Source organism: Oncorhynchus mykiss, chromosome 6 (assembly GCF_057628025.1).
Source record: "Oncorhynchus mykiss isolate SJ-2025 chromosome 6, ASM5762802v1, whole genome shotgun sequence".
In the NCBI taxonomy this organism is placed as follows: Eukaryota; Metazoa; Chordata; class Actinopteri; order Salmoniformes; family Salmonidae; genus Oncorhynchus; species Oncorhynchus mykiss.
The window spans coordinates 23,771,113-24,059,470 of NC_143027.1; the positions used below are offsets into that span (position 1 = coordinate 23,771,113).

Sequence of the window (288,358 nt, forward strand, 5' to 3'; positions counted from 1 at the left end):
GCTCCTGCGGATCCAGGTGGAAGAGCGAGACAGTTGCCATGACAACTTGTTCTGTTCCAGCCAGCCAGTCATTCGCGCACCATTGTTGTGTCCTGGTACCATGAAAACGTCTCTTTAGTAACTGAAGTCTACAAATCATTTCTGTTCTGTCAAGGTCGGCCTTTAGCCATATCTATTTGAATATTTTCTTAAATGTTGATATTGTTTGAGCCCAGAATGGTCTAGGCCTATTGCTCTGTATTGTTTATCCATATGCAAAAAATGAAAAAGAAGGTTTGATGTGTCAGTCCAATGTCCTTGTGAGACACTTCTTCACTTCACAGAAGCCCCTAGTATGGGCCCTTTACATGTTTGTCTGGTATTGCAATAGTTCAATCTGTCTCTTCTTTCCTGGCTTCACACCATATAGCTATTTCCCTGGGACTTATTGCAACACTGGAAAAACAGGTTCACAAGTAGACATTTATTTTTAGTAGATTGCGTGGCCTACTTTATACATTAGACAATGTATTACATTTACTGTCACACCCATACAGATAATACTATATTTAAAATTAGGTTTGTCTCTGGCATGCATAAAAACAGCACAATGACAAACTAGGACTCTGCAATTTATTTGTCAAACTGTACAGACAGACAGACAGACAGACAGACAGACAGACAGACAGACAGACAGACAGACAGACAGACAGACAGACAGACAGACAGGATACTGTACACATAAACCATCATGTTTATGCACTGCACACAAATGTGAAGAAAAGCTACTATTTTCCAGATCTGGGAAAAGCGTGTTTGCTGAGGTCCTCTTAGCTCTTGCTTGTCCCATAAACCCAGTGCATTAGAGAGGATCTGGTGCATTTATGGTGCTGGGTAAACACAGTGATCACCTCACAAAAGATCACAGTGACAAACACACACACAAATAAGACTCTCTGCTTTTCTCACTCTATTACCCAAACTTGAAGAACATATCAGTAGTCACAAGAAATATTGCCATTTAAAGGTTGAGAAACAAAACTTGCCTAAACAGCAGGCTACACACAAGTGTATACAGTTCGTGGAGGGTTAATAGTGTGGAAACCATTAGCGGGTCAGTCTGTAAGCTACAGTAGAACCTGTCTAAGTTGGAATGTGGGGCTTTTAGGGAAGAACACTATTTTGAGCAGTACCGTGGTCTTCCGTTTCTACTTAGAGGTAAGGGCTTTAATTCCAGTTTTTCTCAGGAAAAGATAGCTCAGAGGTCCAAGTATTTATTCCGTTTTGCTCATTCAATGATGATGACAAAGGGGCCGAGGTTCACATTCAGAATAATTAACTTGAAGCCATATCGACCATTCCTCCTCTCAGCGGGACATCATTCGTACAAACTCTGTGAAAAGAGAGGATAAGACCTGTCAAATATTAGAAGTTCAGTCTGTGTGTGTGTGTTACAATATGCAGAGGACATGCAGACTGTGTGAAAGTGGACAGTATCATATGTTACTGCACGTCTATTTTTGAGTCACAGTGACCAGTGGGCCCCATAGTTGTCTGCAGCCGACAGACATATTGAATACTGTATCATAATGCATTTACCAGTTTAAGGATTGGGGTATAGGGATTGTGTTCTCGCTGTTATAAGGAAAACACAGGAGGAGACCACACTTTCCTTACATGGTTGAAACAGGCCGTTTGCAAATGTCAAAGCTATTTGAAGCTTTGCCAGAAAGTGGATAAAAGGAAAGAAATATCATGAAATTGAAGAGTAAGGAAGACCAGTTGACATCAAGTGTTTACGAAGCACTCCTGTCCCATTATCTGAAGACTAGCTTGCACACAGCATGAATAGCAAAATCTCTAGCTATTACAATATTGTCTGTGATTTTATTATTCTGTTGGTATAGATAAATAAACTCTGCATCAGCTTACCTTCAAAGTCAACATGCCCATCACCATTCAAGTCGATGTCCCTCAGGATATCTTCTAAGTCCTTGTGGCCAACCTACAGTCCAGTAACAAAGGAGGAATACGTGTGTGTAAAACAACGTTTTTAGTAGTGATGCATACATCGGTTAAGCTACTCAGACAGACTTCATTCTGTAACCTCACCTGTTGTCCCAGCAACTTCCTCATGGCTTCTCTCAGCTCAGATGTGCTTATCGCTCCATCACCATTGGTGTCAAACTTCATGAGGGAAAAAACAAATGATCACATTCATAATCCAGAGCATGAAATATTAGACCGACAGGCAATAGAACTACTTTTCTCCGTAATCACCCTCTCCTCCCTCTCTCTGGCAATCCAGTTTCTCACCTCTTTGAAGGCATCTCTCAGTTCTTTTACACCAATCATATCTGCAGTTTCAGCGAGAAGTTTGGGGCCCATCAACTCCACAAAATCCTCAAAGTCAACATGACCTCCCACTTGCCAAAAAGAGAAGGAACAAGGGAGAACATGTTAGGGGAGGGAATTAGCAAACCATGGTGTAATGCACCTGTACTGCAAATATCTAGACTAGGGCACACTCTTACAATTCATGTTGATCTGTTGGCTCAGTTCTATCAACTCCATTTCAGTAGGCATGTATCCCATGGTTCTCATACAGTTTCCCAGGTCTTTACAGCTGATGAAACCATCTTTGTCCTTATCAAACTCCTTAAAAGCATCCCGCAACTCTGCAGAGAGAATACAGAGAAAGATTACTCTCCTGTAATCTGAAAACTCATGCCACTACCAGAGACACAACTACAGAGAGACAAGCACAGGAACATTTGTTTTTCATTACTTACCATCAATCTCCTCTGGCCTCAGGTCTCTGTCCTATTGGGGCAAAGAAGACAGTGTCAGTGTAATCAGAACTTCAAATAAAATTAAGTTATTAACAATTAATAAATAAAGATTATGATTAAGTTGTTTAGAGATAACAATTGTCAAAGTCCATCATATTATTTTCCTACGCTATCTGATGTTAACAATCCCGGGAACATAGCGACTTCAAAAGGTGAATCTGCGGTCTGCGCCATGATAATCCTCTATCTATTCTGGTGGAACTCAAGCAAGGGACAATAGCTATATAGTCACTGGAATGTTTTCAAACATCTTAATGACTCCCATTCAGACTGCTCCCAGCGTCATCAGAGACAGAGCACAACCGGGAAACGCATGTCTTTCAGTCTGCAAGGAATGTAGCTATGTTCTTTTTTCAGCTCTTGCTTATAATGAAAGCAACCTTTAAAGGATATGGAGGACAGAGAGAGAGAGAGAGACATATCCCAGAACCGTTAGGGGTTAATCTGCAGGGAGAAGTGTAAACACAGTGGCCTGAAGAAATACATTTGGTTAAACATCAAACGGCCATCAGAATCCTAAATTAATCCAATAATGTAACAAACTGCAGGGGTTTATTTTGACATCAGTCACAACACAAACATAGAATGTAAAAGAAAGAGGGTCGACCAAGGAGTACAGTAGCCCCAGGTAGGTAAGTCCCTGTTTGCGGTCTCATCCACATATTTGTACTTTATCTGCCAAACACATCATGTCTGGTTACATTTAACACACACACACACACACACACACACACACACACACACACACACACACACACACACACACACACACACACACACACACACACACACACACACACACACACACACACACACACACACACACACACACACACACACACACACACACACACACACACACACACACACACACACACACACACACACGCGCACACACACACACACACGCACACACAAAGTATACAAAGCATTAAGAACACCTGCTATTTCCATGACATAGACTGACCAGGTGATTCCAGGTGAAAGCTATGATCCCTTATTGATGTCACTTGTTAAATCCACATCAATCAGTGTAGATGAAGCGGAGGATACAGGTTAAAGAAGCATTTTTAAGCCTTGAGATAATACACATAGATTGTGTATGTGTGCCATTCAGAGTGTGAATGGGCAACACAAAAAATGTAAGTGCCTTTGAACGGGGTATGGTAGTAGGTGCCAGGCGTACAGGTTTGTGTCAAGAAACTGCAATGCTGCTGGGTTTTTCACGCTCAACAGTTTCCCATGTGTATCAAGAATGGTCCACCACCCAAAGGACATTCAGGCAACTTGACACAACTGTGGGATGCATTGGAGTCAATATGGGGTAGCATCCCTGTGGAACGCTTTCGACAGCTTGTAGAGTCCATGCCAGACAAATTGAGGCTGTTCTGAGGGCAAAAGGGGGTGCAACTCATAATTAGAAAGGTGTTCTTAATGTTTGGTATATTCAGTGCATATGTGTTTGTGTGTGTCCAGACTTACTTACAGCCTGCCTCATATCGGCCTGGCTCTTGAGCAGGAAGATGCAGGTGGGCCCCATAATGTTGTGAATGAGAGCGCAGTTTTGTGCTAGGGTTATGAGCGGCTCCTGATAGGCCCCTCAAATGGGGAGGCCCCTTTCATCACAGGACTGCACCACCTCTGTACTGCCTCCTGTCTTCCTGGACCAGCTTTCCAGGGGGGCCAGGGGGGTTCAGGTATAGGGGGACAGAGACAGTGTTAGAGACGCGTAGTCAACAGCAGCTTTGGGACAGAATGAACTCAGAGGTAGAGTTGAGAGGGAGTAGTAAGTCAATTAGACGTGTATAGCGTCAGTGAGTCTCTAATTTCTCAAAAATCTACATGCCTTGTCAAATAAATCTGATAGAAAAAACAAACATTGTAAGGTCTGTAGTGCATAATATCCTTTCATATGAACGACCTGCTCAATGTGTTTCGGACCCTACCTTTGACCTGTTAATTATGTCATGCTGCAGTCATGTTGTAATGCTTATCAGTCAGTAGCTTGTGCTGCTTGCTACTTTATCAAATTTCCTTTATGCTAGTCTAGCAGGAATTATCGACAGCTTTCACACCCAAAAGCCCTCTCCTGTTTAATAAATTACTCCCATTCATCCTACTCCCACTTCCTAATTTATTAAAGTGATTTTTTTTTACATAAACCTTTCACACAGCAAACATGACTGATTGCAATAGTTATAGTAGATCTGCTAATGCTGCCAGCGGGATGGGGTCTGTTAGCAAGCCTTTTGGCACATCAGTGGAGACTTTTACAGTGCTTGTTATCAGTAACGTCACACTTGCTGTCAGTAAAATGTGTTCTAAATGTGAATGTTTTAGTGTGTGTGTGTTTGAGACAGAGAGAGGGAGAGAGAGAGAACAAGAGAGAGAGAGAGAGAGAGAGAGAGGGCGTAAAAGAGAGGGGTGGAGGGACTTTATATCCACATCAATAAAAAAGTGTGGACAACTTTCCATTCTTTCATCATAACAGTTTACTGGTCACATCATGTAGACTGACACTTGAGACCTATACACTGTCAAAACGACAGTAAGCACACACACATGGGGAAGGTGAGAAAGACTAGTGGATGAAAGGCAGAGAATAGATGGAAGAGAATATACTTTCTTTCAGTGAACTAGGACTGCACTCACAAGTGTATTCCATTTAACTCTTAATCCTCTACTAGAACCTGGATCTGCTTCTAGAACCTGGATCTGCTTCTAGAACCTGGATCTGTCCATCATTCTACACTGATGCCCAAGACCGACCATTTGTGCCAAAGACTTCACTTGCAATTTTATCCCTACGACAGAGCAGAGTTTCAAGAGGCAGGCCAAGTATAGGTATAAATAGTCATGGTAAGAGGCATTGTGAAAGTAGTAGATGTCCCCAAAAATGTTTTGCTGTCGTGAGTGAAATATAATTTTAAAAACGTGGCCTGACATGAGTAGACAAACAGTATAAAAATACTCTTCATCGCTTTGTAAACTAATTTACACAGATGAAGAGCTCTACAGTCTACAAACTGTTATAAACTTTACTGTATATGTAATAAATCAATGACAAGTGACTTGTTCTTCTTCTAGTAATACAGTACCAGTCAAAAGTTTGGACACACCTACTCATTCAAGGGTTTTTCTTTATTTTTACTATTTTCTGCATTGTAGAATACTATGAAATAACACATATGGAATCATTCAGTAAATGAAAAAAGTGTAAAACAAATTAAAATATATTATATATTCTTCAAAGAAGCCACCATTTGCCTTGATGACAGCTTTGCACACTCTTGGCATTCTCTCAACCAGCTTCATGAGGAATGCTTTTCTAACAGTCTTGAAGGAGTTCCCACATATGCTGAGCACTTGTTGTCTGCTTTTCCTTTACGCTGCGGTGCAACTCATCCCAAAACATCTCAATTGGGTTGAGGTCAGGTGATTGTGGAGGTCAGGTCATCTGATGCGGCACTCCATCACTCTCCTTGGTCAAATAGCCCTTACACAGCCTGGAGGTGTGCTTTGCGTCATTGTCCTGTTGAAAAACAAATGACAGTCCCACCCAAGCTTAAACCAGATGGGATGACGTATCACTGCAGAATGCTGTAGTAGCCACGCTGGTTAAGTGTGCCTTGAATTCTAAATAAATCACTGACAGTACCACCAGCAAAGTATCCCCACACCATCACACCTACTCCTCCATGCATCACCGTGGGAACCACACATGCAAAGATCATACGTTCACCTACTCTGCGTCTCACAAAGACACGGCGGTTGGAACCAAAAATCTCAAACTTGGACTTATCAGACCAAAGGACAGATTTCCACTGGTCTAATGTCCAATGCTCGTGTTTCTTGGCCCAAGCAAGTCTCTTCTTATTATTGGTGTCCTTTAGTAGTCGTTTCTTTCCAGCAATTCGACCATAAAGGCCTGATTCACACAGTCTCCTCTGAACAGTGGATGTTGAGATGTGTCTGTTACTTGAACTCTGTGAACCCCTCTTTTACGCTGCTGCTACTCTCTGTTTATCGTATATGCATAGTCCCTTTAACTATACATTCATGTACATACTACCTCAATTGGCCAGACTAACCAGTGCTCCCGCACATTGGCTAACCGGGCTATGTGCATTGTGTCCCACCACCCGCCAACCCCTCTTTTTACACTACTGCTACTCTCTGGTCATCATATATGCATAGTCACTTTAACCATACCTACATGTACATACTACCTCAATAAGCCTGACTAACCGGTGTCTGTATATACAGTGCCTTGCGAAAGTATTCGGCCCCCTTGAACTTTGCGACCTTTTGCCACATTTCAGGCTTCAAACATAAAGATATAAAACTGTATTTTTTTGTGAAGAATCAACAACAAGTGGGACACAATCATGAAGTGGAACGACATTTATTGGATAATTCAAACTTTTTTAACATATCAAAAACTGAAAAATTGGGCGTGCAAAATTATTCAGCCCCCTTAAGTTAATACTTTGTAGCGCCACCTTTTGCTGCGATTACAGCTGTAAGTCGCTTGGGGTATGTCTCTATCAGTTTTGCACATCGAGAGACTGACATTTTTTCCCATTCCTCCTTGCAAAACAGCTCGAGCTCAGTGAGGTTGGATGGAGAGCATTTGTGAACAGCAGTTTTCAGTTCTTTCTACAGATTCTCGATTGGATTCAGGTCTGGACTTTGACTTGGCCATTCTAACACCTGGATATGTTTATTTTTGAACCATTCCATTGTAGATTTTGCTTTATGTTTTGGATCATTGTCTTGTTGGAAGACAAATCTCCGTCCCAGTCTCAGGTCTTTTGCAGACTCCATCAGGTTTTCTTCCAGAATGGTCCTGTATTTGGCTCCATCCATCTTCCCATCAATTTTAACCATCTTCCCTGTCCCTGCTGAAGAAAAGCAGGCCCAAACCATGATGCTGCCACCACCATGTTTGACAGTGGGGATGGTGTGTTCAGCTGTGTTGCTTTTACGCCAAACATAACGTTTTGCATTGTTGCCAAAAAGTTCAATTTTAGTTTCATCTGACCAGAGCACCTTCTTCCACATGTTTGGTGTGTCTCCCAGGTGGCTTGTGGCAAACTTTAAACAACACTTTTTATGGATATCTTTAAGAAATGGCTTTCTTCTTGCCACTCTTCCATAAAGGCCAGATTTGTGCAATATACGACTGATTGTTGTCCTATGGACAGAGTCTCCCACCTCAGCTGTAGATCTCTGCAGTTCATCCAGAGTGATCATGGGCCTCTTGGCTGCATCTCTGATCAGTCTTCTCCTTGTATGAGCTGAAAGTTTAGAGGGACGGCCAGGTCTTGGTAGATTTGCAGTGGTCTGATACTCCTTCCATTTCAATATTATCGCTTGCACAGTGCTCCTTGGGATGTTTAAAGCTTAGGAAATCTTTTTGTTTCCAAATCCGGCTTTATACTTCTTCACAACAGTATCTCGGACCTGCCTGGTGTGTTCCTTGTTCTTCATGATGCTCTCTGCGCTTTTAACGGACCTCTGAGACTATCACAGTGCAGGTGCATTTATACGGAGACTTGATTACACACAGGTGGATTGTATTTATCATCATTAGTCATTTAGGTCAACATTGGATCATTCAGAGATCCTCACTGAACTTCTGGAGAGAGTTTGCTGCACTGAAAGTAAAGGGGCTGAATAATTTTGCACGCCCAATTTTTCAGTTTTTGATTTGTTAAAAAAGTTTGAAATATCCAATAAATGTCGTTCCACTTCATGATTGTGTCCCACTTGTTGTTGATTCTTCACAAAAAAATACAGTTTTATATCTTTATGTTTGAAGCCTGAAATGTGGCAAAAGGTCGCAAAGATCAAGGGGGCCGAATACTTTCGCAAGGCACTGTAGTCTTGCTACTCTTATTTTCAAATGTCTTTTTACTGTTGTTTTATTTCTTTACTTACCTACACACACACCTCCCCCCCCCCCCCCCGCACTATTGTTTAGAGCCTGTAAGTAAACATTTCACTGTAAGTATTCGGCACACGTGACACACGTGACAAATAAACTTTGATTTGATTTGAACGTATCTTCTGCAGCAGAGGTAACTCTGGGTCTTCCTTTCCTGTGGCGATCCTCATGAGAGCCAGTTTCATCATAAAGCTTGATGGTTTTTGCGACTGCACTTGAAGAAACTTCCAAAGTTCTTGAAATCTTCCCGATTGACTGACCTTCATGTCTTAAAGTAATGATGGGCTATTGTTTCTCTTTGCTTATTTGAGCTGTTCTTGACAAACTATGGACTTGAGCGGTGTTTGAATACCCATAATAACATACTGTATACAACGTACTTAATGAGTATATACTACATACTATTATTTCATTTTAGTATACTGTAAAGGAACAGTATCGTTTCAGTTGAGCAAACTAGCGATTCGCCTGTTAACCGGAAGTTGATGGTGTTGCTATGCAACCTCTTGCTAGCTTGTTTGCATAACAAATGACAAGCTAGACATTTTATGATGTCGAGTGTGTTCGTAAATTCAATCTGGAGTGCCAGAGAGCGCTCTGGGCATTCGTAAATTCAGAGCGTTGTCAGATTGTCCATTCGTAAATTCAGAGCGTTTTGCTCTGGCCGAGGAGTAGGGTTAGTGATCCGAGCATTCTGACCTTACAACGGCAGTCAAGCACCCAAGCTAGCTACTTCCAGACACAAATGAGAGAGCACCTCACTCTGACCATTTTACTCACCCTAGCAGAGCTGGTTAGGCTGTTTTCATGTTATCCAGATTGTTGGTGACTGTAACTGTGCTGCTGGATACAATTGAATTATTCTTTTTTTGGCAACTTTTACTGACACTCTGACTCTGGCACACTCTGAAATCGGAGTAGATAGCCAGAATTAACAATGTCCATTGAGAACGCACAACAACTATAACACTTAGCTAAGAATTACGTGAATAATCAAGTCAATAAATGTTGGGTAGTTATTTAGCATATAGTTAATATACTGCCTGGCAAGTTTGATGTATTAGCCAACTAGGTAACTAGCTAACATACCGGTACATACTTCTGTAATGCTGTGTGTTTCATAAGGATAGCGTAGCTAACAAATTGTCAGCCAACATAATGTGTAACCTAACTTATTTAAAAAGTAATTTCTTTATTACATTGCTAAACATTTTCTTAAAATTTGACATAATTAGTTAAAGCAATGCATTTGTAACCACTCTCATCGGACATCGGCTGCATATTTTCCACCATTTTCTTCAAATCTGAAAATGTGAAGCCACGTCCATTTTGGAATGAGTAGGTGTGTCCAAACGTTTGACTGGTACTGTATATTTGACATAATTGTCAGGTGGTAGATTAAAACAAAAATAAGCAGTGGATAGTAACAAAATAAAGTCTCCTCATCAGAGCAACAGTTTCACACTCCAACTGTAAATATGAAGGTTCCTAAATACACCACACAGTAGTAAAGGCAGTTCTAAAATTAGGTGCAGTAAAAAACCCTTTCACATTTAATCACTTTTCCAATTAGCATATCTCTGTACAGCATTTTGTACAAATTGTGAAATAGTCCAGCACATGGGAACAGACACAAGATAGACAGCTGCAGAGGTAAAGCACATGCGCTATAGTCAGGGTTGGGTAGGTAACTTTGTAAATGTAATCTGTTACAGTTACTAGTTACCTGTCCAAAATTGTAATCAGTAACGTAACTTTTGGACTACCAAAACTCAGTAACGTAATCTGATTACTTCAGACTACTTTACCCTTAAGAGGCATTCAAAGAACACAAAAAGGATCCATCAAATGCATTTGGTGTGTCATCATTGCGGTCTCTGACTTTTCAATGCTGAATTGAATGTCATTAATAAAACAGAAAAGTGTTATGTTTTTTTTCTTCTCGCAAACATCCTTTCTGAATTTAAAAGTAATCCAAGAAGTAATCATTTACTTTTTCAAATGTATATGTAATCTGATTTCAATATTTTTTTCTGGTAACGTATCCGTACAGTTACAGTTTTTTGTAATCAGATTACATGTAACTGATTACATGTAATCAATTACTCCTCAACCCTGGCTACAGTGCATCACATTAAATACAACCTTACCTTTTTGGAGAGGATTCTAAAAAGAGATTTTACACAGTTCCCAATGGTAGAAAACAAGGGTTTGCACCAGACTTAAAAAGACGACAAGGGTCTTTCTGAGAGGGCTTGGAGGAGAGGAGAGTTAACACAGGTTTGAGGTAGAGCCATGTGGATAGAGGTCGAGAGCTTCAAGATTCTTGGTGTCCACATCACCAACAAACTATCATGGTCCAAACACACCAAGACAGTTGTGAAGAGTGCACGACAATGCCTATTCCCCCTCCGGAGATTTGGCATGGGTTCTACAGCTGCACCATCGAGAGCATCCTGACTGGTTGCATCACTGCCTGGTATGGCAACTGGTCGGCATCTGACCGCAATGCGCTACAGAGGGTAGTGTGTACAGCCCAATACATCACTGGGGCCAAGCTTCCTGTTGTGCAGGACCTGTATACCAGGAGGCACTAAAAATGGTCAAAGACTCCAGCCACCCTGTTCTCTCTGCTACCGCATGCCAAGCGGTACAGGACCGCCAAGTCTAGGTCCAAAAGGCTCCTTAACAGCATCTACCCTCAAACCACAAGACTGCTGAACAGTTAATCAAATGGTAACCCGGACTAATTGAATTGACCCCTCGTTTTTTGTTTCATGCTGCTGCTACTCGCTGTTTATTATCTATGCATAGTCACTTTACCCCTACCTACACTACCGTTCAAAAGTTTGTGGTCAATTAGAAATGTCCTTTTTTTCCATGAAAACATACATCAACAGAGTTGCAAAATGAATAGGAAATATAGTCAAGACATTGACATGGTTATAAATAATGATTTTTAATTGAATTAATAATTGTGTCCTTCAAACTTCTCTTTCGTCAAAGAATCCTCAATTTGCAGCAATTACAGCCTTGCAGACCTTTGGCATTCTAGTTGCCAATTTGTTGAGGTAATCTGAAGAGATTTCACCCCATATGCTTCCTGAAGCACCTCCCACAAGTTGGATTGGCTTGATGGGCACTTCTTACGTACCATACGGTCAAGCTGCTCCCACAACAGCTCAATAGGGTTGACATCCGGTGACTGTGCTGGCCACTCCATTATAGAGAGAATACCACCTGACTGCTTCTTCCCTAAAAAGTTATTGCATAGTTTGGAGATGTGCTTGGGTCATTGTCCTGTTGTAGGAGGAAATTGGCTCCAATTAAGTGCCGTTCACAGGGTATGGCATGGCATTGCAAAATGGAGTGATGGCCTTCCTTCAAGATCCCTTTTACCCTGTACACATCTCCCACTTTACCACCACCAAAGCACCTCCAGACCATCACATTGCCTCCACCATGCTTGACAGATGGCGTCAAGCACTCCTCCAGCATATTTTCATTTTTTCTGCATCTCACAAATGTTCTTCTTTGTGATCCGAACACCTCAAACTTAGATTAGTCTGTCCATAACACTTTTTCCCAATCTACATCTGTCCAGTGTCTGTGTTCTTTTGCCCATCTTAATCTTTTATTTTTATTGGCCAGTCTGAGATATGGCTTTTTCTTTGCAACTCTGCCTAGAAGGCCAGCATCCCGGAGTCACCTCTTCACTGTTGACGTTGAGACTGTCACGCCCTGGCCTTAGTAATCTGTGTTTTCTTTATTATTTTGGTTAGGCCAGGGTGTGACATGGGTGATTTATTGTGTTTCGTCTTGTCTAGGGGTTTATTAGATTTATGGGGTTGTGTTCAGTGTAGTTGTCTAGGTGAGTCTATGGTTGCCTAGAGTGGTTCTCAATCAGAGGCAGGTGTTTATCGTTGTCTCTGATTGGGAACCATATTTAGGCAGCCATATTCTTTAGGTATCTGGTGGGTGATTGTTCCTGTCTCTGTGTTTTGCACCAGTTAGGACTGTTTCGGTTTTTCCACGTTTTCTTATTTTGTATAGTGTTCACGGTTTCATCTTTCATTAAAAGATGTTTATAAATAACCACACTGCATTTTGGTCCTCTCCTTCCCAGGAAGAAAGCCGTTACAGAGACTGGTGTTTTGCGGGTATTATTTAATGAAGTTGCCAGTTGAGGACTTGTGAGGAATCTGTTTCTCAAACTAGACACTAATGTACTTCTCCTCTTGCTCAGTTGGGCACCGGGACCTTCCACTCCTCTTTCTATTCTGGTTAGAGCAAGTGTGCGCTGTTCTGTGAAGGGAGTAGTACACAATGTTGTACGAGATCTTCAGTTTCTTGGCAATTTCTCACATGGAATAGCCTTAATTTCACAGAACAATAATAGACTGACGAGTTTCAGAAGACAATTACTTGTTTCTGGCCATTTTGAGCCTGTAATCAAACCCACAAATGCTGATGCTCCAGATACTCAACTAGTCTAAAGAAGGCCAGTTTTAATGCTTCTTTAAAATCAGAACCACAGTTTTCAGCTGTGCTAACCGGGTTTTCTAATGATCAATTAGCCTTTTAAAATTATAAACTTGGATTAGCTAACACAACTTGCCATTGGAACACGTGTAGATATTCCATAAAAAATCTGCCGTTTCCAGCTACAAGTCATTTACAACATTAACAATGTCTACACTGTATTTCGGATCAATTTGATGTTAATTTAAATGGACAAAAAAAATAGCTTTTCTTTAAAAAACAAGGACATTTCTAAGTGACCCCAAACTTTTGAACGGTAGTGTACATATTACCTCAATTACCTCGACTAACCTTTACCCCCCCCCCCCCCCCCCGCACATTGACCCGGTACCGGTACCCCCTGTATATAGCCTTGTTATTTTGTGTTACTTTCTTCTACTATAGTTTGTAAATATTTTCTTAACTTTTTTTTCTTCTTAAAACTGCATTGCTGGTTAAGGGCTTGTAAGCATTTCAAGGTAAGGTAAGGTACATTGTATTCGGCGCATGTGACAACATTTGATTTGAGGTAGAGTAAGAATTATTGAGAGAGAGCTGAGCTGCTTAGCACCTAACGAAAGTGGAAACGACAGTGACAGGACCAACAAAAACAGTAAAAGAGAGGGAGAGAGAAGGACAGAGGGAGGGAGGGAGGAAGAAGGTGTAAGAGGGAGGGAACAAGAGATGGAAAAGGGGGGGAAAGGGGGAGGTTGATCCAACTTTCCCATGAAATGCACAAGCTGAAACAAATAATGCAGAGAGAAGATGCCGATCCTTTACCCACAGTCTCCTTCCGTCTCTCTCAAAACACATGACACATTTCATTACCTACACAAACATACACGATTCTAATCAGCAGGAAGGTTGTGCAGCGATATTTAGGGGGCAGCAGGTGTTTAAAAAAAGGCACATCTGTCTAAAAGCGGCAGGATACCATTTTCTGGCACATATAAAGAATGCAAGCTTGACTAAACAACATCAACAATGTTAAGCAAATATATAACAAAATTAGGAAAATATGCAGGGAAATTAGCAAAAGTATTTGTAACAATGTTTTTACCCTGCGTTAAGTGGAGGTTTAGGTGGGACTAATAGTGATTCATGGTTTAATGAATGGATTATTATATACTGCTGTGCCATTGAGTGTTTTTAATTCCACTTTCTCTCAAATGCCAAGCCATGAAAATGATCCCTGACTGTTACAGTACTGATGAATAAAGTAGTAGACCGCTACACCTCAATAATTTTGTCTTTCAGGCGTATCAGAGGGGGCAATTTGCACTACGGTTGGTTGCACTGCCATTGATATCACAGTTATCACTGTGAGACAAATACAACATGCCCCACTCATTTATTGCACCATTTCCTTAAATTGTTCATCAATAGGCTATAAATGTAAAACCAGCTAAATATGCAGCTACTTTGGGAGACAGGCAATGAGAATTGGCTGACACGTTGGATGACAGTGAAACACGCAGATGGTGTAAGTTATTTGTACAACATCTCTGATATAACCTTCCTCCCTCGCACTCTCTCTCTCTCTCTCTCTCAGGTGATGATTAATCTTGGTAGGAGCATATTTAGCTAATGTAGCACTCTTTCTCAGAGTTATGGTGAACTTCATCACACATCTGATCAGAGCCATTCTTTGATTTGCTTGCATCATGTTAGCATCATGCAAATGTGTACGCATGCACATCCACATGTAAACAGTACACATCAAACTCTGTTCAATTTCACACCTGGTTTTAAGCACTAGATGGAACTGACTGTAAAATGACACAGTTCCTTTAATTGTGCCTGTAAATAATTAATTGTAAATGTACAGGTACACCAGAGATGAATACATTTTTCTGCTCAACTGTCACCTGGCTCTCTATCTCCTACCCTCTATTTTCCCCATCATCCCTCTATCCTTCACTCTCCTCCCCCCTCCCAACTCCACCACTCTGTAGACAATGACAAGGTCACACTGACCTAACAGATACAGAGCCAAATGAACAGAGAACGTCATGGAAGGGGAGGGAGAGAAAACCATGGAGGGGGGGGGGGGGAGAACATTGGAGCATTGGATTAATTTTGGAACATTCTGTTATACCGGTAGTCTGTAAGAAAAAAAAGCAACTAGGTAGAATGAGATGGCTGCTTTATTTGTCTCAGAAACATTGTGTCTTATAACACATGCTTCATTGGGATCTAATAGAAGATGTGTTACGCTTCTCCCTGTGTCTCACCACCTCTCAATTAACGTGTCATAAAGAGCTGATTCATATTGCGCTTATGTTTCACTGGCACACACTTCCTGACTGACTCACAGATGACAGGGAAAACACACAAGAGAAAAAACAAATATGGAAATAGATTGACTGCTGAGCTGAGGGTTGTCACAAAGACCCACTGACTTCATTGTTAGAAGCACCAAAGCTTCAGTTTGCAAACGCTCAGCAAAAACACAAAAGGAAACTAATTAAACATTGAGAACACATAATATACTCCACCTAATCCGTAGGACACTTATTGAATAGATTATAACCAAAGTATGAGGCATAGCATATCACAACACACCATCACCATACAAGTCCCAAGAGTGATCCACAAAGTCAAGAGCCCATTCCATGATGCCGCACACTCCCAATGACAGACCAATACCAACTTCCTCTTTATGAACACTAAGTACCCCAGTCTGCAGAAGGGTCAGCACCCGCACATTACTATGTTTACAGAGCAGGGACACAAATCATTCACTAATATAGCAATGTTTTCTGATCTAATCATGTTGAATTTTGAGCAATACTAATACATTATCAGTGTCCTCTAGCGTAAAGTGTCATTATAATGCCTGAATGTAGTTACTTCTAGAGGTCGACCATGTCACGTTCGTTATAAGGATCGGACCAAAGCGCAGCGTGGTATGCGTACATTCTTATTTTTTTAAAGAATGAAACACTGAACAAACTAACAAAATAACAAAACGATATGTGAAGCTATACAAATGAGTGCTGACAGGCAACTACACATAGACAAGATCCCACAAACACCAAATTGAAATGGCTACCTAAATATGATCCCCAATCAGAGACAACGATAAACAGCTGCCTCTGATTGGGAACCATATCAGGCCACCATAGACATACAAATCACCTAGACCTACAAAAACCCTACACATACAAAAAAACCCTAGACAATACAAAAACTAGCATACCCACCCTAGTCATGCCCTGACCTAACCAAAATATATAGAAAACAGATATCTACGGTCAGAGCGTGACAGACCAATTATGATTTTTCAAACGATACTGATTATTGGAGGACCAAAAAAAGCCGATACCGATTAAATCGGACAATTTTATTTATTTATTTGTAATAATGACAATTACAACCATACTGAATTAACACTTATTTTAACTTAATATAATATATGAATAAAATCAATTTAGCCTCAAATAAATAATCAAACATGTTAAATTTGGTTTAAATAATGCAAAAACAAAGTGTTGGAGAAGAAAGTAAAAGTGCAATATGTGCCATGTCAGAAAGCTAACGTTTAAGTTCCTTGCTCAGAACATGAGAACATATGAAAGCTGGTGGTTCCTTTTAACATGAGTTTTCAATATTCCCAGGTAAGACGTTTTAGGTTGTAGTTATTATAGGAATTATAGGACTATTTCTCTCTATACAATTTGTATTTCATATATCTTTGACTATTGGATGTTCTAATAGGCACTTTAGTATTGCCAGTGTAACAGTATAGCTTCCGTCCCTCTACTCGCTCCTACCTGGGCTCGAACCAGGAACACATCGACAACAGCCACCCTCGAAGCAGCGTTACCCATGCAGAGCAAGGGGAACAACTACTCCAAGTCTCAGAGTGAGTGACGTTTGAAATGCTATTAGCGCACACCGCGCTAACTAGCTAGCCATTTCACATCGGTTACACCAGCCTAATCTCGGGAGTTGATAGGCTTGAAGTCATAAACAGCACAATGCTTGAAGCACAGCGACGAGCTGCTGGCAAAACGCACAAAAGTGCTGTTTGAATGAATGCTTACGAGCCTGCTGGTGTCTACCATCGCTCAGTCAGACTGCTCTATCAAATCATAGACTTAATTATAACATAATAACACACAGAAATACGAGCCTTAGGTCATTAATATGGTCGAATCCGGAAACTATCATCTTGAAAACAAAATGTTTATTTTTTCAGTGAAATACGGAACCGTTCCGTATTTTATCTAACGGGTGGCATCCATAAGTCTAAATATTCCTGTTACAATGCACAACCTTCAATGTTATGTCATAATTACGTAAAATTCTGGCAAATTAGTTTGCAACGAGTCAGGCGGCCCAAACTGTTGCATATACCCTGACTCTGCGTGCAATGAAAGCAAGAGAAGTGACACAATTTCACCTGGTTAATATTGCCTGCTAACCTGGATTTATTTGTGCTAAATATGCAGGTTTAAAAATGTATACTTCTGTGTATTGATTCTAAGAAAGGCATTGATGTTTATGGTTAGGTACACGCTAGATAAACTAGTAAGATAAACTAGTAATATCATCAACCATGTTTAGTTAACTAGTGATTATGATTGATTGATTGTTTTTTATAAGATAAGTTTAATGATAGCTAGCAACTTACCCTGGATTCTTACTGCATTCTTGTAACAGGCAGTCTCCTCATGGAGTGCAATGTAATCAGGTGGTTAGAGCGTTGGACTAGTTAACTGTAAGGTTGCAAGATTGAATCCCCCGAGCTGACAAGGTATAAAGCTGTCGTTCTGCCCCAGAACAAGGCAGTTAACCCACCATTCCTTGAAAATAAGAATGTGTTCTTAACTGACTTGCCTAGTTAAATAAAGGTGTAAAAAAATACAGATTTTCGATTGTTATGAAAACTTGAAATCGGCCCTAATTAATTGGCCATTACGATGAATCGGTCGACCTCTAGTTACTACTGTATTCCATGTGGCTTATAAGCATCAACGGTAGTTGACATATTTTGACATTTACACAACCATCCTAAAACAATTGCTTGAGCTATAGATAGGCATAGCCTAAACACCAGTAAATCGACTATGTGAAGGCCTATGTCACTATGGAGATTAAGCTCTGTGCATGAATAATAATTGGTTGCTTATTTCTGGGCAATAATTTGAATATCTTTATACACATCCAGCACATGTTTGGAAAACACCTGTTCGGAGCGCAGTGACATCTGTGAGGAACATCTAACATCCTTTCATCGTGACGAGATACTTCAAAGTGACTAGGCTACCTTCAACGTGACTAGGCTACCTTCAACGTAACTAGGCTACCTTCAAACAGCAAAATACAAAAAAGATAGTTATATATATTTTTAAATCAATGTATTTATGAATATGCAAATCACAGTGATTTCAGTGTCATACAAATGGACACTTCAGAAGCGTTCTACTCTGTATCTCTCTCTCCTCTGCCTCTCTCATTCCAATGTGTAGGCCTACTACTGTACATCCATGCTGAGAAACCATCAATCGAGACATGGCTTTATATGGCAATGTGTGTAGCTGTGAATATTACAGAGGCAGAGAAATCTGGAACGTTAAGGCTAAATCACCTGTGACATCATGGTACATGTGAGGATAACAATTTGTGCACCAAATGTGGCCATTACATTTCTGGATAATTTTATGTGAAATGTACAATGAGGACAGCCTATATGGTTCCCTTTTCACAGTTCATTAACATAGAAGCTCTAATAAGAAGACTCACTGAAGCCCTCTGTGCTTTCAGAGACAAGCTCATCCATTAATAATGTCATTGATTTACTGGGCTCAGTGAGCCAGGCATATTCAATGGCTGTACGATTCCACTACAAGACAGTAATGTGACCCTCAAATACTATGGTTTTCATGCACCATCAATTACATTCAGACTACTACCTCTAGCTGAGATCAATACTGATAATGGTAGGCTTTCTCCCTCTTAAGAAATAGCCTACATTACTAGGCTAAATAGGCCTTATTGATTATGAAACTATTTGAAGAAGCTTAGCCTATAATTTGTGATTGCAAGTGAATGACTATTTTTCATAATTAAGAAATTATTTTAATTAACAATTTAATGTGTATTATGTTTTAGGCAAGGGTCTTACCTGTCCAAAAACCGAGTTGAGAATTGGCCGCAAAAAGTCAGATTCACAAGATGCTGCGCTGGACCTTCGAGAGCGGTGAGAGGATCGGCTGGATACGGGGATAGGCGAGGAGGAAGCTGGGGACGGGATGCTGGCGTCCACGCTAGCAGACGAACTGGCCCTTGTATGGTCCCTCGATTCAAACAAGAGCGCGGTGTCGTCTTTGCAGTCTGAGTGGGGCTGCATGCCTATTCTGGGGTCTAAACGGGTAGGGTGAGTGTGGCTGTGGTGTTGTGCAGCTGGCTGGTCGTCCCGGGTCGTTTTCCGGTGGTGTCGGTGATGCTTGGATGACTTGCAGCGTTCTCTCACACCTCGAACCACACCATGTTGCTCAGATGGGTCATCCTGGGAGTGGGCGGCGGGAACGTTGCCATGTGGGGCGTGGGGCTGGCTCTTACTAGCTCGGGTCGTCGCCCTATTCCGGGTACCGAGGAGCGAGGGGTGGCACAGGGGTCTCCTCGCAGTAACGTCGCACTCTGCCGACCAGAAAGACTCCTCTGCGGCATTGCTGCTCACTTGACTTGCAGCTGGACGGTGGTGATGATGATGATGATTTCGGTCGGTTCCTGTCGTACGTTCAGGGAAGTGTGTCGATCTTCCGCTTGCCGAGGAAGATTTCAGCAATGAGGTCTTGGATTCGGATTTGGGAAAAGAGGAGCTCATGATTGTCTTGCTTCTAGTCTCGTTTCATCCGGTTAACCTACTCATTGCCGTTTAGTTACCCATCAAATATGTCATTTTCTCATATTGTCGGCCCTTGTAAGGTAACAACAACACCATAGCTGCCTTCAAAAGCTATCCTTAAAAGTTGCATTTTACCACCTGATTGCTATGTGGCCCGGCCGCTGATGCAGGGCGCGCGCAGACGCGTAACCAAAATCATAGTGATGAGGGAGAGCACGATGTTCACGTCGCGTCATCCTGTCACTAATGTGAACGTCCCTGGAACCCTGAATTTACCGTGCGTGTTCTGTTGTGGGAGGACCAAACACCGTGCTCATAAATGATTGCGGTAGGCTATGCTGTCTTCAATTGGAATGGGTCATAATTCAGCAGTACATGTCAATGCCCATCTCTCGGTTGCCAGCTATGGTAGGCTACATCTCTATTGATTTAAACAGAGAGGGCTAAACTCCAAAATGAATGCAGATAATAACTATGGATATGGAAACCCATTTTCTCAACCATTTTTTGAAAGTTCCAAGGCAGTAGTTTTTATCTCAATCAAATATTTTTGGGATAACAATTAAGTACCTTACTGTAATTGTTTACAATTAAAATGGTTAAAAATAAGCAAAAATAGCTTCTTAGCAAAGAGCAATTTCTGGAAGGGGTCTGAGTGGGGAGGGGAAACTGAAAACTAGCTGTTATTGGCAGAGAGATTTGGAACTCTCTTTCTTATTGGTCTGTTAATTTACCACCTGGTGATGTCAACAGGCAGGCCAAAACTCCATCCCACCAAAACAGGGAGAAATTTCAGGTGGTCTTTTCAAACAGCTCTTACACTAAAAGGTCATTATCATAATTCTCACAATTTCACATATTATTCCAACCTCATAGTGTGGAAATATATATAAAGCACAAGACGATCACGTTTTTTTGACTGCACTGGGCCTTTAAATGTCAATACTATCTAAAAGTTGAGATAGTAGCCTATGTAAACATTGAGATACCCAAGTAACATTTTTTAGATACTAACCTACCTGAAAATGTTGAGATAGTAGATCATAGAGGATATGTTTCTTAATTTGTAGCATTGTGTGGCGATTTCCATCTATCAATTCAATTCAAGGGCTTTATTGGCATGGGAAACATGTGTTAACATTGCCAAAGCAAGTGAGGTAGACAACATACAAAGTGAATATATAAAGTGAAAAACAACAAAAATTAACAGTAAACATTACACATACAGAGGTTTCAAAACAGCAAAGACATTACAGATGTCATATTATATATATATATATATATACACAGTGTCTTAACAATGTACAAATGGTTAAAGGACACAAGATAAAATAAATAAGCATAAATATGGGTTGTATTTACAATGGTGTTTGTTCTTCACTGGTTGCCCTTTTCTCGTGGCAACAGGTCACAAATCTTGCTGCTGTGATGGCACACTGTGGAATTTCACCCAGTAGATATGGGAGTTTTTCAAAATTGGATTTGTTTTCGAATTCTTTGTGGATCTGTGTAATCTGAGGGAAATATGTCTCTCTAATATGGTCATACATTGGGCAGGAGGTTAGGAAGTGCAGCTCAGTTTCCACCTCATTTTGTGGGCAGTGAGCACATAGCCTGTCTTCTCTTGAGAGCCATGTCTGCCTACGGCAGCCTTTCTCAATAGCAAGGCTATGCTCACTGAGTCTGTACATAGTCAAAGCTTTCCTTAATTTTGGGTCAGTCACAGTGGTCAGGTATTCTGCCGCTGTGTACTCTCTGTGTAGGGCCAAATAGCATTCTAGTTTGCTCTGTTTTTTTTGTTAATTCTTTCCAATGTGTTAAGTAATTATCTTTTTGTTTTCTCATGATTTGGTTGGGTCTAATTGTGCTGTTGTCCTGGGGCTCTGTAGGGTGTGTTTGTGTTTGTGAACAGAGCCCCAGGACCAGCTTGCTTAGGGGACTCTTCTCCAGGTTCATCTCTCTGTAGGTGATGGCTTTGTTATGGAAGGTTTGTGAATCGCTTCCTTTTAGGTGGTTGTAGAATTTAACGGCTCTTTTCTGTATTTTGATAATTAGTGGGTATCGGCCTAATTCTGCTCTGCATGCATTATTTGGTGTTCTACGTTGTACACGGAGGATATTTTTGCAGAATTCTGCGTGCAGAGTCTCAATTTGGTGTTTGTCCCATTTTGTGAAGTCTTGGTTGGTGAGCGGACCCCAGACCTCACAACCATAAAGGGCAATGGGCTCTGACTGATTCAAGTATTTTTAGCCAAATCCTAATTGGTATGTTGAAATTTATGTTTCTTTTGATGGCATAGAATGCCCTTCTTGCCTTGTCTCTCAGATCGTTCACAGCTTTGTGGAAGTTACCTTGGCCTAAACATCAGCGCCACAGGTATGTATCGTTTTTTTGTGTGCTCTAGGGCAACAGTGTCTAGATGGAATTTGTATTTGTGGTCCTGGTGACTGGACCTTTTTTGGAACACCATTATTTTGGTCTTACTGAGATTTACTGTCAGGGCCCAGGTCTGACAGAATCTGTGCATAATATCTAGGTGCTGTTGTAGGCCCTCCTTGGTTGGTGACAGAAGCACCAGATCATCAGCAAACAGCAGACATTTGACTTCGGATTCTAGCAGGGGGAGGCCGGGTGCTGCAGACTTTTCTAGTGCCCGCGCCAATTCGTTGATATATATGTTGAAGAGGGTGGGGCTTAAGCTGCATCCCTGTCTAACCCCACAACCCTGTGTGAAGAAATGTGTGTGTTTTTTGCCAATTTTAACCGCACAGTTGTTGTTTGTGTACATGGATTTTATAATGTCGTATCCACGTTGACATTGCAGAGATCAGCACAGTGGGACCGCTATCAAATGTGTGGTGAGCTGGCATTTTCCCCAGCAGTTTTGATTTGATTTAATAAAACATATTGACACAAAGCCATTAAATATGGACAAAGTAATGTTGTTTAGACTGATTTGCCTCATGATTTGTCAAATCGTGTACAATTAATCTGTGCTTCAGTCTGATCAACTGTAGCCTACTGATAACAACCACAGTTGCAGGTAGCCTAGAGCAGGGTTTCCCAAACTCGGTACTGGGGCCCCCCCTGGGTGCACGTTTGGTTTTAACAAACTGCAGCAACCTTGTAATTGTTCATATGAATTCTGAGCATGCGTGGCGATTTTCCTTTACACAGCCAAAGAGACAACTGCGTTTGTACAATAGAACCAACAGGGCTAAGCTTGCTTTATGCAGGGTTGCATCACGTAGGCATTTAAATCTGTAATTGAAAAGTTACTCACACAGTATTTAATCACTAATGTTGATTGATTAATTCCAGTCAATCCATTTGTATTGAAAAGTACTAGGTAACCTAACCACCCGAAATGTGAATAATGTGAATAAATTGGCGTATTTTATGCTATAAATACAGTACATGGCTTAGTCTATAAATTAAGGATGTTAAAATCAAATGTTATTGGTCACATACACATATTTTGCAGATGTTATTGCGAGTGTAGCGAGATGCTTGTGTAGCGACGTGCTTGTGTTCCTAGCTCCAACAGTGCAGTAATATCTAACAATTCACAACAATACACACAAATCTCAAAGTAAAATAATGGAATTAAGAAATATATAACTATAAAGGATCAGCAATGTCAGAGTGGCATTGACTAGACTACAGTAGAATACAGTATATACATCACAGGAGGCTGCTGAGGGCAGAACGGCTCATCATAATGTCCAGAACAGAGAAAATGGAATGGCATCAATCCCCTTGAATCCATGCGTTTGCTGTATTTGATACCATTCCACTAATTCCACTCCAGTCATTAACACAAGCCCCTTCTCCCAAATTAAGGTGCCACCAACCTCCTGTGATATACATATGAAATTAGTAAAACAGTATGTAAACATTATTAAAGTGACCAGTATTCCATTATTAAAATTATCAGTGATTCCCTGTCTATGTACATAGGGCAGCAACCTCTAAGGTGCAGGGTTGACTAACCGGGTGGTAGCCTGCTAGGGACAGTGACTAAGTTCAGAGCAAGGTACTGGGTGGAGTCTGGCTAGTGATGGCTATTTAACAGTCTGATGACCTTGTGATAGAAAAACAGTTTTCAGTCTCTTGGTCCCAGCTTTGATGCACCTGTAGAGCAGAGCGCATAGGCTTCTCTAGGCTACTGCAGCTGTGGTTGTTATCAGTAGGCTACAGTTGACCAGACTACAGTAGACTACAGCTGATAGTTATCTAAACATTTCGAGATAGTATATCGACATTTTTAGATAGTATCTCAACATTTTTTAGATAATATCTTGACATTTTGACTGACAAATCTCAAAATCTTTAGATAGTATCAACGGGAATGGGCTTCCATACATATTAACTGTCAACCTCCTCCTACTTGCATGAATATTGATGTTGCTATGTGTAACGGATGTGAAATAGCTAGCTAGTTAGCGGTGGTGCGCGCTAAATAGCGTTTCAATCGGTGACGTCACTTGCTCTGAGACCTTGAAGTAGTGGTTCCCCTTGCTCTGCAAGGGCCGCGGCTTTTGTGGAGCGATGGGTAACGATGCTTCGTGGGTGACTGTTGTTGATGTGTGCAGAGGGTCCCTGGTTCGCGCCCGGGTATGGGTGAGGGGATGGTCTAAAGTTATACTGTTACATTGATGCTGTTGACCCGGATCACTGGTTGCTGCTGAAAAGGAGGAGGTCAAAAGGGGGGTGAGTGTAATGGATGTGAAATAGCTAGCTAGTTAGCGGTGGTGCGCGCTAAATAGCGTTTCAATCGGTGACGTCACTTGCTCTGAGACCTTAAAGTAGTGGTTCCCCTTGCTCTGCAAGGGCCGCGGCTTTTGTGGAGCGATAGGTAACGATGCTTCGTGGGTGACTGTTGTTGATGTGTGCAGAGGGTCCCTGGTTCGCGCCCGGGTATGGGCGAGGGGACGGTCTAAAGTTATACTGTTACATATGCACATATGGATTCTTGCCAAAAGCTTGCTCAAAAGCTTCCTCTATGCTCGTGTAACGGGAGTCAGTTTGTTGCTAATAGCTTCCCCCAATGTCTGACTGTCCCATACGGGGCTTGAACCAGCGATCCCCTGCTTCGCAGCACACGTGACTGCCTTTCTTGACAACCCAAAAACTACAGATTGGAAGGCTCCATCCTCAACATTTCAAGCTAGCTGTGTAGTGATCTTACGATATGTTCTTAACTACGTTACACATTATCAACTGCATTTATGGACCATTGGAGTGGGTCTAGGGTTTCTGGCATGGTTGGGTTGATGTGAGCCATGACCAGACTTTCAAAGTACTTCATGACTACCGACGTGAGTGCTACGGGGCGGTAATCATTTACGCAGGTTACCTTCACTTTCTTGGGCACAGGGAGACTATGGTCTGTTTGAAACATGTACTGTAGGTATTACAGATTCGGGCCAGGGAGAGGTTGAAAATGGCAGTGAAGACACTTGCCAGTTGGTCCGCGCATGCTTTGAGTACACGTCCTGGTAATATGTCTGGCCCCGCGGCTTTGTGAATGTTGACCTGTTTAAAGGTATTGCTCACATTGGCTACGGAGAGCGTGATCACACAGTTGTCCGGAACAGCTGGTGAGCTCATGCATGCTTCAGTGTTGCTTGCCTCAAAGCGAGCAAAAAAGGCATTTAGCTCGTCTGGTAGGTTCGCGTCACTGGGCAGCTCGTGGCTGGGTTTCCCTTTGTAGTCCGCAATAGTTTTCAAGCCCTGCCACATCCGACGAGTGTCAGAGCCAGTGTAGTAGGATTCAATTTTAGTCCTGAATTGGTGCTTTGCCTGTTTGATGGTTCGTCTGAGGGCATAGCGGGATTTCTTATAAGCATCCGGATTAGTGTCCGACCCCCTGAACGTGGCAGCTCTAGCCTTTAGCTCAGTGCGGATGTTGCCTGTAATCCATGGCTTCTGGTTGGGAAATGTCAGTACGGTCATTGTGGGGACGATGTTGTCGATGCACTTATTGATGAAGCCGGTGACTGAGGTGGTATACTCCTCAATGTGGATGAATCCCGGAACATATTCCAGTCTGTGCTAACGAAACAGTCCTGTAGCATAGCATCTGTGTCATCTGACCACTTCCATATTGAGCGAGTCACTGGTACTTCCTCCTTTAGTTTTTGATTGTAAGCAGGAATCACGAGGGTAGAATTATGGTCAGATTTGCCAAATGGAGGGCGAGGGAGAGCTTCGTATGCGTCTCTGTGTGTGGAGAAAAGGTGGTCTAGTTTTTTTTAAACCTGTGATTGTGCATGTGACATGCTGGAATAAATTAGGAAAACAGATTTATGTTTGCCTGCATTAAAGTCCCCAGCCATTAGGAGCGCCACTTCTGGATGAGCATTTTCTTCTTTGCTTATGGCCTTATACAGATAGTTGAGTGCGGTCTTAGTGGCAGCATCGGTTTGTGGTGGTTAATAGATGGCTACGAATAATATAGATGTGAACTCTCTTGGTAGATAGTGTGGTCTACAGATAATCATGAGGTATTCTACCTCAGGCGAGCAATACCTTGATATTTCTTTAATATTAGACATCGCGCACCAGCAGTTATTGACAAATAGACACACATCCCCGCCCCTCGTCTTACCAGAAATGTTATTATTCTGCTGGATGTGTAAAGCACAAACAGGGAAAGATTTGCATACTGTATGTTATGGTCTTGTGAAGGCCAAATTAATTCTGGCAAAGAATATGTTAGTTTATCTCAGCATGTCTACAGGTTTTCCCTTCTTCCTGTTTTTGTTTGCTTGGAAATGTTGATACTGGAGACTGTTATCAGAAGAAACTGTAACATAGCATTTATAGTGGCTAAGAAATGGATTGCTATTAATTGGAAGGTTGGTTATCCTCTCACAGTATATGAAAGAAATGTCAAGGTATGTACACTAGATTTGTTTTATTACAAGATTTTGTATTTGTATTCAGTACGAATCCCCATTAGGTGCTGCCAAGGCAGCAGCTACTCTTCCTGGGGTCCAAACACATTAAGGCACTTACATTACACATAAAACAATGTAATATTATTACACCACTACATATCTACAATACAAAATGCATAATACCGCCATATAACAATGTATAGAGTGCATGTGCTAGTGTTTATACTGTGCAACTATCATAAGGTCTGGATGCCTTATATGGAATACTATACGACAAAAGGAGTCTTTATTGAAAACATTTCCACATCAGCGGAGTTACCTATTTAGGCAATCCCTAGCTGCTGGTCTGCTCAGTCCGGGTGTGCAGGTAGCTCGGGCTGGCTGGCTGGGCGATCTGGTTGAAATTGAAAACAGAGGATGTCTTAATAAAGACAATCAAAAGTTAAGTCTTTGTACTTTATTTGTAACAGTTGTTAATATGTTAGGCTATTGGCTAAAGGTGCAACACAATATTGATGATTGAATTATCATTGACCTAGTTCAGTCTTATCAATCACTTAACAAATAATCTCTTACCTAGCTTGTTGACTGTGGGCATTTTTGTTGACTTTTTTGTTGTTCTAAATAGAGACTGATTTGATTGTGTAGAAATTAAGGAAATGTGCTTTAGACACCCCCAAAAATGGGAGGACCCCAAGACCCCCCACCAAGTTATGCCCCCCCCACTTCTAAATCCAAAATTGCACCTCTGAATAATTGAATAGTCCCACTACTGATTCACTTGAATCATCACTGAACTCTGAGGTGCAGGGTAAAATATGACCAATTTTCACAAATGAATAAATTGCAGCTTTATGCAGATGGACCAAATTACAAAACAGCCTGATAAACTACTCAAACTATGCTGAACAAAAATATAAATTCAACAATTTCAAAGATTTTTCCTGAGTTACAGTTCATAAAAGGAAATCAGTCAATTTAAATAAATACATTTAGCCCTAAACTATGGATTTCACATGACTGGACAGGGGTGCAGCTATGGCTGGGCCTTGGAGGGCACAGGGCCACCCAATAGGGAGCCAGGCCCAGTGAATCCTAAATTAGTTTCCCCCCACAAAATAGCTTTATAACAGACAGAAATACTGATCAGCAGAAATATGTGGTATTGTGTTGTGTGACAAAACTGCACATTTTAAAGTGGCCTTTTATTGTCCCCAGCACAAGGTGCACCTGTGTAATGATCATGCTGGTTAATCAGCTTCTTGATATGCCACACCTGTCAGGTGGATAGAAATGTTCACTGACAGGGATGTAAACAAATTTATGCACAATTTGAGAGAAATAAGCTTTTTGTGCGTATGGAACATTTGAGATGTTTTATTTCAGCTCACGAAACATGGGACCAACACTTTACATGTTGCGTTTACATTTTTGTACAGTATACTTAGTCATATGTAGAAGAGTAGTAGCCCCAGAACAGGTGTTCATTCCAGTAACCATTTTTTTTTTTACTGACTTCACACTTTTTTTTTTACAGTGCATTATAATTCCTCTGCTGCTAAGGTTGAGTAGCGTAGATGTGTTAGTGTACTGGCCTTGCTTTGCTTCAGTGGAATCTCTATATTCACCTCTCCATCTGCTCATACTGAATATGGCACACCTACGCCTCCTGGTGCCACTAATATGAAACTGCAGGACAACGTTCTACCCAAGGGTACTGATATGCAGACACACGCACTGAATACATAAGCGGTTACAACAGTGTTACCATGCACCAAATAGATTATGAATTCAAGACTGAAGCTGTCTGATTCAGATAATTTGCCATTTATTAAATACTGTTCAAAATGAATACAAATGCCACAAATATGACTATTGGGGAAGAATATCACCAAACATTTGATATGCAGCTGAAAAATCACAGAATGGTATAAAATGTTACTGAACAATAGCCAAACCACTTGATAAACATTTCAAATATCTAAAAATGAATGTCTCAAAATGACAAATACTCGGGAGAGAAGATGACAATGCAGTACCAGTAAATTAAGACCACACAATACCTACCGATTGTAAGACAATTATATTTCAAAACCTCTCAGATATGTTTTGTAATCCAACTCTATTTACATAAATACAAAGTTGATATCAAATACAACCAACAATATTACAACCATTAATTAGATAATTTACCAAATACACAGTGGCGTGTATTCATGGATGTCAAGGGAAGCCAAGCTCCCCCAAAAAATGTATCAAGAACATAAAATCATTTAGCATTCATCTCTCGGTTTCATAATTTTCCTTCAATTCGCAAGAGTCTAAATGTATCTCAGAGGAGAAAGCATCCGAACAAACGAAACAGCGCCCCCTCTGTCGCTCTACATGTATGCCATCTATCTGATTCTGTCTGGTCCCAACGACAGCCAGCATCAGATAGATGAATGACATTGTTGCCGCCCCTAGCATTGAATGGAAAGCAAGGAACGCCTGAGAGCATTTGGCCTCCCTTGATAAAAATAAAAAAAACTAGTTGCTCATCGTTGAGCTAAACTGTCTTGGCGCACCCCCCCAAAAAAGTGTCAATTGAAGTCAGCTTGGATTTTGGCGTCACTACTATCAAATCGCATTGAGAGCATACATCATTGATAGAAACAAGTTGAATTGTTGCATCTCGTTGTGTGTTGTTGTCTTCCAGTGACTAGCTAGCTAGCTAAAGTTTTCCGTTTCCTAAATTAGCCATGGATGGCGATAGGGATTTGGACTTATTGTTTTACTTAATTCTCTGTACTGGCCAATGATTATAACGGCATTCTGACCATTCATTCATACATTGTTGTGACCCTGGCCTGAGAGAGAATGTTAGTTCAACATGTAGCTAGATGTAGAAGACTAATGTTATCTAGCTAACATTGCCCATGAATGGAAGTTAGGCCAGCATGCATTTTAGACAGCTAGCCTAGGACAACAAAAAATAAAACCGTGTACTGTATGATAGACCGTTTCGTCAAAATGAAAGAGGAGGATGGCATTGGCATTTCTCTACAAGTAGGGCGAGTCAACATATTATTCTACTTGCACAAATGCGCACACGCACAAATAAATTAGATCCATGGACAGCCACATCATGTTTAGCTTACGTTGATTGGACTAAATTGTTTTTGGTATTTTTTAGTTCAGCGTATTAGACTAAGCAGAGGTGATTTGATGATGTTGAAATGTTGAAGTTGAAATGGTGCTGGAATAGTCAGAAACATTAACTTATTTGACCATGCTGTAGGTCATGTCTGTTACATGCAATATGCTTTGTGGACTAAACCGGACAGAGGTTGCTATCCGGGTTTTGTGATAAAACAAAGGTGGTTGAATTTATTCTGCCACTGTCTTCTTATTGTCTCGGTCTTTAGACCTATATAACACAGTCGCAAGGCATATGAATTAACAGGTTACAGAGCAAACAACGCAGTTATCACAACACATAGGTTGTAATATGGCTTTTTTTTCTGGCTTCCTCAGTGATTTCCCCACTACTGCAAATACAACCATTTCTCCTGTGTAGCAACACAGGCAGTCTCTAGCAAATAATTTGATTTAAAAAAAAAACATTTTCCATGTGCTTATCCAACTGTTTTTGTGAAAGCTGTATTGATTTCTAAAGGAGAGCACAGTAAACTATCACACATGGGCAGGAATAATCACAGATATAAGGATTGGGGCTGTAAACATTCAAATGTAACATTTTACATTACGTCTGTTTGGTCAAAGTCAGTAGGTGCTAAGAGTTACAGGGAGAGAGCCAATTCGAACAAGACAGAGAATATGTACACAGTGAGTGTGGGAACGGAACAAGAGACAAAGAAGAAGATGTCTCACCTCACACAGTGTTCTTTTCTCACCAACTCTCTCTTAAATTCTGACACATTCTCTGTCTCTCTTTACCTCTCTGTGTTTCTCTCTTTAGCTCTGTCTCTCTTCCTCTCCCCCCCACCCCACCCCACCGCCTGCTCAGCGTCCAGGGGTGAAGATGTAGTCCAGAGCCTGCCTCTCAGCAGCTGCCACATTAGGGTGCCAGAGGTCCACCATGAAGACCACCCTGGGGCCGTCCTCTGGGCTGCCTGAACATAGAGAAAACACAGATTCATGTTTTCCTCCAATCAACCCTTTATAACAGCTTAATAACACTTTGTCAGAATATTACACACACACACACACACACAAACACACACACACACACAACCCAGGGTAGAAAAAGGCGACCCTTTTCATCCCTCCTCACAAACAGCTGTCCCTCTCTCACCCTCATGGAAGGCCCTGTGGAGGAAGGAGTCATCAAACAGCAGACAGCTCCCCTCAGACCAGCACTGCGGCTCCCCTCCAACTACCAGCTCACAGGAAGAGGGCACTCTAAGACCTACAGAGGACAGACAGAAAGTCAGTCTATATAATTACTAAAGAAACTAAGGGAAATATTGTATGACACAAACACATATGAATATATTCTAAAATGTCAGCTGTATATGCTGCAAGCAAAGCAAGTTTTAAAACCAACCATACTATAGTGAAAATCATTATTATCATTGTAATACTTTCACAAAGACACAGGTGAACACATACATATGGGAGCCAGGTGCATTTTGGGAGCCAGGTGCATCCCTATATTTAACAGTGTTGTAGCCCTCCAGGGAGCTCCCTCCATTTCTTACCCAGGTGGCAGCGCAGCCTGACGTTGGTTGGGCCGTAATGCTCAGTTATCAGGGCTCCGGGGGTCAGCACAGAGAAGCAGGCATTTCCAAACACGTTGTTGGCAATGAAGGTGCGCAGCTGGCCCAGTACCCTCCAGGCCCGGGGGCACCTCCTGGCATTCAGGGCCAGCGGAGTTCCCTGGTTCACCAGGTAGAAGGTCCACCACTGGCCATGGGGGGTGCTGTTGGCCTTCCAGCCCGGAGGCAGGGAGGAGCCAGCCCGCGCTGGGGGGGCGTGGTAGATGTTCTCAAACTCAGCCAGCAGAGCAGGGAAGCTCCTCTCCAGCAGCTCCACGTCGTGTTTCTGTGCGTCCCGGGAGAAGAAGGGTGCTGAGGGCAGGTCAGGAAGGAAGAACACCTCTGGCCTCTGGATGGTGGGCCGGCTGGTGAGGTAGCGGCCCTGGTCTCGTACCCCTTTGTGTACCCTGCCCATGCCCGACCAGGTGTAGCGTTTGGCGTAATCCTGCAAGCTGTGGTACAGCCTCTGATTAAGACCCTCCCCTGTGTTGGTGCAGCGAAAACACTCAGTGGACTGGCAGTAAGCAAAGCCGTTCTGCTCCTCCACCCCTGACACTGGCCTGCCTTTAGCCCTACCATCCCCATCTGTGCTGATCAAGGCCCCCCCACCCCCTCCTACTCGACTGGGCTCATTGCTGTACCCCCCACGCAGGGGAGAGGAGCTGTGCTCACGACCTACCCTGTAACAGTACCACACAAAGAGCAGCAGCAGGCACATGGCTGTGCCAAAGGCACTGGACTCACAGTCCCTCATAGACTGCATCCCTCCAGCCACCATCTCCCTCACCCTTTCTAGTGACCACTCCATACTGGCTCCTCGCTAAACCCCCTGGCGGTCTGGTCTGGAGAAACTACTGTTGAGAAGGTCAATGACCAAATCTGTCTGACTGATTCAAAATAGTATTTTAGAGGAAAATCTTCCACAGGGTGTCTGAAAGGCTACTTTCTATAAACTCTTATCATCCCCCCTGCTGGATGCAGTCTGACACTATCTGATGACACATTCAGGCTCCAGTTTCAGCACTCAGGGATGAGGGGAGGGCTCCCCCTGCATGGCGTCTGGCTGTGCGGTATTTGTGCTGCTCCCTCCCTTTTTCATTTTAGACAAATGCAGACAGACAACATACCTCAGAGTGTCTGGCCTCTGCATCAGAAAGAGAGGGAAGGAAAGATAGGGAAAAGGTCATTAGGCATAAGCATTGCACAAACAAATACACTCAAGACTTTAGGCAGCATCTAATACAGAAGTAGAGTACCAACATGCAGATGTCATTTCAAGTTCAGTTTTCCACATGACTTCCCTCACTTAGTTCCGTATTAAACCAGCTAACTCCCACCCCCACACTCAGCTCTGGACACACACAGTGCACCATGCACACACCCATACGGATGGCATTTCAAATTCAGGTCTCCACACACCTCCGCACTGCATTGTACAAAGCCATGAGTCACATTTCATGCATATGACTCATGGCTTCATGGATCATTTTTTCGGGATGGTAAAATGTTTTCAATATAAACTTAAACGACTAAAACCAGATATAAAAGTATGTATGTATGTATGTATGTATGTATGTATGTATGTATGTATGTATGTATGTATGTATGTATGTATGTATGTATGTATGTATGTAGAACATACCATGAAGCAATATATTTTTTAAATAAGATCATCTTTGAGGAAATAAAAACTTGACAAGGAGAATTTGAAATTTAAAAAATGGCATGGCATGGGGCCTCCATTGACTTTGTTATAATGTTTGAGTCAATCAGATAGCAAAATGTATAGAATTGCAGGAAACCAGCTTTAAAACTACAAATCAGCCCCATGGCAAAATGTGTAGAGCTGCAGGAAATTACCCATGAAACTGCAATTTTTCTCTCAGCGCCATGACAAAATGTGTAGAATTGCAGGAAATTAGCTTTAAAACTAAAATGTCTCTATGGCCTTTAAAACTGCCCCATTGGCCACGCCCACTACCCCCCACACTAACTTTGCCACCGCTGCTGGAAAAAATCCTAGGGGAAACACTGCAGAGAGATAGAGTGTGTGACAGAAAGAGAGAGCACGTAGTCGGATAACATTATGCATGAAACATAAATAGACAGTGTTGACATCTGCCTACATGAATCAATAGTGAGAGCAGCTCTAAGGATATGTATACTAAACGAGAGCCACTACGGTGTTCTAGAATAGCACTACTGTACTGGCTTGTTATACATTAGGGACAGTTAGAAATGTACTGGGGGTGTGCTGATCCAATTCTAGGTGTCCAAAAGAAAAATGCACCACCCTCCCAAACATAAAAAATATTTTCACATGACCCTCCCCTTGTACTGTAAAGTTTTTTTACACACCCCGCCCCCTCATAAAATTAACTCAAAAATAATTATTACCACCATAACTAACAATAACTGTAGCAACCCTGTGTTTATAAACGTGGATTTCGACTTTACCACTTCAGCTAACGGGCCTGGAGGTTAAGGGTTTGCCGACCACCACATCACTCTCCGCGCCTGTATCATTATACCACGATCAGATCCGTCTGCAGACAATGATCAGCTAGGGGGAAAATCAGGTTCTACATTTTGATGCTTTATTTATAATAATTTAAAATATATACACACAACACATTTTCCATCAACAGGTTTCTGTGCCAATGCACCACACAGAACCAATAAGCAACGCATAACCGCACAACGATTAGACTTCCAAGTGCTTATCAACAACACAATCAAGAAGAGTATGTCAATCTCGACATCCCTCCTTACTCAGTATTGAAACTTTTGTGTTTTGTAACAGATGTCTCTTTTTCCATTAATTGAATGGCTGTTGCGTAGTTTGGATGCTGGAATTATATTAGAGTGGAGTGGATGAATGTGAGCAGTTAGCCGACAAAGAGACTTTTGGAGTAGCTTAAATCAGATTAGAACACCCCCGTCTCTTCGGAGGACAAAAGTAACTTTGTTACAAATACATTTGTTACAAATACATCTATGTACATCATATATTTCTATTTTATATACACATTTGGATTCATTGGATTTTTTGGACATTTGGATTCAAAGTGACCGGTACACATTATATATTTTATTTTCCCGTCTATTACAGATGAATAACTATTACAGATTAAATCCACCCCTCAGCTTCTCTCAACCCATCCCACCTATCTCCATAGACCACCCTCTCTTGATTTCCTTGTGCCATATACAGTGACCTCCAAAAGTATTGGGACAGTAACACATTGTTGTTTTGGCTCTGTACTCCAGTCACTTTTATTGTAAACAAGAATAGAATGTTTCTAAACACTTCTACATTAATGTGGATGCTACCATGATTACGGTTACTCATGAATCAATTGTGAATAATGATGAGTGAGAAAGTTAGAAGCACAAATATCATATCCCCAAGACATGCTAACCTCTATCCATTACAATAACAGGGGAGGTTAGCATTTTTCGGGGGTATGATATTTATGCCTCTGTAACTTTCTCACTCATCATTATTCAAGATTATCCGTAACTATGTACAAAAAGTGCTGTAACTTTTAAACGGTTCACCCGATATGTATGAAAATACCCTCAAATTAAAGCTGACAGTCTAAACGTTAACCCAATAGTCATTGTATCATTTCAAATCCAAAGTGCTGGAGTACAGAACCAAAACGACAAAAATGTTGTCACTGTCCCAATACTTTGAGCTCACTGTATTTTCAACTGTGCTGTGATGTCTTACATAGATTCTGAACCTTTCTAAATCACATATTAAATCAACAGATTGTGATTTAAAGTTGAATATTTTGTTAAGAGTATTATGTTGTTGATTGATTGAGTATGGCTTTCCAGAACGCCCAACAGTGATATAATTTGTGAACAATGTTATGACTTTTAGTCACTCATGGACCTGTGACCAAAAACAAACTACATAATCAAATACAATTGTATTTATCACATGCACTGAATACAACTGGTGTAGACTTTACTGTGAAATGCTTGCTTACGAGCCCTTCCCAACAATGCAGTTTAAAAATAATGTATAACAAGTAAATAGTAACACGAGGAATACATTAAAATACACAAGGGAGCTATATACAGGGAGTACCCGACTAATTAAGGCCTGCATTTTGTGACCGTAGCGTACGTGTAGGTACACTATATATACACAGCAGTATGTAGACACCCCTTCAAATTAGTGGATTGGTCTATTTCAGCCACACCCATTGCTGAAGTGTATAAAATTGAGCACACAACCATGTAATCTCCTTAGACAAACATTGGCCGTAGAATAGCCCATACTGAAGAGCTTGGTGAGTTTCAACGTGACACCACCATAGGATGCCACCTTTCCAACAAGTAAGTTTGTCAAATTTCTGCCCTGCTAGAGCTGCCCTGCTCAACTGTAAGTGCTGTTATTGTGAAGTGGAAACATCTAGGAGAAACAACAGCTCAGCCGCGAAGTGGTAGGCCAAACAAGCTCACAAAATGGGATTGCCGAGTGCTGAATGGTCTGTCCTCGGTTGCAACACTCACTACCGAGTTACAAACTTCAACTGGAAGCAACGTCAGCACAATAACTGTTCATTGGGAGCTTCATCAAATGAGTTTCCATGGCCGAGCAGCCTCACACAAGCCTAAGATCACCATGCGCAATGCCAAGCGTCAGCTGGAGTGGTGTAAAGCTCGCCGCCATTGGACTCTGGAGCAGTGGAAACATGTTCTTTGGAGTGACGAATCATGCTTAACCATCTGGCAGTCCGACGGACAAATCTGGTTTGTCGGATTCCAGGAGAACACTACATGCCCCAATGCATAGTGCCAACTGTAGTGTTTGCTGGAGGAGGAATAATGGTTCAGCCTAGACCCCTTAGTTTAAGTGAAGTTACATTTTAACGCTACAGCATACAATGACATTCTAGACGATTCTGTGCTTCCAACTTTGTGGCAACAGTTTGGGGAAGGTCCTTTCCTGTTTCAGCATGACAATGCCCCAGTGCACAAAGTGAGGTCCATACAGAAATAGTTTGTCGAGATCGGTGTGGAAGAACTTGACTGGCCTGTACAGAGCACTGATGTCAACCCCATTAAACACCTTTGGGACTGCGAGCCAGGCCTAATCGCCCAACATCAGTGTCCGACCTCAGTAATGCTTGTGACTGAAGGGAAGCAAGTCCCTGCAGTAATGTTCCAACATCTAGTGGAAATCCTTCCCAGAAGAGTGGAAGCTGTTATAGCAGCAAAGGGGACCGACTCCATATTAATGCTCATGATTTTGTAATGAGATGAGTCCAAATACTCTTGTCATGCATGTACATCACGGCAGGGTAAAGTGACTAGGCATCTGGATAGATAATACAAGTAAAATAAAGAACAGAGTAGCAGCAGCACATTATGAGTGTAAAAGGGTGTGCACATGTATTTGTATGTACAGTTGAAGTCAGAAGTTCACATACACCTTAGCCAAATACATTTAAACTCAGTTTTTCACAATTCCTGACATTTAATCCTAGTAAACATTCCCTGTTGTAGGTCAGTTAGGATCACCACTTTATTTTAAGAATGTGAAATGTCAGATTAATAGTTGAATTATTTATTTCAACTTTTATTTCTTTCATCACATTCCCAGGGGGTCAGAAGTTTACAGACACTCAATTAGTATTTGGTAGCATTGCCTTTAAATTGTTTAACTTGGATCAAACGTTTCGGGTAGCCTTCCACAAGATTCCCACAATAAGTTGGGTGAATTTTGGCCCATTCCTCCTGACAGAGCTGGTGTAACTGAGTCAGGTTTGTAGGCCTCCTTGCTCGCACACGCTTTTTCAGTCCTGCCCACAAATTTTCTATGGGATTGAGGTCAGGGCTTTGTGATGTCCACTTCAATACCTTAACTTTGTTGTCCTTAAGCAATTTTGCCACAACTTTGGAAGTATTCTTGGGGTCATTGTCCATTTGGAAGACCCATTTGCGACCAAGCTTTAACTTCCTGACTTATGTCTTGAGATGTTGCTTCAATATATCCACATAATTTTCCTCCTCATGATGCCATCTATTTTGTGAAGTGCACCAGTCCCTCCTGCAGAAAAGCACCACCACAACATGATGCTGCCACCCCCGTGCTTCACGTTTGGGATGGTGTTCTTCTGCTTGCAAGCCTCCCCCTTTTTCCTCCAAACATAACGATGGTCATTATGGCCAAACAGTTCTATTTTTGTTTCATCAGACCAGATGACATTTCTCCAAAAAGTACAATCTTTGTCTCCATGTGCAGTTGCAAACCGTAGTCTGGTTTTTTTATGTCGGTTTTGGAGCAGTGGCTTCTTCCTTGCTAAGCGGCCTTTCAGGTTATGTCGATCTAGGACTTGTTTAACTGTGGATATAGATACTTTTGTACCTGTTTCCTCCAGCATCTTCACAGGGTCCTTTGCTGTTGTTCTGGGATTGATTTGTTCATCTCTAGGAGACAGAACGCGTCTCCTTCCTGAGCGGTATAACGGCTGTGTAGTCCCATGGTGTTTATACTTGCATACTATTGTTTGTACAGATGAACACGGTACTTTCAGGTGTTTGGAAATTGCTCCCAAGGATGAACCAGACTTGTGGAGGTCTAAAAATAAGATTCTGAGGTCTTGGCTGATTTTTTAAAATTTTCCCATGTTGTCAAGCAAAGAGGCACTGAGTATGAAGGTAGGCATTAAAATACATCCATAGGTTCACCTCCAATTGACTCAAATGATGTCTATTAGCATATCAAAAACTTCTAACGCCATGACATCATTTTCTGGAATTTTCCAAGCTGTTTAAAGGCACATTCAACTTAGTGTGTGTAAACTTCTGACCCACTGGAATTGTGATACAGTGAATAAGTGAAATAACCTGTCTGTAAACAATTGTTGGAAAAAATACTTGTGTCATCCACAAAGTAGATGTTCTAACCGACTTGCCAAAACTATAGTTTGTTAACAAGAAATATGTGGGTTTGTTGAAAAACTAGTTTTAATGACACCAACCTAAGTGTATGTAAACTTCCGACTGTGTGTTTGTGTTGTGTCAGTATGCATGTGTGTGTTATGTGTGTTACATGTGTATGTGAATGTGTGTGGTTTTGTGTGGGCAATACCATAGAGGCAATACCAGAATAAGTGATCTAATGGTTCTGTCTCTTCGCAGCAAAATCTGCAAAGCTAACATGGTTGTATGCCCCATATCAGCGCCGTGAGAAAGTATTTGTCTCCTTTCTGATTTTCTCTATTTTTGATAGGTAATGTTAACAGCTCTTCAACCAAAGCCTACTATTAGATAAGGGGAACCTGTTCAAATAACAACAAAAAAATATTTTATTTATTTAATTGACAAAGTTATGCAACACCCAATTCCCCTGTGTGAAAAAGTAATTGCCCCCTTACACGCAATAACTGGATGTGCCACCTTTAGCTGCAATGACGGCAACCAAATGCTTCCTATAGTTGTTGATCAGTCTCTCACATTGCTGTCGAGGAAATTTGGCCTACTCTTGCATGCAGAACTGATTTAACTTAGCGACATTTGTGGGTTTTCAAGCATGAACTGCTCGTTTCAAGTCCTGCCACATCATCTCAATTCGGATTAGGTCTGGACTTTGACTAGGCCAGTCCAAACCTTCAAATGTGTTGCTTTTTAGCCATTTTCATGTAACCTTGATTGTGTATTTTGGATCATTATCTTGCTGCATGAATCATCTGCGCTTCAGCTCACAGACTGATGGCCTGACATTCTCCTGTAGAATTCTCTGATACAGAACTGAATTCATGGTTCCTTCTATTAAGGCAAGTCGTCCAGGTCCTGAAGTAGCAAAGCATCCCCAAACCACCACCATGCTTGACTGTTGGTATGAGGTACTTACTGTGGAATGCAGTGTTTGGTTTTTGCCAGGCATAATTGGACCCATGTCATCCAAAAGGTTGACTCAAGTTTACCAAAAAGCACCTGGAAGCACCTGGATGGTCATCAACACTCTTAGAAGAATGCTCCATGCACGGATGATTCAAAAGTCTAACCTTTTGGACAACATCGGTCCCATTACGCCTGGCAAAAACCAAACACTGCAGTATCAAAAATGGACAAAATATGAGAAAAATAAGGGGGTAAATGCTTTTTCACAGCACTGTACATAACAGTCTGTTCATGGCAAGAATTTTGTATAATAAAAAATACATACATCTTAAATACATTTTGAAACAAGCGTTGTTTTGTGTATCAGTTCATAAACCATGTGCCATGGAATCGGCACATCGAAAATCTAAACTATTTTGCAACCTGTAAAAGATTTTGATCCTCAAATTAAAATGTGTATATTTTTGTATTTATGACCATTTTGGAGGCCAATTTTAGTCTTTAATGAAGGGCAGACAAGTTCCCTACCTTCTCCCCTTTCCACTTGCCTCCTCCATATTTGAGTTAACGCTGAAATCAGTTGGTTGTAATTTGGGATAGAGCAAACATTTCTATATTTTTGTTAACGGCACGTGACATAACTCCACCTTCCCTATTTATAAGATAATACCTTATTTTTTCCCCATAAAGAATGCTTTTTTAAAAAATGTACTATGCTCAAAAAAATAAAGGGAACACTTAAACAATACAATGTAACTCCAAGTCAATCACACTTCTGTGAAATCAAACTGTCCACTTAGGAAGCAACACTGATTGACCATCTGGACCTGCAACCTTGTGAGGGTTAACACGTCGGCTGCACTGAAGGAGAGCCCGCAGGTTTTGGTAGCGGGCCGTGTCAGTGGCACTGTATTGTCCTCAAAGCGAGCAAAGAAGTTATTCAGTCTGTCTGGGAGCAAGACATCCTGGTCCGCGACGGGGCTGGTTTTCTTTTTGTAATCCGTGATTGACTGTAGACCCTGCCACATACCTCTTGTGTCTGAGCCGTTGAATTTCAACTCTACTTTGTCTCTATATTGACGCTTAGCTTGTTTGATTGCCGTGTGAAGGGAATAGCTACACTGTTTGTATTCGGTCATGTTTCCCGTCAACTTGCCCTGGTTAAAAGCAGTGTATTGCGCTTTCAGTTTCGCGCGAATGCTGGCATCAATCCACGGTTTCTGGTTTGGGTACAATAGTGATATTATATAATGTATGTATTCAAATAGCTACATTCTTAAAAACTGAACAAGTCTAATTCAGAAGTGTCAGATAGAACCTTTGCAATTGCACCCTCCTGAAAAAACAGATTTACACATGCCTCAGGATTTTGATACTCTGCACTTTAGGTGAGGACCTTAAGGTGAGGGTCTACATCCAAGATGGTGTAGCAGTCAGACGTGTGTTTGGTCTTGTCACATGTTAATATTGTTTTTCCTTGTTCTTTCGTATATATTTCGTAAATATTTTATTATCACTTTCCATCTACGGACTGAATATACTCTCCTGCAACCCGCCTCACCCAATGTGGTACAGATCTGCTATTTTTATATACTTAAGAACCAGAACCCCCATCAAAAGCTAGCCAGGTAACTGGCTACTAAATAGTAGTCAGTTAGCCATTGCTAGGCCCTTCCCGGCTAGCAGTAGAAGCCCATCAGCCACTCCTTGGGCTACAATACCTGGACCCCCACCGACCCATCAGGACTGGACTACCGACGTAATTCCACCCAAAGTTTTTTTTCAACTGACTCCTCCGTCGCGACGTCCCCTGTATGCCCACCCGCTAGCCTGCTAGCCGCGGCCCACTAGCTGTCTAGAGCACATCAAACTGTTAGCTTAAGGAGGCCCATCAGACAAATTCTTTGGCCACTATACCTATTTTGCCAATTGGCCTGGTTCATCACACGGAGCACTGCTGATCCGTCCTCTGAACCAGAACCCCACAAAAGAAGCTAGCCAACTAACTAGCTACTAGCTAGTAGTCAGCTAGCCACTGCTAGCAGTCATCAGCTACCTTTAGCCCGGACAACTCTCGCCAGTCTGCACAGAGCGACTCAAACCACAACAAATCTGACTTATTTTTCTCCGTATCCCTACCGCAAACTCTGAACTTTTTTTCCTCTTCCTCACCTGGATCACCGCAGCCAGCTAGCTGCTATCCGAGTGGCCACTCCTGGCTAACGTTTCTGTCCCGAAGCAAGAACCAATTAGCCTTGCTAGGCCCATCTTCTAGCCTGCTAGCCGCGGCCCGCTAACTGTCTAGAGCACATTGGACTGTTAGCTTCAGAGGCCAATCGGACAAATTATTTGGCCACTATACCTATTCTAACAATTGGCCTGGTTTACCACACGGAGCCCTACTGATCCATCTGCCAACGTCACAGCACGAGGGGGCCACAACACACTTTTCCCGTCACGATGTCCCTGTCAAATGCTCCCTAAAATACTTCAGCGAGCAGGCCTTTCTAATCGACCTAGGCCGGGTATCCTGGAATAATATTGACCTCATTCCGTCAGTAGAGGATGCCTGGTTATTCTTTAAAAGTGCTTTCCTCATCATCTTAAATAAGCATGCCCCATTCAAAAAAAATTGAACCAGGAACAGACATAGCCCTTGGTTCACTCCAGACCGGACTGCCCTTGACCAGCACAAAAACATCCTGTGGCATACTGTATTAGCATCGAATAGCCCCCGCAATATGCAACTTTTCAGGGAAGTTAGGAACCAATATACACAGGCAGTTAAGAAAGCAAAGGCTAGCTTTTTCAAACAGAAATTTGCATCCTGTAGCACTAACTCCAAAACGTTCTGGGACACTAAAGTCCATGGAGAATAAGAGCACCTCCCAGCTGCCCACTGCACAGAGGCTAGGAAACACTGTCACCACCAATGAATCTACGATAATTGACAATTTCAACAAGCATTTTTCTACGGCTGGCCATGCTTTCCACCTGGCTACCCCTGCCCTGGTCAACAGCCCTGCAACCCTCACTGCAACTTGCCCAAGCCTCCCCCATTTCCCCTTCACCCAAATCCAGATAGCTGATGTTCTGAAAGCGCTGCAAAATGCCCTGTGTAGGGTGCCGTCTTTCGGATGGGACGTTAAACAGGTGTCCTGACTCTGAGGTCATTAAAGATCCCATGGCACTTATCGTAAGAGTAGGGGTGTTAACCCCGGTGTCCTGGCTAAATTCCCAATCTGACCCTCAAACCATCACTGTCACCTAATAATCCCCTGTTTACAATTGGCTCATTCATCCCCCTCCTCTCCCCTGTAACTATTCCCCAGGTCGTTGCTGCAAATGAGAATGTGTTCTCAGTCAATTTACCTGGTAAAATAACGGATAAATTAAAACATTTAAAAGTAGCCTGTTCAACCTCTCTTTCGTATTGTCTGAGATCCCCAAAGATTAGAAAGCTGCATCGGTCATCCCCCTCTTCAAAGGGGGAGACACTCTAGACCCAAACTGCTACAGACCTATATCTATCCTACCCTGCCTTTCTAAGGTCTTCGAAAGCCAAGTTAACAAACAGATCACCGACCATTTCGAATCCCACCGTACCTTCAGTCCTCAGGCCGACTCTTTTCTCTGTATACATCAGTGATGTTGCTCTTGCTGCTGGTGACTCTCTGATCCACCTCTAAGCAGACGACACCATTTTGTATACTTCTGGCCCTTCTTTGGACACTGTGTTAACTAACCTCCAGACAAGCTTCAATGCCATACAACTCTCCTTCCGTGGCCTCCAACTGCTCTTAAATGCAAGCAAAACTAAATACATGCTCTTCAACCGATCGCTGTCCACACCTACCCACCCGCCCAACATCACTACTCTGGACGGTGCTGACTTAGAATATGTGGACAACTACAAATACCTAGGTGTCTGGTTAGACTGTAAACTCTCCTTTCAGACTCACATTAAGCATCTCCAATCCAAAATTAAATCTAGAATCGGCTTCCTATTTCGCAACAAAGCATCCTTCCCTCATGCTGCCATACATACCCTAGTAAAACTGTCTATCCCTACCGATCCTTGACTTTGGCGATGTCATTTACAAAATAGCCTCCAACACTCTACTCAGCAAATTGGATGCAGTCTATCACAGTGCCATCCGTTGTCACCAAAGCCCCATATACTACCCAACACTGCAACCTGTACGCTCTCGTTGGCTGGCCCTCGCTTCATATCCGTCGCCAAACCCACTGGCTCCAGGTCATCTAGAAGTCGTTGCTAGGTAACGCCCCGCCGTTATCTCAGCTCACTGGTCACCATAGCAGCACCCACCCGCAGCACGCGCTCCAGCAGGTATATTTTACTGGTCACCCCCAAAACCAATTCCTACTTCGGCCTCCTTTCCTTCCAGTTCTCTGCTGCCAATGACTGGAACGAACTGCAAAAAAAAAAAAAAATCACTGAAGCTGGAGACTGATCTCCCTCACTAGCTTTAAGCATCAGCTGTCAGAGCAGCTCACAGATCACTGCACATAGCCAATCTGTAAATAGCCCACCCAACTACCTCATCACCATATTGTTATTTATTTTGCTCCTTTGCACCCCAGTACCGCTACTTGCACATCTATCACCCCAGTGTTTAATTTGCCATACTGTAATAATTTAACCACCATGGCCTATTTATTGCCTCGCCCCCCTTATCCAACCTCATTTGCACACACTGTATATAGACTTTCTCTATTGTATTATTGACTGTATGTTTGTTTATTCCATGTGTAACTCTGTTGTTGTTGTTTGTGTCGCACTGCTTTGCTTTATCTTGGCCAGGTCGCAGTTGTAAATGAGAACTTGTTCTCAACTAGCCTACCTGGTTAAATAAAGGTGAAAAAATAAATAAAATAATGGGTTAAGAAAGAAGAATTCAACACAAAACAGTTAATATTCTTGATCAGCAAACCATTTTTTGTAGCTGCATATTTATTTATGTTAACCCTCTCTCCCTACATTTGCGCTGCACCCGATCCTATAGCTGTACCACAAATCAGCAACCTGTTCACTAGCGCAGTGGATCTCAAACTGTTTGACCTGCGGACGGCAAAAAGGAGGGGTTCAAAGTTTGAACTTTTTTACACATTTTGTTACGTTACAGCCTTATTCTAAAATTGATTAAATAAATACAAATATGCAGCAATCTACACATAATACCCCATAATGACAAAGCAAAAACAGTTTTGACATAAAAAAAACAGAAATTCCTTATTTACATATGTATTCAGACCCTTTGATATGAGAAATTAAATTGAGGTCAGGTGCATCCTGTTTTCATTGATCATCCTTGAGATGTTTCTAAAACTTGATTGAAGTCCACCTGTGTTAAATTCAATTGATTGGACATGATTTGGAAAGGCACACATTCGTCTATATAAGGTCCCACAGTTGACAGTAAATGTCAGAACAAAAACCATGACATGAGGTCGAAGGAATTGTCTGTAGAGCTCCGAGACAGGATTTTGTCAAGGCACAAATATGGGGAAGGGTACCAAACCATTTCTGCAGCATTAAAGGTCCCCAAAAGCACAGTGGCCTCCATCATTCTTAAATAGAAGAAGTTTGGAACCACCAAGACTCTTCCTAGAGCTGGTCGCCTGGCCAAACTGAGCAATCGGGGGAGAATGGCCTTGGTCAGGGAGGTGACTAAGAACCTGATGGTCACTCTGACAGAGCTCCAGAGTTCCTCTGTGGAGATGGGAGAACCTTCCAGAAGAACAACCATCTCTGCAGCACTCCACCAATCAGGCCTTTATGGTAGAGTGGCCAAACGGAAGCCACTCCTCAGTAAAAGACACATGACAGCCCACTTGGAGTTTGCCAAAAAGGCACTTAAAGACTCTCAGACCATAAGAAATAAGATTCTCTGGTCTGGTGAAACAAAGATTGGACACTTTGCCTGAATGTCCAGCGTCACATCTGGAGGAAACCTGGCACCATCCCTGCGGTGAAGCATGGTGGTGGTGGCATCATGCTGTGGGGATGTTTTACAGTGGCAGGGACTGGGAGACTAATCAGGATTGAGGCAAAGATGAACAGAGCAAAGTACAGAGAGATCATTGATGCTCCAGAGCATTCAGGACCTCAGATTGTGGCGAAGGTTCACCTTCCAACAGGACAACAACCCTAAGAACACACACAATACAAGAATGGCTTCGGGACAAGTCTCTGAATGTCCTTGAGTGGCCCAGCCAGAGCCTGGAATTGAACCCGATCGAACATCTCTGAAGAGACCTGAAAATCGCTGTGCAGCGATGCTCCCCATCCCACCTGACAGAGCTTGAGAGGATCTGCAGAGTAGAATGGGAGAATCTCTCCAAATACAGGTGTGACAAGCTTGTAGAGCCACACCCAAGAAGACCCGAGGCTGTAATCGCTGGCAAAGGTGCTTCAACAAAGTACTGAGTAAAGGGTCTGAATACTTATGTAAATGTGATATTTTAGTTTTATTTTATAAATTTTCTAAAATTTCTAAAAACCAGTTTTTGCTTTGTCATTATGGGGTAGTGTGTAGATTGAGGTTAAACAAACAATTTAATCAATTTTAGAATAAGTCTGTAACCTAACAAAATGTAAAGGGTTCTGAAGGCACTGTAATTCACCAGAATATGTTACATCTTCATCGCATAAGTCCTGAAGCTAGTGCGATGTTAGATATATAACCAGTACCACCTCTGCGGTATATAATTATAACTAGGGTTGTTGCAGTGACTGTATTACCAGCGGTCACAAGTCATGAAGGCAGTCAAATTCCACATGACCATCTACTTACGGTATTTAGGCTTGTCGAAGCTCTGATGCTGCTGCTGGTCATTAGGAGCCTACCAAACTTGTTAACTGTCTGGTACTCAGCACAATATTGTCCCTCTACTCCCTCTGACATCAATGCAAATGTATTTGAACATCTAATCAAACACTTCATGTTGCACAACATTTCTATAGGCTATGCAATTGCGGGAGAAAAGAGAGTGATGGCCGCTAATAAAAAGAGGAGGATCCCATGAGCGTTCTATAGACTAGGCCTACTATATTTATTAATATTTCCTAATATTAAGCACAATGCTTATATTTACAACAGGAATATAGCCAACCTTTCCTGGTATGAAAATAAACCACAGGAAATGCGTCCATTTGCTATTTAAGTGCATAGATGACATGTATTTTTTCCGCTGCCCCTGTTTTGATACAGGTGCATGATAATGGTCCATTCTAAATCATAAATGTCACACATATATTGTTTAGTATATGTAAAGACAAGATTAAACCAAGAATAGTCTGATTAATTATATATCATCACTTGTGAATGATGCCCCGCATAAGAAACAATTCCTGTGTGACTTGTTCAAATCATAGTCACACACCTCATGTAGGCTTATATGTTTTAATAAGGTTTGCATCACAACTAAAGTGGCCAAATAATTTCTTAAAATTAAGCACATTAATCCGCTTTCCTGGTGAGTTTCAAGTTTGGGTAAGATAATTTTCAACATAAAAATGCACCTTTATAATAAAAGCATGACATGCATAATTGCATTTGCGGTCACTTTTGATAATGGTGTTTTCCGCTAATGGAACATTTGCGCTTATAGCCTTCTACCATGTGCGGATGGCTGCGCCTATAATGTGAAGAAATAACCTAATAGTTTATCAACATTTTAAGCTAAAACGTTCTGATCTGTTTCGTCACCCACATTGCATAAACAAGGTTTTTTGATGCTAGTTGTTGTATTAATTTGGGATCTATCGCATCCCACAACTGTCCCACTGTTAGGAATATTTATTTCTCGCACAGAATAGGTCAACTTTTATACTACGGGGGATAGTACATTGACATTGGGGATAGTACATTGACATTGGCTATAGTTTTTGCTGTTCGTTAGGCCTACTCATCTTGTTGGCTGACGAAAAGAAAAAGTGGACAGTTCATCCAATATCTTCAATATGCACCTCGTAATTGGATATGGCACAACGCAGCACTCCCGGCCGCAAAATGATTTTTTGGGGTGCATTGTGGCCACAAAGGCGATGCCGCCATGAAACTCGAGGCATTATCAAGTGCTCGTCAAATTGTGAATGAGAGACTAATGAAGTGTGTACAGCCTGCGCAAAAAAAAACAAAGCAGAGCTCATGCCTTTCAAGCAACTTTTTTTCAAATAATCATTAGTTTCACCATGCAGCCTTACAATGTATTAAAAATCAAAACATATAGCCCAACATTTGTAGAACTAAAGTTACATTAATAACTCTACATTTTGCATATTGGAGTACCTATTTCTTTGTTAACCGCTCAACACAGAATGGCCGCATGTGCACTCTCCCTCAAATCATTTGGAGAAAATATGTAGATTTTATTCAGCTTTGTTCAATTGTATTATTCATACTATAAAATAATATAAAATAATGCCACGGAATTATAAGTAAATCTTGTCTGTTAAACTAGTGTAGCCCACAGTCATAGCCACATCAGGGCAAGTCAGAGTATGCTTTTATTATTTTCTGAAATAGACTACATTTTCTTCATATCATGCTTCTTTAGACATGTCTAAAATAAATTATGGATTTATTGTTAAGGTGTAGGCTATATTACATGGATTTATTTGAGTTTTTAAAATGGCTTGTAGGCTGTGTGGAAGCCAGGAGATCCTTAATGTGTTTGTTAATTAACGGTCAATTACTGTGAGACCGACAGTTACTTGCTTGACAATCACCAGCTGATTAAATTTCGTGACCGCCACAGGCCTACTTATAACCCACCCAAACTAGGTCTACCTGAAATATGAAAATAATCAATGAATTCACCAGGTAGTCTATTTTTCTGGTAAAGATGCCTCTGTAGATTGCTAGACTGATTTGTATATGGATAATATTAACGTAGGTAGGCTACTCTGTTTTTGCCAGCATCCCCTCAAAACCTTCTCACTGCGCTACTGTAGCTCACCCAACCTGTGTTAATTGACAGTTTGCTGGTCCAATCAGAGGGCAGAGTGTGGGTTACACTAGCTAATCTGTTTATTTGCAAGTGCGATACTGTCTCTGGCTGTGTGGAGAGTAGCCTAATCCATGGACACTCTGTGCCACAAAATAAGTGACAAAACATTACAAATCCTGGCCAGATAATTTCAAGTAGTCAGTCGGGTCCCGAGTCTTGAGGCTCCAAGGTGAAGTCAAGTTATTTTATTTTCTCGAGTCAGACTCGAGTCCAAGTCATGTGACTCGAGTCCACACCTCTAACTGGGCCTGCTGGGAGCATATGATAACTTGGGAGAATGGTTCAGCAACAGACAACGCATCAGAAGAAAAATACAGGCAGACTGGCCTGCTACTGTGCCTTTCTATAATCTGTCAAGAGTAGACCCACAACTGATCCAAATGGAATGAAACATTCAGGGCTTTTGCGCCATTATTCAAATGACCTTTTCCACTGCAGTGCAAAGCCTAGAGTAGAATTATACTCACTTGAAAACAATAATGCAATTATTAATTGGATTGTGGTGTTGTAGGCTAGGTAGGATAATTTGATTGTTCTTAAACAAGATCAATAAGAGAGCTTTTTGAATTGCATGTCTTCACTGTTCTTTCATGCAATGATGCACCTGGCCTCTCCTCTGCTTGTCAGCTATTCCTCTTTTGTGGACTTATTTTGAAAAATGCAGATTTTAATTATTTTGTGTGGTATGATTTCTACTTAACCTACTGCAGATCTGGACAAACAATCCACCTACCACTATTGTCACTATGAATACAGGGCAGGATAGACAGTTGATTGGTAGACTATATTGACCTATGTGTGGTATAGTAAGCATGTGGAAAAAGCATAGGGCATAAGGGAAGTACCAAAACACCTTGATAGGGGAGGCGCATGCAAGCAGAATAGGAAATCTGGCAATATGGAAGACAATATATAGTAACACCTGCAGAATGATGAATGTAAATCAGGGGGAAAAACGCACTACCCTCCCCTGTGCAAAAAAAAAACCACTCCCCAAAGCAAAAATGTTTTTAAATGTTTTTTGACAAACACCCCCCCCCTCCAGTACTGTACATTTCGAACTGTCCCTTAGGAAAGTGAAACAGGATCATGGTATGTAAACAACCATGACGTGCATGAAGAGAACAAAGGATTAGCACCAGCATATATACATGAACAGTAACTGCAGTACGAAGCACCCACAATCACGAGTCACGACACAGACGTCACAAGAATATTATGCACTGCATGCAGTAAACATAAACACGTATAAGCAGAGCTCACAATGTACATAACTTCCTATGCATCTCCTGCAAAACCATCTCACCAAGAATGGTCCGGCAAACCTGCTTGGGCAGCCAGAACAGCCATCTCCTCAAGTGAACACAGCCCCGATCACAGTCCACCGAGACCGCACGCTCCCACAGAACAGCTCTGGCACAACTACATAGTTCACTCCACTGAGCTATAGCCTATATACGCTCGTTGTCTGCTGCCGTGTCTTGAGGAACTGTCATATTTAAAAACCCTACAGGAATGGGGACAACCATCCATAACACACTCGTTTCCCCTTTCTCAATTTCACCAATATTCCTGCCTCTAATGCCCTCATGATTGCCTACGTGTCATCAATCAATCGCATAAAATCACCACAGAATCGCAGACAGAATATTGTGTAAAGAGTTGTAAAAGCTAGACTTGTAGCCCATAGAAACAACTCGGAACGAATGCAACATGATAGGCCTGCGCAATAATAATAATAACTCACCCAATTGCCATGGTTGTGGATGATATCTCGCCTACAGGTTTACCTGCAGCTAGTGTCCTCTTTATCTAGGCTATAAGCCTATAATTACCTGTCAATCATAACTAGGCCCCTACTTAACTTGTGTTGTTGCATGACATTCACCGCGATATCTAGTAAACTAACAGCAGGCAAAGCACGTACAAAGCACCGCAGTGCAACAGGAAGTCAGATCAATCTACCCCGGTATAGGCGTACAAGCTAATCTTTAGATTTAAAATTAAACATAGGCCTTCGCAAATAAGAATGTAAATACTTATAAGCTATATGTGTCCGTTAAAATAACCTTAAATCGCCTTGTAATAATGTAGCCAGTAGCCTATAAAACTCTACAGGACAAAAGACGTGGGCAACTCATCCAATCCCTTTACTATTTAAACTACAGTTCCCAACATGCTTTTGTGAACTATGACAGGAACGTACATTTAATGCCACGTTCATGTATTAGTCGGAACTGGGAAATTCAAAAATGTCCGACTCGCTAACTGGTTGTAGTTAGCAAGTCGGACATTTCTGAGTTTCCTAGTTCCAAATAGCATATGAACTTGGCAATAGTCCACAAAAGCTGAGACGCGATAGTCCGACGTCCCATTGATCATCATAAATCACCAGTGGCGATTTTAGCATATATATCTTGGTGAGGCAAACTTTAAAAAAAAAAGTAAAATGCATGCCACCAAAGCCACTACACAACACAACACAATACTAAACAATATGTGAATTGCACTATAACGGTGACAAACGTGCCCAGGGGGGACGTTTGTCTTCTCTCAGTCCTATGGCAAGATGTGCAGAATTGCAGAAAGCTAGCTTTAAAACTGCAAAATTTTCTCTAATCCCCATGGCAAAACGTGTAGAATTGCAGGAAAATAAACTTTAAAACTTAAATTAAATGTTTGGCCCACAATGTGGGGGGGCTGTCATGCCAAATTGTGTCCCCCTCTACATCACAATGGTATTCGATGAGTTCTAGCTTCTGTTGCTAGGGCTGTTGCTAGAACTTGAAACATTCTGACTGGATTACGTAATGAACCAAAGCTTCCTGGTTGGTATGCTGGTTGCTTGGAAGGAGGACACGGGCAGTTCTAGTTCTATTTGACCGCATAAATGCTGGCTCAGCCTGCACAAAATTATTACCTCAGAATTGCTCTCCAAGGATGGTGTTTTTGACGGTGACAACCTGCTGACTACCTGCTGCTTTAGAGGACTGAAAAGACTGGAGAGAACACTTTCTTTACCATGTATTTGTCTTTATATAAATACAAATAACAATATATAATTTAAACTGTTTTTAGATTGATGTTGCTAGCTACTGTACTTATAAACCCCAAACTGCCTAGTCAGCTAGCCAACTACAGTAGACTGCTAGCTAGCAAGCAAGTTACTGTAATTGTTATTGCAGCTTTCTGTTTGTATGTAAGGTTAGCTTGCACTTCAACGGCATCCCTCGAGGAGATGTCCATTTATCTTTCCAACCGGGTGAAGGAACGTTACTATGAAGACACCACTGTGTCACACCCTGATCTATTTCACCTGTCTTTGTGATTTTCTCCACCCCCGTCCAGGTGCCGCCCATCTTCCCCATTATCCCGTGTATTTATACCTGTGTTCTCTGTTTGTCTGTTGCCAGTTTGTTTTGTTTCATCAAGCCTACCAGCTTTTTCCCCTCTGCTCCTGTCTCTCGATTGTTCCTGTTTCCTAGTTTTCCCAGTGTTGACCATTCTGCCTGCCCTGACCCTGAGCCTGCCTGCCATCCTGTGCCTTTGCTCTACCTATCTGGATTACTGACCTCTGCCTGCCCTTGACCTGCCTTTTGCCTGCCCCTGTTCGATTAATAAACTGCTGTTACTTTGACGTTGTCTGCATCTGGGTCTTACCTGAAACGTGATAGTACGAACTGACCATGACTGTCCCAGCAGACTCAGACCAGCTGCACAATGCCATCTCCTCCCAAGGAGCCACCATTGGTAGGCATGAGGAATTGCTTCGTGGCCTTATGGAGGTGGTCCACACCTTAGCCGAACGCCATGACCTGGCGTTGGACATCTTGCTGGAGCAATTCTTCGGGTTGGCTGGGAGGCAGCCTACTACGACGGTAAACTCACAGCCCCTCAGTAACTTGGCTAGTAGTGCCACCTCACCGGTCACTCCGACTTCCCGGGAGCGTCGCTTACCTCCCCCGGAACACTTCAATGGAGAGCCGGGCACCTGTCGGGCGTTTCTAGCTCAGTGTGGCCTCATCTTCGAGCTTCAGCCCTCCTCCTTCCTCTCGGAACGCTCTGAGATAGTGTACCTTATCACGCTGATGTCCGGGAGGGCGCTCGCCTGGGCTACAGCTATATGGGAGCAACAGCCGGCTATATGCGTAAGTCTGGAGGAGTTCGTGGGAAAGGTCAAAGAAGGTGTTTGATGCCCCATTCTCCGGGAGAGAGGCTGCCCGGAAGCTATTCCAGCTTCGGCAGGACTCCCACAGTGTGGCAGACTACGCGGTGGATTTCTGCACGTCAACAGCTGAGAGTGCCTGGAACCAGGAAGCACTGTTCGACATGTTCCTACACGGAGTCTCTGAAGAGGTCAAGGACGAGCTTGCAGCCCTGGAATTACCAATGTATCTCAATTCCCTTATCGCCTTGACAATCGGGATTGATGGGCAACTACGGGAATGACGGAGGGAGAGGAAATTTGATTTTGCTCGTCGGTCCAAGGATTCCACCTCGCCTCCGAGGCATTCTGGAAGTCCCCAACGGTCCCATTGCCGAGAGAACCCGAGGCTACCCGAGGTTCCCTGAGAGTCGCCGAAGACTGCCAAGTTACCATTTCCCAAGCCTGTGCAACTAGGCAGAGCTGGGTTGTCACCAGCGGAACGGCTATACAGGCTCAACACTAAGAGTTGCTTGTATTTTGGGACTCATGGTCTGTTGTGTCCTCTTGTTCATTAAAAGACCAGGCTCACCGGTAGGAGTGAGTACTCTGGTGGGCCTTATGGAGAATTTTTCTTCTTCCCTGACTCGCACTCCGTTTCATGCCATTCTGCTGTGGGGAAACCAGTCAAAATCTCTCCGGGTCCTCATCGACTCTGGGGCTGATGAGAGCTTTTTGGACTCTACACTGGCTTTCGAGCTGGGCAACCCCACTCAGCCCCTCTCTGGGCGCTGGATGGGCGCTCTATAGGCCGGGTCACCCACAACAAGACTCCCATCAACCTACGTGTGTCAGGGAACCACAGCGAGGCTATCCAGTTCCTGCTCATTAAGTCTCCTCAGATTCCCGTGGTATTGGGATTCTCCTGGCTCCAGCGATACAATCCCCTCATTAACTGGTCTACTGGTGCCATTATGAGCTGGAGCCCATTCTGCCACACCCGTTGCCTGAAGTCAGCACAACCTTCCCCGGGACGTCTTCCTGGGGCCTCGGAAGTTGCCCCGGACCTCTCCTCCATTCCCGCGGGGCACCAGGACCTCCAGGCCACTTCGCTTCTGCCCCACCGACCATATGACTTCGGGATTGACCTTCTCCCTAGCACTACTCCGCCCCGGGGACGACTGTAATCTCTGTCGAGACCAGAGACCAAGGCGATGGAGACTTACATTGGGGACTCCATAGCTGCAGGATTCATCCGTCCTTCTTCCTCTCCTGCTGGTGCAGGGTTCAATGGAGAAGACGGGCAAGACCCTGTGCCCGTGCATCGACTTCCGGGGTCTCAATGACATAGCGGTGAAAAAACGCTACCCGCTATCCCTCATCTCCTCAGCCTTCGAGCCGCTCCAGGGGGCCACTGTGTTTTCCAAGCTGGATCTACGGAACGCCTACCACCTGGTGCGAATACGGGAACGGGATCAGTGGAAGCCTTCAACATGGCCAGCGGTCACTACGAGTATATAGTCATGCCCTTTGGCCTTACCAATGACCCTGCTGTATTCCAGGCTCTGGTTAAGGATGTTCTCCATGTTGAACCGGTTTGTCTTTGTATACCTCGATGACATCCTCGTCTTCTCCCGCTCCACCCAAGCACATGTGTTTCACATCCGGCATGATCTCCATAGCCTCCTGGAGAACCAGCTGTTTATAAAAGCAGAGAAGTGCGAGTTCCATCGCTCCACCATCTCTTTTTTGGGTTACATCATTGCTGCAGGGAGTGTACAAATGGATCCCGGGAAGGTGAGAGCGGTGGTAGATTGGCCCCAGCCTACTTCCAGGGTGCAGCTGCAACGTTTCCTGGGGTTCGCCAACTTCTATCGCTGCTTTATTCGGGGTTACAGCACCCTGGCTTCCCCCCTGTCAGCACTCACCTCGCCCAAGGTTCTGTTCATGTGGTCTCCAGCTGCTGACCGGGCATTCCGGGACCTCAAACATCGCTTCACCTCCCATCTAGGTTAATCTGACCCATCCCGTCAGTTCGTGGTGGAGGCCGATGCTTCGGATGTCGGAGTGGGGGCTGTCCTGTCCCAGTGTTCTGCCCTGGACCTCAAGCTACATCCCTGCGCCTTTTTCTCCCATCACCTCAACGCCATGGAGAAGAACTACGATGTGGGGAATCGCTAGCTTCATACGGTAAGGATGGCATTGGAGGAATGGAGGCACTGGCTGGAGGGGGCGGAACATTCGTTCATCGTGTGGACCGACCACAAGAACCTGGAGTATCTCCGCACCACCAAGGGGCTCAATTCCAGGCAAGCTAGATGGGCCCTGCTGTTCAACTTCTCCCTCTCGTACTGGCCGGGATCCAAGAATGTCAAGCCGGTTGCACTGTCACGCCGCTATAGCCACACGACTACTACCCCAGAACCCGAGACCGTCCTTCCCACTTCGTGCCTGGTGACGGCACTCAGCTGGGGAATAGGGAAGCAGGTCAGTGAGGCGCAGTGTTCCCAGCCGAACCCCGGGGGGGGTCCTGATAACCGGATGTTCATTCCTGACGCCATCCGCTCCTCAGTCCTGGAGTGGGCCCACTCCTCCAGGCTTGCCTGCTACCCGGGCTCCCGTCAGACCCTGGCTTTTGTGCGACAACGCTTTTGGTGGCCTACTATGGTCCTTGACGTGTCAGCATTCATCGCCGCTTGCACGGTTTGTGCACAGAACAAGACTACTTGGAAAGCTCCGGCTGGTCTCCTCCAACTTCTGTCTGTCCCTCACCACCCCTGGTCTCACATCTCCCTAGACTTTGTCATTGGTCTTCACCCGTCTGATGGAAACACCGCCATCCTGACCATGGTGGTATTCCAGAACCGACCACTTCATTCCTCTCGCCAAATTACCCTCTGCCAAAGACACGGCCCAGCTCATGGTGCAGCACGTCTTCCAGATACATGGTCTACCAGTAGACATGGTCTCCGACCGGGGTCCTCAGTTCTTGTCCCAGGTCTGGAAGGCGTTCTGCACCCTCATTGGGTTGTCAGCCAGCCTGTTCTCCGGGTTCCACCCCCAGTCTAACGGCCAGTCAAAGCAAGCCAACCAGGACCTAGAGACTACTCTGCACTGCCTGGTCTCTGTCAAGTCCACCACCTGGAGCCAGCAGCTTGTGTGGGTCAAATACGCCCACAACCCTTCCCTGCCTTGCCACGGGCCTATTACCTTTTGAGTGTTCCCTGGAGTATCATCCCCCACTCTTTCCTGAGTAGGAAGAAGAGGTTGGCATACCTTCTGCCCAAATGCTTGTCCACCGCTGTCGTCGTACCTGGAGGAGAGCCCGGTCAGCTCTCCTAAAGACCACCTCCAGGTATCGACGACAAGCAGATCGCCACCGGACCCCGGCATCGGCTAGGGCAGAAGGTATGGCTGTCTACCTGGGATCTGCCCCTCCAGGTGGAATCCTGCAAACTCTCCCCCCGGTTTATCGGCCCATTTCCCATCTCCAAAGTCATTAACCCCTCTGCTGTTTGTCTTCTGTTACCCTTTGTATGCATCCTACCTTTCATGTGTCCAGAGTTAAACCCATGTTACAGCCCTTTGTCTCCTGTTTCCTGGCCAACCCCTCTCCCCTGTCTCATTGACTGCCAACCGGCGTACACTGTCAGGCGTCTCCTGAATGTTCATCCTCGGGGCAGGGGGTTCTAGTACCTGGTTGACTGGGAGGAGAGGTGCTGGGTCCCCGCCAGGGACAACCTGGACCCAGGCCTCATCACGGATTTCCAACGCCGGCACCCCAGTCAACCTGGTATGTGCCCAGGTAGGACGCCAGGTGGCGCACCTAGAGGGGGGGGGGGGGGGGGGGGGGTACTGTCACACCCTGATCTGTTTCACCTGTTTTTGTGATTGTCTCCACATCCCTCCAGGTGTCGCCCATCTTCCCCATTATCCCCTGTGTATTTATGCCTGTGTTCTATGTTTGCCTGTTGCCAGGTCGTTTTGTTTCGTCAAGCCTAGCAGCGTTTTCCCCTCTGCTCATGTCTCTCGATTGTTTCTGTTTCCTAGTTTTCCCGGTGATGACCATTCTGCCTGCCCTGACCCTGAGCCTGCCTGCCGTCCTGTACCTTTGCCCCACCTTTCTGGATTATTGACCATTCTGTCTAAGCCTGCTTGTCGTCCTGTACCTTTGCCCCACCTATCTTGATTACTGACCTCTGCCTGCCCTTGACCTGCCTTTTGCCTGCTCCTGTTTGATTAATAAACTGTTGTTAATTCAACATTGTCTGCATCTGGGTCTTACCTGCAAAGTGACACACTGATCTCGACAAGAGGTGCAACATTCAGAGAAATTCACAATTTAGGCTAATGTTAAGCAGATAACTGGACGGATTTAGCTATGTACAACCATTTTTCAACAACCATTTTCCATCTAATGTTAGCTATTTGCTAGCTATACATATAGTTCAGTGGATGCTGCTGAGGGGAGGATGGCTCATAATATGGAGTAAATGCAATGGTATCAAACACGTGGTTTCCATGTGGTTGTTACCATTCAATTGACTCCATTCCAGTCATTATTATGAGCCGTCCTCCCCTCAGCAGCCTCCACTGTAATAGTTATATTTCTTATATTTATAGCTATAAGTTAAACCTGATCAATAAAAAGGATAGGTGTCAGCAATTATGGTAATTCCAAATGCACCCAACTAGATGTCTTCGCTGGGGGGAGGTGAGAAAGAGAGAGAGGTGGGACGAGAGTAGAAGACAGACAGAGAGAATGATGGGGAGAGAGTAACAGAGAGAGAAAGACAGCAGTGCAAATGTACTTAGACTTATTTCAACAACTCTTCTCTTCCAACTTGTTAGGCAATCATATATACCTACCGAGGAAGGATGGAAAGCTACACAGGAGTGTGATTTTTACTAAGGAGGATGTGCTGACCGAGATGCATGCTGGCCATTTCAGAGTGAAGCGCATGATTGGCAAAACCAACCTACGTTTCTTCTGACGGGGAATTGTCAAGGAGGTGGACAGCTGGGCAAGTGAAATAACCTTTCAATCACATTCTATTATATCTGTTATATTATGAATTTCATTTTGTATGATACCTATCAAGAATGAGACTTGCGAGGCCACCTCCAAGGCGATGGTGGACATTTTCAACATCTGACCCCCAGGAGGAATCCTGTCCACCAGAACCAGTGAGTTCGGATCAGTCTGATTCTCTGTGCTCTGAGTCGGAGGGGAACCAGCATGAGGTAGTGTTGAAAAGTACATATCTCCCACTTATAACACTGCACTAATCCATAACATCAAATCAAATTTTATTTGTCACATACACATGGTTAGCAGTTGTTAATGCGAGTGTAGCGAAATGCTTGTGCTTCTAGTTCCAACAATGCAGTAATATCCAACGAGTAATCTAACCTAACAATTTCACAACAACTACCTTATACACACAAGTGTAAAGGAATGAATAAGAATATGTACATTAAAAAATATATGAATGAGTGATGGTATGGAACGGCATAGGCAAGATGCAGTGGGTGATTTAGAGTACAGTATATACATATGAGATGAGTAATGTAGGGTATGTAAACATATAAAAGTGGCATTGTTTAAAGTGGCTAGTGATACATTACATCAAGATGGCAAGATGCAGTAGAATGTATAGAGTACAGTATATACATATGAGATGAGCAATGTAGGGTATGTAAACATTATATAAAGTGGCATTGTTTAAAGTGGCTAGTGATACATTTATTACATCAATTTTCCATTATTAAAGTGGCTGGAGTTGAGTCAATATGTTGGCAGCAGCCACTCAATGTTAGTGATGGCTGTTTAACAGTCTGATGGCCTTGAGATAGAAGCTCTTTTTCAGTCTCTCGGTCCCTGCTTTGATGCACCTGTACTGACCTCGCCTTCTGGATGATAGCGGGGTGAACAGGCAGTGGCCGGGTGGTTGTTGTCCTTGATGATCTTTTTGGTCTTCCTGTGACACCGGATGGTGTAGGTGTCCTGGAGGGCAGGTAGTTTGCCCCTGGTGATGCGTTGTGCAGACCTCACTACCCTCTGGAGTAGTTATGGGCGGAGCAGTTGCCGTACCAGGCGGTGATAAAGCCCGACAGGATGCTCTCGATTCTGCATCTGTAAAAGTTGGTCAGTGTTTTTGGTGACAAGCTGGATTTCTTCAGCCTCCTGAGGTTGAAGAGGCGCTGCTTTGCCTTCCTAACCACGCTGTCTGTGTGGGTGGACCATTTCAGTTTGTCCGTGATGTGTATGCCGAGGAACTTAAAACTTACTACCCTCTCCACTACTGTCCCGTCGATGTGGATAGGGGGGTGCTCCCTCTGCTGTTTCCTGAAGTCCACGATCATCTCCTTTGTTTTGTTGACGTTGAGTGTGAGGTTATTTTCCTGACACAACACTCCGAGGGCCCTCACCCCTGTAGGCCATCTCGTCATTGTTGGTAATCAAGCCTACCACTGTAGTGTCATCTGAAAACTTGATGATTGAGTTGGATGCGTGCGTGGCCACTCAGTCGTGGGTGAACAGGGAGTACAGGAGAGGGATGAGAACGCACCCTTGTGGGGCCCTAGTGTTGAGGATCAGCATTGGAGTGGGTCAAGGGTGTTAGGTAGGGTGGAGGTGATATGGTCCTTGACTAGTCTCTCAAAGCACTTCATGATGATGGAAGTGAGTGCTACGGGGCGGTAGACATTTAACTCAGTTACCTTAGCTTTCTTGGGAACAGGAACAATGGTGGCCCTCATGCTCTGAGGACGCGACTGGGGATGCCGTCTGGGCCTGCATCCTTGTGAGGGTTGACACGTTTAAATATTTTGCTCACGTCAGCTGCAGTGAAGGAGAGCCTGCAGGTTTTGGTAGCAGGCCGTGTCATTGGCACTTTTTTTGTCCTAAAAGCGAGCAAAGAAGTTGTTTAGTCTGTCTGGGAGCTAGATATCCTGGTCCTCGACGGGGCTGGTTTTCCTTTTATAGTCCGTGATTGACTGTAGACCCTGTCACATACCTCTCGTGTCTGAGCTGTTGAATTGCGACTCTACTCTGACGCTTAGCTTGTTTGATTGCCTTGCAGAGGGAATAGCTACACGGTTTGCATTCGGTCATGTTACCGGTCACCTTGCCCTGATTAAAAGCATTGGTTCGCGCTTTCAGTTTTGCGCGAATGCTGCCATCCATCCACGGTTTCTGGTTTGGGAATGTTTAATAGACGCTGTGGGTACAACATCGCCGATGCACTTGCTAATAAACCCGTTCACCGAATCAGCGTATTCATCAATGTTGTTGTTCGCCGCAATGCGAAACATATCCCAGTCCACGTGATCGAAGCAATCTTGAAGCGTGCAACCCGATTGGTCGGACCAGCGTTGAACAGACCTGAGCACGGGAGCTTCCTGTTTTAGTCTATAGGCTGGAAGCAAAAAAATGGAGTCGTGGTCAGCTTTTCCGAAAGGAGGGCAGGGGAGGGTCTTATATGCGTCGCTGAAGTTAGAATAACAATGATCTAGGGTTTTGCCAGCCCTGGTTGCACAATCGATATGCTGATAGAATTTAGGGAGCCTTGTTTTCAGATTCGTCTTGTTAAAATCACCAGCTACAATTTTCTCACAGTAAAGTGTAACTTGTGTGTTTGCTTGTTTAAGTCTCTGTCTCCTACCCTTTTCCCTTTAACTCTGCTCCTGTTCTCCTGGACCTAGGGGTTCTGCCTAACACCCAGACGTGGATCTACCTGATGTCCTCCATTACCAACCACCCTCCAACTTTTCATTACATCATCTACAGCTACAGTTGTTGACATGTTGTCATTATCTGCTAAAATAATCTGCTCTATCATACCGAGCACATAATATGTGAGATACACAGATGAACTAAAAACACTAGCACTGCAAACACTCAAAACAAAGAGAGCAGCAGTGCCTGGACTTTGCAGTCTCCCTCTTCAAGTCTCCCTTCTGAGACTGGCTGCCTGTTGAGAACAAGTGACAGGCAGAATCTCGCAACCACCTCCTCTATATTCCAGACACCTGAATTCAGTATTTTTGTCTATGATTGCCATCTGAGTGCACAACAAATCTGTGAAAATAAATGAATGACACAATTGTACCAAAAACGATCAAAGTTTATGTGTTAAAATCTTAAATATTTCCTGGTAGGTTTTCACAGCTGTTTTACAAGGTGTTCATTATTGTAAGTTATCCTTTGATTGTATTTATTTGCTCCACATTATTCATTGTTGTTTCCTAGGATCTACAATAGATACATATATATTCAACCACAAGGGTGTACTAATGAGCTATGCAAGATCCATTTTTTTAAAAATCATAACAGAAGACTACTTGAAATGATATTATTTCAGTGTAGATTAGTGAAAGGCAGTTTAAAATAAACACATGACAGCCAGACAAGCCAGTGTATGAATCAAATAGATTTGCATATGAATGGAGTGGAAATTAGCTGACTTTGTGATCTGTAAGGTATGTAACTTTAATGTGAAAATAAAAGAGAGCCGCACACTCTTGGAGCTCAGATGCAAAAATGTAATACCAACATTTCGACAGCCAAGCTGTCTTCATCAGGGTATGACTTTATGTAACTTTAATGTGTCAAACAAATTACACGTTCTTTGCCATTTCCGAAACGTAGCAATGTTTAAGACGTGGAAAGCTTACAAGAAAGCTTAAATTCTTGTTCATCTAACTGCACTGTCCAATTTACAGTAGCTATTACAGTGAAAGAAGACCATGCTATTGTTTGAGGAGAGTGCACAATTATGAACTTGAAAATGTATTAATAAATCAATTAGGCACATTTGGGCAGCCTTTATACAACATTTTGAACAGATATGCAATGGTTCATTGCTGCCATCTAGTGGCCAAAATCAAAACGATGCCTGGGCTGGAATAATACATTATGGCCTTTCTCTTGCATTTCAAAGATGATGGTACAAAAAAAACCTGCATGTTTTTTTCTTTGTATTATCTTTTACCAGATCTGTTTTATATTTTCCTACATTAATTTCACATTTCCACAAGCTTCAAAGTGTTTCCTTTCATATGGTATCAAGAATATGCATATCCTTGCTTCAGGTCCTGAGCTACAGGATTTGGGTATGTCGTTTTAGGCAAAAATGGGAAAAAAGGGTCGGATCCTTTAAGAGGTTTTTAAACAGCGGAATTCTCACGGAAACCAGCCTTTTTTGCATAGCGATGATGAAACGAACGTCATTTAGGCCATAATGATCTCCAAAATTCTAATCATTAGGTTATCACAGCGTTGATATGGCAACGGACGCTAATAGTTTATCGAATTCCATTGTGAAGTACAGGGGACATTATTTGGCATGACAGGGCCCCCAACTAAATCTAATTTAGAGCCCCCAAAAAGCTAGGGCCGGCTCTGGGCTAATACTTGGTGGAATCGCTGGTGGTAATCTGTGCAAAGGTGGTTAGCAGTATAAGCCCATAGTTATTGTTTTTCCTACTGTCTGAACTATACTTACGAGTAATGTTGGCCAGTTAGGCTATGTTTAAGACAGTTACTGCATAGCCTAACTGCCCATCATTGCAAGGAGGTGCTCAGTTCCCCCAGGTATGATAACACGAGCCACTGTTCCATAATTCCTCTGGGCTCCGCCCACGCATTATGCTATGACCCTACCTACATTGGACCAGAGCATTGCTGACATGGGTATGATTTAACAACCTACGAGTTTTATCCTAAACATCTTCTCCTGTGACTCCTATGAACAATGTCAAAGAGGAGGAGTTTGCCTGTCCATCTGCGTTCGGAGTAAGGACATGGTGACAAAAGTTTTGGACGCCGCCGCAATTATAAGAGTGGACTGAAAAAACAAGCAATGGCCAGGTCTAAAGCAAGAATATACACGTGTATAGCTTTAACGCTAGTGAGCGCGATTGGGATAATTATTTTATGCACTGCATTCGCCAAGCAAAATTGTACGGAAGGGGTCTTTAGAAGCGCAGCTGTAGCCGCAGACTCGGAAATATGCTCAAAGATTGGACGGTAAGTGCTTACTGTTTATCCGTTTACCCCTAGGTAGGCTACAGTGGATTATAGTATTGTAGAGGTGGTGTAACTGGTATTCATTTATTTGACAAATGTATTATGGTCAAGTTTTCCAAAAACAAAAATGGCACAGTCGCATAGAGCGTACAATTTAGACTTAATCAAATGTTAGGAATGGACTATCCTTAAAGTCAAAACAGTTCCTCAGGCTCTAACACGGGCAATGTCACTCACTGTTAAATAGCCGAGAAAAGGAGCTGTCCGGTGCGGATATGTATGTGCGTTCGTCAAGCGCAGAGTCTTGAGTAGATAAAGTTGAACCCTAATCACTAACTTTGGTTATTCATACGTTAGGATTTACTGCCTATCTTGCCTACCAGTTTAATGAAAAATGTGGCCTCCTTCTACCCTCTCATCTGCACTGGTCAGTAGCTTATTGTTGAGAAATGTAAATAGGCAGTTTTTTTTTATATTGAACCTTTATTTAACCAGGAAGGGCTCATTGAGATTTGAAATTTCTTTTTTTCAAGAGCGTCCTGGCCAAGATAGGCAGCACCAAGTCATTGTTTACTCCATGTGTAACTCTGTGTTGTCTGTTCACACTGCTATGCTTTATCTTGGCCAGGTCGCAGTTGCAAATGAGAACTTGTTCTCAACTAGCCTACCTGGTTAAATAAAGGTGAAATAAAAAATTACACAATTACAGACAGACTACTTGTAGCTTTTCATGTTATCTAGTAAAAACCATGGAATTCACAAGAGTATAACAAAATCATAAAACAGCAAATTAAAAACATTGCCAGGTCAGGGAATCAGTCTCAAAATCGTTCATCAGTGATTTAAAAGCACCAATCGGGACAAGTTCATCCAGTTTAAAAGTATTTTGTAAGACGTTCCAAGCCGATGGCCAGAGTACACAAAAGCCCTTTTTACCAAATTCAGTTCGGACATTTGGAACAGTTATCAGGATAATGTCCTGCGAACGAAGAGAGTACCCACCACATTTCTGAACAATAAAAATGCCCAAATAAAATGGTAGTAAACCCAAAATGGCTAGAGAAGGCCAGCCAACCCTGGTATACAAAGTGCAGTGGTGGTAAGTGTTTTGCAGTTTGAAATCAATCTTAATGTGCCATGGTAAAGGGTGTCAATTGATCTCAAACACTGAGCAGAAGCATTCATATATAAAATATCCCCATAGTCTAGTAAAGCCATAAATGTAGCTGATACTAGCCTCCTTCTGGCTTCAAAATAAGCATTATTCCTAAAATAAAATCCCAACTTCAGCTTCAATTTTTTTGAAAGTTGTTGATTATGCAATTTAAAAGAGAGGCCATCATCAATTAAAATTCAAATCTCATTGCCCCGACAGGTAGTAATAGGTGAAATATATATCAGAGATATATTTCTTGCTTTAGAAAACACAATTTGTTTAGTTTTGTCAGTATTGAGGATAAGCTTCAATTGACACAAGGTATGTTGAAAAGCAGTTTGCAAGTTCTGGAAAGCTTTTGTGAGAGACGAGGCACAACAATAAATAACAGTATCATCAGTTGAGCATTTTCCACATTTTGTCTAAATTATTTATGTAAATAGGGAATAAGAGGGGACCAGGTACAGAGCCCTGGGGCACATCATTACAGACAGACAATTTAACAGATATGAGCCCATCAAATTGAGTGCACTGAGTTATATTAGACAGATAGTTAGCAAACCATGCAACTGCATGCTCCGAAAGACCTACACTCGACAATTTCTGCCTCAGTATAGCATGATCAACTGTATCAAAAGCCTTAGAGAGATCAATAAAAAGTGAGACACAGTGCTGTTTTTTGTCAAGGGCTTCAGTGATATCATTTAAAACCTTCATGGCTGCTGTAATTGTGCTATGCTTATATATAATTATTTAAAAGAGTTGGATCTCCCCCTTTTTTAAAAGTGATAGGACAAATGCTGATTTCCAGATTTTCGGAATTTCATTACATTCCAGGGTTAGATTGAACAGATATGTAAGTGGTTCAGCTATGAAATCAGCTGCCAGATTTAAAAATCAAGAAGATCAGGACCCGCAGGCTTTCTCTGATCTAAGGATTTCAGGGCTTTATGTACCACCTGCACTGAGAATTGCAAAAAGCTAAAGGTTTGACCAGCTCTCACTGGTTCAACCACACAGGGTTGTACAGAGACGGAGGACACTGAATCAAACAGCCTACCAGATGAAACAAAGGGCTCATTGAAACAATTCAGTTATCAACTATATAATCGCTGACACAACTCCAGCTATGCAACTACCTTTTTGTGTATCTATGTATTGTCTGAACTTTAAGAAATGAAATGAACATGCATTTGCATTCATAGCTACAGTATATATCCAGTACTTAGCAGATTTTACTGAGGCTATACATCTACAGTGAGGTTTGAAGCTATCAGATTAATTTAATTATAGCCTAGTGGTTCTTAGTATTATTGCACAGTCCACATCGAGACAGACAAATAGCCAGGCTCACTACATGCTATGTAAACCCCCATCCAGAGATATCCTGCAGAGAGGAGGATCGGCAGTAGATGGAGCCATTGCTGCATTACTGTGCACCTCTGTCATAAACCCGCAAAGTATGGGCATTGGCGGGGGGTCCATATTCACGGTGATGGACAGTAGCGGTAAGGACACTTCATCCCCCTGCTATGAGATACCACACAGACATCCAAATGTTAAAGTCACAGAGGGGGGGGGAGATAAAAACTTTCATGTCATGTACATTTGTTTATTTCAAAGGCAAGGTTAAAATCATCAATTCAAGAGAGACTGTCCCTCAGGAGTTTAACCCTGATCTACTGAGTGGATGCCCACACACCTTCCAAATGATGACAGGTATTTGTAGTGAAAATGAGTGAACATGAACGTTGTCTTTCTTGACTTGTTTTTGTAGTCAAAAAGCATGTCCTTCCGCTTTACGGTGGGAGCTGTTTTTCTTGTTGTTCGAGCTTTCTTTCCTGTTGGCATCAAGGTGGGAATTCTGTTGAACTCCAGTAATCCTGGGGCAGCTTGATCTTGCTGATTAAAGCTGTCTGTCAAGCGACAAGCCGACTATGCTGGTTTATAAGCAAGGATTTTCATTCTTTGGTATAAAGTCCTTATTTAATGATGACATTGAGAGCTAGTACAGTCACATCCAGACCCCAGACTCCTGTTCAGACCTGTTCAGACATGTGAAACGCCCCTGGTACCCTCCTCCATTGGCCTGTTTCATTCATAAAGCCTGCCTCCATTCTGACAGGCTGTCTGCAAATGCCAGCCTGCTTCTGGTTCTCCTCTCACTGTGAGGCAGATGGTTTTGCTGCTTCCTTTTGATTTCTCCCCCTTTCAATAAAATGTGATGTATAAATGCACCGAACAAGACAAAAGGGTCCTGTGGACCTTTTAAGCAGCATGTTGCTGTGTGCTGTAAGCCAAGAGCACACACAGTGAACAGCCAGTCAGTTGGCTTTGTTTTTAATACCACTAATCAGGTTGTTATATATATATATACACACAGTGCCTTGCAAAAGTATTCGGCCCCCTTGAACTTTGCGACCTTTTGCCACATTTCAGGCTTCAAACATAAAGATATAAAACTGTATTTTTTTGGGGGAAGAATCAACAACAAGTGGGACACAATCATGAAGTGGAATGACATTTCTTGGATATTTCAAACTCTTTTAACAAATCAAAAACTGAAAAATTGGGCGTGCAAAATTATTCAGCCCCTTTACTTTCAGTGCAGCAAACTCTCTCCAGAAGTTCAGTGAGGATCTCTGAATGATCCAATGTTGACCTAAATGACTAATGATGATAAATACAATCCAACTGTGTGTAATCAAGTCTCCGTATAAATGCACTTGCACTGTGATAGTCTCAGAGGTCCGTTAAAAACGCAGAGAGCATCATGAAGAACAAGGAACACACCAGGAAGGTCCGAGATACTATTGTGAAGAAGTTTAAAGCCAGATTTGGATACAAAAATATTTCCCAAGATTTAAACATCCCAAGGAGCACTGTGCAAGCGATAATATTGAAATGGAAGGAGTATCAGACCACTGCAAATCTACCAAGACCTGGCCGTCCCTCTAAACTTTCAGCTCATCCAAGGAGAGAAGACTGATCAGAGATGCAGCCAAGAGGCCCATGATCACTCTGGATGAACTGCAGAGATCTACAGCTGAGGTGGGAGACTCTGTCCATAGGACAACAATCAGTCGTATATTGCACAAATCTGGCCTTTATGGAAGAGTGGCAAGAAGAAAGCCATTTCTTAAAGATATCCATAAAAAGTGTTGTTTAAAGTTTGCCACAAGCCACCTGTGAGACACACCAAACATGTGGAAGAAGGTGCTCTGGTTAGATGAAACCAAAATTGAACTTTTTGGCATCAATGCAAGACGTTATGTTTGGCGTAAAAGCAACACAGCTCATCACCCTGAACACACCATCCCCACTGTCAAACATGGTGGTGGCAGCATCATGGTTTGGGCCTGCTTTTCTTCAGCAGGGACAGGGAAGATGGTTAAAATTGATGGGAAGATGGATGGAGCCAAATACAGGACCATTCTGGAAGAAAACCTGATGGAGTCTGCAAAAGACCTGAGACTGGGACGGAGATGTGTCTTCCAACAAGACAATGATCCAAAACATAAAGCAAAATCTACAATGGAATGGTTCAAAAATAAACATATCCAGGTGTTAGAATGGCCAAGTCAAAGTCCAGACCTGAATCCAATCGAGAATCTGTGGAAAGAACTGAAAACTGCTGTTCACAAATGCTCTCCATCCAACCTCACTGAGCTCGAGCTGTTTTGCAAGGAGGAATGGGAAAAAATGTCAGTCTCTCGATGTGCAAAACTGATAGAGACATACCCCAAGCGACTTAGAGCTGTAATCGCAGCAAAAGGTGGCGCTACAAAGTATTAACTTAAGGGGGCTGAATAATTTTGCACGCCCAACTTTTCAATTTTTGATTTGTTAAAAAAGTTTGAAATATCCAATAAATGTCGTTCCACTTCATGATAGTGTCCCACTTGTTGTTGATTCTTTACAAAAAAAATACCGTTTTATATCTTTGTTTGAAGCCTGAAATGTGGCAAAAGGTCGCAAAGTTCAAGGGGGCCGAATACTTTCGCAAGGCACTGTGTAAATGTATGTGTATATATATATATATATATATATATATATATATATATATATATATATATATATATATATATATATATATATATATATATATATATATATATATATATATATATATATATATATATATATATATATATATATATATATATATATATATATATATATATATATATATATATATATATATATATATATATACATATATATATATATATATATATATATATATACATATACATATATATATATATATATATATATATATATATATATACATATATACATATATATATATATATATATATACATATATATATATATATATGAATTAACATAAACTTTATTGAAAATGTTCATCTTCATTTGTAAACACAAAAAGAGAAATCTTCCGCAAAATATTATGTATTACCATGCCAGTCGAAATGTAATGGCTTAGCAAAATCCCTAAAGAAAATCAACTCATGAAAGGCTTAAACAATGTTTACTCCATTCAAAGTTTGTTTTTCAAAAATGTTGTTAATGTTAAAAGGCAAACAACACCAAATTGACTTATACTTATGAAAGTGGACAAACAAGCTATAATCAATAAGTGATAGCAATCTCAGGGATATAAAATATACCGTGACTGTGACCGAAGACAGTTTCGAGAGAGCGAAAAGTGTCTAGAAAAAAAGTCTGATTTCCCCCACCCACACTCCTGGTTCCAGGCAGCCAATGGATTGGTGTCCCTGGAGAGATCCGTGGGTATGAGCAGGCCCACAGGTTGTTTGGGAAACTCCCATGGGCCAGCCTCTTCCATCCCACCATCAAGCTGGCCAGAGAGGGTTTCCCTGTACCCCAGGTCCTGGGCCGCTTTATCCCACTGATCAACACGGATGAGACCCTACCAGTACGGTAAGAACCACCCTGATCTTAAAGACTTAACATTATGGTAAGAGCAACATTGACCCTAAATGACTGGAGGAATCCAACTCATAAAGCCCACCCTAGAGTGAGACAATAAAACAGTATGATGAGTCCTAGATGTGTGGATGTATAACATGAAAAGTATTTCAAGAGAGCAAATGTCAAGCCATCATTCTGTCACCACATTGCAAGAAAATAATATTTGAGCTGTAGTCAGTTGTTTCTAGATAAGAATGGAAACCTGCTGAAGGTTGGAGACACTGTGAAGTTTGAAAAATTGGCTGACACATTGGAGATCATTGCAAACCAAGGGGCAGATGCTTTTTACACTGGAAAAGTAGCAGAGGATTTAATCCGCGACATAAAAGAAGCAGGTACACCAAATTCCATTATTGATAATCACCTCTCTTCCTTATTGTGGCATTGCTTTACAGCAAATATATTTAATTACAAGGAAGCTGCAAGTTTCTAATGCATTCACATTGATCACACCCAAATTATAATGTGCCTGTGGTATGTATAGGCATTTGGAGTGCTGATTAACTCATCAATATATTTAAATTTACGTTTTTGCTGTCTTGTAACTGTATTTTAGGTGGAACACTATCCATGAAGGACCTGGAATTGTTTAAAGTGACTGTGACAGATGCATGGACCATTCCTCTAGGAGAGTACCAGATGCACTTCCCCCCACCCCCATCAGGAGGCGCTATCCTCAGCTTTATCCTCAACATCATGAAAGGTTGGAATTGAATATCATTTTTTTTTCATTTTAAGATGGACCCATATAACACTGACATGCTCTTATTTAGAGCATATAAGTAATCGTTAGCTTATTGATACAGTATTTGGGTTAACTGAAATTGATTGTAAAACATTTACGATTGAAAGCATCCTGAGACCAGAAAACTGGCAGAAAACCCACCTCCTTATTACATTTTCCTACATTTCCATTTTCCTATAGAATACCCCCTAAACTCAGCTTCTCTGATGGGAAAACAAAAGACTCTCACCTACCAACGCTACATCGAAGCATGTAAATTTTCTAACGGACTGAGGAAGTACATCCGTGATCCACATTTCAACTCAGAACCAGTAAGTTCCACAAGACTCCAGGCGTATAGGAAATCATGACATAGTATAGGTCAAGACCTGGGTGCTCGTAAATCTTTAATGATCTAAGTGCTGTTTTATCCCAACAGAGTACTCTCAGGGTCATGTTGAGCCACAAGGGATAATTATGGAGGGTGCAGCATCAGCTATTACTGATGCCAGCTTAGCTGTGCTCCAGTCTGAAATGACTTTCCATCCCTACCATGATCAGATATTCATGTGCTTCTTTCACAAATTGTTCAAAAGATGCCTCATCTCTGCAAACCTGCTAGACCTGAGACATGGCTGTATACACATAGGTGTCTAACTCCATGGGGTCACATGAGTCTGCAGCCATGCCTCAGGGCAAACACCTGCTTTTCAAATCACTCACACACAAAACAGCAAACCATGCATTCTGCATGATAAGATAGGAGGATGAAATGGGAAGTGGCTAAGTAGAGTTGCTACTGTAATGCAATATACAGTATGCTGTAACTCCAACCTGCCTGATCAAGGTCTATTTACTTATTTTGTCCAGAGAGCATTGAAGTTCACTGAGCAGCAGTTTGCTGACCACTTCAGGGCCATGATCAGCAGTAATGAGACCCATGATGCTCAGTACTACAACATCGCTCCATACCTGGACACCATGGGCACCACACATGTGTCTGTGATAGCTGAGGATGGAACTGCCGTCTCTGTTACCAGCACTATCAATCACATGTGAGTCAAATGTTATGCGCTGTGTAGAATCATAACAATAATCATCATTAGGGCTATGTCAGCAATGTATAATTGTCATTAGCTATGTATAACCATGTAACATTCACAATACACACAATGACTTGTCAAATATCTTTCCCTTCACTCAGGTTTGGATCCAGAGTGTTCTCCCCTAAAACTGGTGTCATCCTCAATAATGAGTTGGCAGATTTCTGTGGGAAGGCAGATCACATTGTTGCAGGTAATGTGACCTCCCAAAATATTTCCTGAGTGTTTGTAAGGGTGGCTGTAAAATAAACTGATAGTTTCTTGGACATTTCATTTGCTTTTGTAGCCTCTCCTTGATGATTTGTTTTATGGTTTGGCTTGCAGGTGAGCAGCCTCCCTCCTCCATGTCCCCTGTTGTCCTGCAGTCCAAGTATAAGACTCTGGTGATTGGCGGGTCAGGTGGCAGCATGATCACCACAGGGATGGCCTTGGTAAGTGACCATGGTAACAACTATATTTGATCAACATATACTTTGTGTAATCAAATAACAAATACCTGAATAACACCAAAACTCACCTAATGTTCATAAATCTACTGTGTGACCAATATTTTACTGTATGTTTTCTAAAACACTCTGTACCTTAAACACACCGCCATGGTAACATTCACTTTAAGTCCACACACAGTCACAGTATTAGCAGTCTTCCTCCTCATGGTCTCGTATGTCTGTCTCTCTCCCAGACCCTCATGAACCACCTGTGGTTTGGGAAGAGTCTGGAGGAGGCCATCGCTGCCCCCGTTGTGTTTGTGGATTCCAAAAACGCACTGAAGTTTGAACCTGACTTTGACAAGGTAACACCACACATCATGGGCACTCAACGATTAAAGAAGTATTCAGTTATGTTTCTGAAGAATATTGTTGGTCTTTCACAGATTTACACATCGGAGAATGTAGTATTCACAGGTTTCCATATGCAGTGTTCTCATACTTCAGTGTGTCTGTACTCCTGTTCCTAGCACTTTCTTCCTCTCTCCCTAAGGCTGTGGTGGAGGATCTGAAGAATTTTGGGCACACGGTGGAAGATCAAAAGTACTTCTACAACGTGGTCAATGCTGTAGAGAAGGACATCGGTTGCATCCAAGCCGTTTCAGATTCCAGAAAGATGGGCAAGGCAGCTGGTTATTAGTCTTCCAGACTGTTGGTCACTGACTCTGGATATATGTAGATAGTATTCCAACTGTCAATATAGAGCTACTGTAGCTATAGCAAAAACATGGTTCTGGTTATGCCTCAGACAAAATGTGGTTGTGCAAACAGTATATGCTTCTCATCCCATTTACTACAGTATCAACAGGCAACGTGTTGAACAGCAACCTCTGATATTGAGTCACAAATAGGAGCATACTGTATTTCATTGTAATGTAGAGGATGATTGAATGCTAGATCTGTCCTGTCTTCTCTTCCCCATCCCTTTTTCTAGAACTTACTGGATATCATTCCAGTACTGGAATGTATGTACTTAATAATGTACACTGAACAAAAATATAAACACAACAATTTCAAAGATTTTACTGTGTTATAGTTCTTACATGGAAATCAGTAAATTGAAATGATTTCATTAGGCTCTAATCTATGAATTTCACATGAATGGGAATACATATGCATCTGTTGGTCACAGATACCTTAAAAAAAAGAAAGGGCAGAAAACCACCATTTGCCTCATGCAGCCAGTGTGACATATTTCCTTTGCGTAGAGTTGATCAGGCTGTTGATTGTGGCCTGTGGAATATTGTCCCACTCTTCTTCAATGGCTGTGCGAAGTTGCTGGATATTGGCAGGAACTGGAACATGCTGTCGTACACATCGATCCAGAGCATCTCAAATGTGCTCAGTGGGTGACATGTCTGGTGAGTATGCAGGCCATGGAAGAACTGGGACATTTTCAACTTACAGGAATTGTGTACAGATCCTTGCAACATGGAGCCGTGCATTATCTTGCTGAAACATGAGGTGATGGCAATGGATTAATGGCACAACAATGGGCCTCAGGATCTTGGCACGGTATCTCTGTGCATTCAAATTGCAATCGATAAAATGCTATGTTCGTTGTCCATAGCTTATGCCTGCCCATAGCATAACCACACCACCACGGGGCACTCTGTTCACATAAGCAAACTGCTCGTCAACACGACACAATATAGATCCTTTGCCATCTGCCCGGTACAGTTGAAACCAGGATTAATTTGTGAAGAGCACACTTCTCCAGTGTGCCAGTGGCCATCTAAGGTGAGCATTTGCCCACTGAAGTCGGTTATGATGCCGAACTGCAGTCAGGCCAAGACCTGGTGAGGACGACGAGCACACAGATGAGCTTCCCTGAGACTGTCTGACAATTTGTGCAGAAATTCTTCAATTGTGCAAACCCAGTTTCATCAGCTGTCCGGATGGCTGGTCTCAGACGATCCCACAGGGGAAGAAGCCAGGTGTAGAGGTCCTGGGCTGGCATGGTTACACGTGGTCTGTGGTTGTGAGGCCGGTTGGACGTACTGCCAAATTCTCTAAAACTAAGCTTATGACAGAGAAATTAACATTAAATTATCTGGCAACAGCTCTGGTGGACATTCCTGGTGTCAGCATGCCAATTACACGCCCCCTAAAAACTTGAGACATCTGTGGCATTATATTGTGTGACAAAACCACATATTTTAGTGGCCTTTTATTGTACCCAGCACAAGGTGCAACTTTGTAAGGAGCATGCTGTTTAATCAGCTTCTTGATATGCCACACCTGTCACGTGGATGGATTATTCTGCCAAGGAAAAATGCTCACTAACAGGGATGTAAACAAATTTGTGCACAAAATTCGAGAGAAATAAGTTTCTTGTGCGTATGGCACATTTCTAGGATCTTTTATTTCAGCTCATGAAACATGGGTCCAACACTTTACATGTTGCATTTATATTTTTGTTCAGTGTATATGGAAGGAACCTTTTAATACCTGAAATGCAATATATTGTTGTTATATTCTATTTTAGAATTGATGCTGAATTCATTTCTGTTGATGGTTTCGTCAGTTTGATACTTTAGTTGTACTTTTCATATTAGTATTATAACATATGTTCTGACCTAATGAAAGTTTAATATATTTGGTGGTTACAAACTTAACAGGCCCATAGCCAAATGGTCTTTATCTTTTATTCATACACTGTGGGACACCTTTGTGATGGAAATTCTACCCGTAGTCAATAATGAGGAGAGGCAAAATTAAGGTATTACTTTTATTAAAAGATTTGTTATAACAAGGAGGCTGGTCACCGCACCCCCGCAGGTGGTGGAGTGAGAGCCTCCTGAGTGGAGTTAGCATATATGCCAGAAGCTAACTCGGGATAGGTGCAACTTCAGATATGATGTACAATGGTTCCAAACACTAACCCCACACATCCCGTGCCAGACCTTGGGCCCCAAATACAAATAACTTGTTTTGTTCAGTCCTAAGAACTTAGAACATTTGTTGTCACTAAGTTTCCACCTTGAACTAGGGGAGAGAACAATCTCCCCCTAGGAAGTGACTGACGCACAAACACTGTGGAGACAAGTGATTGGTTCCCCATTATTCACGCCATCCCTTCACATGGTTTGCAATGAAGACACACAGTTCACATATGGAAACAATATTTCCTTCTGACCACCTTTGCCATACTCCCAGCTGATATTCTGCATAGCCACAGCGACATATGATAGATAAGCATGACTTCTCCCCTCTCTGGACCCAATGTGACTGAGGCCCATTTGAGGGAGGAAGTGCAGCTGCCAACACCAGAGCCCAAAAGGAAACATTCTAATAACAAGAGTTGCAACAGTTCAATCATATAAGCATATTCTGCAAGACAAGACATCTTAATTATCTTCGTTACTTAGTTAAAGAGACTCTCAAGCCCAATGCCTAGGCTTAAAGGATATTTTAGTACACAAGCATTGGTAGGGTTAAACATAATTTCCCTCACATTCCCCACTTAAGAAACTAAAATTTTCTAAACCTTCAATTAAAGCCTTACGGCGTTAAAATAATCTTAAAACAATCTAAACAATAAAAACCCTTCTGGGGCTCGGCACTGCCATACATGGTAAATAACCTCCGTTGGGTTACGGAGTTTAATCCCTTTTTTTACCATCAGCACAGTCTTCTCTACATCAAATCATTTTTAGAAAATGACCATTGACTCTGGGACAAAGACGTCCCTTTAAACACCATCTGCAGTTGCTCCTCTTAAGACAACGTTTACAAACCAAATGGGCCATCAGATCAATTTGGGCCCTGTGCTCATAAATGTAATTTGGAAACGGATATTATAAGGGCACAGGGTGAGACCTAGATGCAGATGTTCGAGTCTCTGATATTTATTGTAATCCGAGGGGCAGGCAAGAGAATGGTTGTGGACAGGCAAATGATCATAAAGAGTCTAGGAGGTACAGAGTGGCAGGCAGGCTCGAGGTCAGGGCGGGCAGATACAGAGTCAAGGTAGGCAAGGGTCAAAACCGGGAAGACTAGCAAAGAAAGGAACACACAGGAGGACAGAATAACATGCTGGTTGACTTACAAACCAAGACCGACTGGCAACAGACAAACAGGGAACACAGGAATAAGGACCCAGGGACTAACGGGGAAAACAAGTGACACCTGGAGGTGGGTGGAGACAATCACAAAGACAGGTCAAACAGATCAGGGCGTGACAAATATGTCAAAAAGATTAGGATCAGTGTAACTCTCAGGCTCAGAGTTCACCCACTCCATTTACCAGAGCATGCTGAGAATAGTGTCAACATCTTTAGCACACAACTTCTTTACCTATGTCACAATTAACATAACCTCTCTTGGGTAGGGGGCAGTATTTTTACCTCCGGATGAAAAGCATGCCCAATGTAAACTGTCTGTTACTCAGGCCCAGAGGCTAGGATATACATATAATTGGTAGATTTGGATATAAAACACTCTAAAGTTTCGAAAACTGTTACAATAATATCTGTGATTGTAACAGAACTGATATGGCAGGCGAAACCCCGAGGACAAAACATCCAGGGAAAAAATAAATTGAGGTCATAGGATTTTCCAATTGTTTTCTTTGGAATACCCTAATTATTAGGAACCTAGTTGCAGTTCATATGGCTTCCAGTAGATGTCAACAGTCTTTAGAAATTGTTTGATGTTTTTCTTTTGAGAAATGAAGAAGTAGTGCTATTCATTGTAAGTGTCACTCCAGGTGGACTCTACAGTTTTGGTGCGCGTGAACTGGAATGCGCTTCACGTTGTTTTTATCCGATATTAGAAACACTTTATTCCGTCTTAAATTTGATCGATTATTTACGTTTTAGAGTACCTGAGGTTGGATTAGGAACGTTGTTTGAAATGTTTGGACCAAGTTTACAGGTAACTTATTAGATACTTTGTAGGCATGTTGGGCGAGTTGAAACCGGTGAATTTCTGAATCAAACGCGCCAAATAAATGGACATTTTTGGGACATAATGAAGGACATTATCAAACAAAAGGACCATTTGTGATGTTTCTGGGACATTTTGGAGTGCCAACAGAATAAGATCTTCAAAGGTAAGGCATTAATTATATCACTATTTCTGACTTTTGTGGCGCACCTGCCCGGTTGAAATATGATTTTCATGTGTTTGTATGCGGGGCGCTGTCCTCAGATAATCGCATGGTTTGCTTTCGCTGTAAAGCCTTTTTGAAATCTGACACAGCGGCTGGATTAACAAGAAGTTAAGCTTTATTTTGATGTAGAACATATATTTTCAAGAATGTTAAATATTTGAATTTGGTATTTTTGAATTTCGTGCTCTGCAATTTCACCGGATGTTGGCCAGGTGGGACGCTACTATCCCAGCTGATAACATCAATCGAAACAATCAATCCATAATACATTAATTGCTTCACTCATGTAGTTATTCACATACTAAGAACATGCTCAAGTCAAATGGTCAGTTTTCAAAAAATCATTCAGTTTCCAATCATAATCAGAACCCAATAAATTATCGTACCCAAAATTAGAATACAACGCTTCAGTGATTCACATTGGTCCCCGTACTCAAAGTTAAAACCCTTCAATTTAGCACATCGACACTAGCAGAATATACATCTATATAAACATACAGTATAATTATCCATAATTATAGTATCCACTTTCGTATCATGATTATAACCACAGATCATTTTGCCAATGCATTCTTAATCTAAATAACTACATTTAGCATTGTGTACACCTTTACAATCAACTTGATGCCCCAAATTAAAGACAAGCCTAAATCAATTCTCGGCATAGTTGTCCACGAAGTTTATCACAAAGCTAAGGACTCTGGAACTAAACACCTCCCTCTGCAACTGGATCCTGGACTTCCTGACGGGCCGCCCCCAGGTGGTAATAGTAGGCAACAACATGTCTGCCATGCTGATCCTTAACACTGGGGCCCCTCAGGGATGTGCACAGTGCCTTGCGAAAGTATTCGGCCCCCTTGAACTTTGCGACCTTTTGCCACATTTCAGGCTTCAAACATAAAGATATAAAACTATTTTTTTGTGAAGAATCAACAACAAGTGGGACACAATCATGAAGTGGAACGACATTTATTGGATATTTCAAACTTTTTTAACAAATCAAAAACTGAAAAATTGGGCGTGCAAAATTATTCAGCCCCTTTACTTTCAGTGCAGCAAACTCTCTCCAGAAGTTCAGTGAGGATCTCTGAATGATCCAATGTTGACCTAAATGACTAATGATGATAAATACAATCCACCTGTGTGTCATCAAGTCTCCGTATAAATGCACCTGCACTGTGATAGTCTCAGAGGTCCGTTAAAAGCGCAGAGAGCATCATGAAGAACAAGGAACACACCAGGCAGGTCCGATATAATGTTGTGAAGAAGTTTAAAGCCGGATTTGGATACAAAAATATTTCCCAAGCTTTAAACATCCCAAGGAGCACTGTGCAAGCGATAATATTGAAATGGAAGGAGTATCAGACCACTGCAAATCTACCAAGACCTGGCCGTCCCTCTAAACTTTCAGCTCATCCAAGGAGAAGACTGATCAGAGATGCAGCCAAGAGGCCCATGATCACTCTGGATGAACTGCAGAGATCTACAGCTGAGGTGGGAGACTCTGTCCATAGGACAACAATCAGTCGTATATTGCACAAATCTGGCCTTTATGGAAGAGTGGCAAGAAGAAAGCCATTTCTTAAAGATATCCATAAAAAGTGTAGTTTAAAGTTTGCCACAAGCCACCTGGGAGACACACCAAACATGTGGAAGAAGGTGCTCTGGTCAGATGAAACCAAAATTGAACTTTTTGGCAACAATGCAAAACGTTATGTTTGGCGTAAAAGCAACACAGCTGAACACACCATCCCCACTGTCAAACATTGTGGTGGCAGCATCATGGTTTGGGCCTGCTTTTCTTCAGCAGGGACAGGGAAGATGGTTAAAATTGATGGGAAGATGGATGGAGCCAAATACAGGACCATTCTGGAAGAAAACCTGATGGAGTCTGCAAAAGACCTGAGACTGGGACGGAGATTTGTCTTCCAACAAGACAATGATCCAAAACATAAAGCAAAATCTACAATGGAATGGTCAAAAATAAACATATCCAGGTGTTAGAATGGCCAAGTCAAAGTCCAGACCTGAATCCAATCGAGAATCTGTGGAAAGAACTGAAAACTGCTGTTCACAAATGCTCTCCATCCAACCTCACTGAGCTCGAGCTGTTTTGCAAGGAGGAATGGGAAAAAATGTCAGTCTCTCGATGTGCAAAACTGATAGAGACATACCCCAAGCGACTTACAGCTGTAATCGCAGCAAAAGGTGGCGCTACAAAGTATTAACTTAAGGGGGCTGAATAATTTTGCACGCCCAATTTTTCAGTTTTTGATTTGTTAAAAAAGTTTGAAATATCCAATAAATGTCGTTCCACTTCATGATTGTGTCCCACTTGTTGTTGATTCTTCACAAAAAATACAGTTTTATATCTTTATGTTCTAAGCCTGAAATGTGGCAAAAGGTCGCAAAGTTCAAGGGGGCCGAATACTTTCGCAAGGCACTGTACATAGTCCCTTCCTGTATTCCCTGTTCACCCACGACTGCGTGGCCAAACACGACTCCAACACCATCATTAAGTTTGCTGACGAAACAACAGCCTGATCACCGACAACGATGAGACTGCCTATAGGGAGGAGTTCAGAGAACTGGCAGTGTGGGGCCAGGACAACAACCTCTCCCTCAATGTGAGCAAGACAAAGGAGCTGATTGTGGACTACAGGAAAAGGTGGGCTGAACAGGCCCCCATTAACATTGACAGGGCTGTAGTGGAGCGGGTCGAGAGTTTCAAGAAACGAGGCACAGGTGCAAATAATAACTGGGAACAAGGGAAAACAAAATGGTCAAAAAGCCCAATGGGGGCATCTAGTGGCAAAACCCGGAACAACCCTGGCCAAATCCTGACATTACCTAAACTATAAAACCCTGTCCTCTGCTGCAAATGTCCCACTACGGACCCAACAGATAGCCTGTTTTACCCCAGCGGACTAAAACATGGCATTAGTTGTCTATCCAAAAACCACCATTAACTAATAACAGATTTCCATTCAAATTATTAGAAAGCATTGTTTTCATTTCAGTCTACCCAAACAATTTTACTCTATATTTTTAATAGCAACTCTGCTTCCCACTTATTAAATGTCCATGACTTTTAAATGAACATGTAATGCTCCAAACAACATGCATCCGCAACAGTTCACAAAGAAAAAATACATTTCGATGGGAGCTAATAGTTCACAATGATAGAGCCTCTTTCTGTCCACAACATCAATACATTCCTTTTGTAGCCTTATATCATCATGCAATAATTACCCATGTTTAATTATCAACTTTGATCATGGTCACAGATCTATCGCAATTGCCTATCCGCTATTATTAGAATTCATAAGATTTAGTAATTGTCCCTTCTGATAAGGCTACAGGTAATAAAACAAACACCTGCTTTAAAAATTGTTTTAACAAGCATATATTCAGTTCATAACCATATCATTAATATTTGATTCAGTGATATAAATTATGACATCATTCCTAGTAGCCTATTCTATCAGGCGATTAAGGAGTTATCAAAATTGAACTAAGCAAGCTGGAAACGCGTCCAGTTTATAGCTATAACTTTCTAAGAAAAAACATGGCAATAGTTGAAATCAGAAACAGTCAGTAACATAGACCCAATGCTATTGAAATGACCATCAAATTACGCAAATAGCCCAATTATAACAGTCTGTTTGCAGTCTTAACATCTGGCACACAATTGACCAGAAAATAGCCTTGAAGTCAGATCAAGTGTTTCTCCACAGAGATTTCCACATGTGCAAAGGGGATTTATTCACAATCATAGCAGTCGAAAAAATTGAATCGGCAACCATTAACTCAAAACCAGATCTTGCGCCTTGTAATGAAAGCAGATGATCTTTTCTCATGCAACATATTTAAATGACTTTACTACGTCACATTAACTCCGCAAAGATAATTAGTTTGATGCAAACACTAATTTGGCATTGTGTGACGTATAAATGACATCAAGATTCCATCTTAATTCACTGTAATTGTATGTGATGCCGATGTGAAATGGCTAGCTAGTTAGCGGTGGTGCGCGCTAATAGTGTTTCAGTAGGTGACCTCACTCACTCTGAGACCTGAAGTAGTTGTTCCCCTTTGCTCTGCAAGGGCTGCAGCTTTTGTGGCGCTATGGGTAACGATGCATCATGAGTGACTGTGGTTGATGTGTGCAGAGGGTCCCTGGTTGGGACAGGAGAGGGACGGAAGCTATATGGGAAAATAATATATTCAATAAATATAGCAACTCATCTTTAACTGCAAAAAAATACATTTTTTCAGGCCTTAAGGGCAGTTCCTCTCAATGTTTTACCTGGATGGAAAAAATCCCATAAGCATTTAGACAGTCATATAATGCTTCAACCTTTTATCAAATGATCCATAAAAGGGGACCAACTCAGAAAAAACGTGTATTTACTATTTTCCCACCCGACATAGGTCTACGTCTGGGTGCACAAGTTAGTATATTATTTATCATTTAGTTCCATCATTACTTCCTCAAATCTCTAGTAATCGATTATACACACATACAATTTGTCACGTTTCCACATTTTCACAGAATCCATATATAACGCTAGAATCTTAGGTACTCACATTAATGAACCCCTGCATTTCCAACAACTCCCCCTTGCTACATGGCAGCTCTGCAAACACTCCCAGCAGAATCCCAAAAATGTAGACTTCCAGAATTATAGACTTGCCCCTACCCCGTGATATTCTATGATGGGCAGTGATGGACGGAACCCCAAGATAACGCCATATATCGAAACTTATTATCCATATTTAAGTCACAAATTCCAATCTCATATTATGCTAATTTCTACATGTTATTATAGAAACTTCAGATGAACACTTATTTCTACACTCACACAACTCACATATCACATTCACACACACATAGGAACACAAACACACAGGAGAATGAGACAGACGAGGAAAACCCGGTAGCGCTGTTATTAGATTTCAAAATCTTGGTTTACTTGTAAATGGTTGCCAATATTACCCTCAGAGTAGTGCCTAATCAATGGACCTGAAACAGGATGTTGTCTCCGCACGGGAATGTTACCTATTGCAACCACTGTGGTACACCTCCTTTTATGTTGACCTAAATATGCAAAACTGCCTAAAGAGTACCTGTGTCTCCTATCTGACTATGTAACACGGTCCAAAAATCCAATAACAAAACATTCACAATACCATCTAACAATAGTAACCCAGGGCATGCCTGTTTACCTCATTTACAACAAAACATTTGATCAATTACATACACGTTACAAATTTAACTTCACCAAATCAAATACCCTCGCAAGGAATCACCTGCACTCTGGTCGCTCGTTCAAATACCCTTTGGTAAATGAGCTTTGCCAAGCTGAGTGCACTCGTGCTCTGGTCCTCCACTCCACACCACCTCACCAGATCCTACTGTGATCAAATCAGTACCACGGATCTGGAATCTTGGTATCCCACAACTGGCTAATTAACAATTATGTCCAAGGATACCTCACTTAAACACACTTATCAATTCCACTAAGTCCTGCGAGTTACTTCAGCTGTGGCCCTCTTAAGGAAGATCTCGCTCCGAGCGTACCCTCAACAGGGGCTTCTACATTTAAAAAAATTGTTTTTATTATTTTGTTGACCCTATTGATTAAATGAACCAATCTCACCTCTCTCCTTATGCTATGTTCGGAGGTGGTATCCACCCACCCCGTCTTCCTGTTGGATCCTTAGGCGGGTCTCAGTCTGCTCCTCCTCAGGAGTGCGGCTTCCCTGGGGTCCCAATTTGGAGCCCCCTGTGCACAGTTTTACCCAGGTCCTTGGGAACGGTCAGAGGGTGGAGATACACCTCCTGGCAAGCTCGCCAAGAATGTGTTGGAAATTCTACTCTTAATCAATAATGAGGAGCGGCTTAATTAATAATCAATCAAGGTATTACTTTTATTAAAATACTTCTAACAAGGAGGCTGGTCGCCCCACCCCCACAGGTGGTGAAGTGAGAGCCCCCTTAGTGGAGTTAGCTTCTGGATTATATGCTGTACACACATACACACACCATGTAAGGATAGGGCAGGATAGGTGCAACTTCAGATATGACGTACAATGGTTCCAAACACTAACCCCACACATCCCGTGCCAGACCTTGGGCCCCAAATACAAATAACTTGTTTTGTTCAGTACTAAGAACTTAGGACATTTGTTGTCACTTAGTTTCCACCTTGAACTAGAGGAGAGAACAATCTCCCTCTAGGTGGAGGTGACTGACGCACAAACACTGTGGAGACAAGTGATTGGTTCCCCATTATTCACGCCATCCCTTCACATGGTTTGCAATGAAGACACACAGGTCACATATGGAAACAATTTTTCCTTCGGACTTTCTTTGCCATACTCCCTGCTGATATTCTGCATAGCAACAGCGACATGTGATAGATAAGCATGACTTCTCCCCTCTCTGGACCCAATGGGACTGAGGCCCATTTGAGGGAGGAAGTACAGCTGCCAACACCAGAGCCCAAAAGGAGACATTCCAATAAGAGTTTCAACAGTTCAATCATTAAAGCATATTCCGCAGATAAGATATCTTAATTATCTTTACCTTTGTTACTTAGCTTATATGAGTTAGTTTCTTTAACTATCTCAAGCCCAATGCCTAGGCTTAAATAAGGATATTTTAGTACACAAGTATTAGTAGGGCTTAACAGAAAATGTTCCTCACACCTTATGAAAACATTCACTGACCCTTAAATACAGACCACTGTTGGATAGGCATACTGTATGTAATATCTGATTTGTCATGGGAGGGGTATTATATTAGCTGCGGTCTATCAAGTTGTAAATGATGGACAGATGTTAAGGTTACACAGAATGTTAATATCAAGTGTCACATATTATAAGAGCATCCTACTGTTGAAGCCCTGAACAGAACAGTCCTGAAAGCATTGACCTGGTCCTCTGTATGCCTGAGGGTGCAGAGGGAAGAGCTGGTCTGCTCCAGTTGTTAGAAACGGAGCGCTGTTGTGTTGTTATTGGGCCTTAATGTTTTACAAATGAAACACTCTGTGAGGAATCAGTAGCCCCGTTTATACCTGCCGCTAACATGCATCCTTTGTACTGATGTTGTCCTGATCTTGCCCGTTTACAGTTATAATATCTGATCAAAATCAGTTCACAATGCATTTTTAATTGTCTACACCTGTCTAAAAATGTGGGCACAATCCGAATGATCAGGACAGAAGACGCATGTAGAACCAGGTATAAACAGGGCTAGTGAGTCAGCTGGGCATGTTTCATAAGCATAGCTCATCCCTATTGAGATCTGCTGGGTATTTCCGCTGCTCTGTACCAGATTGTATTAGGAGCTGTCTATCTGTTTGGCTTCTTGCGGTTTTCCTTTTTTCCAGGGTGCTGTAGTATACAGGGGATGGAGCAAGATAATGGGATCAGTAAATGGCTCATTGCAGATACAATGCTCTTTCCTGTATCAATTTTTCTGAAGATGAGACTCCTCTTTTGTTTCTGTTTTGAGTGTCTGATTAGAGCAAGTACTGTTGATACAAAATATGTTTACTTTAATACTGTAAATTAATCAGAATTCATTCTAATAAATCTTTTGGTATGATTATCATTGCTGGTCCGGAAGTCATTAGAGTAGTAATTGAAGTAAACAATAGATAAATGGCATCGCTGTAAGATTGAAGGGACTTCGATGGCAATTGTAGAAACCATCATTGTGAATATACACTATATAGTATGTGGACACCCATTCAAATTAGTGGATTTGGCTATTTCAGTCACAGCCGTTGCTGTCAGGTGTATAAAATTGAGCACACCGCCATGCAATCCCCATAGACAAACATAGGCACTAGAATGGCCCGTACTGAAGAGCTCAGTGAAAGGATGCCAACTTTCCAACAGGTCAGTTTTTCAAATTTCTGCCCTGCTAGAGCTGCCCCGGTCAACTCTAAGTGCTGTTATTGTGAAGTGGAAATGTCTAGGAGCAAGAATGGCTCAGCCGCGAAGTGGTAGGCCACACAAGCTCACAGAACAGGACCGGTGAGTGCTGAATCGTGTATCGTGCAAAAATCTTCTGTCCTGGTTCGGCTAGGCCCCTTAGCTCCAGTGAAGGGAAATCTTAACAATACAGCATACAATGACATTTTAGATGATTCTGTGCTTCCAACTTTGTGGTAATAGTTTGGGGAAGGCCTTTCCTGTTTCAGCATGACAATGCCCCCGTGCTTAAAGCGAGGTCCATACAGAAAGGATTTGTCGAGATGGTGTGGAAGAACTCGACTGGCTTGCACAGAGCCCTGACCTCAACCCCATCAAACACCTTTGAGATGAATCAACCCTATATTAATGCCCATGATTTTGGAAGGAGATGTTCGATGAGTCGTGTCCACATACTTTTGGTCAGGTAGTGTAGCTATTAAACAGAAAGTAAAGCATCACACAAAATGATCCTCACCTTGATTTAGCAGAAGCAGGCTTAATTCTATCATCTATTCAAGTGTGCTTCCTCCTAACTCATTATGCAAACATTATTGCTCTATCAGACAAAAAGGATGGGTAACGATCATCTTTGAATTTCAGATCAGTGCTAACTATTCACTGGACAAAGGAAGGGGATACAGCACAATGCATTTTATGACCTTTAAATACATTTTGTGATTCCCTTTTCACAAGATACCCAGGAAGCCTTTAGTCATGAGCAAGGGGATACAGCAAGGATGATGCTGACCACACCGTATTTTATGACCTTTAAATACATTTTGTGATGTATTTTACGACCTTTAAATACATTTTGTGATTCCCTTTTAAAAGAATACCCAGGAAGCCTTTAGTCATGAGCTCTGTGAACATAGTAGATACAGCAAATCTGCTCATGTCTTAAAATATTCGCAAACAAGCGAACTAAGACTTTCACATGTATGATGTTTGACTTGCTCTGTAAGCAAGACCCAATCTACAAGATGTGGTGTGGGCAATCCTTGACTGTTACAGTGTGTATGTCTGACCTAGATAGAACATGGCATTTGCGACCTGGGAGGTGTGACAGTCACACTGTGCTGTGACCTTATGGGAGCCACCTGGTGGAAATGCCACATTACCATCTGTGGCGGCTGGAACAAAAGGCCGGGGAGGAGAGGACCAGGGACAAGACCTTGTGACTGCCACCCTATCCCTGCCCCTGTGTTGCCCTGGTGCATGATGGGAGCTTAAGGTTTTTACTAATGGGATGCAACAACGCAGACAAACCACTCCACTGGCACACAGACACACAGTACCCCCCCAACCCCAAAAACTCTAGCCTAGCCACCCACATCAATCACCTCTCAAGTCTGCATAGCCGCTTTGTTGTTTACAGACACTGGTACACTTCCTCCTGCTGTTTGTGCCAATGACAGCGGCAGACGAGTCAAAACAACCCAAAGAGACAAACAATTAACTCATCACATTTGTTGCTAGCGGTGTCATTATTAAATCACCTGCACCCCCACTCAAACACTCAATCATGACTTTAACATAGAAATTAAACTTAACTCGGGCTCTTGTGACCCTTATGCCAATCTTACTCTTCTCTTTCTGTTACACTTCATCCTGCAAACAGTTGCTTAGAGTCAGTTTTTATTGGCAGTAAAATGTCATTCTAAGTATGGCACCACATACAGATACAATGACCCAGAGTTGACAAATAGTATAACAATGACACACAATGCTAACGTATACAGTGTGAGCAAAATATTTTCCTACCATAGTCCCATAAAACCATTACAACACCTTTGATATTTTTTAAACATACACATATTGTACATGAAAAGTGATGTCCTGTGCTACATTTCAGTGTACATTTAATGTCAGTGAAATGGGGAACATTTGTTGCTAGCGGTATGTCATTAGTTTATTAATACCTTGCCCTTGTGTGTCCTCTAATTGTTCCGGCAGAGGTTAGAGTGCTCATTTTCACAATGAAATAACTACAATAAATAATACAAACAGTTACAACAGTAATCAGACATTATACAACAGCAAACACACATTAAACACCCTCACACATATTCAATCAGATGATACCAGTATATTACATCCAGTTATTCAATTATTGTTAATAGCAGTTTGCTGAATGACCTTTATGTATATTATGGTGTCAGTGTGGTTAAGCTTCTGAAATATCATTGTGAAAAATCAATATTGATATTAGGATGAATTGGTAAAAACAGCTTCATGCATCAATGAGAGAATGAAATGGATCTGAAGTCAAATCCATTTCTCACATTTCTTAAAGTGCAATACAGCATGGAGCTCAGCTCCAGTTGGTAAACCCAACTGACCTATTATGTGCTATTTCATAGACCACCACTATCCAGCACTACACTCAGCCCACCCCACTGATTATCAGTCCTGGTAATAGCCTACAACTGATATGTAACAGTCATGTTTCTCCCACAATAAACAAACACACATATAAACAAACGCACATTTAAACAAACGCACATTTAAACAAACGCACATTTAAACAAACGCACATATAAACAAACACACATATAAACAAACACACATATAAACAAACACACATATAAACAAACACACATATAAACAAACACACATATAAACAAACACACATATAAACAAACACACATATAAACAAACACACATATAAACAAACACACATATAAACAAACACACATATAAACAAACACACATATAAACAAACACACATATAAACAAACACACATATAAACAAACGCACATTTAAACAAACACACATATAAACAAACACACATATAAACAAACACACATATAAACAAACACACATATAAACAAACGCACATATAAACAAACACACATATAAACAAACACACATATAAACAAACGCACATATAAACAAACACACATATAAACAAACACACATATAAATGTTAATAACGACATATTAGTACAAAGGGTGTCAGTATGTGATTCCATTTGGTACGTTCCTCACTACAAAGAGATGAATGAGTCCACCCTTGGGGCTTGTCTGCACTGTCATTCATCCCACATGTGTTCTAAAATGATAATGACTAAAACAGCTAAATACAGTGGTGAATCTCAGAGTTTTGGCAACAGCGAACAATCAGTCTATTGTTGAGTCCTACCTGTTGTCTTCTAAGATGGCTTTATTCACCAGCAGTGCACTAAAATAGCCTGTGGAAACACAACAGAGCCCTGTTATGTGTCATCATTTACATCTACGTAGGTATTCACAAGTGGACATTTCGAAAGGGGGGCGGGGGGGGGGAGCAAAAAGTCTTGACTTAGCAGTTTTGCCAGAATCACGTGACGGTTCGTCGGCTGTATAGTCTGTTGAACTTGTTTCATAGCCTTTGTTGAGAGATTAACAGAGAACACACAATGTGGAGCTAGGCCCTGCCTGCCAGGGATAGTCTCAGTGACAGTCCTGGTAGAGAACCTGGTTGGGACCTACTGCTTCCAAACCAACAGCAGCTCATTAGACCACCAGTGTTATGCCGCTCCTCCGTCAAGCCGTCTGATCCGAAGTCCTTGGGATTTGCTCCACAGCTGCTACTTTAAGAGGGCGAGAGAGAGAGAGCACCTTTTCCTAAATTCTTCTAGCCCACCTCCAATGAAACCGCACCTCGTTCCCAGGAGCACCATCCACCAACACAGTAAGTCACCAACATAATCAGTTACTGCAGTGGTCTTGTGTTGGTTAACTCATAGATGGTGAGAGATTATTTGGTGGCTGTGTTGGAACGATGGTCTCTGGAATGTGTGGCGCTAAACATCCCTCGTGCCACAATGGGTGACTGGGCTCATGGTGTAAAGGGCAACATGGGAAAGGTAGGAACTTGAAGCTGTGGGAAGGCCTTTTAAACACAGCTGAACCGAGCCAGGGGGACTTCAACTCATCACCTCTCACAGTAGTGTAGTGTGAAGTCCTTTGAAATCTTTTTCCCCCCTATAGCCCATGGCTCCAGCTCGTCTTCATCTTCCTCCCCCTCCTCTTCCCCTGCCTCCTCCTCCTCCTCGTAGTGGCTGGGTTCCTCAATGGAGGTCTCCATGTGGTAGCAGTAGGGTTGGCCCTCTGTGTACTCATAGATGGTGGGCAAGCTGCTCTTCAGGCTGCAGCGGCGTCGCAGGGCCACTAACAGGGGCTGGGGCATGGTGAAAATGTCAAAGTTGTTGCCCAGATCAATCCAAGCCAGGCTGGAGAACTTCTTTGGGTCTTTCAGGATCTCAGTCAAGTCTTTGACTATGGCCAGGGTCAGCCGGTTGCCGTTGAGGGCCAGGGTGTTGAGTTTGGGCAGAGACCCCAGGACCGGTAGCAGGACACGGAGGTTCTCATCTTGGAGCTCAGTGAAGCTGATATCCACAGCCACCACTGCATCCGCCCTGTTCTGAAGGTAGAAGGCCACGTGGCGAACATCTCGACTGGAGAGAGGTATGCCAGACAAGTCAACTGTGTCAGTGGATACTTTTCTCTGCAGGGTTGTCTTGAGACTGTAAAGAAAAAAAAGTGTTGGATATTGACCATTATTTGAGACATTCTTGGATATGAAAGTACAAACACTCAGTTAAGATATCTCAGAGCTTACACTCTTAGAAAAAATGGTTCCAAAAGGGTTCTTTGGCTGTAAGCCTGTGGAAATGGTTCTACATGGAACCCAAAGGGCTCTACCTGGAACCAAAAAGGGTTGTTCAAAGGGTTCTCCTACGGGGACAGCCAAAGAACCCTTTTAGGTTTTAGATAGCATCTTTTTTTAATGAATGAGGGAAATAGAGGGGCTGAGTACTGACATTTTGGTCTTAACTGTATCATCTAAGTGTGTAAGCAGGGAACATGGCCCTTGTGTCATATTGTGTTTCCTGTGATGTGTAAAGGAGGGGGGTTGGGCACGCTTGGAGCGGAAGGCTGATATAGATTCTGCAGCATGAGGATTTAGCAGTGTACACAGTGATGGGCCAAAACATCCGAAACATCCAAGCTCCTCATTCAGAGAATGAAAAGCATTGACTTCCTTATTACCAAGAGCCAAAAACACTCACCATCTGATTATATAACACTTCATTTGAAAGCCAAACCAACCTGTTTTAATGACTGAAACAAGAAAATATCTAGACAGACAAACGGCAGAAAAATGAGTTATAGATTTGGGATTGTGGCAACATGAGAGGGTGGCAGAAATATTTGATTGATAAAAATATTTAACACTTTAAGCCATCAAAGAGAAAACATGGAATTAACAGATTTTACCAGTGTAGAAAATGCATTTGATAGCGTAACATGCTGACCAAACCAGACAAGCGCGTGCAACAACTATCGCGCGCACGTTGATTTTGTCCACCCACACCAGAAGCGATCAGGACAAGCAGGTTGAAATATAAAAACAAACTCTGAACCAATTATATTAATTTGGGGACATGTCAAAAAGCATTAAACATTTATGGCAATTTAGCTATCTATCTAATTTGTCCTGGTATATAAACATTGTTAACGAGCGCACTGAGAGTCAGGAAGCAAGTTCAGGGAGTGAGTGTTTTAATAAATAAACATAACATAATACAAAACAAGAAAACACAAACAATGACGCCTGGGGAAGGAACCAACAAGAGTGACATATATAGGGCAGGTAATCAAGGAGGTGATGGAGATCAGGTGAGTGTCATAATGCGCTGATGTGCGTAATGATGGTGACAGGTGTGCGCGAGAACGAGCAACCTGGTGACCTAGAGGCCGGAGAGGGAGCACACATGACAGTACACCCTCCCCGACACGTGGCTCCAGCCTCAGGACACTGACCAAGATGAAGATACCGGGGATCAGGAGCGGACAGGTCACCTCTGCTAAGGCGCGGGAACCTGTCGATCCAGCTGAGGCGTGGGATGATGGTGACCTAGAGCGCCGGAGAGAGAGCATACGTGACAGTACCCCTACCTGGTGCATTTGGCTCCAGCCACAGGACGCCAACTACAGGGACGATCCCGTTCACCCAGCTGAAGCATGGGAGCCTATCGAGCCCGCTGAAGCATGGGAGCCTATCGAGCCCGCTGAGGCATGGGAGCCTATCGAGCCCGCTGAGGCATGGGAGCCTATCGAGCCCGCTGAAGCATGGGAGCCTATCGAGCCAGCTGAGGCATGGGAGCCTATCGAGCCCGCTGAAGCATGGGAGACTATGGAGCCCGCTGAAGCATGGGAGCCTATCGAGCCCGCTGAAGCATGGGAGCCTGTCGAGCCAGCTGAGGCATGGGAGCATGTTGATCCTGCTGAGGTATGGAAACCCGTCGAGCCAGCTGAGGCAGGGGAACCCATCGAACCCACTGAGGCATGGGAATCCGACAAACCTGCTGAGGCCTCCCAGGTAGCTTCGGTTCTGACACCCGGACCTGTCATCACCTCCAAAACAAAAACAACAACAATAAACACTACCTGATGCTTCCCTTTGGTGAGGCGGCATTCCGTAACGATGTGCGCTGAGAGTCGGGAAGCAAGTTCAGAGAGTGAGTGTTTTAATAAATGAACATAACATAATAGAAAACAAGAAAACACGAACAATGCACAGACATGACACAGAAACAATGATGCCTGGGGAAGGAACCAACAAGAGTGACATATATAGGGCAGGTAATCAAGGAGGTGATGGAGATCAGGTGCTGATGCGCATAATGATGGTGACAGGTGTGCGCTAGAACGAGCAGCCTGGTGACCTAGAGGCCGGAGAGGGAGCACACATGACAACATTGGGTTGTAGTTTTACCTGAAATGCACAAGGTCCTCTACTCTGACAATTAATCCACAGATGAAATGGTAAACCAAATTTGTTTCTCCTCATCTCTCCTTCCTTCAGGCTTCTTTGGACTTCATATGGCTTTTCTTCTTTGGACTTTATATGGTGGTTGGCAATCAACTTCTAAGTGACCCCAGTCTTCATTTCTCAGAACAAGAATAGACTGACGAGTTTCAGAAGAAAGTTCTTTGTTTCTGGCCATTTTGAGCCTGTAATCGAATCCACAAATGCTGACGCTCCAGATACTCACCTTGTCTAAAGAAGGCCAGTTTTAGTGCTTCTATAATTAGCACAACAGTTTTCAGCTGTGCTAACATAATTGAAAAAGGGTTTTCTAATGATCAATTTGCCTTTTAAAATGATAAACTTGGATTAGCTAACACAATGTGCCATTGGAACACAAGAGTGATGGTTGCTGATAATGGGCCTCTGTACGCCTATGTAGATATTCCATAAAACAATCTGCCGTTTCAGGCTACAATAGTCATTTACAACAGTAACAAAGTCTACACTGTACTGATCAATTTTATTTTATTTTAATGGACAAAAATGTTGCTTTTCTTTCAAAAACAAGGACATTTCTAAGTGACCCCAAACTTTTGAATGGTAGTGTATGCTACTAAAAACCAATGAGAAGAAGGGAGAGGACGGACTTGCAGCGTGTTGAGCATCACAAATAGACCCAGATTCTATTTCAGCGCCTGGCCACGCAGACGCTCGCGAGCAGTGTGTGTGCAATGATTGAATAACATGCATGTGTAAATTTATTTTGCAACGTTCGCGCAAGCAATGTGTCCGGTCTGGTCAGCATGTCAGTTGTGTTGCTTCAGTGGACAGAACAACTTCTCTGTGAAAGGCAGGTGTGGGTTCCATTTGATGTGATGTGGAAATTGAATACATTCAACATGTGACTGAGAAGCAAAACCTTAAGGCTGGACATCTGTTTCAGTGCATGACCTCACATCATGAGCCTATCAGAGAGAAATCCTCATGCCCTTTGAAAGATGACATTTGTGTGATCTTGGTGTCCACAGACGCTTAGATTTGTATTAAAGGCATTGCACCTTGATGTTGCTTTAGTGCTGACTTTCAGGAATTGGAATAGCATGGCAATGGCTCATTCTGAGCAATAAGGAAGAGAGCCCATTGATCTAATGCACTGTTCTGCTTCATACAATCACAATACAATTGTACACTGCATTCAGAAATTATTCAGACCCCTTGACTTTTTCCACATTTTGTTGCGTTACAGCCTTATTCTAAATGTATTACATTGTTTTCTCCCCTCATCAATCTACACACAATACCCCATAATCATAAAGCAACAAAACTTTTTTTTGAACATTTTGCAAATGTATAAAACGTTTAAAAAATATGGAAATATCATATTGACATAAGTATTCAGACCCTTTACTCAGTACTTTGCTGAAGCACCTTTGGCAGTGATTACAGGCTCGAGCCTTCTTGGGTATGATGCTACAAGCTTGGCCCACCTGTATTTGGGGAGTTTCTCCCATTCTTCTCTGCAGATCCTCTCAAGCTCTGTCAGGTTGGATGGGGAGCATCACTGCACAGCTATTTTCAGGTCTCTCCAGAAATTTTAGATCGGGTTCAAGTCCGGGCTCTGCCTGGGCCACTCAAGGACATTGTCCCGAAGCCACTCCTGCGTTGTCTTGGCTGTGAGCTTAGGGTCGTTGTCCTGTTGGAAGGTGAACCTTCACCCCCCAGTCTGAGGTTCTGAGCACTTTGGAGCAGTTTTTTTATCAAGTATCTCTCTGTACTTTGCTCTGTTCATCTTTCCCTCGATCCTGACTAGTCTCTCAGTCCCTGCCGCTGCAAAACATCCCCAAAGAATGATGCTGCCAACACCATGGAGCTCTGTCAGAGTGACCATTGGGTTCTTGGTCACCTCCCTGACCAAGGCCCTTCTCCCCCGATTGCTCAGTTTGGCCAGGCGGCCAGCTCTAGGTAGAGTCTTGGTGGTTCCAAACTTCTTCCATTTAAGAATGATAGAGGCCACTGTGTTCTTGGGGACCGCCAATTCTGCAAAAATGTTTTGGTACCCTTCCCCAGATCTGTGTCTCGATATATTCCTGTCTCTGAGCTCTACGGACAATTCCTTTGACCTCATAGCTTGTTGTTTTGCTCTGACATGCACTGTCAACTGTGGGACCTTATATAGACAGGGTTTGCCTTTCCAAATCATGTCCAATCAATTGAATTTACCACAGGTGGACTCCAATCAAGTTGTAGAAACATCTCAATTTCGAGTCTCATAGCAAAGGGCCTGAATACTTATGTAAATAAAGTATTTATGTTTTTTTATTTTTAATACATTTGCAAACATTTCAAAAAAGCTGTTTTTGCTTTGTCATTATGGGGTATTGTGAGTGGATTGATAAGGATTTTTTTTAAATGTTATTATTTTAATTTTTTAAATTTAATCCATTTTAGATTAAGGCTGTAATTTGTAACAGCAGTGGTACTCAATCCTGGTCCTGGGGATCCAAAGGGGTGCACATTTTCGTTTTTGCCCTAGCACTAGACACCTGATTCAAATCATCAAAGCCTTTTGATGAGTTGATCATTTGAATCAGCTGTGTAGTGCTAGGGCAAAAACAAAAATGTGCACCCCTTTTGGTCCCCAGGACCAGGGTGGAAAACCAGTGCTCTACAGGATCGGTGTCCCCCCACGGAATGGTTGAGCTAACATAGGCTAATGTGATTAGCATGAGGTTGTAAGTAACAAGAACATTTCCCAGGATATAGACATATCTGATATGGGCAGAAAGCTTAAATTCTTCTTAATCTAACTGCACTGTCCAATTTACAGTAGCTATTACAGTGAAATAATACCATGCTATTGTTTGAGGAGAATGCACAGTTATGAACTTGAAAATGTATTAATAAACCAATTAAGCACATTTGGGCAGTCTTGATACAACATTTTGAACAGAAACGCAATGGTTCATTGAATCAGTCTAACGCTTCGAACACACCAACAAAAAAATGTTTCACTTTCTGCTACCAATTCTGTCAAGCCATCTAAATCCAACGTATGGACCACATCGAACGTACACACCACACCTCTGCAACGCAATGCTGCAAGGCAAACACAGCGTTTCATTGGAAATTAATGTAATTCTGGTGTACCAAAATGCAACTACGCTGTCGGTGTATTCGAAAAATACATTATGGCCTTTCACTTGCATTTCAAAGATGATGGAATATCTCTTACCAGATCTAATGTGTTATATTCTCCTACATTAATTTCACATTTCCAAAAACTTCAAAGCAGTTCCTTTCAAATGGTATCAAGAATATGCATATCCTTGCTTCAGGTCCAGAGATACAGACAGTTAGATTTTAGGCAAAAATTAATAAAAGGGTCCGATCCTTAACAAAATGTTGAAAAAGGGCATTTTTCATATAGAGAGATGCTATAACGTATTGACATTTATTCACACCAGGCTTTATACTGCACAGTATAGTGTATATATGATGTACTGTGGAAGCAATGTGTGATGATGAGCAACATAAACTTCATCTGCGCATTCCCTGCTCCTCATACACATCATTTCTGTGCTCTAGGAACAAGAAAAGAAACGTCTCAGTCCCTGAATAAAGAGTGTCTCTCTCTCTCATTTATGGCCTTTTTAAAGGAATCAATATTGTGGCCATTAAATCCAGAGGAATTTCTTATGAGGGTCTGAGGGTCACTGTAAATTAGAAGGCTCATTGTTGAAAAAACACAAAAGTACTGTTTTTAATTACCTGGGCATGTTAATCTGCTAAATATATTGACTGTCAAAATGAAGAGCCCCTACAGAGACAGATTGCGCTGAAAAAGTATTCCTGCTATACACTATAGTTGAGAATAATTTCTTCAAGGAGACCATTTTCTCCACATATCTCCCTTGGGCTACTGCACAGCTCACATAATTTTGTTTTTGCAAAGTCATTAATGTTTAAAGCACCACTCTCTATTATTCATCTGTTCATCTCCTGTCTGGACTACTGCAAGACACTGTTGGCTGGGCTCGCCGCCTGGTGTTCAACCTTTCCAAGTTCTCCCATGTAACCCTGCTCCTCTGCACACTCCACTGGCTTCCAGTCAAAGTTCACATCCACTACAAGACCATGGTACTTGTCTATGAGAAGCAAAAGGAACTGCCCCTCCCTACCTTTAGGCGCTGCTCAAACCCTACACCCCAACCCGAGTACTCTGTTCTACCACCTCTGGTCTCTGGGCTCTCCCACCCTACGAGAGGGCAACTCCTGCTCAGCCTGGACTCTGCTGTACGAGCTCCCCCTAATTCTAGGACAGTAGAGTCCCTACCCATTTTCCAAAAACATCTGAAACCCTACATATTCAAAGAGTATCTTAAATAATCCCACAGCACCACCCCCCCCCCCCCCCCCCCCACACACACACACCCCGTCCTCCCCCCAAAACAACTTGCCTTTCGTTAACTAACACTTGCACCTGTATTTTCCCCCTACTAGCACTGACTTTGCTGATAGCTACTTTATTGAGGAAAAAGGTACTTATTATGACTGAGATATGTGGTTGTCCCACCTAGCTATATTGAATGCACTAACTGTAAGTCACTCTGGATAAGAACATCTGCTAAATGACTAACATTTAAAAGTTCCCTTCACAGCCACAGAAACACTGTGGGACAGGAGCAGAATGTCATGTCGAGTCAGACTGATCAGTCAGGTTACCGCTCCTTATTGCCCCCTCTTCACCCCAGGTGTCTGCTGCAGGTCTGACATTTCAACATGTGACAGACAGACAGAGAAGAAGTGGCCATGCAAGGTTTCCAACTGTCATAATCCTCAGCTGTCTCCTGTGTGTACAGGGGCCCTGTGGATTGACCCGCCATGTTATGATGTCCCTCAGATATACTGAACCTGTATCCTCATTAATCTCATATACAGTAGTATACAAATAAATCAAATCAAAGTTTATTTGTCTCATGCACCGAATACAACAGGTATTACAGTGAAATGCTTACTTACAGGCTCTAACCAATAGTGCAAAAAGGTATTAGGTGAACAATAGGTAAGTAAAGAAATAAAAACAACAGTAAAAAGACAGTGAAAAACAGTAGCGAGGCTATATACAGTAGAGAGGCAATAAAAGTAGCTAGGCTACATACAGAAACCAGTTAGTCAGGCTGATTGAGGTAGTATGTACGTGTAGATATGGTTAAAGTGACTATGCATATATGATGAACAGAGAGTAGCAGTAGCATAAAAGAGGGGTTGGAGGGTGGTGGGACACAATGCAGATAGCCTGGTTAGCCAATGTGTGGGAGCACTGGTTGGTTGGGCCAATTGAGGTAGTATGTACAGTACATGAATGTATAGATAAAGTGACTATGCATATATGATAAATAAAGAGTATGTCTAAACCTATGAAGAGGAATTTGCTGGTAGTTATTATGCATTTGTTTAGCAGGGTGGTATAGCTGCCTATCTGTGTGAATTGCATAGCATTCGATTTGTGACTGCTTGTGCAGTAACTCCTATCACAGGGCGGCAGGGTAGCCTAGTGGTTAGAGTGTTGGACTAGTAACCGAAAGGTTGCAAGTTCAAATCCCCAAGCTGACAAAGTAAAAATCTGTCGTTCTGCCCCTGTTCTGAAGCCGTCATTGAAAATAAGAATTTGTTCTTAACTGACTTGCCTAGTTAAAAACAGTTGAATCAGCAATGACATGTAGGTTCAAGAATATTTTAGCAGAAACCCTTTATTTTGTGATTTTCTACAACTCAACTAACTTTGAATAGGGGAACACCTAGTGCCATTTGAGTGTTGAATACGGGTGAGTGTAGATTCCCTAGAGCGGAACATAACAAGCAATGGGAGGTGATGACTAATGTTTGTCCTGCTGTTTGCCTCAGACTGTGTGAGACAGTCGCTCTCTGCAGGATTTATGGAGACAGCTGAATGAATCAGTGAAAATAACCACCTCATCTACAAGTTCCACATGGGAAATTGTCCTCTCACATTCTAAGATTCTGTCAGTGAGTCAGTCTCAACATAATCTAATGTCTCTCCTAAATCAGGGGGACATCAATGTCTGTAGGTGCATAAAAGCCTTGCTTGAGTTTAACTGTACATTAGTTGAGCAGCAAGACAAGGAGATATTGGAATCAATGTCTTGTTTCACTTGATCCTCATGTTACTATCATTTTGATACTTACTCATTATTCTCTGTCTTTTCATGCTGTTACCTCAGACTGAAGCACAATGAGAACAACTCATCAGATCATGTTCTCTTCTGCTTATTTTCTATTCATTTAGAAAATTGATTGTTTCCACTGTCAATCCATCTGTAAAAATTTAAAATTAGCAATTGCTGGAACAAGTGGTAATTTCCTGCTTTTTTCGTGTATAGAATTACTAAATACCTAGATACAGAAGAACTTGTCAATTCATTTTCCACCTATTTCCATATGAATTATTTGCACATTAATGCATTATGATGACAAGAAAACTGGTTGATATAAATAACCTGTTTTCATCTAATGGATTTTATTTTTATACAACCCCTCTATTTCCTCCCAACCAAACTGACCACTTTTGTAGTCTGTATGGAGACAGCCTGTTCTGAGTCAAAGAGGACTGAAACCATTGCACAATTCATTGCTGTGGTGACAGCAGCACCACACAGAGGAATGACTGACACTTCTAGTTGCATCTATGGTCCTGCCCTGCCAGTCCAGAGGCCGCTGTGTCCCAGCCCTAGTGAATGTCAGCCAAACCCACTCAAAACCCATTTAGATGATGTCTAGGGTGGTGGTCAGAGGTCTGGGTGTGGCACTGGCACCATTTCAAATGGCGGTGTTAAGATTTGGGCAGTTTGGGGAGTCAGGGTTCATGGAGCAGTGGCTCAATGTGTAAAAGACTTATGGCAAGACGGAGGGGCTTACCAGGCCTGGGACTTCCGTCTGGACATGCTCTGTCTGAGCCACTTGGAGTGAGGGGTCAGGTGGTAGATCAGCTGTCTGCAAATCTTATCTGACGACTTGATGGTGTCAGCATCCTTCTGGGGGTAGATAAATCACCCAAAACACAGAATGAAAAGTCAAGTACAACAACCAAAGAATAGCCTGTTTTTAGTTTAGTTCCAAATATGGTTGTCACTCTTTGAGACCACATGAAGTATAAACAAAACACAGCAAGTATAAACAAAACACAGCAAGTATAAACAAAACACAGCAAGTATAAACAAAACACATAAAGTATAAACAAAACACAGCAAGTATAAACAAAACACAGCAAGTATAAGCAAAACACAGCAAGTATAAACAAAACACATAAAGTATAAACAAAACACAGCAAGTATAAGCAAAACACAGCAAGTATAAACAAAACACATAAAGTATAAACAAAACACAGCAAGTATAAGCAAAACACATAAAGTATAAACAAAACACAGCAAGTATAAGCAAAACACATAAAGTATAAACAAAACACAGCAAGTATAAACAAAACACATAAAGTATAAACAAAACACAGCAAGTATAAGCAAAACACATAAAGTATAAGCAAAACACAGCAAGTATAAACAAAACACATAAAGTATAAACAAAACACAGCAAGTATAAGCAAAACACAGCAAGTATAAACAAAACACAGCAAGTATAAACAAAACACATAAAGTATAAACAAAACACAGCAAGTATAAGCAAAAAACAGTACATTATGTAACTGCTACATCTTTGAGAAACGTTATTGATTGAAATACAGCTTTAGATCATGAAAGGACATTTTCAGCTCAGTGTTCCCTTATTCTTAAACCGTTGTTAATCTCTGTCATTCTAGACCGTTCAAAACAACTGGAACAGGGTTCTGTTATTGAATGCTACATTAAGACTGTTGCCTTGAGCTGTTCCTGAGCAAAACACAATTTAGGTGCCTTGATGGAGCAAAGTAAAAGTAATCAAAGGCTGTGTGCAACAGTGTGGAAAACAGGAGGGACGGTGAGGAAATAAAGATGCTATTTCTATTCATTGTCTGTTATGTAAAGTCGGTTACTTTCGGCATCTCCATCCCATTTCAACATCATTTGCCATCATGTGTAAATGTTGCATAACTGAGAGATTTTTCTATCATTGCTTTATCAATATTTTTATGTAAACAACATCCAGTTGGTCTGTATGGTAATAGCACACAGACATTATTATAGGACCAATCAATGTGAAGCCAAACCACGAGGAGAAGCAGTTGCAAGACAATGTGGAAGACCTTCCCCCATAATGATTGTATTGTAACAGCATTTCATTCTATTCATGACTCGTTCTCTTGACGTCTTGATTTCTGGGAGCATGATTCCAAGCCAAGCAGACAATACGCCATGAGATGAGTGTTGTGGAGAGCTTACCTTCTTGGGACACTGCATCTCACGAGCCAGGCTGAGCAACAACTCATGGGAGATGGGGTCCACCAGGTTGAGAAAAGCAGCATTCTTATATAAGATGTCATTGAGGGATGTGCCTTCCAAGCCCAGATCCTGCCAAATCAGACAAGAAGAGACAGTATAACTCAAAGAGCCTTTTTCTATTTCGCTTTTTGTATTTCATGAAAACAATGAATTGTGTAAAGACAGCAGCATTATCACAGACACACCCGACTGGTAGGCTATATTGTGAAATGAAATATGATCAAATCGACGCATCTGCTTTAATGACATTAAACAATATATGGTATAAAGTGGGTATTGAGTGTCACGTTCTGACCTTAGTTCTTATGTCTTTGTTTTAGTATGGTCAGGGCGTGAGTTGGGTGGGTTGTCTATGTTCGTTTTTCTATGTTGGGTTTTGCGTTTGGCCTGGTATGGTTCTCAATCAGAGGCAGGTGTCGGGAGGAGGAGAGGAGGGAGGAGGGAGATTCTCATGGGAGGAGATTCTGGACGGAGAAGGACCCTGGGCACAGGTTGGGGAATATCGCCGCCCCAAGGCAGAGCTGGAGGCAGCGAAAGCTGAGCGGCGGTGGTATGAGGAGGCAGCACGGCAGCGCGGCTGGGACGAGAGGCAGCCCCAAAAATGTATTGGGGGGAGTCATACGGGGAGTGTGGCTAAGTCAGGTAGGAGACCTGAGCCAACACCCCGTGCTTACCGTGGAGAGAGGTGGACCGGGCAGGCACCGTGTTATGCCGTGAGGCGCACGGTGCCCCCGGTGCTCAGGCATAGCCCGGTGCGTTACATCGCAGCGCCTCGTATCGGCCGGGCTAGAGTGGGCATCGAGCCAGGTGCCATGAAGCCGGCTCAGCGCATCTGGTCTCCAGTGCATCTCCTTGGGCCGGGGTACATGGCACCAGCCCTACGCACAGTGTCCCCGGTTCGCCAGCACAGCCCAGTGCGGTCTGTTCCACCTCGCCGCACTGGCCTGGCGACGGGGAGTATCCAGCCAGGTAGGGTTGTGCAGGCTCGGTGACCTACAGTGCGCCTCCACGGTCCGGTCTATCCGGTGCCTCCTTCACGCACCAGGACTCCGGTGGCAGCCCCACTCACCAGGCTGTCTCTCATTCTCCTTCTTCCAGGTGTTCCCGTCTTTCCAGCGCTGCCAGAGTCTCCCGTCTGTCCTGAGCTGCCAGAGTCTCCCGTCGGTCCTGAGCTGCCAGAGTCGCCCGTCTGTCAGAAGCTGCCAGAGCCGCCCGCCAGTCAGGAGCTGCCAGAGCCGCCCGTCAGTCAGGAGCTGCCAGAGCCGCCTGTCAGTCAGGAGCTGCCAGAGCCACCCGTCAGTCAGGAGCTGCCAGAGCCGCCCGTCAGTCAGGAGCTGCCAGAGCCGTCCATCAGCCAGGAGCTGCCAGAATCGCCGTCACTCCGGCGCTGTCGGAGTCGCCCTTCACGTCGGGGCTGCCAGAGTCTCCCGCCTGTCCAGTGCTGCCGGAATCTCCCGTCCATTCAGGACCCGTTGCTAGGTCCCCAGTCCGAGGTTGACGGCGAGGATCACCACTCGAAAGGCGCCATGTAGGCGGGTTAAGAAGCGGGTAATGACTATGATGGAGTGGGGTCCACGTCCCGCGCACAGACACCCACCCAGACCCTCCCCTATAAGTTCAGGTTTTGCGGCCGGAGTCCGCACCTATGGGGGGGTACTGTCACATTCTGACCTTAGTTATTTTGTTATGTCTTTGTTTTAGTATGATCAGGGCGTGAGTTGGGTGGGTTGTCTATGTTCGTTTTTCTATGTTGGGTTTTGTGTTTGGCCTGGTATGGTTCTCAATCAGAGGCAGGTGTCGTTCGTTGTCTCTGATTGAGAATCATACTTAGGTAGCCTTTTCCCACCTGTGTTTTGTGGGTGATTATTTTCCGTTTCAGTGTTTGCACCATTCGGGACTGTTTCGGTTTTCATTTTGTTTCTCTTGTTCTTTTTGTATTCTGTATTCATTCTCATTAAATTACATTATGGATACATACCACGCTGCATTTTGGTCCTTCGATCCTTCCTACTACTCCTCCTCAGAAGTGGAAGAAGAAAGCTGTTACATTGAAACTTCCCAGAGATAATAATGTTGATGCTACTGTAGATTGGACACAGATAAGCACATTTTTTTGTTTTTGTTAAAAAATATGAATTTAAAGGGGGCGAAGGCTTTCATCTGAAGAGAGCTCTACCTGAATACTGTAATGTGCTTAATGTGCCTTGCTCCAGGCAGAAGCATTTCTTTTGGGATATCCACCCACACCTCAGTGATTTGGAGTTGCAAAGAGCTTTAGCGTACCACAGTATTGCACACCCTGTATCTCTAACTTTAGCACTAACTGGTGTCCTTATGATAAATCCTGCAGTATATGAGAGTTCAATAAACATTCAATAATGGATGAGCATTTGCTTCTTCTTTTGATGTTTAATGAAGCCTTTTGTTTAGGCCTGCCATTGGGCAATACATTCTAAACATTAGTCTAAAAACAACTTATCCATGAATGGTGCAGGCAATTTTTTTTTAGGGTAGACTGACACGAAAGAGTTGCTACATGACAGGTAAAGTTAAAGGCATATGAGTGAGACTGCTGCCCGTAACAAGCTACAAATCAGAGCCAACTGGATTAAAAGATGTGCATACACCTTTTAAGACGTGAATTAAGAATTAAGTAAGGAGAGAAGAAATGGAACAGAAAAGAACAATTTTCACAGGCTGAATAAGATAGCTGTCATGAGCCTCAGTTCTACAAAGGCCTAATTAGCCTGCGGGGTAGAGATAGACGTGCACATTCAGCGAGATATGAGAGACAGGGAGGATGGACACACACACACACACACGCACACAACAAAAGGCCTTGATTGCAAAGGACAGTTTGAGTGTGAAGCCGGCAGACTTCCCTTTTAACAAGAGCAACAGTAAACACAATCGAGACACAAAACGAGCCAGATTCTCCTTCTCTTTATTCGAGAAGACAGGTCTAAAAATAATTCCCTTCTGTTTTGTTTGTCCTTGTGGCCCACATCTGATCATCTCAGAGGCATTAAAACATGATCAATACAGAAGTAACCACACCAGGTCTGAAGCAACGAGGAGTCTTTTTTAATGGGATGTTGTGAAGAATAGACTTTACCACTTTACTGCACATGCAACATGATGAACTCAGTTGCCTATACACGTACATGTTCATTCAGTTGTTACAGTACCTCTAACCTAACCAGAGCACGCCCGTTAACTCTACAGTGGATGATGGATCACCTCTTTTAATTAAGTTACAAACCAGAATGTAATTTTTGAGACCCGTCTCCATTTGCAACAGCCTGAATGCTGATAATGTGAGGCGTATTCAATCAAAACAGGGTCCCCTGTGATGTGGCTGTCATGCCGTTTTGGCCCCCTGGGTTATCTCTGTGCCTTGATTAAGGATCTTCTACGCTCTCCTCTATCAAGTCCTCAGCGTAATTAACTACAGATTGGACAACGTCTGATAGAGAGAGGGGCTTACGCTTGAGCTAAAAAAACAGGTCTATCACAGATACTGTTACAGCGCATCAACAGTCTTATTGTCATGCCCTCGGTATTGTTATAGAAATGACTATTTTCAGCTGATAACATGTTTTGAAATCTTGATCATTCCTTAGAAACATGATGCGTAGATTGCGAATAAATAGAGCAAAATCCAAACTTGACACAATGGTTTCTGCTTGGGAATTTTCAAGCCATCATGCATTCCTGTGTCTTAGTGTGCTACTAACCATGACTAAGCATGTTGTGTAGCAATCATTACCAATTCGATGGTCCAATTAAATGTATACAAATACTATGTCAATGCTACCTTCTATATTTGAGCTATGTGAATTGACATATAAATATATCCTGTATCGCTGAGGCAGAACTTGAATTGATCCATATGTAAATGATGTGATTTTCTGTATTTCTGGAACCATAGACTGTTCATTCTCCTGCTATAACTGCCGAGGTCCATTACAGAGAATGGTCTGGCAGCAAGATGCAGTGGCAAATGAACTAACCTTATTATCAGACATTTAAGGACAAAACACAAACAAAATAGGATTTAATTCAATTGGTAAAAATCAGGTTTTCCTACAAATGTCAATACTAAGCATTTTACATTATCATTACATGTGTGGAATGGCATAAGATAATGTAGAAAAATAGGAACATTTTGTTAATAAAAAAAGACTTCTACAGACAGTGACACAGTCCCATGTGACACCACTGCTGTTGCACTTAGCATTGCCTATTCATGAGAATATATGCCAGATTCACTCTATATATGGCAGAGTCACTCTAAACTGGTATGGCATCCTGTTTCTGCTATTATTAGAAAATCTGAAAAAGGGGATGCACTCAGACAAATCTGTGCAATATGCTATGTATATCATATTGTGAATAGTAACTGTGATAGTTATTTGAAATAGCAGCAGCACCTGCATACTATGGTTTATAGCGGTGCCAAGGACATTACCAGATGACAGAGTTGACAGTGAGAGTGGTGGGCGGGCCTAATAGTTTACAAACACCTCCTTCCATAACGGGTCAATAGGAGGAACACCTGTGGCACTGTGTTGGCAGGTACTTAAAATGGAGGTGAAATAATGTAGCGCGCCTACAAAATGTGTAATATTCGGGCTCATCCACGACAGTCTAAATTATGCTCGCTACATATGGGGCAATGTATCTGTTTGAAATATTAAAATCAAAATTGTTAGGATGGGATTGACCAAACACATGATGATCAGCAGCGCACACTAGTGATGACAGCTATTTGTCATGACAGCAGATCGATGCAGGCGACGTCAGCCTACTGTGCGCAATCATGCTTGATTCGTGTGCAATAATTCCAATTAAATGTATGTAGATACTGTAGTGTGTCCTTACCTTCCTCAATAGTTTGAGCACGTCGGTTGCCTGATCTATCCTGCGATCACGGAGCAGCTTTTGTATGTCTCGGATCCATGCCACTCGCCTCACGTAGGGACTGTGGTTGGACCTTCGCAGCATCCCCGGCAGTTTGTCTGATTTCAGAATCATTGTAAAAAGAAAGTCGCCGCTGCCTCGACTTCCACCTCCGTCGCTTTCTCCTGTGCTGTCAAGATGCTTGCGACCCCTTTTCGTAAAATTCTCATTGTCCAGACTACTCTGTCTGCTTAATCTAGAACCCATATTTCAGTATTTATATCAACAGTAGCCTATTTTACAATTGCATAATTGCACTACATTAATATCTAGAAATATAAATATTACTCAGTTCAATAGCCCATATATTATCTGTAGTCTGTATTGTCGTTGTCAGACGACAACCTCCAATACAGAGAGCAACAGAACAATATTCCCGATTTACCGGATATTTAATGATTGTCTGTTGCGCGCATGACACATTTACGAGGACAGACGAATGCTCTGTTTATGTTTTGATCTCTGATGGTCTACGTGTGCCAGCTTGGTCAGGCGGTGGATGCTCTTCTTGTCATTCCCTGCCTGTCCCTTTACGCTGTTGTTTAGGTTTGTGCTGTGTTGCACAGTAGACACCAGACTCGTGGCGCGCATAACCAATCAGAGCCCTCTTGTGGCATTGCACGCTGCACGAAGTTACGACACGCCCTTCTCAATTTCAATTTAGAAAGGTTTACATCTGCAGGGCAGCAGAGTACACATCATTTATTATTGCACACCTATTGTAAATGTGTCTATAACTTTACAACCTTAATTTACTGTGACACTGAACCGTATTTCCATACAACCTTTTACAGCAATCACATGGATGGTTGTTTGCGTTGGCTATTTTAGCATGTAAATCTTGGTTGGACAAACAAACAAAAATTGTGGGATGCATGCCAGCAAAGCCACTACACAACACAACACTAAACAATGCATTCATTGAACTATAACGGTCAAAACGGTGCCCACAAACTGTTAGGGTCTACACAAAGCTGTCCCAACAGTAGAGTCCCAACACCTTACCACTGCTACGCCTGGCTTTCAGCGGAGCCTTATCTGGAAGCAAAACAGTTCAGTCAGCCTCATTTACTGCTTTAAAAAAACATAGCTGATATGGCTGACTTGCTTAAACAAATGTGGTTTCTACTGAAAATTGAGATACATATTATGGCGTAAGGGGACAACAAGCAGATAAGTGGCAATCCATAATTTTGATTTAGATGTTATTGAGCGAGCTAGGACGGACTTGGTCAATATAAATATTTGTTCAGCACTTTTGATATGTAGAGTGACAAAATTCAGAAGATGGTCCGTTCTTACATTATTCTCCCTGTACACCAAGTCAGAACTGTAGGTTAAATACAGGGGGCATGTAAGCAGACAATGAAAGCTGTTACAATATTTTATGATTACATTTCTCTAAAACAGGCTATAGGCTACATGTCCACCACCAAGTCAGAACAGTAGGCTAAGTTATGAGGGGGAAAGGGACCAAATTATTAGGGTGAGGCACATGGCCTACTAACAACTTAATACACAGCATACACTTAGTGTTACTTTCTTAGCTACAGTATACATATATCCCTGGTATATAACATAATTTATGCAGCAGCATACAATACAATGCACTTTTGGACTCACCTTGTTGTGTTGTGTTCACTTAAACAGGAATTTGCGTGGCTGTTCTTCTTGTGGGCAAATTATGTAATCAAACTTTGTCATCAAAGTTTGACATTCTCTGGATTTATAGTGCTTTCAAGACAACTGGGAACTCTGAAAAAAAACACGCTGAATAATGATCTTCAGGTCGGAGCTCTAGAAGAGGTCAGAGTTCCCGACTTGGAATTCCAAGTTGGATGACCGTTCAAAACATGTTTTCCCAGTCGGAGCTCGTTTTTTTTCCAGAGTTCCCAGTTGTCTTGAACTCACTGAAGTCTAAGATTTCCCAGTTCCGAATTTCCAGTTGTTTTGAACGTGGCAAAAGTCATGCTGGATTGACAGCATGGCCAATGTAGTCAACCTTTTCTGGATCATGGTGTTGCATGTGAATGTTTATCCTTTTAAGCTTGGAAAAGAGACCCTTCAACCCAGACTTGGACCACACACCCTCTCTACTGAATAGCAGGCTAGTGATTGCTTTGCAACGCTTGCAGATAGCCACTGATTCTTTCCAAACCACTCATTGTTGAATTTGTGATTTCCAACTTGTTGTGTAATGTTTATGTCCAATGGCCAATGAGCACTGATATGTTTTATCTATAATTTCTCTTCATATGACAAGGATTGAAAATGATTTGCCAGTAGATTGCTGACTTGATTCATGATGATGATTGTTTGTATGTATGATGTTGACGTAATCAGTCTAATCAAAGCTACAGTATGTGATTTGACATAATTTTATCTGTGGCCAATGACCTTGAGCCTCCTTGGATGGGCACGTCTAATGTAACTCTATGTGACCACCCAAGCAGTTTTGAATTTTCGAGCTCTCTCCGTAGATCGTGTAGTGACATAGAGTCCCCATGAGTAACAGAACACTGAGCCAATCATTGGGCACCTAGAGTACATTACCAACCCTTACGCTCCGTGTTTTCAACTGGCTGCCCCACCACCACAGAAAGCACTGAGCTAGGCTGAAACACCTGCGTTTTAGAGCTGCCTTACTCAAGAAAACAAAAAAGAGACCACGTTTGTATGCGGTTTTATTAACTCAATGTTGTTGTGTTTTTTTTAACATTGTTTGCAAACTGATATGTGATGTATTCATGCAAAATGGAATGCAAAACAAGGTGGGGCTCAAGACAGGTGGGGCTCTGCCCTGAATGACGGGTCACCACAGCTGAGCTCATAGAGCTCTGTCTTACTATCCAGGTCTGTGCCCAAACAATTTGAGCTTCTACTTAAAAAAATCCACCTTTCCAGAAACAAGTCTCACTGTTGCCGCTTGCTATAGACCACCCTCTGCCCCCAGCTGTGCCCTGGACACCATATGTGAATTGATTGCCCCCCATCTATCTTCAGAGCTCGTGCTGCTAGGTGACCTAAACTGGGACATGCTTAACATCCCGGCCATCCTGCAATCTAAGCTTGATGCCCTCAATCTCACACAAATTATCAATGAACCTACCAGGTACATCCCCAAATCCGTAAACACGGGCACCCTCATAGATATCATCCTGACCAACTTGCCCTCCGAATACACCTCTGCTGTTTTCAACCAAGATCTCAGCGATCACTGCCTCATTGCCTGCATCCGTAATGGGTATCCAGATAGCTGATGTTCTGAAGGAGCTGCAAAATCTGGACCCCTACAAATCAGCCGGGCCAGACAATCTGGACCCTCTCTTTCTAAAATGATCTGCCGAAATTGTTGCAACCCCTATTACCAGCCTGTTCAACCTCTCTTTCGTTTCGTCTGAGATTCCCAAAGATTGGAAAGCTGCCGCGATCATCCCCCTCTTCAAAGGGGGTGACGCTCTAGACTCAAACTGCTACAGACCTATCTATATCTATCCTACCCTGTCTTTCTAAGGTCTTCGAAAGCCAAGTTAACAAACAGATTACTGACCATTTCGAATACCACCGTTTCTGATTTATTTTATTTCACCTTTATTTAACCAGGTAGGCCAGTTGAGAACAAGTTCTCATTTACAACTGCGACCTGGCCAAGATAAAGCAAAGCAGTGCGACACAAACAACAACACAAAGTTACACATGGAATAAACAAGCGTACAGTCAATAACACAATAGAAAAAAAGAAAGTCTATATACAGTGTGTGCAAATAACGTGAAGAGCTAGGCAATAAATAGGCCATAGTAGCGAGGTAATTACAATTTAGCAGATTAACACCGTACCTTCTCCGCTGTGCATTCTGGTTTCAGAGCTGGTCATGGGTACACCTCAGCCACGCTCAAGGTCATAAACGATATCATAACCGCCATCGATAAGAGACATTACTGTGCAGCCGTATTCATCAACCTGGCCAAGGCTTTTGACTCTGTCAATCACCACATTCTTATTGGCAGACTAAACAGCCTTGGTTTCTCTAATGACTGCCTCGCCTGGTTCACCAACTACTTTTCTGAAATAGAGTTCAGTGTGTCAAATCGGAGGGCCTGTTGTCTGGACCTCTGGCAGTCTCTATGGGGGTGCCACAATGTTCAATTCTCGGGCCGACTATCGTCTCTGTATATATCAATGATGTCACTCTCGCTGCTGGTGATTCTCTGATCTCCCTCTACGCAGACGACACCATTCTGTATACTTCTGGCCCTTCTTTGGAAACGGTGCTAACAAACCTCCAAACGAGCTTCAATGCCATACAACTCTCCTTCTGTGGCCTCCAACCGCTCTTAAATGCAAGTAAAACTAAATGCATGCTCTTCAACCGATCGCTGCCTGCACCTGCCTGCCCGTCCAGCATCACTACTCTGGACGGTTCTGACTTAGAATATGTGGACAACTACAAATACCTAAGTGTCTGGTTAGACTGTAAACTCTCCTTCCAGACTCACATTAAGCATCTCCAATCCAAAATTACATCTAGAATCGGCTTCCTATTTCGCAACAAAGCCTCCTTCACTCATGCTGCCAAACATACCCTCGTAAACATACCCCCATCCTACCGATGCTCGACTTCGGCGATGTCATTTACAAATAGCCTCCAACACTCTACTCAACAAAGTGGATGCAGTCTATCACAGTGCCATCCGTTTTGTCACCAAAGCCCCATATACTACCCACCATTGCGACCTGTACGCTCTCGTTGGCTGGTCCTCGCTTCATACTCGTCGCCAAACCCACTGGCTCCAGGTCATATACAAGTCTCTGCTAGGTAAAGCCCCGCCTTATCTCAGCTCACTGGTCACCATAGCAGCACGCGCTCCAGCAGCACGCGCTCTCACTAGTCACTCCCAAAGCCAATTCCTCCTTTGGACGCCTTTCCTTCCAGTTCTCTGCTGCCAATGACTGGAACGAACTGCAAAAATCACTGAAGCTGGAGACTCATATCTCCCTCACTAGCTTTAAGCACCAGCTGTCAGAGCAGCTTACAGATCAATACACCTGCACCAGCTCACAGATCACTGCACGCCCATCTGTAAATAGCCCATCCAACTACCTCATCCCCATACTGTATATATATATTTATCTTGCTCCTTTGCACCCCAGTATCTCTACTTGTACATTCATCTTCTGCACATCAATCACTCCAGTGTTTAATTGGTATATTGTAATTACTTGCCAACATGGCCTATTTATTGCCTTACCTCCCTTATCTTACCTCATTTGCACACACTGTATATATACTTTTTCTACTGTATTATTGACGGTATGTTTGTTTATTCCATGTGTAACTCTGTGTTGTTGTATGTGTCGAACTGCTTTGCTTTATTCTTGGCCAGGTCGCAGTTGTAAATGAAAACTTGTTCTCTTGTTCTTGCCTACCTGGTGAAATAAAGGTGAAATAAAATAAATGAAATAGAAACGGAATCAATATGCTGTGCATTAACTACGCCTAGGTTCTTGAAACGGGTCTTCTTTTGAGCGCACTATGAAAGTAAATTTATCAACTATAAACTGTGTGATTTATGGTATCAAATTGTTTGATATTGAGATTAATTTTTAGGAATTGGAATTGTGTCAAGTGTTATGACATGGTTGGCAATGATGAAATAAGGTGCAATTCGTTGTTTAATGGGCCACTCACTGTGTGATTAAATTCTAATCATTGTGGACTCCTTCAGAAATTATATTATACATTCAATAAATTATTAAAAGTAGCTTTACACATTTAAAATTCAATGTGAAAAATATTTTTGTCGCAAAAACCTTTTAAGTACTATTTGTTAACTGCTTGTTAAATCATTATCTGGGGTTTAACCCTCTGTTCTGTCTAGTGTAGGATGGCTACACCCATTCCCAGCCAGTCCTATCCAACTACCTTTTATGTCATCCTCCAGTGTTTGTCTGGACAAGTATGGTATGTCTGGCCAAATCAACATTACTGAACACTGAACATGTCATTTGATTGAGGCAATGTGCTGTTGCTGTGTGCCAAATCTGGTTCTGGCAATTTAATGTGGTTATAAAAATGATTACACATGCTGATTATGTTGATTACCGGTCAATTACCGTGAACAGAACATGTGGTTGAGGTCGAAAGTAAGTAGATAATCATATTCTTTGGAGTTTGTTTAATAAATCAGTTGTGCTGCTGGACACAGGACTAAATGTTACTGAGTAAATAACTTGTTGAAGTGTCTTTTTGTCTCTTCTGAACCCTGGATATAGGCTCATTATTGTTCTTTTATTGTTACTTTATTTTTTACTTTAGTTTATTTAGTAAATATTTTCTTAACTCTTATTTCAATTAAAACTGCAATGTTGGTTAAGGGCTTGTAAGTAAGCATTTCTCCGTAAGGTCTACAACTGTTGTATCCGGCCCATGTGACAAATATAATTTGATTCGATTTTCCTTAACACACTTAAACCTGTGCGCCTGGCAGCTACTACCATACCCCGATCAAAGACACTTAATACATCTTTTGTCTTTCCCATTCACCCTCTGACTGGTACACATACACAATCCATGTCTCAATTGTCTCAAAGCTTAAAAATCCTTCTTTATCCTGTCGCTTCTCCTTCATCTACACTGATTGAAGTGGATTTAACAGGTGACATCAATAAGGGATCATAGCTTTCATCTGGATTCACCTGGTCAGTCTGTCATGGAAAGACCAGGTGTTCCTAATGTTTTGTACACTCAGTAAATCTAAGTTGTTTTATAATGGTTGACTTTAATGGAGCTGGTCAAATAAAAATCACCTCTTCAGTGCCAGAAAACAGTGAGTGACATGCACTAGACTCAAGGGACAGCCTCTGAAATCCACACGAAAGGTAGGATGAAGCCTACTCTTGTTCAACAGTTTAAATTTGACTCAAATATATGTGATAAAAAATACACAGCGTGCTCCATGGAGGACCTCTGCATTGGGATGACAGTGATGAGATTAGACACAATAGCTGGGGTGCTCTATGGGTTCCTTTGACAGTGGTCCATCAAGCAGACATACCAGTAGGACTGACTGCATTCTGGAATAGCTACTGAGGTTGAATTTAGAGGTGGTGGTGGTGGTGGTGGAGGGGGGTTGAGATACTTCTTTCACTTCTGCTGCCAGTTTATATCTCTGTGCTTTGTGACTACTCAGGCATCTCAATGGCACTAAGGACACAGGCAGAATAATCAAAACAGACCACATCACAAGCTGGCTGCTACTCCTCTTTCTATTCTGGTTAGGGCCAGTTTGTGCTTTTCTGTGAAGGGAGTAGTACACAGCTTTGTATGAGATCTTCAGTTTCTTGGCAATTTCTTGCATGGAATAGCCTTCATTTCTCAGAACAAGAATCGACTGATGAGATTCAGAAGAAAGTTCTTTGTTTCTGGTCATTTTGATCCTGTACTCGACCCACAAATGCTGATGCTCCAGATACTCAACTAGTCTAACGAAGGCCAGTTTTATTGCTTACTTAATCAGAAAAAAAACGTTTTCAGCTGTGCTAACATAATTGAAAAAGGGTTTTCTAATGATAAATTAGCCTTTTAAAATGATAAACTTGGATTAGCTAACACAACTTGCCATTGGAACACAGGAGTGATGGTTGCTAATAATGGGCCTCTGTACGCCTATATAGATACTACATTAAAAATCTGCCGTTTCCAGCTACAATAGTAATTTACAACATTAACAATGTCTGCACTGTATTTCTGATCAATTTTATGTTATTTTAATGGACAAAAAAATATATTTTCTTTCAAAAACAAGGACATTTTAAATTGACCCCAAACCTCTGAACGGTAGTGTACATCTATATACAGTGAGGAGAACAAGTATTTGATACACTGCCGATTTTGCAGGTTTTCGTACTTACAAAGCATGTAGAGGTCTGTCATTTTTATCATAGGTACACTTCAACTGTGAGAGACGGAATCTAAAATAAAAATCCAGAAAATCAAAATCGTCTAGCGGTCTAGGCCGCTGCCTCCGGTGCATACAAAGACTTAATGTTTTTTATATACACAGTGCCCGTCATAAGTTTTGACACACCTACTCATGTGAAGAGATCAAAACTATGAAAAAACACAAATGTACTCATGCAGTAACCAAAAAAACTGTTAAACAAATCAAAATATATTTTGTATTTGAAATTTTTCAAAGTAGCCAACCTTTGCCTTGATGACAGCTTTGCAAATTATTTGCATTCTCTCAACCAGCTTCACCTGGAATGCTTTTCCAACAGTCTTGAAGGAGATCCCACATATGTTGAGCACTTGTTGGCTGCTTATCCTTCACTCTGCAGTCCAACTCATCCCAAACCATCTCAATTGGGTTGAGGTCGTGTGATTGTGGAGGCCAGGTCATCTGATGTAGCACCATCACTCTCCTTCTTGATCAAATAGCCCTTACACAGCCTGGAGGTGTGTTGTGGGTCATTGTCCTGTTGAAAAACAAATGATACTCCAACTGAGCACAAACCAGATGGCATGGCGTATTGCTGCAGAAAGCTGTGGTAGCCATGCTGGTAAGTGTTCCTTGATTTCTAAATAAATCACTGACAGTGTTACCAGCAAAGCACCCCCACACCATCACACCTCCTCCTCCGTGCTTCACCATGGGAACCACACATGTGGAGATCATCCGTTCATCTACTCTGTGTCTCACAAAGACACAGCGGTTGGAACCCAAAATCTCAAATTTGGACTCATCAGACCAAAGGACAGATTTCCATTGGTCTACTGTCTATTGCTCATGTTTCTTGGCCAAAGCAAGTCTCTTCTTCTTATTGGTGTCCTTTAGTGGTTTCTTTGCAGCAATTCGACCATGACGGCCTGATTCACATAGTCTCCTTATACCTTGTCACAACACAACTAATTAGCTGAAACACAAGAAGAAGGAAAGAAATTCCACAAATGAACTTTTAGGCACACCTGTTAATTGTAATGCATTCTAGGTGACTTCCTCATGAAGCTGGTTGAGAGAATGCCAAGAGTGTGCAAAGCTGTCATCAAGGTAAAGGGTGGCTACTTTGAAGAATCTATTTATATTTTGATTTGTTTAACACTTTTTTGGTTACAATATCATTCCATATGTGTTATTTTATAGTTTTGATGTCTTCACTATTATTCTACAATGTAGAAAATAGTAAAAAATAAAGAAAAACCCTTGAATGAGTAGGTGTGTTCAAACTTTTGAATGGTACTGTATATATATTGTTTTGTATCTATTTTTCTTTTTAAGTCTTTGTTTGTTGATTTGATAGAGAGATTATGGTGAAATATAGAGTGCTGAAATAGCAGTTGGCTGGATTGGAACCCATGCTGCAGCAGTACATGTGCACCGGAGACATGTGCATCTAGCGGCTAAACTGCTAGATCACCCACCCGTAGCTTACTACTTTTAATGATCTAATAAATTCAATCAATCAAGAATAAATATACCTGTAAGGTTCCTGTCTAACTGTAAGATGTGTTGGTGTGTTGGTTCCCCTGGGCAGGAAAATGGTCAGAAAATCCCTGGTGGCTGGGCTGGTAGTTTTGCTGGTGGCTGCAGTGGGAGTGTTCGTGGGGGTGTTCATGGGGATGGGAAACAAGAGCCCCATCTCCCCCTCAGACCATTTCTACTCCAAAGCTGCCGTGGCTGCAGATGCTGGAACGTGCTCTGAGGTGGGGAGGTAAGTAATGTTACACTAGACAACTAATTCCCTTTGATACAATGATTCATGGTACGCAATCAAATGACAGGACATGATTAAGCTCTACAAGGAGAATTACGTGTGTGTGTGTGTGTGTGTGTGTGTATGTGTGTGTGTGTGTGTGTGTGTGTGTGTGTGTGTGTGTGTGTGTGTGTGTGTACCTAGGGACATTCTGAAGAGGAATGGCTCAGCGGTGGATGCATCTATCGCTGCCCTTCTCTGTGTTGGCCTCCTGAACGCTCACAGCATGGGCATTGGAGGGGGGCTCTTCTTCACGATCTATAACGCTTCCACAGGTGAGTCAGTGTGTCCTCAAGCCTACACAAATGACAAAATGCTAATAAACACATCCATGTCTGCATTTTATATCACTGCTCGACAGGGAAGGTTGAAACCATTGACGCGAGGGAGACAGCCCCCATGAACGCGACAGAAGACATGTTTGGCAATAACACCCAGCTTTCTCGGAAAGGTACCAGTTCTACTGTTCTAGAATGTACGTCAGGTACAGGATAGGTTAGGCAGGTTCTGTGGTTCAAGATAACAGCTGAACAGTTATACGGTAGCTGGAGTGTATCACAGTGAGATGGGGATAGAGAGAAGATGACACTGCGAGAATAGTATGAACCTTCTGGCATCCTCTTCCCTGGTTTTCCATCATTCTAAGGAACATTAGGTCTAACTGTCTGCATCATATGCATGGGTACAACAAGGGGGCAACTGTTTCACCTGTCAAAATGAGGAAATATACTGATATGTATTTCAAATCCTTTGTGAGCAGGGTTTCAACTTTGTGCAAATGGTGGTAAAGTCTTCTCTGCATAACAGGTGGATTGTCTATTGCCATTCCTGGGGAGATCCGTGGTTACGAAATGGCACACAGGAGACATGGCAGGCTGCCATGGAAGGATCTGTTTGAGCCAAGCATTGCTTTGGCACGCATCGGTTTCCCTATAGGCAAAGCCCTGGCCAAAGCCATCTCCAAGAACAAGGACGCTATTCAAGGAGATGCCAATATGTGGTGAGGACAGGACAAACACTGAAATGTTGTTGATTTTATCTGTAAATTCTATATTACTACTACAACCACTTCTACAAATGTACCTTTTAATATCAGCGTGAATGTAATGCTCTATGAAGTGCTGTAATAGGATTAGTTGATTTTATCACAGAGTACCACATATTTCAACCAATAAAATGTGATTACTTTGATGTCATTCATGGCTTCCTCTGTGATTTATTATGACCACTGATGATTTATTTGATTGGCCACTGTAAAACCGATGATGACAAAGCCATGGGAATTCTGGTCCTTTTATTCTATGGGTTTGCTTGAATAACTCCTGATAATAAGTTCTCTGTTCTTGATTTTGTACTCCAGTGAAGTGTTCTGTGACTCCCAGAAAAACATCCTGAAGGAAAATGACATCGTTAAATTTCCCAAATTAGCAGACACCTATGAGAGGATAGCAGAGGAGGGACCGAATGTTTTTTACAATGGGACAATGGCACAGACAATTGTGGATGACATCCAGGCAGCAGGTCTTTACATTTGTGCATTATAAAATCCTATTACATCTCATCATTCTTGTTGTACACTATGAGGATGATCAAGCGACACAGATCTTATAGGCACTGTGTCGATGTGCTTCTTGAGCAGTTATTTCCTCTTCTCAGGAGGGATTATAACCCTGGAGGACCTGCTGGAGTACCGGCCTGTGTTGAATGAGAACCCACTGAAGCTGACCGTGGGAGAGTACACCATGCACGTCCCAGACGCCCCCTCCAGCGGCCCAGTCCTGGCACTCATACTCAACATAGTGGACGGTGAGCAGCAGCCTAGCTAACTCTGAGTCTGGATTTCAGGTTTCCTTCCCCTGTACTCCGCTTGGATACTGTTTCCGCCCCCTCCGTAACCACCACCAACCCTCTACACTAATTCAGCCACAGTTAATTCACTCATTTATAAACATTGCATATGCACAAAATATGTCCCAAAACATGCGTGCGCCAGTTTTCACTCAAAAGTTGACATTTATAAAAACTGAAGTTGACTGAGAATGTGCTTATCCTTTAGACCATGCGAAGCCACAGTTTGCAGTGGTTGAAGTATTGCATTTCAAGAAGGCAACAGTAGCCTAGTAGACTTGTCCAAATGGGGAATAAATTCTGACTTATTCATAACAAAAAACAGGTAGCTAAATATAATAAAAAGATCCAATAATTTGCTGTTAGTGAGAAGAGCAAAAACTAAGTTCTTGACATTTTCCGGATTGATTGACCTTCATGTCTTAAAGTAACGATGGACTATCATTTCCCTTTGCTTATTTGAGCTGTTCTTGACATAAAATGGACTTGATCTTTTACCAAATTACAGCTATCTTCTGTATACCAACACTACCTTGTCACAACACTCACTCACAACACTTGGTTCAAATGCGTTAAGAAGGATGAAATTCCACAAATGAACTTTTAACAAGGCACACCTGTTAATTGAAATGCATTCCAGGTCATGAAGCTGGTTGAGAGAATGCCAAGAGTGTGCAAAGCTGTCATCAAGGCAAAGGGTGGCTACTTTGAAGGATTTCAAATATAAAATATATATATATTTGCTTAACACTTTTTGGGCTACTGCCATATGAATGATTTCATGGTTTTGATGTCTTCACTATTATTCTACAATGTAGAAATAGTAAAAAAAATAAAGAAAAACCTTGGAATGAGTAGGTGTGTCCAAACTTTTGGCTGGTACTGTACATTAAATCTACTGTATCTCTGATAAACTAACAACTAGTTATTTTTTAGGCTGAAATATTACATCAATATTTTTTGTGTTTTTTTCTTCAGGGTATAATTTTACTGGCACGAGTGTCTCTACGGCCGAGAAAAAGACTTTGACATATCACCGCATCGTGGAAGCATTCCGATTTGCTTATGCCAAGAGGAGCAGACTAGGGGACCCACGCTATCTCAATATCACTGATGTGAGAACCCTGATTCCCATTTTTCAAGTACACAGTTTCACTCACAAATATATCTTTGACTTTGAAATAAAGATGGTTTGTAGTTGTTTAAAGAATAGGCTGTTCACCAACTGAATTCCTTTTTTTTTTTTACTGATGATTTAATATTCTCTCCAGCTCATCCACAACATGACCTCAGACTACTTTGCTGATGGGATCAGGAGTAAGATCACAGATGACACCACTCATCCCGACAGCTACTATGAGCCAGAATATTTTGTCCCTGACAATCACGGAACAGCACACCTGTCCGTCATAGCAGAGGATGGAAGTGCTGTGGCTGCCACCAGCACAATCAATCTATAGTAAGAGTCCCACAAGGCAAGACCTCCTGAGACAATAGGACTAATGAATACATAATGCTACAGGGTAGATTATAGATATCCAGAGACAGATCATTAATATAGCAGACACTCTAAACACCCTTTGCTTGCCGATGGTCTTACTGAGGATTCTCTGTTTTCATTTAACCGTTAAATAACATTCATAGGATATGTAACTCCTATCATTTCCCATCTTCAGTTTTGGCTCCAAAGTCATGTCCCGATCAACTGGCATCATTTTCAATGATGAGATGGATGACTTCAGCTCTCCACACATCACCAATGGCTTTGGAATCCCTCCATCTCCTAACAACTTCATCCAGCCTGGTGAGATAGTATAGGAACTAAAATCTATATCCTTATTGCCGGTAAGCTACTGAAAGTTCTCAATTTACACATGGCCCCAATTTGAGCCTTGGCTGGTTTGTTTTCTGAGAATAACTTTGTCTGAATATTTAACTGTCTCTCTGTTTTAGGTAAAAGGCCTCTATCTTCTATGTGCCCAACTATTATCTTGGACAAAGACAATAGAGTTAAAATGGTGGTGGGAGCCTCTGGTGGAACAAAGATCACCACAGCGACTGCCCTAGTAAGTCTTGAGCCGTACAAATAAATTGATAATCTAAAACAGATAAAGCCTACACATGACAGCCATCTATCCTTGCATTGTGATATCGTGATGAATCAGAGTATAAGTAGCTTCCTTTTCTCATTTACATAGGTGATTCTGAATTCCCTGTTCTTTGACTACGACCTCAAAAAAGCTGTGACACAACCTCGAATTCACAATCAACTTAATCCAAATATGACAGTAGTGGAGCATGGCTTTGAAAAGGTGGGTAATTTTGAACAATATTGCATAGAATATTGTTTGATGAAAAAATAAAAAATTAATTTGAAAAAGCTTTTGGGTAACTGAAATGTAATCTGTGCGTGTGTGTGTAATAGAGCGTATTAGATGGTCTGGCACAGAAGAACCATGTAACAGAGCTGCTGATGACTCCTGGATCAGTAGTTCAGGCGGTGGTGCGACAGGGGGAGCGGCTCTGTGCTGAGTCCGACCCCAGAAAAGGGGGTTATCCAGCGGGCTACTGAGTCTCCATAAAGAAACAGGGCCATTAAGAGACAGGGCCATAGAGAGGCCATGTATCTGCAATGAAACAATGGCTCCTCAAGGAGGCACAGCCACTTTTTCTTCAGCCTAAATTCCTTTCAAGACCAATACCTCCTCTCTTCACACCAAATAATCAGCAACTTTTATTTGCTTTTATTTCAGCATTATTTATTTTTGTGTTTTGAAAAAGAAGTGCGATTGCAACTCTGAGAGTGGCATTTTTAAAATCCTTGCTGTATCAAGAGATCCTTGTCAATTATCCTAAAGAAAGAAGTTTATTTATGCAATGCAGTGGGGTAGCAGAACGCTGGACTGTAACTGTCATTTCCTGCTGGTTGTAAATACCAATGGGCCAGAACTGAAATGGACACCATGGATCACCTGATGTACATTCTGAAATAGTTTGCTTATGAAATATTAGCCAACATATTAGTCAATTTACTCTGTGATGATGAGCAATCATTCTGTTTGACAGAAAAATAGCCATTTATCTGAGATTTAAGAAAGGTCATGTTTTAGGGGATAATGTGAACACCAATATGAAAGGTTGTCAAAGTAGTTTGTCTCTGTCCATTGAACAAATCAAATATAGAGAAATTACTGTTTCGTCTCTCCATCAAGGAAAAATGGTCTGTATGTTTTAACCATGTAAAATACCACAGTTGGTCACTGAAAACTCCTCGACTTCCACCTCAGGTCTTAACAGGTCAGGTTGTCAGATCTGTTGGTGCTTTATGGGTTGGCTAAAGCACAAACAGATCTGTCAACCAGGCTACAGGTCTACCATCTGCCTTATGAAGATGTTGGTCACAGGTAGCTACATTTTTATTTTCATGAGAATTCTGATCTGTAACTCTAAAACAGTGATTTCTGTTTTACTGATTTCATCTCAACTCTGCCCATTGCCCATGGGGGCCTTCTGTTAATAAGGGCTCAAATATGGCTGCCATTGACCTATTCAAATGGTATTTTTATATTTTTTTGTGATGAGGATTGTTAAGAAAGACACATTTTTAATGTTTAATATCGAGTAAGTGAATTTAGTGTATTTAAAAAAATACATGTGCAGATATATTTTTTTAAACTTGCATTGTTCTCATGCCATGCTTGTTGCCATGCTTGTTGCCATGCTTGTTATTAAACATTTTAAACAAATACATATTTCACATTACTCTGCCTGTTCCCCATATTCTGAGGAACATCCTTCTCTGCTTTGATAACTGTAACCTAACTGCTGAACGAATGTTACTGTAGTATGAAATCAAATTATTGAAGCAAGGATGTAGCAGAATGTTTTACAGTACACAATATGTTAATAACAGCTACATTATGTCTAACCAACTGACTGAAGTACCATTTCATACAAAAACATTTGGCTCAACTTCCTTTAACAGTTTGAAGAACAAAATACCCAGCAGTTTCCTTCTGACAAATCTTGGCAAGATGTGGCATTTGGCACCAGCTGTGGCTTTTACAAAAACCTCCAATTGGATTAATCACTGAAGCCATTAAACTGCCTGTGCTTCCATAGACCAGTGAAGTATAGGAAGCTAAATAGACAATAAATCACACATAGGATTCACCCTAAATACTTCCTCTCTATCAAACCGCTCTTCTCTTTTATGAGGTTCTCAATAACTGAAAAGACAAGCATGCTAATAGACCTCACCAGTAGGACTATAGGTGGCAGAGTTGGGGACTTGGCAGTTGAATAAAGAGTCAAACATTTAACAACATAGATGTGAAAATCTCCATGAGAATGATATACACTAAATTTACAAAACATTAGGAACACCTGCTCTTTCCACGACATAGACTGACCAGGTGAATCCAAGTGAAAGCTATGATCCTTTATTGATGTCCCTTGTTAAATTCACTTCAAAATCAGTGTAGATGAAGGGGAGGAGACAGGTTAAAAGTATGTGGCCTGAGATACTCTCTGTGTATACTCTACTCTCTTCTTCCTTGTGAGAGTGAAATTATTCATATTAATTCAGACAGCATTCAGCCTGTGGGCAGATGGGGAAGGATGGCTCATGAAGCTGTACATTATATACATAAATAGTAAAGCAAGTGTTTTTCAATCCTTTGACACAGCTCATCTTAACTGTGGAACATATCCCATTCCCCGACTACTGTGATCCTTATGACAGCACAGGCCTGAACAGAGTCTAGTGTCAACGTTGAGGCTCAGTGCTCACATACAGGGGAGGCCACTGGTGCAGAGAACATCTAGCGTCAATGATCACATAGCCCATCTAGAGTTGTCTGATGAAAAGACCAGCCATCCCACGGCTGTAGCTCCCTCCATCTCCAGAGATATAAACACGCACACACACACAAGAGCAGAGTGAATTATGCAGCGTGTGTATATTTACTGTGTGTATTTACACAGGCTCTGTCCCGTTTCTGTTCCACGAGGCCCACCATCTGTGTGTTTATAGAGTGAGGTAGCTAACACGCCTGGGGCCTTACAGAGTGCTTCTTGTGCAAACATTCAGAAACACACAACTTAAATTGTCGAACTTTCAACACCTGGACTAAACCTGCATGTTAATGGTAAGAGTGATTGTGCAATTGAACAGAACAACATTCTTCCTGTCTAATGTAAACTGTTGAAATCAACCAAAAAAGTTAAAGTAATGATGACAATGCATTTTTCCTTGCGAGAGGGACATGAGGAATTTTTCAAAAACTAACCCACTCAAACGTTAGTCAATTGCCTTTTACCTAAGTTGGTTCTAGTTTGTACCTCTGAAATGATTAAAGAGCCAGAATGAAATATTTCAAGGCTCAGGGCTGTTTCAGCATGTCACTGCTTCCTTTCAGTAATAAGACTTCTGTGTTTGCAAACCAACGTTAGGTAATGTTTTAAATGCTATTAGACTAAGCTTATTCTGTATACAAACCAAAGGGCAATTAAGGATATTCAAAAGATTCAAATTGTTTCACAAGACCTTTTCTTAGATCAGTGTCATTATGAAGAGACAATGTGAACGTAGTGGCGCTCATGACTGGCACATTAAAAAATGACCACTCTTAGAGGTTGCATAAATCTACACCAGACTAACCAAAACAATATGCAGTGTCATTGCTTCGCTCAGTTTCCCACAGAATGTGTTACGTTATGGCACACACACGGAGATCTAATTTCAGTTCATCTCAGAACTATCCCATTAAAATTAGGGAATATTTTCACTTAATTTAAATAGTTGAAATTACATTGTTCATTGGTATGCTCCAACTGAAGAAAAATCACCTTGCTCTCTAAAACGTATTCATCTTCTGCCCGGCTCTGATATTACGGTCATTCATCATATCGTGGTGGGTAAAACTGACTCTCCCTGACAGCTCGGTTAAGCCTTCCTCATTCTCTAAGCATAGATGATTAGATGCTCTATGCTAGACATCTCTGTCTTGACCTCTGATGAGATCCCACCACTGGGACTTTGAAAAATATGTTGATGATATCTATTCTATTGACATCCTTCAACAGAGGCAATGACAACCTCGAAAGGATTCTTTCCTGAATAAAGGTAAAACTCATTGTGGACTACTGGTATGTACCCGCTGATCCTCAACACTGGGGCCCCACAAGGTTGCGTTCTGAGCCCTCTCCTGTACTCCCTGTTCACCCACGACTGCGTGGCCACGCACGCCTCCAACTCAATCATCAAGTTTGCGGACGACACAACAGTGGTAGGCTTGATTACCAACAACGATGAGACGGCCTACAGGGAGGAGGTGAGGGCCCTCGGAGTGTGGTGTCAGGAAAACCACCTCACACTCAACGTCAACAAAACTAAGGAGATGATTGTGGACTTCAGGAAACAGCAGAGGGAACACCCCCCTATCCACATCGATGGAACAGTAGTGGAGAGGGTAGCAAGTTTTAAGTTCCTCGGCATACACATCACAGACAAACTGAATTGGTCCACTCACACAGACAGCATCGTGAAGAAGGCGCAGCAGCGCCTCTTCAACCTCAGGAGGCTGAAGAAATTCGGCTTGTCACCAAAAGCACTCACAAACTTCTACAGATGCACAATCGAGAGCATCCTGGCGGGCTGTATCACCGCCTGGTATGGCAACTGCACCGCCCTCAACCGTAAGGCTCTCCAGAGGGTAGTGAGGTCTGCACAACGCATCACCGGGGGCAAACTACCTGCCCTCCAGGACACCTACACCACCCGATGTCACAGGAAGGCCATAAAGATCATCAAGGACATCAACCACCCGAGCCACTGCCTGTTCACCCCGCTATCATCCAGAAGGCGAGGTCAGTACAGGTGCATCAAAGCTGGGACCGAGAGACTGAAAAACAGCTTCTATCTCAAGGCCATCAGACTGTTAAACAGCCACCACTAACACTGAGTGGCTGCTGCCAACACACTGACACTGACTCAACTCCAGCCACTTTAATAATGGGAATTGATGGGAAATGATGTAAATATATCACTAGCCACTTTAAACAATGCTACCTTATATAAATGTTACTTACCCTACATTATTCATCTCATATGCATACGTATATACTGTACTCTATATCATCGACGGTATCCTTATGTAATACATGTATCACTAGCCACTTTATACTATACTATGCCACTTTGTTTACATACTCATCTCATTTGTACATACTGTACCCGATACCATCTACTGTATCTTGCCTATGCTGCTCTGTACCATCACTCATTCATATATCCTTATGTACATATTCTTTATCCCCTTACACTGTGTACAAGACAGTAGTTTTGGAATTGTTAGTTAGATTACTTGTTATTACTGCATTGTCGGAACTAGAAGCACAAGCATTTCGCTACACTCGCATTAACATCTGCTAACCATGTGTATGTGACAAATAAAATTTGATTTGATTTGATTTGAAATTCAAATACTATGTGGGTGTTATGTATGCAAATTAAAATGCACAAAGGTTGTGGGGAGGCCCAGCCAGGCTGCACTTTTTCTCCAATAGCTGTGATCGCCATCTAGTGGTAGTGTAGTCAGAAACATTTTCAGGTGGAACAAATGATAGTGATTTTCAGGTTCGCAGTTTCACAAGAAAAAAGGACAACAAACTTAAGATTTAGAGACTTGAAGTTTGATCTTTATATTGTATAAAAATGATACACATTTGCAATGTAAAATTGGGAGTGCCTAAACCAGTTGTTTCTCTACTAATGCAGCAATTTGAAACAAAAGATAGTGTGAAGTTCATGACAAAGACAGAGTACACCAGTATATGTACCGGTCTGTGTTAGGGTGGTGATGACTGTTCAGAGTCGCATGGCGACGGCTGCCCCCGGCGCCTGCAGCTCCAGCAGGTGGAACAGCTTGGCACATTTGTTGCATTGGGGGGTTTGGCCCAGGGTGTGGTGCAGTCGGGCCTGCAGGTAGTGGATGTCCCACAGACGCCCCTTACAGTCCAGCATGGAGAAGTAGGCTACAGCCTCAACCAGAGTCTGCATAGCCAGGCCCAGACCTGGAGGGAGACAACAGTGAATCAGACATTTGGGTTGTGTAAATATCCAAAATTGTAGTGTAATTCTCATTGCTGATACTGCTCATGTGACTCAAAAGAAAATACAACGCGGAAAGACTCCTATGTGTACTCAAATGATAAAGTCCTCCTAACCACCAACAAACATGTACATTTCTTTGAGAAAGTGATATGAAGCTTTGCTGTTGGGGATGTGTGGTACCTGCATGCCTCTGACCACTGGGCTGGGACCCAGCAGTGGCCACCTGACAGTGGGCTGGCAGCAGCAGAGCTCTGCCCTTATCCATGACTGCTCATGGGCCAGGATGGGATAATAAAGGACACACAGAGTCTGTTACAGCACTCCCAGTATCAACTGGACAGGGAGACAGAAAACAACACAAACTATTGATGGAGTTTTTAAATATAACCCAGTATGAATTTCCTTGTTTTGCCTACATGTGGGAGTATGCTTTGCATACAGTATATAGTTCCGTCTAAGGTCAAGAGATTAAAGATTTGTATATCTGAGAATATGTGTGTATACACCAAGCATACCAGGCTTACATATTGCGTGTGTTGACCTGAGTGAAGGCCAGGTGCAGGATAGTCAGAGACCAGGGCATGTAGATGGTGCTGTCTGGCCAGGGCCTGCAGCAAGAGAGCAAGGGCTGTGGCAACACCTGACGACTCTCAATGCAACTCTGCAATGGCCAGCATCACCCTGCACAAGGCACACACACAAATATAAAAACACAGCCACACAACCCTTAGCCAAACAAATACTGTAGCTTTGACAAATTGATAAACACATATTCAAACAACATTCTAGGACTCCATCAACAGATGAGGTCTGGTGTTTTTATTTAGTGTCCTGGCCCACCTGATGCTCATCTCTGAGTACTTGGTCTTCTCACAGTACAGCTGCAGCCTCTGCAGGATACTGTACGCTTTAGTGGTCCGGTTCAGCGCCTTCGGCACTTGAGCTTTCCTGTTAACACAACACATACACAGGTAAACTGCCAAAATAAAGGAAACACCAACATAAAGTGTCTTAACAGGGTGTTGGGCCACCCCGATCAGCCAGCAGCTTCAATACACCGTGGCATAGATTCTACAAGAGTCTGGAACTCTATTGAAGGGATGCGACACCATTCTTTGAAAATAAATTCCATCATTTGGTGTTTGTTGATGGTCGTGGAGAACTCGGGTGCCGCTCCAGAATCTCCTATAAGTGTTCAATTAGGTTGTGATGACAGACAGCCATGCATATGGTTTACATAGTTTTCATGCTCATCAAACCATTCATTGACCACTCGTGCCCTGTGGATGGGGGCATTGTCATCCTGGAAGAGACCACTCCAATCAGTATAGAAATGATTCACCATAGGTTAAAACTCAGAATGGCTGTGAATGTATTGCCGTTTAACTTGCCCACCAAGGGGTTGAGTAGACCAAAACCATTCAAGAAAAATGTACCCCACACCATAACAGAGCCGCCAGAACCCTAATTTACTCAAGTGTTTCCCTTATTTTGGCAGTACCTGTACATACAGTTAACTAGAACAGTGGTTCCCAAACTGTGGGACCGAGGGGGGGACTCAGCATGGTTTTAAACTTACTCTTGAAAGTTGTAATAGTAGAATGCACAAGGTGCAATTTCAAAATTGGGTAGTGCATCATCAGTTTTCCTCATCTATACCTTAAAGAGCTATTTATAACTTGTCAGAAAAGTCCAGATCAACTAGCCCATGTCAGCTAATGTTATTCTTTTTCCATTTTTTTTTTTGGGGGGGGGGGGGGGGGGGGTCAAGTCTAAAGTTGATGGACAGAGATGAGTAGGAGTTCAGATTGCCTTACCTTGGCATGTTGGGTGTGAGGGGGAAACTGCTCCTTCAGATGCTTCAGGACCTCAGACACAGCCCCATACAGGCCCTGGAGGGAGAGAGGAACAGGAGCTAAAACAAGTTTCACTCACAGTCAGTACCAGTGCACATCTCCTGAGATGTAATCTGGATCACATCAATGCTTGTGAAACAGCCCTGAGGGAGATGGGACAGAAGACAGATAAGAGGTGGAGCCAGAGACAGAGGTGGGAAGAGGTGTACTAACTACAGTATCTGTTCAGCATGCAGCTCAGCCAGGTGGCAGAGGGAATTGTGGTTCACATTGCTGCCAAATATGTGAGTGACAACCAGGTTTTGTTATTTTATATTCAATTCATTGCAGTTTGAATCTTTTATTTTTAGTGTGGACTCTTTATGTCAGGGAATGTCAGAATGAGTGAAGGAGACCCACCTCTTGCCATACATCATCCATATGGATGAAGTCTGAGCCAGGCTGATGTCTATGAGCTCTGACAGGCTGTGCTTCCAGCACTTTGCAGGATGTCTGTGTCCTTCAGAGCATCCATGAGCTCATGGGCTGTCTTGCCCTGGATCGCCCCCTGCTGGACCAGGGAATGAATGCCCAGATATGCCAAATACTGAGGAGAGAAAATCAAATGAAATGAAAACTATTTTATTTGTCACATGCTTCATAAACAACAGGTGTAGACTTAACAGTGAAATACTTATTTACGGATCCTTTTCCAACAATACAGAGTTTAAAAAATATATATTTATATATTTACAGAAAAATTGTGTTAAGAGGAATTATTAACAACAAATAACAATAATGAGTAAAAATAACATGGCAGGGATACAAAATAATTGCAGTAGCTATGTAGAAATAGGTAGGGATAAAATGACTAGGCAACAGGATAGACAATAGGAAGTAGTAGCAGTGTATGTGGTGAGTGTAAAAGTGTGTGTGAGTTTAAAAAAAATATATAATAATTTTAACTTTATTTAACTAGGCAAGTCAGTTAAGAACAAATTCTTATTTTCAATGATGGCCTAGGAACAGTGGGATTTGTACCTTATCAGCTCGGGATTTGAACTTGCAACCTTTCGGCTGCTAGTCCAACGCTCTAACCACTAGGCTACCCTGCCGCCCCAGGTATCAGTATGCATGTGTGTGCATGTTGGCGTATGTAGCGTGTGTGTGTGTATTTGTGTGTTGGGATGTCAGTATAAGCATGTGTGAGTAGAGTCCAGTGTGTGTGGGTGCATAGAGTCAGTGCAAAAAAGGGTCAATGCCGGTAATCCGGGTAGACATTTTATTAGCTATTTAGCAGTCTTATGGCATGGGGGTAGAAGCTGTTCAGGGTCTTGTTGGTTCCATATTTGGTGCACTGGTAAGGAGGATGGTGGTAATGTGAGGGATAGTAATCACCTGGATCTACTGAACCGCCATAGTCAGGAAACTGAGAGGCTATTGCATAAAACGGTAAGTAAGCCTGGAGTGCTCCAGTCTCATCTGCAGGCATATGAAATTCTTACCAGTAGACAGAAGTGGACATCCATTTTCACAGAGTCTTCAGTTAGCGCAGAGCTGTCAGGTCCTTTCATCTGTTCCAGCGTGTAAAGCCAACTCTGAAAGAGACAAATACATTCATGGATGATTACACAGGTACAGTATTGGTGCTGAGAATGTGAAATAGACACTGACCAACCTTGACTACACATTATGTAAATACTGTATGTTGGGCATATAACACAAACATAAAATCTCCTACCAGGCAGTGCTGCAGGCACACGTGATCATTGGACACCTGGGCGATGCGGATTGCCTCATGTAGAGCCAGGTCAGCCTGTTGACTGAGTCAAGAGTTGGAGTTGATTTTCATTTTGACATGAATCAATACTGCATACATAAATTGTAACTGATATTGATACAGACTTTCCATATCTATGCCCATCACTACTCACTAGTGACCAAAGCGACAGTGCAGTGGTGCCAGGTTGAGGGCAGCGTAGGGAAGACTTCAAAGTCTGGACCCTAATACATAGACAAAACCTTTGATAAAGAAAAGCAAGCAATTTACAGTGGAAAGTAGAAGCTGTAAAGGTGAACAATAAGATATTCCAATCTGTTGTAGAGGCAGGATGAGTTTGTTCAAGCGCCTTCTTTCCTGAAGAGCAATTGTTTTTGACGTGGTCATCTCGTACAGTAGGCCAGAACGGAGATGTACGGAGTCACCCAATCTTTGATGCCAAACACATGGGCATGGAACACCCCATTGGTTATCATTGGGTTGAAATACAAACTTTCATGTACGCTTGACATTGTTTAAATTGAAAAGGTAACTAGCTAAGTTAGCTTCTAAATATTATAAAGTTACTTTTCAACAACGTTGTATGAAGCCAAATAATCAAGAAAAACATGCAACAGTTCGCAAACCATGTTATCAAGCTACTGTAGCTAGCTAGACTGATTTCCTTGCTTGTTAGTTAACTACTTGAGAGACTGGCTAACTATCTTATACTGTAGTGAGCAATTTTAAAGTCTGCAACATATGGCATTATTGACAGTAGTACTTGTATGAATTTGAACAACATCTAGATGTTAACTTCTTCGATGAGTTTGAACGGCGGTTGGAATCCAATAAATGTTCCATTGCTGCCACCTACTATATTGGACTATAACTCCCTTATATTATGCTTAATTGATTTTTTTTCCAACAACAACTAAAAAGTAATAAACAAAAAAATAACCATACTGATCTACCTACCGCAACAAACACCCTGCCCTTTTTCTGTCCCTACCTAGTGACGTGCTATATGGCCACGCCCCTAAATGTAGGTACATACTGTAGAGTCGATTACAGATTATTCAAATGAAATTGTATTAGCCACATGCTTCGTAAACAACAAATGTCAAATAATAGTGAAATGCTTACTTACGGGTCCTTCCCAACAATGCAGAGAGATAGAGAAAATAGAGAAATAATAGAAAATAAATAAGTACTTTAAGTTTTTCTCTGGTAGTGGTAGAAGTTTATTTATTTTTTACATTAAGCCAAGCAGTTAAATATAGTAAAAGTTATATTTAGTAAAATAATTGGTCTGATTCGTTTGATAGACTACACTATCAACCGTATTACTTTGGATTGTGGGGCACTTAGATCACATCACAAATAACTACACTCAGACTAGCCTACCACACTTTTATAAACTATCCTACTAGAATACCACAGTATATGCACCTGTAATAATAGAGTACAGAAGATACGTAGGCATTGTTGAAGTTTAAAATAAATTCAAAAACGTTAGAATGTTCGCAGGTTCAGCAACGGCTGAAGAATTGGAACATTTACTGTACCTGGATCAAAAATCTAATAATATGCTTAGTAGAAATGTTTATCTTTAATTTACAATCTGTAGAAACTATGAGAAAGGAAGGTTCGGAAAATTTGTGAAACATCACAATATATGGCAAATAGAAATTAAAACTGGATGGTGTTTTATTAATGTCACTTTAATAATGTTTACATATCTTGCATTTCTCATTGTATTATTTATTTATTTATTATTTTGTACCTTTATTTAACTAGGCAAGTCAGCTAAGAACAAATTCTTAGTTACAATTACAGCCTACCAGGGAACAGTGGGTTAACTGCCTTGTTCAGGAGCAGAACGACAGATTTTTCCTTTGTCGGCTCAGGGATTCGATCCAGCAACCTTTTGGTTACTGGTCCGACGCTCTAATACTGTATTCTAAACTATCTTCTGTATCTTAGTCTATGCTGCTCTGACATTGCTCATCCATATATGTATATATTCTTAATTCCATTAATTTACTTAGATTTGTGTGTATTAGGTATTTGTTGTGAAATTGTTCGATATTACTTGTTAGATATTGCTGCACTGTAGGAACTAGAAGCACAAGAATTTCGCTACACACGCAATAACATCTGCTAAACACGTGTATGTGACTAATAACATTTGATTTGATTTGTTCAGCGATATATGAATGGGAGGGGTTGAGTGGAGCTGAAGGATAGGACTAAAAACAAACAAAAGATAACTACTGTAAAACATATTGTCTGTAAAATGTATATAGTATGTATAAGCTGGAAGTAGAAGCCTAAGTGTCGTTGTCCATTAGTTTACTCCAATTAGGGTCGAGTTAGGGGAAATAATAAAGGAAAATACATACATACATTTTAAAAGTATATATTTTATATAGATATATTTACAAAAAGTATATATATATATATATGCGGGTTTGGAAATGATGCAGACATTACATTGATAGAAGCCACAATTTATATGCAATATTAAAGCTGATCAACCCCCTAAAAATAAAATTTAAGCCAAGTTTAAGTTTTAAAAAACGTTATTCTTTACTTCGAAAATACATTAATTGCTTAATCAAACGATAAAGCTGTTAAAACAAAGTTATGACTGGATAGATAAATAAAGTAAGGATACAGGGTTGGAAGACCTAATGGATGGAGGGATTAATGTATGGTTGGATGAAACGAATATGAGGGCAGGTGTTCGGCAGTTGGGAGCGAAGGACACTGTTCATGCTCGATGCCCAAATGCAGAAACGCCCCTAATTGCGGCTTGCAGTTGTACACTATTGGACATGACGGGATATTTTTGTTGTGGTACAATTAGAAAATGACGGTGGAAGAAATGACGATGGAAATATTTTGATTTGGTACATGAAAATGTAACAGGAAAAGTAAATTTGATGGAAACAAATCTCTGATGAGAAAATGTGCATATTGTTTTTATGCGGATGTGAGAATATGCGCATGAAATTCTGTCGACAATTGGATGTGAAGAAGACATACCTACACAAATCAAGTTTAAGACGGCTCTCTACTAAACGAGCACAAATTTTAGGTAGCCTATCGGTTATGGTTTGAATCCCCGAGCTGACTAGCTATCGATGTGCCCTTGAGCAAGGCACTTAACCTTAATCGCTACTGTACGTCGTCTGCTAAATTATTAAAACGTACAATGGTGGATAGCAGTGAACAGCAGCAGTAAAGTTAACGCCCTTAAAATTGTGATTGGACATTATGGATACTGCTGCACGAGACTTCGATTCAATTGGTGGAATTTATGTCCATCAAATTACTCTCGCTGTCTAGTTTAATGCTCTAAATGCTGGTGGAAAGAAGGAAGATGTACATGAAGTGAGGATTCCTGAGTTTTTGCAATGGTCAGACTATCCCTTTATTGCCACACATTCCACAACTCGGAGTTGATATGAAGGTACAATTATTTCACAATTATTTGTAGTTGAAATTATACTTTCCTCAATAATCAATAGGTGATTGCTGCCAAGCTAGTTGACTGTCAGCAAATGTGTTCGCTAGCTAGCTAGCTCTAGCTATCTACCCAGATAGATATAGCTAGCTAGCTATGTTGAATGATCTGAGCTCAATCATCTCTAGCTCTTGGCTAGCTAATGCAGTTAGCGTTATTGCCAGCTACTGTACTGTCAGTATGTACAGTGCCTAAATAAAGTATCACATCACTTGTCCTTTTTACACATTTTATGTTACAGCCTGAATTTAAAATGTGTTACATTTAAATTTGTGTCACTGACCAACACACAAAACCCAATAATGTCGAAGTGGAATTATGTTTTTCGATTATTTTTAATCAAAAATGAAAAGCTGAAATGTCTTGAGTCAGTAAGTAGTCAAACTATTTGTTATGGCAAGCATAAATAAGTTAAGGAGTGAACATAGGTTAAACAAGTCACATAATAAGTTGCATGAACTCACTCTCTGTGCAATAATAGTGTTCAGCATGGTTTTTGAATGACTACCTCATCTCTGTACCCTACACATACAGTTATCTGTAAAAGGTCCCTTAGTCGAGCAGTGAATTTCAAACACAGATTCAACCACAAAGACCAGGGATGTTTTCCAAAGCCTCGCAAAGTAGGGCACCTATTCCTTTGAGTATGTTGAAGTTATTATTTGCACTTTAGATGGCGTATTAATACACCCAGTCACTACAAATATACAGGCGTCCTTCCTACCTCAGTTTCCGGCTCAGGGTTTCACAATGAGCCCAATGGGGAATTTAAAACAGAGTTTAATGGCTGTGATAGGAGAAAACTGAGGATGTATCAACAACATTGTAGTTACTCCAGAATACTAACCTAAATGACAGAGTGAAAAGAAGGAAGCCTGTACAAAATACAAATATTCCAAAACATGCATCCTGTTTGCAATAAGGCACAAATGTGGCAAATAAATATACTTTATGTCCTGAATACAAAGTGTTATGTTTGTGGCAAATCCAACACATCACTGAGTACCACATGGTGACTGTATCATGTTATGGGTATGCTTGTCATCGGCAAGGACTAGGGAGTTTTTGGGGATAAAAAGAAAGTAGAGTAGAGCTAAACACAGGCAAAATCCCAGATGAAAACTTGGTTCAATCTCCTTTCTAACAGACACTGGGAGACAAATGCACCTTTCAGCAGGACAATAACCTAAACACAAGGCCAGATATTACTTACCATAATGAGATTTGCTTACCATGATGACATTGAATGTTTCTGAGTGGCCTAGTTACAGTTTTTATTTATATCTACTTGAAAATCTATGACAAACATGAAAATAGTTATATAGCAATAATCAACAACAAATTTAACAGAGATTAAAGAATTTTGAAAACAATAATGGTCAAGTGTTGCACAATCCAGATGTGGAAAGCTCTTAGAGACTTACCCAAAAAGACTCAGCTGTAATCGCTGCCAAAGGTGTTTCTATAAAGTATTGACTCAGAGGTGTGAATACTTATATTAATGAGATATTTCTGTATTTCATTTTCAATACATTTGCAAAAACGTGTACATTTTTTTTCTTCACTTTGTCAATAATGGGTATTGTGTGAGGATGGGTGAGATTTAAAACAATTTTTTAAATTAATTTTGAATTCAAGCTGCAACACAACAAAATGTGGAATAAGTCAAGGGGTATGAATACTTTCAGAAGGCACTGTAGCTAGCTAAGTTACAATGATGCCGAAATAAGGTTAGCTAGCTACTATTAGCTAGATTGTATTTTCTAACTGTAAGAGCTAGCTAGATTACACTATCTACTCATCTAGGAAATTCTCATTAACCAGCTTTAATTTGCAATATCAGTACTATTGAAGATTGCCCCCAAGACCAAGGGTAGCTTGATGTTTTGCATCTGTACCTACTGCTAGTTGTAGCCAGCTTTGTGAAAGCACAGCAGATTGATTGAAATCTTTCCTTGCTTGTGACTGATATTTGTGATTTGAATGGATATTTATAGCATAGTTCAAATCCTCCCTCCTAGGAAGCACGCTTCCTGTCAATGAATGATTCTATTTGTTTAATGTATGTTGCCATTGTCTGTAGGCTGTTTGGTTGCACATCTGTAGAAATCATGAAGTTCATTCATTGGGCATAATTTTGACTTGATTTATTAGGATCCCCATTAGCTGACGCCAATGACGACAGCTAGTCTTACTGGGGTCCGACACATGATGAAAAAAACATTACAGACAAAAGACTTCACAATTTACACACATTTAAAAACATGAACGTGTGTGTGTGCATCTATCAAATTATGTTTAGCCAAGTTTATAGCGGGAGTTATAATGTTCAAAAACAATCATCACATTGTTGCCCACCTAATGCAATTTTGTAATTGTTGTACTATCTCTCTTCAATCAATATGTATTAGTAAAGATTATTGAACAAGTACTGTATTTCATTTCATCATAATACAATCTCAAACTGAGAGACAACTGAGGCATTTTGCTGATATGAATGAATGATTATTGGTAGAACTAGATCAGCAGGGGACTCAATGCAGATCCAGGTCAATGTACCAGGATAAACTGCATCTTCAAGAGAAACACCCTGGCAACACATCCATTAAAAAATAAGTTAATATAGACTCCCATTTAGACTAACAACTTGAGAGGAGAAAATGCAAAGTTATTGGAACAGTAGTAACAATCATAATATAGCAATTGACCTGTTGCCTGAGTAACTACACTAATATATACAAAATCAAATTAGTGGATTCGATTATTTCAGCCACACCCATTGCTGACAGGTGTATAGGTGTAAATCAAGCACACAGCCATGCAATCTCCATAGACAAATATTGGCAGTAGAATGGCCTTACTGAAGAGCTCTGTAACTTTCAACTTGGCACTGTCATAGGATGCCACCTTTCCAACAAGTCAGTTTGTAAAAATTCTGCCCTGCTAGAGCTGCCTCGGACAACTGTATGGGCTGTTATTGTGAAGTAGAAATGTCTATGAGCAACAATGGCTCAACCGTGAGGTGGTAGGCAACACAAGCTCACAGAATGGGACCGCCGAGTGCTGAAGCTTGTAGCGTGTAAAAATCTTCGGTCCTCAGTTGCAACACTCACTACCGAGTTCCAAACTGCCTCTGGAAGCAGCGTCAACACAATAACTGTTCGTCGGGAGCTTCATGAAATGGATTTCCATGACCGAGCAGCCGCACACAAGCCTAAGATCTCCATGCACAATGCCAAGCGTCGGCTGCTGTGGTGTAAACCTTGCCGCCATTGGACTCTGGAGCAGTGGATGCGCATTCTCTGGTGTGATGAATCACGCTTCACCATCTGGCAGTTTGACGGACAAATCTGGGTTTGGCGGTTGCCAGAAGAACGCTACCTGCCCCAAAGCATAGTGCCAACTGTAAAGTTTGGTGGAGGAGCAATAATGATCTGGGGCTGTTTTTCATGTTTCGGGCTAGGCCTCTTAGTTTCAGTGAAGGGAAATCTTAAAGCTACTGCATACAATGACATTCTAGACGATTCTATGCTTCTAACTTTGTGGCAACAGTTTGGGAAGGCCCTTTCCTGTTTCAGCATGACAATGCTCCCGTGCACAAAGCGAGGTCTGAAATTGAGTATGTGGAATTATCTTCCCATGGTAATACAGGGCAATGCATTCTCTCGTGTTATATTTCCAGGGAACAGATATGGAGTTAAACTAACCTCGATGAGCTAATTCTATCTGATACATTAATCATTTCTCCACCACATGCCTCACAAATTTTCCCCTGCAGACAAAGTATCCAATTTAGGGAAAGAATGATAGGATGTGCTAGATGTAGGTCTATTAGGGCTGGTCTGCATGCGGTCCCTGGGCATGTCTATTCTGTTGTGCCATTCTCAACTTATGCTTTTAATTTCCTCAGCCATAACAACGTGATGCCCCCAGTTTCTCATGTGGCTGCATAATAGTCGGTGTTTCCATGACCACTCTATTTTTAGGAGATGTTATCAGACTTGCAGTAACCGTTGCAATACATTGTAGAACCTAGCCAATCCGTTTGTAGGTATCACTGTGAAAATGACTATAGGTGTTGCACAGATAGGTCTCAGCTAAAGGAGAGGAAGGGGAGACCCCTTCACACATCTGTGGAGCTCTGCAGTCTGAAAACTGCTGTCTGTATTTTGTGTTCTCCAGGCAGGGGCCTCGTCCATGTGGGCTTCATGCTGTGGTCTGCTGAATGAAGTCATGGGCACAGGGGCAGTGAGAGGCCAGCAGCCCGGGTTCGGAGCCAGTGCTGGACCCTTCCGGTTTGCCCCCAGCGCAGGATACTCCACATACCCACCCACAACCTCAGGGAGCCCCAGCCTTGTATGTAAGGCCTGTGGCCAGGCATTCTCGGTCTTCAGGAGGAAGGTAGGTGTTTGGTTTGGGGACTATTGAGGTAGCTAGTAGACTGACTGTGAATGTCCTATATGATTGTAGGCCAGTCCCAGATGGTTAGGGGTTGTTTGATGGGCTTGGGGTGATCAAGAAGGAACCTGATAGGGTTTTTGATCCAAGGAATAGTTTATGAATTGGTATGGACTGAGAGACTATTACGTTCAATACACCAATATTATTTGAGATTTTATTTGAGTAGGCTTTTGAGTAGCCATCATGTTTATTTTGCCACTCATCCTCAAACAGACACACTCTACTACAGTACTGTTGTAAAGTGAGGGCCAGTATTGATTAGTTACGTCCTAATACATTAACTGTCCTTGCAGAGAGCCAAGATAAGAGACGCCAAAAGCAGCCAGTTACTTCATGAGACTGCACTTACTACAGGCCTGGGGCACATCAGTTGTAATTGCTACACTCCACCACCATAGGTATTTTGTGAAAACCACGTTTTAATTAAGTGGGCTAAAAATAGACAATGACTTAGGCTATGTATTTAGTGTAGATTTACAGTGCATTCGGAAAGTATTCAGACCCCTTGACTTTTTCCACATTTTGGTACCTTACAGCCTTATTCTAAAATTGATTAAATTGTTTGTTTCCCCCTCATCATTCTACACACACTACCCCATAATGACAAAGCAAAAAACGTTCATTTTTATTTTTTGCACAGATCTGGGGAAGGGTACCAAAACATTTCTTCAGTATTGAAGGTCTCCAAGAACACAGTGGCCTCTATCATTCTTAAATGGAAGAAATTTGGAACCACCAAGATTCTTCCTAGAGCTGGCCGCCGGGAGGTGACCAAGAACCCTATGGTCACTTTGACAGAGCTCCAGAGTTCCTTTCTGGAGATGGGAGAACCTTCTCTGCACCACTCCACCAATCAGGCCTTTATGGTAGAGTGGCCAGACGGAAGCCACTCCTCAGTATAAGGCACATGACAGCCCGCTTGAAGTTTGCCAAAAGGCACCTAAAGACTGATGAAACCAAGATTGAACTCTTTGGGCTAAATGCCATTTGTCACTTCTTGAAGAAACCTTACACAATCCCTACGGTGAAGCATGGTGGTGGCAGCATCATGCTGTGGGGATGTTTTTCAGGGAATGGGAGACTAGTCAGGATCGAGGGAAAGATGAATGGAGAAAAGTACATAGAGATCCTTGATGACAACCTGTTCCAGAGCGCTCAGGACCTCAGACTGGGGTGCAGGCAATGATCGCTGAGATCTTGGTTGACAACAGCAGAGGTGTATTTAGAGGGCAAGTTGGTTAGGATGATATCTATGAGGGTGCCCGTGTTTACGGCTTTGGGGTGGTACCTGGTAGGTTCATTGATCATTTGTGTGAGATTGAGGGCATCAAGCTTAGATTGTAGGATGGCTGGGGTGTTAAGCATGTTCCAGTTTAGGTCGCCTAGCAGCACAAGCTCTGAAGATAGATGGGGGGGGCAATCAGTTCACATATGGTGTCCAGAGCACAGCTGGGGGCAGAGGGTGGTTTATAGCAGGCGGCAACGGTGAGAGACTTGTTTTTAGAGAGGTTTATTTTTAAAAGTAGAAGTTCAAATTGTTTTGGTACAGACCTGGAGAGTAGGACAGAACTCTGCAGGCTATATTTGCAGTAGATTGCAACACCGCCCCCTTTGCAACACCGCCCCCGTTCTATCTTGTCTGAAAATGTAGTTAGGGATGAACATTTCAGAACTTTTGGTGGGCTTCCATACCAGGATTCAGACACGGCTAGAACATCCGGAGAACATCCATCCATGCACTGTAGATCAGTCTGGGGTTTTGTTGATGAGACACCCTAATGCTATGGTTTGATAAAGTTTGTTAGAACAAAATGTAAAATTAAAAAGTAAGAATTGGCAGGTAATGAGTGTGAGACTGTGCCTTATCAAATTTCTAGCCAGAATTTAATCAAATGTGTGGTGGTCCCCTCCCACTGGTGAGACACACCTGTCTGTGATTTGGGGGGGGGGGGGGGTTGTTCTGTTGTTATGACAGAGGGAGAGATCCTCTCCATATTGCAGGGTTGAATTCCATTACTTGTCTGGTTTGGTCCCTCTGATACTCTGAGTCACCATGCCAATACAGCGTCTAATCCCGAGGCTTGCATGTTATTACTGTTTGATGTTTGTGACATGAAAGAAATTAACTGCCTGCCTCCTGTCCGACTGTCTAGAGAGGGAGTGGAACAGATGCACAAGATTGAAAAATACAGTAACAGTATCAAGACATTGATATTCTGCTTCCTGATGCCTTGTTTGAGCTCCAATACCCCACATTCCTCTCATCTGTCCACTACAGCCGGTGAAGGTTCTATTGAATATTAAACATGTGTAGCTTTGTTAAGAACAAACGACCGTTCAAGGTACTGTATATAGAGCCAGATGAGGGAGGTGATTGCTTATCTGAGATTTAATCATTTTGAATCTTCCTTCCGTGCTAATGTTTTAATGGAGATACATTCTAAATGCTGAATATTGGGCAGGCTTTGCAGATCCTATTAAGGCACAGCGTGCCCTGGAGCCTACATTACTGTCAATGTCACTTCTCCTGTATCTTCTACTTGGTTAATGCCTACACGCTCTCTATCACTCTCTCCCCCAGTATATCTGCTGCGACTGTAAGAAGAGCTTCTGCACGCTGTGCTCCATGCTTCAGGAGAACTTGCGTATATGTGCCACATGTCACCTGCTGAAGGGGACAGCCTTCCAGAGACCACAGCTGATGCGGCTGAGGGTCAGAGACCTGAGGCAGTACCTGCTGCTACGCAACGTCCCCACAGACACATGCAGGGAGAAGGAGGACCTGGTGGAACTGGTGCTGTGTCACCAGGGGACCGAAAGGGAGGGGGACCCCGACATGGCTAGCTTCAACTCCCGCTCCCTCTACACCCCGCCCCCTTCCACCACACGCTCCGCCTCCGAGCTGTCTACTCTCTCCGCCTCTCAGGGGGAAGCGCTCAGCAGGAGCGACAGCTCAGGGACTACCAACCAGGTACACATACTTCTTCTACACCCTCCCCAACTACCAACCAGGTACGTCATGCAGATAATGTGTAAAAAGTGTTAGGTCTGCTCTGGAAGTGACTGAGGCAAAGACAGTACAGTATGAAGATAGGCAGAAACTGCTTCTCCAATAGAAATCCTGATCACACTTGTAGGCGATGTCTTGGCGACGTCCGCTTTCAAAGCTTATGTACAGAAACACGTAATCGTGTCTAACGGTCGACTCACGCCGAACTGCGCATGTGCAGGCTGTCAGATCAAAGGCATTCCATCAATATATATATTTTTTTTTTTTACAAAAATGAGAACGGGTCAGTTTGACACGTTCAAGAGGTTTGAGTAATAACATGTTAAACTACTTAAGAAATTGGCTCGAATTGAATTGTGCCTTTAGAGTTCAAGAAAATTAACAACTAAGGAAGATCTTTTCACTTTTCTCATTGACTTCTCAAACTCTGACTGAGGTATACATTTCAGGGTTGTGATTCTTATGGATTAATCCGGAATGTCTGGTACTCAGACTAGCAAAGAGCATGTGAACACTGACTGTTGATGTTCTGTGTGTGAAAGTACATTCAAGACGTCTGAAATATGGAGCTTCACAGTTCGTTTCTACTTATGTCAGCTTTAGAAATAATTTATTTTGCTTGTCCTTATCAGACTGTCAACCCCTGGTGACTAAAATTGATGGGAGTGATTTGGTAAATTATGTTGATTTAATAGACCCATCATCTTCATTGTTGGACTCTTAGAAAGATGAGGCCTCCTGTTGGACTCTTCCCCTCCATAGAGAGATGAGGCCTCCTGTTGGACTCTTCCCCTCCATAGAGAGATGAGGCCTCCTGTTGGACTCTTCCCCTCCATAGAGAGATGAGGCCTCCTGTTGGACTCTTCCCCTCCATAGAGTGATGAGGCCTCCTGTTGGACTCTTCCCCTCCATAGAGAGATGAGGCCTCCTGTTGGACTCTTCCCCTTCATAGAGAGATGAGGCCTCCTGTTGGACTCTTCCCCTCCATAGAGTGATGAGGCCTACTGTTGGACTCTTCCCCTCCATAGAGAGATGAGGCCTCCTGTTGGACTCTTCCCCTCCATAGAGAGATGAGGCCTCCTGTTGGACTCTTCCCCTCCATAGAGAGATGAGGCCTCCTGTTGGACTCTTCCCCTCCATAGAGAGATGAGGCCTCCTGTTGGACTCTTCCCCTCCATAGAGAGATGAGGCCTCCTGTTGGACTCTTCCCCTCCATAGAGTGATGAGGCCTCCTGTTGGACTCTTCCCCTCCATAGAGTGATGAGGCCTCCTGTTGGACTCTTCCCCTCCATAGAGAGATGAGGCCTCCTGTTGGACTCTTCCCCTCCATAGAGAGATGAGGCTTCCTGTTGGACTCTTCCCCTCCATAGAGAGATGAGGCTTCCTGTTGGACTCCCCCCACCCCCAATAGAGATTTTATTTTATTTTCTTTTTTTAAACCAGGTAGGCCAATTGAGAACAAGTTCTCATTTACAACTGCGACCTGGCCAAGATAAAGCAAAGCTGAGTGACAAAAATAAACACAGAGTTACACATGGGATAAACAAACGTACAGTCAATAACACAATAGAAAAATCTGTATACAGTGTGCAAAGGAAGTAAGGAGGTAAGGCAATAAATAGGCCATAGTGGCGAAGTCATTACAATTTAGAAATTAACACTGGAGTGATAGATGTGCAGATGAGGATGTGCAAGTAGAAGTACTGGTGTGCAAAAGAGCAGAAAAACTAATATGGGGATGAGGTAGGTAGTTGATTGGATGGGCTATTTACATTTGCTATGGAGACCAGTGAGCTGAGATAAGGCGGGGCTTTACCTAGCAAAGACTTATAGATGACCTGGAGCCAGTGGGTTTGGCGACGAATATGTAGCGAGGACCAGCGAACAAGAGCATACTGGTCGCAGTGGTGGGTAGTATATGGGGCTTTGGTGGCAAAACGGATGGCACTGTGATGGACTGCATCCAGTTTGCTGAGTAGAGTGTTGGAGGCTGTTTTGTAAATGACATCGCCAAAGTCAAGGATCGGTAGGATAGTCCGTGTTACAATGGTATTTTTGGCAGCGTGAGTGAAGGAGGCTTTGTTGCGAAATAGGAAGCCGATTCTAGATACTCATTTTGGATTGGAGGTGCTTAATATAAGTCTGGAAGGAGAGTTTACAGTCTAGCCAGACACCTAGGTATTTATAGTTGTCCACATAAGTCAGAACCGTCCAGAGTAGTGATGCTGGACAGGCGGGCGGGTAGCGATCAGTTGAAGAGTGTGCATTTCGTTTTACTAGCCACGGAACCAGTGATGTATAGCATTGAAGCTCGTTTGGTTTGTTAACACAGTGTCCAAAGAAGGGCCAGAAGTATACAGAATGGTGTTGTCTGCGTAGCGGTGGATCAAAGAATCACCCGCAGCAAGAGCGACATCATTGATATATACAGAGAAGAGAGTCGGCCTGAGAATTGAACACTGTGGCACCCTCATAGAGATGGCCAGAGGTCTGGACTCTATCTGAGAAGTAGTTAGTGAACCAGGCGAGGCAGTCATTAGAGAAACCAAGGCTGTTGAGTCTGCGGATAAGAATATGGTGATTGACAGAGTCGAAAGCCTTGGCCAGGTCGATGAAGACGGCTGCACAGTACGGTCTTTTTTCGAAGGGTGTTATGATATCGTTTAGGAACATGGAATCCAGATTGCATAGCGCAGAAGGTATGGTGGGATTCGAAATGGTTGGTGATCTGTTTGTTCACTTGGCTTTCAAAGACTTTAGAAAGGCAGGGCAGGATGAATATAGGTCTGTAACAGTTTGGGCCTAGAGTGTCTCCCCCTTTGAAGAGATGAGGCATCTTGTTGGACTCTCCCCTAGCCTCCTCTCTCAAAGATGTAGGAAGTAGCCCTGCCCTGTTTTTCTATTCCTGTAAACAAAAAGCTTAGCTGGTGCAGACAGCAGTAGAAGCTTTACTATGAATGGAAGGTAAACATAGTAGTCCCCGAGGTATCTATGGACTAAGCAGCAGGTGACTGACTAATCCTTATCCCTGCCTGGACTGTACAGTAACTATTTATAGTTCTCTGTGGAGGTTTCCGTCTGAGTCATGTGTTTTTGTGTTTGTTTTGGCTGTATAGGATATAGGAGACGCTACATCTCTCTCCACCCTGAACCTGGAACCCAGTGAACACACACCAGAGGTAAATAAACACAATCCAGTAGGCTCTACCTCTCACAGCATCTGGAGCTTATTCAGAGGGGTGCAACTTTCTCTCCAATGCAGTATGTGTCATGTACAGTTGAAGTCGGAAGTTTACATACACTTAGGTTGGTGTCATTAAAACTTGTTTTTCAACCACTCCACACATTGTTTGTTCACAATCTATAGTTTTGGCAAGTTGGTTAGGAAGTAATTTTTCCAACAATTGTTTACAGACAAATTATTTCACTTATAATTCATTTGTATCACAATTCCAGTGGCTCAGAAGTTTACATACACTAAGTTGACTGTGCCTTTAAACAGCTTGGAAAATTCCAGAAAATGATGTCATGGCTTTAGCAGCTTCTTTAAGTCAATTGGAGGTGTACCTGTGGATGTATTTCAAGGCCTACCTTCAAACTCAGTGCCTCTTTGCTTGACATCATGGGAAAATCAAAATAAATCAGCCAAGGCCAAATTGTAGAACTCCATAAGTATAGTTCATCCTTGGGAGCAATTTCCAAATGCCTAAAGTTGTAACGACCGTTGGTGGAAGAAGGTGAGGACCAAGATGCAGGGTGGTAAGTGATCATCATTATTTTAATGAACTTAACACTAAATACAACAAGGAACAAACGAAACAGCTCGGTCAGGTGCAAAACACACTAAACAGAAAATAACTACCCACAACCCATAGTGGGAAAACAGGCTGCCTAAGTATGGTTCTCAATCAGAGACAACAATTGACAGCTGCCTCTGATTGGGAATCATACCAGGCCAAAACCAGAAATACAAAACATAGAACAAAAACATAGAATGCCCACCCCAACTCACGCCCTGAACAAACTAAAATAGAGACATAAAAAAGGAACTAAGGTCAGGACGTGACAAACGTTACCAAGTTCATTTGTATAAACAATAGTACGCAAGTATAAACACCATGGGACCACGTAGCCGTCATACCGCTCAGGAAGGAGACACGTTCTGTCTCCTAGAGATGAGTGTACTGTAATGAAACAGGCAGGGAGCAGGTCTGGTACCCACAACCTTTTAGCCCGATGTCCCGAGCACTATCGACTGTGCCCCAAAAGCATGCTCGAGTCGATATCCGCGCTTTTAAACCCAGGGTCGTTACACTACTCCCTCCTTTCAAAGAGCGCGTCCTCGCACTAGCTTGCGACTCTACGTCTTACAGGAATACGCTCACAGGCCATGCACACGCACTGTCGTGGATGCAAGGTCCGATCCCACTTCTGACACCAATGTAGTGAAACAGGCAGGGAGCAGGTCTCGAACCCTCGACCTTCTAGCCTGAAGTCCAGCGAGCTATCGACTGTGCCCCAAAGGCATGCTCGAGCGGCAGAGTCGATATCCGCGCTTATAAACCCAGGGTCGTTACAGTACTTTGGTGCGAAAAGTGCAAATCAATCCCAGAACAACAGCAACGGACCTTGTGAAGATGCTGGAGGAAATGGGTACAAAAGTATCTATATCCACACTAAAACGAGTCCTAAAGCAACATAACCTGAAAGGCCACTTAGCATGGAAGAAGCCACTGCTTCAAAACCGCCATAAAAAAGCCAGACTACGGTTTGCAACTGCACATGGGGAAAAAGATCATACTTTTTGGAGAAATGTCCTCGGTTCTAAAGAAACAAAAATAGAACTGTTTGGCCATAATGACCATCGTTATGTTAGGAGGAAAAAGGGGGAGGCTTGCATGCTGAAGAACACCATCCCAACCCATGAAGCACGGGGGTGGCAGCATCATGTTGTTTGGGTGCTTTGCTGCAGGAGGGACTGGTGCACTTCACAAAATAGATGGCTAAATGAGGAAGGAATATTATGTGGATATTTTGAAGCAACATCTCAAGACATCAGTCAGGAAGTTAAGGCTTGGTCGCAAATGTGTCTTCCAAATGGACAATGACCCCAAGCATACTTCCAAAGTTGTGGCAAAATGGCTTAAGGACAACAAAGTCAAGGTATTGGAGTGGCAATCACAAAGCCCTGACCCCAATCCCATAGAAAATGTGTGGACCTACAAACCTGACTCAGTTACACCAGTTCTGTCAGGAGGAATCGGCCAATATTCACCCAACTTATTGTGGGAAGCTTGTGGAAGGCTACCTGAAAAGTTTGACCCAAGTTAAACAATTTAATGGCAATGCTACCAAATACTAATTGAGTGTATGTAAACTTCTGACCCACTGGGGAATGTGATGAAATAAATAAAATCTGAAATAAATCATTCTCTGCTATTATTCTGACATTATACATTCTTAAAATAAAGTGGTGATCCTAACTGACCCAAGACAGGGAATTTTTACTTTGATTAAATGTCAGGAATTGTGAAAAACTGAGTTTAAATGTATTTGGCTAAGGTGTATGTAAACTTCCGACTTCAACTGTATGTAATGGCTCCCCTCTCTCATCCTATAGGTGATCCCTCAGACGTGGCAGCGAGCACGGGCCTCTCTCTCAGACATCTCTTGCCTGAGGGACATCGAGGGTCTGTCCGTCAGACAACTGAAGGAGATCCTGGCCAGGAATTTTGTCAACTATTCAGGCTGCTGCGAGAAGTGGGAGCTGGTAGAGCGCGTCAGCCGCTTGTACAGAGAGACAGAGGAGAACAGGAAGTCATGTGAGTAGCAGTGAGCCTGGTCCCAGATCTGTTTGAGCTGTCCCATCAACTCCTATGGTCATTACCACGCCATGTTTGCCAATTAAAATGGTGTACGAAGTTTTATTAGCTTGAGTACCTACATGTTTTTTCTTACTTTCCTCTAGTGGAAAACGTGAACACAGCTGTAACTTCAGGTAAGAAATCACTGCTCTGTCTGTCTTTTGTAATGGTACATGATGATATGTAAAGTTTGGAACAGGAATTGAAAGTACAGCTACTTAACATGTAACCCTTCAGTCTCTGTATCGTCAGTGATATTCTAGCTTAGGACGTGCAGTATGTTCATTACTGTAGCTGCCTTATATAATATTGTACCTTCAGAGTTCCTTCAGAGTTGATTTCTGTAGTGTTTAAACATTTTTTAATCAGAATAAGTATTTACTGACAGTTGCTTTACTCCTTCCTTTCAAGTGGTGGCCTTGCCCCTTCCTCCCATCTGCATTGGAGGGATTGGAGGTAAGGTATCTGAAAAAGGCAAGTGTTCCCCTGGTCACTCCTACTGTTGACCTGGTCACTCTTACCATCTCATGGCCCGGCCCCTCCGCATGCATGTAACACAGGCATCCATCCTCATATACAGCCCTTAGTGATGCATGCAGGAGTTTCACCTTACTTACTGCATCTGGTTCCACCACCACCACTACTACTCCTGCTGCACATCAATCATGGTGTTTTTGTATCTCATCCATACCAAGGGTACCTCCATGCATTCTGAGCATGTTTAGCTATTGGACGCCATCTTTGCCCCTTTCCATTGGTGTATAAGAACCGGTCACCCAAGTGCAATCCTTAAGTGTATTACCTCTTGGAAAGCCCAATATAGTATTTAATAACTTCACACACATACAGTGCCTTCAGAAAGTATTAGGGCCCTATGATTTCCACGATGTGGAAAAGACGGATGGAATCCCTGAATTTGGTATTAAAAATGGAATCAACTGTAAAATGTGAAATATTGCAGAATTGTCCATAATTTGCCTGAAATGTATTTAAAAAATAAAGTAGGCCTAATTATTGTAGTGACCTAAATTATTGAATAATTGTAAAATTACAGGTGAGTAGGCCTAGACAAATAATTTCATTTTCGAATGGGGTGTTTTGAGAGGGTGGTCGGTCGTGCGTGAGACCCTTACGTCACCTCACAACTTGGCTGTCATTTTGAGAAACATTTAGAAGAGGTCGTCTAAGACGTCCAAGTCGTAAAAAAAAAAATTCAGAGCAGAGCAATGCCCAAAGGACTATTATGAGTCAGGTGATAAGCTGTTTTGCAAATTCTGTCAACATAGTATTGATTGGACCTGTAAAAATATGTGTGATGACCACTTAAAGTGTAAAGCTCATGTGAACAAGAACAAGGAAAAGCACCGTATTAGCCAGAGCATGCCTCTTCAAACGACCTATTACTTGTGCAAGCGCATCAGCAGATTCAAGATGAGAATTTATTCAGGACTTTGTGGCTGTGTGCGCTGAATCTGACATCCCCTTACACCGTACCCAAACTGGACGCGTGCGTGCCATCGTGCGCAAATTGATTTTGTCCCCCCACACCAAACGCGATCACGACACGCAGGTTGAAGTATCAAAACAAATTATATTAATTTGGGGACAGGTCGAAAAGCATTAAACATTTATGGCAATTTAGTTAGCTATCTAATTTTCCCTGGTATATAAATATTGAGTTGATATTTTACCTGAAATGCACAAGGTCCTCTACTCCGACAGTTAATCTACACATAAAACGGTCAACCGAATCGTTTCTAGTCATCTCCCCTTCCAGGCTTTTTCTTCTTTGGACTTTATATGGCGATTGGCATCTAATCTCATAGTATTACCACAACCGACCGACCTCAGTTCATCTTTTAATCACCCACTTGGGTATAACCAATGAGGAGATGGCACATGGGGATCTGCTTCTATAAACCAACGAGGAGATGTGAGAGGCAGGACTTGCACCGTGTTCAGCGTCACAAATAGAACTGACTTCTATTTTAGCACTTGGCAACCCAGACGCTCGTTGGCTTGCGCGACCAGTGTGGGTGCAATGATTGCATAACATGTAAACTCAGCAAAAAAAGAAACGTCCTCTCACTGTCAACTGCGTTTATTTTCCGCAAACTTAACATGTGTAAATATTTGTATGAACATAACAAGATTCATCAACTGATACATAAACTGAACAAGTTCCATAGACATGTGACTAACAGAAATGGAATGATGTGTCCCTGAACAAAGGGGGGTCAAAATCAAAAGTAACAGTCAATATCTGGTGTGGCCACCAGTACTGCAGTGCATCTCCTCATGGACTGTACCAGATTTGCCAGTTCTTGCTGTGAGATGTTACCCCACTCTTCCACCAAGGAACCTGCAAATTCAAGGACATTTCTGGGGGGAATGGCCCTAGCCCTCACCGCTCCGATCCAACAGGTCCCAGGCGTGCTCAAGGGGATTGAGATCCGGGCTCTTTGCTGGCCATGGCAGAACACTGGCATTCCTGTCTTGCAGGAAATCACGCACAGAACGAGCAGTATAGCTGGTAGCATTGTCGTGCTGGAGGGTCATGTCAAGATGAGCCTGCAGGAAGGGTACCACATTAGAGAGGAGGATGTCTTCCCTGTAACGCACAGCATTGAGATTCCCTGCAATGACAACAATCTCAGTCCGATGATGCTGTGACACACCGCCCCAGACCGTGATGGACCCTCCACCTCCAAACCCTCCACCTCCGATCCTGCTCCAGAGTACAGGCCTTGGTGTAACGCTCATTCCTTCAATGATAAACGCAAATCCGACCATCACCCCTTGGTGATACAAAACCGCGACTCGTCAGAGAAGAGCACTTTTTGCCAGTCCTGTCTGGTCCTGTGACGGTGGGTTTGTGCCCATAGGCGACGTTGTTGCTGGTGATGTCTGGTGAGGACTTGCCTTACATCAGGCCTACAAGCCCTCAGTCCAGCCTCTCTCAACCTATTGCGGACAGTCTGAGCACTGATGGAGGGATTGTGCGTTCCTGGTGTAACTCGGGCAGTTGTTGCCATCCTGTACCTTTTCTTTACATTTTTTATTTCACCTTTATTTAACCAGGTAGGCCAGTTGAGAACAAGTTCTCATTTACAACTGCGACCTGGCCAAGATAAAGCAAAGCAGTGCGACAAAAAACACAGAGTTACACATGGGATAAACAAAAGTACAATCAATGACACAATAGAGAAATGTATATACAGTGTGTGCAAATGGAGTAAGGAGGTAAGGTAATAAATAGGCCATAGTGGCGACGTAATTACAAATAAGCTAATTAACACTGGGATAGATTGATGTGCAAGTAGAAATACTGGTGTGCAAAAAAGTAAAAAACAATATGGCGATGAAGTAGGTAGTTGGATGGGCTATTTCCGGATGGGCTATGTACAGCTGCAGTGATCGGTAAGCTGCTCAGATAACTGTTGCTTAAAGTTAGTGAGGGAGATAGAAGTCTCCAACTTCAGTGATTTGTGCAATTCGTTCCAGTCATTGGCAGCAGAGAACTTGAAGGAAAGGCGGCCAAAGAGGTGTTGGCTTTGGGGATGACCAGTGAGATATACCTGCTGGAACGCGTGCTACGGGTGGGTGTTGTTATGGTGACCAGTGAGCTGAGATAAGGAGGAGCTTTACCTAGCAAAGACTTATAGATGACCTGGAGCCAGTGGGTCTGGCGACGAATATGTAGCAAGGGCCAGCCGACGAGAGCATACAGGTCGCAGTGGTGGGTAGTATATGGGGCTTTGGTGGCAAAACGGATGGCACTGTGATGGACTGCATCCAGTTGGCTGAGTAGAGTGTTGGAGGCTATTTTGTAAATGACATCGCCAAAGTCAAGGATCGGTAGGATATTCAGTGTTACGATGGTATTTTTGGCAGCGTGAGTGAAGGAGGCTTTGTTGCGAAATAGGAAGCCAATTCTAGATTTAATTTTGGATTGGAGATGCTTAATATGAGTCTGGAAGGAGAGTTTACAGTCTAGCCAGACACCTAGGTATTTATATATTCTAAGTCAGAACCGTCCAGAGTAGTGATGCTAGTCGGGCGGGCGGGTGTGGGCAGCGATCGGTTGAAGAGCATGCATTTAGTTTTACTAGCATTTAAGACCAGTTGGAGGCCACAGAAGGAGTGTTGTATGGCATTTAAGCTCATTTGGAGGTTTGTTAACAGTGTCCAAAGAAGGGCCAGATGTATACAGAAGAGGTGCGTAGAGGTGGATCAAGGAATCACCCACAGCAAGAGCGACATCATTGATATATACAGAGAAGAGAGTCGGCCCGAGAATTGAATCCTGTTGTACCCTCATAGAGACTGCCAGAGGTCCGGACAACAGGCTCTCTGATTTGACACACGGAACTCTGAGAAGTAGTTGGTGAATCAGGCGAGGCAGTCATTAGAGAAACCAAGGCTGTTGAGTCTGCCGATAAGAATACGGTGATTGACAGAGTCGAAAGCTTTGGCCAGGTCGATGAAGACGGCTGCACAGTACTGTCTTATCGATGGCGGTTATCATGGCGGTTTAGTACCTTGAGCGTGGCTGAGGTGCACCGGTGACCAGCTCGGAAACCGGATTGCACAGCGGAGAAGGTGCGGTGGGATTCGAAATGGTAGGTGATCTGTTTGTTAACTTGGCTTTCAAAGACTTTAGAAAGGCAGGGCAGGATGGATATACAGTGCCTTGCGAAAGTATTTGGCCCCCTTGAACTTTGCGACCTTTTGCCACATTTCAGGCTTCAAACATAAAGATATAAAACTGTATTTTTTTTGTGAAGAATCAACAACAAGTGGGACACAATCATGAAGTGGAACGACATTTATTGGATATTTCAAACTTTTTTAACAAATCAAAAACTGAAAAATTGGGCGTGCAAAATTATTCAGCCCCCTTAAGTTAATACTTTGTAGCGCCACCTTTTGTTGTAGTCGCTTGGGGTATGTCTCTATCAGTTTTGCACATCGAGAGACTGAAATTGTTTCCCATTCCTCTTTGCAAAACAGCTCGAGCTCAGTGAGGTTGGATGGAGAGCATTTGTGAACAGCAGTTTTCAGTTCTTTCCACAGATTCTCAATTGGATTCAGGTCTGGACTTTGACTTGGCCATTCTAACACCTGGATATGTTTATTTTTGAACCATTCCATTGTAGATTTTGCTTTATGTTTTGGATCATTGTCTTGTTGGAAGACAAATCTCCGTCCCAGTCTCCGGTCTTTTGCAGACTCCATCAGGTTTTCTTCCAGAATGGTCCTGTATTTGGCTCCATCCATCTTCCCATCAATTTTAACCATCTTCCTTGTCCCTGCTGAAGAAAAGCAGGCCCAAACCATGATGCTGTCACCACCATGTTTGACAGTGGGGATGGTGTGTTCAGCTGTGTTGCTTTTACGCCAAACATAACGTTTTGCATTGTTGCCAAAAAGGTCAATTTTGGTTTCATCTGACCAGAGCACCTTCTTCCACATGTTTGGTGTGTCTCCCAGGTGGCTTGTGGCAGACTTTAAACAACACTTTTTATGGATATCTTTAAGAAATGGCTTTCTTCTTGCCACTCTTCCATAAAGGCCAGATTTGTGCAATATACGACTGATTGTTGTCCTATGGACAGAGTCTCCCACCTCAGCTGGAGATCTCTGCAGTTCATCCAGAGTGATCATGGGCCTCTTGGCTGCATCTCTGATCAGTCTTCTCCTTGTATGAGCTGAAAGTTTAGAGGGACGGCCAGGTCTTGGTAGATTTGCAGTGGTCTGATACTCCTTCCATTTCAATATTATCGCTTGCACAGTGCTCCTTGGGATGTTTAAAGCTTGGGAAATATTTTTGTATCCAAATCCGGCTTTAAACTTCTTCACAACAGTATCTCGGACCTGCCTGGTATGTTCCTTGTTCTTCATGATGCTCTCTGCACTTTTAACAGACCTCTGAGACAATCACAGTGCAGGTGCATTTATACGGAGACTTGATTACACACAGGTGGATTGTATTTATCATCATTAGTCATTTAGGTCAACATTGGATCATTCAGAGATCCTCACTGAACTTCTGGAGAGAGTTTGCTGCACTGAAAGTAAAGGGGCTGAATAATTTTGCACGCCCAATTTTTCAGTTTTTGATTTGTTAAAAAAGTTTGAAATATCCAAAAAATGTCGTTCCACTTCATGATTGTGTCCCACTTGTTGTTGATTCTGCACAAAAAAATACAGTTTTATATCTTTATGTTTGAAGCCTGAAATGTGGCAAAAGGTCGCAAAGTTCAAGGGGGGCGAATACTTTCGCAAGGCACTGTAGGTCTATAACAGTTTGGGTCTAGAGTGTCACCCCCTTTGAAGAGGGGGATGACCACGGCAGCTTTCCAATCTTTAGGGATCTCGGACGATACGAAAGAGAGGTTGAACAGACTGGTAATAGAAGTTGCAACAATGGCTGCGGATAATGTTAGAGAGAGAGGGTCCAGATTGTCTAGCCCAGCTGATTTGTACGGGTCCATGTTTTGCAGCTGTTTCAGAACATCTGCTATCTGGATTTGGGAATGAGAAGCTGAGGAAGTTTGGGCAAGTAGTTGAGGGGGGTGTGGAGCTGTTGGCTGTGGGAGAGAAATGCTTCTTGAAATTCTCGATTATTGTGGATTTATCGGGGGTGACAGTGTTTCCTAGCCTCAGTGCAGTGGGCAGCTGGTAGGAGGTGCTCTTATTCTCCATGGACTTTAGTGTCCCAGTACTTTTTGGAGTTAGAGCTACAGGATGCAAATTTCTGTTTGAAAAACCTAGCCTTAGCTTTCCTAACTGACTGTGTGTATTGGTTCCTGACTTCCCTGAAAAGTTTCATTTCGCGGGTACTATTCGATGCTAGTGCAGTCCGTCACAGGATGTTTTTGTGCTGGTTCACTCCAGACCCGACTGCCCTCGACCAAGGGCTATATCTGTTCTTAGTTCTACATTTTATGAAAGGGTCATGCTTATTTAAGATGGTGAGGAAATGACCTGTCAAGAACAACCAGGCATCCTCTACTGACGGGATGAGGTCAATATCCTTCCAGGATACCCAGGCCAGGTTGATTAGAAAGGCTTGCTCGCAGAAGTGTTTTAGGGAGCATTTGACAGTGATGAGGGCTGGTCGTTTGACCGCGGACCCATAACTGATGCAGGCAAAATGAGGCAGTGATCGCTGAGATCCTGGTTGAAAACAGAGGTGTATTTAGAGAGCAAGTTGGTCAGGATAATGAAAAGCAGAACTTAATATTTGGTACAGAAACCTTTGTTTGCAATTACAGAGATCATACGTTTCCTGTAGTTCTTGACCAGGTTTGCACACACTGCAGCAGGGATTTTGGCCCACTCCTCCATACAGACCTACTCCAGATCCTTCGGGTTTCAGAGCGGTCGCTGGGCAATACGGACTTTCAGCTCCCTCCAAAGACTTTCTATTGGGTTCAGGTCTGGAGACTGGCTAGGCCACTCCAGGACCTTGAGATGCTTCTTACGGAGCCACTCCTTAGTTGCCTGTGTGTTTCAGGTCATTGTCATGCTGGAAGACCAGCCACGACCCATCTTCAATGCTCTTACTGAGGGAAGGAGGTTGTTGGCCAAGATCTAGCGATACATGGCCCCGTCCATCCTCCCCTCAATACGGTGCAGTCGTCCTGTCCCCTTTGCAGAAATGCATCCCCAAAGAATGATGTTTCCACCTCCATGCTTCACGGTTGGGATGGTGTTCTTGGGGTTGTACTCACCCTTCCTCCAAACACGGCGAGTGGAGTTTAGACCAAAAAGCTATTTTTGTCTCATCAGACCACATGACCTTCTCCCATTCCTTCTCTGGGTCATCCAGGTGGTCATTGGCAAATGGGCTGGCTTGAGCAGGGGGACCTTGCGTGCGCTGCAGGATTTTAATCCATGACGGCGTAGTGTGTTACTAATGGTTTTCTTTGAGACTGTGGTCCCAGCTCTCTTCAAGTCATTGACCAGGTCCTGCCGTGTAGTTCTGGGCTGATCCCTCACCTTCCTCATGATCATGATCATGATCATTGATGTCTACAATTTTATCCCTGATGTCCTTACACAGCTCTCTGGTCTTAGCCATTGTGGAGAGGTTGGAGTCTGTTTGAGTGTGTGGACAGGTGTCTTTTATACAGGTAACGAGTTCAAACAGGTGCAGATAATACAGGTAATGAGTGGAGAACAGGAGGGCTTCTTAAAGAAAAACTAACAGGTCTGTGAGAGCCGGAATTCTTACTGGTTGGTAGGTGATCAAATACTTATGTCATGCAATAAAATGCTAATTAATTACTTAAAAATCATACAATGTGATGTTCTGGATTTTTGTTTTAGATTCCGTCTCTCACAGTTGAAGTGTACCTATGATAAAAATGACAGACCTATACATGTTTTGTAAGTAGGATAACCTGCAAAATTGGCAGTGTATCAAATACTTGTTCTCGCCACTGTATGTCCCGCAGGTTTGATGTTTGGATGTACCGATCCTGTGCAGGTGTTGTTACACATGGTCTGCCACTGCGAGGACGATCAGCTCTCCGTCCTGTCTCCCTGTAGCTCTGTCTCTGGCGTCTCACATTACTGACATTGCAATTTATTGCCCTGGCCACATCTGCAGTCCTCATGCCCCCTTGCAGCATGCCTAAGGCACGTTCACGTAGATGAGCAGGGACCCTGGGCATCTTTCTTTTGGTGTTTTTCAGAGTCAGTAGAAAGGCCTCTTTAGTGTCCTAAGTTTTCATAACTGTGACCTTAATTGCCTACTGTCTGTAAGCTGTCTTAACGACCATTTCACAGGTGCATGTTCATTAATTGTTTATGGGTCATTGAACATGCATGGGAAACAGTGTTTAAACGCTTTACAATGAAGATCTGTGAAGTTATTTGGATTTTTAAAGGGACTTTTCTTTCTTTGCTAAGTTTGTGTAAATGTATTTTGCAACGCGAGCTGTGTGGTCAGCATGTTAGAAAAGCTAAGAAAGCTACAGCCCTTTCTAGTGAAGCATTTTAAACAGTGAGGAGCGTTGCCCGAAAATGAGAGCAGCCCCTGTCAAACTCACCTGCCTGTGTGTTCGACCAACATATGACTGCCGTTCTACAGAAGATCCGTGGCATGAAGTTTGAGGTGGTTGTTGACGAGACAACAGATGCAAGGGATTACAGCGTTCTAAACATCGTCATTGGTGAGTTAACTAAACAGCCTATTAATATACCATTGTAATAGCTTACATTTACATTCTGCAATGTGAATTGTCCGCATGCAAATTGTGATATTCCAAATGACGAGCTATCGTGTTGAAATATAGTGATGCATAATGTCAGCAGCTGTCTGCCTCTCCATCTAGCTAACTATCGCTGTATCTATATTGTGTTTACACTTGGAATTTAAATAAGACCTTTATTTTGTCACAGTATTATTTTAGGTTAAATCAAAGTTTTTCCTTATCTTTAATTACAGGTGTTGAAAACCAGTACTTTCTGATGGATGTCATTTTCATGGACAAATGCAACTACTCAACGTTTTCCCAATCATTACTAGCCTCCCTCCACAGCAACCATCTGAACCTGAATGATGCCTGGGCAGTGGTCACAGATAATGCCTCCTACTCACTGAAGGCATACAAGGAGGTTCTGAAAGGAGTGATGCCCAACAGTGTTCATGTCGCCTGTCTCTGTCATGTCATCAATCTGGTGGGTGAGACCTGGCAGCACAACAAATACTTCTCTGAAGTTACATCACTTGTGACATGGATGAGATCTGTCTTCTTCGAGAAGTCTGCCAGAAAGAGAAGATGGGTGAGCTTCCTCATTATGAAGTAGTTTGTGCAGGACAAGGCTCCTCCTGAAGCAGTGAGCTCCAGATGGAATAGCTGGTTTGAGGCAGTGAAGTACCATGCAGATAATGTTAATCTGTACAGAGATTTATTAAATAAAAAAATAGATAATGGAACATGGGACCAACACTTAACATGTGCGTTTACATTTTTGCTCAGTGTATTTTGGAGCAGATTCAAAAGGGTAACTAGTTCACTCAGGAACATTTAATGTCGTCTTGGTAAGCAACTCCAGTGTATATTTGGCCTTGTGTTTTAGGGTATTGACCTGCTGAAAGGTGTATTTGTCTCCATGTCTGCTAGGAAGCAGACTGAACTAGGTTTTTCTTTAGGATTTTGCCTGTGCTTAGCTCTATTCTGTTTCTGTTTATCCTAATAAAAATAACTCCTTAGTCCTTGCCGATGATAAGCATACCCATAACATGATTCAGTCACCACCATGCTTGAAAATATGAAAAGTGGTACTCAGTGATGTGTTGGATTTGCCCCAAACATAATTATTTGTATTCAGGACATGAAGTTTATTTCTTTGCCACATTTTTGCCAGTTTTACTTTAGTGCCTTATTGCAAACAGGATGCATGTTTTGGAATATTTGTATTTTGTTCTTTTCACTCTGTCATTTAGGTTAGTATTGTGGAGTAACTACAATGTTGATACATCTTGAGTTTTCTCCTATCATAGCCGTTAAACTCTGTAACTGTTTTAAAGTCACCATTGGCCTCATGGTGAAATCTCTGAGTGGTGTTCTTCCTCTGTGGTAACTGAGTTAGGAAGGACGCCTGTATCTTTGTAGTTACTGGGTGTATTGATACACCATCCAAAGTGTAATTAATAACTTCACCATGCTCAAAGGGATATTCAATGTCTGCTTCTTTTTTTTTTACCCATCTACCACTAGGTGCCCTTCTTTGCAAGGCTTTGGAAAACCTCCCTGGTCTTTGTGTTTGAATCTGTGGTTGAAATTCACTGCTCGACTGAGGGACCTTACAATTATCTGTATGTGTAGGGTACAGAGATGAGGTAGTCATTTAAAAAATCATGTTATAACACTTGCCCACAGTGAATCCGCACAATTTATGTGACTTAGGAAATGCTTTATTCCTTAACTTATTTAGGCTCTCCATAACAAAGGGGTTGAATACTTACTGACTGAAGACATTTCAGCTTTTCATTTTTAATAATAAAAAATAAAACATCTATTAACATTCCGCTTTGACATTATGGGGCATTGTGTTTAGGCCAGTGACACAAAGTCTCAATTTACTTTCTGAAGGCACTGTATTTCTATAAAGCTAAATATGTCCAGCTGCATGATGTCTGAATTCAAACATCCACTGATACACCGTCAGGATGAGGAAGAGGTCTCGTTGTCATGGAAACTCCTCGTATGGAAGCCTTTTTATCCAGCTCTGCTATTTTCAGGAGCCTCTATGGAGCTTGCCCTCTGCTTTGTACCAGCCAGGACCTTCCTATGATAAGGCACCCTAGATAAGAGAGAGGAGATATTGGGATCTCTCTTCAAGGCAGTGTCACTCTCTTCTACCACTTCGGAGCATGACATCATCATTGCTCTCCTCCACTCTCTTCTGTATGTCATGTTGTTCTTTTACTTTTTTCTGATTCCTCCTCTCTGTCTTCCTCCAGATCGGGAGAAGGCCCAGCTGACCAACCTGGATGACAGCCTGTGTAGGATCTGCATGGATGCTGCGATTGACTGCGTCCTTCTGGAGTGTGGTCACATGGTCACCTGCACCAAGTGTGGTAAGCGGATGAGCGAGTGTCCCATCTGCAGGCAGTACGTTGTGAGAGCTGTGCACGTCTTCAAATCCTAATGTCTCAACCCATCACCACCGTCTCAGAACATCTTCAACAAAACATTAATCTCCAGAGAAACGGAGATCTGTTCCGTCACAGTCCATACTGGGAGACTGCCTCCATGCTCTTACCACCAGTACTTCTTGTTGTGGGTCTTCATGTTTTCATCCCCTGAAACGCTTACATTATTTGCACACTTAAACATGACTATTAAAAATGCAGTGTTCTCTTTTTACCTTGTATTATTTAGTCTGACTAATCAGTATTTGAAGGAAAAAAGGGCAGCAGTCTACCCTCGTATTATTCCATTACTAAACACAACCTTGACTTGTTCCTATCAAGAATGTGAGCTATTCAATCACATGTGCATTGTTGTCTAACATGACGAATCACTTTCGAATCTGCCTGCTATGAACTGTAGCATTTGCTGCAAATAACTGCATATCTTAGTAATTCTGAAGAAAATACTGTACTGTGCAACAGGATGGGGGATGAGCAAATTAGAGGTCTATTTGGATTCAAAACAGAAATATCCAATGTCATTTGCTCTTTTGTCATGTCTTAGCACTGAGTGTTAAGATGGAAAAGAAAAACAGGTGCTAAATACATTCAAATGTTTTTCCAACTTAAAAATTGTGGATTTCTTTTTCATTAATATTTTCCATTTTCTTTTGAAAGTGGAAGGAATAGTTTGTTATTAATTGATAAATGATTGTAGTTAACACAGAACTAACTAATCAAAGAGAGCTACAACTTAATTAACACTGGAATATAAAGTGTGTCTATATATATATATATTAGTACCATTGTAGAATAATAGGGAAGACATCAACACTAGGAAATAACACATGGAATCATGTAAAAATAAATAATGTTAAATCAATCTATTTTACATGTGATATTCTTCAAAGTAGCCACCCTTTGCCTTGCACACTCTTGGAACCTTTTTTTTACTATTTTCTACATTGTAGAATAATAATGAAGACATCAAAACTATGAAATAACACATACCAAGAGTGTGCAAAGGTTGGCTGCTTTGAAGAATCTCAAATCTATTTTGATTTAACACTTTTTTTTGTTACTACACTATATGTGTTATTTCATAGTTTTGATGTCTTCACTTATTCTACAATGTAGAAAATAGTAAAAAAAATAAAGAAACCCTTGAATGAGTAGGTGTGTTCAAACAGAGTGCAAGTGAGAGAGAGGTGACTTGCAGTACATTTGCATATGTTTCATATCACTATGAGATGTTCATATCTATATATTTTTTCCATTTGATTTGAACGTGTAATATTGAATTATTTAAGATGTCCTGCAGATTAGGCTAGTTTATAATGAAAGAGTTGTTTCACTGTCAGGTGGATTGAAATGTGTTGTTACTGCATTGGTTTGCTTGAGTTGTGTTCCCAAATGAGAAGCAGAGTATAAAGACATGCACAGGTGCGTCTGAAATGGCACCCTATTCCTTATCAAGTGCACTACTTTTGACAAGAACCTATGGGGCTTTGGTCAAAAGTAGTGCACTTATATAGGCCAGGGAATAGGGTGCCATTTGTTACATAGGGTTAGAGATGTTATTTGCATACTGATCTGTTTGTTTTCTACCCTTTTAAAATACTAAGCACTGTACTGTATCACACAAAGTCAACGTTGCTGCTATTTCAGAAAATGTCACATGCAAGCACCTAGAGTAGCTGAGCAGGTTGTACTTCACTTTGGAAGGGTATGCTAAACAGTGTGTAAGGTCTGGTCTTTGGGAATGTTGAACTTTTTATTTTGGTAATTAAATATTTTTATTAAAATACATGACTGTTTACTTGTCTAGTATGCTGTGATGCGCAGACCACTTGTTCTTGGCACCCTTTGAAAAATGTAATGAACATAATTTGATTAATGGGGAAATGCTTTAAGAAAATTAAAGCAATCCTGTAGGGCAGTGGTTCCCAAACATTTTATAGTCCCGTACCCCTTCAAACATTCAACCTCCAGCTGTGATACGCTGACCCCTAGCACCAGGGTCAGCACAATCTCAAATGTTGTTTTTGCCATCATTGTAAGCCTGCCACACACACACACTATAAGATACATTTATTAAACATAACAATGAGTGTGAGTTTGTCACTTTCCCCTAGCCGGGTTGTGACAAAGAGCTCTTATAGGACCAGGGTACAAAATATAATACATTTTTCTCTTTACTTAGCCATCTTACATATAAAACCTTATTTGTGCATCAACAATTGTGAATAGCTCATCACAGGTTAATGATAAAGGTGTGTTTGAAAGGATACACATAACTCTGGGCTGTATTGGAGAGAGTGTCTTTTTCCACACAGTCTGTGCCTGTATTTCGTTGTCATGCTAGTGAGGGCCGAGAATCCACTCTCACATAGGTACGTGGTTGCAAAGGGCATCAGTGTCTTAACAGTGTGATTTGCAAAGGCAGGATACTCTGAGCGCAGCCCAATCCAGAAAAGTAAGTGAACTGGAGGCAGGGCATGAAACGGATAACGAATCCAGTTGTTTGTGTCATCCGTTTCGGGAAAGTACCTGTCTAATTGCGCACCCAACTCACTCAGGTGCTTTGTTATATCACATTTGACATTGTCCGGCAAGCTTGAGTTCATTTGCACACAAAAAATGATACACTGATAGAAAGACCTGTGTGTTGTCCTTAAGCTCGTCTCTCAATTCAAAAAAACGTGTCACTACTTTGCACCATGATAACCAGCGCTCTTCTTCTGTATGTTGTAAAAGCGTTAAATTGTCGCTGCCCATATCATTGCATAGTGCAGAAAATACATGAGAGTTCAGGGGCCTTGCTTTAACAAAGTTAACCATTTTCACTGTAGTGTCCAAAACATCTTTCAAGTTGTCAGGCATTCCCTTGGCAGTGAGAGCCTCTTGGTGGATGCTGCAGTGTACCCAAGTGGCGTCGGGAGCAACTGCTTGCATGCGCATTACCACTCCACTATGTCTCCCTGTATTGGCTTTTGCACCATCAGTACAGATACCAACACATCTTGACCATCAAAGTCCATTTGATGTCACAAAGTTGTCCAGTACTTTAAAAATATCCTCTCCTGTTGTCCTGGTTTCCAGTGGTTTGCAGAAGATGTCTTCCTTAATCGACCCCCCATAAACGCAACGGACATATACCAGGAGCTGTGCCAGGCCCGCCATGTCTGTTGACTCCAGCTGTAAAGCACAGAATTCACTGGCTTGTATGTAAAGCAGTAATTGTTTCAAAACATGTCACTAATGCGTCGTGAAACAGTGTTGTTTGATGGCATTGTCTGTATAGGTTTTTGGGCCTTTTCCCCCAGCATTGTCCCAGCCATATCCGCGGTAGCAGGAAGAATGAAGTCCTCCACAATAGTATGGCGCTTGCCTGTCCTAGCCACTCAGTAGCTCACCATATAACACGCTTCTAGCCCCTTCTTATTAATGGTATCTGTTGGTTTTATACATGTCTTACTACTCGAAATTCATCTTAATTCTCACTCAAATTGGCGTGTTTTGTTTCTAAATGTCTGCGCAAGAGTGAAGGTTTCATCGAGTTGTGAGTTATGTGCAAAAGTACTATAACACACAGCGGCTAAGGAAAGGCACTACTTCCAATACAAGTGAAACCCAAATCAATGTAGTTCTCATCATATTTGAGCCTCTTCGACGTTCCAACATCCCTGTCTGTTGTTCGGTGCTTTCCCGGGCAAGGGGGCAGTAGCTCTTCAGCTGCATCAGATTCACAACTGTCAGTGTCCATGCTAGCTGGGCTAACAACAAATGTAGAACAAAACTGGTGCTAGCATTGGATGTGCTCGTGGAAGCAGAACAACTTGTGTCATCGACAGATGCAGTACTGCTACTACCAGCAGTACTACCAGTCTCTATGGATGAGGGCCTTACTTTTTTTTAACCATTTATCAAGTTTTCGAGCAAACTGAATGAGCAGCAGCTACATTTGGCTACATATGGACCTTTAGTGGAATTCCCGCGAGAGAGTAACGGTTAATGTGATTGGATGTTAATTATTTGACTAGGCTACTTGTATTTGACATTGTTATTTCGCTGAACACTAGATGGTTTAATTTTATTTTTGGCAGTGAAACGAGGCTACTCAGTTGAGAAAAAAAACTCACCAAAATGTATCGCCCCGTTGGAATATATAAATGGACTGTTTGAAAATGTGAAGATTTTTTTTTTTTAAATAACAACATTTTTATGTGAATCACATTTTTATTTGGCGTACCCCCGACGGCATTGCGCATATTCCAGTTTGGGAATACCTGCTGTAGGTTGAACTAGTGTTTAGAGTGCCAGATTAGGCCTTTGTCTAGGAGAGGACAGCTGCAGACAGCAGCTTCCATGTGACAGACGTTTGAATGTAAAACTAAAAAACATGGTTAATACATGACCCGAGTTGGGTGAGAAGGTTCCAGAAAGGTCCATTTACCAATGTCCTTTCCTGCTCCTTGAATGCTAAGCCACCCGAGGTCACCAGTGTTACCCTGGCATTTAGGAAATTCTCTGCTGTGCCTTATCAAAAGGCCACACAACTGAGGGTAAAAACAAAATGTTATAGTATATGAAAATACATTTTATACATAGAAATATACTTTTAATGACAATCATAGCACTAGATTTTAGATTTAAACAACTACATCTTGTGCATCTGTATTCAAGGTGGCCAATATCATTCACTTGTGACATTGTAGGTCACGGTCAACAGAAAATGGCAAATTATAATTACATCACAATTATGGATGATAACTAATATAAATAAATACAAAATGAATAGATAGTCGATCTTGAATTAAAAATAGGATGATCAAATGCTCTTTCAAAGAAACTCATTACATGCCAAGTCTGTGGAGGCCACTGTGACTGTATGCACCTGTGGAAACAGTGAAGGGGCAGTCTGCAGTTGCTACACTCATTTTTGGATTAGAAATTAATGATATATACTCATTGATTCTTGAATATACCTTACAAATGCCTCATGAGCTTAGTTCAACTATCGTATCCCATCAGAACTCAAAATATAAGCTTGTATTCCTCCAATGTTTGTAAACAAACTGTATTGCCTCAAAACATGGTTAAAACTATAATTATGATATCATGGATGGTCAGTCTTTGCATTCTTGTAAGTCTTCGATTAGAGAGGGATTACATTTCTCCAGGCCCAGCCCTCAGCCTTTTACCAAAACAGAGGCGGGGAACGCTTGGTTATTGTTTTAAATGTGGATTGGCCCTTTAAAGCAGATGATTCAATTACTTGACAGAATCTCACATTATGGGCTCTTGAGTGCTAAAACATGTGAAACAACAGATTGGCATATGTACGAAACATAGGAAAATGCAGAAGGTACTGAGAGATTGAAAAAATACATTTGACTAACATTCCTTATGTCAATATTTATTGACTGATTAATTTCAAGATATATTCATTAACCTAACCATATTTGCAACATTTATTTAATTCTTATTTACTTAAACATTTAAAACATGTATTATTTTATAATAATAGTCTTATGTTCATTTTTGAAAGTAAAGTATTAAATTAATTCCAGTCCAAGTCAGTAACTACCATTAACTTGTAATGTCACCATCAGAATTTGGCACATGATATCAGGTTAAAAAAAATAACATCCAAAAATATATATTACCATCGGTGTCAAGGCAAGCTGATTTAAAGTACGGTAGGTCAATATTCAGATGTAAGAGTTGAAATCTGGGGTGTGTATGGTACTGCATACTTAAAACTTCACTATAACCTCAAATGTTAGCCCAATGCGTGAATTATTGTTGTACAAAAAAATGTCTTAAACATTTAACATGTATAAGTAATAGAAAACAAATCCCCCAACAAATGAAATCCAACAAACACAAGCCTTTGAAAAAGGTACAATCTTAACACCAAAATGAACGAATGCATGCTTTGTTTTCCCTCCCCATCTCCTGTCCAGGACATCTTTGCCTTTCAGTACAAGGATGGGTTTGTAACATCCAGAAAGACATTGATGCAAACATTTTGACCATCCCCCTTGTTCATTTACACACTTCTGCTCTTCTCATCAACTCGTGTGACATTGTTCGTTCACAAATCTAACACAGTAGATTCTCCAATGAAGAAGAAACAAACATACAAAACCAACCAGTGCAGGCTTGATGGGGGAAACCTTGTCTTGCTCCATTTAGTGCAAAGGGTAGTTCTTTTTTGTTGTTTGGCCTTGATGTCAATGTCTAACTGAGTTTCTGCAGTAATTTGTCCTCTTTGAGTCCAAACTGTACACTCACAGACATCTCTGCTATGAACTGTTCACAGGCCATCTTGGTCACCTGTTTGCAATAGCGCAGGTCAATGTGACAGATGCTTCCACAGCGCTTGAAGAAGGTAAGGGAATGGTCTGTCACCCTATTACAAACTTGAGGCGGAGACAAAAACAGAGCCAGGCATGAGGAAACTGAAGAGCCGGATTGAATATTATGAAGCCTAAATGCAACATAAAGACTTGCAAACTATTATAGAAATAACTGAAATCAAGATAAGACAGAAAATAAATACATCTTCGATATTCTTTAATATTAAGAGAAAAATAAGTGAAATAGCTTGATCTATAATAGTTATGACTGATAACACGATGTATAATGTAAAATTGTATAATGTAAAACAAATAAAGTTTAAATAAGTGGTATGTGTCTAAAATGTGTTTAGAATGTACATGTAACAACAAAAGAAAAAGCTGTAAAAAGTTACATTTTGTCCTCCGAAGATAGCCCCAAAAAATAAACAAGTGACAGCAGAGTAAATAAAAACAGCCTCTGTGCTGTTGTATTACTCTAGCCCCTAGTGCTAATACTGAGGTTGTGAGAGTGGTGTGATTGACTGAGGGTTCCTACCTGACAGGTTGATCTCCGTGAGTGAATCTCTGGTTGTGGTCCCTGCGGCCGTCAGCAGGTTGACCGAATGGTCGTTGATGTGGTTGCAGTAGCTCAGGTCCAGTCGGGAAAGTAGCGGCATATGTCTGATAATCAGACGCAGAGAGGCATCTGTGATATCCAGCCCGGCCAGACGCAAGTCCAGGATGTTCCTCAGTTTACAGCGGTTGTCCAACTGACCTGAGGGTGGAGAGCAGGAACAAAACAGGAGTGATTTCTCATCTCGCAGTCAAACATGGCGAGTAATCACATACATTTTCGTTAACATCCTTTAATTAAACGTGAACTATCTTAAGATACACTCATTTTTCTTATTAATGGGTTTTTAGAAAGAAAAGCCTCCCAGTCCTGTCACACCCAGGAGAACCACCAGAGGCTGCTATAATACACTCATGTCAATTTCACCTAACTCTCCCCTCTTGTTGCAGGTGGTTACCTGGTCTGTTATCGGTCGGGGGCGAGAGCAGGTCCCTCATCTGGGCATCTTTGAGCCCTTCCACCCACTGCACATCCAGGGTGCGCAGCAGAGGGCAGCTAGAGGTGCAGAGGGCAGACACAGCCACCCACGAGCACCCTGAGAGCAGCAACACCCGCAGACCTGCAGGACACAGAGCGAAGACACAATCACATATGGACAGTCTCTGGTGTCTGGCCAAAACATTTTCCTCTCCCATAGATCACAGGTTCACGTGGTCCTGGTATGTACCTGGTAAGCGGTTTATTAGCCAGCTCAGCTGCTTCTTGGAGATGTTGGTCCAGCTGAGGTCCAGTGAGAGGGGCTGTCTGCGGATGATGCCACTCAGCATGAGGGGAGTGATAGATTTACAGCGGTTCAGATCGATGTTGGTCCACAGTCTTTTATCACAGCACCTGTCAGAGATAGACAATATAAATACACACTCACTATCTGGCTTGGACTAAAATTCACAATGTTCTAGATAATTAGTATATTTGAATGTGAGTGTTAAAGAGATTGAACGGGATCTTAAGCACTTACAAATTAGTAACATATTTTACGAATTGGAATTCCTAACAATTTTTTGTTACGTTTTTATGACGTAACACATCATGACGTGCACAATGGTGCACAATTATCAGGGACCCAACTTTTATAACGCATCTTTATTTTATGTTTTATAGGCCCTTAAATGTAAAGTAAAAATATGAGTGGGAATAGTAAGAGCTCTCACCATCTATTCCATGTCTTGCAGACACGCATGCAGACACACAGCTCCTTGTGTGTGAAGTGCCCAAAGAGCTTCATCCAGACCTCTCGCTGAACTGCATGGGTCTTCCCGTCCACCAGGGGCAGTCTGTCCGGCGGGGGGCTGATGGGGGGTGGCCGGATTACGTGCCGCTCCATTTGGACACACTTGGGTGGGGAGCGTGGGGGCAGGGGCCGGGTGCCAGGGGAGCTCCTGTTGAAGCCCAGAGGGGTGATCTGGCTGGGGTAGAAGTGGCGCAGCTCCCAGGGGGTGCCGTTCATTTCCTTGGTCCGGAGGTGGGGGCGCTCCCCTCCCAGGTCACTGCCGATGCGGAAGCCCCTCTTGGGCTCCTCATTCTCACTCTCTGGCTCCACCTTGAGGGGTTGGCGGTTCTCATTGGCTAGGCAGTCCTCAGTCTTTTGGATCTCCTGGTTCAGTGCTTTGCTCAGCTCCTTGTTGGGTAAACGGCGTTTGCGGCGCGCTTTGGGGCGTGGGCCCTTCTCCTGGGGTTCACTGCCACCCTCGCTGCTGGGGCCAGCCTGTGGAGAGCTGCAGTGAGACTGGTCACTGTCTAGAACAGGAGTTTTGAGAGGAGGCCTTGGAAAGTTTGTCTTTGTGTCTTTGCCATCCCCGTCCTCTGCCCAGTCCTCGGTATCTTCTAAACGATCTCTCCTCTCCAGGCCTCGCCAGAACAGAGAGTCTGTCTCCTCCTCATCCACTTCCTCCTCCTGGTCTTCCTCCTCAGTCTTGATCTGATGAAGGAGTTTGGGGAACAGAGGTTCATCTGCCTTTCCCTGTGGAGGAGAGGGAGGTTTAGTTAGAGAGCATGTTCAACTATGGATACCAGAGCACATATCAACATCCAAACATTTTACAAAAGGAGTTGCTTGGCACAGCATGAAAATTGCCATGCATAGTCAATGAGTAACATTATACTAACAGACACTGAAACATAAACCACATTCGGAGTCTACCTTCTTCCTCACACTGAAGTCCTCTTCCTCGTCATCGTCGAAGAGCTTCCTCTTCTTCCTCAGTTTATCCTCAGGTCTGGGCCGAGGCAGGGTGCTGGGGGTCAGGACAGGGGGGTGTCTGTGGAGGGGCTCCCGTTCCTCAGGTCTGTGTCTTGAGATTTCATCCCCCTCAGGCTTCCTCTTGGCTGTAGACGTAGATGTGGCCTCACCCTCCTCCTTGACTGCCTTCTGCTCCTTCAGCAGGGAGCCAGGGAGGTTAGACGCATACTTGAACCCTGGTCCCCTTTTTTGCTTGCAGACCAAAAGGTGGAAAAACAGGGAAGACAACTTTATATATTTTGCCTATCACGACAGGGTCACCAAACTGAGACACTGTACTTGTTTCAATGGTGAAACAAGTCAGACATTGTAAACTACTTAGACTGTGACTGTGCCACTACTAGAGAATTAGATGTTTGTTTCCTTCCCGTGTAACAGACACAGGGCATTGAACCATGTGATATAGTAAGTAGATGAACAGGAAGTAAGAAACCACAAAGTAAAGACATTATGAAATGCCTCTGACGTTAAAGAATAATTATTTGGAGAGTGTTTTCCAAAGATGGTTCACAGCACTGTTTCCTAATCCAACATCAGATGACAAAATTGGTGTGTGCTTTATCTTTGGAGAAAGGGGAAATTAAAACATCAATTTCAAATTAATGCTTTTGAACTTGAGAATATATAGTATTCTATGATGGGCTGCCTACAGTAAGTCCTTAAAATGATGCATTCATATACAGATGTATGATCATCCTGTTGCAGGAGAACAGGACATTTAAAACTTGTAGTGAATTTGAGGTTTAAAAGGTCTTCTGAAGTTTATAATTTCAAATGTATCAACCGCTACAAAGTATCAAAGAACTATAATCCACATATCCTTTAGCTGCAGGATTAAGTTCCTGCTGTAGCAAACAGGCTCAAATTACGATCCAACATTTGTAGGTACTCACTTTTCCGGTTTTCCCAGCGTAGTTGCATTTGGGACATTCCCAGCAGTTAGGAAGTTCATCGTTCACCACGCCAGAAGCCTCTTTTACCTGAAAAGCATGAAGTAAAAGAGAGAGTTAAGACGAAAAGGGCAGAAGGGGAGTCAGTCTAATGTACAATGTGTTCAGCACAGAGAGAAATTAACAGGGAACTGAAAGTGACTGTCACCTCTTTGTGTGAGGCAGTTTAACACTTTATTTTCTGACACATTTAAAAAGTGAGAAACTAGCAAGTAGCAAACAACCTCCTCTAACAATGAAAAATCAATATTCTCCGGAAATACCTTACCATAAGTGTGTTATGTGCCTGGAATACAACAAACACAAAGGCTGTGTTCCTAATATCTGATGTAGTTCACAACTTCACTTCATTAGAACAGGTTCGAGCAAGGACATGCTATGTATGACATGTTATGCTTTGGCTGAATGGCTCCTAAGAGTGCATGGGCAGCTTTGCATTTTATTTGCATCCGGCTCCACCCAGCAATGTCGACAACACTGCAAAGTCGTATTCAAGCATTATGTGATTTCAACTGGACACAGCAAGTCTGGCTGGAGGAGGGAAAGTGATGAGGGGATTCAGTGTCAAACAACAACAGGAAGTCCCCACCACACCAATGACTCATCAAGTTGCCTTGTAAAACTGTTTGACAGTCAAAACACAGTGAATCACCTGCCGTTAGTACAAAGGCAAACATTCCAGGATTTTGCCTTCATTTGTGTGTCAAAGCATATAAATCCCTCAACCGTATCATAAACATTCAGGTGAATCTCACTCACACAAATAAGGAATCATCAAACTCATCAGGTGGAGGCTTGGCCTCGTGTTCAGTCATGGTTGTGTACAATCACGACTCGACATGCTCATCTTGTCTCACCTTTAAGCAGTTGGGGTGGACAATCTCATTGCAGATGGAGCACTCCATGAGCATGACGTTGAACTTGTCCTCCTCCTCCAATGTGTCCTCCTTCCCTGCTTCTCCGCACACCACACACACAGCTGTGTGGGGCAGGACAGGCTGCAAAGGACAAATACACATTCACTGACAACTGTCAAACTCATTGACAGTAACACACACAGTGTCTCCATTATGCCGGTGTGCAATAATATTTGCAAATAGTGTTGATAAGCTGCTACTGGTCATTCTGTTTCCTGTTTTAGGAAAATCATTAACAGACATTGGCGACTATGCCAAGCCGTAGACAAATATCCACTGAATGGACTCAACAGAATCGAGATACCTTTGACACATGAATGAGTCATACTGTTGCAAAAATAAAAATGTTAGCACTCACTTCCTGAGGTCTCGCTCTGTATCATTGTACTTCTGGTTGGTTCTTGCTTACACTGACCATTCTTTCAGACCCTGAACTGTGAACCTGTCTTATGGTTTTCATTGCATTTGTGACACAACACTGTAGCACTGGATAAGACAATATAGGCTAACTGAACGATCTGCTAAATAGTATGAATGATGAAAAGCCTGTGTGGTTACTATGGCTTTACTCACTGCAATGCACTGCCTCATGATACAGGACTGCTTCATGCGCCCAGGTCCTCCAAACTTCTTCATGTCTTTACAGAAGTGACATTCTCCACACTCAGTTCGGAGGCACGCCTCACACTTTCGGCAGCGTGTTCTCCTGCGTCTGGCACCAGACGCACTGCGATTGGACGGAAGCTTGACCGCTGCTGAAGTCCCCATCTTGGGCTTTGGCCGGTTGGCTTCTCGTTGCTGCAGAGAGAAAAATAACACAATTTATGTTAAAACATCCATTAGCTCTTGTCCCTGGAAGTAGACTTTTTGAGTCCGGTCATTGGCTCCCTGGTCCTCTCCAACCAATATTCAAACCTGAGTATTTGGAAACTACTTTAGAAAGGAAATTCAAATGGGCATTATTGCCTAAGACAGTAACCTACATTCTGCTTCATTATGGAACACAAAACATCTAGTATGGTCTACTCCTGACAGTCATAAAGCTAGTGAAACAGTACTGCACTGAAGCCACCGGCTGCAAGACACATACAGTACCTTTCTAAACCTCTCTAAATGCCAAATCTGTAAATCAGCCTCTGTCCAAGAAAATAAAAAGATTATCTCCCACCCCGTGACACCACAAATAGTTAGAGGTTCACAGGTAAAAATTAATTTCAATGCTCTTTACCCGAGCCTAGAGCCACCAGAACAATAAACATGAGATATTCCCTACGCCATTACTGAGAAATGTATTTTTTGCTGCAGAGGCGAGTGTTTCCTTGGCAACACAGTTCCCCTGCTTTTCCTAACCATTTGAATAGAATAATGAAAGGAGATGAGAACTAGCAGAGACATATTGTACTTTAGCTTTAAATGGGAGGGCTGTGGAGAGGTTAGGATTGTTTTGAAATTGAACATTTTCATGGCTCCTCTGGCAGTACTAAAACTGTTACTTTATTTTCTCATAAAGTACAAATATCGCTTCAGGCCCTAGGAGACACACTGGAAAAACAGAGTTGAATATGCTACTGTAGATTGGGTCATTCATTCCTCTGGAAGCTGTTCTTACTGGCACTAAAAACACTGTTTATGGGGTGAGATTGATTAGTGTAGTGTAGAATCTGCTGCTTGTCACTCAGTCTCAGTCGAGCATTATGTCCTGCCTCTGATCTCCTGCAAAGGACATCTATAAGGCTGATACGCTGTTTACACAACCTACTCCACAAAATAAAAGGAGGTACAACCAATTGCATGGTGTAAAATATGAATGTTTTCATCTGGAGGTTTGCATGTGTATTCCTGGCAAAATTATCTACCACTGTGTGAGCCAGTAGGTCCATCCATTAAAGAAACTAAATCACAAGACAGCAACACACACAGGTCCACAAAATATGTCTTACCACCTGGCAATGCTCCTCAGTTAAGGATTAATACACAACAGTGAAAACCTTCCACTCCCAAACAAATACTGATAAACATTGCCACGTCACAGCCCTTACATAACCATCCTCCTGGAACAGATATAGCTAATAGGGACCAAACCGCCATCATATAAAAGCAGATGGAATTCTTGCAGAGGGCTTAAAGAGAGAGAAGAAAACCCCTAGACCAGGGTCATTGAGAACAAAGTGTTCCTTCATGAATCCTAGAATAAGATGTCCCTGGAGAGACATACCACAAGACGATCCTTCACCAGAAAACTTTTCTTCAGGTCTGGAAAGAGAGTTGTTATAATAACCTTTCACCTTCGTCTCATCTTTGGCCATCCTCAAGCATCACTCCAGATCCTAAACAGATTCTCAAGCCTACGCGGTTGTTGTTGACGCAACATCCAACTGGAAATGGGAAACAGACTACAATCTGATGGTTTTCCGAAGAAATCTGTTCAACCAAGGAGTGTATGGAAAGGTGTACAAGGAAGACATCAGAAGGAGGGCTGAGGCTGCAAATGCTATGACTATCAGCATTGCGCAACATTCAAGTGTGATTGGCACATTCCTGGCATTGTCTTAAAATGTTGAAATTCCTCTGATTTTTTAGAGAGCTTTAAACAGAAATCTCTACAACATTATATCCAACACAACAGATCACCAAAGCAATCAATGTGGGACTATTAGAAACCCACGTGTGCTATATGACCTATTTTCCTCTCAAACAAACTCCTGTTCACCCTGAAGGAGTCCTTGAATAAAGTAGCCGATACACTCTTGTTCCAAATATTCAAGTTAATTGTGCAACAGCGTTAGCATGACAAAATGCTTAACAAAGTGTTCTGTGTATGTGAGTTATGAAAAGAGTGATGTTCTTCAAATATCTGTTCTGCCAAGGGGGCATGAGTTTGTTTATCTTTTATTTAGTTTAATCAACAAGTGTATGGTCCATCCAGGCCATGTTATGTGAAACCTCTGAATTACAGGAGAAAGTATTAAATATGGTGGCTAAAATGAGGAGTGATCCTCCTCCTATGCCTCTCTTCCAAGAAATCATAACTCCAATCTTTAAGACATGTGTATCGTCTTTTTAAAAAAAAACTAAAGTCGTCTGAGTCAAAAGTAGGCCTATGAAACACTAATGTGTTGATTGTTTACAAAAGCATCTTGACCTATAATAGACCCAGACTGATTACCAACACTTACTGTAACTTGGCTGACTAATGTGCTAGGAATGTTAGGTTTGTTTGATGAGGCCCTAAAACACTAGGCCGAGATGGGGGCCTTATCTGATCAGTTTCACTGTGGATCCCAGTGCTGTGGGAGGAAGTCACTGGGTTCACCATCTGCCTGGCTTCAGTGGACCACAGCACACCACAACAATGCACACAAAAGGGAGGGAAGTCCATGACATCTCCACAACTGCGCCAAAAGAATAACATTAAAATAACCCACTTCATAAACAATGACTGAGTGGGTGTGTGGGTTTCATTTTGTATTTCACCTTTATTTAACCAGGTAGGCTAGTTGAGAACAAGTTCAACTGCAACCTGGCCAAGAATAAACCAAAGCAGTTCAACACATACAACAACAGAGTTACACATGGAATAAGCAAACATACAGTCAACACCGTAGAAAAAAATGTATATACAGTGAGTGCAAATGAGGTAAGATAAGGGAGGTAAGGCAATAAATAGGCCATGGTGGCGAAGTAATTACAATATAGCAATTAAACACTGGAGTGATTGATGTGCAGAAGATGAATGTGCAAGTAGAGATACTGGGGTGCAAAGGAGCAAGATGAATAAATAAATACAGTATGGGGATGAGGTAGTTCGATGGGCTATATTACAGATGGGCTATGTACAGGTGCAGTGATCTGTGAGCTGCTCTGACAGCTGATGCTTAAAGCTAGTGAGGGAGATATGAGTCTCCAGCTTCAGTGATTTTTGCAGTTCGTTCCAGTCATTGGCAGCAGAGAACTGGAAGGATAGGCGGCCAAAAGAGGAATTGGCTTTGGGGGGTGACTAGTGAGATAGATCTGCTGGAGCGTGTGCTACGGGTGGGTGTTGCTATGGTGACCAGTGAGCTGAGATAAGGCGGGGCTTTACCAAGCAGAGACTTGTAGATGACCTGGAGCCAGTGGGTTTGGCGATGAGTATGAAGCGAGGGCCAGCCAACGAGAGCGTACAGGTCGCAGTGGTGGGTAGTATATGGGGCTATGGTGACAAAACGGATGGCACTGTGATAGACTGCATCCAATTTGTTGAGTAGAGTGTTGGGGGCTATTTTGTAAATGACATCGCCGAATTCGAGGATCGTTAGGATGGTCAGTTTTACGAGGGTATGTGTGGCAGCATGAGTGAAGGAGGCTTTGTTGCGAAATAGGAAGCCGATTCTAGATGTAATTTTGGATTGGAGATGCTTAATGTGAGACTGAAAGGAGAGTTTAAAGTCTAACCAGACACCTAGGTATTTATAGTTGTCCACATATTCTAAGTCAGAACCGTCCAGAGTAGTGATGCTGGACGGGCGGGCAGGTGCGGGCAGCGATCGGTTGAAGAGCATGAATTTAGTTTTACTTGCATTTAAGAGCAGTTGGAGACCACGGAAGGAGTGTTGTACGGCATTGAAGCGCGTCTGAAGGTTAGTTAACACAGTGTCCAAAGAAGGGCCAGAAGTACACAGAATGGTGTCGTCTGCGTAGAGTTGGATCAGAGAATCACTAGCAGCAAGAACGACATCATTGATGTATACAGAGAAGAGAGTCTGCCCGAGAATTGAACCCTGTGGCACCTCCATAGAGACTGCCAGAGGTCCGGACAACAGGCCCTCTGATTTGACACACTGAACTCTAGCAGATAAGTAGTTGGTGAACCTGGAGAGGCAGTCATTTGAGTAACCAAGGCTGTTGAGTCTGCCGAAAAGAATGTGGTGATTGACAGAATCGAAAGCCTTGGCCAGGTCGATGAATACGGCTGCACAGTAATGTCTCTAATCTATGGCGGTTATGATATCGTTTAGGACCTTGAAGTCGGAAGTTTACATACACTTAGGTTGGAGTCATTAAAACTTGTTTTTCAACCACTCCACAAATTTCTTGTTAACAAACTATAGTTTTGACAAGTCGGTTAGGGCATCTACTTTGTGCATGGCACAAGTAATTTTTCCAACAATTGTTTACAGACCGATTATTTCACAACTCCAGTGGGTCAGAAGTTTACATACAGTAAGTTGACTGTGCCTTTAAACAGCTTGAAAAATTCCAGAAAATGGTGTCATGGCTTTAGAAGGTTCTGACAGGCTAATTAACATCATTTGAGTCAATTGGATGTGCCTCTTTGCTTGACATCATGTAAAAATCAAAAGAAATCAGCCAAGACTTCAGAAAAAATTAGTCCTCCACAAGTCTGGTTCATCCTTGGGAGGAATTTCCAAACGCCTGAAGGTACCACATTCATCTGTACAAACAATAGTAAGCAAGTATAAATACCATGGGACCACGCAGCCGTCATACCGCTCAGGAAGGAGACGCGTTCTGTCTCCTAGAGATGAACGTACTCTGGTGCGAAAAGTGCAAATTAATCTCAGAACAACAGCAAAGGACCTTGTGAAGATGCAGGAGGAAACAGGTACAAAGGTATCTATATCCACAGTAAAACGAGTCCTATATCGACATAACCTGAAAGGCCGCTTAGCAAGGAAGCCACTGCTCCAAAACCGACATAAAAAAGCCAGACTATGGTTTGCAACTGCACATGGGGACAAAGATCGTACTTTTTGAATGTCCTCTGGTCTGATGAAACAAAAATAGAACTGTTTGGCCATAATGACCATCGTTATGTTTGGAGGAAAAAGGGGGAGGCTTGCAAGCCGAAGAACACCATCCCAACCGTGAAGCACGGGGGTGGCAGCATAATGTTGTGGGGTTGCCGGAGGGACTGGTGCACTTCACAAAATAGAGATCATGAGATAGGAAAATGATGTGGATATATTGAAGCAACATCTCAAGACATTAGTGTCTTTGCTATCCTAGGATATATTGAAGCAACATCTCAAGACATCAGTGTCTTTGCTATCCTTTGCTGCTGTTCTGGGATTGATTGAGTTAATGCTTGGTCGCAAATGGGTCTTCCAAATGGACAATGACCCCAAGCATACTTCCAAAGTTGTGGCAAAATGGCTTAAGGACAACAAAGTCAAGGTATTGGAGTGGCCATCACAAAGCCCTGACCTCAATCCTATAGAACATTTGTTGGCAGAACTGAAAGAGCATGTGCGAGCAAGGAGGCCTACAAACCTAACACAGTTACACAAGTTCTGTCAGCAGGAATGGGCCAAAATTCACCCAACTTATTGTGGAAAGCTTGTGGAAGGCTACCCGAAAAGTTTGACCCAAGTTGAACCATTTAAAGGCAATGCTATCAAATACTAACTGAGTGTATGTAAACTTCTGACCCACTGGGAATGTGATGAAATAAATAAAAGCTGAAATAGATCACTCTATTATTATTCTGGCATTTCACATTTCAGGCATATTATTAGTATTATTGGATAGAAAACACCCTGAAGTTTCTAAAACTGTTTGAATGATGTCTGTGAGTATAACAGAACTCATATGGCAGGCGATAACCTAAGAAAAATCCAACCAGGAAGTGGGAAATCTGAGGCTTGTAGTTTTTTAACTCAGCCCCTATTGTAGATACAGTGGGGTATTGGTTGTTGCACTTCCTAAGGCTTCCACTAGATGTCAACAGTCTTTAGAACGTTGTTTCAGGCTTCTACTGTGAAGTGCGACCGAATGAGAGAGGAATGAGTCAGGTGTCTGGCAGATTGCCACAGGCTCTGAGGCGCGGTCACGAGAGAGTTAGCTCTCGTTCCATTGCTTTTCTACAGACATAGGAATTCTCCGGTTGGAACATTATTGAAGATTTATGATAAAAACATCCTAAAGATTGATTCTATACTTAGTTTGACAAGTTTCTACGGGCTGTAATGGAACTTTTTGAACTTTTCGTCCAATGTTCGGCTGGACCTGAACGCACTTTTGGATTTGTTTACCAAACGCCCTAACAAAAGAAGCTATTTGGACATAAATGATGGGCATTATTGAACAAAACAAACATTTATTGTGGAACTGCGATTCCTGGGAGTGCATTCTGATGAAGATCATCAAAGGTAAGTGAATTTTTATAATGCTATTTTTGACTAATGTTGACTGCGCAACATGGCAGATATTTATTTTGGCTGGTTTGGGCTCTGAGCGCCGTACTCAGATTATGCTTTGTCTGTAAATTTAAAAAAAAATCTGACACAGCAGTTGCATTAAGGAGAAGTGTATCTCTAATTCCATGTATTACACTTCAATTTTCATCAACATTTATAATGAGTATTTCTGTGAATTCATGTGGCTCTCTGCATAATCACTGCATGTTTTAGAACTACTGAACGTAACGTGCCAATGTAAAATGAGATTTTTTTATATAAATATGCACTTTATCGAACAAAACATACATGTATTGTGTAACATGAAGTCCTATCAAAGTCCTATGAAGATCATCAAAGGTTAGTGATTAATTTATCTCTATTTGTGCTTTTTGTGACTCCTCTCTTTGGCTGGAAAAATGGCTGTGTTTTTCTGTGAGTTGGTGGTGACCTAACAATCGTTTGTGGTGCTTTCGCTGTAAAGCATTTTTTAAATCAGACACTGTGGCTGGATTAACGAGAATGTTATCTTTAAAATTGTGTAAAATACTTGTATGCTTGAGGAATTTTAATTATGAGATTTATTGTTTTGAATTTGGCGCTCTGCACTTTCACTGGCTGTTGGCGAGGTGGGACGCTACCGTCCCACATATCCCAGAGAGGTTAATCTGATTAGGCTGCTTCAAAAGTCTAATGTAGGCATGCGGTTTGCAACACCCTTGCCAATATATCCTCCAAACATGTATTTTTGGGAATTATCACTTAAATAACCACTATTTTGCACATAACACATTTTATTGACACAAAAAGATCCCACCTTATCTAGCATATTTTGTTTTGTCAACAAAATACTGACATTTGCTGCTTCCATCAGGACTGTCGTGCCATTTTATATCCGGCATGTACTTGACTCGCATAAAAATATTGGATGGAAACCTGGTTAATCTGAAGCCATTTTGAGGATGCTAGAATTACATTTTGTCAAGACATTTTGCTAACTGTGGATACATCCATAACAATGAGCTAATGAGGCACAATTTTGCCTTGCATAGAAAATGTGCTCACTCGTCAGGACACTGTTGTTCAGAGGAGCTAGCCAACAACAGCTAACCAACAACACAGATAACAAAATCACTCCAAACTGAAGCTGGAAAGACTGCAAACTAGCTACACTTCATTTTGTTTGACTTTTTTACAATTTACATTTCTTTGTATATATCCATAAAAATTATGCCAGCTGATTCATGAATTTGACTAGCTGAGAAACGCTGCCTGCCTGCCTTGTCTAGTCCCGACACCTGAGTTCATTACTTTTGGACAGCTGGAGATCGAATTTGAATATTGAAACAATGTTACAAATTGTTGGAGAGACAGACAGCAAGGTTTATACATATCTCTGCGGTTGAAAACAAAATGTTAGTTTAAAAGAAATGTGAGAATGTCTAGATACTTTTTATAGTGAAGATCAAGTTTATCAATTGCTTGGCTGGGCTGATGAGACTGTGGATTGCGCAGTCAGATGGAACAGAGTAAACAGGCATTTTAGCATCATAGATTTAGCCGGTGGTAATATGTTTTAACCAATCAGGATTAGACATGATTATTTTATCATATTATACAAGTAAACTTGGAGTCACGTGATGGTATGTTGTGTGGTCCTCCCACTATGATTTGGGAATGGTTGTAATTTATTAGGCTACAGATTAAATAAATGATGAACTTCACAGGGTGGTGAAAGTGCACGGGATGAGCATGATGCTCAATAAATATCTAGGGTCTTATTCTGGTGACATGATGATCAATGGTTGGCAAATACAAAGTGCCAATACCAGGCTGGGCACATTTGCTATACCGACACATTTTTTTGTGACAAATGCGATGGAAACCTATTTAACTTTAACCGTACATGGGAATTTAACCGCAAAAGTAATTTTAATGTGCACTATGTATTTACGCACAGACTTTCATCTGCAACAAGTAAATTTGATGGAAACAACTCTGAAAATGTGCATATTGTTTTTATGCAGATTTTTGAATATTCGCATGAAAATCTGCTGCCAATTGGATGGAGCCCTAGCTATAGACACCCTAAAGACTCTGCCAATTGGATGGAGCCCTAGCTATAGACACCCTAAAGACTCTGCCAATTGGATGGAGCCCTAGCTATAGACACCCTAAAGACTCTGCCAATTGGATGGAGCCCTAGCTATAGACACCCTAAAGACTCTGCCAATTGGATGGAGCCCTAGCTATAGACACCCTAAAGACTCTGCCAATTGGATGGAGCCCTAGCTATAGACACCCTAAAGACTCTGCCAAGTGCGCTAGTCCAGTGTCGCATTGATAATGCCTGCAACATCATGGTTCACCAGCAGCCCCAAACATCTAAAGAATAAGATACAGTGCCTTGCGAAAGTATTCGGCCCCCTTGAACTTTGCGACCTTTTGCCACATTTCAGGCTTCAAACATAAAGATATAAAACTGTATTTTTTTGTGAAGAATCAACAACAAGTGGGACACAATCATGAAGTGGAACGACATTTATTGGATATTTCAAACTTTTTTAACAAATCAAAAACTGAAAAATTGGGCGTGCAAAATTATTCAGCCCCCTTAAGTTAATACTTTGTAGCGCCACCTTTTGCTGCGATTACAGCTGTAAGTCGCTTGGGGTATGTCTCTATCAGTTTTGCACATCGAGAGACTGACATTTTTTCCCATTCCTCCTTGCAAAACAGCTCGAGCTCAGTGAGGTTGGATGGAGAGCATTTGTGAACAGCAGTTTTCAGTTCTTTCCACAGATTCTCGATTGGATTCAGGTTTGGACTTTGACTTGGCCATTCTAACACCTGGATATGTTTATTTTTGAACCATTCCATTGTAGATGTTGCTTTATGTTTTGGATCATTGTCTTGTTGGAAGACAAATCTCCGTCCCAGTCTCAGGTCTTTTGCAGACTCCATCAGGTTTTCTTCCAGAATGGTCCTGTATTTGGCTCCATCCATCTTCCCATCAATTTTAACCATCTTCCCTGTCCCTGCTGAAGAAAAGCAGGCCCAAACCATGATGCTGCCACCACCATGTTTGACAGTGGGGATGGTGTGTTCAGCTGTGTTGCTTTTACGCCAAACATAACGTTTTGCATTGTTGCCAAAAAGTTCAATTTTGGTTTCATCTGACCAGAGCACCTTCTTCCACATGTTTGGTGTGTCTCCCAGGTGGCTTGTGGCAAACTTTAAACACTTTTTATGGATATCTTTAAGAAATGGCTTTCTTCTTGCCACTCTTCCATAAAGGCCAGATTTGTGCAATATACGACTGATTGTTGTCCTATGGACAGAGTCTCCCACCTCAGCTGTAGATCTCTGCAGTTCATCCAGAGTGATCATGGGCCTCTTGGCTGCATCTCTGATCAGTCTTCACCTTGTATGAGCTGAAAGTTTAGAGGGACGGCCAGGTCTTGGTAGATTTGCAGTGGTCTGATACTCCTTCCATTTCAATATTATTGCTTGCACAGTGCTCCTTGGGATGTTTAAAGCTTGGGAAATCTTTTTGTATCCAAATCCGGCTTTAAACTTCTTCACAACAGCATCTCGGACCTGCCTGGTGTGTTCCTTGTTCTTCATGATGCTCTCTGCGCTTTTAACGGACCTCTGAGACTATCACAGTGCAGGTGCATTTATACGGAGACTTGATTACACACAGGTGGATTGTATTTATCATCATTAGTCATTTAGGTCAACATTGGATCATTCAGAGATCCTCACTGAACTTCTGGAGAGAGTTTGCTGCACTGAAAGTAAAGGGGCTGAATAATTTTGCACGCCCAATTTTTCAGTTTTTGATTTGTTAAAAAAGTTTGAAATATCCAATAAATGTCGTTCCACTTCATGATTGTGTCCCACTTGTTGTTGATTCTTCACAAAAAAATACAGTTTTATATCTTTATGTTTGAAGCCTGAAATGTGGCAAAAGGTCGCAAAGTTCAAGGGGGCCGAATACTTTCGCAAGGCACTGTACAGACCAGCCAAAACAAGCATGTAAGAATTGTACTTAAACTCCCCCTCCCCCCATCTGGAGGTTGAGCATTTCAAGCAGCTAGGCTGGCTATCTGTAGAAAGAAATAGTATAATTAATTCAACTTGGTCTGGTCCACAGAATTATCAGACTCAGCCCCCTGGTACTAACCAAAAATGTTTAAATTTGTCAGAGATGTCCATCAGCATAATACTAGAGCCAGAGACACTAATATTCACTGTTTTAAATTTAAGAGTCTAACTGGTAAGAACACATTTGTATATACTGGCACTGTTGAGTGGAACAAACTACCACAGGAACTCAAAGTCATAGCAACCATAACCACTTTTTAAAAGAATGTCAAAAGCTGGCTTATGTGTGAACAGTAGAATGTCTGTAATGTGTCTATGTGAAAACAAATAGGGACCACAATGGAAATAAGCCCCGACTTTATGGTGTAATCCCAGTCACTTTAAAAAATAGTTGTATTCTGTATTGTGCATTTTAATTTTTTACTGGCAAATAAAAATCTAATCAATCCAAATTGTGCATCACGGTCATTTGATGAATGGAAATAAACATCTGTTAAAAAACACCAAAACGTTTAATGATATTCAGAGATTGTCAAGCCAAACCTTCGATACTGGGTAGGCCTTCAAGGTAGGGTGGGATAAATGTTCTGTTTGTCGAGATTGACAGTCTTTTTATTTGTATTAATTAGGGATCCCCATTAGCTGCTGCCTATTCTTCCTGGGGTCCAAACACATTTAGGCACTTACATTACATATAAAACATAAGATAAACTGTACATTATAACACCACTACATATCTACAATACAAAATGTTTAAATACCACCATACAACAACATTACAATGTACGTGTGTGTAGAGGGCGTGTGCTAGCGCTTGTGTGCGTATGCGTGTCTGTACCTTTTTGTCTCTCTTCACAGTCCCCGCTGTTCCACAAGGTGTATTTTTACCCGTTTTTTAATTTTTTTTTACATCTGATTATACTGCTTGCATCAGTTACCTGATGTGGAATAGAGTTCCATGTAATCGTGGCTCTATGTAGTACTGTGCACCTCCCATAGTCTGTTCTTGACTTGGGGATTGTGAAGAGACCTTTGGTGTCTTGTGGGGTATGCATGGGTGTCCGAACTGTGTGTTAGTAGTTTAAACAGACAGCTCGGTACATTCAGCTTGTCAACACCTCTTACAAAAACAAGTAGTGATGAAGTCAATCTCTCCTCCACTTCGAGCCATGAGAGACTGATATGCATATCATTGATATTAGCTCCCCGTGTACATTTAAGGGGAAGCCGTGCTGCCCTGTTCTGAGCCAATTGTAATTTTCCTAATTCCCTCTTTGCAGCACCTGACCACACTACTGAACAATAATCAGGTGTGACAAAACTAAGGCCTGTAGGACCTGCCTTGTTGATAGTGTTGTTAAGAAGGCAGAGCTGTGCTTTATTATGGACAGACTTCTCCCCAGTTTAGCCACTGTTTTATCAATAGGTTTTGACCATGCAGGTTTACAATCCAGGGTTACTCCAAGCAGTTTATTCACCTCAACTTGCTCATTTTCCACATTATTCATTACAAGATTTAGTTCAGGTTTGGTGAATGATTTGTCCCAAATACAATTGATTTTATCTTTTGAAATATTTAGGACTAAATTATTCCTTGCCATCCATTCTGAAACTAACTGCTGCTCTTTGTTAAGTGTTGCAGTCATATCACTCAATGTAGTAGCTGACGTATATAGTGTTGAGTCATCCGCATACATAGACACACTTGCATGTTGTTAGTAAAGACTGAAAAAAGTAAAGGGGCCAAATCATCTGCCCTGGGGAATACCTGATTCTTCCTGGATTATGTTAAAGGCGCTTCCATTAAAGAACACCATCTGTGTTCTGTTAAACAGGTAACCCTTTATCGACAATAGAGCAGGGGGTGTAAAGCCATAACATACATTTTTCCATCAGCATACTATGATCAATAATGAATTTTGGTGCTGACAACGCAAACCATGATATTGAAGCACACAAGGTCAGTATACTCAGTTTATTGGTTGTTTGGTGCATTGGCCCATAACCCTGTGTGTCATCAACTGTGAGCATGCTGAAGTGGCATAGTCGATATCCACGTTTATAAACACAGGATCGATATTGTTATTTGTGGTCATAAATATTATTTTGAGTTCATTCTGAGGGAGAGGGAGATAAAATTCAAACTAACCCTTAGCTAGGTTGCATGCCTAACTATGCTGCAGAGCTGTCTGACAAAATAATTTGACTAGTTCATCAAATAGATGAGGCATATGTAATGGATGTGAAACAGCTAGCTAGTTAGCAGTGGTGCTCGCTAAATAGCGTTTCAATCGGTGACGTCACTTGCTCTTGCTCTGCAAGGGCCGCGGATTTTGTGGAGCGATGGGTAACGATGCTTCGTGGGTGACTGTTGTTGATGTGTGCAGAGGGTCCCTGGTTCGCGCCCGGGTATGGGCGTGGGGACGGACTAAAGTTATACTGTTACACATACTTTCACGAAATCGCATTGTGTACTTTCCTCTCTCACAGTCTATGCGGTCTGTGTGTATCTAACCTGTAGCAGGCGTTAAAGTTGGTGGAAACGCCTTTATGCGCAAATATTGATATAACAACCATCACATGGAAATAAACTTGGAGTCACGTGATGATATGTTGTGTGGTCCTCCCACTCGGGAAAGGATGCAGTTTATTAGGCTATAGCTGGAATAATATACACTTTTCCAGTACACAGATGCACGCAGTAAGAAACCATCTCAATCTGCATAGCCTACACTACGTTATTACTTCTGAACAAAATATTTTGGGGGGCTTCCAATTAAGTTTTGGTTCTTGATTGTATTATGAAATGCACTCAAATAAGATGTAAATAAAGGCTTTTTTTTGCAGCGTTCTAGAACTCTCCCTTGTTCTGCCACAAACGGCAATGTTTGTAAACACAGAAAGGGGTCGACACATTATGAACTTCACAGTGTAGTAAACGTGCAAGGTGATGAGCTTGATGCTTCTTTACAATAAATATCGAGGGTCTTATTCTGGTGACATGATGACCGATGCTTGGCTGCCGTTTGACAAATACAAATAATAGCGCTCATCCATAATAATCTCAATGTAGGTCGCCTACACGCACTGTATCTGCGAGCTGTTAGCTAGAGCGCATATGCCAAGACAAGAGTGGTCACATTTGCTATACAATAACAGTTGTGAAAAAGCCCTCAGAGTTGAAAATGCGATGGAAACCCATTTAACTTTTCCATTCGGTACATAGGACTGATGGTAAATTATTTGTATGTGCGCTACGTCATGACCCCCAGCCTCTTATCCGCAAAAAAGTCAGTTTGATATAAACATCTCTGGTGGGAAAATGTGCATACTGAATATTTGAATATTGGCATTTAAATCTGTCGCAAATTGGATGGAAACCTAGCTACTGTGTGTAGTTAAATACCATGTTTATGCGCTAAACTATGTTGATTATTTGCTTCATGAAAACTACAACTCCCTTCAACCCAGCGTCCCGCATAGTTCTTGACTTGAATTCTCTCGTAAATTATTTTATTTCCCTTGAGAAGACACCATGGGCTCACAATAAACATAACTAAATGGAATTCAAGTAACTGAACCAATGTCGCTCAATTTGTTGTTTAATAACCGAAAAAAACGACATATCGGTTAATCGTTCAGCACTATTGTCGCGTAATGTACAACTAAAAGTCTCCAAACAGGCAAGAGCGGTCAACCGCTGTAAGAGCAGCTCATTGTTCCCTCTCCCCATCCCCCTCCCCAGTTCGGTTCCTGCAAAATAACATTGCCTCCAGCCCTCTTAAAGGCACAGAGCATGGTTAGGTGTGAGTATGAGCAGTTAAACACGGAAGGAATAAGTATGTCTGTCCAGAGAGCTAGACCTGAATGTGACAATGGTGCTACATCAGGCATGGTCTGATTTAGCGAAATCTATTTACTTTAGTTTTAGAAAAAGTCAACACAGCCTCAGGTGAAGTGTAGTGAAAGGCCTCACAAGTATAGTCATGCTACACTACTCTCCCACACCCTGACTGTTCACACAAAAATACAGTCACAATGACCGAACCTCTTCCATGATCACAGTAACTTGACCAAGAACACAATCTGACAGGTCAGTGTGTGAAAAATAGCTGGTAGACAACAGAGGGGGACAATGTATATTCATTGTCCTCTTCAGGGTTTTTGTTGAGAAAGGTTTGTTCCAAAGGTGAGAGGATTCTGGATCACATTTAAAGCCAAGCAATTATTGGGATCAACTAACTACTTTGGTGAGCAGCTCATTCTTTTCTAGCTAGGGTCTGAGATAGGTCATCTGGATACAACAACATGAGCCAGGGACAGGAGAAGGTGTCTGTATGACCTCTTAAATAGCTATCTCTTGCCCAGTGGATTAGTTATCTTACCAAAACAACAAACCATGTTTCCCTTTTCCATCCATTCCCTAGTCAAATGATTACCCTATTCCTGCTTATGTTACTGAGTGAGTGGGGATAGACAAAAGAAAGAGATAGAAGGCAGGGAGAGAAAATACATTCTACTCACAGGATTACTGGTCTAAAGCCCCCCCCCCCGAGAAAGACAAAACAGAATGCAGATTAGAAACCCAACATGGCTAATGTTCTGTTCTCTGACCTGTTCAGATTCTGAATCATAATCCTCTTCGTCTGCACTCAGTGACAAGGCCATTGTTCCTCTCTTCTCATCGTCTGTCCAGCGTTGTAGAGAAAACTGACATGGCTGAAGCCTCCAGCCCTGCTGCTGTTCCCTGCTCACTCGTCCCCCTTTCTCCGTCTCTCTCCCTCCCCTCTCCACACACAGTTCAGAACCAAGCAGCTGTACAGGCACACACACGGCGACAGGAAGCCTCATGAATATGCACAGGAAAGGTCAGGAGAGACAGGGGGCAGGCAAAGCCAATGGAGAGGCAGATTGCATTTGCTTACAGGGTTGGTTACAAAGGGCACCCAGAGTCAGAGTGGGACTGGAGGGTGGTAGGGAGGGAATGGTCAAGAATAGTACAGATGGGCAATGTGAAGACATCTGGCTCCTTGGGAATAAAGGGAGTGGCATGTTATCACACAAAAAAAATCATAATGATTGAGGACATGTTTCACTTTACTACAGTGACAGATATACAGGTTGACGTTTATTGTTATGAGTCTTGTCCTGGAGGCAGAATTTAGTGATTTCCCTTTAGATAGGCCTACTGCAAAGTCAAAATTGGCTCTATTGTAAAAATGAATGAAAACAAAACATATACTTCTTGGTCTTAATTTAAGGTTAGGCGTTAGGGTTAGCAGTGTGGTTAAGAGTAGGTTTAGAAAAACTCTAAACTGCGACAGACACAGGAAGCAATCAGCTGCTCTGGGTTTGATTGCTCTGCCCTTAATGTCTAGAGATAGAGGACAAAGTACCCAACTCATGATTGGTAGTTCAAAGCAGAAATAATTAATTGCCAGTAACTAAAGTACTCATGTAGGACATTATTGAGTACTTTCATTGGAAGATTTACATCTCATTTCTGCACAAGTATTGCCAATTTAACAAGAGTGTCATCATGACCATCATTATACTGTTTAAGTCTGATCTAATAATGTCCAGAACCCTATTTGCTCTTGTTGACATTTTGTGAAATTCTTGCATCTATTTATATGAACAGATTGCACAGTAGGAGATTCTAATACAATTGTTAGATTAAAATATAATGGACAAAGAGTCAGCTGCACACTCCTTCCCCCCACCACCACCACCCTTCATTTGTTGGGGCATGGACTCTACAAGCTGTTGAAAGCATTCCACAGGGATGCTGGCCCATGTTGATTCCAATGCTTCCCGCAGTTGTGTCAAGTTGGCTGGATGTTTTATAGGTGGTGTACCGTTCTTGATGCTCACGGGAAACTGTTGAACATGGAAAAACCCAGTGGCGTGTCCTCACCTACCTTGTCTTTAATACCTGGTCAGTGCATTCAGTGCAGAAACCTGCTCCCAAGACCAATGAGAAGTTTCACAGTGCAGATACTCAAAGCCAGCAGCACCTGTTTGTGAGGGAAGAGACAAGTATTGAGATCCAGCGCACATAAAATTAGAGCAATAAAAAGGGCAAAACATATTGTACTAGTAGAAAATGTTCATCAAATAGATTAAAAGGGATACCAATAAAGAAGTTAAACACATTAAAATAATTGATAACAAGCACTCGACTACAAAACTATTTCTAGGCCTTTATTCTCAGGGCTTCATCGAGTTGTCATGATAGCCTATGGCATCCACTAGGTGTCAGTCAAAGATGGCTGCTCAATAGCACGTCTTCCATCATATCCATTAATTGGATAATTAATCCATAAAAACGTGCTAGTTTGCCTTAAAGAATGCGACCATCCAACAGCACATATTGCACATATAGTTTACCAACACGTTCAATGTCACAGATGCATCGAATTATTACAGATGGAATTCTGGTACTAGAATATTGTCAATATTATATGGTTGAAATGCAAGTGAAAAAGTATGGTAGCATTTATGCAATACTATAGGCTATGGACACACACATTTAAATATAATCAACCCACGGTATTCAACACGTTGTTTGCATTCTTTAGGCGAAGTTGATGTGACCTATTCAAAAGTGCACCCACAGATCTAGACATACAACCCCACCGAGGAAATCTTCAGGAATGTTCATAGGCGCACTACAACTACCGCAAGCAGTAAACTGCGCCGCACACAGAAACAGCATTGGATTGTGGGTAAAATAATATCTTGTGTTTCCTGAATTAGTTATGGCAACAGTAGCAGAAGGTTAACGTTTATAGAAATAACGTTTTTTTTTCTTCTTTAGTTTAGAAGTTCAATTATATGTCAATTCGCATGAGACCGCATCTTGTGTAGAACTACAGGTTGACAGCTTGAAAAGTTATAACGGTAGCCAGCAATGAGTTTGAACGAACACTCTTTGCAAGCTCTGTCATGGAGAAAACTTTACTTGAGTCGAGCAAAGCTGAAGGCTACGAGCAGAACTTCAGCTCTCCTGTCGGGTTTCGCGATGGTGAGTACTGGACTCAGAGTTTGGAGAGGATTCTGGCAACTTTGCCAAAATTGAGTTATATGACGCACAATTTCTTGACACATGACACCTACCGGCCTATTTGACTATCTAATAATGTAGCGTTCGTAACTGAGTGTGAAGGTAGTAATTACCAGTTGTAAATACCAATTCAAATGCTTTGAACTTGTTGAGAAACGCCGATTGGCTAATGTAATGGCCAACAAGCCGTGTCAACCATAAACTGAAAGTGGGCTCACAGCTATCATGTCTATAAACAAATTATAGTGTTCAAAAATCGAGGTCATTCCCTTAGTACGTGAAGTCAGAGGTCAGCATGTGGGAGAAGTCGGAGCTCAGGGATGATGTCTCATTCAAATCAACTGGGAACTTGGAATTCTCAGACTACAGTGCATTCAAGAAAAAGCAATTTGATGGATCATACAAGTCGGAAACTCAGGCATCTTTCTAGACCTGAATGATTTGATCTTGTTTTTAGCATTCAGGGCTTTAACCACCCGATTTGTCATGGCCATTATAAACTGGGTGGTTCGAGTGCTGAATGCTGATTGGCTAACAGCCGTGGTATATCAGACCGTATACAACGGGTATGACAACATTTATTTTTACTGCTCTAATTACATTGGCAACCAGTTTATAATAGTAATAAGGCACCTCGGGGGTGTGTGATATGTGGCCAATATACCACGACTAAGGGTTGTATCCAGATACTCCGCGTTGCATCATGCTTAAGAACAGACATGGTATATTTAAGCAATAAGGCACAAGGGTTGTGGTATATGGCCAATATACCACGGTTAAGGGCTGTTCTTATGTACGACGGGAAGCAGAGTGCCTGGATACAACCCTTAACAATGGCGTATTGGCCATAAATCACAAACCCCAGAGGTGCCTGTTGCTATTATAAACAGGATACCAACATAAATATAATAGTAAACAACTAGTTTTGCTTCATACCTGTGGTATATTTTCTGATTTACACATGGCTGGAATGTTGTTTCAGGATCCAGGACCCAAGCTACCTGGTTTATAATGCTGGATAAACCACAACTTTTTGATTGAAAATAACTGGTGGACAGATTTAACGATACAATTAAACATTTAAAATAAATCTGTATGAAACCGGATACATTGCAATTTGTGACGCATAGATTTGGGGCATAGTTGAATGCATTGAAATGTCTCTGCAAGTTTAAACCTCTATGCAAGGCCAGATACAAAGTAAGGATGCCATTAGTGAGTCAGAGTTCTATCTAAACCTTCACCTACCACAAATTAACTACAGAATATCCTACCGTACCATACAAGCCAATAACATTTAATCTGACAGTCACTCACCCAACAGACAGTTAGACCCAGTACAATTGTCACCTGGCCACAGGGGTTAGGCTACATCTTTCTGTACAGCCGGCACCCAACAGAGAAAAACATGGAATTGTCACTTGCAGTGGTTGAGCTATAAAATAGATAATTGTCTCTGTTCAAATTGTTCTGAATCAGATCCTGGTCGTTGCTCTCTCGGTCAGTGTTTCGTGTTAAAATGCCTCTCTGTATTTCAGGTGGCTATGGTGGAGGTGCAGCTGGAGCCAGATCATGTGTATCCCCCAGGGCTGCTGATAGCCTTCAGCGCCTGCACCACTGTCCTAGTGGCAGTGCACCTCTTCGCCCTGATGATCAGCACCTGTATCCTGCCAAACCTGGAGGCCGTCAGCAACGTTCACAACTTGAACTCGGTCAACGAGTCACCCCATGAGCGCATGCACCGCCACATTGAGCTGGCCTGGGCCTTCTCCACTGTTATTGGTACCCTGCTCTTCCTGACCGAGGTGGTTCTGCTGTGCTGGGTCAAGTTCCTGCCCCTCAGGCGCCCAACTGATAATGGCACCATCAGTTCTGGTGAGGCGGCAGCCATTGCCTCCACCTCCATCATGGTGCCATTTGGATTGGTGTTTATCGTCTTCGCTGTGCACTTCTACCGCTCTCTGGTCAGTCACAAAACTGATCGTCAGTTTCAGGAGCTGGAGGAGCTGTCCAATATCACCCGGCTGCAGAACCAGCTGGACCACAGGGCAGAGACGACCAGTCTGCAACCCTCCTCTGTCCACTTCCCCTAACGGGAATTAGACAGCTGTAAGAAATCTATAATGAAGCTTTTTTTTTTTTTTATCTATTTGCATGAGCACCATGAGAAAGGATACTTTATATAGTAATATATCATTTATACAGATGTTTTGTATTGGGATTTGGACTGCTCTAGGCCTTTTCTATTTGCTAAAATGGTTGTGGAAAGGTCAGGAGAATTTGCTTTGTATTGTTCATTCGATTGGACTCAAGCAACTTTTTTTATTTTATTACTTTGCTGCATGTCTATTGTCTTCCTTATGTGTTCAGAAACAGATCTGAATGTGAGTGTGAAATTTGTAGTTGAATATTTTTGGATATCTTCATTAAATAGATGATATTTGTATTTATATCACAAAGTTTTGTCTATGGCGGCTGGGGAACACTAAAAGTGTGGGATGAACATTTTGTGAAGTAGCTAGAATTATTAATTTACAAATGATAACCGGCCAATTTCCATGAAAGTGAAACTCCCCAGGAGAGTATAACATGTAATAACTGCTATAATAGTTATGGTGCAAGCGAAGTGCAGAATTTCAGATATTTTTTAGTCAGGTGACCTTAATCTGTCCATCAGGGTTGGAATATTTATATTTAAACTTTTTAAACTCAACATTATTGATAATTAAAGATATGCTCTGATGGTTTTTTGATAAGTTAATGCATTTTAAGCACACTCCTCATACTGTTGTTACATGATAGGTGAACTCTTATACTGTGGTTGTGAAAATATTAGGCTGAAATATTGTCCTCAACATAATGTACTTCCTTTTAACAATACTGTAAAGCACTGATTGTTTTGCATGTATGTGAAGTCACAAGTAGCTACTTCTAAATTCATTTAAATGGAGGCAAAACTTCAGATCTTTATCGTCAACCTTTGAATGTGATCCAAGTGCACATATTACTTTAATAAAATAATGGCATGATTATTTGTGTTTTTTTTTAAATTATTTTATGCGTCAGTATATTGGATGATGGTTGACGCCTTTTTTAAAACATCCCCTTTAAATGCCATTTGATGTTTTTAAGATGTTCTGTTTGAGGGCTTATTAAGCCCCACTTAATTATGTTTACTCTGACTATACTGCCTTGTGTCTGTTGCCAAATCCAAGGGGTTGAATAGTTTTATAGTCGTATACTGTAAATCTGTTACAATGTGCTGAGTCTCCCCAAAGGTAAGTGAATTGGATTGAGAAAACCTCTTTATTAGGCAATCATTAACATTTATGAAATACATTATACATATTTTGTATGTCATATCTGATTACATTCATTGTCATTAGATGGACTGGAGTCAAAGTGCAATTGTTATTATGCATAACAACCCTAGGCTTATGGAAGAATGAATTCTACAAGCTAATCCAGATTTATGTTGCTTCATTTAATCATGTTTTTTAAAAGTTTTCATTACATCAATGAGATGTACTATGTGAATTACTGTTTGAGTCAACCTTCTCTTTTGTATAAATTAAAAGATTTGGATACATCCAAATGAAAAATACAATGGAACCTTCAATTATTATACAATGGTACCTTCAACTTCTTCCTCATGCATCCTTAACTTTCTAAGACCAACTGTCCCCATTTGTGGTTCTATAACTTGAGGGCGTTGTTCATTTCTATTAAAGAAACATTTTGACAATATGTCAAGAATTAGCAGGAAGGAACAACAAAGGAAGTCAGTTAGCAGAAGGGTAAAATGCAGAAACAATATTATAAGAGGACTCGTAGGGAGAAGTAGTCTCATCATCTGTGTTTTCCCTGAGTAGGGCTAGAGTATTGTCTGTATCAGGAGCTCACGGTGGTGGATAGCATTATCTCTTGGGTCACAGAAGGGCACAGAATCCGTTCCTCTTTGCCTTTATGGATTTCCTTGTTTGCTGCAAGGGCTTGTTTGGTAGCCTCTCTGAATATGTCCTCCACGTTCTCCTTGTATTTGGCTGAACACTCCAAGTAGAGCTCAGCTTTGATCTTCCTTTTGGTCTCTTCACCCTGCTCAGATTATGAAAAAAGTTGTGATATTCCTAATTGAGAGGCCAAAAAAACATAAACCTTGTCCTACTACTCTGAGGTAACTCTTCCTGTTGGGTGTTTTTAGAAAAAAAAAACCTGAAGGCACAGTGATGCAGAAACATTGGTGTTTTTTGAACCAGTAAATAACAGGGAGGTTATAATAATGGAGTCTGCAACTCTCTGTTTTTATAGCTTACAGTTTATTCTCTGTTAGTCAGCACCTCTACACTAAATAATGTTCTCTGGGTGTGCGCCAGCTCATGCTGTTTATAAGAAAAATATTGTAAGACAAAAGTTCCCTCTCTGACATGAACTAGTTCTGTTGTCAAAAAGCAATTGGCAGATATATAAATTAAGTCCATTAGAAATTGAATTACGACTCACAAATGTGGGGATTCGCCTTGTAATTACTCTCACAAACATAACATCATCAATGCTCTTGATGTTTTTGTTCAAACACTTCTGATCAGTCTCCCATTCCAATCGCACAACCCTAATTCAACCACTTGTATTGCATTTTCAATAAACCCAATACTAATTACTTATTATTATGTAAGTGGCATGGCAAATGTACATTCAATGTATATAAGTTATACATACATAATGTATGGCTATGTATGAAATCTACCTGGATGTATGTGATGGGGTTTTGGCCTGAGGACCACAGTTTCCTTGCCAAGGCCTTTGTCTTTCCGCAGATCTGTTTTGCATCCTACCAGGATAATGGGCACACCATGGCAGAAGTGATGCACCTCGGGGTACCACTGAAATATATGTAAACAGAGTTAGATATTATAAACATTCTACGTCATGCATTCTTGTGAGAGTGACTGCATCTACTGTGCAAAAAGAATTCACCATGAACCTGATAAATACTTGCTTGAGCAAGTATTCAAATATATTTCTGGTACTGACATATCTTCATATACATACTTGTATATCATATTCATGTATGATACTGACATCTTCAGCGACATTCATTCTGTTGTAAATGTCATAAAACTTTATATGGCATGTATGTTAATAAGGTTTCTTCCTCGTTCTGGGGATTTAAACCGACAAACAAGCAGTAAAGTATGAAGAGAAGACAGTGCAGTACCTTTATTAGGACATTGTCATAACTTGAGGGGCAAATTACATCATAGCAGATCAATACCAGGTTGGCATTCGGATAGGACACGGGCCGTAATCGGTCATAGTCCTCTCGACCTGAAATACACAGAAACAGATGGATGTGCATTTTTAGTCTGCCATGAAGTCCTGTATTTATTTATTTTTATTTCAGATATGATAGCTAAAAAGGTTGAAATTAACTTTGCTCTTTTCGTCATTTTCTGTGGATATATACATATTATTTTTGTCACATACAGTCAAGCACTTCTCACTATAATTTGCTTACATGCAGAGTAAAAATAGTGCTGAAAAACGAATAAAAATAGATAGACACTTTTCACTTAATTAAAGCAAGTGTAAAAAGAGAAGAGAAGCAGCCAGATGATGAGCTGGCTTTGTCAATTGTCTTACCTCTGGAAAGTCTTTTTTTAGTGTAAACCATGAGGAGGGAGGTTTTCCCACATCCACCATCACCTACTATCACAACCTTCAACTACTCTCGCCGCCTGGTATGCCCACTGCTCATGCCTGACACGTTCTGTGGCATGCCTCTTTCTGAGAGCTAGATGAAAATGTGGCAAAGAGCCTCCTCTTGTTGAAGAAGATTTGGAGATCTGGATAATGGCCGCAGACACTTGAGATAAGAATAAATGACAACAAACCCTGAGTGAGAAAACTAGCTTAACGTTGTGTGAATAGCTCCTCTTGGTTGAGTACTTACCCCTCCCACGACAGAAAAGTAGGACCTCCCCTTTTCTCTGCCCCACCCCACCCATTTATTAATGAATGGGCACATCACCAATGCCTTATCCAGGAATAGGGTTGGGTAGGTTACTTTCTAAATGTAATCCGTTACAGTTACTAGTTACCTGTCCATAATTTTTATCAGTAACGTAACTTTTGGATTACCCAAACTCAGTAATGTAATCTGATTGCATTCAGTTACTTTTCGATTGCTTTCCCCTTAAGAGGCATTAGAAGAAGACCAAATGTATTACCAATTGAACGACATCTATTGCAGGATAAATCAATGTTAAAGATTACATAGCTGGCCATATATGGATATTACATTTTACTTAATGGGTTGGTTATGTAGGCTTTTTCTAACCCATCACTTTCTACTACATATAATAATACAATTATATCTTTACATTAAAAATAATTCCAGTCACTCTGTTTTGGTAAAAAGCTGAGGGATGTGTCTGGAGAAGTTAACCACTCTCAATGTCACACCCTAATCTGTTTCACCTGTCTTTGTGATTGTCTCCACCTCACTCCAGGTGTCACCCATCTTCCCCATTATCTCCAGTGTATTAATACCTGTGTTCTCTGTTTGTCTGTTGCCAGTTTGTTTTGTTTCATCAAGCCTACCAGCGTTTTTCCCTCTGCTCCTGTCTCTCGATTGTTCCAGTTTCCTAGTTTTCCCAGTGTTGACCATTCTGCCTGCCCTGACCCTGCCTGCCGTCCTTTACCTTTGCCCCACCTATCTGGATTACTGACCTCTGCCTGCCCTGACCCTGGCCCTGTCTGCAGTCCTGTACCTTTGCCACACCTATCTGGATTACTAACCTCTGCCTGCCCGGACCCTGACCCTGCTTGCCGTCCTGTACCTTTGCCCCACCTATCTGGATTACAGACCTCTGCTTGCCCTTGACCTGTTTCTTGCCTCCCGCTGTTCAATTAATAAACTGTTGTTCCTTCGATGTTGTGGGTCTTACATGAGGCGTGATAGTACGAACTGGCCATGACTGAGCAGTGGACTCTGACCAGCTGCGCAACACCATCTCCAAAGGAGCCACCATTGGTAGGCATGAGGAATTGCTTCGTGGCCTATTGGAGGGGGTCCACACCTTTGCCGAACACCATGACCGGGCGTTGGACATCTTGCTGGAGCAATTCCGCTGGTTGGCTGGGAGGCAGCCTACTGTGATGGTAACCTCACAGCCCCTCAGTAGCTCGGCTGTTAGCAGCGCCGCCTCACCGGCCCCTCCGCTTTCCCGGGAGCCCCGCTTACCTCCCCGGAATGCTTCAATGGAGAGCCGGGCACCTGTCGGGCATTTCTAGCTCAGTGTGGCCTCATCTTCGAGATTCAGCCCACCTCCTTCCCCTCGGACCGCTCTAAGATAGCGTACCTTATCACGCTGATGTCCGAGAGGGCGCTCGCCTGAGCTACAGCTGTATGGGAGCAATAGCCGGCCATATGCGTAAGTCTGGGGGAGTTCGTGGGAGAGGTTAAGAAGGTGTTTGAAGCCCCATTTTCTCGAAGAGAGGCTGCCCGGAAGCTACTCCAGCTTCGGCAGGACTCCCGAAGTGTGGCAGACTATGCAATGGATTTCCGCACGTTGGCTGCTGAGTGCCTGGAACCAGGAAGCGCTGTTCGACATGTTTCTACATGGAGTCTCGGAGGAGGTCAAGGGTGATCTTGCAGCCCGGGAATTACCAATGGATATTGATTCCCTCATCACCTTGACCATCAGGATCTATGGGCGACTACGGGAACAACGGAGAGAGAGGAGATTAGATTTGGCTCGCCCGTACAAGGATTCCACCTCGCCTCCGAAGCCTCCCAGAAGTCCCCGACGGCCCCATTGCGGAAAGAACCAGAGGCTACCAGAGGTTCCCCGAGAGTCGCCGAAGACAGCCGAGTCACCGTTTCACGAGCCTATGCAACTAGGCAGAGCTGGGTTGTTTCCAGCAGAACAGCTACACAGGCTCAACACTAAGAGTTGCCTGAATTGCGGCACTCGTGGTCATTTTGTGTCCTCTTGTTCGTTAAAAGACCAGGCTCAGCTTTAGGAGCGAGTACTCTGGTGGGCCATATTGAGAACTTTTCTGCTTCCCTTAATCGCACTCCATTTCATTCCATTCTGCTCTGGGGAAACCAGTCGAAATCTCTCCGGGTCCTCGTCGACACTGGGGCCGATGAGAGCTTTTTGTACACTACCCTGGCGTCCGAGCTGGATATCCCCACTCAGCCCCTCTCCATTCCCATGGACGTTAGAGCGCTGGATGGGTGCTCTATTGGTCGGGTCACCCACAATACCACTCCCATCAACCTACGACTGTCAGGGAACCACAGCAAGACTATTACATTTCTGCTCATTAAGACTCCTCAGATTTCTGTGGTATTGGGATTCTCCTGGCTCCAGCGACTTAATCCTCTCATTAACTGGTCTACTGGGGCCATCATAGGCTGGAACCCGTTCTGCCACGCCCATTGCCTGAAGTCAGCATAACCTGCCCCGGGACGTCTTCCTGGGGGCTCGGAAGTTGCCCCGGGCAACCACAATTCCCGTGGAGTACCAGGACCTTCAGGAGGTGTTTAACAAGGCCCGGGCCACTTCGCTTCCACCGCACAGACCATATGACTGCGGGATTGACCTTCTGCCCAGCTCTACTCCGCCCCGGGGATGACTATACTCTCTATCGCGACCAGAGACCAAGGCTATGGAGACCTACATTGGGTACTCCCTAGCTGCAGGATTTATCCGTCCTTCTTCCTCTCTGCCGGCGCAGGGCTCTTCTGTGTGGAGAAGAAGCACAAGACCCTGTGCCTGTGCATCGACTGCTGGGGACTCAATGACATAATGGTGAAGAACCGCTACCTGCTACCACTCATCTCCTCGGCCTTCGAGCCGCTCCAGGGGGCCAACATGTTTTCCAAGCTAGATCTACGGAACTCCTAACACCTGCTGCCGATAGGAGAGGGGGATGAGTGGAAGACCGCATTCAACACGACCAGCGGCGACTACGGGTATTTTTGCCATGCCATTTGGCCTTACCAACGCCCCTGCTGTGTTCCAGTCTCTGGAAAGTGATGTTCTCTGCGACATGTTGAACCAGTTCGTCTTCGTCTACATTGATGACATCCTCGTCTTTTCCGTCTCCCACAAAAAACACGTGCTCCACGTTCGACAGGTTCTTCAACGCCTCCTGGAGAATAATTTGTTTGTAAAAGCAGAGAAGTGTGAGTTTCATCGCTCCACCATCCCCTTTCTGGGTTACATCATCTCTGCTGGGAGTGGCCAAATGGATCCCTGGAAGGTGAGAAAGGTGGTGGATTGGCCCCAGTCTACGTCCAAGGCGCAGCTGCAACATTTCTCCAAGTTCTCCAACTTGTATCACCACTTTATCTGGGATTACAGCACACTTGCTTCCCCCTGTCAGCACTCACCTCTCCCAAGGTTCCGTTCACGTGGTCCCCTGCTGCTGACCGGGAGTTCTGGGACCTCAAACATTGCTTCGCCACTGCTCCCATCTTGGTTCATCCTGACCATTCCCGTCAGTTTGTGGTGGAGGCAGATGCTTCTGATGTAGGAGTGGGGGCGGTCCTGTCCCAGCGTTCTACCCTGGACCTTAAGCTACAGTGGCTTGCGAAAGTATTCACCCCCCTTGGCATTTTTTTGTGGGGTTTGTATCATTTGATATACACAACATGCCTACCATTTTGAAGATGCAAAAATATTTTTTATTGTGAAACAAACAAGAAATAAGACAAAAAAAACAGAATACTTGAGCATGCATATCTATTCAAATGTTAGTCTCATCTGACCAGAATACTTTCTTCCATATGTTTGAGGAGTCTCCCACATGCCTTTTGGCGAACACCAAACATGTTTGATAATTTTTTTCTGGCCACTCTTCATGTGTATAAAATCAAACCCATGTCTCACAGCCCTTTGTCTCCTGTTTCCAGACCCACCTCTCTTCCCCGGCTCATCGATGGGCAACCGGCGTATACGGTGAGGCGTCTCCTGAAGGTTCGACCTCGGGGCAGGGCATTCCAGTACCTGGTTGACTGGGATTAGTTATGGCCCGGAGGAGAGGTGCTGGGTCCCCGCTAGGGACAACCTGGACCCATACCTCATCTCTGAGTTCCAATGCAGGCACCCTGGTCAGCCAGGTGTGCGCCCAGGTAGGATGCCAGGTGGTGTACCTAGAGGGGAGGGTACTGTCACACCCTGATCTGTTTCACCTGTCTTTGCGATTGTCTCCATCTCCCTCCAGGTGCCGCTCATCTTCCCCATTATCCCCAGTGTTTTTATACCTGTGTTCTCTGTTTGTCTGTTGCCAATTAGTTTTGTTTTGTCAAGCCTACCAGCATTTTTCCCTCTGCTCCTGTCTCTCAATTGTTCCAGTTTCCTTGTTTTCCCGGTGTTGACCATTCTGCCTGCCCTGAACCTGAACCTGAGCCTGCCTGCCGTCCTGTACCTTGTTCCACCTATCTGGATTACTGCCATCTGCCTGCCCTTGACCTGTCTGTTGCCTGCCTCTGTTCGATTAATAAACTGTTGTTCCTTCGAAGTTGTCTGCATCCGGGTCTTACCTGACGCGTGATACTCAGATTAATAGACAGAGTTATGGATGCAAGGACTGACCATCCATGATATCAAAATGATTGTTTTAACCATGTTATGAGGATATACAGTGTTTGTTTACATTGACAATGTTTACAAACATTGGAGAAAAATAAGCTTGTCTTCGATGGGGTCTCATGGAGTGTGACAGTTGAACTAAGCTCATGAGGCATTTATATACTTCAAGAATCAATGGATATATGGATGTCGCAACTACAGACTTAAGTATATCAAAAGTGTGTGAGTTTTTCCATTAGACCTTGGATTTTTTTATAAGCATGAATTAGATTGAACAATAAAAGCCCCACTTTTATTCCACAGGCTGGGATCCGCACGACGTGGCTGTTGCAAGAATGCATTTTCACTGGCTGTCTGTCATGTACTGTCATGTTGTGTCTTGTCTCTGTCCTTTCCCTTCACCCTGTCTCCCTCTGCTGGTCGTTATTAGGTTACCTTTTCTCCCCCGCTTTCCCCCAGCTGTTCCTTGTCTCCTCCTAACTACCCATTCACCCCGTTTCCCACCTGTTCCCTTTTTCCCTCTGATTAGGTCCCTATATCTCTCTCTGTTTCTGCTCCTGTCTTTGTCGGATTCTTGTTTGTTGTGTTTCATGCCTGAACCAGACTGTCGTCATGTTTGCTGTAACCTTGTCTTGTCCTGTCGGAATCTGCCGGTCCGTCTGAGCCTACCTATGTTTGGTAATTAAAGAAGCTCTGTTTAAGTTAATTCGCTTTTGGGTCCTCATTCACGCACCGTAACAGAAGAATCCGACCAAGAATGGACCCAGCGACTTCGGATCCTCTCCACTCAGCCGTCGGGATCCAGGGAGCGATGCTAGGCAGACACGAGCAGGAAGTGTCTGCTGCTCGACATGCCGTTGAGACCCTGGCCACCCAAGTCTCCAACCTCACAGAACAGGTTCACCATCTCCGCCTCGATCCACCGGCCACTTCCAGGGCTTTCGAATCTCCGGAGCCCAGAATCAATAACCCGCCGTGTTACTCTGGGGAGCCCACTGAATGCCGCTCGTTCCTCACCCAGTGTGATATTGTGTTTTCTCTCCAGCCCAACACTTACTCCAGGAGCACTGCTCGTGTCGCCTACGTCATATCTCTCCTTATTGGACGGGCTCGTGAGTGGGGCACGGCAATCTGGGAGGCAAGGGCTGAGTGTACTAACCAGTATCAGGACTTTAAGGAGGAGATGATACGGGTTTTTGATCGATCTGTTTTTGGGGAGGAGGCTTCCAGGGCCCTGTCTTCCCTATGTCAAGGCAATCGATCCATAACAGACTACTCTATTGAGTTTCGCACTCTTGCTGTCTCCAGTGGCTGGAACGAGCCGGCCTTGCTCGCTCGTCTTCTGGAGGGTCTCCGCGCAGAGGTAAAGGATGAGATTCTCTCCCGGGAGGTTCCTTCCAGCGTGGATTCCTTGATTGAACTCGCTATTCGCATTGAGCGACGGGTTGATCTTCGTCACCGAGCTCGTGGAAAGGAGCTTGCGCTCTCCGTCGCCCCCCTCTCCGCATCACTACCATCTTCCTCTGCCGGCTCGGGTGCTGAGCCCATGCAGCTGGGAGGTATCCGCATCTCGACTAAGGAGAGGGAACGGAGAATCACCAACCGCCTCTGTCTCTATTGCGGTTCCGCTGGTCATTTTGTCACTTCATGTCCAGTAAAAGGCCAGAGCTCGTCAGTAAGCGGAGGGCTACTGGTGAGCGCTACTACTCCTGTCTCTCCTTCAAGATCCTGCACTACCTTGTCGGTCCATCTACGCTGGACCGGTTCGTCAGCTTCCTGCAGTGCCTTAATAGACTCTGGGGCGGAGGGCTGTTTTATGGACGAGACCTGGGCTCGGGAACATGACATTCCTCTCAGACAGTTAAAGGAGCCCACGGCCTTGTTCGCCCTGGATGGTAGTCCTCTCCCCAGGATTCAGCGTGAGACGCTACCTTTAACCCTCACTGTTTCTGGTAATCATAGTGAAACCATTTCTTTTTTAATTTTTCGTTCACCTTTTACACCTGTTGTTTTGGGCCATCCCTGGCTAGTTTGTCATAATCCTTCCATTAATTGGTCTAGTAATTCTATCCTCTCCTGGAACGTCTCTTGTCATGTGAAATGTTTAATGTCTGCTATCCCTCCTGTTTCCTCTGTCTCTTCTTCACAGGAGGAGCCTGGTGATTTGACAGGGGTGCCGGAGGAATATCACGATCTGCGCACGGTGTTCAGTCGGTCCAGGGCCACCTCTCTTCCTCCACACCGGTCGTATGATTGTAGTATTGATCTCCTTCCGGGAACCACCCCCCCCCGGGGTAGACTATACTCTCTGTCGGCTCCCGAACGTAAGGCTCTCGAAGATTATTTGTCTGTAGCTCTTGACGCCGGTACCATAGTCCCCTCCTCCTCTCCCGCCGGAGCGGGGGTTTTTTTTGTCAAGAAGAAGGACGGGTCTCTGCGCCCCTGCATAGATTATCGAGGGCTGAATGACATAACAGTGAAGAATCGTTATCCGCTTCCTCTTATGTCTTCAGCCTTCGAGATCCTGCAAGGAGCCAGGTTTTTTACTAAGTTGGACCTTCGTAACGCTTACCATCTCGTGCGCATCAGGGAGGGGGACGAGTGGAAGACGGCGTTTAACACTCCGTTAGGGCACTTTGAATACCGGGTTCTTCCTTTCGGCCTCGCTAACGCTCCAGCTGTCTTTCAGGCATTAGTCAATGATGTCCTGAGAGACATGCTGAACATCTTTGTTTTCGTTTACCTTGACGATATCCTGATTTTTTCACCGTCACTCCAGATTCATGTTCAGCACGTTCGACGTGTCCTCCAGCGCCTTTTAGAGAATTGTCTTTTTGTGAAGGCTGAGAAGTGCACTTTTCATGCCTCCTCCGTCACATTTCTCGGTTCTGTTATTTCCGCTGAAGGCATTAAGATGGATCCCGCTAAGGTCCAAGCTGTCATTGATTGGCCCGTCCCTAAGTCACGCGTCGAGCTGCAGCGCTTTCTCGGCTTCGCGAACTTCTATCGTCGTTTCATCCGTAATTTCGGTCAGGTGGCAGCTCCTCTCACAGCCCTTACTTCTGTCAAGACGTGCTTTAAGTGGTCCGTTTCCGCCCAGGGAGCTTTTGATCTCCTCAAGAATCGTTTTACATCCGCTCCTATCCTTGTTACACCTGACGTCTCTAGACAGTTCGTTGTCGAGGTTGACGCGTCAGAGGTGGGCGTGGGAGCCATTCTTTCTCAGCGCTCCCTCTCTGACGACAAGGTCCACCCATGCGCGTATTTTTCTCATCGCCTGTCGCCGTCGGAACGTAACTATGATGTGGGTAACCGCGAACTGCTCGCCATCCGGTTAGCCCTAGGCGAATGGCGACAGTGGTTGGAGGGGGCGACCGTTCCTTTTGTCGTTTGGACTGACCATAGGAACCTTGAGTACATCCGTTCTGCCAAACGACTTAATGCGCGTCAGGCGCGTTGGGCGCTGTTTTTCGCTCGTTTCGAGTTCGTGATTTCTTATCGTCCGGGCTCTAAGAACACCAAGCCTGATGCTTTGTCTCGTCTCTTCAGTTCTTCAGTAGCCTCCACTGACCCCGAGGGGATTCTCCCTGAGGGGCGTGTTGTCGGGTTGACTGTCTGGGGAATTGAGAGGCAGGTAAAACAAGCGCTCACTCACACTCCGTCGCCGCGCGCTTGTCCTAGGAACCTTCTTTTCGTTCCCGTTCCTACTCGTCTGGCCGTTCTTCAGTGGGCTCACTCTGCCAAGTTAGCCGGCCACCCTGGCGTTCGGGGTACGCTTGCTTCCATTCGCCAGCGTTTTTGGTGGCCCACCCGGGAGCATGACACGCGTCGTTTCGTGGCTGCTTGTTCGGTCTGCGCGCAGACTAAGTCCGGTAACTCTCCTCCTGCCGGCCGTCTCAGGCCGCTTCCTATTCCCTCTCGACCGTGGTCTCACATCGCCTTAGATTTTGTCACCGGACTGCCTTCGTCAGCGGGGAAGACTGTTATTCTTACGGTTGTCGATAGGTTCTCTAAGACGGCTCATTTCATTCCCCTTGCTAAGCTTCCTTCTGCTAAAGAGACGGCACAAATCATCATCGAGAATGTTTTCAGAATTCATGGCCTTCCGTCAGACGTCGTTTCGGACAGAGGTCCGCAATTCACGTCTCAATTTTGGAGGGAGTTTTGCCGTTTGATTGGGGCTTCCGTCAGTCTCTCTTCCGGCTTTCACCCCCAGTCTAACGGTCAAGCAGAACGGGCCAATCAGACTATTGGTCGCATCTTACGCAGTCTTTCTTTTTGTAACCCTGCGTCTTGGTCAGAACATCTCCCCTGGGCAGAATACGCCCACAACTCGCTTCCTTCGTCTGCGACCGGGCTATCTCCTTTTCAGAGTAGCCTCGGGTACCAGCCTCCGCTGTTCTCATCTCAGTTCGCCGAGTCCAGCGTCCCCTCCGCTCAGGCTTTTGTCCAACGTTGCGAGCGCACCTGGAAGAGGGTCAGGTCTGCACTTTGCCGTTATAGGACGCAGACTGTGAGGGCTGCTAATAAGCGTAGAACTAAGAGTCCTAGATATTGTCGCGGTCAGAGAGTTTGGCTCTCCACTCAGAACCTTCCCCTTAAGACGGCTTCTCGCAAGTTGACCCCGCGGTTCATTGGTCCGTTCCGTATTTCTCGGGTCATTAATCCTGTCGCAGTTCGACTTCTTCTTCCGCGATACCTTCGTCGCGTCCACCCGGTCTTCCATGTCTCCTGCATCAAGCCCGTCCTTCGCGCCCCCGCTCGTCTCCCCCCCCCCCCCCCCCATCCTTGTCGAGGGCGCACCCATCTACAGGGTCCGTAGAATTTTGGACATGCGTCCTCGGGGCCGTGGTCACCAGTACCTCGTAGATTGGGAGGGGTACGGTCCTGAGGAGAGGAGTTGGGTTCCCTCTCGGGACGTGCTGGACCGTGCGCTGATCGAGGATTTCCTCCGTTGCCGCCAGGTTTCCTCCTCGAGTGCGCCAGGAGGCGCTCGGTGAGTGGGGGGGTACTGTCATGTACTGTCATGTTGTGTCTTGTCTCTGTCCTTTCCCTTCACCCTGTCTCCCTCTGCTGGTCGTTATTAGGTTACCTTTTCTCCCCCGCTTTCCCCCAGCTGTTCCTTGTCTCCTCCTAACTACCCATTCACCCCGTTTCCCACCTGTTCCCTTTTTCCCTCTGATTAGGTCCCTATATCTCTCTCTGTTTCTGCTCCTGTCTTTGTCGGATTCTTGTTTGTTGTGTTTCATGCCTGAACCAGACTGTCGTCATGTTTGCTGTAACCTTGTCTTGTCCTGTCGGAATCTGCCGGTCCGTCTGAGCCTACCTATGTTTGGTAATTAAAGAAGCTCTGTTTAAGTTAATTCGCTTTTGGGTCCTCATTCACGCACCGTAACATGTCTACTGGTTTCAAAAACAATGATTGATAAGCAGTAGTGTGTTCAAATACACTTTTAGATTTGTGAACAGCTATCCACAACAACCACAGAGAGCAACAGATCACATCAATGCGCTATGTAGATATCAATAACACGTGATATCCATATCACAGTAGACTACACTATTGCTGTCATCCTGATACCCCCAAGCAAAATTTTTTGTCAAATTGGATACATTCGGATGCCGACAGCAGTCGCACCATTGGAAGACATAGCTTGGACTGTAGCCTACAAAAGCCTATTCCTGCTCTTTTCCCTCGATCCATAAAACACATTTGGTGTGTCATCATAGTGGTCTCTGACTTGTGGTCAGACTCGCTCAGGTGGAACAAACTTACATTTGCGCCTTTTTCAATGTTGATTTGAATGTCATTGAGAAAACAGGTGTCCAAGATTTTTTTTTCACAAACATCCTTTCTGAATTTAAAAATAATCCTCAAGTAATCATCTAGTTTTTCAAAAGTATCTGTAATCTGATTACAATACTTTTGCTGGTAACGTAACGGATTACAGTTATCGGTTTTTGTAATCCCTTACTTGTAACAGATGACATGTAATCCGTTACTCACCAACCCTGTCAAGGAACACATGAAAGCCAGAAGAGATACAATCAAAATAACCTGGAAAGCCCTTGTTCATTAGCTCCAGAACAAAATCAACCTTTTGCAGGAGAGTGAACAAATGGAAATGTTTTAATATGGGTCATGGAAACAGACCCTTTAGTATTATGGCTGTCTGTTCCACCCTTTCAAAACAGATTAAATATATATGCCACCTAGTGGATCAAATGCTAAAGTATGTACATCAATCAGATAGAAGATAATTTATGTACGAATACTCGAATGCTTGTTTGTAGAATCCATATACCGTAGGTAGAATCCAATAATAATTGAATAATTTATATTTTATAAAAATGATTTAATAAAACACAGTGATCAGTAACTGAGGTGGGTGACCTGTACCGTGTTTGTTTTCCTTTCTTTTTTGGGGAACACCTGATGAATGATTGTAGATTTAGGTACTTTCTCCAACAATTCGTCGTCTAGATCCTACACTCTCCATATTTCTATAACTTTACATATAGTAAACCTTTTATATTTTAATGAAGGCCTATTTTATTGACAGAAGCTTGACATTATTTTCTTCCGTTCAAAGTATCGAATGTGCGGAGTGATTCATAAATAGGCTCCCGTCCCCAGTCCCCAATACTGTAAACTGGAAGGAAAAAAGTGCTATGACAACAGGTGCACAATGTAGGTCCGTGGGAGGCAGCTTTCGGTGCAGGTAAGAGAAAATTAGAAATAAAAAACATTGCAACATATTCTCGATTAAAAGAAAAGCGCGATAAAAATGTGCTTAAGACCAGCAAAACATGTAAAAGATCACGAATTACAATAACATTGTATTGGTAGCTACAGGTGAATCGCCATCTCTCCATCACCTGTCAGGGCGTGTTTCAATGGCTTGGACCAGATGATAAAATCTCTAACGAGTAGTCAGTCTACCATCACATTTGTGCATTTTATCGTGTCGCATAGAACAATGTTTTTTTGTTTTACATGTTGTTAAATAAATATAGGCTATTGCGTATGCCGTATGTTCAATAGACCTACTGTTTACGTTTTCAGGTGTGGTGAATGTAATGGAAATCAACCATCAGGTAAATCACGGAGAAAAACATCCTCAGCACTGGAGGAGCTGCAAGTTGATCGTAGACCCTGCGTTGAAGAATGGGTTTTATAAAGTGTATCGTTACGATGGGCATCATTTCAACATGCCAGTGAGTAAATTTAATTTTCGATTTTTACATCTAGTTGTGTTAGGCTACTTGTTGAATGTTATTACAGATACTGTTGCCCTTGACCTAAACTTTCTTTTGACAACACACTTTTTTTCTGTTCCCACATGAGTGTTCTTATCTCCTTGATGTATGCTATATCAGGTTCAGGACTTAGGGGCATTTCCTGTGGATACTGTCCGGGATCCCAGAATCTGTCGTCTTTGGACCAAATTCAGAGACACTGACCTGCTGGTCCCCAAATTTAAGGTAACACCTCATTTTCTGTGATGACATCATGTGAAATGCAATCTTAGATGGATAATAATAATAATAATTGTTTACCAACTGACAATCTGTTATCTGATTAATGTTTATAGATTGATGAATGCTATGTCGGCCCACCCAAGGAAGTGACATTTGCCAGGTTAAATGACAACGTAAGGGAGGGTTTCTTGACTGACATGTGCATAAAGTACGGACAGATTGAGGAAGTGGAAATCTTGTATAATCCTAAAAACAAGAAGCATTTAGGAATTGCTAAAGTCATCTTCGACACAGTCAAGGCTGCAAAGGACACTGTGGAACACCTTCATGACACCTCTGTCATGGGGAACATTATCCACGTGGAACTTGATCCAAAGGGTAGGTTAATATAATTGATTGATCATTGAAAATAGGCTTAATTACACATACATAACTAATGTCAATAAATGTGGTAATAGATTATGATTTATGATTTTCAATTGGCTTTTGGGTAGTGATCCATCTGACTCTAATCCTTTTATAGGTAAAAACAGAATGCGGTACTTCCATCTTCTTGTTAGTGGACTCTACACCCCTTCGACATTGCCACTGGGCAGTGATGAGCACACCCTCCAACGCCTAACTGAGAGATTGCAGGTAATAGAGTTTTACTGCTCTACTGTTCTAATGTGTTCCATTTATAGTTCTTTGACAGACAGAATTCAATCTTATGTTTATTACTGCTCATTAAAATCAAATCAAATTGTATTAGTCACATGCGCCAAATACAACAGGTGTAGTCCTTACAGTGAAATGCTTACTTATGAGCCCCTAACCAACAATGCAGTTTAAAAAAATACAGATAAGAATAAGAAATAAAGTTAACAAGTAATTAAAGAGCAGCAGTAAAATAACAATAGCGAGACTATATACAGAGGGGTACCGGTACAGAGTCAATGTGCGGGGGCACTGGTTAATTGAGGTAATATGTACATGTAGCTAGAGTTATTGAAGTGACTATGCATAGATGATAACAACAGAGAGTAGCAGCGGTGTAAAGGGGGGGGGGGGCAATGCAAATAGTCTGTGTAGCCATTTGATTAGATGTTCTGGAGTCTTATGGCTTGGGAGTAGAAGCTTGCCGTGCAGTAGCAGAGAGAACAGTCTATGAATAGGGTGGCTGGAGTCTTTGACAATTTTTAAGGCCTTCCTCTGACACTGCTTGGTATAGAGGTCCTGGATGGCAGGAAGCTTGGCCCCAGTGATGTACTGGGCCGTTCGTACTACCCTATGCCTTGCAGTTGCCATACCAGGCAGTGATGCAACCAGTCAGGCAGGATGCTCTCGATGGTGCAGCTGTAGAACCTTTTGAGGGTTCTACAGGACCCATGATCTGAGGACCCATGCCAAATCTTTTCAGTCTCCTGGGGGGATTAGGTTTGGTGTTGGTGTGCTTGGACCATGTTAGTTTTCAATTCAAATCAAATTTTATTTGTCACATACACATGGTTAGCAGATGTTCATGCGAGTGTATCGAAATGCTTGTGCTTCTAGTTCCGACAATGCAGTAATAACCAACGAGTAATCTAACCTAACAATTTCACAACAACTACTTTATACACACAAGTGTAAAGGGATGAAGAATATGTACATTAAGATATATGAATGAGTGATGGTACAGAATGGCATAGGCAAGATGCAGTAGATGGTATCGAGTACAGTATATACATATGAGATGAGTAATGTAGGGTATGTAAACATTATATTAAGTGGCATTGTTTAAAGTGGCTAGTGATACATTTTTTACACTAATTTTTCCAATATTAAAGTGGCTGGAGTTGAGTCAGTATGTTGGCAGCAGCCACTCAATGTTAGTGGTGGCTGTCTAACAGTCTGATGGCCTTGAGATAGAAGCTGTTTTTCAGTCTCTCGGTCCCAGCTTTGATGCACCTGTACTGACCTCGCCTTCAAATCAAATCAAATCAAATCAAATTTTATTTGTCACATACACATGGTTAACAGATGTTAATGCGAGTGTAGCGAAATGCTTGTGCTTCTAGTTCCGACAATGCAGTAATAACCAACAAGTAATCTAACTAACAATTCCAAAACTACTGTCTTATACACAGTGTAAGGGGATAAAGAAAATGTACATAAGGATATATGAATGAGTGATGGTACAGAGCAGCATAGGCAGGATACAGTAGATGGTATCGAGTACAGTATATACATGAGGTGAGTATGTAAACAAAGTGGCATAGTTAAAGTGGCTAGTGATACATGTATTACATAAGGATGCAGTCGATGATATAGAGTACAGTATATACGTATGCATATGAGATGAATAATGTAGGGTAAGTAACATTATATAAGGTAGCATTGTTTAAAGTGGCTAGTGATATATTTACATAATTTCCCATCAATTCCCATTATTAAAGTGGCTGGAGTTGAGTCAGTGTCAGTGTGTTGGCAGCAGTCACTCAATGTTAGTGGTGGCTGTTTAACAGTCTGATGGCCTTGAGATAGAAGCTGTTTTTCAGTCTCTCGGTCCCAGCTTTGATGCACCTGTACTGACCTCGCCTTCTGGATGATAGCGGGGTGAACAGGCAGTGGCTCGGGTGGTTGTTGTCCTTGATGATCTTTATGGCCTTCCTGTGACATCGGGTGGTGTAGGTGTCCTGGAGGGCAGGTAGTTTGCCCCCGGTGATGCGTTGTGCAGATCTCACTACCCTCTGGAGAGCCTTACGGTTGTGGGCGGAGCAGTTGCCGTACCAGGCGGTGATACAGCACGACGGGATGCTCTCGATTGTGCATCTGTAGAAGTTTGTGAGTGCTTTTGGTGACAAGCCGAATTTCTTCAGCCTCCTGAGGTTGAAGAGGCGCTGCTGCGCCTTCTTCACGATGCTGTCTGTGTGGGTGGACCAATTCAGTTTGTCTGTGATGTGTACGCCGAGGAACTTAAAACTTACTACCCTCTCCACTACTGTTCCATCGATGTGGATAGGGGGGTGTTCCCTCTGCTGTTTCCTGAAGTCCACAATCAACGTTCACGTTTTGTTGACGTTGAGTGGGAGGTTATTTCCCTGACACCACACTCCGAGGGCCCTCACCTCCTCCCTGTAGGCCATCTCGTCGTCGTTGTTGGTAATCAAGCTTACCACTGTTGTGTCGTCCGCAAACTTGATGATTGAGTTGGAGGCGTGCGTGGCCACATAGTCGTGGGTGAACAGGGAGTACAGGAGAGGGCTCAGAACGCACCCTTGTGGGGCCCCAGTGTTGAGGATCAGCGGGGTGGAGATGTTGTTGCCTACCCTCACCACCTGGGGGCGGCCCGTCAGGAAGTCCAGTACCCAGTTGCACAGGGCGGGGTCGAGACCCGGGTCTCGAGCTTGATGACGAGCTTGGAGGGCACTATGGTGCTAAATGCCGAGCTGTAGTCGATGAACAGCATTCTCACATAGGTATTCCTCTTGTTCAGATGGGTTAGGGCAGTGTGCAGTGTGGTTGAGATTGCATCGTCTGTGGACCTATTTGGGCGGTAAGCAAATTGGAGTGGGTCTAGGGTGTCAGGTAGGGTGGAGGTGATATGGTCCTTGACTAGTCTCTCAAAGCACTTCATGATGACGGAAGTGAGTGCTACGGGGCGGTAGTCGTTTAGCTCAGTTACCTTAGCTTTCTTGAGAACAGGAACAATGGTGGCCCTCTTGAAGCATGTGGGAACAACAGACTGGGATAGGGATTGATTGAATATGTCCATAAACACACCAGCCAGCTGGTCTGCGCATGCTCTGAGGGCACGGCTGGGGATGCCGTCTGGGCCTGCAGCCTTGCGAGGGTTAACACGTTTAAATGTTTTCCTCACGTCGGCTGCAGTGAAGGAGAGTCCGCATGTTTTGGTTGCGGGCCGTGTCAGTGGCACTGTATTGTCCTCAAAGCGGGCAAAAAAGTTATTTAGTCTGCCTGGGAGCAAGACATCCTGGTCCGTGACGGGGCTGGTTTTCTTTTTGTAATCCGTGATTGACTGTAGACCCTGCCACATATCTCTTGTGTCTGAGCCGTTGAATTGAGATTCTACTTTGTCTCTATACTGACTCTTAGCTTGTTTGATTGCCTTGCGGAGGGAATAGCTACACTGTTTGTATTCAGTCATGTTTCCGGTCACCTTGCCCTGATTAAAAGCAGTGGTCGCGCTTTCAGTTTCACGCGAATGCTGCCATCAATCCACGGTTTCTGGTTTGGGAATGTTTTAATCGTTGCTATGGGAACGACATCTTCAACGCACGTTCTAATGAACTCGCTCACCGAATCAGCGTATTCGTCAATGTCGTTGTTTGATGCAATACGAAACATATCCCAGTCCACGTGATGGAAGCAGTCTTGGAGTGTGGAATCAGATTGGTCGGACCAGCGTTGAACAGACCTCAGCGCGGGAGCTTCTTGTTTTAGTTTCTGTCTGTAGGCAGGGATAAACAAAATGAAGTCGTGGTCAGCTTTTCCGAAAGGAGAGCGGGGCAGGGCCTTATATGTGTCGCGGAAGTTAGAATAGCAATGATCCAAAGTTTTTCCAGCCCTGGTTGCGCAATCGATATGCTGATACAATTTAGGGAGTCTTGTTTTCAGATTAGCCTTGTTAAAATCCCCAGCTACAATGAATGCAGCCTCAGGATATATGGATTCCAGTTTGTAAAGAGTCAAATAAAGTTTGTTCAGAGCCATCGATGTGTCTGCTTGGGGGGGAATATATATGGCTGTGATTATAATCGAAGAGAATTCCCTTGGTAGATAATGCGGTCGACATTTGATTGTGAGGAATTCTAAATCAGGTGAACAGAAGGACTTGAGTTCCTGTATGTTGTTGTGACCACACCACGTCTCGTTAACCATGAAGCATACGCCCCCGCCCCTCTTCTTACCAGAAAGATGTTTGTTTCTGTCGGCGCGATGTGTGGAGAAACCAGCTGGCTGCACCGACTCCGATAGCATCTCTCCAGTGAGCCATGTTTCCGTGAAGCAAAGAACGTTACAGTCTCTGATGTCCCTCTGGAATGCTACCCTTGCTCGGATTTCATCAACCTTGTTGTCAAGAGACTGGACATTGGCGAGTAGAATGCTAGGGAGTGGCACGCGATGTGCCCGTCTCCGGAGCCTGACCAGAAGACCGCTTCGTTTCCCCCTTTTACAAAGTCGTTTTTTGGGGTCGCCGGCTGGGATCCATTCCGTTGTCCTGGGTGAAAGGCAGAACACAGGATCCGCTTCGCGAAAGTCATATTCTTGGTCGTACTGATGGTGAGTTGACGCTGCTCTTATATTCAGTAGTTCTTCTCGACTGTATGTAATGAAACCTAAGATGACCTGGGGTACCAATGTAAGAAATAACACGTAAAAAAACCTAAAAACTGCATAGTTTCCTAGGAACGCGAAGCGAGGCGGCCATCTCTGTCGGCGCCAGATGTGAGTGCTACGGGTCGGTAGTAATTTAGGCAGGTTACCTTAGTGTTCTTGGGCACAAGCACTATGGTGGTCTGCTTAAAACATGTTGGTATTACAGACTTGAATAGGGAGAGGTTGAAAATGTCAGTAAAGACACTTGCCAGTTGGTCAGCGCATGCTTGCAGTACATGTCCTGGTAATCCGTCTGGCCCTGCAGCCTTGTGAATGTTGACCTGTTTAAAGGTCTTACTCACATCGGCTGCGGAGAGCACGATCACACAGTCTTCTAGAACAGCTGGTGCTCTCATGCATGTTTCAGTGTTATTTGCCTCGAAGCGAGCATAGAAGTAGTTTAGCTCATCTGGTAAGCTCGTGTCACTGGGCAGCTCTCAGCTGTGTTTCCCTTTGTTGTCTGTAATGGTTTGAAAGCCCTGCCACATCCGACAAGCGTCAGTGCCGGTGTAGTACGATTCGATCTTAGTCCTGTTTTGACACTTTGCCTGTTTGATGGTTCGTCAGAAGTCTTAGCGGGATTTCTTATAAGCTTCTGGGTTAGAGTCCTGCTCCTTGAAAGCGGCAGCTCTAGCCTTTAGCTCAGTGCGGATGTTGCCTGTAATCCATGGCTTCTGGTTGGGTGGGGTATGTACGTAGGGGACGATGTCATCGATGCACTTATTGATGAAGCCAATGACTGATCTGGTGTACTCCTCAATGCCATCGGAGGAATCCCGGAACATTTTCCAGTCTGTGCTAGCAAAACAGTCCTGTAGCTTATTTTTCTTGATCTAGTCACTGGTGCTTCCTGCTTTAATTTTTGTTTGTAAGCAGGAATCAGGAGGATAGAATTATGGTAAGATTTGCCAAATGGGGGGCGAGGAAGAGCTTTGTATGTCTCTTTGTGTGTGGAGTAAAGGTGGTCCAAAGTTTTTTTTTCTCCCTCTGGTTGCACATTCTGATAAAAATGAGGTAAAACGGATTTAAGTTTCCCAGCATTAAAGTCCCCGGCTACTAGAAGCGCCACCTCTGGGTGAGCGTTTTCTTGTTTGCTCATGGCAAAATACAGCTCATTCAATGCTGTCTTAGTCTGTGGTGTTATGTAAACAGCTACGAACAATACAGATGAAAACTCTCTAGGTAGATAGTGTAGTCTACAGCTTATCATGGGATACTCTACCTCAGGCGAGCAATAGCTTGAGCAATAGCTCAAAAACAACTTCTCTAAGTTGTTTTTGGTTATGGTGATGTGAGTAGACTCGGCTGAGGCGATGTGAGATGCTTCGTTGCTTCATTTTAGCCACTCTGTTTTGTTTCCTCCATCTTCAGGACAGCAAACCTCTGCAAAAACTGACTGATGGGAGTTCATCATTGACAAGGTCTATTTCCAGTCCCACCAGCGTGGCTACACCTCTCTCCCTAGACACAGCCTACTCCAGTATCTGGCAGGACACACCGGGCAGCTTTGGGCAGACACCCCTCTCTCAGGGCACCCCACATACCCCCTGCCTGTCTGGGACCCCCCTCTCTCAGGACTCTTGCTACTCTAGCCAGCACACCACCCCAGTCCACCAAGTCACTCAGGGTGAACACTCCTCATACGGTGCTCACAGACGCTTGAGGCGCGATGTCTGCTATCGTCAACCAGGGAGACCTTATATGAGATCCCACCATCAGAGCTCAGAGCTGAGCTCTCTCCTCAAACACCTCCAACCTCACCGTCCTCTCCAGCCCCAAACCCAGGTTGCTAGCGGCAGCTACAAATCTTCCGTCTTCTGGTATCAGAACCGCCTGCCCTCTGCTGATGATAAACCTGCCACAGAGCCTCCCCTCTCCCTTCCTGAACAGGAGTCCTGGAGGGTGCCCTCTCTACCTCCTGCCTCTGAGGCTTTCCCTCTGAGCAACAGCTCTGCCAGTGCCACAAGTATGAACGTGGTACCTCTGAGAGAGAGACCCCAGTCTCCCCCTTCTGGACCCGATGCGGGCCTTATAGAACCGCCCCCTTCCCCTCCCAATAACTCTCCTGGAAGCCTCATCCCAGAGGCAGAGAGCCACAGCCTGGACTCACGCATTGAGATGCTTCTCAGCAAGACTCAGAGTTCCTGCCTCCCTCTACATGGTGAAAGGGGTTTGGATGCTGAAGTGCACTCTCAGGACAGCCCTGTTTCCCCATTCTCCCCTGTCTCGATGTACTCTCCTGAGTCTGACCACACCCCAGCCCGTAGTGGATCTCCTGTGAACTGTACCCACCCCACCACCAGTGATGGTCTGGAGGATGTCAGTCCCACTTCCCTCCCTGAGTGGGAAGGAGACGAGTCCCTTCCAGGGATGCCTTCTCTAACATGGACCTCACAGCCCCCCTGGCCTCCTGGGACGCTCTCTCTCGCTCAAAGGGAGAGAAGTAAAGGAACAGAGATGGACCATGCAGATCAGTCAACCTCTAGTGAAAAGTATATGGGACGGGCACTCCATTCCTTATCATTTTCTCAGGTATTGGAGAAAATAGAGAGTATGAACACATTGATATGTTTAACGAGATTTAACAAACAACATCACAGATAAAGAATTAGGGACAGATTTCTTGCATTGCACATTGGGGAGAGGGGTTACAATCTATTAATTTATCATTTCTTTCACAGGGTCTCCATTTGCCAGGGGAAGACAAGGACATCTCAAATGCGGGGCAATCTGGAATGTCGAATCTCAAAAGCCATTGTTCCAGGAGCATCACAGTCAACTCCTTCATTCCCTCCTTGCGACAGCCTCTTCCAATCTCCTCTCTCAATCACCCTGCTCCAATCCCTCCCTACAATCCTCACTCTTCAGTTCCCTCTTCCAATCCTCCCCCATCAATCACCCACTCCAACCTCCCCATTCGATTCTCTCCCTCCAACCCTCACCCTCAAATCCACCCTTCCATCCATCCCATTTCTGCTCCTCTTTCTATTCCAATCCCACCTCCAGGATTCCATCTGCTTCCTCCACACATTCCTCCCCCCCTCACTATCCTTGGGCCTCCTCCAACTATGGCAGCCCCTCCCTCTATCCTACATCCAGTTTACCCATATCCCTTGAATACGCTGCACACTGTGCATATGGACAAGGTGAATGGTCTGCCTGGGTGTGGCAGTGTGCCAGTGTCTTTTACTGGGCAACCCTGGCCCCTGCCTCCCTTCATGCCCACCTTCAACCCCTCTGTGCCCCCGCCAGGCTACCTGCCTCTGCAGGAGGACCCTCATAAGGCCACAGTGGAAAAGGTGCTGGCTGTCATTACGGAGGAGCTTAAGTCCATCGTGAAGAGAGACATCAACCGTAAAATGGTTGAGGGGGTAGCCTTCAGGGCGTTTGATGAGTGGTGGGATGGCCAGGAGCAGAAAGCTAAGGTGAGCTACTACCTAGTTGAAGTTCAGTATAGTTGAAGATACAGAACTCTTCTACACCACAGCAAATTATCTGTTTTGATACTTGTGTTTTTTTGCTATAATGTTCATAATGCTTCTTCATTTCGTCATTTTTCAGATTGCTGTAAGTCTTGTGAATGCCAGAGAGGGTAGAGTGGAGGTGAGGGCCAAACCAAGAGACTCCCTAAGACAGAACATTGGCCCGCGTGGTGCCACCAACCTGCCTTCCTTCAAGGTAGGCTTCTGCTGCTACAACTAAACGTATCATGAAGGAGCTCAAACAAGGTACAGTGTGACTGTGTCTGTGGAGGTGATTATCATGATTATCGTGACTTGTGTTCATGTGTAGGTAAAGAAGAAAGAGTCCGACGAATCGACTGCCTCAGAGGACCCCAAAAGAAAGTGTCCCTACACACCTGTTAATGATGCACATGAGAGTGCTGGTTAGTGCTGTGCATTCGGACAAGGCAACATATTTACTCCCCAGTATGATTTCAATTGGTTTTACAATGAGAATATTGTGAATGCTTAGCACGCTTTCTTTCTCTTTCCCCTTAGAGCTGGAGAGTAATATAACGAATCACACATTGGACAGGTCCCCAAAAACTGGAACTATTCCAGCTGTGAGGCGAAGACATGCAAGGCCACTGGAGCTGGACAGTGAGGGGGAAGAGGAGAGCAGAGAGAAAGAGGGGGAGCCAACAAGAGACAAAGAGGAGGATACTGTGGAAGCAGACAAGGTTCCCCAACGCCAGGTGCACAGAGGTTTCCAGCTGTCAATCAACAGCAATACCGAAATGCCAAATGTATTTAATCAAATTATATGTTTAAGTTGCATTAACTAATTTATTTTTTATTTTTTTCAGCAGAGGGATGAGAATGATGACAGTGAACAAAAAGAGGAAGAAGTGGACGAGGATGAAGATGATGATGAAGATGATGATGAAGATGTGGTCTTCTCTAAAGTTACAAGAGGATTACAGTCTCCAAATGAGGGTAATGTTTAAGAAGCTTTGAGTTTTTGTCTTAAGGGGTTTTAATAGTTGCTTAATAAATCTACTTCAATAAATCTGTTACACATACTGAAATGCACATTATTGTTTTCTCATTTACCAGAAGTTGCCAGGGTAAGCCTCTCAGAGGTCTCAGAGGAGTCTTACTCCTCAGAAGACAGTGAATACCTCTCAGAGTCTGACTCCTCTGACTCCTCCTTTGAGGAAAGTGAAGACTTCTCAGACTATGACTCCAGTTCTGACCAGGAGACAGAGGAAGAGGAGGAGACAGATGGAGATGCTGATGAGGTCAACAGGGAGGTAGAGTGTGTGGTGTTGTCATCAGATGAGGAGGAGATGGATCTGGAGCCCCCGGCCACACCCTCAGCCCCTCTTACCCCAGGCACAGAGCTGGACCTACTGGATGGGTCAGAGCCGGTCCTGAGGGATCAGCCTTGGGAGGAGAAGCACTCAGTCTGTCTGACTCGAGATGTCTTTGGGCGCACCAGCTGCACAAGCCGACCTGACCCAGGGATGGAGCTCCTGTCCAGTGAGCACCACCATGATCTCCAGGCCCCCTCACCCATAGGCCTGCCAGGTAGATTTTAAATACATGCATGTATTGGTAAATAATAATAAAAGTGCTCTTCAATAACATTCAAACAACTCTTATGTATGCATTTAAAGCCTGACAGCAATTACAGGGATTAGATTCAACAAAACAGAGTGTTTATTTTCCTCTACCAGCAGTGGTGGAGCCTGATTTTGCAGTGGAGATAGATAGCCCTGAATGGAGCGTTGAGTCACCAGATAACGTGGAGAACCTCCGGCCTCTCACCCCCACTGGCTCTCTGGGGGACAGCGACTCAGACCTACTGTTCAAGAGCAAACCAACCCCCCCTGCTGTGGAGGAGGTGGAACTGCCACACACTCCTGGTCGGGGAGCAGAGGCCCTCCTTGAGAGTGAGGAGGACTCTATGGACCACCTCCTCTCCTTTTCCCGCACAGACAGTGAGCCTTTGTCCCAGAGCCGCCCCACTCATCCCCCTGCCTTAGCCTCGTACCCAACATACGAGGACATGCCCAAAACACCAGGGAGAGATGAGAGGGGTCTATGGAATCCCCTTACCCCCTGGAGGGTGCCAGTGACACCGGGGAGAGATTCAGGCCTCACAGAGGGAGGCCCGGGGTTTAGTCCCACTCCCTGTAACCCTTTCCCCCTTCCCTCCCTGTGCACCGGCCTTTACATCAGGACCCCACAAACTCCTGGGAGGGACTTCATCCCAACCAAGAGAACACACAGGAATACCACCGTTATGTTGGCCTCTTCACAGAGGACAAATGGTGCTCCTTTATCCCGTGATGAAATGCTTACAGACTCACCTGTTTTAGCTTCTTCTCCTAGCAGCCTGTCTGAGTCATCAGCAGAGACTTCTGGCCATGGGTATGTGTGGCTTAATCCTAATCCTGGGTCCCAGAGGAAATTACCCCTGCAGGGCCTAGTGAACTGGTCAGGGCTGGCGGATGTGGAGAACCAGAGAGAGATGGAGGAGTGTTCCTGGAGGAGGGTACAACCAAGAATGAGGCGGAAGATGAGGCGGAAGATGAGGCGATGGCAAAGGATGAGGTCAGTGCAGAGAGCCATGCCCTCTGTCTTCTCGGCCAGTCCCTGTCGTCGGTCACGAAGTGAGGAGATGACTGTCCTCCACAGTGTCTGGAAGGAGGGCCTGGATGAGGAGGATTCCAAGCTGCTGCAGGTCACCTATGACAGGCTGCTACAGCAGGACAATGGCTTCAGCTGGCTCAGTGACACTCTATGGGTCCCCCACCCTCATATCCTTTACTACAGAGCTGTTATTACCATACTGTCACTGGACACTGATACACTAATGGGATCTCAACTGTTATTGTGTATGTTTTAGAAATAATTTCTTATAGACTAAGTGTTGCAAATTGAAATTAATTAAGAATTGCATACATATTCCTCTATACATCAGTGAATTATTGTCTAGTTCCCTTGACCCCTTTGCACTCACCAGAGTCTTGACGGAGAAGAGGAAGGAGCTCAATGATTGGATGTGGGACCATGTGACAGGATCTGCCCGCAGCGAGGGCTTTTACAAAATCAGCAAGAATGACAAAATAAAATACCTCAACAGCACGTGTTTGAATACAGACCAGCCCTCTGCAGACACCCAGGTATTCAGAGAGGAACAGCTCTTACCCCATGTTAATGTATGCCATACCTGATAATTGACTGCTTTGATAATGGACAATATTTAATTTCTGCAGGGGGTAGGTCTTTCAGGCCAGCCGCACCCTTCCCTGCGGTCTGGGTCTGAGTTCAGGTCTGAACAACGCCGTCTGCTCTCCTCCTTCAGCTGTGACAGTGACCTGCTCAGGTTTAACCAGCTTAAGGTCAGTCAACCACTCATCTGTGCCCAGACAGACAGTACAGTTCAGTGTATCTCTCTGCAGACGACATGAGGCTTTAGTCACAGACGATATTCCTGTGTTTCAGTTCCGCAAGAAGAGGATTCGTTTCTGCCGCAGTCACATCCATGACTGGGGCCTGTTTGCCCTGGAGCCCATAGCAGCAGATGAGATGGTGATTGAGTATGTGGGCCAGTGCATCAGACAGGTGAGACACAGACTGGGCCACAGTACCCAGTAAATAGGTAGGACAATAAGGGACATGAAGTAAGGGGCACAGCAGACTGGTGTAACATTTTGATACATATTCATTTACATGTACATTTCATCTAGAGCTAATTCTGAACTGAGTGACTTGTGTGAATGGACACGCCACCCCTCTCCTCAGGTGATTGCAGATATGCGGGAGAAGCGCTATGAAGATGAGGGGATTGGGAGCAGCTACCTGTTCCGGGTCGATCAGGATACCATCATCGATGCCACTAAATATGGGAACTTGGCCAGATTTATCAACCACAGCTGCAATGTGAGTGGTTTATGGTCTATGGAAATGTTTTGCATTTCAGAACTATTATGTGTTGTAAATGGTTTGATTTATAGTACTGATCATTTATGAAACATTTTGTAAACAGATACAATGGTCAGACTATCACACATAGGGGTTGCAAATGGCGGGTATATTACTGGAAACATTCAAAGTTTACCAGTAAAATACCAGATTTTTGTGGGCATCTTTCAATCTAGCACAAGACACCTAGTGACCCTTTTTGGGTACTTCAGATTATTACAGGTGTCTAATTCAAATCAAATCAAATTGTATTAGTCATATGCACCGAATCGAACAGGTGTAGACCTTACAGTGAAATGCTGCTTACTTACGAGCCCCCAACCAACAATGCAGTTTCCCAGAATACGGATAAGAATAAGAAATAAAAGTAGCAAGTAATTAAAGAGCAGCGGTAAAACAACAATAGCGAGACTATATAAAGGGGGGTACCAGTACAGAGTCAATGTGGAGACTATATAAAGGGGGGTACCGGTACAGAGTCAATGTGGAGACTATATACAGGGGGGTACCGGTACAGAGTCAATGTGGAGACTATATACAGGGGGGTACCGGTACAGAGTCAATGTGGAGACTATATAAAGGGGGGTACCGGTACAGAGTCAATGTGGAGACTATATAAAGGGGGGTACCGGTACAGAGTCAATGTGGAGACTATATACAGGGGGGTACCGGTACAGAGTCAATGTGGAGACTATATAAAGGGGGGTACCGGTACAGAGTCAATGTGGAGACTATATACAGGGGGGTACCGGTACAGAGTCAATGTGGAAACTATATAAAGGGGGGTACCGGTACAGAGTCAATGTGGAGACTATATAAAGGGGGGTACCGGTACAGAGTCAATGTGGAGACTATATAAAGGGGGGTACCGGTACAGAGTCAATGTGGAGACTATATACAGGGGGGTACCGGTACAGAGTCAATGTGGAGACTATATAAAGGGGGGTACCGGTACAGAGTCAATGTGGAGACTATATAAAGGGGGGTACCGGTACAGAGTCAATGTGGAGACTATATACAGGGGGGTACCGGTACAGAGTCAATGTGGAGACTATATAAAGGGGGGTACCGGTACAGAGTCAATGTGTGGGGGCACCAGTTAGTTGAGGTAATATGTACATGTAGGTAGAGTTATTGAAGTGACTATGCATAGATGACAACAACAACAGAGAGTAGCAGCGGTGTAAAGGGGGGGGGGGGGGGGGGGCAATGCAAATAGTCTGGGTAGCCATTTGATTAGATGTTCTGGAGTCTTATGGCTTGGGGGTAGAAGCTGTTTAGAAGCCTCTTGGACCTAGACTTAGCGCTCCGGGTACCGCTTGCCGTGCGGTAGCAGAGAGAACAGTCTATGACTAGGGTGGCTGCAGTCTTTGACCATTTTTAGAGCCTTCCTCTGACACCGCCTGGTATTGAGGACCTGGATGGCAGGAAGCTTGGCCCCAATGATGTACTGGGCCATTCACACTACCCTCTGTAGTGCCTTGCGGTCAGAGGCCGAGCAGTTGCCATACCAGGCAGTGAACAACCATGCTCTCGATGGTGCAGCTGTAGAACCTTCTGAGGATCTGAGGACCCATGCCAAATCTTTTCAGTGCATTTTAATTATCTCTGGTCCTCTGTGTGTTCAATTAATTAAATAATTGATTAAATAAGATGAGTGCTGTAAAACATTATCCTAAATATTTACCATCAACTTAGTTAATACCATTGGTGTTTAATATAAAGTTTTCAGCATGAAATATCCTTTATATTTTTTACAGACTTATTTATTTTACTATGTCAATATGTGTTTGTTGTAAATGTTTTGGCGTCAAACTGCTGGCAGTTGTGAAAAAGTCAATAGTTGGAAGAGTTTCAGAGTTCATTGATAATAATGCCATTGTTGATTAGATGCTTTTATCATTAATTAGGATATTTTCTCTTTAGCCATATGTTAGATCTACTACATACTAATTTACAATATGGACATAGATATAAAAAATGAATTCTACACATTATTACATTTTTCAAAAGTTATTCAAGTATAAATTACCAAAGTTATAATAGATTGCCATATATTTTCTGTTAATTACCAAAATGATTGAATATTACTTTAACTATGGTAAATTACCGGTAGCTTTGCAACTCTAATCACACTGATGACTTAGTAATACATTTTCTCTCTTCAGCCTAATTGCTATGCAAAAATAATCACAGTGAAATCCCAGAAGAAGATAGTGATCTACTCCCGGCAGTCCATCAGTGTCAATGAGGAGATCACGTATGATTACAAGTTCCCCATCGAGGATGAGAAGATTCCCTGTCTGTGTGGAGCAGAGAACTGCCAGGGCTCCCTCAACTGAACTCTGAACCCTTGTCTCCATCCCACCTCTCAAGCACTGTCCTGCTGCCTTACAGTTCCTGACATAGGAATAATAAGACCTCCCTTTCCAACCAAGGTTCATGAAGAGTGGAGCAAGCTGAAGATTCAAAGATGTTCAGCAACTCTTGGGCAGACAATTGAAGTTCCTTTAAAAAAAAGTTATTTATTGTTAAAACAGTTTGTGGAAAAAACACACACCGTGGGCGCTGTTCTCCTCTCCCTTAAAATGACTACACAGGATGGGGTATGATGTTGCCTTGCCCTGTAGAGGTGATTTCTTGTGCAAATGTGTACATGATGAGTTAAATGTTTTCATTCATGAGAGCTAATGAAGATGTATTCAGCTTGTGTCAAGCATTTTATTAAGTTATTTTGGTAATTGTTCTCTCAGGTTGGTTGTTTTAGGCAGAGTGGTCACTATATTTATAAATCATTTGGCTCATTATGTCTTTTTCACAAGTTCTCTCTCGCACACACAAACACTGTGAATGAGGAAGGAGTCACAATGCAGTTGTATTTTTATTACATGCACTAAAAAAGTTTACGAAAGCAATTGGGGGAATCAAAATGAACAAGTAAAGTGTAAAAAAGACTTTTAGTTCATGGAAAGGATACAATAAACTGACATGTTGTCATTGTGCATCTTATTGAGTCATGTTGTGGTTTATTACTTCCTTCCACTTAAATATGATTTTTTTTTCAGAAGTAAGACAAATAAGACAATGTGAAGCTAAGACAACAGAGTTAATATCAATCTTAAAAATTGCTTGTTAATACCAGATTTGATAACATAGCTGGCTCAAATCTAATGATGATGTCTGCTCTTTTTCTGTTGCTTTGGATTGTACATCAACATATTTGATCATACTTTGATTGTCACAAACATGTGTTTTCTAAGCCAAAAACAAATACACAGCCTTCGGAAAGTTGTCACACTCCTTGACTTTTTCCATATTATTTTGCATTACAGCCTGAATTTATTACATTGAGATTTTGTGTCACCGGCCACACACAATACCCCATAATGTCAAAGTGGAATTATGTTTTTAGAAATGTTTACAAATGTATTAAAAATGTAAAGCTGAAATGTCTTGAGTCGATAAGTATTTAACCCATTTGTCATGGCAAGCCTAAATATGTCCAGGAGTAGAAATTTGCTTAAGAAGTCGCATAGTAAGTTGTATGGCCTCAGTCTTTGTGCAATAATAGTGTTTAACTTTCAAATGACTACCTCGTCTCTCACATACAGATAATTGTAAGGTTCCTCAGTCGAGCAGTGAATTTCAAACACAGATTCAACCACCAGGGAGGTTTTCCAATGTGTTGCAAAGAAGGGCAACTATTGGTAGATGGGTAAAAACAAAACAAAAAGAAGCAGACATTGAATATCCCTTTGAGCATGGTGAAATTATTAATTACACTTTGGATGGTGTATCAATACACCCAGTCACTACAAAGATACAGGCGTCTTTCCTAACTTAGTTGCTGGAGAGGAAGGAAACCGCTCAGGGATTTCACCATGAGGCCAATGGCGACTTAAAACAGTTACAGAGTTTAATGGCTGTGATAGGACTGAGGATGGATCAACAACATTGTAGTTACTCCACAATACTAACCTAAATGACAGAGTGAAAAGAAGGAAGCCTGTACAAAATATAATACAGTGCCTTGCGAAAGTATTCGGCCCCCTTGAACTTTGCGACCTTTTGCCACATTTCAGGCTTCAAACATAAAGATATAAAACTGTATTTTTTTGTGAAGAATCAACAACAAGTGGGACACAATCATGAAGTGGAACAACATTTATTGGATATTTCAAACTTTTTTAACAAATCAAAAACTGAAAAATTGGGCGTGCAAAATTATTCAGCCCCTTTACTTTCAGTGCAGCAAACTCTCTCCAGAAGTTCAGTGAGGATCTCTGGATGATCCAATGTTGACCTAAATGACTAATGATGATAAATACAATCCACCTGTGTGTAATCAAGTCTCCGTATAAATGCACCTGCACTGTGATAGTCTCAGAGGTCCGTTAAAAGCGCAGAGAGCATCATGAAGAACAAGGAACACACCAGGCAGGTCCGAGATACTGTTGTGAAGAAGTTTAAAGCCGGATTTGGATACAAAAAGATTTCCCAAGCTTTAAACATCCCAAGGAGCACTGTGCAAGCGATAATATTGAAATGGAAGGAGTATCAGACCACTGCAAATCTACCAAGACCTGGCCGTCCCTCTAAACTTTCAGCTCATACAAGGAGAAGACTGATCAGAGATGCAGCCAAGAGGCCCATGATCACTCTGGATGAACTGCAGAGATCTACAGCTGAGGTGGGAGACTCTGTCCATAGGACAACAATCAGTCGTATATTGCACAAATCTGGCCTTTATGGAAGAGTGGCAAGAAGAAAGCCATTTCTTAAAGATATCCATAAAAAGTGTTGTTTAAAGTTTGCCACAAGCCACCTGGGAGACACACCAAACATGTGGAAGAAGGTGCTCTGGTCAGATGAAACCAAAATTGAACTTTTTGGCAACAATGTAAAACGTTATGTTTGGCGTAAAAGCAACACAGCTGAACACACCATCCCCACTGTCAAACATGGTGGTGGCAGCATCATGGTTTGGGCCTGCTTTTCTTCAGCAGGGACAGGGAAGATGGTTAAAATTGATGGGAAGATGGATGGAGCCAAATACAGGACCATTCTGGAAGAAAACCTGATGGAGTCTGCAAAAGACCTGAGACTGGGACGGAGATTTGTCTTCCAACAAGACAATGATCCAAAACATAAAGCAAAATCTACAATGGAATGGTTCAAAAATAAACATATCCAGGTGTTAGAATGGCCAAGTCAAAGTCCAGACCTGAATCCAATCGAGAATCTGTGGAAAGAACTGAAAACTGCTGTTCACAAATGCTCTCCATCCAACCTCACTGAGCTCGAGCTGTTTTGCAAGGAGGAATGGGAAAAAATGTCAGTCTCTCGATGTGCAAAACTGATAGAGACATACCCCAAGCGACTTACAGCTGTAATCGCAGCAAAAGGTGGCGCTACAAAGTATTAACTTAAGGGGGCTGAATAATTTTGCACGCCCAATTTTTCCGTTTTTGATTTGTTAAAAAAGTTTGAAATATCCAATAAATGTCGTTCCACTTCATGATTGTGTCCCACTTGTTGTTGATTCTTCACAAAAAAAATACAGTTTTATATCTTTATGTTTGAAGCCTGAAATGTGGCAAAAGGTCGCAAAGTTCAAGGGGGCCGAATACTTTTGCAAGGCACTGTATTCCAAAACATGCATCCTGTTTGCAATGAAGCACTAAAGTAAAACTGTAAAAAAATATAGCAAAGAAATGTACTTTATGCCCTGAATACAAAGTGTTATGTTTGGGGCAAATCCAACATATCACTGAGTACCACTCTTCATATGACGGGTGACAAAAACATTTTTTTTATCCATTTTGAATTCAGGCTGTAACACAACAAAATGTGGAATAAGTCAAGGGGTATGAATACTTTCTGAAATCACTGTATTTAAAATTGGCATCAAGTCAAATATATTTTTATGTTATTTTAGCGTCACTATATTATTTGAATAATTAGCAATCATTCCTACGTTTGACTCCAGAAGGTATGTCAATCATAATTTAAATTTGAATAGTGTGTGCATAGAGCAGCAATTTATCCATCAAAGTCATTTAACTAGATTCTGGTTCACTTCAGATATAAATTGTTGAACAAATTATTTTCAATAGTTCTAAATTAAATGTAAGCTTCAGAGATGATGGACATTATATAAATTGTGTAAATCAGAGCGGTACTTCAAATTTGGTTAGACACTCCATTAGGTTTCAGGATAGTCAAGTTCCCTCTAGCGTTCTGGTCTGCCTCGATGGCCTCGAAAAGAGCCTTGAAGTTGCCTGCACCAAAGCCCTAGGAAGAGTACAAAGACATGTTTTCACATAGTTTTCAGTCTAAATGTAGATCGGGACATCAATCTTTATCAACATTACATACTTTAAATTGTTTTCAATACACTAACAAAGTCCTAAAATCAAACTGGTTATATATTGTTTCATTGGTAAGGCTCTCTGAAATCTCATGCTCCTCTCACCTGATGGTTGTGTCTCTGAATGACCTCCAGGAACACTGTGGGACGGTCCTGAACAGGCTTGGTGAAGATCTGGAGCAGGTAGCCATTGTCATCAAAATCCACTAAGATCTTCAGCTCCTGTCAGAGCAACAGACATAAGAGTGCTTTTCAGGCTGCGTAGCTAAGAACCTACCATAGAAGTTCAAATTAACTGAATTATCATTATAATGCAAATAACTATCAGGTATTTTGATCATTGAAATATAACAAATCATTGAAACATTTATTAAAACATCAGAGAAAGTTGTGTCTCTGACCTCCAGAATGTCCAGGTCCTCAGTGACCCTGACTTGCGATTGTTGGAGATTCTTTCTCAGCAGCTGGTAGTAGGTGTCTGGCACACACATGAACTCCATGCCACGCTCCTTCAGGTTACGGATCTACAACAAAGAGAATATACTAACCACACCAATCTTTCAATCTTCTCTGAATGTGTATGTAAAAGTAACCGGGTTGAGCTTAGCCTTTATGTGTGAAAAGACTTACTGCGGTGATGATGTCTGATGTGTTCATGGCGATGTGCTGGACACCTGGGCCACCATAGTACTCCACATACTCCTGCTAAGTCCAGTGAGTTTAGCGAGGTACAAGTTTTACTCATTACTTTTTGTAATGCTGTGTTTTTTAAAGGTACGGTACCGAATACGTGTATGGATGACAATGGCATGACTTTGTTACGTTGGTAAACACCTCTTTACATAGTTTATATATTTTATATTGAATAACATGGCGATGACTTGCCTGGATCTGGGACTTGCGTTTACCCATGGCTGGCTCATTAATGGGCATCTTCACTGTCTCTTCATAATTGGCCACAACAATGGAGCGCAGTGCACTGAAGTCTGTCTGCAGCTGCTTGTCGTCTACTGACCAGAACCGGTGGAAGAGCAGGTTTTTCTGGTACCTATGGAAACAAAACCTACTCCTCAGGAACCCCTGTGTGTTGGATGGACAGGTGAAAGACCACAATATATCTATCCCACAGCCCTCTTCCCTGGCCCTTCCCTTCAGAGATCAAACCCATCCCTGTTTTTTATCTCAGAGCTGCATGGTGGAGCTCTAACTGACTCCAGATGTGCGGAACCCCAGTGACCCAGCTCAAAAACTGTTAAGTCATAGTAGCATCTGGCCTATGCCAAACAGCCTGGGTTACATGATACTGACACCTCCCCCATCCACCCATTGCAGGTTTTTTTATACTGCATTTAGTGTGTGGTAGAAGAACTCTGATGTTCATGGATGTTTTTGTCTGGAATAAAATGTACAGGCCAGTGTGTGTGTTAATACATCCCTATGCCCTTACCACAATGCCTTACCATTCCACTACAGGCACCATCTCATCATCCGGCTGGTTCCCCACAACATGGTCAATGAAGTTCAGTAATCCACTGGGTCTGTAACGTTAGATAAGGCTTCACAGTGATGTCAACTGTTTAACTGAAACACTCAAATTCTGTCTTGTTTACAATGGTCTGTAAAGAGCACTCTAATCTCTAACACCAGATAAAATAGTTCATACTCACAGCTTGGCCAACAAGGGGTCCCGGTGGAGAGGAGTATGGAACCCTGGGAGGAACAGCCCATTGTAGGCAGTCCTCTCCACAAATGTGTGTGTGGTGTCCCCATACTATAGAGATATAAGAGAACATCCCAAATCTTGAGCATACTGTAAATCTCCTTTTTGGCACTCAGATTCACCAGATATTGATCGTCTTACCGTCTGGAGAACAGCTAGTTTTACCCTGCCATATTTGTCCTCCAGTACATAGGGCTCTTTCACTATGATGGCACCACGCTCTCTGGCTTTCTGAAGAGTATAATAGACAGATAAACATTCGCATGTGATGAAGATCCAGGAAGATAAAAAAATTATAATATTTTCAATAAATCAAAGAAAACGATTGCAATCCAACAGAATATTTTTAACCCATCTCATTAGGAAAGAGGCATTCTCCTCATTCCAGAAAGAGCAGTGACATTGGTTTAAATGGTAAGACTGCTATGGTACCTGCACAAGGTAATCACAGTTCTCCACAGTGAATGCAATGTCCTTGGCTCCATCCCCATGTTTGACCAAATGCTCCCCCATTTCTGAATAAAAGAGGTGGACAAAAGTATACTCAAATCGGAGTGAGTGAAGTAGCACACTAGTCAGTGACAGCCAATCTCATCATATCGAACCACATGAAGGATGACATTTTTGTGTCATACTGTACCTTTGTTTCCAGGATTGAGAGCGGATGCGAATACATAAATAATCTGGGAAAGAAAAAGAGCCAAAAAGTTACAAGTTACATGTATCAAGTTACCTCACTATTATAAACATGTGCCATAACGAATTCAGAATGCCGCAACTCTGCTCACCTTGTCTTGTTTGACCACATGGGACACCACATCCCGGCAGCCTGTCTCTAAACCCCGATAGGCCAACGGTTCAAATCCAAGCTTGTTACAATAGTAAGATGCTGCCTGTTGAAACAGAAGAAAAAACTATATTGCCACTCACAATCAATCCCCAAGCAATACAATATTTGTACATTTACTATCAGGAAAAAAAAACGTAATAATAGTGTGTTGTGAACTGTAAAGGACTGTGGTGGGGGCGCCACCTCCTGGTGATGGTGTGGAAAACCTACAGTTTCTGGATCAAATTAAGAGCAGGAAGAATGGTGAGGTCTACTCTTTGAGGTTGCATGCCTATTTCCCCCCACCCATTTAAGAGAGCCAATAGCCACCCCTCAGTGAATACTCCTTTAACTTGGAGAAAGTTCAGGCAAATATTTACCACATGCAAAAAAAAGTGAAAAACAACCATAATGGCACATGATTCTCATACCTGTTTGGCATTTCCAACCCAGAATGTGATGTGGTCGAAACAGACGAATTTGCCGTGGTCGTGCTATGAACAAATCCAGGACAATTTAATACTGGTATGTAGGGGGGGGGGGGGGGGGGGGTTAGCATCAGCCCATTCATTCATTTATGACATAGCAATTATAAATTCTTAGATGTAAGATAAATATTATTGTACATTTAAACATCTTGGTAGGCTATTTACACATTTTAAATAAATGTTTAAGTTTCTCAACTACTGAATCATACTTTGAACTTGTTGAAAGTCCTAATAATAATTGTGTTCATTTAAATGTCTATGGGCAATTCAAAAATATTAGTAATTAAAAAACTAACCTTTTCACCTCTGTCCATGTAGGTAGTCTAAATAGATAGATACCAAACATTACACATCAGCATTAACGTTAAAGACCATTCTTTCAATAGCTCAAAAATCTTGTAATGCGAAATTGAAATAAGACATTGAATAAGACAATTTGAGTAAATATATATTTTATCTTACCATCCTGTACCCTTAGCCTTTCAACTGCTTGAAAAGAAAATCGGTACAATAAAGTCGAGTGTTTAAACGTTCAAGAATCAAGTTCGAACTTCCACGCCCCCGGTCTTCGAGGAGGAGGAGAGTGGGAGCGAGGGAGAAAGACAGAGAGAAAGATAGAGAGAATAACAGTGATGCTCACTTTAGGTTACACAATCATGTCGCATCATAATTTACATAAACAAATCATAGTTATCGAACGCTTGACTCTGCATAGAGCTTTGAAGACATTTTATACCAAACGTTTATATTGAGTGAATCACATAACTTATAGGTGTGTACATCACATATAATATCAGAAAAGCACGCACTTACCTTCTCTACTCAAACACACTTCTCTACTCAAACACACTTACCTTCTCTACTTATGTTATATTTCAAACTGAAATGCAAAGACACAGACATAATGCACTCCCAATCATTTCAACAGTCAGGCCGGCCATGTGTTTGTATTTAGTCTCGAGAGGAGGTTCACTCATTGAGGTTTCCTATTGGCTGTTCGTTGGGAAGTATGTTGGAGTCAGTTATCCACAATTTTGACATGAAACAAGTTTATGCTTATTGTGGACCATTGCAGTAATTACTATTGGTAGGCTACAATAGCCCCCCTCCCCTTTTCACAATCAGTGGCCTAATCTGTTAATTAATTAGTATGTATGAGAAAGTGTTTTTTACCTCTTGCATCATTCTTTATAAATCCTTTATCATCAACATGTGTATGAAAATGGTTCTTCCATAAATGTTCATTGATCTATTTGTGTGTGTGAATACAATGTACATTTGCCCAATGTGTCAATATTGACAGCCCGCACAACTGATTTACTTAGTAGTGAATATGATACACTACAACACTACAGTTCTTCTCCTCAAGTGACCTATTAGTCTCAAAATGTGATGGGAATAAATTGTTTAAATCCCTGCATAAATGGGGACACCATGTAACCCTAGTGTGGACATGTAATGGGATGGCTGCTGAAAAATGTATTATTCCTACAGAAGATGACATTTGACAGATTGTCAAATTTCACTACAGCAGAAATAGACACCGATTGAGCTATTCATTGTTTCCTAGATAGTGAGCAGCTTAAGTTTCATAGAGTCAACCAGATCGACACAACAAGAGGTTGCACCTTGTCAAAGCCATGTGGCTTTATGTCCCAATGGGGGTGACATCAAATACATCAATGAAACAATGCATTTCATAACTCTGTAATTCCCTTCAAGCATAGGGTCATTACACTGACTGACCCCTTGTATTCATAGGACTCAGTTTTTGAGAAATAAGTGACACTATCCGACAGGTGGTCAGAATGTTGGGCCAGTTACCAAAAGGTTGCTAGTTCGAATCCCGAGCCGACTAGGTGAAATCTGTCAATCTGCCCTTGAGCAAGGCACTTAACCCTGATTGCCCCAGGGTTGCCATCAATAATGGTTGATCTCTGGCCGTGACCCCAGTCCCAGGGCGAGTGGTATATGCAAAAAACGAATGACCATTTCCCCCCAACACACTTATACAGGTTATACACATGTACATGTGTGAAACAAGACAAATATAGGGAAAGGGGGGATACCTAGCCAGTTGTACAACTGAATGTCTTCAACTGAAATGTGTCTTCCCCATTTAACCCAACCCCTCTGAATCAGAGAGGTGCGGAATATAAGCAACCCCTATTTGACATTTGACCGTGCAAGCTCTCTGGTGTAACAATATGTACCCAATATGTACCCGATGTGAGTAAGACCTTTAAACAGGATAACATTCACAAGGCCGCAGGGCCAGATGGATTACCAGGACGCATACTCAAGAGCATGCTCTGAACAACTGGCAAGTGTCTTCACTGACATTTTCAACCTATCCCTGATCCAGTCTGTAATATCTACATGTTTCAAGCATGTCCCTGTGCTCAAGAGTGCCAAGCTAACCTGTCTAAATGACTATCGCCCCATGCACTCACATTTGTAGCCATGAAATGCATTGAAAGGCTGGTCACGACTATTTGCGTTGACCCCCTTTTTCTTTGCACTTACTCTCTTGCACTGGCTCTATGCACACTCACTGGAATCTACCCACACACTCACACATACTACACTGACACCCAACACACACACACTTTCCCACTCTTCATATACGCTGCTGCTCCTCTGTTTATTATCTATTCTGATTGCCTAGTTACTTTTAGCCCAACCTACATGTAAATATTACCTCAATTACCTCATACCCCTGTACATTGACTCGGTACAGATCCTCCTTGTATATAGTCTCTTTACTGTTCTTTTATTCTGTAACTATTGTGTAACCTTTTTTATTTGTAGCAAATGTTTCTTACTTTTTAACTCTGCATTGCTGGGAAAGGGCTAGTAAGTAAGCATTTCACAGTAAAGTCTACACCTGTTGTGTTCAGCGCATGTGATAAGTACAATTTGATTTGATTTGATTAATGAAAGTCCAATGTCACACTAATTAGCATTTGACACCCTCCCTCTGCAACTGTCCCTGATGTGGTTGGTTTTTCTTACCAATACCAGGGGGCCTTTTGCTGCCAAGAGATGCAATTAGAGACAGTAAATGATGATGGTGCTGCTTACACAACAGTGTGATGTTGGAGTGGTAGATGGTTACTCTTCATATTCTGTACATTAAAGAGATTCTCTGGTACTTTTGTATACTTTTTAGCCAGAAATTCTAAAACTAGTGCTCACGAGCAAAAGGTGGTCCCCGAAATTTGCGTACTACGTCACATATTTGCAGATATGTGCACCACATCATTGCTCTCTCTCTCTCTCGCACTGCTGTGTGTGCATTTTGCTAGCTGTCACTCAAATGGCGAGGGGCTGAAGCTCATTGGCTGGAACTTGAATTGCTGGGGGGGTGGCCCACTTAGGGAAAAATGTAGGGAAAATGGCACTGCACAGCTAGGGATTTCATGGCTAATTGAAGTCAAACAGTAATTCTGCTCATAGATAATGCATGTATTAACTACAAATTGGCACACCTAGCCCAAAGCGGGAGGTTTAAAAAACACTTTCTAGTCACTAAAGTTACGGAGCATGCCTTTAAAATAAAGAAGGCTTGTTCATGGTTTGGAAACAATGCCTACTGATTACAGCTTATTCTATGTTTTAAGTCAACTGATCGAGAAAAGGCACAAATATTACATTATTGTCTAATTCACATACGATATACGACATAATCCAAATACATAATCCAAAAATGTTCAATACAGGCAGTTTAGGAAAAGCGAAAACAGTAGAAGTCAGAAGTTAACATACACCTTAGCCAAAAAACATTTAAACTCAGTTTTTCACAATTCCTGACATTTAATCGGAGTAAAAATTCCCTGTCTTAGGTCAGTTACGATCACCACTTTATTTTAAGAATGTGAAATGTCAGAATAATATGATTTAGTTCAGCTTTTTATTTCTTTCATCACATTCCCAGTGGGTCAGAAGTTTACATACACTCAATTAGTATTTGGTAGCATTGCCATTAAATTGTTACTTGGGTCAAACGTGTCGGGTAGCCTTCCACTAGCTTCCCACAATAAGTTGGGTGAATTTTGGCCCATTCCTCCTGACAGAGCTGGTGTAACTGAATCAGGTTCGTAGGCCTCTTTGCTCGCACACGCTTTTTCAGTTCTGCCCACATATTTTATATAGGATTGAGGTCAGGGCTTTGTGATGGTCACTCCAATACCTTGACTTTGTTGCCACAACTTTGGAAGTATGCTTGGGGTCATTGTCCATTTGGAAGACCCATTTGCGACCAAGCTTTAACTTCCTGACTGATGTCTTGAGATGTTGCCTCAATATATCCACATAATTTCCCTTCCTCATGATGCCATCTATTTTGTGAAGTGCACCAGTCCCTCCTGCAGCAAAGTACCCCCCACAGCATGATGCTGCCACCACCGTGCTTCACAGTTGGGATGGTATTCTTCGGCTTGCAAGCCTCCCCCTTTTTCCTCCAAACATAACAATGGTCATTATGGCCAAACAGTTCTATTTTTGTTTCATCAGACCAGAGGACATTTCTCCAAAAAGCATGTGCAGTTGCAAACCGTGATCTGGCGTTTTTATGGCGGTTTTGGAGCAGTGGCTTCTTCCTTGTTGAGCAGCCTTTCAGGTTATGTCGATATAAGACTCATTTTACTGTGGATATAGATACTTTTGTACCTGTTTGTACCAAAGTACGTTCATCTCTAGGAGACAGAACGCATCTCCTTCCTGAGCGGTGTGACGGCTACGTGGTCCCATGGTACTTATACAGTGCCTTGCGAAAGTATTCGGCCCCCTTGAACTTTGCGACCTTTTGCCACATTTCAGGCTTCAAACATAAAGATATAAAACTGTATTTTTTTGTGAAGAATCAACAACAAGTGGGACACAATCATGAAGTGGAACGACATTTATTGGATATTTCAAACTTTTTTAACAAATCAAAAACTGAAAAATTGGGCGTGCAAAATTATTCAGCCCCCTTAAGTTAATACTTTGTAGCGCCACCTTTTGCTGCGATTACAGCTGTAAGTCGCTTGGGGTATGTCTCTATCAGTTTTGCACATCGAGAGACTGACATTTTTTCCCATTCCTCCTTGCAAAACAGCTCGAGCTCAGTGAGGTTGGATGGAGAGCATTTGTGAACAGCAGTTTTCAGTTCTTTCCACAGATTCTCGATTGGATTCAGGTTTGGACTTTGACTTGGCCATTCTAACACCTGGATATGTTTATTTTTTAACCATTCCATTGTAGATTTTGCTTTATGTTTTGGATCATTGTCTTGTTGGAAGACAAATCTCCGTCCCAGTCTCAGGTCTTTTGCAGAAAAGCAGGCCCAAACCATGATGCTGCCACCACCATGTTTGACAGTGGGGATGGTGTGTTCAGCTGTGTTGCTTTTACGCCAAACATAACATTTTGAATTGTTGCCAAAAAGTTCAATTTTGGTTTCATCTGACCAGAGCACCTTCTTCCACATGTTTGGTGTGTCTCCCAGGTGGCTTGTGGCAAACTTTAAACAACACTTTTTATGGATATCTTTAAGAAATGGCTTTCTTCTTGCCACTCTTCCATAAAGGCCAGATTTGTGCAATATACGACTGATTGTTGTCCTATGGACAGAGTCTCCCACCTCAGCTGTAGATCTCTGCAGTTCATCCAGAGTGATCATGGGCCTCTTGGCTGCATCTCTGATCAGTCTTCTCCTTGTATGAGCTGAAAGTTTAGAGGGACGGCCAGGTCTTGGTAGATTTGCAGTGGTCTGATACTCCTTCCATTTCAATATTATCGCTTGCACAGTGCTCCTTGGGATGTTTAAAGCTTGGGAAATATTTTTGTATCCAAATCCGGCTTTAAACTTTTTCACAACAGTATCTCGGACCTGCCTGGTGTGTTCCTTGTTCTTCATGATGCTCTCTGCCCTTTTGACGGACCTCTGAGACTATCACAGTGCAGGTGCATTTATACAGAGACTTGATTACACACAGGTGGATTGTATTTATCATCATTAGTCATTTAGGTCAACATTGGATCATTCAGAGATCCTCACTGAACTTCTGGAGAGAGTTTGCTGCACTGAAAGTAAAGGGGCTGAATAATTTTGCATGCCCAATTTTTCAGTTTTTGATTTGTTAAAAATGTTTGAAATATCCAATAAATGTCGTTCCACTTCATGATTGTGTCCCACTTGTTGTTGATTCTTCACAAAAAAATACAGTTTCATATCTTTATGTTTGAAGCCTGAAATGTGGCAAAAGGTCGCAAAGTTCAAGGGGGCCGAATACTTTCGCAAGGCACTGTACTTGCGTGGTACCTTCAGGCGTTTGGAAATTGCTCCCAGGGACGAGCCAGACTTGTGGAGGTCTACAATTTATTTTCTGAGGTCTTGGCTGATATTTTTTGATTTTGCCATGATGTCAAGCAAAGACGCACTAAGTTTGAAGGTAGGCCTTCAGGTACACCTCCAATTGACTCAAATGATGTCAATTAGCCTATCAGAAGCTTCTAAAGCCATGACATCATTTTCTGGAATTTTCCAAGCTGTTTAAAGGCACAGTCAACTTAGTGTATGTAAACTTCTGACCCACTGGAATTGTGATACAATGAATTATAAGTGAAATAATCTGCCTGTAAACAATTGTTGGAAAAATTACTTGCATTATGCACAAAGTAGATGTCCTAACCAACTTGCCAAAACTCTAGTTTGTTAACAAGAAATTTGTGGAGTGGTTGAAAATGACTCCAACCTAAGTGTATGTAAACTTCCGACTTCAACTGTATTAACAGCAATTTGATAGCTTGGGTCATTTGCAAAAACCCAAGTCAGAATGAGACAATTGGGCGTGAAATGCTCACATTTGATTTAATTTGATTTAATCTTTATTTAATTAGGCTAGTCAGTTAAGAACACATTCTTATTCACAATGACGGCCTACCAAAAGGCAAAAGGCCAACTGCGGGGATGAGTCTGGGATTTAAAAAATAAAGAAATAGAAAATATAGGACAAAACACACATCACAACAAGAGAGACACCACAACACTACATGAAGAGAGACCTAAGACAACAACATACAGTGGCGTGCGAAAGTATTCACCCCCTTTGGCATTTTTCCTATTTTATTGCCTTACAACATGGAATAAAATACATTTTTGTGGGGTTTGTATCATTTGATTTACAGAACATGCCTACCACTTTCAAGATGCAAAATATTTTTTTATGTGAAACAAACAAGAGATAAGACAAAAAAAAAGAAACCTTGAGTGTGCGTAACTATTCATCCCCCCCCCCCCCCCCCCCCCAAAGTCAATACTTTGTAGAGCCACCTTTTGCAGCAATTATAGCTGCAAGTCTCTTGGGTATGTCTCTATAAGCTTGGCACATCTAGCCACGCTGATGTTTGCCCATTCTTCAATGCAAAACTTCTCCAGCTCCTTCAAGTTGGATGTGTTCCTCTGGTGTGCAGCAATCTTTAGGTCATACCACAGATTCTCAATTAGATTGTGGTTTTCGCTTTGACTAGGCCATTCCAAGACATTTAAATGTTTCCCCTTAAACCACTCGAGTGTTGCTTTAGCAGTATGCTTAGGGTCATTGTCTCAAATCTCTGGAAGACTGAAACAGGTTTCCCTCAAGAATTTCTCTGTATTTAGCGCCATCCATCATTTCTTCAATTCTGACCAGTTTCCCAGTCCCTGCTGATGAAAAACCTCCCCACAGCATGATGCTGCCACCACCATGCTTCACTGTGGAGATGGTGCTCCCGGGGTGATGAGAGGTGTTGGGTTTGAGCCAGACATAGCATTTTCCTTGATGGCCAAAAAGCTCAATTTTAGTCTCATCGGGTTTGTTGTGGTGCCATATTCTTTTGGTTTTTTAATAATGTATTTAATGGTGCTATGTGGGATGTTCAAAGTTTCATATATTTTTTTATAACCCAACCCTTATCTGTAGTTCTCCACAACTTTGTCCCTGACCTGTTTTGAGAGCTCCTTGGTTTTCATGGTGCCGCTTGCCTGTTGGTGCCCCTTGCTTAGTGCTGTTGCAGACTCTGGGGCCTTTCAGAACAGGTGTATATATACTGAGATCATGTGACAGATCATGTGGCACTTAGATTGCACACAGGTGGACTTTATTTAACTAATGATGTGACTTCTGAAGGTTGCACCAGATCTTATTTAGGGGCTTCATAGCAAAGGGGGTGAATACACATGCACACCACTTTTCCGTTTTTTGTTTTTACAGTTTTTTGAAACAATTAATTTTTTAAATTTCACTTCACCAATTTGGACTATTTTGTGTATGTCCATTACATGATATCCAAATAAAAATCAATTTCAATTACAGGTTGTAATGCAACAAAATAGGAAAAATGCCAAGGGGGTGAATACTTTTGCAAGACACTGTTGCATGGCAGCAACACATGACAACACAGCTTGGTAGTCTTTGAATGAAGAGATGGAGACAAAACTGTCCAGTTTGAGTGTTTTTTTTGCAGCTCGTTGCAGTCGCTAGCTGCAGCAAACTGAAAACAGGAGCAACCCAGGGATGTGTGTGCTTTGGGGACCTTTAACAGAATGTGACTGGCAGAAAGGGTGTTGTATGTGGAGGATGAGGGCTGCAGTAGGCATCTCAGATAGGGGGGAGTGAGGCCTAAGAGGGTTTTATAAATAAGCATCCACCAGTGGGTCTTGGAATGGGTATACAGATATGACCAGTTTACAGAGGAGTATAGAGTGCAGTGATTTGTCCTATAAGGAGCATTGGAGGCAAATCTGATGGCTGAATGGTAATGAACATCTAGCTGCTCAAGAGCACACTTACCTGCCGATCTATAAAGTACGTCTCCGTAATCTAGCATGGGTAGGATGGTCATCTGAATCGGGGTTTAGTTTGGCAGCTGGGGTGAAAGAGGAGCAATTACGATAGAGGAAACCAAGTCTAGATTTAATCTTAGCCTGCAGCTTTGATATGTGCTAAAACAAGGACAGTGTACAGTCTAGCCATACTCCCAAGTCCTTGTATGAGGTGACTACCTCAAGCTCTAAACCCTCAGAGGTAGTAATCACACCTGTGGGGAGAGGGGCATTCTTCTTACCAAACCACATTACCTTGGTTTTGGAGGTGTTCAGAACAAGGTTAAGGGCAGAGAAAGCTTGTTGGACACTAAGAAAGCTTTGTTGTAGAGAGTTTAACACAAACTCCGGGGAGAGGCCAGCTTAGTACAAGACTGTATCATCTGCATATAAATGGATGAGAGAGATTCCTACTGCCTGAGCTATATTGTTGATGTAAATTGAGAAGAGCTTGGGGCCTAGGATCGAGCCTTGGGGTACTCCCTTGGCGACAGGCAGTGGCTGAGACAGCAGATGTTCTGACTTTATACACTGCACTCTTTGACAGAGGTAGTTAGCAAACCAGGCCAAAGACCCCTCAGAGACACCAATACACCTTAGCCGGCCCACAAGAATGGAATGGTCTACAGTATCAAAAGCTTTGGCCAAGTCAATAAAAATAGCAGCACAACATTGCTTAGAATCAAGGGCAATAGTGACATCATTGACAACATTTAAGATTGCAGTGACACATCCATAACCTGAGCAGGAACCAGATTTCTTACCAGAGAGAATACTATAGACATCAAGAAAGCTAGTCAGTTGATTAACACTTTTGATAAACAGGGCAAAATAGAAATTGGCCTATAAGAGTAGTGTTCTTCCTCCTGCTCCCTCATGTCTAAGTCAATGGATCACTTGGATCCCCCATGGCTCCTGAAAGTATCAAATATTGTATTGGTCACGTACACATGTTTAGCAGGTGTTATTGCGGGTGTAGCGAAATGCTTGTGTTTCTAGATCCAGCAGTGCAGTAATATCTAACAAGTAATATCTAACAATTACACAACAATACACACAATGTTCACAAATCTAAGTAAAGGGATGAAATTAAAAATATATAAATATATGGACGAGCAATGTCAGAGCGGCATAGACTAAGATACAGTAGAATAGAATACAGTATATACATATGAGATGAGTAATGCAAAATACATGTATGTAAACATTATTAAAGTGATTAGTGTTCCATTATTAAAGTGGCCAGTGATTTCAAGTCTATATATATAGGCAGCAGCCTCTAATGTGCTAGTGATGGTTATTTAACAGTCTGATGGCCTTTAGATAGAAGCTCTTTTTCAGTCTCTCGGTCCCTGCTTTGATGCACCTGTACTGACCTCGCCTTCTGGATGATAACGGGGTGAACAGGCAGTGGCTCGGGTGATTGTTGTCCTTGATGATCTTTTCGGCCTTGGGACTTAGCCTAGTTAATCAATTAGGCTGTGTTACAAATGCTGTTATTATTTCTAAGTCTAAAGTATCCAAACTATTAAAAAATACAAATGTGATTGTTCCCTTTAAACACAAAGGCCTGTGACAAATTCCAGGTTTGTGAGAACTATTCATACAGTATAACTGAATATAAGGCAGATTGCAGTGTATTCCTATGACATCTTAAGCAACACCTCAAGCAATTAAGACCCTTGTAGTCACAGGGCTTAGAGAACAGTGTATAGTCACAGAGTTTACAGATCAGTGTATATATTTAGTGCAGGAGAACAAGACAGCAGCACAGACCAAGCACAGAGTTGAGGTATAACAATGAGTGAGTTATCTTCAGATAAACCACCACAGCAACTGGATGCAGGGACACCAGGAGAACAGGATGGAGCGGAGTCTCTTGACAAAGCAGTGGACGTTTCTCGACCCATCTCTCTCCTAGTTAATTCTGTCAAACTCAGTGACGAAGGCTTGGAGGACTGCATCCCCGCAGAAAGGACTACTCAAGCAAAGATGCAGTCTGTTTTCCAGCAGGTGCGCAAGCAGGTCAAATCCCAGCTGAGCATGAACGTCCCAAGGGATGGCATTCGGGAACTAGTTCAGAAGGTCAAAAGCAGAGAGCTGGAGATGGCATAGGTGAACGGCCCCAATGACACTGAGAAGGCAGGTGCAGAATTTTGGAATACGAGTGTACAGGTGAGATGGATGTCAAAAGGGAGGAGCTTATAGTGTTTTTTTCAACAGGAGCTGGAGGCCAGTAAAGAGGTAATGAGGGGTGGGTTTAAAGAGCTGATAACCCAACTGCGGATAGAAATGCAAGTCTACACAGGCCAGATTCTGAAGGGTCTGGAGTTCAAGGTGCAGAACAGGCAAACATACTCCCACAGTGTACTGTGTATCAAGAAGAACAGTCAGAGACCAGAAGTCTTGAGAAGAAGAAGTTTCCAGCAGCACCCTTACTGGGCCCTGGTAAGACCAGAGTTCTGAGCAGAACCACAACAAATCTCACTCCCAAGACATGTCCCCCGATTGTCCTCTTGCCATGCTCTAAATCAGAGACCTTGATCTCCTCCATGGAGAACAGTACTCTGCTTCTCCTCAAGGATCCAGACTTATTTGTTCTCCTATCTCTGAACACCTGTCACGACTTCCGCCGAAATTCGGTCCCTCTCCTTGTTTGGGCTGCGTTCGGCGGTCGACGTTACCTGCCACCGCCGATCCACTTTTCATTTTCCATTTGTTTTGTCTTAGTCTTACACCCAATTACCTGTTCATTATTTAACCCTCTGTTCCCCATGTTTGTTTGTGAGTGATTGTTCTTTGTAAATCGGTCCGTTATTGTGGGCTCGTATATTTGCCTTGTATTTTTGAATTTTGAGTAAAGTACGTTGATTACTCATGTCAGCTGTCCTGTGCCTGACTCTCTTCACCAGCTACACACAGGACCCCATTACAACACATCAGTCCTGTGGACCTCTACCCCTACCTGCCCTTCTCATAAGCTGCCTTATTTGATGTCAGTGCAGCCAGCCACACAGACCTATTGAGTTGGTGGGCTCAACATCAGGTGGGATGCAGTTGTTAACATTATATATAAATAGTACTTTCACTTGTTGCATATTAGGTTGCATATAAACGTCTACAGAAAATAAAGAAATGCCAATGGCGGAGGTGTTGCTGTTTATATTCAGAACCACAGTCCTGTGAAGCTTAGAGAGGATCTCATGTTAAATACTGTTGAAGTAATATGGCTACAGGTTCATCTGCCTTACCTAAAGCTAATTTTTGTAGGACATTGCTATAGACCACCACATGTTAACAGTCAGTGTCTGGATAACATGTGTGAAATGCTTGATAATGTATGTGATATCAACATAGAGTTATATTTTCTGGGTGATTTAACTATTGACTGGCTTTCATCAGGCTGCCCACTCAAGAAAAAGCTTCAAACTGTAACCAGTGTCTGCAACCTGGTTCAGGTTATCAGTCAACCTAAAAGGGTAGTTACAAACAGCACAGGAATTAAATTATCAACATGTATTGATCACTGCTTTACTAATGTGCAGAAATGTGCTTTAAAGCAGTATCCAAATCCATTAGATGTGGTAATCACAATATAATAGCCGTATCTAGGAAAACCAAAGTTCCAAAGTCTGGGCCTGATTTAGTGTCTCTCACAGTTAAAGTGTACCTATGATAAAAATGACTGTCACGGTCGTCCTCCTCTTCATCTGAAGAGGAGAGGCGAAAAGGATCAGAGGACCAATATGCGGCGTGGTAAGTGTCCATGGTAGATCTTTATTAAAGAAAGACTGAACACTATACAAAAGAGTAACAAAAACAATAAACCAAATTCGACCGTGAAGCTACAAAATGAGACCTGTGCTGAAACAAGCCATCAACATAGACAATCACCCACAAACAAACAGTGCAACCCAGGCTACCTAAGTATGATTCTCAATCAGAGACAACTAATGACACCTGCCTCTGATTGAGAACCATACTAGGCCGAAACATAGAAATGCCCCAAAACATAGAAAAAACAAACATAGACTGCCCACCCAACTCACGCCCTGACCATACTAAATAAATACAAAACAACGGAAATAAAGGTCAGAATAGCGGAATAGAATAGCAGTGTATCAAATATTTGTTCTCCCCACTGTAACTGCCTTAATGTTGCTGGACCCCAGGAAGAGTAGCTGCTGCTAACAGTTTAATATAATTAGCACAAAACACTTCACAAGGAAGGTGAACAATAAACACGGATATATTGTTCAAAACAGCCATTAAAAACAACCCATTGCTCACTCTGCTTTACATCCTTGTTTTCATGTGCAATTTCACGTGTCACAACTCAACCATATTAGCTAAACTGACTGGTCTCCATCATAGAAGGCCCTTTACCATAGACAGCTGTTGTCAGTTGTCTTGTCTAATGGTTTTCAGGAATTTCCTTTATTTACTATATTTTTCTTGTCAAATCTTTTACTTGAAACAGTCAATAAAACTTAGAAGGCAAATATATGTTGTCTTTTATTTCATACAAATTCTGAATTGATGCCAATTGTTAAAATAGCTTAAAATTGGGTATCAGTGACAATGCAAGTTAGCATACACATTCAGTGGTTAGGTTACTAAAATGACAAATACATATATTTTACCCATCAATAACCGATTTCCAAAAGTACATAGGCTGCACCTTTAAAATCCTGTTGATGTGGCATGTGAAAACTGTTGCTGAGTCATTCTCTCATTTCAGGATTATGGGTGGGCTATATATTTAACTAATTTCAGTCAGTTGCATTTTAGCTCACCCTTTTCCTAACCAATACCTAATTCTCATAACGGAAAGTAAATGAACATATTTCGTACTGTAGTACCAAAGTTTTCTATAACTGAACCAAGATAGAACAAAGCCTGTCGTTTCCAATGGGAACAAACGAGCCATAGTGGTAGAACAAGCAAGGAGGGGGGTAGAGCCAAGCCCGAGCTAGTGAGATCCTATTGGCGTGTTCTAGCATCATCTACATATTTCCGTTAGGGAACGCCAACTCTGTGAAGTTTGCGTGTGCGACGACTCAATTCACCTTTGCACTCATTCTAAACAATAAGAATATAGGGTAGGGTATAGTCTTCAAACCTTAGTCAACTCTGTTCATAACAGATTTTAGTTTGGGAACAGAAAACTGTATTGAGATCAAATGTTTCATCGATGAGAAAATGTGCATAATGTCGGCCAAAATTAATCTCGTTCCAGGTTCTCCCTCTGCCCACCAGTGGGCTTCCTTTTCACTACCATATTTGGTAGTGAGTGGAAACACCAAGCGGATGTTTCACATTTATACATCCAGTGAAATTTCTGTCTCATCGTTCTGTCTCATCGTCTCATCTGTGGTACTACGGTGTGTAACCGCAGTCTGAATCTGGAAATTGACGTTGATTGGTTCAAATGGTTTCGCGGCTCGCGCTGAGGGTGCAGGAGGATTTCTTTCTTCAACTTCTGCTGCCATCTGCTGACTAAAGTTGGGATTTGCAAACTGCTCTGTTACCTCTTTTTGGTCAGCAGATGGCAGCTTCATAAAATACATGTATTTTCATCAACAGAAAAGGTTCTGCTGGAAATGTAATTGGAGTAGGTGTTTGCAATTTGTAGTTTGTATTTGCAACATGAAGTAATGACTTTATACTACTTTATACTTTATATCGAATCCCCGAGCTGACAAGGTACAAATCTGTCGTTCTGCCCCGGAGCAAGGCAGTTAACCCACTGTTCCTCAGGCGCCGAAGACGTGGATATCGATTTACACCATGCCCAAACCGGACGCTATTTAGGCAGCACCCGCACCTCTCTGATTCAGAGAGGGTTGTGTTAAATGCGGAAGACACATTTCAGTTGAAGGCATTCAGTTGGACAACTGACTAGGTATCCCCCCTTTCCCCATCTGTCCCAAGCTCCCTGCTTGCCTTAGCTCGCACATGAAGCTAACTTACATTGGGGCACCTGTCAGGAAGAAAGGATGGGGGAAGGGGCTATATGGCGGTGGTTTGTTGTCTCTACAGGCCCTAGGATTCACGATGCAGGAGAATGGAAGGGTGCATGTGAGAGGAAGGAGGTGTAGACAGAGCATAGCATCACACCAAGTAATAACTGAGGCAGCTTTGTTCTGTTATATTTGTGTAGCAATGGCCCCTATTGATATCTGCTCAAATCGAGGAAACTGTCAAGGGTACCTGGCAAGGGTTAGAGACAATAATGTTAATGGTGTTGCTTGAGGTCTACAGGGTGAGACATGGTGAGAAATATGGAAGAACACCGATATATATTATAATGATCTATCTAAGTCATAGCCTCGGAAGCCCAGGCTTTTCACTTCAACGAGACGAGATATGGAAGGCTGGCCATGTGAGACTATCTAAATTTCCTGAATAAGTCCAATTCGTATATATCAGAACTTATCATTTGAGTTTAGGGACAATTGGTTTAAAGTTTAAAAAATTCTCCTTTTTTGAATGTTTTTGCATGATCCGAGCACCTGAATGCATCCAGCTGAACTGGCACTGGGTATGGGCAATGACAGGAGATGCATTTAAGTCTGTAACGGGCATGGGGGGCCGTGTGCCCAGAGGCACCCCTCTCTCACAATGGATGGGATAGAAGATGTTGTGAAGAGAAGCTTTGTACCCCAGGGAGGATGAGCTCTGAGCGCCCAAATCCGGGGGACCATGAGCCGAGCACATTCAGTTCTGGCCAAGGCGCGCTGTCATCGGAAGCATCGCATCTCTGCTAACGATGTCCACCCAAAGCAATGCTAATTAACATCTGTATGCCTTGGTTATTTGACATTTCTTAATATTATAAGGAATCTAGTCATCACTCAGTCATCACTCAGTCATCACTCAGTATAGTTCAGTAATAATAGAAGTCAGCAGGGCTTCAAACATTAAAAAAATATTTTTATGACCAGGTTGATTTTTCATCCATCCCTGCCCAATGATTTTGAAAACCAAGGTGTAAAAACAGGAAAGCTCGCTGAAGACCACATGGTCATTAACTGACAGGATGAGGGATCCAGGCGGCACCGTGTCTGTCCATCCGTATTACCCCGCTTCCCCATTGTTCATTTCCCTCAAACCACATATGCACTTCCTCTTTTTTGAACCTTTTTAACTGCTTATTGATGTTTATTGCAAAGTTAAAACTGATGACAAAGTTATTGGTGTTGTGTTGGTGTTGACGTGTTGTATTGACATGGGAGAAGAGTGATTTTACTGCTCCCTTCCTTCATAAAAGAGTTGCTTTCTTTAAAAAAAAAGATCCCCCTGAAGCTTTTTTTAATGGGGCATGATTTTTACCTTCTCAATCATATTTGAAAAGTGACAAATATATCAAATTATCAGCAAAGAACACAGATCATCAATGAGTCAAGCTTTATTCTATGCATATCTAATTTGGACTTTACTAATTATCATACACCCACACCACCAATGGATGATCAGGTCCTATTAAAAGCTCACTAGAAGGACAATTAGAAGGACAATGAGGAAGGAAGTCCCCCATTTTGAGGTCAATCAGTGTCACGCCCTCTGTGTTTATATCAGTCTCTTCTACAACACAGCTGTCTCTCAGGAATACACACGTTGTACTCTCTGTTGTGTAGAAAAAGCATGTTATATTTGACTGAGATAGGTAGTATTATTGCTGAGTTTATGACGCTGCTTAAAATGTAGAGTATTCTACTTTCCTGTAAAATGTCCATCATCAGAATTCTTCTAGAGGTGAACACTATTTACATTTAGTGTTTTATGCTTCACTTATTGTACTACAACATGAAAGGGTCTTAGTCTTCATGGTTTATATCCTCTTATGCACTCATCGAACTGACTGAAATCCTTCTCACCCAAACAGACCTGTATGATACTGGGTGGAATAAGGTGTGGTCCTGGGCCTGAACAAAACAAGAAGTCAAAACAATGTCGGTCCATTCAGAGAATCGGCTTTAATTAGATACCTGTTTGTGAATTTTCAGATCTCCCACCCAGTGAAGGCCCAAACGGCCAAACTACCATTATCATTCCAATGCTACGGCCTTACTGTAAACAGTACACATGTCTTGACCATCTGACCTGTATTGTAAAATGTGTTGGTGTAACAGGTTAGTGAGGGCAGGGCACTTCCTGGTCGAGCAGGACAGGTGATTCTGTAATGGATCACTACTCAACACACAGCCTTGGGGCACAGAGACTATCTGGAAAAACAACTTCTTTACATTACACTTCTAGAAAGAAACACAGTACAGTGTACTACAGAGAAAAACAAACAAATAGAGAGAGAGAGTGAGAGATCGAGAGAGGGAGGGAGGAGAAGGGAAGAGAATGGTTCTAGACTGTAACATCATGTGTGTGTATTGGCCATCCAGTGGCCCTCCTTTCCATTGTAATGCAGAAAGACCTGCATTTTTCAATTAGCTCAGAGTACAGGATCTTTAATTGCCATCTTTGTTTGGGTTTAAATCCCAATCATTGAGTGATAGTTGACAATTTGCTGGACATGTTGTGCTTTTTTTAACTCTCCCCCATCCTCTAATAAATTACACTATCTTCATTTTTCAACATCCATTGGCCATTATGGTTTTTATTTTAGTCACCATTCATCAAAGCACGAGTGTCTCACAGAGAAGACAGACAGTAGTACCATGACAGTATTATTTAAGAATGGTTATTCCTATCGATCATTATCAATGGAGCTTTGTGTTAATGTTTTGCTCTGCAAACCGATTTCAAAACTATAGTGACATCTATAAATGAAACATTGGGTCATATGAAAAACCTCATCTTCAAATAAGCGACAGGAGTGTTGAGATAAACTTGCGGTATTGATCAACAGTGATAATCTATGCCTGGGGTTCCTTTTGTCCTCTCTGACCTTTCAGAGTGTAGAGAATCAAGTCCAAACGGAGGATAGAGGAGATCTGCCCTGATAGCTCTGTGGATGGATCTGCTCTCGTGAAATGAGTTAAGGTTTGTGCTGCAGTCATAAAATGATTATGAGGGGGTCCTGACAGAGTGGACGTGGACTGTCAGACTGTATAGGGGTTCTGCCCTTTGATCCCAACAGATTGGAACCAGCCAGGTGGATTAACGGGCTCCCACCTGCCTGCCCTTTTGCTGAGGGTTGAAAAATACCAAATTAAATCCGAATTTTCTCTATCTGTGTTTTGCTCATCTATGTTTCTCCTCTTTTCATACACTCACAACCAAGCATTTTCTTGGAATATGCCACACACAGGTGAGCATGCTGGTTGTGTATCAGAGTCGGGGCTCTGGTGGGAGCATGTGTGCAGAGTGAGTGCTTCATGTACATTAAGAACGGGGGAGAGTGATCAGAATGCATGCAACAGAGACTGATGTTGCCACACAACACAAGGCAGCTGGTAAGGCTGAAGTGCGTCGGACATAGCTGAACAATTGTTCAAGCACTGCAATGGAGGCTTGCCTTGGAAAATGCCAAATTAAGTTTCCAGAATGTGTAAAGGTAAATGTCATGAAATTAGAGGAAAATTATGAAATGTAATCATGAAGACTCAAGCAGAGGTTTAAATCTTAGAGGAGATATTAGGGTGTTGAACTTTGAGGTTCCAAAAGATGAACTGTTCTCAGTGTCAGTTGTTTACTTTATCTTTGTAAGCTCTTTGAATATTTATTACACTGTGACACTGTCTGCTCTCGTTTACAGAAGGATAGACGGCTCCTTTGATCTGGGGTAAAGTTGGAGATTGTTGACATTGGTTGAGTAGGTTCCTGTGTTGTTAAAGTGTTTAACCTCAGCTAATGTACTTTTCTCTATTCTATTCAATTTAATTTAAGGGTCTTTCTGCTCGTTACAGTAGAGAAGCAGGGTTGGGTGGGGTGGGGGGGATATCTAAAATATCAAAGGATCTCACTTTGGGGGCACCTCTGTGAGAGAAGAGAGAGACAACCCACAGAGTGGAGGGGTGTGTTTAAAGGTTTGGTCAACTGCAAATAACTTGAAATATAGGCTGTACAAGCACTTCTAATGAATTACCAATATGTCCTTATAGAGGATAAAGCTAACTCAATCTTCTAGCGAGGAAATCAGACAGTTTAACCCACCCAGACAGGAAAGGTGTACCTGCTACTTTCTGGGGTCCTCTTCCAGAGCTCAGACTTGGTCATGGCGAGCCCACTTGTTTTGATGGATCAGAGGCTCTATTGTCTAGACTAGCGTGGAGCCCATACACAGACACATTAAGTTATTAACAGTGATGTGTGAGTCCTAATCCTCCAGCCAGATAGGGTTTCCCCTCAAGGACAAGCAGACATCAGTCCCCCCACAAGCCCACAGTCTCCACTCAGCCTGTTTTTATCATTAGCTAGCATACATTTATATAATCACCAATAACACACTGCTTGTGCTAGAGATCACAGTCAATATACTGTACTTCCAATTACATCACGCTTCACATCAAACCTGTGGCTTATGGTGATATCTGATGTTGGTTCTATTTTTTAAATGGCCACTCAAATCTTGTTGAATCTGTTGAATCTGACACACTCTGTCATTCTACACTTAGCTTATGTTAACTTTCCATTAGATAGATATCCTGTCCTTTCATTCTTTCTATCTATCCCTCTTTTTCTTTCCCTCCCAAGTGGGACCAAATTGTGTTCCATTAAAGTCCCCCTAACCTGATCCCCTGATCGTGGGCTACAGTAGATCCAGGGTGTTCCAGCTCACAGGTACTCCTCACCCTGTGCTAAGCATGATGACACCCCAGGCCTCTTTGATCTGTGGATGGAGTGGGGGAGGTGAGGGGTCCCTAAACCTCTGTCCTCACAGCTCACTTTAAATCAAATCAAATCAAATTTTATTTGTCACATACGCATGGTTAGCAGATGTTAATGCGAGTGTAGCGAAATGCTTGTGCTTCTAGTTCCGACAATGCAGTAATAACCAACGAGTAATCTAACCTAACAATTCCACAACTACTACCTTATACACACAAGTGTAAAGGGATAAAGAATATGTACATAAAGATATATGAATGAGTGATGGTACAGAACGGCATAGGCAAGATGCAGTAGATGGTATCTGGTACAGTATATACATATGAGATGAGTAATATAGGGTATGTAAACATAACAGTGGTATAGTTTAAAGTGTCTAGTGATACATGTATTATATAAAGATGGCAAGATGCAGTAGATGATAGAGTACAGTATATACATATACATATGAGATGAGTAATGTAGGGTATGTAAACATTATATTAAGTGGCATTGTTTATAGTGGCTAGTGATACATTTTTTTTACATCAATTTCCATTATTAAAGTGAGCTGGAGTTGAGTCACTATGTTGGCAGCAGCCACTCAATGTTAGTGGTGGCTGTTTAACAGTCTGATGGCCTTGAGATAGAAGCTGTTTTTCAGTCTCTCGGTCCCTGCTTTGATGCACCTGTACTGACCTCGCCTTCTGGATGATACGGGGTGAACAGGCAGTGGCTCGGGTGGTTGATGTCCTTGATGATCTTTATGGCCTCCTGTGACATCGGGTGGTGTAGGTGTCCTGGAGGTCAGGTAGTTTGCCCCCGGTGATGCGTTGTGCAGACCTCACTACCCTCTGGAGAGCCTTAGGGTTGTGGGCGGAGCTTGTTCCATTCTCTATGGTAACTTCACCAATGGGTTTTGTGATGTAAGTCTTAGTGTGTACAGACATGCCTTTGGGAAGTGCTTTTTTTAAATGAAAATTAGAGTATTTGAGGAACTGTTTGTATTTTGATATGCCTATGTATGTGTGTAAATGTGTTATGGGCTACATTCTCTGATCTCAGTGTATTTTTTAGAACTTTATTTTGACATATGATACTGTGTGTGCATGTATGTATGTATGTATTTTGAGACAGGTGGACGGGTGGACGGATGCTGGGGGGGAAGTAGGCACAGTGTTGACAGGCTGTCGAACGTGTCACATCTCTGTTTACACGCACACATTAATTACTTTGTGTTTCTGTGCACTTGGGTGTGCTCGAAATGTGTATGTGCATTTGTCACAGTGTGGGTGGGATAGGAAAGCAGGGAGATCTGAGGGGAGGTCCAGAGTAGCGGCCTGTCTGTGTTGTGTTTAGTTGTGGGGTGCTCAGATGCTCCATTTGGGTGTGGCAGCTCACACTGATGACACCACTCGAAGACAGACAACTGTTGGACTGGTGGTGAACATCGATTAAGCAGGGTATATGCTGCAGGGTTTTCTCCATTTTGGCAAGGTGACAGGTGACAGCTGTGTGACCGTTGAAGATAAACACAACCGTCCTCCCAAGCAAGCCCCCACCCTGATGAGGCGTTTCTGTTATTCATTGGGTTGGCGTCTTGAACACTGAAAAAAAGGTTGAACAACAACAAAACATGAAGGATTTCATTTAGAACACAGACAAATCTGCCGTTCTGCCCCTGAACAAGGCAGTTAACCCACTGTTCCTAGACCAGTTAACCCACTGTTCCTAGACCAGTTAACCCACTGTTCCTAGGCCGTCATTGTAAATAAGAATTTGTTCTTAACTGACTTGCCTAGTTAAATAAAGGTACAAAATAAAATAAATAAATAAATAAATGTAAACATGTATAATGCACCTAAACACACACACACTCACTCAGGCACACACGCACGTGCTCACGCACACGCAATCACAGCAAGCATGTCTGTGCTTTTAAAGAGCTAACATTTGTGTTTTTGTCACTGGCTTTAGCGTTCATATCCCCACGCTGCCTTGGTCAGCTTGTATTCTGGGTGAGTTATTCCAAAGGGGCCTTACTGGCTAACACCATCAGACAAGCTGTCAGTCCAATTCGTCTCAATAACAACAACAGGTCTGGCCAGTCTTCCATGTGCAAGATTCACTACACCCTATCTTTTATTATATTATCCCTTACCAGTCATTTGTTTATAATCAGCTAATCAGGTGTAATGATCAATATGCTTAGTCTGTCAAACTTAAATGCTTGAATTTACTTGTGTCCTTTAAGGGATGAGGTTATGGCATAAGGACAGAATAACAATCATATGTGATTTATTTCATGCTTTATCATTGTCAAATATTTTCCATTTCCCCAATATGATCTCTCACACACACAAAAAGATGAATTACTTCTCTCTCTCACTATTTCACATATGTAGTTTGTTTTGGCTGTGTTAAAGGATAAAATATGAAAAACTGTAAATATATGATCCTTTCCAATAACTCTCTATCTCTCTGTCTGTCTCCCCCTCTGATCACCCCAGGAAGAGTCCTCCGCTCTTATCACCGGCGTCTGTTGGTTTGAGCATCTGCAGACACCCCACTCCTCCCCCCACCTCCTCCCCACTCAGTGCTTCTGACTGCAATCTCTTGTCAACAGGGACAAACATTGACTTGTCCTGCAGCCCAACTTCTGCCAGGATTAGCAACCTAGACCCCCTCTTCCATCCAATCTAAACTCAGTGATTATGTCCAACAGAGCTCATTACTGTCAAATCAAAGGGCCCCTTAGAGGAGTCACTCATTGGTAATTACCCCATTATTCAGCCAACATGTGGGGGCTTGGCCTGCAAACTGCTCAGTGAATACAGCCCAGTCCAGTAGAACTGGAACTAGAGGTTCCCCTACTGGTGCTATGGGGTAGACAGTGATTCACGATGTGACAATATTTGTTTTTATTTGTATGGCATGATACATGTGGTCCCTGTATTTTTTTGTTATTCGTTATTCACTGTGTATTTATTCCTTATGTCACTATATATACAGTACCAGTCAAATGTTTGGACACACCTACTCATTCCAGGGTTGTTCTTTATTTATTTTTACATTTTCTACATTGTAGAATAATAGTGAAGTTGTCAAAACTATGAAATAACACGTTAAATAAATCAAAAATATTTTATATTTGAGATTCATAAAAGTAGTCACCCTTTGCCTTGATGACAGCTTTGCACGATCTTGGCATTCTCTCAACCAGCTTCATGAGGTAGTCACCTGGAATGCAATGTATTTTCTTCTTAATGCGTTTGAGCCATCAGTTGTGTTGTGAAAAGGTAGGGGTGGTATACAGAAGATATCCCTATTGGTAAAAGACCAAGTCCATATTGTAGCAAGAACAGCTCAAATAAGCAAAGAGAAACAACAGTCTATCATTACTTTAAGACATGAAGGTCAGTCAATCCAGAAAATGTCAAGAACTTTTAAAGTTTCTTCAAGTGCAGTCGCAAAAACCATCAAGCGCTATGATGAAACTGGCTCTCATGAGGACCGCCACTGGAATTAGATTTTTTTAATTGAACCTTTAATTGAACCTTAACTAGGCAAGCCAGTTAAGAATAAATTGTTATTTAAAATGACGGCCTACCCCGGCCAAACCCTAAACCGGACACTGGCCAATTATGCACCGCCCTACGGGACTCCCAATCACAGCCTGTTGTGATATAGCCTGGAATTGAACCAGGGTCTGTAGTGACACCCCTAGCACTGAGTGCCTTAGACCGCTGTGCCACTCGGGAGCCCAGAGTTACCTCTGCTGCTGCAAAGGATAACTTATTTAGAGTTAACTTTACCTCAGATTGCAGCCCAAATAAATGCTTTATAGAGTTCAAGTAGCAGATGCATCTCGAAATCAAATGTTCAGAGGGGACTGCGCAAATCAGGCCTTATTCTACAATGTAGAAAATAGTAAAAATAAAGAAAAACCCTTGAATGAGTAGGTGTGTCCAAACTTTTGACTGGTACTGTATATATATGATTAAAAAATTGTTTTTACTCTGCATTGTTGGAAAAGGACAAGTAATTAAGCATTTCACTGTTTGTCTACACCTGTTGTTTACGAAGCAAGTGGCAAACAAAACATTTGATGTAATAATCTCTAGACATCGTTAAGTACTACACTTTTTTTCAAACCTCTGCATGGAATATACGTTCGCAGGAGAAATGTTTTTTCCTTATCTTTCAGATCTGTATATTGGTTTTGATTGAATAGGGTCTAGTGTTTGGTGCAGGGCTGTAAACCAAGAGGAAGACATTCATGGCAGATCTGTATATTGGTTTTGATTGAATAGGGTCTAGTGTTTGGTGCAGGGCTGTAAACCAAGAGGAAGACATTCATGGCAGATCTGTATATTGGTTTTGATTGAATAGGGTCTAGTGTTTGGTGCAGGGCTGTAAACCAAGAGGAAGACATTCATGGCAGATCTGTATATTGGTTTTGATTGAATAGGGTCTTGTGTTTGGTGCAGGGCTGTAAACCAAGAGGAAGACATTCATAGCAGAGCTGCAGCCCTCTGGGCATCCTTATCACTGAAAAAACAGGATGATGTTGAAATCCTATACTCTCTGATGAAACTAATGTGAAAGTTCACATGTGCAGAATGAATGAAGCATTAACACACCATAACGATTAATCATGAATTTCCTCAAAGACTGAACTTTGTGTGTTACTTCAAACAGAACCAAAGTTAAAGAGAATACACATACCCCTATTCCTTGAGATAACATTCTACATAAAGATCAACAAGGAGATCCATTTCATAGATCATATTTCTTTAATACAGTAGTTAGTTACACAGATGTCAAAAGCATATATGCAATACAATAAAAAATTCATGAAGTCCCCTTTCCTCCCCGGCACCAGAGGGCACTGTAAAGCCCCCACCCACTTCCCTGACAACATTTGTCAGCTGCCATCTGCCTGTCTGCCCCTGTCTCCTCCTCAAACTCTGTAATTAAGCTGCAACACCTTTCCTCCTCTTACACCCCCCCCCCCCCCCCCCCCTCCTCTGCCCAGTCTCCTACCTTCACAAACAACAACCTGAAGAAGATATGGTCTCTTTGCAAACACATTTTCCCCTCTTTTACATTTCATTCATTTAACAAGTGCTTGTAATAAAACAAAATATCAACACATCTGAAACAGCAAAAGTATGAAAATACTGTACATTTGTGATTTACCCAGTGTAAACAGGTTTGCATGTGACATACATAACAACAACAGAAAAAACCCTCTGGTCCCTTATACAGTAAAGAATAACAGGGAGAAGTGGAAAAATAGAGTCCGTCTGAAAAGTATATTTACCTTTCTGAGACGTTGTGGGGGAAAAAAAGCAGCTATATGGAGCTCAGTCAACTCTCCCCAGCTTCAGAGTCCAGTCCAGGGGTTAGAGGGAACCTTTGTAGGACTCCCTGGGCTTCTCCCCTACCCACTGAAGCACCCGTTGGGTTGAAATGGGTGAGAAATGTACATATACACAAGAATGAAAACATACTGTATATGAAAACCCATGTTTCGGAAAACAAAGTCATTGTTCATTGTCTGTTACGCCTTAAAAGCATTTGAATAACAGACACCAAAAAACTGTGTGTTTACCAGTCAGTGTTCCTGTGGTGGCAGCAGGGAACCAGCCAGCAGTCCCACTCCACCTATCCCTCCCCTCTCTTTACACTTTGGTGGCCAGAGACTGTATCTCTGACTTCTGTGTCTGGGCGCTGAGCGTGGAGGACATGGAGCTCATCTGTCCATGCATGGCCTTCTTCAGGTTGAGCAGGCACAGGCACTGGGAGCGGAAGCGTAGGTCGAAGAAGGCGTACAGGAAGGGGTTGAGGCAGCTGTTAACATAAGCCAGGCAGGTAGCATAAGGATGGGCCACCAGGAGGAAGCGCTCAAACCCACAGGAGCTGGGAGACAGGTTCAGGTAGGAGAGGGCGTCCATGCTCTTCAGCAAGTGGAATGGGGTCCAGCAGATGGCAAATACAACCACCAGGGTGGTGATGATCTTCAGCAGACGACGCTTCTTCTGGTCCTCCTTGCGCAGGTTGTTAAAGTGACGCGTGACGGTGCAGCCGATGAAGCAGTAGAAGATGGTCATGGCCAGGAACGGCAGGAGGAAGCCCAGGGCAGAGGACGACAGGCTGAGTCCTGCGATCCACAGGGACTCATGCCTCTCGTTTAGGGTGACCAGGCTGAAGTCCATGGCACAGGTGGTGCGGTTGCTGTTGATGTCGTCCACGGTGGTGCGGAACAGCAAAGTGGGCACAGCCAGCAGGCCTGAGAGGAGCCAGATGGCCCCCAGGGAGGCCAGCATTGTGCCCCGCGACCGCAGCCGGCTGCTGGACAGAGAGTGGACGATAGCCAGGTAACGGTCAAAGCTCAGGCAGGTGAGGCAGAAGACACTGGCGTACATGTTGACCAGCACCACGTAGCTGCTGATCTTACACAGGGCCACACCAAAGGGCCAGTGGTAGCCCAGTGCTGTGTACACGGCCCAGAGGGGCAGAGTGATCACAAAGGTGAGGTCAGCCAGGGCCAGGTTGCCTATGTAGACATCTGCTGCTCGGCGCTTGGACTTGGACCTCCAGACGGTGAAGATGACCACTCCATTCCCAGACAGGCCCAGGATGAAGATGAGCATGTAGAGGACAGGGATAAGGGAGTAGGATGGCTCCCACTCAGAGTAGTCACACATAGTTTCGTTGTCACCATAATCATAATCATAGGTATCTCTATACTCCACAGTGGGATCCATGTTCCAAGTCATGAGTATGAAATGGAAAATAATTTCAAACTTTTAAAATCCTTTCTGTACAGTCCAGAGCTGGTTGAGTAAAATTCAAACAAACCAAATGTCAACACTGAAAACTAGAAAAAAAGTCACGTTTAAGGAATGGTCCCCATCAGTCACTGGAGGAGAGCACAGGCAGTATGAGTGAGTGGTGCAACGCTGCCTGGCTTTTTAAACTCGGTGCTCCACACCCCTAGTTCCCTCCCTCCCAGGACGAATCCCCCTCCCCCATGAAACACTTAGCCCTGCACCCCCTCCTCTCACCTCTCTCTAGAGCAGCACACACCAGCCTTTATCCAGTTGCGATGAATCATGAAGCACGTCTGGCTTTATTCATAGCATTTGAAAATGGAATGGGAAAATATAAACTTCAATTGTCTCCCTAAAAAGTGATCTATTTTGAAATATTCTTGAAAACATTATTGTAAAGAATTTTCATCACTTTCAGTTACGATCATTGATGCTGAATAACCTTTCATTTTCAAAATAGTGCAGAAAACCCCCACATGTAAAATAATGCAACTAGACAAGCTTGTGAGACACTAGACAATTAGCTCATAGAGAAAAGTGTTACATTCAATGTAAAAAAAATGTAAATAAAAAAATAAAAAAACATGTGTTTGGTGCACCAAGCTGCCTCTGCTTTAAATTCAACAATAAATCAAACACACCTTTTCAATGCTTTTCAATTGATTTTGAGAACTATTGCTCAATCTTAAGGGTTCATGGCATGTCTGGACAAGCAAGTTTTGTAATTCACAGATTAACTACTAAATTACAATGTCAATGCCTCAATGCTAAAAGTAAATGCCTGGAGATTTCCTAACCTGATGGTCTTGTCACTTACATTTGGTTCTCAACGTGTTCTATTTAAAATGTAATAAAGTGTAACAATTTAGAAATAGGGTAATTAAAATATGACAATAATAAGGAATACTATTCAGCTGCCAATGCAACATGCAGAGCATCGGTGTGTTTTGATAAAAACATCAAATGGTAATTAGATTGATAGGCGGGCACTTTAGAATTGGTTAAACGGGTTTAATGATTAAATAAAATGTAAACAGACAGCTCAAGGGGTGTGTGAATTAAATTCTCACTCTGGATTAATTTCCATGATAAAAAGAAGAAAGGAAATGTCACATTCGGTTTAACTTGCTTTACTTTGATCGTGGTTGGCCTATAGGTTTAACTTGCTTTACTTTGATCGTGGTTGGCCTATAGGTTTAACTTGCTTTACTTTGATCGTGGTTGGCCTATAGGTTTAACTTGCTTTACTTTGACCGTGGTTGGCCTATAGGTTTAACTTGCTTTACTTTGATCGTGGTTGGCCTATAGGTTTAACTTGCTTTACTTTGATCGTGGTTGGCCTATAGGTTTAACTTGCTTTACTTTGATCGTGGTTGGCCTATAGGTTTAACTTGCTTTACTTTGATCGTGGTTGGCCTATAGGTTTAACTTGCTTTACTTTGATCGTGGTTGGCCTATAGGTTTAACTTGCTTTACTTTGATCGTGGTTGGCCTATAGGTTTAACTTGCTTTACTTTGATCGTGGTTGGCCTATAGGTTTAACTTGCTTTACTTTGATCGTGGTTGGCCTATAGGTTTAACTTGCTTTACTTTGATCGTGGTTGGCCTATAGGTTTAACTTGCTTTACTTTGATCGTGGTTGGCCTATAGGTTTAACTTGCTTTACTTTGATCGTGGTTGGCCTATAGGTTTAACTTGCTTTACTTTGATCGTGGTTGGCCTATAGGTTTAACTTGCTTTACTTTGATCGTGGTTGGCCTATAGGTTTAACTTGCTTTACTTTGATCGTGGTTGGCCTATAGGTTTAACTTGCTTTACTTTGATCGTGGTTGGCCTATAGGTTCAACTTGCTTTACTTTGATCGTGGTTGGCCTATAGGTTTAACTTGCTAATGCAAAAATTAAAACATATAGGCCTAAACTACTCCGGCTTTAAAAAAAAAAAAGAAAAGTGAAAATGCTAGGTCTATTTGGCTCTCCCCCCACCACCCAAGCTCTGCCCAGTGCCTATGCGCTTGAGAAAACCAGTGCAGTGATTTTTCAATAACAGGCTACAGCTACTGAGCTCTTCAAAAAACATTATAGGAAAGAATGCATACCCTAATCAAGGTCATTTGGCAATTGATTATAAGATTTAAACTCATCCCCTATCCTAGCGGTTAGAGCGAAAGGTTGCCAGTTTGAATCCCTGAGCCAACTAAGTGAAGCATCTGCCAATGTGCCCTTGAGCAAGGCACACAACTCAATACATTGTTTTGAAATAATGTTATTTCAGCTGCTCAAAGTCCGACAGGCTAATGCTTATGAACCACACAAAGCTACCCTATAGGCTACTAGAGCGGTTGGACACTTGTTGGGCTCCAGAAGGAACTGCTCCTCCCAGTGGAGACCGTGGTGTTGTGCAGGGGCTCTGACACATAATGCAGGCAATTTTGTAATACTCCTCCCAAAAGAGAAGACTATTTATATTCTCAACATTGTCATGGAGGACAACATCAGAGTGATGAAATCCCTCCAGCACTGATGCCCATTGGACATTGGCACCATCCCATCCTTCATGGCAAAATCTCTGGCTGCAGGTCAATCTAACAGACAACCAGTGTAATCTAATGTTTTGGACAGTAGTAGTTGCTTAACCCTTAAGAGGGAGAGGACGTGAGGGAGGGAGAGAGAGAGAGAGAGAGAGAGAGAGAGAGAGAGAGAGAGAGAGAGAGAGAGAGAGAGACAGACAGACAGACAGACAGACAGACAGACAGACAGACAGACAGACAGACAGACAGACAGACAGACAGACAGACAGACAGACAGACAGGGTAGCATGGGGAGATCTGGGAGGATCCAGGGAACACAGAGGATTGGACTCACTCTACACTTCTGATCCATCGCTCATCAGCAGGGAGAAGCTGGCGCCCAGTCGTTGCTCAGCAGAGACACAACTACCCCTCAGCTCAGTAGCAGTAACTACTGTCTAATGTCCTCCTGAAAGTTAACAACAGCTCTCAGCTATTCTGTGTGTGTATGTGTGTGTTCGAGAGAGTACATTACAATCTTGGCAGAATGTTTTTCTCTCCAATACATATGGTTTGCAAAGGCAACATAATAAAGGTGAAGGAAATATTGTCAGGCAAAAAAGCAACTTCTAGTCCCAGATGCACCACAAATATAAAGTTCATTAATTAAGATACACACACATACAAGCTCACACACACACACACACACACACACACACACACACACACACACACACACACACACACACACACACACACACACACACACACACACACACACACACACACACACACACACACACACACACACACACACAGCTGAAGTCGGAAGATTACATATATTTAGGTTGGAGTCATTAAAACTCGTTTTTCAACCACTCCACAAATATCCACAATATCCACAATATAGTTTTGGCAAGTCGGTTAGGACATCTACTTTGTGCATAACACAAGTACTTTTTCCAACAATTGTTTACAGACAGATTATTTCACTTATAATTTACTCTATCACAATTTCAGTGGGTCAGATGTTTACATACACTAAGTTGACTGTGCCTTTAAACAGCTTGGAAAATTCCAGAAAACAACGTCATGGCTTTAGAAGGTTCTGATAGGCTAATTTACATAATTTGAGTCAATTGGAGGTGTACCCGTGGATGTATTTCAAGGCCTACCTTCAAACTCAGTGTCTCTTTGCTTGACATCATGTGAAAATCAAAAGAAATCAGCCAAGACCTCAGAAAAAATTGTAGACCTCCACAAGTCTGGTTCATCCTCATTTCCAAATGCCTGAAGGTACCACGTTAATTTGTACAAACAATAGTACGCAAGTATAAACACCATGGGACCACGCAGCCATCATACCACTCAGGTAAGGAGACACGTTCTGTCTCCTAGAGATGCACCAACGTACTCTGGTGCGAAAAGAGCATATCAATCCCAGAACGACAGCAAAGGACCTTGTGAAGATGCTGGAGGAAACAGGTACAAAAGTATCTATATCCACAGTAAAACGAGTCCTATATTGACGTAACCTGAAAGGCCGCTCAGCAAGGAAGAAGCCACTGCTCCAAAACCACCATAAAAAAAAGACAGACTACGGTTTGCAACTACACATGTGGACAAAGATCGTACTTTTTGGAGAAATGTCCTCTGGTCTGATGAAACAAAAATAGAACTGTTTGGCCATAATGACCATCGTTATGTTTGGAGGAAAAAGGGGGAGGCTTGCAAGCCGAAGAACACCATCCCAACAGTGAAGCACGGGGGTGGTCATGTTGTGGGTGTGCTTTGCTGCAGGAGGGACTGGTGCACTTCACAAAATAGATGGCATCGTGAGGGTGGAAAATGATGTGGATATATTGAAGCAACATTTCAAGACATCAGTCAGGAAGTTAAAGCTTAGTCGCAAATGGGTCTTCCAAATGGACAATGACCCCAAGCATCCTTTCAAAGTTGTGGCAAAATGGCTTAAGGACAACAAAGTCAAGGTATTGGAGTGGCCATCACAAAGCCCTGACCTCAATCCTATAGAAAATGTGTGGGCAGAACTGAAAAAGCGTGTGCGAGCAAGGAGGCCTACAACCCTGACTCAGTTACACCAGCTTTGTCAGGAGGAATGGGCAAAAATTCACCCAACTTGTTGTGGGAAGCTTGCGGAAGGCTACCCGAAACATTTGACCCAAGTTAAACAATTTAAATGCAATGCTACCAAAAACTAATTGAGTGTATGTAAACTTCTGACCCACTGGGAATGTGATGAAATAAATAAAAGCTGAAATAAATCATTCTCTCTACCTTTTATTCTGTCATTTCACATTCTTAAAATAAAGCGGTGATCCTAACTAACTGACCTAAGACAAGGAATTTGTACTCTGATTAAATGTCAGAAATTGTGAAAAACTGAGTTTAGATGTATTTGGCTAAAGTCTATGTAAACTTCTGACTTCAACTGTAGGTTGGGATCTGCCTCGATCTCACTCCCCAGGGAGAGGATTGGCTGCCTGCTGTTTTCAGGCCCAGAATCCGTAAGATAAATAAATTCACAAATAAATAAATAAATAAAGCAGGGCAGATAAGAAACAGATGGTCAGGTTAGCCCATTGTCTGGGTCTTACAGATAATACATACCCTACTAACCTATAATGAACTTGTGAAGCACATTACACTCCCTTTCCATCTGATCATTAGCTTACATTTGTGTTTATTAGATTGTAATCAAATCAGATTTAATAGACTTTCCTTGCTTAATCTATTCACGTATCTGTACAGATCCCTAACACTGTGCATTTTACTGGTTGGTGTAACAGCGGTGGAAGTGTTTCCCTGTCCTGGTGTTGTTTTGCTGTCTCTGGGTTAGACCACACATGTGAGCGCTGGCTAAGGTGGCCCTGACACAGCTGTGAGTGCTTTTGATCTGGCATTCAAATGACCCTGCTGTTGCAATATGACTGCTTCTGTCTCACAGCAACCCTGGTCACACCACGGCTGTGTTGTTCAGAAGGCAGACTTCCAGAAACAAGTCTTAGGGGAGAGTGGGGTTAGTTGAGCCATTTTTTTACATTCAGCATCACTCCATCAAGGGAAATATAGTATTCTTTATAACAAATATATATCTACATATATTTCAGGATGTTAATGTCTCCCTGAAAATAATGAGAGTTTAGACAACATAGCTTGTCCAAAAGTGGTGTCTTGGCACAACTTCCTCCAGGTACAGGGTAAATTAAGCCACCTACAAATTACCACTACCTTTTTAAAACCATTTCTACCTTTATTTCCCAAACACAATTCAACACAGTCACAATAGGTGTTTTGTCTTTTAATAATTTTAAGCATCTTTTAACACAGGATTAACACCTGACAAACACTTTGTACTTTCTAAAATACTTTGAACCTAAGCCAGGCACTGTTGTTACCTCCCAGTGGGTCCCAGTTGGAGTCATGGCCGTGCACCATCAGTAAGTTTGCAGACGACACAACGTTGGTAGGCCTGATTACAGATAACGATGAGACAGCCTATAGGGAGGAGGTCAGAGACCCGGCAGTGTGGTGCCAGGACAACAACCTCTCCCTCAATGTCAGCAAGACAAAGGAGCTGATTGTGGACAACAGGAAACGGTGGGCCGAGCAGGCCCCCATTCACATCGTAGTGGAGCTGGTCGAGAGTGTCAAGTTACTCAGTGTCCACATCACGAAGGATCTTTGTATCATGTTCCTAGCACACCAACACCGTTGTGAAGACGGCACGGCAAAGCCTCTTCCCCCTCAAGAGGCTGAACATATTTGTCATTGGTCTTCAGATCCTCAAAAGGATTTATACAACTGCACCATTGAGAGCACTGGCTGCAACACTGCCTGGTATGGCAACTGCTTGGCTTCTGACCGCAAGGAGCTACAGAGGTTAGTGCGGACGGCCCAGTACATCACTGGGGCTGAGCTCCCTGCCATCCAGGACCTCTATACCAGGAGGTGTCAGAGGAAGGCCCTAAAAATGATCTAAGACACACAAGTCATAGACTGTTCTCTCTGCTACCGCACGGGAAGCGTTACCGATGCACCAAGTCTGGAACCTATAGGACCCTGAACAGCTTCTGCCCCCAAACCATAAGACTGCTAAATAGTTAGTTAAATAGTTAACCAAACAGAGTCATCACATACGCTACTGCTACTGTTTATTTATATATATATATATATATATATATATATATATATATATATATAGTATCTATCGACTCGGTACTGGTAATCCTTGTGTATAGCCAAGTTATCATTACTCACTGTGTATTTATTATGACCTGTTTTATTTGTCTATTATTGATCTATATTCTAAGTAAGTATTTCACTGTTAGTCCACACCTGTTGTTTACGAAGCCTTTGACAAATACAATTTGATTTGATGCATTGCATTATGCCTGGGAAGAAAACACTTCAATTCGCTCGACTTGCCATTTGCTCAGCTTACCCCAAAGCAAACATTTTGACTATATTAACCCACACAGCTACAAGAATACACTTTCATGCTAGATCTCACATTGAAACTAATAGAGACCTAAACTGATGTATAGAACGATCTTAAAACTATCTACTTGGTTTAGATACAGTACAAGCATCATGAAACCTCTAACACAGTTAATTCATTTGACTTGGTGAAAATCAGTTTGCTTACCACTTTTTCAATGTGGTTTCTTACTTCACAGACTCCATGAAATTATGACCTCTTCCTAAATATTTGGTCAAATGATACATTTTGTGTACTGTTTCCTAGAAACAAGGGTGGCTAAACTTACCCCACTCTCCCCTAACCTGCTTAGGAGCTGGAGGAATCAGCCTCATTGTTCCCTTTTCAAGAATCCAAACAGAATATCAGTCATCTTGAGTGTTCTGGAAAGAACCGAACTCCTTAATCACCTCTGGGAGTGGGTGTTCCAGAATTAAAATATTTCATATTCTTTGCATTGAGTCTTGACTGCCATCTTTCGCTTCAAATTGGTCTCAGAGCATTTCGTATGATTCTGTACGTAAATATGTAACACTCCATTTATTATGATATGTAACGCTTGGTATGGTTACAGAAGACAGACGGTTAAAAAAAAAATCCAAAAGGTTGCAAGTTCGAATCTCATCACAGATAACTTGATCATTTTAGCTAATTAGCAACTTTTCAACTACTTACTCCTTTTTAGCTACTTTGTAACTACTTAGCATGTTAGCTAACCCTTACCCTAACCCTAAACTGAATCTTAACCCTTTTAGCTTTCCCTTCCCCTAACTCTTTAACCTAACTCCTAAACTTAACCCTAACTTTACCCTAACCCCTCAGCCTAACCCCTAGCCTAGCTAATGTTAGCGAGCTAGCTAACGTTAGACACCTAGCTAAAATTCATAACATATTATACGTTTTGCAAAATCGTAACATATTGTACATTTTGCAAATTCATAACATATACTCTGAATTGTAATTCATAACATATCATATGAAATAGGTGATGGACATCCACAAAATAATACATACTTTACGAAATGTGATATATCACACTAAATGGTGTGTCTCAGATTTACATACAGAATAATACAAAATGCTCTGAGACCAGGTTGTTGGCTCAGATCGCCTTAAATGACCTCACTATAAAACAATAACCGGTTCTATGTACACAGCTGGATTTTTTGAACGTCCATTATACCCTAAACAGCAAGTGAGCAGAGGGTGCAATTTGTCCGTTGTGCATCTCACTCACACAAAGTTCAGTGGGATCAATAACAGGGAACTAGTGGACATTTATAATGGACACCTGTCAGCTCTAGTCTGGTGAGGAGTGGTTGGGGGGAGACATAAGTCATGGAGGGTGTAATCTGTGACCAGGGACCTGTTTGAAGTGTAAAGCTGTCAACCACAAACAGATTGGCCCTCCTGATTTGTCGACCAATGCACCAGACCCCAGGCCCCACAAATCACGCCCAGGCGCCCAGGGACAGGGGGACGAGGGGGCCGGGGTCACAGCCTGGTGTCACCTGAGTAGGCCTGGGGCTGGGGCTAAGGTAAGTCGCTGGACATAGCGTGTCTGTCGGCTCCTGAAGAACTATGGGGAAGGTTGTGTACATGACTCTGTCTGACACTTTGAAATAAGTTTCTAATAAGAATCTAATATTTATAATATTTGTCCCACTGGGGACACACTGGTTGAATCAACATTGTTTGCACATCATTTCAATTAAATGACATTGAACCAACGTGGTATAGACGTTTAATTGATGTTGTGCCCAGTGGGGTTTGTATATCTCTTCTCCCTCGTGCCGATGCCTATAGCAGGTTGCTATAAACCAGTGCTTCTGACCTTTCACATCAGCTTGCTAAGCATTGGGACTGCTGTGTCAGCCGACATCACACTCCTGTGTCACGAGCCCACATCATCACCCCACCCCCTATGTAAGGGCACAGCTCCTACTGTGGTGATTGGCAGAGCTGCTAACCTGTCACAACCCCATTTGATTTACAGAGAAGGTGAGCACTCTCCTGCTTTTTTGGGGATAATATTGCATGCTCCTACTCTTGATACTAGGTCGCTTGAAGTGACCCACTTGTGGGTGAGTGACTGTATCTTGTGCAAAAAGTCATAAATGAATGAGTGAATCCCAATGGGAACAAGGGAGAGCAGAAAATTATTTAGCTTTATTATAAATCAAACTTACGGCCCGCCGTTTCCCTTACCGTAACTAGGCCTGTAGGAGCTTACTCTCCTAACAACTTCCTGGAGACGTTGTTCTGACCTAATTAGCTGCTCAAACATGAAGTCACAGACCGGTTACACGAACGTCTATCCTTTTCCCACAGCTGTCTTGCCTTGACTTCACCATTGAATTGACTAGAACCCCACCTGACTGTAACAAGTGTTTGGGTTGATAAGGTTCACCTATTGTTTCATTTCTGCTTCCCTCAGCACATTTCTGTTAATGAGCAACACACCTGTTTTCAGTCTGAGGTCTCCTCTAGATTTTCACAAACATTTGTTGTTGTATGAAGGAAGATGATAAAATCTTTCACAGTGCACTGCTACACACCACATCACAGACAGTCAAAAACATTGACTTTATTTCTCGGATGGGGAAATACTCAAAATGTCTGCTTACTTTTTTAAACAAAGCTGGGTTAAAATAACATCCCAAAACTGGACGAGGGCATCTGCTTATGTAAAAATACCATCATTATCTCGTCTGGAAACTTCAGTCTGTCCCCTCAGCAGTATTTTAGCCTCTATTCCTTCAATGTTATAAAAATCATATGTGTAAGAATTGTCCTGGGGGTCCATAAAATCAGAACTGTAGCTCCATGGATGAGTTGGCCAGGGCAGTCCATTCACTACCCACTAAGCACTTATCGACTGCGACGTCTTTTAGGCTTCTTTTTTTGGACCTGGCGTCTATGTTGGGTTCAGATTTCATCCGGTCTGGACCGGCCTTGATTTCAACGTCCACAGACATCCGGTCCAAACGGGGCCAATATTTGGCGCAAACAAAGACCTGGATAATTGGTTCAGATTTGGTGTACTGTATTGCACCCTACTTTACTCTAATTTACTCTAATCTATTAATCTCTACGGTCACACATTATTTGGATAGTCCCATATAGATGATCTACAGATTTTCATACTATCAACAAATGATATGTTGATAAGTAAAATGCCTACTTAAAAAAAGGTTAAAGGTTAATAATAAAATGATTGCTAAGGTTCCAGTTAGGGATCGGGTTTGATTTAGAATAAGGGCTAGGATAAGGTTTAAGGTTAGGATTAAGGTTACATTTGGGGTTAGGATAAGGCTTAAGGTTAGGATTAAGGTTACATTTGGGGTTAGGATAAGGCTTAAGGTTAGGATTAAGGTTACATTTGGGGTTAGGATAAGGTTTAAGGTTAGGATTAAGGTTACATTTGGGGCTAGGATAAGGCTTAAGGTTAGGATTAAGGTTACATTTGGGGTTAGGATAAGGCTTAAGGTTAGGATTAAGGTTACATTTGGGGTTAGGATAAGGCTTAAGGTTAGGATTAAGGTTACATTTGAGGTTAGGATAAGGCTTAAGGTTAGCATTAAGGTTACATTTGGGGTTAGGATAAGGCTTAAGGTTAGGATTAAGGTTACATTTGGGGTTAGGATAAGGTTTAAGGTTAGGATTAAGGTTACATTTGGGGTTAGGATAAGGCTTAAGGTTAGGATTAAGGTTACATTTGGGGTTAGGATAAGGCTTAAGGTTAGGATTAAGGTTACATTTGGGGTTAGGATAAGGCTTAAGGTTAGGATTAAGGTTACATTTGGGGTTAGGATAAGGCTTAAGGTTAGGATTAAGGTTACATTTGGGGTTAGGATAAGGCTTAAGGTTAGGATTAAGGTTACATTTGGGGTTAGGATAAGGCTTAAGGTTAGGATTAAGGTTACATTTGGGGTTAGGATAAGGCTTAAGGTTAGGGTTAGCGGATAGTTAGTTGAAATGTTGTTGACAGTTATTGAACATTACTGAACTGAACATCTACAAACCATCTACTAGTGACTTATCCAAATAAAGTGTTACCAACTCTACTGTACTCTTCTGAATTAAACTATACTGTACTGTACTCTACTGTAGTCTACTCTCCTGAATAAAACTCTATTGTCCTGTACCATACCATACTGTACCATACTCTACTGTACTCTACTGTACTAAACTGTGCCTTACCGCACTGTGATGTTCAAACTTGTGTAACATAGCCTAGATGTCTATGATTCAGATATGGATCTGGTCCGCACCAACAAAATGTTTACTTGTTTGGGGTGGAGCTCATTACAATAGTGCCCAGCATGGTTTACAAGTAGATATTTTATTTTTGACATTTACATTTTGTTCATTCAGCAGTTGATCTTATCCAGAGCAACGTACAGTGCATTCCACTAAAGGTTAACCTAACATAGCAGGCACAGGAAGACGCCTGAGCGGACTCCCCACTTCCGTTTTTCAGGACAAAGTTAGATTGAAAATACTGTATCCCTGAAAACCAGAAATATCCTCTTTCTGTCGACTACGGTGAGAGTGGATGAACAATAACATATCACAGTCATAGCTATTTTAATTATAGAACCATTACTGTGAATATTACTGTAGTTGAAGTGGTCAGTAGGTTTATTCGGTAGATTGGACTACTTTGAACATCATCGCTGCCAGTTTTAGAGCTTTTTAAAAAGCTAACATAAATGCATGTGACAGATGGGAATAATAATAATACACATTCTGTTGCGGTCTTCAGTTGACTCCTCTTTCCTCTATTAAGAGGCTTGAACAATTGATTTTGTGATATAATGTTTACTTCATTGAGCATTTTTGACGTCCGGAAAATCCTTATTTTTGACTCGCGGAAAATACGCCTTTTGACCTTTAATTCAGCATCTAAAATGCTCCTGAAGTCAACGTCTGAAAAAGACACATAAAAACATATTTTCAACGTAATTGTGCTTACTGGGTAGCCTGTGTTTCTGCACCAGGGAGCATCAGAACATTCTCTGTACGCTGGAAACAATGGAAGCCAGCTATCAAAACCCAAACAGCAGGCAGAGATAAACTTTGAGCTGATGGATTGAGACCTCATTGTTGTTGTTGCTATGAGAAACAAGATGCTGTTTGTTTACTTAATACGTATCTATCTTCCTAGCAGCTGTATCATTGGCAAGAAAGGCATAAAACAAAACAAAATGGCTAGATTTACGTAAGGTGTCTCTTCCCAGTTGTATTTCAGTTTTCTCAATTAATTTCTGCTGTGATCAAGAAAAGCCTAACAACTTGTTTCACTTTTTCAATCTGATTTCTTCTCATACTGTGTTTGACCTGCAGAGACCAACAACCTGCAGAGAGCATCAATCCGTTTATAGACATTCAATCGCTTCCTATCCCAGTCTGCTGTCCCCACATGCTTCAAGATGGACACCACAGTTTCTGTACCCAAGAAGGCAAAGATAACTGAACTAAATGACTACCGCCCCGTAGCACTCACTTCTGTCATCATGAAGTGCGTTGAGAGACTAGTCAATGATCATATCACCTCCACCTTACCTGCCACCCTAGACCCACTTCAGTTTGCATACAGCCCCAACAGGTCCACAGATGATGCAATCGCCATCACACTGCACTATGCCCTATCCCATCTGGACAAGAGGAATACCTATGTAAGAATGCTGTTCATTGACTACAGCTCAGCATTCAACACCATAGTACCCTCCAAGTTCATCATCAAGCTGGAGGCCCTGGGTCTCAACCCCGCCCTGTGCAATTGGGTCCTGGACTTTCTGAAAAGGTTTCTGACGGGTCACCCCCAGGTGGTGAAGGTAGGAAACAACATCTCCACTTCGCTGACCCTCAAACTGAAATGGACCACCCACATAGACAGTGTGGTGAAGAAGGTGCAAAAGCGCCTCCTCAACCTAAGGGGACTGAAAAAATGTGGCTTGTCACCCAAAACCCTGACAAACTTTTACAGATGCACAATCGAGAGCATCCGGTCGGGCTGTATCACAGTCTTGTACGGAAACTGCATTGCCCTCAACTGCCAGGCTCTCCAGAGGGATGTGCAGTCTGTACTCACCACTCTCACCACCAGGGGCAAACTACCTGCCCTTCATGACACCCACAGCACCCGATGTCACAGGAAGGCCAAAAAGATCATCAAGGACAACAATTACCTGAGCCACTGCTTGTTCACACCACTACCATCCAGAAGGCGAGGTCAGTACAGGTGCATCAAAGCTGGGACCGAGAGACTGAAAAACAGCTTCTGTCTCTATGCCATCAGACTGCTAAACAGCAATCACTAACTCAAAGATGCTGCTGCCTACATTGCGACCTAATCACTGGCCATTTTAATAAATGGATCACTAGTCATTTTAAACAATGCCACTTTAAATAATGCCACTTTAATAATGTTTACATATCTTACATTACTCATATCACATTTACAGTTGAAGTCGGAAGTTTACATACACTTAGGTTGGAGTCATTAAAACTCATTTTTCAACCACTCCACAAATTTCTTGTTAACAAACTATAGTTTTGGCAAGTTGGTTAGGACATCTACTTTGTGCATGACACAAGTAATTTTTCCAGAGGGTCAGAAGTTTACATACACTATGTTGACTGTGCCTTTAAACAGCTTGGAAAATTCCAGAAAATGATGTCATGACTTTAGAAGCTTCTGATAGGCTAACTGACATAATTTGAGTCAATTGGAGGTGTACCTGTGGATGTATTTCAAGGTCTACCTTCAAATTCAGTGCTTCTTTGCTTGACATCATGGGAAAATCAAAAGAAATCAGCCAAGACCTCAGAAAAAGCAAGCATTTCGCTATACTAGCATTAACATCTGCTAACCATGTGTATGTGACAAATAAAATTTGATTTGATTTGATTTGAAAAAACATTGTAGACCTCCACAAGTCTGGTTCATCCTTGGGAGCAATTTCCAAACACTTGAAGGTACCACGTTAATTTGTACAAAAAATACTAGACAAGTATAAACACCATGGGACCACGCAGCCGTCATACCACTCAGGTAAGAAGACACGCTCGGTCTCCTAGAGATGCACCAAGGTACTTTGGTGCGAAAAGTGCATATCAATCCCAGAACAACAGCAAAGGACCTTGTGAAGATGCTGGAGGAAACAGGTACAAAAGTATCTATATCCAGAAGTATATTTTCTTACCAAAGTTTGTTAATCTCTAGGAGACAGATTATGGTTTGCAACTGCACATGGGGACAAAGATTGTACTTTTTGGAGAAATGTCCTCTGGTCTGATAAAAAAAAAATAGAACTGTTTGGCCATAATGACCATCGTTATGTTTGGAGGAAAAAGGGGGAGGCTTGCAAGCCGAAGAATACCATCCCAACAGTGAACAGGGTGGCAGCATCATGTTGTGGGGGTGCTTTGCTGCAGGAGGGACTGGTGCACTTCACAAAATAGATGGCATCATGTGGCAGGAAAATTACGTGGATATATTGCAACATCTCAAGACATCAGTCAGGAAGTTAAAGCTTGGTTGCAAATGGGTCTTCCCAATGGACAATGACCCCAAGCATACTTCCAAAGTTGTGGCAAAATGGCTTAAGAACTACAAAGTCAAGGTATTGGAGTGGCCATCACAAAACCCTGACCTCAATCCTATAAAAAAATTTGTGGGCAGAACTTAAAATGCATGTACGAGCAAGGAGGCCTACAAACCTGACTCAGTTACACCAGCTCTGTCAGGAGGAATAGGCCAAAATTCATCCAACTTATTGTGGGAAGCTTCCGGAAGGCAACCCAAAACGTTTGACCCATGTTAAACAATTTAAAGGCAATTCTAGCAAGTACTAATTGAGTGTATGTAAACTTCTGACCCACTGGGAATGTGATGAAAGAAAAAAAGGCTGAATAAAATAATTCTCTCTACAAATATTCTGACATTTCACATTCTTAAAATGAAGTGGTGATCCTAACTGGCCTAAAACAGGGAATTTTTACTAGGATTAAATGTCAGGAATTGTGTTAAAACTGAGTTTTAAAGTATTTGGCTAAGGTGTATATCCGACTTCAACTGTATATACTGTATTTTATACCATCTATTGCACCTTGCCTATGCCGCTCGGCCATCACTCATTCATATATTTATATGTACAGTACATGTTCTCATTCACCCCTTTAGATTTGTGTGTATTAGGTAGTCGTTGGGAAATTGTTAGATTGTTTGATATTAACTTGAAGCATAAGCATTTCGCTACACTTGCATTAACATCTGCTAACCATGTGTATGTGACCAAAAAAAATTGATTTGATTTGATCTGATAAGTTCATAACCTAATATGGGAAGACAGTTTTGCATCAAAACATACTATAGATGTAGTTTTTGTCTTGGCAGTGTTCCTCTATGTCCGTCCATGTTTCCATACCTCCAGTAGCTGTGTCATGTCATGGGAGGAACAAGGGGGTCACAAGGTGTTTCCCCTCTCCCTACTCAGAACCCTGTACCACCCCCGCACCCATCCTCTCTGCACCATGCCCCCTGTCAATGGACAAAACAGCAGGCCCAACAGGATGTGCTATAATGGGACAGTTTGTCCAACAAAAAAACAAGATGCTTCAGTCAAACTTTTGTTTAATGGTTGCTCAAGGTTAGCTATTTGTTTTAGAGGCCGCGTGATTGTTGATAATATAAATATTGTGTTTAAATAAAAGCTTGCATCCCCGGTCAGTTTTCATAGTGTAGTAGAAATAGGTCAAAGCTTTATTCATGAGATAATATTCCACATGGAAGAATACTGAACCATCTCAACTTAAAGACACATATATTGCAAGGTGCTGAAGTCCTTGGATATTAGTGATATTGATTAAAGGTCCAATGCAGACATTTCTATCTCTATCAAATCATTTCTGGGTAAAAATTAAGTACCTTAGTGTGATTGTTTTCAATTAAAATGGTCAAAAATGAACAAAAATAGCTTCTGAGCAAAAAGCTATTTCTCAAGCAAGAATTTTGATAAGACTGTCTGGGAGTTGTCTGAGTGGGGTGGGGGAAAAATGAAAACTAGATGTTATTGGCAGAGATGTCACCAGGCAGGCCAAAACTGCATTCCACCAAAACCCTGAACAGCTCTTACACTTAAAGGGCATTGGGGACAGTTTGAAATAGGGTAGGGTTTCTAAATGTATTTATCTTTGTTTTGGGGAGGGTTCTGTGATTTTTTTTATTGGGCATGGTGGAGGGTAGTGCATTCTTTGGGTGAATATTTGAATTATTGTTTTCAAGTGAGTACTATTGAGTACAATTCTACTCTAGGCTGTACACTGCAGTGAAAATGTCATTTAAATAATGGCGCAAAAGTCCTGTTATTTGAATGTTTCATTCCATTTGGATTAGTTGCGGGTCTAATCTCGAACAGATTATAAACTCTAGAAAGGCACATTACAGGACAGTCTGGCTGTATTTTTACTCCTGATAAATATGTGTCATTTATCATTTAAAACGCATTAGCTTTTACATGTGTGACATAAACACAAACATTCACAATGTTTTAATATGTAGGTCTGAAAGACATTCATTTGCAGTAGAAGGTGTACGATTGAGAGAAGAGGGGAATGAAACCTCAGTTAAAACATGTGAATCAATAACATGAGAGGAGAAGAATAGAGGGACAACAGATAAAGTTGACGAAGGAGGGGAGAAGACGGGCGAGACTCCCCTCTTTTAAAAGAGAGGAATAGAAGGACAAAAGGCTGATGAGAGGGTTGGGGTTGGCGGATGAGAGTCTCCCTTGTTTAATGGCCCAGGAAGCCCAGCTCTGTGGATAATCACAGGGATTAGGAGCTGGAGACTGCTGGGATCCACTGGCCCTGATAGACACCAGAGGGTTTAAACTGCCCTGCCTACCCATCCCAGGAGACCTATGGAAATCTGACTCCATTTGGCCCAAACTCTTGACAAAACAAAACACCTTTGGCTCAATTAGGTGGAAATAAGCTGCTTCGAGGCTAGCCTTTCTCTGTTTAGCATTACGGTTACCATTCTAAACCGTTAGCCAACCTCGGACATATGGTATGAGGTGGCTAGGATATACCATTTACCCATTTATACATGAGGGTGTCACATTCTGTTATTTTTCTTCCCCAAAATTCAAAGACACTCAGAGGGTATCCCTGTCATGCAGAAGCATAGTGGAAACCCAAACACTGGCCCACGCAAAACCCAGGTGCTCAGACTTTCCACAACCAACGTCCACCCGGGAACCTCTGGCCGTCATACGATACCTTACATCAGGATGGGAATGAAAGCCCAGTTTCAGGCCTCACTGGCACTGACACAAACCAGGAGGGAATGAAAGCCCAGTTTCAGGCCTCACTGGCACTGACAAAAACCAGGAGGGAATGAAAGCCCAGTTTCAGGCCTCACTGGCACTGACAAAAACCAGGAGGGAATGAAAGCCCAGTTTCAGGCCTCACTGGCACTGACAAAAACCAGGAGGGAATGAAAGCCCAGTTTCAGGCCTCACTGGCACTGACAAAAACCAGGAGGGAATGTCTCATGATCAGATGCCACCTTCGACTCTTAGAAATACATCTCAAATGATACATTGACTTATTTAAAAAAAAATTTGAACTGAACATTTTGTGATTTATAATACCCTATATGGATCAGGTCTGAGAAAGCAACATTAAAGTCTACTTTTATTGCATTCAATTTAAGCATTTTAATCTAATCCTAAACTGGAGCCCTGCCAGTCAAAACCACAGAAACCTCAAAACAACCCTTTTTACAAAATGTCTAAACTGAGGAGTGTGTTGTGGTTGTGGCCTGTGGCATGCAAGGAATAAGGCATCATATTTAGTATCTACAGTAACCTCCAAAAGTACTGGTTTAGTGACATTTTTGTCGTTTTGGTTCTGTACTCCAGCACTTTGGATTTGAAATGATACAATGACTGTGACAATAAAGTGCAGACTGTCAGCTTTAATTTGAGGGTATTTTCCATTTAGAAATTACAGCACTTTTTGTACATAGTCACCTGTTTTAGGGGACCAAAAGTATTGGGACAAATTCACTTATATGTGTATTAAAGTAGTCAAAAGTGTAGAAAAGAATGCCCCATTTACTTATCCTTAGCATTCCAGTTGGTAGTGAAATGGAGGGAGTTGGAAAGTGATGTGTCTGCTGTGCTGCTGAGGTTGCAGTGCAGTGTCCATCTGTCAGCTGCTTGATAGACAGCTCCAAACTATAAATCAGGCAGTGTTGAAACCAGCTCAGCCCACCTCCCCAAGCTGGGAGTAAACAAACAGTAGGGAGTGTGTGTATTCGCCATGACAGTGCTTCTCTCACTTCCTTAACCCATGTCAGCTGTTCTCAACTGTTCACCACTTTTACCAGGTACCATTAAAACCTTCAAACACCTAACCCACTATCAAGCATTATCGCCTTTTGGGTTAAATGACAATGGCCAGTGGCTGCACAAAAAGCTGCCTATGTTACAAATAACACTTCTAATTAGGGTTAACCATTGTTCCAAGAACAGTGTTGTCCAGGGGCTGTCTGTGATCTCACCACTCTCTGCAGTCCGAGTTCAGGGCTCCTTCATTTACAGACTACTGCTTCAAGGAGCTAAACAACCAAATCAATCACAGGCACTTTAACACTTACTCTACAACGTTGATGTGCAATCACAAGGCGAGGGGGAGAGAGGGAGTGCAAACATCCCCAACACCCCTCTAACTGTTTCTACATCTGTTTTGGCATTTCTATTGTCTTGGTGTCTGAAAACAAAACTTAATCAAAGTGCTCATGTACACACATTCACAATGTGGGTCTGCTGCGGACATATGTATATCACTCACACACATTTCAGTGGAGTGAAGAGGACGGCTGCATCATGGAAACCATTAATGGAAGAACAGGCCATGTTATTACACAGAGTTACAGTTGAGAAGGCTGCATGGGGGCCAGGCTTTCAGAGTGGCCTTGGGACTGGCATATGTGCCGTGCAGGCTGGCTATGGCACAAAAGAATAGGTGTCCCCTATGAGCCCCCTGCCTAAACCACCCCACCCCAGCTGACTCTGATCCATTTGATCCAGACAGCTGCAACACCCCCCCATGCCCATACACCCATCACACCATCCCTCCTTTTGATCCCCGAGCTCACTTCTAACGGAACAACCAACATCATTTGGCAGGATGGGAAAAAACCCTGATGCAAAGCAAAAATAACAATGTTCCAAAGTCAAGTCATGGGTAAATCTGTGTGGATTTAGCTAGTGGCTAGGGGTACAGATTTGGCAACAGAAGACCTGTATTTTAGATAATACAGTACATGAAGAGAGACAGTTTGAAACAAACCCTTAGCATTTTGCTGGTTTTGCAGCTACGGTCAGTCATGCATGGTCAAATAAAATAAAATTTTATTCCTCACATGCTTCGTAAACAACAGGTGTAGACTAACAGTGAAATGCTTACTTACGGGCACTTCCCAACATTGCAGAGAGAAAGAAAATAGAGAAATAACAGAAAAGTAAAACACTTATAATAGATACACAATGAGTAACGATAACCTGGCTGTATACACGGGGTACCAGTACCGAGTCGATGTGCAGGGTGTGCGAGGTAATTAAGGAAGATATGTCAAATCAAATCAAGTCAAATTTTATTGGTCACATACACATGGTTAGCAGATGTTAATGCGAGTGTAGCGAAATGCTTGTGCTTCTAGTTCCGACAGTGCAGTAATATCTAACAAGTAATCTAACAATTTCACAAAGACAACCTTTTACACACAAGTGTAAAGGAATGAATAAGAATATGTACATATAAATATATGGATGAGCGATGGCCGAACGGCATAGGCAAGATGCAATAGATGGTATAGAATACAGTATATACATATGAGATAAGTAATGTAGGATATGTAACATTGTTAAAGTGCCGTTATTTAAAGTGACTACTGATACTTTTATTAAGTCCATTTATTTAAGTGGCCAGAGATTTGAGTCTGTGTGTTGGCAGCAGACACTTAATGTTAGTGATGGCTGTTTAACAGTCCGATGGCTTTGAGATAGAAGCTGTTTTTCAGTCTTTCGGTCACAGCTTTGATGCACCTGTACTGACCTCGCCTTCTGGATGATAGCGGGGTGAACAGGCAGTGGTTGTTGTCCTTGATGATCTTTTTGGCCTTCCTGTGACGTCGGGTGCTGTAGGTGTCATAGAGGACAGGTAGTTTGCCCCCAGTGGTGAGTTGTGCAGACCGCACTACCCTCTGGAGAGCCTTGCGGTTGAGGGCAGTGTGAGTGTTTTAGGTGACATATAACTAGGAATAAAGTGACAGATAGTAAACAGTTTCAGCAGCGTATGTGATGAGTCAAAAAAAGTTAGTGCAAAAAGGGTTAATGCCGATAGTCAAAATCAAATCAAATCGGTCACATACACGTGTTTAGCAGATGTTATTGCGGGTGTAGCGAAATGTTTGTGTTTCTAGCTCCAACGGTGCAGTAATATCTAACAAGTAATATCTAACATTTCACAACAATACACACAAATCTAAAGTAAAGGAATGGAATTAAGAATATATACATATTTGGATGAGCAATGTCAGAGCGGCATAGAATAAGATACATTAGAATAGAAAAGAATACAATATATACATTTGAGATGAGTAATGCAAAATATGTAAAGATTATTAAAGTGACTAGTGTTCCATTATTAAAGTGGCCAGTGATTTCAAGTCTATGTATATAGGGCAGCAGACTCTAATGTGCTAGTGATGGTTATTTAACAGCCTGACGGCCTCGCCTTCTGGATGATAGCGGGGTGAAAAGGCAGTGCCTCGGGTGGTTGTTGTCCTTGATGATCTTTTTGGCCTTTTTAGTCTGGGTAGCTATTAGGTTAACTATTTAACTAACTATTTAGCAGTCTTCTGGCTGGGTCCAGATAGAAGCTGGGTCCTGTTGTCACGACTTCCGCAGAAGTTGGCTCCCCTGCCTGTTCGGGTGGTGCTCGGCGGTCGTCGTCACCGTCCTACTAGCCGCTACCGATCCCTTTTTCGTTTGTCTGTTGGTTTTGTCTTATTAGTTTCACCTGTGTGTATTTTGGTTCAATTAGCTTCCCTATATGTAGTAGTTTGACCCGCCCTTGTTTTGTGCGGGATTGGCTTTTGTTACTCTGTTGGTTGTGGTTTCATGTTGGTATTCTCCGGACTGTTTGGTCCTGTGTTTGGGCTGGTCTGTTTTATGACCGTTTTTTTCTGGAGAATAAATGACGATTTACCAAACCCTGCTCTCTGCGCCTGATTCCAACCCACCACTCCTAGTAGGCTGTGACACCTGTTGCGTCCAGACTTGGTGCAACGGTACCACTTGCCGTGCGGCAGCAGAGAGAACCGTCTATGACTTGGTTGGCTGAAGTCTATTTGAGACTCAGCGTTTAATTGAAGTTTTACGGGTCAGCAAGTTAACATCCGTCCATTATCCACACAAGTGAAATCAGTGTGATGTTTATGTTTTCCATTCCGGGGGAAGACCTATGGGATATGTCAAGTTTGCACACAGCACACTCTGTGGTGTGGAGGGAGTCTATGTGTGTGTTTACATTCCTCTGCCGACCCCTGGTGAGCCTTCCTGTGTTTCCAGAGAGGGGTCCTCTTCTCTCACACAAAGAATGCTTCAACAGGAAAAACAGCCTGTATTGCCCATCGTTATGCTCCTCCCTGTGTGTCCTTACAGTCAATGCCCTGTACACAGGGCTGAGTGGACGGGAATGCCTTTTTCTAGGGAGTAGGGGTTCAATGCCCCTGCCCTTCCTGCCTTTGTGGGAATTTGTTTAGGGTGGTGCCACTTCATCAACAAGGGGTGCCCTGGTGAATGGCCCTTACCCTACATGTTCGTCTAGTGAGGTCTAACCATACATCATATGGGGAATGGGACATCAGCAGGCACTTCTGTTTGCAAGGCCCTAACAGCTTGACTGATGTTTCTAATAATACTGGTGGGTGTCATGATGAAGAAGCTTCCCTTGGGGCAGAGGTGGATTCCTCCTGCCTGGGGACACAGGATTCTCCCTGACAATCTCTCTGAGCTCTCTCTGACAATGCATTAAAGCCCATTAGATGTGCCTCAGATGATGAGGTAAATAAAATGTAAGACTCCTGGAGGACATCTAGTAGAGGGATCAAACACAAAATGATTATCCAAAACATTGCTCCACCATGTCCTCTGTTGTTGTGACCAAAAACATTTACTTACCCCCCATTATACAAATACAGAATTCTCCCGCACTCACCTGTGCCACAAAGAGCTCACAGGTCAGTGCGGAGGCAGAGAGATGGGTGAGTGCCACCCAAAGTCAGAGGATTTGAGAAGAAGAGAGTGACATGTAGACGTCTAAGTTTTACTCTAGGATCATCCTTGTTACCGGGGTACTGAGGGGCTGGCTTTTACCAGCCCAAAGTCAAGTCAGTCCTCAGCATTCCAGAATCTCAGGTTGGTGTGTCAGAAATATTGTTCTATTCATAAGCAGAGTGAAAGACACCTCAACACCTCTCTCTTCCTAACACACTGGTGGGTTTCAGGAGGATTTGTCACTCAGGAGAGCTCGCCTGATTTCAAAAAGGCTTTATGGAGAAAGCACACCAAACGATTATGTTAGGTAAGCACAGCCATTTTTCCAGCCAAAGAGAGGAGTCACAAAAAGCAGAAATAGAGATAAAATGAATCACTAACCTTTGATGATCTTCATCAGATGACACTCATAGGAATTCATGTTACACAATATATGTATGTTTTGTTTGATAAAGTTCATATTTATATCACAAAACCTGAGTTTACATTGGCGTGTTACGTTCAGTAGTTCCAAAACATCCGGTGATTTTGCAGAGCCACATCAATTTACAGATATACTCATCATAAATGTTGATGAAAATACAAGTGTTGTACATATAACTTTAGATAAACTTATCCTTAATGCAACCGTTGTGTCAGATTTAAAAAAAGCTTTACCAAATAAGCACACCATGCAATAATCTGAGTACAGCGCTCAGACAACAAAACAGCCAAACAGATATCCGCCATGTTGTGCAGTCAACAGAAGTCAGAAATAGCATTATAAATATTTGCTTACCTTTGATGATCTTCATCAGAATGCACTCCCAGGAATCCAAGTTCCACAATAAATGTTTGATTTGTTCAAGAAAGTCCCTCATTTATGTCCAAATACCTCCTTTTTGTTCGCGCGTTTAGTACACAATCCAAAATAACGACGCGCAGGCAGGTCCATGCGAAAGTTCAGACGAAAAGTTAGATTACAGTTCATAGAAACATGTCAAATGAAGTATAGAATCAATCTTTAGGATGTTTTTATCATAAATCTTCAATAATGTTCCAACCGGAGAATTCCTTTGTCTGTAGAAATGCAATGGAACGCAAGCTTACGATCACGTGAACGCGCGTGGTCAGCTAATGGCACTCTGCCAGACCTCTGACTCAATCCCCTCTCATTCGCCCCCACTTCACAGCAGAAGCAGCAAACAAGGTTCTAAAGACTGTTGACATCTAGTGGAAGCCTTGTGAAGTGCAATATGACCCCACAGACACTGTATATTCGGTGGGGCATGAGTTGAAAAACTACAAACCTCAGATTTCCCACTTCCTGGTTGGATTTTTTCCCAGGTGTTTACCTGCCATATAAGTTCTGTTTTACTCACAGACATCATTCAAATAGTTTTAGAAACTTTAGAGTGTTTTCTATCCAAATATACCAATAATATGCATATATTAGCAACTGGGCCTGAGTAGCAGGCAGTTTACTCTGGGCACTTTATTCATCCAAGCTACTCAATACTGCCCCCCAGTCCCAAAGAAGTTAACGCCCTAAAGCATTTGACATTTGACAATTTTTACTTACACAATCCCCACCACACACACACACACACACACACATATGCTTTCATTCAAGTTGCCAAAAGGGCAGCTAAAAAGATTTCTGATCAAAATGATAATGAAAAATAGACAATTAGTATTACTAGTATTACTGCATACAAAATTCCAATTGAATTTCCGTCTTATTGTTTGAAAAAGGTCATCTGTTAAAAATGTGTATTTCTTGTTTCGTTTGTGAACGATAAGCCTTTTGCGTTCTTTGTTCGAATCGAGGAGAATCCCCCAAAAATTTACCTCCCACCCCCCTCGCTCCCTCTTCCTCTCTTCCCTGTGTCTGTCTGGGGGTCTCTGGTGAAGTGCTGGCTTCTGTAGATGTGATGGGGAGATGTTTCCTGTGGCAGATCAAATCAAATCACATTTTATTCCTCACATGCTTTGTAAACAACAGGTGTGGACTAACAGTGAAATGCTTACTTACGGGCCCTTCCCAACAATGCAGAGGGAAAGAAAATAAAGAAATAATAGAAAAGTAAAACACGTAATAATACAAGTAATAATAAATACACAAAGAGCAACGATAACTTGGCTATATACACAGGGTACCGGTACTGAGTTGATGTGCAGGGGTACGAGGTAATTGAGATAGATACTATATGTATATATAACTAGGAATAAAGTGCCAGATAGTAAACAGTAGCAGCATATGTGATGAGTCAAAAAAGGGTCAATGCAGATAGTCCAGGTAACTATTTGGATGACTATTTAACTAACTATTTAGCAGTCTAATGGCTTGAGGGTAGAATCTGTTCAGGGTCCTGTTGGTTCCAGACTTGGTGCGTCGATAACGCTTCCCGTGCGGTAGCAGAGTGAACAGTCTATGACTTGGTTGGCTGGAGTCTTAGATCATTTTAGGGCCTTCCTCTGACACCTCCTGGTATAGAGGTCCTGAATGGCAGGGAGCTCGGCCCCAGTCCGCACTACCCTCTGTAGCGCCTTGCGGTCGGATGCCAAGCAGTTGCCATACCAAGCGGTGATGCAGCCAGTCAAGATGCTCTCAATGGTGCAGCTGTAGAACTTTTCAACCTCCTGAGGGGGAAAAGGTGCTGTCGTGCCCTCTTCATGACTGTGTTGATGTGTTTGGACTATGATAGGTCCTTAGTGATATGGACACTGAGGAACTTGATGCTCTCAACCCGCTCCAACACAGCCCCATTAATGTGAATGGGTGCTCGGCCCTATATTTCCTGTAGTCCACGATTAGCTCCTTTGTCTTGACGTTGAGGGAGAGGTTGTTGTCCTGACACCATCGTGTTGTCGGCAAACTTAATGATGGTGTTGGAGTCGTGCGCGGCCATGCAGTCGTGGTTGAACAGGGAGTACAGGAGGGGAATGAGCGCACACCCCTCGTCTGTCTGCTGCTGATTACAGCCTATCAGCCAGACATCCTCAGAGTAGAGGAGAGGGAGCAAGAGAGAAAGCGAGAGAGAAATAGGAGGGAAACAGAGGGGGGTCAGGATAGTGGCCCCAGCGCCCCCTCCCAATTCAAACCAACCTTTCACACACAACTGCAGTTCAGATTGGAGGTCAGAGTTAACCTGACAGATCCCCATTGAGTGGTTATGGAGCCATTCTTATCTCTCTTTTTTACAAATAGAATTATGGGCACTGATATTATCAAAGGAACATGGGCATAAATCAGGCATGAATACGCACGCTCATACACACACTATACACCAGGTCACCCAGTGCAGGAACCAAGTAGGTTCTATATTACAATAGAGCTTGACCCAGGGGTCAGACGAGTGTACTGGTGTCCCTGGTGAAACAGGACCCTGCCATAAATCTGGACCCCAGGTCCCAGGGAAATTACCCAATATCCCAGCTCCCAGGGCAGAAACCACCCAGCCCCTCATCAACTCAGCCCCTTTGTGACTGATTACTTTCAATAACATTAGGTGGGTCTCTCACAATACGGTCATTATGCCACCCCTCGGTATAAGACCCACAATGACAGGATGGCTCTGGTCAAAAGAGACCCTGACAGCCCTCGTTACTGCACTGTGGCATTTCTCGTCACCACTTTCGTTACCTTGAACCAGGCGTGTAAACAGGATGTTGTGATGTCTCCTCCCAGCACAGTGAGAGGAAACCACACCAAGACCTGGGGACTCCACACACTGTCGGTCGGTCCACACACACGGTCAACTGGTCAACTGTTGGTCACACTGTAGCGTGTTGAGTCTGAAAGACTGTGTTGAGCCTACTGCCTATTGTGTAGCGCCTGTGTTTGTGGATATTTGTATGAGAGTTGTGTGACCTTGGATGTGAACGCGAGCATCCTCTTGCCTTGGCTATTTGGGAGGGCGCCAATAATCCCAATGGTGATAAATTACTGCTAATTACTCTAAAATTAAGTCATGCTTGTGCTTTACAGAAAGGCTAAATAAATTGTCTATTCCCATTGCTCTCCTTTCCTGCCTTTGGTGTCCAAACTAAGCTCAATTTATTAAATCAGCAATTATCACCGGCTTTCAGTAAAGACACAGATCTATCTAGAGTACAGTACATCTGTCACTGAGTGTGCAGTACAGACCCCTAATTTGCAGGAGGCTTCACTGCAGTACCTGGTTCGAATCCAGGCTGCATCACATCCGGCCGTGATTGGGAGTCCCATAAGGCAGCTCACAATTGGCCCAGCGTCGTCCGGGTTTGGCCTGGGTAGGCCGTCACTGTAAATAAGAATTTGCTCTTAACTGACTTGCCTAGTTAAATAAAGGTTAAATACAATAAAAAATAAATCATTTTCTTCACTCAATGAAAGTACATCTCACTCAGTTCTGGGCTACAGCTGTTGTAGATAGCATAAAATATCTCCCTTTGGTTTAATAACGTCTTGTAGCTTGTAGACAATATTTGGATATAAAACACATTGTCACAAAGGTTATATAGAAGGTCTATAACTATATTTAACGATAAAACACAACTAATGAGCAGATGAATAGCAGGAGGATGCAGTTTATGGCCCAAAGCCAAGCTCTGACCCTTGTCTCAATCACTTCTTCAAGGCCCCTCCAGGGCAGGAGGATGTAAGGATGGAACATTCCTCAGGGAGTTGTGACTGAGTACTGCTGACCACACTCACCTCTCCACCTGACATGTTATTCAACCTAAGGCTGAGATAATGCCCTGGTCGACAGGTCATCTGCATTGTTATCACTACAGGCAATGCATTCCATTAGCAAGAGCTGACCTTTGACTTTTATAGTATTCTCAGAGTGAGGTCAAAGAATGGAACCCGACTAAGACAAGTCAGAACACAGTCATGTCTCATTACAGCCCTCAGCTACCTACAAACAGGGAAACACGTCAAGAGTGTTTTCACAAAATACTCCTTTTGCTCTTTAGACACACATCAGTGATGTAGATTACATCGTGTCCCATTGCATTCGATGTCTTTTGATGAATACAGTGTCAGTGCTACCTCACTAACCCCCATTTCCATGACCAGTGTGGCAGGAGACTGTTTCCCCTCTGGCAGGATGCCATCCGGGAAACAGGCTAGGCAGAAGCACCTGGACAGGGACAGGGAATGACCCCCAAGCACCGGAGGAAGTGAACAACTTGAAGGGAGAGTTATTTAAGAGATGTGGGGTGACAGGGGCAGAGCAGGGCATCAGAGTGTGTTTCTACTGGTCTGACAGAGGAAAGACAGCAGGAGGGGAGGGAAGGGAGAGATATTCAGACAGATTTATAACACTGCTAATACTGTACATTTCAACAGGGGGATTACTCCATGACAATATAAGTGGGGCTGTTTTGGAGGAGCTTAGCACCGGGAGACAGTATTGTTTATAGCCTGATGCTGGTATGAGTGTTTGGTAGCTAGAGCTTGGATCAGAGGTTGGCTCCTCTGTGGGTCAGATAGTGGGGTTCTCAATGGCAGCCAGGGTAGGGCTCTCTCTCCCACTGCAGCAAAGCTGCTGCCTGGCTGCCTGGTCCCCATCATTAGGGAGCCCCTCTGAAGTCAGAGCCAGCTGCCCCAGTCTACATGAACACTCACCCATGCCCCTGTAGCTGCCTGTAGACAGCATTCTGCTGAAGCACCTAGTTGCACTAGATGTGCACTATGAATCTAACTTATAAAAACCTTCAGCACCATTACCCTTTCTCCATCATGCATAGTTAACCTTTCTCCTCCATCTCCCCACAAATCACTCCAGGGTCAGTTTTGTAATGCCTGACATTCCGTCTGAAATCATGTTGGACCTGGAATGTCTATGAATCCGGTCAAATTCCACAGCTAATGAGTCCAATAGAGTGGGTCTGAAAGGGAAGGATACATAATATTGCTTAAGAAGAGAAATAGAGAAATAACATTGTACTGTTGAGGAGCCGGCAACAGAAGCATTTCTCTGTGTACGTGACCAATACATTTGGATTTGAACACCATAACAGACATGGATCATTACATTACAGAAAACTGTTTGTACATACTGTAGCTAGTTAATGTGTGTAGATACTACATGTAATATGACCAGAGGGAAATGTTACGTAACTCTCTCCCTCTACAACTATGAATGGTGCTTCCACTGTGAAGTAAGGGAACTGTCCCAGAATCACAACAGAATCATCCTGAGAATGCACTTTCAAAACATACAAAGTGAATATGTTAAATTATATAAATTACTTCCAGATTCTACTGGGAAGAACTCAGTTTTGAAATGGCTGTGTGGAGATTACCGAAGAAGGTAATCGATAGAGACTCAACCTCCCCTTCCTCTTTTGTTGCTCCACCGTGGGTTGTTAGAGCATGTGTATGTTGCCTGCTGTACATTGTGAGAGAGAATGCTGTGACCAGCGTTCAAGGCTGCCGGTGCTGTGACCTGAAACTGTCCCCTGACCTATACCCAATCAGAGTGAGGCTGGGTTGACATGACAGCTCCTGCTGTTAGGGGTTGGTGGGTGCTGGGCACTAATCTCTCTCCAGCTCCACCAGCCTGGTGTCCCCGTCCGACACATTCCTGCACATCACAGCGGCAGCCCCTGCTAGGCCCCAGGATGAACACCTGCTGAGTGCTAAGGAGCAAGACAGTGAGAGGGCGAGAGAGAGAGAGAGAGAGAGAGAGAGAGAGAGAGAGAGAGAGAGAGAGAGAGAAAGAGAGAGAAAACTATTATGTAGGGCAAGAGACACAAACATTTGCATACATACAGTAAACAAATTTGAATACATGTCGTATGTATGTGCATAAGCATGTGGAAAATACACTGAAAATAGTATATATACATCCGTGCGTCCCATTCAGACATGAGCTGGCTTGTTTATCATAGTCTACGAGGACTTCAGTGTGAGGCTACAGGCGTGTGTACCTGCAGGGCTGAGGATGTGGCGTTTGGGGAACATGTTCAAGGTACTGACTGCAGGACCTCAAAGGAGATGAAGAAAAGTGGATAAGTTACTGAGGGGCTTCCTAAAAGTAATTACCCTGGCATGCATATAAACAGAGAAAACACACATCCATGTTCGCACACACACACACACACACACACACACACACACACACGCACACGCACACACATGCGCACACGCACACGCACACACACATACAATCTTTAGGTCAGCTAGTGCAGGCCAGGGCCCAACTACCCGAGCTCGAGCTTTGCAAACACACCCTTCCTGTTTTCATAAGGGGAGAACACAGGAACAATAGTGGAAGAGAGGAGAGAAGAGGGAGATGGGGCCGGAGAGAGCTGTGAGGCCCGCGGCAGAGCCTCAGTCCTGGGTGGGGAGGATTCGTTGATTCAGGTGAAGGGTGAGTGGTGAGGTTAAAGGCAATAACACAGAAATTGAATAAAAGTTACGCATCACAAATTTTCAGCAAAGAACATAAAAGGTGTAAGGTAAAAAACAAGCCTATAGAGAGCATACATACATCCAGTTTACAGCTTAGGCAGGCACGTCGATGGGAGTGTACCACAGCATCAGTATTTTCTCCTGTAAACTTTCCTGGTCTTTTCCTTTGCCATGCAAGGCACAGGGACATTGATGGCAACTTCAATAGCACACTGTAACTGTTCCATGAGTCTCAGCACATGTTTGTGAGTTGCAGAGCGGACAGAGGGGATGCGAGTCCAACTGTAGTGTTTGGGATGTGTCTGTCGGCAGTGTGGGAAGACAGAGAGTAGGCAGACTTCAAAGGCCCTTTCCTGTGGGATGCTGCCTCACTGTCTGTGTTGCCATTTTCTCAGGGAAGACACTCACATGTTGCCAAAATATCACACAGACACACTTTGAATCAACCACACTATCAACGAAGTGGTGGTTAGTCACTGAACATAGAGTTGAGCCACTACTGTATCGTATTCTTATCTGTGTGTGTATTTTGTGTCTGACTGAGTGAGTATGTACAGCATGAGGTGCTGGAGGAGGGGTGGCGGATTGCTGAAGACTGCTGTAATACAAAACTGTAAATTCAAGCAGCCAACAGAGAACTAATTAGGCCAATACTGTACACAATCCGGTGTGTAAGCGGCCGTGCCGGCTGTGGCTGTCATCACAACATGTGGACTCCTGGTTCCAATGACTTCCTGAGAGGCCCCTGTACCTCTCCTGTGGTTTTACCCTACTACTTCACATATCCTCAGCACACAGCCTCACACACACACAAAAAATGTCTGAAAGGATTTATACAGAACATTCAAAAGTTTAGACACACCTACTCATTCAAAGAGATTTTCTTTATTTTTACTATTTTCTACATTGTAGAATAACACTGAAGACATCAACACTATGATATAACACATGTGGAAACATGTAGCAACCCAAAAAGTGTTAAACAAATCCAAATATATTTTATATTTTAGGTTCCAACCTTTGCCTTGATGACAGCTTTGCACACTCTTGGCAGTCTCTCAACCAGCTTCATGAGGAATGCTTTCCCAACAGTCTTGAAGGAGTTCCCACATATGCTGAGCACTTGTTGGCAGCTTTACCTTCACTCTGCGGTCCAACTCAACCCAAACCATCTCAATTGGGTTGAAGTTGGGGGATTGTGGAGGCCAGGTCATCTGATGCAGCACTCCATCAATCTCCTTGGTCAAACAGCCATTACTCAGCCTGGAGGTGTGTTTTGGGTCATTGTCCTGTTGAAAAACAAATGATAGTAAGCTCAGTATCGCTGCAGAATGCTGTGGTAGCCATGCTGGTTAAGTGTACCTTGAATTCAAAATAAATCACAGACAGCACCCCCACACCATCACAACTCCTCCTCCATGCTTCACGGTGGGAACCACACATGCGGAGATCATCCGTTCACCTACTCTGCGTCTCACAAAGACATGGCGGTTGGAACCAAAAATATCAAATTTGGACTCATCAGACCAAAGGACAGATTTCCACCAGTCTAATGTCCATTGCTCGAGTTTCTTGGACCAAGCAAGTCTCTTCTTCTTATTAGTGTTCTTTAGTAGTGTTTTTTTGTTGCAGCAATTCGACCATGAAGGCCTGATTCATGCAGGCTTCTCTGAACAGTTGATGTTGATATGTGTCTGTTTCTTGAACTATGTGAAGCATTTATTTGGACTGCAGAGGTAACTCTGGGTCTTACTTTCCTGTGGCGGTCTTCATGAGAGCCAGTTTCATCATAGCTCTTGATGGTTTTTGCGACAGTACTTGAATGAACTTATTAAAAGCTCTTGATATTTTCCAGATTGACTGACCTTCATGTTATAAATTAAGTTAATGATGGAATGTCATTTCTCTTTGCTTATTTGAGCTGTTCTTGCCATAAACAGGACTTGGTCTTTTACCAAATCAGATCGAATTGTATTAGCCACATGCGCCAAACACAACAGGTAGACCTTACAGGGAAATGCTTACTTACGAGCCCCTAATCAACAATGCAGTTTTAGAAAATACAGATAAGAATAAGAAATAAAGTATTACGTTTTTTATTTATTTATTTATTTCACCTTTATTTAACCAAGTTGGCCGGTTGAGAACAAGTTCTCATTTACAACTGCAACTTGGCCAAGATAAAGCAAAGCAGTGCGACAAAAACAACAACACAGAGTTACACATAAGCAAACGTACAGTCAGTAATACAATAGAAAAAGTATATGTACAGTGTGTGCAAATGTAGAACATTAGGGAGGTAAGGCAATAAATAGGCCTTATAGGCGAAATAATTACAATTTATCATTAACACTGGAGTGATAGATGTGCAGATGATGATGTGCAAGTAGAGATACTGGTGTGCAAAAGAGCAAGATAAGATAAATAACAGTATGGGGATGAGGTAGTTGGGTGTGCTATTTACAGATTGGCTGTGTACAGGTACAGTGATCGGTAAGCTGCTCTGGCAGCTGATGCTTAAAGTTAGAGAGGGAGATATGAGACTCCAGCTTCAGAGATTTTTGCAATTCGTTCCAGTCATTGGCAGCAGAGAACTGGAAGGAAAGGCGGCCAAAGAAAGCGCTGGCTTTGGGGATGACAGGTGAAATATACCTGCTGGAGCGCGTGCTATGGGTGGGTGCTGCTATGGTGACCAGTGAGCTGAGATAAGGCGGGACTATATGCAGGGGGTACCGGTACAGAGTCAATGTGTGGGAGCACTGGTTAGTTGAGGTAATATGTACATGTAGGTAGAGTTATTAAAGTGACTAACAACAGAGAGTAGCAGCGGTGTAAAGGGGGGGGGGGGGGGGTGGCAATGTTAACAGTCTGGGTAGCCATTTGATTAGGTGGCTTGGGGGTAGAAGCTGTTTAGAAGCCTCTTGGACCTAGACTAGGGGCTCCAGTACCGCTTGCCCAGAGAAGCAGGAAGCAGAGAGAACAGTCTAAGGTGGCTGGAGTCTTTGACAATTTGTAGGGCCTTGCTCTGACACCGCCTGGAATAGAGGTCCTGGATGGCAGGAAGCTTGGACCCAGTGATGTACTAGGCCGTACGCACTATCCTCTGTAGTGCCTTGCGGTCGGAGGCTGAGCAGTTGCCATACCAGGCAGTGATCAATGGTGCAGCTGTAGAACCTGTTGAGGATCTGAGGACCCATGCCCAATCTTTTCAGCCTGAGGGGGAATAGGTTTTGTTGTGCCCTCTTCATGACTGTCTTGGTGTTTTTGGACCATGTTAGTTTGTTGGTGATGTGGACACCAAGGAACTTGAAGCTCTCAACCTCCTGACTCCTGTCTCCTGACCCCTCCTGTCTCAGCCTCCAGTATTTATGCTGCAGTAGTTTATGTGTCGGGGGGCTAGGGTCAGTTTGTTATATCTGGAGTACTTCTCCTGTCCTATTCGGTGTCCTGTGTGAATCTAAGTGTGCGTTCTCTAATTCTCTCCTTCTCTCTTTCTTTCTCTCTCTCGGAGGACCTGAGCCCTAGGACCATGCCCCAGGACTACCTGACATGATGACTCCTTGCTGTCCCCAGTCCACCTGACCGTGCTGCTGCTCCTGTTTCAACTGTTCTGCCTTATTATTATTCGACCATGCTGGTCATTTATGAACATTTGAACATCTTGGCCATGTTCTGTTATAATCTCCACCCGGCACATCCAGAAGAGGACTGGCCACCCCACATAGCCTGGTTCCTCTCTAGGTTTCTTCCTAGGTTTTGGCAATTCTAGGGAGTATTTCCTAGCCACCATGCTTCTACACCTGCATTGCTTGCTGTTTGGGGTTTTAGGCTGGGTTTCTGTACAGCACTTTGAGATATCAGCTGATGTACGAAGGGCTATATAAATAAATGTGATTTGATTTGATTTGAACCTGCTCCACTGCAGCCCCGTTGATGAGAATGGGGGCGTGCTCAGTCCTCTTTTTCCTGTAGTCCACAATCATCCCCTTTGTCTTGATCACGTTGAGGGAGAGGTTGTTGTCCTGGCACCACACGGCCAGTTCTCTGACATCCTCCCTAAAGGCTGTCTCGTCGTTGTCGGTGCTCACTGTTGTGTCATTGGCAAACTTAATGATGGTGTTGGAGTTGTGCCTGGCCGTGCAGTCATGAGTGAACAGGGACTACAGGAGGGGACTGAACACGCACCGCTGAGGGGCCCCTGTGTTGAGGATCAGAGTGGCGGATGTGCTGTTACCTACCTTTTCCACCTGGGGGTGGCCCATCAGGAAGTCCAGGATCCAGTTGCAGAGGGAGGTGTTTAGTTCCAGGGCTTTGAGCTTTGAGGGCACTATGGTGTTAAACGCTGAGCTGTAGTCAATGAACAGCATTCTCACATAGGTTTTCCTTTTGGCCAGGTGGGAAAGGGTAATGTGGAGTGCAATAGAGATTGCATCATCTGTGGATCTGTTGGGGCGGGATGCAAATTGGAGTGGGTCTAGGGTTTCTGGGATAATGGTGCTGATGTGTGCCATGACCAGCCTTTCGAAGCACTTCATGGCTACAGACGTGAGTGCTACGGGTCTGTAGTCATTTAGGCAGGTTATCTTAGTGTTCTTGGGCACAGGCACTATGGTGGTCTGCTTAAAACATGTTGGTATTACAGACAGGGAGAGGTCGAAAATGTCAGTGAAGACCCTTGCCAGTTGGTCAGCGCATGCTTTCAGTACACGTCCTGGTAATCCGTCAGGCCCTGCGGCCCTATGAATGTTGACCCGTTCAAAGGTCTCACTCACATCGGCTGCGGATAGCGTGATCACACAGTCTTCCAGAACAGCTGAAGCTCTCATGCATGTTTCAGTGTTATTTGCCTCAAAGCAAGCATAGAAGTAGTTTAGCTCGTCTGGTAGGCTCGTGTCACTGGGCAGCTCTCTGTTATGGTTTGCACGCCCTACCACATCCGACGAGCGCCAGAGATGGTGTAGTATGATTCAATCTTAGGCCTGTATTGACGCTTAGCTTGTTTGATTGTTCGTCGGAGGGCATAAAAGGATTTCTTATAACCTTCCGGGTTAAAGTCCCTCACCTTGAAAGCTGCAGCTCTAGCCTGTAGCTCAGTGCAGATGTTGCCTGTAATCCATGGCTTCTGGTTGGGGTATGTATGTATGGTCACTGTGGGGACGACATTGATGAAGCCAATGACTGATGTGATGTACTCCTCAATGCCATCGGTGGAATCCCGGAACATATTCCAGTCTGTGCTAGCAAAACAGTCCTGTAGTTTAGCATCTGCTTCATCTAATCACTTTTTCATTGATCTTGTCACTGGTGCTTCCTGCTTTAATTTTTGCAGGAATCAGGAGGATAGAATTATGATCAGATTTGCCAAATGGAGGGTGTTGGAGAGTTTTGTATGTGTCTTTGTGTATGGAGTAAAGGTGGTCCAGAGATTTGTTTTCCTCTGGTTGCACATTTATCATGCTGATAGAAATTTGGGCAAACGGATTTAAGTTTCCCTGCATTAAAGTCCCCGGCCACTAGGAGCGCCGCCTCTGGTGAGCGTTTTCTTGCAAAGCTGTCATCAAGGCAAAGGGTGGCTACTTTGAAACATCTTAAATCTCAAATATATTTTGATTTGTTTAACACTTTCTCGGTTACTACTTGATTCCATATGTGTTATTTATTGGTTTTGAAGTCTTCACTATTATTCTACAATGTAGAAAATAGTAAAATAAAGAAAAACCCTTAGCTGTAGCTGTGTTCTAACTTTTGACTGGTACTGTACATTTTTTCACACAATGACGACCACAAGCATACATGTGGGAATATTATCTTAGTTTAAAGGACTCATGGGTTTCTATTACCAAAACTAAATATCAATGATTATTATACAGGCAATACAGGTTGACTTGTACATTCTGCTGTTCCATCTGGTGCTAAGGTCTGGAAAAGGAGAAGG

At 42.6% G+C, this 288,358-nt stretch overlaps 11 protein-coding genes, 2 long non-coding RNA genes and 1 pseudogene across 34 annotated transcripts; 5 read left to right on the forward strand and 9 right to left on the reverse strand.

Moving 5' to 3' along the window:
- Positions 1–448: 448 nt before the first annotated feature.
- Positions 449–20,418, reverse strand: LOC110525554 (calcium-binding protein 1). Of its 2 annotated transcripts, none has more exons than XM_021605766.3 (7): positions 19,436–20,418; positions 2,772–2,802; positions 2,514–2,657; positions 2,296–2,405; positions 2,092–2,166; positions 1,912–1,984; positions 449–1,372 (listed from the first exon to the last, which is right to left on the reverse strand). In XM_021605766.3, the coding sequence occupies exons 1-7, from the start codon at positions 20,135–20,137 to the stop codon at positions 1,347–1,349; spliced, it is 1,161 nt and encodes a 386-aa protein (XP_021461441.2). In that variant the 5' UTR covers positions 20,138–20,418; the 3' UTR covers positions 449–1,346. The 2 variants fall into 2 exon arrangements, with proteins under 2 accessions (XP_021461441.2, XP_090093434.1); XM_090237308.1 differs by lacking the exon at positions 19,436–20,418 and adding an exon at positions 2,940–3,186.
- Positions 20,419–28,875: 8,457 nt separating this feature from the next.
- On the reverse strand, positions 28,876–50,892 carry LOC110525555 (aspartate beta-hydroxylase domain-containing protein 2). Of its 6 annotated transcripts, XM_090237311.1 has the most exons (6): positions 50,474–50,892; positions 43,889–44,126; positions 32,952–32,968; positions 31,768–32,276; positions 31,362–31,475; positions 28,876–31,179 (listed from the first exon to the last, which is right to left on the reverse strand). In XM_090237311.1, exons 2-6 carry the CDS (start codon positions 43,919–43,921, stop codon positions 31,070–31,072), a joined length of 783 nt encoding a protein of 260 aa, XP_090093437.1. In that variant the 5' UTR covers positions 43,922–44,126; positions 50,474–50,892; the 3' UTR covers positions 28,876–31,069. The 6 variants fall into 6 exon arrangements, with proteins under 6 accessions (XP_090093437.1, XP_090093439.1, XP_090093438.1 ...); XM_090237313.1 differs by lacking the exon at positions 43,889–44,126 and having other exon boundaries at positions 50,033–50,892; XM_090237312.1 differs by lacking the exon at positions 43,889–44,126 and having other exon boundaries at positions 50,474–50,870.
- Positions 50,893–62,517: 11,625 nt separating this feature from the next.
- ggt5a (gamma-glutamyltransferase 5a) lies at positions 62,518–72,356 on the forward strand. Its single transcript, XM_021605770.3, has 12 exons — positions 62,518–62,903; positions 65,440–65,567; positions 65,683–65,778; positions 68,784–68,970; positions 69,196–69,356; positions 69,578–69,724; positions 69,947–70,077; positions 70,616–70,800; positions 70,950–71,041; positions 71,173–71,279; positions 71,531–71,641; positions 71,830–72,356. Exons 1-12 carry the CDS (start codon positions 62,737–62,739, stop codon positions 71,974–71,976), a joined length of 1,659 nt encoding a protein of 552 aa, XP_021461445.1. The 5' UTR covers positions 62,518–62,736; the 3' UTR covers positions 71,977–72,356.
- Positions 72,357–86,059: 13,703 nt separating this feature from the next.
- On the reverse strand, positions 86,060–105,208 carry LOC110525558 (leucine-rich repeat-containing protein 75B). The gene is made up of 4 exons (XM_021605771.3): positions 104,576–105,208; positions 99,632–99,760; positions 98,178–98,293; positions 86,060–88,950 (listed from the first exon to the last, which is right to left on the reverse strand). Exons 1-4 carry the CDS (start codon positions 104,858–104,860, stop codon positions 88,359–88,361), a joined length of 1,122 nt encoding a protein of 373 aa, XP_021461446.2. The 5' UTR covers positions 104,861–105,208; the 3' UTR covers positions 86,060–88,358.
- An 8,864-nt stretch (positions 105,209–114,072) lies between these two features.
- On the forward strand, positions 114,073–118,945 carry LOC110525559 (glutathione hydrolase 1 proenzyme-like). Its single transcript, XM_021605772.3, has 12 exons — positions 114,073–114,365; positions 114,552–114,682; positions 114,769–114,858; positions 115,215–115,407; positions 115,768–115,928; positions 116,064–116,213; positions 117,234–117,370; positions 117,527–117,714; positions 117,932–118,059; positions 118,209–118,321; positions 118,454–118,567; positions 118,681–118,945. Exons 1-12 carry the CDS (start codon positions 114,193–114,195, stop codon positions 118,825–118,827), a joined length of 1,725 nt encoding a protein of 574 aa, XP_021461447.2. The 5' UTR covers positions 114,073–114,192; the 3' UTR covers positions 118,828–118,945.
- Positions 118,946–123,940: 4,995 nt separating this feature from the next.
- Positions 123,941–128,462, reverse strand: LOC110525220 (anaphase-promoting complex subunit 5-like; annotated as a pseudogene). Its single transcript, XR_016496968.1, has 11 exons — positions 128,404–128,462; positions 128,141–128,194; positions 127,948–128,029; positions 127,712–127,804; positions 126,437–126,813; positions 126,181–126,263; positions 125,951–125,981; positions 125,212–125,381; positions 124,913–125,052; positions 124,552–124,704; positions 123,941–124,331 (listed from the first exon to the last, which is right to left on the reverse strand). The product of XR_016496968.1 is annotated as an anaphase-promoting complex subunit 5-like (transcript).
- Positions 128,463–130,778: 2,316 nt separating this feature from the next.
- LOC110525560 (E3 ubiquitin-protein ligase RNF34) lies at positions 130,779–158,290 on the forward strand. Of its 12 annotated transcripts, XR_016496568.1 has the most exons (10): positions 131,316–131,443; positions 135,680–135,898; positions 136,252–136,356; positions 136,599–138,929; positions 142,085–142,147; positions 144,589–144,790; positions 144,937–144,966; positions 145,244–145,288; positions 153,936–154,017; positions 154,293–156,716. XR_016496568.1 is itself a non-coding variant. In XM_090237320.1 (9 exons), the coding sequence occupies exons 4-9, from the start codon at positions 138,585–138,587 to the stop codon at positions 156,500–156,502; spliced, it is 873 nt and encodes a 290-aa protein (XP_090093446.1). In that variant the 5' UTR covers positions 130,779–131,443; positions 135,680–135,898; positions 136,252–136,356; positions 138,540–138,584; the 3' UTR covers positions 156,503–158,290. The 12 variants fall into 12 exon arrangements, 9 of the variants coding, with proteins under 9 accessions (XP_090093446.1, XP_090093452.1, XP_090093443.1 ...); XR_016496567.1 differs by lacking the exon at positions 136,252–136,356 and having other exon boundaries at positions 130,779–131,443; positions 138,540–138,929; XM_090237320.1 differs by lacking the exon at positions 153,936–154,017 and having other exon boundaries at positions 130,779–131,443; positions 138,540–138,929; positions 156,315–158,290.
- Positions 158,291–161,888: 3,598 nt separating this feature from the next.
- Positions 161,889–183,767, reverse strand: LOC110525561 (lysine-specific demethylase 2B). 4 transcript variants are annotated; one of them, XM_036979690.2, is made up of 10 exons: positions 183,472–183,767; positions 168,146–168,370; positions 167,513–167,653; positions 166,599–166,685; positions 165,607–165,897; positions 164,618–165,426; positions 164,134–164,297; positions 163,864–164,025; positions 163,389–163,607; positions 161,889–162,913 (listed from the first exon to the last, which is right to left on the reverse strand). In XM_036979690.2, the coding sequence occupies exons 1-10, from the start codon at positions 183,706–183,708 to the stop codon at positions 162,732–162,734; spliced, it is 2,517 nt and encodes an 838-aa protein (XP_036835585.2). In that variant the 5' UTR covers positions 183,709–183,767; the 3' UTR covers positions 161,889–162,731. The 4 variants fall into 4 exon arrangements, with proteins under 4 accessions (XP_036835585.2, XP_090093440.1, XP_021461453.3 ...); XM_090237314.1 differs by having other exon boundaries at positions 165,607–165,904; positions 166,597–166,685; positions 183,472–183,766; XM_021605778.3 differs by lacking the exons at positions 167,513–167,653; positions 168,146–168,370; positions 183,472–183,767 and adding an exon at positions 166,924–167,186.
- A 15-nt stretch (positions 183,768–183,782) lies between these two features.
- Positions 183,783–185,516, reverse strand: LOC149982810 (uncharacterized). The gene is made up of 3 exons (XR_016496571.1): positions 185,409–185,516; positions 184,779–184,874; positions 183,783–183,886 (listed from the first exon to the last, which is right to left on the reverse strand). It is a non-coding gene; the product is annotated as an uncharacterized LOC149982810 (long non-coding RNA).
- A 5-nt stretch (positions 185,517–185,521) lies between these two features.
- Positions 185,522–189,525, forward strand: LOC110525563 (calcium release-activated calcium channel protein 1). Its single transcript, XM_021605779.3, has 2 exons — positions 185,522–185,884; positions 187,462–189,525. The coding sequence occupies exons 1-2, from the start codon at positions 185,771–185,773 to the stop codon at positions 188,014–188,016; spliced, it is 669 nt and encodes a 222-aa protein (XP_021461454.1). The 5' UTR covers positions 185,522–185,770; the 3' UTR covers positions 188,017–189,525.
- LOC110525564 (uncharacterized) lies at positions 189,211–191,875 on the reverse strand. Its single transcript, XR_016496570.1, has 4 exons — positions 191,564–191,875; positions 191,139–191,248; positions 190,668–190,803; positions 189,211–190,018 (listed from the first exon to the last, which is right to left on the reverse strand). It is a non-coding gene; the product is annotated as an uncharacterized LOC110525564 (long non-coding RNA).
- Positions 191,876–203,607: 11,732 nt separating this feature from the next.
- LOC110525298 (histone-lysine N-methyltransferase SETD1B) lies at positions 203,608–219,216 on the forward strand. The gene is made up of 17 exons (XM_090237327.1): positions 203,608–203,745; positions 203,908–204,012; positions 204,123–204,387; positions 204,533–204,645; positions 210,742–211,902; positions 212,052–212,795; positions 212,932–213,048; positions 213,163–213,256; positions 213,372–213,568; positions 213,683–213,809; positions 213,930–214,403; positions 214,556–215,638; positions 215,838–216,004; positions 216,098–216,223; positions 216,327–216,446; positions 216,627–216,764; positions 218,975–219,216. Exons 1-17 carry the CDS (start codon positions 203,608–203,610, stop codon positions 219,146–219,148), a joined length of 5,343 nt encoding a protein of 1,780 aa, XP_090093453.1. The 3' UTR covers positions 219,149–219,216.
- A 458-nt stretch (positions 219,217–219,674) lies between these two features.
- Positions 219,675–227,197, reverse strand: LOC110525565 (4-hydroxyphenylpyruvate dioxygenase). Its single transcript, XM_036979693.2, has 15 exons — positions 227,068–227,197; positions 226,676–226,779; positions 226,510–226,536; positions 226,157–226,219; positions 225,685–225,789; positions 225,537–225,579; positions 225,329–225,411; positions 225,038–225,127; positions 224,844–224,947; positions 224,637–224,714; positions 224,062–224,224; positions 223,807–223,878; positions 223,578–223,700; positions 223,282–223,398; positions 219,675–223,100 (listed from the first exon to the last, which is right to left on the reverse strand). The coding sequence occupies exons 2-15, from the start codon at positions 226,676–226,678 to the stop codon at positions 222,990–222,992; spliced, it is 1,182 nt and encodes a 393-aa protein (XP_036835588.2). The 5' UTR covers positions 226,679–226,779; positions 227,068–227,197; the 3' UTR covers positions 219,675–222,989.
- Positions 227,198–250,605: 23,408 nt separating this feature from the next.
- On the reverse strand, positions 250,606–252,827 carry LOC110525566 (apelin receptor A). Its single transcript, XM_021605782.3, has one exon. The coding sequence runs from the start codon at positions 252,611–252,613 to the stop codon at positions 251,516–251,518; it is 1,098 nt and encodes a 365-aa protein (XP_021461457.1). The 5' UTR covers positions 252,614–252,827; the 3' UTR covers positions 250,606–251,515.
- Between the last annotated feature and the right edge of the window lie 35,531 nt (positions 252,828–288,358).

Excerpts from the sequence above, each read along its gene's own strand:
- LOC110525561 (XM_090237314.1), bottom strand. The coding sequence starts at position 183,708 with ATGAGGCTTCCTGTCGCCGTGTGTGTGCCTGTACAGCTGCTTGGTTCT. Across the intron at positions 165,427-165,606 it reads ACTTCAGTGTGAGGAAGAAG|GGAAAGGCAGATGAACCTCT; the intron begins GTAGACTCCGAA and ends TCTCCTCCACAG. Across the intron at positions 162,914-163,388 it reads CACGGAGATCAACCTGTCAG|TTTGTAATAGGGTGACAGAC; the intron begins GTAGGAACCCTC and ends CTCCGCCTCAAG.
- LOC110525560 (XM_090237326.1), top strand. Across the intron at positions 144,967-145,243 it reads GAACACAGCTGTAACTTCAG|TGGTGGCCTTGCCCCTTCCT; the intron begins GTAAGAAATCAC and ends CTTCCTTTCAAG. Across the intron at positions 156,432-156,529 it reads GGTCACCTGCACCAAGTGTG|AACATCTTCAACAAAACATT; the intron begins GTAAGCGGATGA and ends CCACCGTCTCAG.
- LOC110525565 (XM_036979693.2), bottom strand. Across the intron at positions 224,225-224,636 it reads ATGGTGCCTGTAGTGGAATG|GTACCAGAAAAACCTGCTCT; the intron begins GTAAGGCATTGT and ends TTGTTTCCATAG. Across the intron at positions 223,399-223,577 it reads AGGACCTGGACATTCTGGAG|GAGCTGAAGATCTTAGTGGA; the intron begins GTCAGAGACACA and ends TTGCTCTGACAG.
- LOC110525554 (XM_021605766.3), bottom strand. The coding sequence starts at position 20,137 with ATGAGCTCCTCTTTTCCCAAATCCGAATCCAAGACCTCATTGCTGAAA. Across the intron at positions 2,803-19,435 it reads TCAACTCGGTTTTTGGACAG|GACAGAGACCTGAGGCCAGA; the intron begins GTAAGACCCTTG and ends TTGCCCCAATAG. Across the intron at positions 2,658-2,771 it reads GAGGCCAGAGGAGATTGATG|AGTTGCGGGATGCTTTTAAG; the intron begins GTAAGTAATGAA and ends TTCTCTCTGCAG.
- LOC110525555 (XM_021605768.3), bottom strand. The coding sequence starts at position 32,632 with ATGGAGTGGTCACTAGAAAGGGTGAGGGAGATGGTGGCTGGAGGGATG. Across the intron at positions 31,476-31,767 it reads CAGGCTGCGCTGCCACCTGG|GTCTTAGAGTGCCCTCTTCC; the intron begins GTAAGAAATGGA and ends TGTCCTCTGTAG. Across the intron at positions 31,180-31,361 it reads CCACAGGGCCTTCCATGAGG|GCAGCCCAGAGGACGGCCCC; the intron begins GTGAGAGAGGGA and ends CTCTATGTTCAG.
- LOC110525558 (XM_021605771.3), bottom strand. The coding sequence starts at position 104,860 with ATGGGTTCTAGATTAAGCAGACAGAGTAGTCTGGACAATGAGAATTTT. Across the intron at positions 99,761-104,575 it reads TGCTCAAACTATTGAGGAAG|GATCTGGGCTTGGAAGGCAC; the intron begins GTAAGGACACAC and ends CTGATTTGGCAG. Across the intron at positions 98,294-99,631 it reads AGATGCAGTGTCCCAAGAAG|AAGGATGCTGACACCATCAA; the intron begins GTAAGCTCTCCA and ends ATCTACCCCCAG.
- LOC110525563 (XM_021605779.3), top strand. The coding sequence starts at position 185,771 with ATGAGTTTGAACGAACACTCTTTGCAAGCTCTGTCATGGAGAAAACTT. Across the intron at positions 185,885-187,461 it reads TCCTGTCGGGTTTCGCGATG|GTGGCTATGGTGGAGGTGCA; the intron begins GTGAGTACTGGA and ends TCTGTATTTCAG.
- ggt5a (XM_021605770.3), top strand. The coding sequence starts at position 62,737 with ATGGCCAGGTCTAAAGCAAGAATATACACGTGTATAGCTTTAACGCTA. Across the intron at positions 65,568-65,682 it reads CACGGTGATGGACAGTAGCG|GCAAGGTTAAAATCATCAAT; the intron begins GTAAGGACACTT and ends TTTATTTCAAAG. Across the intron at positions 70,078-70,615 it reads CACATTTCAACTCAGAACCA|AGAGCATTGAAGTTCACTGA; the intron begins GTAAGTTCCACA and ends TATTTTGTCCAG.
- LOC110525559 (XM_021605772.3), top strand. The coding sequence starts at position 114,193 with ATGGTCAGAAAATCCCTGGTGGCTGGGCTGGTAGTTTTGCTGGTGGCT. Across the intron at positions 116,214-117,233 it reads CATACTCAACATAGTGGACG|GGTATAATTTTACTGGCACG; the intron begins GTGAGCAGCAGC and ends TTTTTTCTTCAG. Across the intron at positions 117,715-117,931 it reads ACCAGCACAATCAATCTATA|TTTTGGCTCCAAAGTCATGT; the intron begins GTAAGAGTCCCA and ends TCCCATCTTCAG.
- LOC110525298 (XM_090237327.1), top strand. The coding sequence starts at position 203,608 with ATGGAAATCAACCATCAGGTAAATCACGGAGAAAAACATCCTCAGCAC. Across the intron at positions 212,796-212,931 it reads GCCAGGAGCAGAAAGCTAAG|ATTGCTGTAAGTCTTGTGAA; the intron begins GTGAGCTACTAC and ends GTCATTTTTCAG. Across the intron at positions 213,569-213,682 it reads ACAAGGTTCCCCAACGCCAG|AGGGATGAGAATGATGACAG; the intron begins GTGCACAGAGGT and ends TTTTTTCAGCAG.
- LOC110525566 (XM_021605782.3), bottom strand. The coding sequence starts at position 252,613 with ATGACTTGGAACATGGATCCCACTGTGGAGTATAGAGATACCTATGAT.